Source organism: Cibotium barometz, chromosome 34 (genome assembly GCF_041138505.1).
Source record: "Cibotium barometz isolate CiBa-2024 chromosome 34, ASM4113850v1, whole genome shotgun sequence".
Classification (NCBI taxonomy): domain Eukaryota; kingdom Viridiplantae; phylum Streptophyta; class Polypodiopsida; order Cyatheales; family Cibotiaceae; genus Cibotium; species Cibotium barometz.
In genome coordinates this window covers 25,333,765-25,622,122 of record NC_141079.1, presented here as the reverse complement: position 1 = coordinate 25,622,122, position 288,358 = coordinate 25,333,765, and the positions used below count along the sequence as shown (strand labels likewise).

The following is a 288,358-nucleotide window of genomic DNA, read 5'->3' as shown; positions in this document are numbered from 1 at the left end:
GAAGGTGTTGTTTTCTTTGAGTCTATGGAGATGAAGCTTTTGTATGTGTCAGTATGATTGATGAAGTGTTCCTGAGCCAACAGACTGAATCAGCATCTGTTGGGAAGGTACAGTGTCATCTGTATGTCAGCTGAACATCAGAATGGTCAGGTGAATTACAAAAAGGTTGGTTTTGGATTGTCTGAGGTTGAGGGAAATGTTTATGAGTCAAGTTTGACAGTTTGGGGCTGTTAATAGACATAAGGGTCTGAGGTCTGATTGATTTCTGTGTCAGCTGATGTCAGCTAAGTGGTTATGAGAGTGGATCTGTACTTGGTTTGAGTCTTCTGAGTATCTAGAGATGTCAACGGATAGAAAGGAGAGGAATTTTGACACCAAGGTCAGTTTACTCTTTTTCAAACAGCAGGGTCTCTCATATAGAGCAGTCAGAAGAGAGTCAGAGAAGTGTCAGTAGAGGGAAACTGACTGGTACATAAAGCTTCTAAAGCTAGGTTTCGAGGTGAGCTGATGTTGGAGGATGTTTTGGGAGCGTGAAGGACAATTTTTCTGACTAGGGATAAGAAGAGGATTCCGGAGGCCATTCAGAGATAGTTTTGTGTCAGCTAGAGGAGGCAGTTGGATAAGATGGGGAGGTATGGAGGGTGTTGAGGAGTTTTCTCCTTGAGTTAGCTGGAGGGTTAGGGACAGGAGCCAGGTTGGTTGGGGCCCTTGGAGCTGGGATTTTGGTGTCCCCTAGTTTTGATCCCACTATGTCTTCTTCTTGTGTGCCTGCTAATGGTGTAGTAGAGGCCATCACCCAACCACCACACATTGTTTTGGTGCCCCCCCACCAGTGAGGATCATAAGGCTTTTATTTAGGGCTTTGGTTGAAGTCCATGTGTTTATCGACTCTGGGCCCATGGCTTGTTTTGGTTCTAAGGTGTTTAGTGGTGAGAGTGGTGAGGTTGTCACCCAGTTTCTAAGGAGTGTTGAGTTGGTAGCTTTACGGAGCAACATAGATGATGATGCTTACAAGCTGAAGTTGGTTAGTTTGTTGCTAGAGAATGCAGCCTTGGAGTGGTTTGAGCATGAGACCTCAGATGCTGAGAGAGGAAGCTGGAATAGTTCAAGGGAAGCCCTAAAGAGAAGGTATGGGAGAGTTGACAATCTAGAGTACTTGTGGAGAAAGCTAGCTAGGTTGAGCCAATGAGAAGATGAGGAAGTGGTAGACTTTGTAGACAGGTTCAAAGCTGCATGGAGGAAGATGCTGAAGACCTTGGGAGGGAATCAGGCTCCTCCTGATTTTTTGAAGAAGGACAAGTTTGTCGGAGGACTGAATGGAAGGATCCAAGAGAAGGCAGAGTTGAAGGACCCACTCACTTTTGAGGAAGCTGTGAAGACTGTTGTGTATCAAGGAAGGAAGATGAGGTGGAAAGCCGGTAAGTATGTGCCATCCACTAGGCCTGGAAGCATTGCTACATTTGATTTGATTGATGTGTGTCCTGCTAGAAGCAGAGTGTAGGTTGTGGATTCCTATGTGAGAGGTGTGTCTGAGGATGAAAGGGTGATGGATCAATCTATTTGTGAAGCTATAGAGAGTGCTTGTTGTGTGGCCGTGAACCTCGAGTTAGAGGAAGGAGTGCTGGCAAAGTGCTGGAGGTTTGCTCAGAAGGTAGTGAAACTAATATGGAGGGAAAAGTGGTCCCTAGAGAGTTAGAGTTACCACAGGAACTTGAGAAGAGGATTGATTCGTCAGAGGATGCCGGTATGGAGTCTACATATTTGTTTTGTGATGTGGTAGAGTTTGAAGAAGAGGGTATGTTAGAGATGCCATTCTTACATGACATAGGTGTTGATGGTGCAGACAAGGATGAAGATGCCTTGTTGGATGACGCCCTAGAGGGGGTCTTTGTTTTGTTTGAAGAATTAGTGGATCTAGAGAATGGTGAATAGGTAGATACCTATGTGGGTGCTACAATGAATGGGAGTGATGAGGTTTTGGAAGCTTTGAGCAAGCTGTGGGATGAGGAAACTATAGATGCTGAAGAGAAGATGTAGTAAGTTTTTGATTTGGGTTGTTTGTATGATAGTGTTCAGGATGGTCTTGCTGGGATGTTTTGTTGTTATGGTGAAGATGTACTAGGGTAATGGAATGAGGACTTGGTGGGTATACATGGAATTAAGAAGAGCTCTAGGATGGATTGAGAGCTTACAAGTGATGGAGAGGTAGAAAGGAGAATGGACAACAAGTATGCAGGAAAGATGCAACTAGTTGACAGGGGAGGACCCTCAAGTGGTCTACAGAGACAGTCTGCAAGTTTCTGATGTGGTGGATGGATCAATGTAACTAGGTGGTTTTCGGGCATATTGTTGTTTCCTTTTGATCCAGGTGGATGATGAAGAACTGGATCAAGATGTTGATGCTATATATAGAGATGTATAGAGTGGTTTGAGGAAGAGAAGAATTTAAAGTGGAAAATATGTTATAAAACACTTGCAAGTGTTTCATCTAGGGGGTGGTGGGCTATACGTGAGGTAAATACCTAGCCCCATCCTAGTGTGATATATAGGAATAAATAATGTACACATGATGGTGTGTGGTGAATCCACAGTGGCAAAAAATGGTGTGATGACTAAATGAATAATGCACAGGTGTGCAAATTGAAAATAGAAACTGCATGGGAGAGCAAGTAGACTGGCAACATAACAATCTAGAAGGACCAAAGGCAGAAATGGTGTTCAAGAAGCGCAATCAAGTTTTTTGAGGGGACTCTCTCGAAGCTAAGGGGGTTCATGTTACCACACAGGAGAGAGAAGAATCTAGATTATAGTGGTCTTCTGCAGTTCTTTCAATAGTTATAGGGTGAAGTACATGAAATTTTGTTCAAGATAACAGAGGAGAAGATAGCGCAGTGTGGGCGAGCGGATCACAGTAGAAGGTGACCAAAGATCAGAGAATCAGCCTAGAGGTGTGTCCCTTGGGTTCTCTGTATATCCCTCCTATTAGAGACTTGGTTCAGTTCAACTGTAGCTATAGAAAGAGGAAGCTTGGAAGTGCGGTTTCCGGGGTCTTCCTGAGGGGAATGCTTGTGTTCTGTGTTTTCTTCTTTTCTTAGTGCCTAGGTCTCAGGGCTGTAGACACTACTGTGTTTTATCTATCTAAAGTAGAAAGAGTTGGGTTTGAGTTAGATATGAGTGATTGCAAAGTTTTTGTTTTGATGTTTCAGTTGTGATGAAGGTGTTGTTTTCTTTGAGTCTATGGAGATGAAGCTTCTGTATGTGTCAGTTTGATGAGACTGATGTAGCCACCCTCACTGCCTATGGTAGGGCACCCAAGCCCGTGTACCCCCAAGATTGGGCATCCCCAAGTCGGCATCCCTTACTGCCTGTTGGTTGGGCACCCAAGCCCATGAACCCCCAAGATCGGGCATCCCCAAGTCGGCATCCCTCACTGCCTATGGTAGGGCACCCAAGCTCGTGAACCCCCAAGATTGGGCATCCTCAAGTCGGCATCCCTCACTGCCTTTGGTCGGACACCCCCAAGCTCATGAACCCCCAAGACTAGGCACCCTAAGATCAGGCATCCCAAGTTCGTGAACCTCACACACAAGGCCACTCACCAGTCACACAAGGTGGGAATCTCTGGAGACCCCACTTCCCAAGTTGGCTACCCACTTGATCGATGAAGCGGTGCTCACCTACTCATGCTCGACGCGTCTCACCTACTCCAACGACATCTGTCACCTACTTTTGTTCAGCTCTTCTCACCTACTCCTGTCAATGACCACTTTTAGAACTTGGCTCATGATAGCCCAAGGGGCCATGCCCATTATATATAGAGAGACTCTGGTGTACCGATGGGGGATCCCCAATGCAATACATTGTCTTGTGGTGTCCCAACTTTTGCCTACTTCCATCTTGTGTTGCGTGTATGTCACCTAGGTAGCTCTTGTGTGGTGTTCCATTCTTGAGTCCATGTGAGTGCGTAGTGGAGTGGGACAGAGAGGCCACCACCTCCCTAGCCTGTGCCAACTCCTGAGGGTATACTACCTTAGAGAGAGGACCCTAGTGATTTAGTGTGCCTACACGACGGGCATCCCATTCTGCTACATGTACACTAAAAATTTGGTGATCCTGCTTGCTGGGGACTCTTGTGAGTCAGGAGTTCCCAAGATTTTGAATCTATAATAGTTCATCATCTCTGCATGCCGAGTTCCCAAGATTTTGAATCTATAATAGTTCATCATCTCTGCATGCCCAATACCCGTTCTTGGAGCTCTAGTTCTATCAGTCCCATCAAGAGTCCCCTCTCTATCAAGTGCTCAAGCCGCAAGCAACCAGTCCACTTTGGGCCTCCAAAAAGTGCTCTTGCTCCTCTCCCTCTACCCATGGCCACCATGAATCAAGGTCACCCCGAGAACAACCCTCCGGTTTGAGAACCCTTGTCAATGGTGTTGGACTACATTAACATCAAGTTTCCCATGTTCAAGGGTTCCACATCGGAAGATGGGGATGACCACGTGCGATGCTTCATCTCTATGTGCAAAAGCTGCGGTCTCGAGCAGGAGGATGCCTACTTGGCGTTATTCCCATCCACTCTAGAAAGCTCCACTAACAAGTGGTTTAGTCAGTTCGTGATGAGTGACCATTTTGTGGATTGGCCCACCTTGAGGGATACCTTCCTTTGCACCCTTAGGCCGGGCAACTATGAAGACCGCATTCTCCAAGACTTGGGAAGACTTCAACTCTTGCCCAAGGAGAGCGTGTTTTGCTGATGACATGGACAAGGGTCTTGGTATCTCGTCTACCAACCTACCTAGGTGACTTTATGGTCAAGCAATGGGCGCTGCAAGCCTTGCCCCGGTCCACCCAACAAAAGATCAAAGAAAGTATGCTCGCACCTACCACCTTACTAGACTTCCAACAAAGAGCTAGTCTCTCAACTGGAGAATGCCTGCTTGATGTTTGAACGTGACAACAATTCTTCAGCCTCTAGAGTCATGTCCTCACTCGCCGACCCTGTGGCCACACTCACAAGGGAGCTGGACACCCTGAAGCTTCACAAGGTGCAAAGTGAAGACAACACCCTTGCCCAGCTAAAGAAGGAGATAGAAGAACTCAAGGGGCTACAAGAAGCAAAGAAAACAGTGTGGTGCACTTTGCCAAGCCCTCGGGCACTCCCCCCAAGAGTGCCCATGAAGAAAGTACTTCTCTTTCTGTGAGAAAGGTGGTCAATCATGAGGACAAGGATTTCTACTATTTGAAGGCTTCCGCCAATTGCATCACCAGTAACCGTTTCATCTGCCACCCACCCCCGCCGATCATTTCACATCTTCACCCCCGCACCCACACCTGTCTACCCACCCACCATTCTTGCATACCCACCCCCACCCCCTAACCCTTACCTTCCTCCCCTCACGCCCACCCCACCACCTCCTATACCCGCCACCCTTGCAGTCATCCCTGCCCCCCGCCCACCTGCTCCCTACAATCGTCCCATTTTATGCTATCGTTGTGGGGAGTATGGTCACTACCAAGGTCAATGTCCTCATCCAGAAGGGGAACCCTCATGCCGTCACTGCCCGGAGGCCTAGGATCACTACACCCAAGATTGCCCGAAGCAACGAGCTGGTGCTTCCATCGACTTCACCAACCTACTAGCGCCAACTGCCACTCACTTGGTCTCTGTGGGAAGTGGTGAAGACACCCCTTCCTTGGTGCCAGTTCACCCATCCTTCGCCTTGGGAGTGTCCCCTCACCTAAACAACCCACCACCCTCATCGCATGTGGAGCACCCCACCATAGGTGTGGTCACTCATGCTCAACAGCCAGCCTTTGGAGAACCAGAACCATCATAGGTGCATGGTGAAGTCCCCTCAAACATCTCTCATAATGTGGTAGACCATGCCTTTTTGTAAACCATCGAAGATCTTCAAGAGGCTCCACCCATGTTCCCTAGTGAGACACGCTGATGTGACTCCCTACCCCGCACTTCCAACAACTTCCTTGGCTGACCTCCTCAAGGATAGCAAGGTGGGGATGTCACTCTGCAACTGCTCCAATTTAGCCCAGCTGCCCGTTTTTGCATATAGTAGGTTGGATTTCGAATGCAATTGGATCTGCTACTACACCAACTAGAGGAGGGGTCAAAGCTTCCAGGTAGCAAGCCACGAACTCAAGCGGGCCTGCAAGCTGCAAAATGTCTGGGCATCACTCATGCAATCAGCGCCCTCACTGATTTCAAGAGCCCTCGCCTCACGGTACAAATCAATGATACCCCTCTCTTTGGAGCCATTGTGGATGGCAGATCCGGAGTCAACCTAATGCCGGAGTTCACTCTCAAAGCCACTGGTCTGAAGATCACTAGACCAACCAACTTCCATGTCTAGATGGGTAACCAGCATGAGGTGACACCTCTCGGGCTCGTGGGGGGAATACCAGTCCAAATTCAATGTGAGACCCCTGCCCCCTCTGCGCGTCAAATTTCGGAGTGCTGGTAGCGGAAGTAGCAACCTCTCATGTAGGGCAGAGCTTCCCACTCAGGGCCTCGCCCACAAATGTTCGGACAAGAGACTAATCCCTCGGTTCTTCCAAAACCGAACTTAGAAAAAACTTTCCTCACCCAGAAAGCATAGGTGATTCCTCCAGGAAAAATCTTCTAACATAGTCAAGAGCCTTAACTACCCTTTGTATTCCGATCGAACCCGCAGGCCAGTTCAAGGGAGAAACTTGCACTTGAATCATAGAGACCAACGCTTTTTTCCCCATCAAAAGAGGCACAGCCGTTGATTCTTTTTCCATAGAACAAGGATTATCCTGGGACTTACTTCAACTATCGTAACTTGAATAGAATTGAATTTTATTATAGGAATCCATCTATCCAACCTAACCCCATCCAATCCCATGGGTTAGCCTAACCCCATCCAATTCCATGCGTTAGCCAACTGCCCCAACCACTGTATTGATAGGATCCATTATGAAAATTTGGTTATGTTTTGTCCCGAGTACCAGGGAAAAGAGTTCCCATGCTCCCTATCTGGCTCTCATGAAATAGACAAACCACTTACACACCCAATATGAAATTGCCTTTTCTCTTATTCAACTATTTCCAAATAGCATTGCAATAAAACCATAGTGTTTCCATCATAATTCTCAGTATTCCATTTCTAGGTTCTATTTTTAACTTTTCTACTTCCTAACCATAAAATCCAAATTTCGGTCATTCCTTCCTCAGCATACCTATGGCATCATATCGGCAACCAGAACGCTCACCACCTGCTCAATCTCAGGGGCCTTTTGAATAGTTCTTAGCCCATAGTACCTAGGAATATAATCACATAAAAACCATATAGACTCTCAGTTGGAGATCAGCAAGATCAACCAACAAGATCCATGTAAAAGAGCCATGAACTCATCCGTTGAAGACCAACAAGGCCAATCAACCAGATCCATGCCCGTGTTCAAAAAATAGCTCCAACTCATTTTTTTTCCACGTCGCACATGCGTATCCTATGCAACCCAGAGCACGAGCACCGTATGGTCAGCACCCTCTAGGTTCCTTCGCAAGTCACCTAGCGCTTCACTCATAGGCCGCTTCCTTGGTCCCTCATCCACCGTACCGGAAGCTCACCATTTTAATCAAACCGAGGCTGGTCAAGACCTCGGCGGACCTTGCCATGCGAGACGTCCTTCATCGACTCTCCGTTAGCTGTTGTAACTTTTTCACTTAGGTCCCCACACGGCCTCATTCCACAAGATAGTCAAAATGCTTCCCCAGCATTCTTGACATAAAACAATTTTTAAAAAATAGTTTTCACATACAAATACACTTCCAAACAAAATTTCCATCTTTCCTCATCATTCCACATCATTCCTACATTCATTCACATCATCTCACATCATTCCCAATCATTCCCACATTCATTCACATCATCTCATACCATTTCCACACTAACTCACATAATCCCACATCAATTCACATCTAATCACATCATTTCCACATTAATTTCATCATTCCCACATCAATTTACATCCAATCACATCATTCCCACATCAATTCACATCCAATCACATCATCCCATATTAATTCACATCCAATCACATCATTTCCACTTCAATTCACATCCAATCACATCATCCCACATCAATTCACATCCAATCACATCATCCACATCAATTTACATCCAATCACATCATTCCCACATCAATTCACACTAATCACATCATCCCACACCAATCACCTTCACATCCAATCACATCATTTACTCATCAATTCACATCCAATCACATCATCCCACATTAATTCACATCCAATCATATCATTCCCACATCAATTCACATCCGATCACTTTATCCCACATAAATTCACATCTAATCACATCATTTCCACATCAATTCACGTCCAATCACATCATCCCACATTTATTCACATCCAATCACATCATTCCCACATCAATTCACATCTAATCACATCATTCCACATCAATTCACATCCAATCACATCATTTCCACATCAATTCACATCCAATCACATCATCCCACATCAATTCACATCCAATCACATCATTCCCTCATCAATTCACATCCAATCACATCATCCCACATCAATTCACATCCAATCTCATCATTCCCACATCAATTCACATCTAATCACATCATTCCCACATCAATTCACATCCAATCATATCATCCCACATTAATTCACATCCAATCACATCAATTCACATCCAATCACATCATCCCTCATCAATTCACATTTAATCACATCATTTCCACACCAACTCACATCATCTCACATCATTCCACATTCATTCACATTATCATACATCATTTCCACATCAACCAGATTAGAAGCACAATTACTCTACTTTTTAATATTGACAGGACTTCCCTAAGTTTTGGCCATTACTTGGCTCAGTTAAATGTAACTTTTCTCGACTTAATTCAATTAAGGCTAAATTTCCATTCTCTTTTGGATCCTCAATCCTTTCAAGAGTTCTGGATTTTTTTCCCAGGGAATCTAGGAGTAAGTCAGTCACAATTATTCATTATCATCCAACTAAGCATGTTTTTGGTCTTTTTTCGAGGAAATCCTTTTCCCGTTCAGAATGTACCCCAAGATTTTATTTTTCGAGAATCTAGACATATACTTTGTAATTCCAAAAGTAAATTATGTTCGTGATTTCTCTTTCTGATTAAAATTTTATCCACGATTTCTCGATGCATTCCCATAAATATTTTCTCATTCTTATCTCAAATTTTCCAAAATAAAATATACTCAATATTCCTCTTTTTGAATAAAAGATTTATGCATACGATCTCATGGGGTTTACAAAATCAATTATACCCATAATTCCTCTTTCTAATTAAAAATTTATCTATATTTTCTTCTCAATGCACCCCTATGAATATTTTCACCTTCTTTTCTCTATTTTCCCAAAATGAATTATCATGGAAATTCCTCTTTTAGCATAAAATATTTATGCACACCTACTAATCCATTTTTATCTAAATGAATTATATTTATAATCATTTCCATAATTCATCTAGAAAATTTATGCATAACCTTCTTTATTTTCAAGCAAATGAATAATGCTCAAAACTCCACTTTTAGCATAAAATTTATTATGCATAATTTCATTCTCTAAAGATATAAATTTTTCGATAGCTTCCCCACATTTTCTAAGAAATGATAATGCTCAAAATTCCACTTTTGGTATAAAAGTTATTTATGCATAAATTCCATTTTCTAATGATAAAGATTTTACCATAACTTTCCCATATTTTCTATGAAATAAGAATGCTTAAAATTCCACTTTTAGCATAAAAAATAATTATGCAAAAAAATCATTTTTTAATAATAAAAATTTTGCCATAGTTTTCTCACATTTTCTAAGGAATAATAATACTCAAAGTTCCTCTTTTAGAATAAAATTTATTTATGGATAAACCTTCATTTTTTTAATAAAATTTCTGTCATAATTTCCCCGCATTTTGAGAATGCCCAAAAGTTTATTTTTAGCATAAAATTTAATTTATGCAAAAACCTTCATTTTCTATTGATAAAATTTTACCATAGCTTTCCCACATTTACTATGAAATGAGAATACTCAAAAGTTCACTTTTAGCATAAAATTTAATTTATGCAAAAAGCTTCATTTTCTATTGATAAAATTTTATTATAGTTTCCCTGCATTTACTATGAAATGAGAATGGTTAAAATTACACTTTTAACATTAAAATTTGTTTATGCATAAGCCTAAGCTTTCTCTCACTTTAGAATGAATAAATATGAATTTTTCTAACATAAAACAAGCATAAATGAATTAATCCTCATTAAAAATCATAAAAATGCTTAATCTTTATCTCTAGCTTGTTAGGCCTAGAGATTTGGTTTAAAAATGAGATTAGGACTAAGATCTATCCTTCCAAGAAGGATTAATCCAATAAAGGTAAGTATTCTTACCAAAAGAGAGATTTACAAATCAAAACATTACTTTTAAGCATAAAAGATTAGCGTTAATCCATTTAATAATATAATCAATAAAAACATGGTTTTAAAAGAAAAACCCATAGATTAAAATGCTTCCCAAGAATTAGGAGGTTGGGAAGAAGATTACCATTTAGAAAAAACAACATTTTTTAGGCTTACCCTTGGTTTTTGGCTTGATTCTTTAAGGAAATGTGAAGCCCACAAGAAGAAGCTTGGCTACCAAGTTAAAGAGGGTAATCTCCAAGAGAAGGAGAGGATTAGTGAAGCTCCAAAGCTTCATAATAATAGAAATATAATAAACTAAAAATTTCACTAGCATAGAGTTACTCCAATATCCAAATAAAAAGGAATGGGGGTCTATTTATAGGAGAGGGAGGCTACCAACCAAGTCCAACTGGGATCTAGAGGCTTCTAGCTCCAGTTTAATCCATTTTGGACAAGTTTTAGCCTAGTTTGGCTCACTTTTTTGATTTGGTTTGAAGGAGGAGAGAGGAGAGATAAAATCTCACTTTTTTGAATTAAAAAATGTCCCCTTGATGTGATTTCTAAGCGCCTCCTTCATGAGCTCTTCTCCCCTCTCTGAGGTGTCAAAAATCCCATTTTTTAACTAATAAACCCAGTACTAGTCAACTCTTCATCTTATGTGAGAATTTACTCATTTTTGGGAGGATTTTCTTATATTCTTTGCCTTTGTCTCATCCCAACACTTGGATTAACCTTATTGGCCCTTCTTGACACTCTTTGGACCTTAATAAGATTTTTTCTGAAATTATACACCCCTAGGCCAAGATGTCCAATACACATATTCAATTAATTTTTCATGCACATTGGAAAGCTCTTTTTAAGATTCTGTTTCAAGGGATCTCTTCCTATTGATTGGGAGAAAAATTTTATCCAAAAATATTTCAAAACTGTATTATCTCTCTCTAGAATATTTTCTCTCTCTAGACCAAAACAGGGTAAAACAATGTTTTCTTACATTCTGAATTAGGGGATGATTACAAAAACTGAAGGGGAGGTTCTTACACCTTTACATCTCAAATTATGGAGGGAGGAATCTTACATTCAAGATGTTGTCTTCTCTCTAGATTTTGTGGTTCGCCTTCTCGGAATCAAAGGGGCATACTCCTTACTGATTGGCCGACCATGGCTACGAGGTGCTGGCGTGCTGCACGACTGGGGTTCCTGATCGGTTGTTGTGGATACCACAATCCCATGGCCAACAAGAATTCAAACTTGAACAAGGTCCATACCAAGCTGTGCGGTGGTCGCGTCCACACTAATGGAGGAAGGCATAGTGTCTTACAAGGAAGAATCAGAGCTCCTGGACTGGCTCCAGGCTGCAGGGGATCTCTCCTACCACATGGTGGACATCACATAGGTTCCTGACACTTCTACCCCTCACGATCGAGCACTTTGAGGGATGATTAGCTTGGGAGATCCTATCACTGATATAGCAGGCGTGGCAAGCACTCCACCTCCATCACATATGAACCATCGGCCACCACCAAGGGATTAGTCATGCCGAAGGCACACTTAAATCCACCCATAGCCAACAAACCCATCTCGGGCTAGCCCCCAAGGTCATGAGACAACCGTGGAGCTCCCAATCCCTATAGAGGAACTACCCCCATCTTGGACAAAGGAGCAGTTTGGTGACTTTTCCCTGGACCAACAACCAGCACATGACCCCGACATCCTTTCTAACTCTGTGGCCATTGGAGAGCCCCTCCCACCCCTCCCACTTCCTTCATGTCAGGACCCAGTCAAGGAGTTCAACATAGGCACCCCTGAGGATCCACATCCTATTCGGCACCCCCTCATTCGACTCTCCTATGCCCCATGCACCCCACTTTTTCCAAGGCCCCCTGTGCACCTTGGCACTCCTCACCCATCAACACTCTCACACCCCCCATACACTTCACATTTTTATTTTTTATTTTTTTTCTTCTTTTTGGGAACCCACATTATTCCTTCCACCCCACGTACTCCTTGCTCCCAACGACCACCTTAACACCACCCATGCCCAAAGTGTGTGCACCCCATGGGCCACCCTCTCACGCACCCCCCACATGCCAGGCGCCCCCCCTTTGCCGCTTCTTCCCTTAGGAATTCCTCCATCCGTAAACCCCCATGTGTGCACCGCGTGCCTCCCCAGCCTCACACCACCTCACCTCAACAGCCCCATGGCCCCCCCCTCGTGCGTCCCCATCCTCGCACTCCCTCTTGTGCATCCCCATACTCGTCTCAATAGCCCCGTGCCCCCCCGCCCCCCTCGTGCATCCCCATCCTTGCACCCCCTCTTGCGCATCCCCATACTTGCCTCAACCCCCGCCACCCTCCCTTGTGCACCCCCAGCCTCACACCCCATGGGCGCACCCCCCCATCTTGTGCTTCCCCACCATACAACCCCCCAAAAAAACCCCAAACATACCCGCCTTGTGCACCCCCCACACCCAGCCACTTGCGCAGCCCATGCCCCCTCTTTTTCGTGCATTCGCACTCTCCTTCCTTCCCTTTTTCCCTCTGCACATGCCCCCCCTCCCTCATGCACCCCCAGGGCCCACGCCCTCCCCCCCTTCGCGCACTCCATCCTCACACCTTGTGAACCTTGCCCCCCCCTCGTGCACCTCCTCACACCCCTCTATGAACCCACCCCCGGCCCTCCTCGTGCACCCTCTCCATCTTCGCACCCCCACACCACCCTATTGCCCCCCTTTGCACCCTAGCCCCTCGCACATTCCATCTTCCTCTTGCGACCCCCCCGGGCCTCGTGCACCCTCTCCCTCACACCTCTTGCGAACCCTAGCCCCGGCTCTCTCCTCAAACCTCTCTGCAAACCCCCATCCTCACACCCCTCTGCGAACCATCATAAAAACAAACAAAAAAAGAAGAAAAAAAACAACCCACAATTACCCGCCTTGTGCAGTCCCCCTGCTCTCCCCTTGTGCAGCCCACCCCGCTGCCCTTCCTTCTCCCCCTTCGGGCACCCAATATCTCACCCCCTTCTTTCGCCAATTCCACTAATTTAATACGTAAGGTTTTTTTTATCCTTAGGTTTTTCGATTCAACTAATTAATGAATTTTATTTATCGCTCATTGTGTGCCCCTATTCTTTAAATCATGTGGTGTATTTTTCTCTCTCTCCCCCACTTTGTATCCTCTCGTGGATAATTCTTTTCCTTTCTCTCTCTATTTTGTGGTGGATGTTTCTCTTCCCTTCTCTCTCTACTTCTACATCTGTAGTGGATAGTTCTCTCTCTCTCTCTCTCCGTGAACTCTTTCTTCCTTGCTTTATGTCTTGCGGTGGATATCTCTCTCTCCATGAACTCTTTCTTCCTTGCTTTATGTCTTGCGGTGGATATCTCTCTAACTCTTGTAATGCACCTCAACATCTGCCTCTGCTTTTTTGTTCACCGTCCACACAGGCTACACAAGGGAGAACATCTATCGCCTGTTTTTTGCAGAATACCATAGTAAGAAAAACTTTTCCATTTTCTCAATTAAGCTTTGCATACTTGATTTTTGATCCATTCAAGTTGTGCAAATATTTAATTCAAAGTGTTGCTAAAGCCTTATATAGCCTCACATCAAGCTAGTGAGCTTACCTCTATAAAACAAGCAATTAATCCTTATAATTGAAGTGTTTTGGTGACCATTGCTTGGTATAACCCAACATTAGAGAGTTGCTATTGATGTTTATGAAAACATTTTTGACTCTTACTCTCATTTTCTACCCTAAGTGTACCCACCAAACACATATAGTTCTTTGCATACAAAATAGGGTGCTTATCTCAATGTAATTGGGGTTTTGGGATAATTACTTACATTAATCACAATTGTAAGAGATTAGACACTACCCTGGGTTCATCTCAGTGTGGTAAGACCTTCTCATGGCTTCATCTACAATGCCAGATAAGTTTAATGGCCAAGGTTTCCACACCTAGCAAACCAAAATTAAGGGGTACTCAATGAAGCAGAATCTATGGAGTCTTGTCAAACCACAACCTAATGGAGATGAAACTTCTGCTATTACTACTGGAGAAACCACTTCTGCATTGCAAGCCAAAGATGAGTAAGCATTAGGCATCATAATCATTGCACTTGATGATGGGGGTACATTCATTACATTGATGATGATGACACTGCGCTGCAAAGGCATGGGACGACACACTTGAAAAGATCTTTGGTGCTAAGGCTAAACACTCCAAAATTAGTCTTAAAATGCAATTGTATAAGCTTAAAATGGAAGATTAGTGAAGGCATGGCTTCACTAATCAACAAACTTAAGAGTCTTATGACTCAACTTGTGTATGTGAAGGCTCTAGTCATCACTGAAGAAGATGCAATTTCCATATTGTTAAAGGCTATGCCTTCAAATTTCAATCAAATAGTCACTGTGCTTAAAGAGAAGCAACCCATTCCTTCTTTGGAAAGTGTGATTAACTCTTTGCAAGAAGAAGAGGAGAAGCGAGTCAAAGATGACGTTGGAGGTGCCTATGATTTCTCTTCCAACAATATGACGAAGTGTGTAAGCTGTGGAAGAACAAATCATCTTACTAAAGACTACTTCACCAACAAATCATCTTACTAAAGACTACTTCACCAAAAATCCATGTGTGCATTGTGGAAAGACGAACCACTCTTCTCAAAGGTGCTACCTCAAGGACAAGAATTGTGGAAAGACGAACCACTCTTCTCAAAGGTGCTATCTCAAGGACAAGGAGAAAGTCAACACTGTTTGCAGAAGAAACCAACCTTGCTAAAGTGTGTGAAGATGTAGATGACTCTTATGCCTTTTAAAGCATTATCTAAGCCATATTTGGCTATGCCTTATGTTTGTGGGAACACTAGTTGTTGAGTAAGCCTTGTTGTGTTGCTAGCTTAACTCTTTGTTGTGTATACCCACTTCTTGTTAATCCATACCTTGAATTTTGTAAGAGAAGAGTATACGCACCCTATATTGTGTAAGAGAAGAGTATACACACCCTATATTGTGATTAAGGGGGGCCTCTATCTCAATGTATCAAGGAGGATTTGTTGTTGGGCAAAGTCAGTCATAAGACATTGTGTTCATGTTTGGCTTATAAGGGGTGTTGGAAATAATCCAAACATAAAGCCAAGATTAAATCCCAAGGTTCAAAGGTTATTATCCATGTAACTTTGGCATTGTAAAAGGCACAAGAATCTAGTGAAAGAGGTGAAAAGAGGGTGCCCTCCTCTGTAGAGAATCAAGGAGAAAAATGAGGGCAGTGCCCACCTACATTCACTCCACCTCTCCTACAATCACTCCACCTCTCCTATGTTCAAGGATGTACTCTTGGCCTGTAAAAAGGCGCCTTTGGGAATGAAAAATCAGTTCATGTGTTTGATTCATACCTTCTTCATGCTTGTGTGATTAGCTTAATCTCATCTTAATCATATTCTTAATCATCCACTAGTAATGGCATACATATGCTTTGATCCACCATAAATGCATCATTATTTCTATTTTCTTTTCGGCATCCCTCACTGCCTTTGGTGGACACCCTCAAGCTCATGAACCCCCAAGATCGGGCATCCCAAGATCAGGCATCACAAGTTTGTGAACCTCAAGGGCACCCACAAGGCCACTCACCCCAGTCACACAAGGTGGGAATTCTCAGAGGCCCCACTTCCCAAGTTGGCTACCCACTTGACCGATGAAGCGGCTCTCACCTACTCATTCTTGGCACCTCTCACCTACTCCAATGGCATGTGTCACCTACTTGTGTTCAATGCTTCTCACCTACTCCAATGGCATCCACTTTTAGCACTTGGCTCATGTGTCACCTACTTGTGTTCAATGCTTCTCACCTACTCCAATGGCATCCACTTTTAGCACTTGGCTCATGATAGCCCAAGGGGCCACACACATTGTATATAGAGAGACTCTGGTGTACCAAGACGGGGGGATCCCCAATGCAATACATGGTCTTGTGGTGTCCCAACTTTTGCCTACTTCCATCTTGTGTTGCCTGTATCTCACCTAGGTAGCTCTTGTGTGGTGTTCCATTCTTGAGTCTGTGTGAGTGCGTAGTGGAGTGGGACAGAGAGGTTGCCATCTCCCTAGCCTGTGCCAACTCCTGAGGGTATACTTCCCTAGAGAGGACCCTAGTGAGTTAGTGTGCCTACGTGATGGGCATCCCAGTCCACTACGATTGATGAAGTGTTTTTCCAGTAGACTGAATCAACTTCTATTGGAAAGGTACAATGTCATATGTGTGTCAGCAGGCTGAACATCAAAATGGTCATTTGAAGGAGCAGAGGGTTGGTTTTGGATTGTTTGAGGTTGAGGGAAATGTTTATGAGTTAGTCTTGATAGTCTCAGGTTGTCAAACAGTCGAGAGGAGACAGAAGGGTTTAAGGTCTAATTGGAATCTGTGTCAGCTGATGTTAGCTGTGGTTATGAGGGTGGATTTGTACTTGGTTTGAGTCTTCTAAGTATCTAGAGGTGTCAGTGGTGGAAAGAAAGGAGAGGAAGTCTGACACCAAGGTCAGTTTACTCTATTTCGAAAAGCTAGGTGTGTCTCAGATAGATGAATCAGAGAAGTGTCAGCAAAGGGCAAGTGATTGGTACACTGAGCTTTTGAAGCTAGGTTTTGAGGTGAGCTGACGTTGGAGGACGTTTTGGGAGCATGGAGGACAATTTTTTTGAATGGGGATAAGAAGAGGATTTTGGAGGCAGAATCAGACAGTTCTGCTAAAGAGGTTTTTGGTTAGCTGGTGGAGGTAGCTGGGTCAGATGGGGAGGGCGGGAGGGTGTTGAGGACTTTTGAAGTGTCCCCTTCAGTTAGCTAGAGAGTTGGGGAAAAGGAGCTAGGTTGGTTGGAGCCCTTGGAGATGGGATTTCGGTGTCCCCCTATATTTGATCCCACTGTGTCTTCTTCTTGTGTGCCTGCAAGTGGTATAGTAGAGGCCATCACCCACCAGCCACCACCACACAACGTGCACATGCATGTGTGTGTGTGTGTGTGTGTGAGTGTGTGTGAGTGTGTGTATGTAAATGTGTGAATGCGTTTATATCTATGTATACATGTGTGCATGCATATACTTGTGTATATGAGTGCATGTATGTGTGTATATGTATGTGCATGTATGCATGTATGTGCAAGCTTGTGTGTATGTATTCACAGGTATGTGTGTCTATGTGCACGCTTGTGTGTGTGTGTGTGCATGTAAGTGTCCTTATCTGTATGTGTGTGCACGTGTGTCCATACAGGCGAGTGTGTGTATGTGTGTGTTTATATACGTGTGTGCATGTATCATGTACATGTGTCTGTGTGGTGTGCATGTGTGTGTATAGAGCTATTTATATATATGTGCTTACATACCTATAGATACATAGTGTATGTATGCATTTATTTATTTATGTATAGGTATATATATCCTCTCTCTTACACATGCATACATTGTGTAATTATGCATTTATCTATGTATGTATAGGTACGTATATCCTCTCTCTTACACATGCACATAATATAATATTAGAAGATATGTGTGTGTGTGTGTGGAGAAGGGGGGGATTTCTTTCTAATGTATTATATATATATATATCTATTTATATATGCATGCTTACATACCTATAGATACGTACATATATATACATATACATATACATACATACATACATACATATATATATATATATATACACACACACACACACACACACACACATATTTATACACACACACACACACACACACATATATATATATATACATACATACATAATATATATGTATGTTTGTATGTATATATTTATCTATGTAATAGGTATGTATGTTCTCTCTCTTACACATGCACATAATATAATATTAAAAGTTATATATGTGTGTGTATGTGGAGGGGTGGCCAATTTTCTTTCTAATGTATGTATATATATATCTGTGTGTGTGTGTGTGTGTGTGTGTGTGTGTGTGTGTGTGTATATAAGAAAGTCATTCAGTGAGCAAATGACTTGATGGTAACAATTAATTGTGAGCCGCCCCAATGCATCTAGCCGTGTGGGAAAGAAACCCCCAAAGATTGTCTTCTCTTCTCCTTTCTCCTTTTCAAAAATTTTCCCTCCCCTTTCTCCACCTAAAAAGGTAGGCACCCTTGCTTTATCTTTTATAGATATAGATTAAGATATAGATAACGATAACTAAGGCGGAGAGATTTGCTAAGGATAATCCTTGAAAGGTTCTTGGCATAATTGTTAATACGATGATAAAACTACTTCTCCTTCTTTTCTCTCTTATGTCCCCATAGCGCCAATGCCTCTCTCTATGTACAAGCCCCCACCCTTGTATCATAGATTGTCCTAAACCCCATGGTGTGTGCCTTGCTTAAGTGCCGACCTGTTTTAAGTAGGTGGCATCCTCTCGCCCTTCTCCAGTATGAGTTTCACCTCTGTTGTGCCACGCATGGGTGGTGGTTTTTGTGTTCCTTTGGTAATAAACTGCTCTTGTCACATTCATGGGCTTGAAAACGGCTCACCCCCCCCAACTACCTTAAAGAAGCAAATTGCTCAAAACCTTCTCGTCTTGGAGCTCATAACCAAAACTTCCTACTAGGAGTCCCCCTTTTTAAAAAAAAAACTATAGTCGTCACAAGATGAAATGAAATATTAAGAATCACTTAATGAAATATTAAGAACCACCAATATCACATAGATTTGGAAAAACTAGTAGATGTGACATAATCTCACTTTTTTTATTGGCATAAGAGAATTGGGCATGTAAATGTGCAAAGAATGAAGTCTATGTAGACTAAAGAAATTATGACAGGGCTGCCTAAGTTTAAGGTTAAAGGTATGCAGAAAGTATGTGAAGCATGTCAATTTGGAAAGCAAACAAAGCATGTATTTCCACACGACAGAAATGTGAGCAGGAATGTACTAGATTTTATGCATTCAGATGTATGGGGTCATACGAAGACTATGTCTATGGGTGGCTGCCAGGTACTACGTAACATTCATTTTGATGACCACACAAGGAAAGTGTCGGTGTATTTCATAAAGGAGAAGAGTGAAGTGTTCACTCATTTTCGGAATTTCACAGGGGCAGTGATGGGTGAAAAACAGACAAGAAATCATGTAAAGTGTCTAAGGTCAGATGGAGGAGGATAATACTTCTCCAATGAGTTCTCTGAATTCTTGCTAAAGAATGGCATTCAGAGACAATTTACATGTAGATACACTCCGCAGCAAAATGGAGTTGTTGAGTGGAAAAACAGGGACATTGCAGAGATAGCACGAGCATTAATGGCATAGAAGAATATGCCGCATAGCTATTGGGCTGAGGCTCTGTCTATAGCAGTTTTAATCATGAATAAGAGTCCTATTGTAGCCATACATGATGCAGCGCTAGAGGAGAAGTTTACTAGCAAGAAACCTAATTTGTCTCACTTGAAAGTTTTTGGATGTAATGCATATACGCATGTGCTAGATGAGTTGCGTACTAAGCTGGATCCAAAGGTAGAAAAATGTGTGTTTATTGGGTATTCCCTTGAGAACAAAAGGGATATAGATGCTATAATCCTGCTACACATGAATCGAGGGTAAGCAGGATGTTGTATTTGATGAGATGAGTAGCAGGTATGCTATTGAAAAAGATGTTATTGGGGCTGATTTAAGTGGAAATGTGGTTGCACCACAGAATACAAGTCAGCAATCATAGTCATTGAGTAGACTAGGAGAGTCCTCATCTAGTGGTTCTGTTGGTAGACCATAGAGTGGCAAGCTACATCATATTACCAGTCCTGTAAATGTAATTGGTACATCACATAAAGGCAAAGAGAAAGTGGTTGAGCCCCTTGGTATGCTTAATATTTTTGCAAGGCATTCTCTTGTTAATGGAGAGTCTAGTGGCTCGGAGATTAGCCTTGATGAGAGAAGCTTGGGATTTCAGCAACAATGAGGACACCTGGTGTGAAGAAGGCTATGAAAGCCATGAATGCAAAGTTATGAAGATCCAGAAGAGTCAAAAACCCTATGCAGAGGTTGACTTATGATGGTTATGTGGCACATCACTATGCTTATATGGCAAAAGTTGTGTAGGTTATAGAACCCACATGTTTTGATGAGGCTATTGGAAATGTGTGTTGGGAGAAAGCTATGGATGAGGAGATGAATGCATTGTATGGAAATGAGACTTGGGATTTGGTGCCATTGCCTGAAGACAAGAAAGCTATTGTAAGTGGGTGTATAAGGTGAAACATAACAGTGATGGTAGCATAAGTAGGTACAAGGCTAGATTGATAGCCAAAGGATATGCGCAGACACATGGGATTGATTATGAGGAGACATTTGCCCCAGTTGCAAAGATGGCGACTGTGAGAGCTGTGATTGCGATGGCTGCAGCTAAAGGCTAATTTTTACAACAAATGGATGTAAAAAATGTGTTCTTGCATGGTGACTTGCAAGAAGAGGTGTATATGGATCAACCCCACCAGGTTTTGAGGATACAGGTCACCCAGAGTATGTATGTAAGCTTCGTAAGGCCTTATATGGGCTGAAGCAAGCTCCACGAGCATGGCATGACAATATTGTTGAGTATCTTGTCACACTATTGGCTTTCATATGGCAGATGCAAATCACTCTTTGTATGTGCACAAGAGTTACAAAGGTATTGTGATCATCACCATCTATGTAGATGATCTTATTGTTGGGGGGTGACAACTTGGATGAGATTGAGCATGTGAAAAGTCATCTCAAAAGGAAGTTTGAGATGAAGGATTTGGGAGATCTGCGATACTTTTTGGGAATTGAGGTCATTTGCACACTTGATGGTATTTGGCTGTCACACCGAGACATTATGTATTGGACATGTTGTCCAAGCATGAGATGGCTGACTGTAAGTCAATCTCGATGCCATTAGATTAAAATGGCAAGCTTAGTGCGAATGCAGGTTATATGTTGGAGAATCCCACTATGTACAGGAAGATTGTGGGGGAGTTTGATCTATGTCACAATCAATAGGCCAGATTTGAGTTACACTATTGGCTTAGAGAGCCAGTTTATGAAGGTTTCGCGCAAACCACATCTTGATAGTGTGCAACGCACACTTCGGTATTTGAGGGCCACTATTGATTATGTATTGTGTTATATAGCAGGTGTACCATTGGAGCTATATGGGTACACAAATGCAAATTGGGCAGGTATTATCTCAGACAGGAGATCTACCAGTGGATTTATGTTTTCATTGGGGAGTGTTGCTGTGACATGGAGCAGTAAAAAGCAGTCCACAATTGCCTTGTCAAGTACAGAGGTAGAGTACAGAGGAGCTGTGGTGGCAGTGTGTGAGGTATCTTGGTTACGCAAGCTACTTGATAATTTGGGTTGCATGTGGTGGTAGTAGCTGGCACCGACATATCTTCGCTAGAGATTCTACAGCTAGACGACATTGACTAGTCCACACCTATACACTCCACTTAGCATGTTCACATCATGGACCGCTTGTATATACTCTATTATGTGTGTTAGTCACTTTATCTTCTTTGTAGACCGCTTTTGTTGTGTAAAGAAGTAGAAGAATTTTCAGCCTCTCACCTTATGCGTTCTCTTCTAGGGTTTTTGTGAGTGTGTGTGTGCTTGAAAGAGCTCAAGCTCTCTTCTCCCCTGCATCTTTTCACTACCTCCCCATTCATAAAGTTATAAACCCATCGGAATCAGCACGAGCGTGATTGTGTGTTGCCACCCACTCTTTTTTGCATAGTGCTAAAGGGGTCCCCTATGAAAAAAAGGGTAGGTTTGGGTAGGACATCACACCTGTCCGATGTTTGATGAAAGTGAAACTTTTCGAGTGTGTCCAAGGGCATGCTATCACCCCCACTTGTAAAGTTTCACCCTCATCAGGGATGCCAGACGGGCGTGACGGTATGTTGCCACCCGCTCTTTTTTGCTTAGTGTCCAAGGGATCTCATATGGAAAAAAGAGCATGTTGGGTAGGACATCACACCCGTTTGGCATCCAATGGGGTTGAACTTTGTGCAAGTGGATCCATGGGTCTGATAACCCTACACTTGCAAAGTTTCACTCCCATGAGATGCCGTATGGATGTGACAGTGTGTTGCCACTCATTCTTTTTTACAAAGTGCCCAAGGGGTCCCCTATGCAAAAAAGAGCTGGTTTAGGTGGGACACCCATCCAGCTTTCAATGGTAGTGAAACTTTGCAAGTGGCTCCAAGGGGTTGCTACCCCCCACTTGTAAAGTTTCACCCTCATTAGACGCCAGACGGGCATGATGGTGTGTTGCCACCTGCTCTTTTTTGCATAGAGTCCAAAGGGGTTCCCTATGAAAAAAAGAGCTGGTTTGGGTGGGACATCACGCTCGATGGGGGTAAAGCTTTGTGAGTGGGCCCCCATTGAACTCTGGATGGGCGTAACGTTGTGTTGCCATCGGCTTTTTTTAACATAATACACAAAGGGTCCCCTATGCAAGAAACAGTGGGTTTGGGTATGATATCACACCCATCCAATGTGGAGGTTAGACTTTGTGAGTGTGTCCGTAGGGCTGCTACCCCCACATTCCCAAAGTTTCACCCCCTCAGACGTCGGATGTGCATGACGGTGTGTTGCCACCCGCTCTTTTGCATAGTGCACAAGGGGTCCCCTATGCAAAAAAGAGTGGGTTTGGGTAGGACATCACGCTTGTCTGACGTTCGATGGGGTGAAACTTTGCGAGTGGGTCCATGGGGCTGCTACCCCTCCATGTGCAAAGTTTCACCAACATCGAATGTCGGACGGGTGTGACGATGTGTTGCCACACACTCTTTTTTTCATAGTGTTGTGCCCAAGGAGTCCCATATGAAAAAAAAGAGGAGGTGTGGGTGGGACATGACTTCTGTCCATCCGTCGGAATTAAACTTTGCGAGTGGGTCCATGGGTTGTTCCCCCCCCACTCACAAAGTTTCACCCCCCATCGGACGTTGAACGAGCTTGATAGTGTGTTGCCACCCGCTCTTGTTCCTAGTGCCCAAGGGGTCCCCTATGTAAAAACAAACTAGTTTGGATGGGACATCACACCCAAACTTTGACTATGGGTCCATGGGCAGCTACCCCCCCACTCACAAATTTCGCCCCCATCCGACTCCGGCGTGAAGGTGTGTTGCCACCCGCTTTTTTTACATAGTACACAAGGAGTTCTCTATGCAAAGAATAGTGCGTTTGGGTACGACATCACACTCATCCGGCATCCAATAGAGGTCAAACTTTGTGAGGGGGTCCGTATGGAGGCTACATCTCCACTCGCAAAGTTTCACCCCCATCGTGCACCGGATGTACGTGATGGTGTGTTGCCACTTGCTCTTTTTTGCACAGTGCACAAGGGGTCCCCTATGCAAAAAAGAGTGGGACATTACGCTCATCGAACGGCAAGTAGGGGTGAAACTTTGTAAGTGGGTCCATGGGGCTACTTCCCCTCCATATGCAAAGCTTCACTAGCATGCGATGCCGGACGGGCGTGATGGTGTGTTGCCACTCGATCCTTTTTGCATAGTTCCCTATGCAAAAAAGAGGTTTTGGGTGGGACATCACACCCCTCCATCCAATGGGAATAAAACTTTGCGAGTGGGTCCATGGGGATGCTACCCCTCCACTCACAAAGTTCCCCCCCCATTGGACATCGTATGGGCTTGATAGTATGTCGCCCACCCACTCTTTTGCATAGTGTCCACCACCACCAAGGGAACCCCTATGCAAAAAAGAATTGGTTTGGATGGGACATCAAGCCTGTCCCAACGTCCGAGGGGGTCAAACTTTTCTAGTGGGTCCATGGGCTTCTACCCCCCCCCACTCGTAAAGTTTCACCCCCATTCGACGTTGGATGGGTGTGATGGTGTGTTGCCACCCCCTGTTTTTTGCATAGTGCACAAGGGGTCCCCTATGTAAAAAGATCGGGTTTGGGAGAATTAATTAACAATTAATTAATAGTAATTTGAGAGATTTCACATCATAATAGTGGTGGAGATGACAGGATCTTCTCAAGATGGCAGACGACTTTGGAGTTGAAGCCATACAGGTAGATACCAAATCTAATGGAGTCTCTTCCAGTCATAATCAGTTTGATCAGTTAATTCCATTAATGCAGAGCGTAATGGTACAAATACATCAAACTAATCAGTAGGGTTAGACCATTAAAATTTTTAGAGTTTCCCTCAAAAGATATTTTAACTTGGCTACATCAGTTTGAGAATGTAGCTACTTATCATGGCTGGCCAGATGACAGAGATGCACATGAAGTAAGGACAGTTTTAGATGGAATAGTTGCATGGTATGCATGAGGATGTAGTAATTAAATCACAATGGCACTTAGTTAAAACAAATTCGATTCATTCATTTGCTAAAATGAATGTTGCACAGTTTACTTTACGACAAATTAGTTAGTTTATTCAGTTAACAAGTGAGCCAGTTTCTCAATTTGGAGTTAGATTAAATCAACTTTTAATGAGGGCTGATCCACATATGATTGAAGACATGAAACTGCATTTTTTGTGGCCTCGGCGGATGGGACATGAATGTTGGTTAGGGTCCAAAGACTTGAGTTCACAAGAGTTTCCATAGTCTAAAACTTTGAAGTAGTTACAATGTTATTTGGGAATGATGAATTTCTCCAGTTTATTTTTGCCACAAGCAGCAAACATCACAAAGCCTTTAGACGGTTGATGAAAAAAGGGGTCAAGTCTCCTGGGATCCCACTGCATTCGGTAGCTCAAAGATTTGATCAAGTTTACTGGGATCACACTGCATTTCAACAGCTCAAAGATTTGGTCAAAACCTCTATGGAACTCAAGTATCCAGATTTCAATAAAACATTCTTACTTAGGACAGATGCATCTAATACATGCATTATGGCGGTATTATTACAACCTCATGTTTTGCGAGTGGAAGCCTCTCAAAATCAGAGCTGAATTATTCAACCACAGAAAAAGAGTTGTTGGCTGTAGTGTGGGCAATGCAAAAACTTCATCCATATGTTCATGGCACAATAGTTATGGTGGAGACAGATTATGAGCCAATCCTTGGTTTGGTAGAGAAAAAACATCCACCTAGTTGGTTGCTCCAATGGGTTTGGCTTTGTAGGATTATCAATTTACATTGGCTTATTATCCTGGGAAAGCTAATGTTATTGCAGATCTACTATCTTAGAGATATGAAATGGTGTCTCCTATGGAGATTCAAAATAATCAGTTGGCACAATATGAAAGGCTCAACAAGACCATGTATGTGGATACATTGAGACAAAATTGGGATGCTTACTAACCATACGTTTTACATGCATACAAGTGTTCGGTGCAAGCTTCAATTCGTGTGAGTCCAATCAGAGCATTGTATGGTAGGGATCCAGACTTCCCTCCATATTTACCATGTTTGAATGTACCAAGAAGATATGTAGATTTGGCATCACGGTATTTGCACATGCAACAGCATCAACCAATGCTCAGATAAGCAGTCCTTTCCAATTTACAAACAACACAATTAAAGTAGAAAAACATTTTGATGATGGCGATGGTGTACATAGAAAAGCAAAAAGTCATGTTGAATTATCCACATCGCAGACATGACAATTCAGAGTCACTTATGCACAGATGGGTCATATATAATCGAAAGGAAGCTTGGGACAAACACATATGTTTGGTCCCGGGATGGTCATCAAACACAAACAACAGTGCACTCAACTGCTTGGTAGGTCGGAGCGACATACCTAGAGATGACTAGCGTGGATGAACCAGGTTATGTTCGCAGTTTCGTCCTGTGAAGCTGGCATAGTAGGAGCCACCATGGAAGCTGAAAAGCAATAGATGAAATAGAAGTTTCAAAGCCTATGCTACCCCCAATGCATTCTTCATTTGAGAGAACCTATGCTAGTGGCCAGGTGTCTTCACAATGATGACACTTGGCAAGGGGGAGGTGTGTGATGTAAATAGATCTTTTCATAAGAGCGTGAAGAAGACCACTTGGTGTAATTAGAGAGGAGGAGAGAATTATTTAACAATTAATTGACGGTGATTTCACGGTTATATATTGTTACTTTTTTCATATTTTTTTTGACAAAACGTTTGCAAACAGTATTTTGTATTCGCCTACTATCAACATTCGTATCTTGCAGTTTCATAGAAATCACGCGCCCTTTGCATGGCAGGCTATAAATATGTGTTTCTTGCCAGCGGCGGCTTGAAAGCATTTCTTGCCACACAACGGTGACGCTTCTCACATAACCAAAACATTCTTCCATTCGCTTTCTGCTACGAACTGGAAATCAAGGTACGCGCACTGCATATTAATGCTCAAAATCAGAAAAGATTATTCTGCTGCAGTAGCATGTATTGATTAATTATTTAATTTTTCAAGCAGCCCCAGCCGGTGGTTTCTTTCTGTGCATGCTGAAATCCCTTAGACGATTCTGTGATTTGCTATGATGCCAGATGATGCTCAAGTAGTCTCTCATGATTCTAGCTGCTTCTTGTGATTCATCTTCTTGACATTGCATCTCTGCATCCAAATGCAGATTAACCTATTAAATCGCCCTCTGATGCACTTCACTCTTTTGATGCATATGGAACACATGGGTGCACAATATAGTTTTTTTTTAAAAGCCTGACAAATGAAGTACACAAAATGACTGGGAGGGGTTTTGATTGCAAATACCTATGTGTATGTGGTTGATATATTTGAGGATTTCCATGCCTAAAAGGGTAGACCTCGTTCCTCAACTGCACCACCTCCACGAAAGCGAATTTCCTAAAAAAACATTATGTTTGGAGCATCTAAAGCGTTTAAGTGCAGCAGACTTGGTTTACTTGGCCTCAGATTCATGTCTAGCGTGCTTTAAAGCATAGTTATGGGAAACGGAAATGGAAATAAAAATGGAAACGGAAATAGAAGCTGGCAATTTTGTGGGGGTTGATAGGGGAAATGCCACATCAGTACGGGGGATGCAAAATAAGAGTGAGGGGAAAGAAGAAGAGGGAGAGCATAAATACATGGAGATGCAAGAAAATAGGGTATTATATGACTGGAAACCAGAAAAAGGAGATTGTTAGTAGCTAATATCATCTTGAAATTAATGTTGTAAAGTACTTAAAATGTTTGGATATTAGTTGATTCACTATGGCATACATAAAATAGGCCTTGATAAAAGGTTAAGGTGTGTTTGTGCATCAGTTCCTTCACGGATAGTTGCCAGGTGTTTGGAAGGGTGTCACATGCTGAAACAAGCGGCGGCATTGGTTGTGAGATCTTCAGCCAGCCACATATGTGAAGATTCTTCTCCTTGTCATCATGGATGGCAATAACCATGCCATTTGTGTACCTCTTGAGGAGATGAACATCTAGTAGCATACATGAGCCGGAAGCTGAATAATGCAAAGCACAATCAATTACTCCATCCACGATATATCTTCTTTTCATTCATCTCGGCTCTTTGCCTCAAAGACCAACAGGGCCACTTTACTTCAGTGACATGTAGGGCTCTCTCATCGAGGTTCATGATGGCATGGTGGAGAAGCTAGAGGTGGTCTAAGATGTGGAATGATGTCTATTGCTATAGCTGTCCAGGTTTGGGTAAGTAGTATGGGCAAATTAGGGTTCAATGGCAGGGGTAGCTCGAACACCTCAAGAGGTGACTAGAATAGGCCACGTGGGGTGGCCATGGTGGTTAGATGACGAAAAATGTGACCGCTCCCTACAGGAGGCCTACAGATTGGAAGACAATATACACATATTTAGAACACTTAATTTAACTGTTATTAAACAATGGAAACAACATCAGCAACACAAATACTAGAAATACTAAAAATACAAATGACACCAGCACTGGGGCCGGAAACCCCCCCCCCCCCCAAATACTTTTTGTATTTCTTGGAGTATTTATATTTGTACAAGTGTCACGGGCCCGACAGGCCAGATTTCTCCACAAGGGAGTGAAAACAACCAAATAAAACTGGTTCAAGTCGATGAAGAGGTGTTGGTCGGAGTAGCCCCAAATCACAGGCTCATTCCCACCTTCACTGGGTGTACACTTGTCTTTCACTGGTCTTTCGGGACCGTGCACAAACGGGCATGCCCGTACTAATGCAAGTAACAGAGTACACCGCGGAGGGAACGTTTCCCGGTTCTCCCAATTAAGCTTTGTACTTGGTTTTTCCTCATACCCTCTTGACCTTCACTGGCTCCTCTATAAATGAGGGTGCGGTCAGGGCAGTCATGGAAGAAACCTCTTTCCAATGATCCTCTAGAGTGTATGCAACTGGAGAAAACTTACCTACACAAAGCTTGGAATAACAGCATTTAACTTGAATTATTAAGATAAAATATTGAAATAAATACCTGGCATGGATTTTAATTCAAATCTCAGTAGTGAAGACCATTTCCCTTGTATTGTACTCCAAAATGGAAGCTTCAACAAAACATCTAGCAGGTACACAAGACGGGTATAGCAAGTACTTATAGGCAGCTTGCAGGTATACAGCAGATACTGTCAGGTACTGATGGGCAGCTAGCAGGTACTGATGGGCAGCCAGCAGGTACAGCAGGTGGTACTGTCAGGTATACGTGGGCAGCCAGCAGGTACTGAAGATGGTACAGCAAGCACACACAAGTACTTGTAGGTAGCTAACAGTTTGGAGGTACAGCAGGGCAGTCAGCTCTGTTTGCAAGTACAGTAGCTCCTTGGCACGTACAACAGGGGTAGATAGGCGGGTACAGCCAGGTACAAGTGGGCAGTAGATAGGCGGGTATAGCCTGGTATAGCTGGGCAGCAGATAGGCGGGTACAGCCAGGCGTGGAGAAGGCGTGAAGGGGCAGGTACAGCCAGGTGTGGAGAGGGGGGTACAGCAGCCGGTGAAGATGGCAAGTAGAGCCACCAACCCCACACGTGGGTATTCCATGCAAGCCTTTTTTAAAAAAAGGTTATAAAGTCTTAATTCAACTTATTACTTTGGCCCCCTCTCATAAGCAAATGTCCAGCCCCTATTTAAAATGGGTGTGAACACAATGCCTTATTAATATTAAGGTTCACTCAAGTTATGGATTTTACCATTTTAAAAGGCCAAAACGAAAAATAGTTACCACCTGTTCATACGCCACCACCACCAAGTCAGCAAACAGCATTCCACGGTACACTGGGGGCGTCCGCGTCGAGTGTACTGGCATGGCATAACAGGCAGACACACGCAAACAAGTCATGTATGCATGCAGGCATAAATGCATGTATACAAATAATGGATGAAATCTCCCTTCCATGAAACTTGTACAAGAGGTTCTTGTCGGGCACAAAACTGGTGCGACAAATATAAATAAATATGTCCTGGTCTTCCTATGGAGTGACAGTCCCATAGGTAACACACCATCCTGGCCATACACGGGTGGCACCAACAGGCTCTCGTTCATACAGCACGAAACAAATCACACACGGTGGCACGAAACTGGTTTCCGTCCATGTGACGCAGCATTGGTCGCACACGGGTGGCACTGATCTGGCTCCCGTCCATGTGACACCATAAAACTGGCCCTTTCACATGGGACACTGGCCTGGTCCCAACATGGCACAAATCTGGCCGCTCTATGGAGTGACAGTCCCATAGAAGTGGCTCCAAAAATGGAGATGGACCAAATGGTGACATCCCCCCGGGCTTCTAAACAGTTGACCTCAACTGAAAAGCCTCAAGATATGCCTATAGAAGCTAAGGATAGTCAGTAAAATAATCCTCATCTACCCACTTTGCATCAATTGGTAAATAATTTTTAAATTTCACAAGGTATCTCTTGGAAAGCTTCCCATGTGGTAACTTTCTCTCCTTGTGAAATACAATCTGCTCTGGTTGAAGGATCTCCTCAAGCTCATCAACTTCTGGCGAATCTTCTGTGACAGGCTTCTCTGGATCTGGCCACACATACTTCCGCAAAAGACTCACATGAAAAGCATTGTGAATCTTCCAATGGCTGGGTAAAGCAAGCCTGAAGGACACTTCATTGATCTTGTCAATCACTTGGAAGGGTCCATAATATTGAGTAGAAAGCTTTGGATATGATCCCTGTCGTCCTGGCCTCTTCCGAAGCCTAGCTTTCTCAAATTTCAGCAATACCCAATCACCTTCCTTGACTTGCATCTCTTCTATGCTTGTCAGCAGCCCTTTTAGGCTTATCTTGTGACCTTGAAATGGCTGTCCGCACCTGAGCAAAGGCTACATCCAAGTCACGCACATACTCATCAGCTGCAAAAATCTCATCCTTTGTACGAAGGATGGGTGGCAAGATCACTTAGCCATAAATAATCTCAAACGTGGCCTTTCCCGTATAGGCATGAACTGTGTTGTTGTAGGCAAACTCTTGGGATCTCTATCCCCAACAATGGACTCAGGCATACCATGATGCTTGAAGATGTTAGCAAGAAAAAGCTTCACCATATGATCAACTTTAATGGTTTTCTTGACGGGCAAGAAGTGAGCTTGCTTGCTGAACCTGTCCACAATGGTCCAAATAGCATCATTCCCATGCTGGGATCTAGGCAAGTCCATAATAAAGTCCGTAGTAATACTTTCCCATGGCTGCGAGGGAATAGGCAATGGCTGAAGCAAACCTGGAGGCTTTTACCTATCAAATTTCACCTTTTGGCAAGTAAGACATGCACGTACATATGCTTCAATGTCTTTACGCATGCTTGGCCAAAAGAAATATCTTTCAATCATGCGTGTAGTAGGCATGATACCTCGATGACTAGCATAAGGTGGAGCTTGACATTTCTCCATAACCTTTGGATGCATATCCTTTACCACACATAAGCAGTTATCCTTCATAAGATAACCCTCTTTGATCACATAAGAAGCATGTGAGTGACCAACCATCAAATCAATCCATATATAGCAAAAATCAGCATCCAAATGATACAATCTCGCATGGCAGATAAGTCCCCATGAGAGGCCACTGAAACTGCAGCCACATAAGGCCTCCTGGATAATGCATCTGCCATCACATTTCTCTTTCTCGGAGTATATACAATCTGAAAATGAAACATGGAAAGAAAGTTTGCCATTCTTATCTGCTTCTCCGAAAGCTTTGTTTGAGATAGAAAGTATCTCAAGCTTTGATGATCTGTCTTGACTACAAATTCAGCCCCAAGAAGATAATGTTTCCATATCTCTAAGGCATGAATTACAGCCAAGAGCTTTTTCTCATAGATATCCATATGTAGCTCGGCATCATGCAATCAACGGCTCTCATATGCAATTGCATGACCTTCTTGATTTAGGACAGCCCCTATACAATTGCCACAAGCATCACATTCCACTATAAATGACCTTTGCAAGTCGGGAACAATCAATACGGGTCCACATATGATAGCATTCTTGAGTTGCAAGAAGGCATCCTGCTCCTTAGGGGTCCATTTAAAAGTGGCTTTCTTCTTCGTAAGATCATGTAGAGGCGTGGCAATTATAGCAAAATGCCTTACGAAGCGCCTGTAATATGAACATAACCCCAGAAAACTACGTACCTGATGTACATTTTGCAACTCGGGCCAATTTCGAATGGTTTCAATCTTGGCAGGATCCATTCGTATACCATCCTTGGATACAATGTGGTCCAAATAGTGTATCTCTGAAAGAAAGAACTCACTTTTCTTGGCATTAATGAAGAGTTTATGCTTCCGCAACTCTTCAAACACTGTGGCCAAATGAGTCCTATGCTCTTGCTCATTCTTGGAGAAAACCAAGATGTCATCAAAGAATACACCTGTGAATTTTCGATAGGGTCGGAATATCCTATCCATCATACGATTGAATGTGGGTGGGGCATTAGTGAGACCAAAAGGCATCACCAAAAATTCATACAATCCAAAAGCTGTCCTGAATGCAGTTTTGTGGACATCCTGTGGCACCACTCGTATCTGGTGATAACCACTCTTCAAATCAATACGGCTGAAACAAGCCGAGCCATCAAGCTTATCCAAAATGTCATCAATACGCGGGATTAGAAATCTATTCTTGATGGTGAGCTTATTTAGAGCTCTATAATCCACACACATGCGGAATGACCCATCTTTCTTTTGAACAAGAAGCACGGGAGAGCAATAAGGTGAGGAACTTGGCTGAACCAAACCTTTCTCCAAAAGCTCATTAACCTGCTTCATGATCTCTTCTTGTTGTGGGGCACTCACACGATATGCAGGTTTGTTAGGTGGAGAACTACCTGGCACAAGATCTATGTGATGATCCTCGGGCCTTTGAGGAGGTAGTTCACCAGGCAATGCATTAGCAAAACAATCTTTGTATGCATGAAGAAAATTCAGCCTATCCTGAGTCAAAACATCCACATTTTCATGACTTGGTTCAATGCTATCACGAACAAAAACCAAGTACGTAGAAAGACTCTTTTTCATTGCTTTATTAGTTTGGATGTGAGATACAACTGGGATAGAATCTCCTTCCTTGCCAGCATCAATAACATGCATGCGGCCTCTATGCATAAAGAAAATCCTGTTTGTCTTGTACTCTTTGCGGGGCTCAAGCCTATAATGCCATAGCTTGCCAAGCAATACATCGCATCCATTAAGTGGGGCAACCAAGAAATGCTCATGATCAAGATAACCCTGAATATGTATGCGCACCTTCCCAATAAGTGGGGTAACGTGCACCTCTTTACCAACAAAGGCAGCTTCTGCTTCAATTTGAGGCTCCATGTCCTCAACCTCAATACCCAAGGCGGCTGCCATCTGGGTAGAGATGAAATTATCTGTTGCACAATCATTAAACATAAATAGAGCGGGCTGATCCTTGATTTGACCCCATGCTTTGCATACCATCCTCTCTTTTCCATCATGCTTTGTGTTTCCGTGTGAAAGAATGTGCACAAGCATCCTCTCTTTTCCATCATGCTTTGTGTTTCCGTGTGAAGCAATGAACATGAGAGAGAGAGAAAGATTGCAAGCAAGAACTGAGCTTTATTAGCTTGAGGTTACAGAGTACAAGAGCCAGCAAACAGGGCAGGAATGATATGTAGGAATGAATAAGAGAGCAACTCTTATATACTAGCACATGAAACAGTCGGCTGTAGGAAAACAGGCCGACAGCTCCACGACAGCATAAAAGAAAAGATGCAATATTTTAACACCCCCTCTGCATCTTGAAGTGTGCAAAAAAGGTCAGAAGAAAAACTGATGACGAAGGTGCGACCATGGACACCTCAGCATGGCCAGTACTGAGTACACCTCGGAAAATGCACATGGTAGCTTGTTGTCTTCAGAGAACATAATGCCACTATAGAGAGCAAAAGAAAATCTACTTGGCTCCCGAGTCAAAGTAGAACTGTGAACACATCACATCCAATAACCTCGAACAAATCAACATGGAACACATACTGTCCATAGTCTCTACTAACCAATAGTTCTGGAACTCATCCGAACCATGAAGGAAACATGGTTGATCGTGGAACTCATCCAATAACCTCGAACAAATCAACATGGAACACATCCTGTCCATAGTCTCTACTAACCAATAGTTCTGGAACTCATCCGAACCATGAAGGAAACATGGTTGATCCTGGAACTCATCCGGACCATCAAGTGAACTTGCGTGTCTTTATACTTGGAACTCCGACACACGGGTCCCATGCTCCAGATTTAATTTAAGAGAGCTTTTGAAAGCCTCCTCTCTCGCCCACAAGCCGTTTCTGGAAGACAGCACGTGGGGGATGCCCTTAGGATCCGAGCAGGGCACCAATCATATTCTCTCTAGACTGTAAGGCCTTGGGAGAGCTGGGGTTGTCACTAGACGAGTCTGTGTCAGTGTCACGTGACTTGTCTTTGCCCTTGTCCTTGGCTTTGCCTTTGTCCTTTGACTGACAATCCTTTGACAGGTGGCCTTTCTTCACACACTTGTAAACCGACTCCGAACTTTCTTCTGCACTGTCGAGAGTGCCTGATCAGGTCCAATAGACGATGAAACTTTCAATTTCCCCTGAGAAACTAGGATGGATTCCTCTTCCAAGAGGAGAGTACACAGATCATCAAACTCGAGGGAACGTGTTGTGATCTGAACCCGCAAAGCTCGGGAAACCACGTCATAATCTATAGGAAGCCTGATGAGGAGGAGAGCAGCTAACTGAGAAGAGGTGAGGGCAGTACCCATTGCCACTAATTGGTCATGAATTACCTTAACCTTCATCACAAATGATTGCATGGAAGTCCTTGTTGTAAACTCAAGAGAAAAGAGCTGACCCAATAGGTTGATAGACCGCATTGTAGAGTCCCGTGCATATAGGTCTGTCAGCTTTCTCCAAACAGAAGCAGCACAATCCAATGTTTGCACGGCGGGGGAGACCTCTGGTGAGATGGCTCGTACAAGTGCAGAGTGAGCTTTTGAGTCTTGATTCTCCCAAGCTGAAAGTTCGGTGAGAAAGGCATCCTCCTGGTCCTGAGTCCACTTCCTAGAGCTGGTAGGGCGTTTGGGCTTTCGTTCGTGGCCCCGAACAATCTCCCAGAGACCCTTGTGTGTGAACCAGACCTTCATCTGTAGCTTCCAGTGATCATAGTTTGTACCACTGAGCTTGTCCTCCTTGTTCGTGCAAGGGGGACCCATGTTTGCCTCAAAGAAGCTATGTCTCAAACAACCTTTGTAGCTAAGAAATCCACGTGCTCTCTCAAGCACCTTTCCACAGGATCCAACTAGGGACTAGTAGCCCCCTCTGAAGATGCAGGTTGGACAGCAGCAAAAGAAACGCAAAAACACACCACCGGGAGCCGCCTATTGGAAGAGGGAGGGGATCTTGGAGGGAGACGAGTTGATGTGCCACTTGTCTGATGCACTTACTGAATCTGCAGCTAGACCTCCTCCACTTGCCTTTGTAGAAGAAAATGCAGCTTGGGGGGGCCGACAGCAGTTGGAGAGCTTGTAGAGCAAAAACGCAGCTAAGAGAGAGAAACGCAGCCAGTGTTTTGAAGGATCTACAGCCTGGAGAATCCAGGGAAGCAGAAAATGAAGAGGAAAAGATTGTGCAGCAGCCAGAGCCCAGGCTCTGATACCATGAAAGAATGTGCACAAGCGGAAGCAATGAACATGAGAGAGAGAAAGATTGCAAGCAAGAACTGAGCTTTATTAGCTTGAGGTTACAGAGTACAAGAGCCAGCAAATAGGGCAAGAATGATATGTAGGAATGAATAAGAGAGCAACTCTTATATACTAGTACATGAAACAGTCGGCTGTAGGAAAACAGGCCGACAGCTCCACGACAGCATAAAAGAAAAGATGCAATATTTTAACACCCTGCACATCAGGAACTGCATGCACATTTGCCTTGGGTTGCTTGTCCTCATGCTTTGGTTTGCGGTTGGGGCATTGCCTAAACATATGCTCTTTACTGCCACAAGAAAAGCATTTCCCCTCCTTTGCATATTGCTCCCTTTGCTCGGGGGTCAAGCCAAATTTGTTCTTCTTTGGCTCATGATCCTTGGATGAAGTATTTTCAGCTTTACCTCCTTTCTGGACATCCGGGAAGCTCTTTTTAGGTGGCTGGCCGCTGTCCACCTTTTTGCAGGTTTGGGACAGCCTTCACTTTGCCCTTGGAACCACCTTGATCTTTCTTGATTTTGAGCACCAATTGCTCCGTAGCAAGAGCGGATGCTATAAGCTGCTGAAGAGTGTGTTTAGGGTGCAATTCAATGCCCAAACGATAGGCTGGTTGCAACCCGGAATGAAACTTTCTTTTCTTTTCATCCTCAGAGAGTTGCATGAAAGGAGTAACCTCGAGCAAAACTTTCAAAAATTTGCTCACATATTGCTGCACACTCTCATTATCCTTTTAATCAAGTCTATCCCACTTTAATGTGAGTGTATGCTCTGCATTTGGTGGCAAAAATTGGGCATAAAATCTGTCCTTAAACTCTTTCCAAGTGCAAATGGGGTCTTTGGTGGTCTTTTCAGTGATCCACCAATGGCCAGCTGTCCCCTTCAAAAACATGCTTGCATGATAGATCTTGGACTTTTCAGTGAAGTCCTCTTCACTAAAAGCAATATCAAACTAGGCCATAAAAGCAAGCACCTTAGAAGCATCAAACTCCCCATGATAGGCATCAAATTTCACTGATTTGTCCTCGGCTTTGAACTCCTTGAGCTTTTTGGAATGAGGCTCAAGCTCTTGCCTCCTTCTCTTGCCCTTGTCCAACGGGGCAGCTCTCTCTGCATGAGGTTCATGGGCAATGATAGGTGTTCCACTAGCCAAAGTGACATGGGTCTTTGATTCTTGTGGCCCCACTGCATGTGACCTCGCTGAAAGATGCCTTGTCTCGCTATGAGACAACTCAATAGAGGCAAGGTCTTTTGGCTTGCATGCCGACCACTGTCCCCATGATGTACATACCTAGAATCCAAATGGCCTTCAGCATGCATAAATTTGTTTCCTCCTGTGCCATGAGGAGTGGATGCATGGCGAGAGGTGACCGATACTTCTTCTTTATGCAAGTATGATCTCAACCTTTGAGAGGCTGGTCTCCATGCTGCAAATGGGGTGGATTCGTGAACATAAGCTGTCCATCCTCTCCCTCTTTAAGGTCACCCTTGCGGATAAGATAAGAGAGTGCCAACTCCCTTGGCTTCTTGCCCACTTCCCGAGCCATAGACTCAAAAGGCATGTCCACGATAGCATCAGCTTTCTTGGCTTCTATGACACTTTGTACATGGGGATCTTCATGCAAGAATTTCAGCTCTTGCTCTTTTTCCTGCAAGAGCCTCTTCATGTGCTCCAACTCAGCTCTCAATGCATTGGGCTCTTCCTCGTGCATGGGTTCTTTACCACGTGATGGCTGTCCCATGTATGCACTGTCATAGACTCTCTCAAGAGGCTTATGCCTTCCATGCAATGCATCAAAATCCCGAGAGGCACTTGCTTGGCCCCTCGAATTCAGCACTTCCAGTGGGTTGCCCTGGCTGTCCATTGAATTAAGTGTGCGTGCTTGCTTCCGATCTCAAAACTCCGTCTCCTCTTGAGAAAGAGAGACGATTGGGCTCTGATACCAATGTGACCGCTCCCTACAGGAGGCCTACAGATCGGAAGACAATATACACATATTTAGAACACTTAATTTAATTGTTATTAAACAATGGAAACAACATCAGCAACACAAATACTGGAAATACTAAAAATACAAACGACACCAGCACTGGGGCCGGAAAGGGCCGCCCCCCCCCTCAATACTTTTTGTATTTCTTGGAGTGTTTATATTTGTACAAGTGTCACGGGCCTGACAGGCCAGATTTCTCCACAAGGGAGTGAAAACAACCGAATAAAACTGGTTCACGTCAATGAAGAGGTGTTGGTCGGAGTAGCCCCAAATCACAGGCTCATTCCCACCTTCACTGGGTGTACACTTGCCTTTCACTGGTCTTCTGGGGCCGTGCACAAACGGGAATGCCCGTACTAACGTAGGCAACAGTGTACACCGCGGAGGGAACATTTCCCGGTTCTCCCAATTAAGCTTTGTACTTGGTTTTTTCTCATACCCTCTTGACCTTTACTGGCTCCTCTATAAATGAGGGCGCGGTCAGGGCAGTCATGGAAGAAACCTCTTTCCAATGATCCTCTAGAGTGAATGCAACTGGAGAAGAACTTACCTACACAAAGCTTGGAATAACAGCATTTAACTTGAATTATTATCTGAATTTGAGATAAAATATTGAAATAAATACATGGCATGGATTTTAATTCAAATCTCAGTAGTGAAGACCATTTCCCTTGTATTGTACTCCAAAATGGAAGCTTCAACAAAACAACCCCAGCAGGTACACAAGACAAGTACAGCAGGTACTTATAGGCAGCCTGCAGGTACAGCAGATACTGTCGAGTACACGTGGGTAGCCAGCAGGTGGTACTGTCAGGTATACATGGGCAGCCAGCAGGTACTGAAGATGGTACAGCAGGTACACAAGTACATAGGGGCAGCCAGCAGTTTGCAGGTACTGTCAGAATACGCAGCGGAGATGATGACCAGATCTGGGACACGAGCAAAAACGCATGTAGAATAAAAACAGCACAAGAGAGAGAGAGAGATGTAGGCGTGTAACTCTGCTCTGATATACACAAGAAGATCCCGGTATGATACAAAGAGTGGTATGGGGCTGGGGGCCTATATATATGCCCCCACATCAGCAGTCGGCCTGCTGTAGGGCAGTCGACTGGACACAAGAACCTCCACGACTGGATAATCACAGTCGGCTTGCATCAGAATGGGTCGGCCAGCACCAGAAGAGTCCCACGACTCATGCACTGCAGTCGGCCATGTCACAGATGCAGTCGGCCAGGCTCAGGATCCTCCTGCCACTACTAGACTACCTCCCATGCCACAGAAAAATGGGAAAAAATACGGGGAGTGAGGAAAAATGATAAAACACCTGATAAGGGCGGGCACACCCACAACAAAGGCCCTGGTGTATAAATCTAGACAGGAGATGACTTCTAACACCCCCTCTCAGCTCCTAGCTGTGAAACCAACCACTGGGAGCTGGGGTGCCGCCTGAGCAAATCCTGAGATAGCAACTTCGTGAAGAGGTCCACCGTACTGTCCTCCGTCGAACAGAACTCTAGCAAGATGTCATCAGCAACAACGATCTGTTCACGAACAAAGTGCCTCTGGATGACCATGGGTTCCTCCAGTGGAAGCCCAAGCTTGCAATGTAACCTCTGCATCCGCACCACCTCACAAGCAGCATCACAAACAGCCCGGTACTCTGCCTCTGTCCTCGACAAGGCAAAAGATGACTGTCTCCTACTGCTTCGTAAAACTGCTCCTGGGCCTGAAGTAGATCTCCTCGTGTCCGGATCTCCTCCCCAAACCGAGTCACTCCTATCGTGGAGTCGGACTCCATCCAACAATCCCCCTCCTGTGTACAAGAGTCCCTGATCCTTCGCATGCCGCAGAAACCACAGGAAACGCAATCCTGCCTCCCAAAGAGACATCTGCAACCATGAGCTCAACTGCCTCATTAGGAAGCTCCCGTCCAATGTGGTGTCCATCAACCAGATCAATGAACCATACAGCTTCTGAGTCACAGAGACATCACAGTGCTCACAAGGATCAACACCTGTTACGGTGCACAAACAAGTCCTGGAAACTTGATGAAACCTGTCAACCACCCCCTCTGAATCCGGAACCACAAAGCCTGGAGAAACCACCTCCTTCTGCAAGTAAGCACCTGCCATTTGCCTAGCTTTCCGAAAGGTTCCCTTGGAAAGAACATCCTCATCTACTGGAGGTTCTTTGTCCCGAACACTACGAGACATCAGAGCATAAGTGACCTGTTCAGCTTCCTCTGACTGACGAACACCAACATCAGTACTGGAAAGTTCCTGCCAACTGCTGCCATCATCTGCTGGCAAGCTATCCACCACCTGGTCCCGGAAAGCTTGCACCTGCAGCGTATCCACACTTAAGTGGCCATTACTAGACTGCCACTCATCACAAACCTGAGGACCTGGGAGAGAGAGTGCTGAAAGCTTGTAAACTCCATTCTCCACTCCGCCTTCCCAAACCACTTGGCCTGTTGCTTTATCCCGGAGAGCAACAAAATGCTCATCAAACTCCACCCGTACGCCAGTCTTGCAAACCGGATGCACTGACAACAGATGAAAACCAAGTGCCGGAACATACAACACCTGGGAGGAATGCTTCCCCTCTCTGCCATCGAGAACTATCTCCATCCTGCCCTCACTGTGAACTGGGATAGTGGATGTATCACCAGTAAGAATATGACCAGAAAGCCTGCAGAGATCCTGTAAACCGGAACGGGAAGGAGTCATGTGCCTGGAAGCACCACTATCGAGAATCCACTCCCGAGTATCCGTTGCGGAGAGTCCTCCAATCTCCTCCCTGCCTGAAGAAAATGAAACATCGGTGTCCACCACCTCCAGGTGCACAAAAGCCGGAGTCTTCATGATTGCTGCTGAGGAATCTTACCCTTCTCGGTCTTCCGCTTGGGACACTGCCTCCAATAGTGGCCTTTCTCGCCACAATCATTACAGGTCCTCTCTGCCTTCAGTTTCTCGCGGTTAGCGTCGGACTTCTTCTCAGAAGACTTCTCCGATGAAGCCTTCCCTTTGCCCGAGTTACGGCCTTTCGACCGTTGGCCAGTTAAGGCCTCCGAACCTCCACCCTGAGGAGGGTTCGTGAATCGTTCCTCCTGGTCCAGGACCATGGGCACAAGCTCCTCCCACGTGATGGTGTTGAGCCTGCCACTGGTAATCAAAGAGGAGTAAAATGCTGAGTACGAAGAGGGCAAATGCGACAGCAACGTGATGGCCATGTCCCTGACGATATCTCCTTCCCAGCCTGAAGAACTTCCTGCTGAAGAGCCTGCAGCTTGTTAATATGCTCCCGCATCGTCGACGACTTTGCAGGGCTCATAACCCGCATCTGTACTTCCAAGGAAATCCTCTTCATGGGCGATACCTTGTTGTAAAGAGAGGCCAAATGCTGCCATATACCTCTGGCCAGCGTCATATGCTTTACATGATTGATTACCTGCGGTGTGCAGTTGAGGAAAATAAACGAACGGACCCTGGTGTTGACATGATCCCACATTTGTGTCTGGGCCTCCCGGTCCTTTCGGGTTGACGGTAACTCCCCTTCCTCTACTTCCGGCCGTGGAACACCAACAACGACGAAATCGGCGAGGTCGTAGGACTCCAGAACAGATTCCATCATCACCTTCCATATGCCGTAGCTGCTCCCGTCCAACTTGACGGTCCACCAGGAACGTGGGGAGTGTCAGGATCTTCACATGTCTCTCGGCCATCTCAAACAGATCTGCCATAGCGGGGATGTACTCGAAAAGGGTGGGTGGGTGGGAACAAAGAAGAACTAAAACCTGCAAGTGGCTTTCCAACAAATCAGCCCGCCTTCCTCTTGCTCCTCCTCTTCCCGAACAGTCCAAAACAGTCCACCAATCAGCCACAAAACAGCCCCCCTCTTGCTCACACAAATCCCAAGACCTATCTAGAGCCTAGGGCTCTGATACCATGTCAGAATACGCAGCGGAGATGATGACCAGATCTGGGACACAAGAGCAAAAACGCATGCAGAATAAAAACAGCACAAGAGAGAGAGAGAGAGAGATGTAGGCGTGTAACTCTGCTCTGATATACACAAGAAGATCCCGGTATGATACAAAGAGTGGTATGGGGCTGGGGGCCTATATATATGCCCCCACATCAGCAGTCGGCCTGCTGTAGGGCAGCCGACTGGACACAAGAACCTCCACGACTGGATAATCACAGTCGGCCAGCATCAGAATGGGTCGGCCAGCACCAGAAGAGTCCCACGACTCATGCACTGCAGTCGGCCATGTCACAGATGCAGTCGGCCAGGCTCAGGGTCCTCCTGCCACTACTAGACTGCCTCCCATGCCACAGAAAAATGGGAAAAAATAGGGGAAAAATACGGGGAGTGAGGAAAAATGATAAAACACCTGATAAGGGCGCACACCCACAACAAAGGCCCTGGTGTATAAATCTAGACAGGAGATGACTTCTAACAAGTACAGCAGGGCAGTCAGCTTTGTTTGCAAGTACAGCAGCTCCTTGGCAGGTACAACAGGGGCAGATAGGCAGGTACAGCCAGGTACAACTGGGCAGCAGATAGGCGGGTACAACTTGGTACAGCTGGGCAGCAGATAGGCGGGTACAACCAGGCGTGGAGAAGGCGTGAAGGGGCAGGTACAGCCAGGCGTGGAGAGGCGGGTACAGCAGCCGGTGAAGATGGCAAGTAGAGCCACCAATTCCACACGTGGGTTGTACAAGAGGTTCCTGTCGGGCACAAAACTGGCGCGACAAATATAAATAAATATGTCCTGGTCTTCCTATGGAGTGACAGTCCCATAGGTAAGACACCATCCTGGCCATACACGGGTGGCACCAACAGGCTCCCGTCCATACAGCACGAAGCAAATCACATGGGTGGCACGAAACTGGTTCCCGTTCATGTGACGCAGCACTGGTCGCACACGGGTGGCATTGATCTAGCTCCCGTCCATGTGACACCATAAAACTGGCCCTTTCACATGGGACACTGGCCTTGTGCCATGTGAACATGGCACAAATGTGGCCGCTCTATGGAGTGAAAGTCCCATAGAAGTGGCTCCAAAAATGGAGATGGACCAAATGGTGACAAAAAATGCCTAGCCGACCAATAGGCATCGAAATCTGCAGCCTTGACGCCTAACGTTGAGCAAGTGAAGCCCGCCACTAGCAATAAGGCTAGAAGATAAACAGAAGCGCGTTGTCCAGGATAGTGTCAGGCCTGAGGTTGATGGGTCGTCCATGCCTTTGCCAACCGATGATGACCGTGGGGTTGTCAAGTGGTGTCAAGCGGCTTTTCCTAATTGGGATTCAAGTCTAAATTCGCACACACATTGGTGAATCCAGGATTGGCTCAATAGTCTTGACTTCACATACCCTTAGTCGTGACTTGAGACAGTCATCCTGGTGGCTTGCTTGTCCGCCCGTCTAGGTGACTTCATGGTGTGCCAATGGGTGAACCACATGCTCTTCCTCGACTAACTGGTTAGTAAAGACCCGCTGATTTCTATCATGCCAGAGAGTCCATAGTGCCAAGATTCTTGTCCATGCAAGAAACTGTGAGTCGTCTGATAATTCATTGGAATGTTTGCCAAAAAGCGAGAATTGCTTGGAAAAAGGATGTTGAGGAAAACGAGCCTTCAAATATCTAGAAAGCCTATCAAGAAGAGCACGAGAAGACGGACAATGCCAAAGCAAATGAAGTACTGTTTCTCGTGCAAGATAGCACCTCTAACAGTGTGGTGAGGTAGTGTGTCTCTTGGCCAGTAGTATATCCATAGGAAGCACCCCAACTAGGCATCTCCACAGGAAGATTCTTTGTTTCAAAGGGAGTTTATTTTTCCAAATTCTATTAAGGCATTTTTTCCACCAATGCAATGGCTTAGATATCCGCCAAAGCTGATAAGCATGCTTAGCAATCTATGGGGGAGGAATAGTCAGCTTATATGCTCTAGTTGCAATCAACTGATCAAATGAGATAGGCTTATAACCAGGCATCTGTCTATCTAATTTCCAATCCATCACCCTGTTTGTGCATTAAGCGGAGGAACAGGTTGTATAGACTGCATTATCTGCATAATCTCTTGCCATATGGTTTGTGATGCATGCCCAAATCGTATTGATGATTTGCTTGAGGAAAGCGGAGAACTTGTCCATTCGCATCTATAACACCTTTGGTGGATAGAAAATAAGCCTCAAAGACTTTGCTCCAGTGTATACTTTCCAAAGCTAGAGAGTTTCCAGTATCGGCATTCCTGCCAGACCAATGCAAGTGTGAGAGGATCTGTTTCCAATCCAGAAGAAGTCTGGTGGAATATGGACAGCCATGTATTTTACCATCAAAAAGTCCCAGAACAATGTCCTAGTGTGTAGGAATCTAGTTGCCAAATGCCAAGGTTTGTATATTTGCACATAAGGTGGCTAGCATAATTGCCCATGGCTGTTTTTGTAGCAGAAAATCAGCAATCGTAGTGGCTTTTCTGGCCAACACATGATAATGTATGTTGAGAATATTCAAACCACCATGCATCTTAGGTTCATATTTCAATAGCCTGAGTGCCTTTTTATCAGTTGTGGTTCTCCATAGACATTCCAAAGCTCTTGACATGAAACTGTCAATATCTTTTTTGCTCCAAACTAAATGAGGCAAGTAGAACTGAACATAGGCCATAAGAATGGATTGAACAATCCGGAGTCGAGCATGCAGAGGCCATGTGGAAAACTTCCAATAATCCAATTTGTGATTCAATTTCTGTAAAACCGCATGCCTCATACTTAAGGGAAACCAACCAGCCTATGGATAGTCCAGATGTCTAATACTCTGATCTGGCGATAAGATTTGTCTTGGCTACAAGATCTTATGTCAAGAGTATGCATTCACGAGAAGCAGTTTAGATTTTGCAAAGTTAACATGTAATCTTGTGGCCAAGCCAAAAAGAGACAATGCATCCATCCATGCTTTCACAGTAGCAGGGCTTTTTTTAATGAAAAAAGGAGTCATTGGCATATGCTTATGCGAGAAACTGTGAGCCACCACACATTGCTAGGCCATGGAGATTGCCATCTACAATCATCTTCTCCATATACAAAAGCATAGGATGGGTAGCAATTGCATATAACAATGAACTAAGTGAGCATCCCTGATGTATGATTTTCCTAGTTTCTAGGCAGTAGAGAGGTCTCCTCTCAATATAAATTTTGTGGAGTCTTCAGTATACGAGTAAATAACATTTCGCATCTTTGGTCCAAATCTCATTTTTCTCATCACTTGTGCAATATAGTCCCAATGTACCGTATCAAAGGCTTTAGCAATATCTACTTGCATGATAATGACGTCCTGTTTCGTGTATTTGACATATTTAATGCCAATATATGTATTTACAATGTTATCATTGATATGCCTTTGTGATACAAAACCATACTATGTGGGATGCAATCCTTTATGTAATATGTATTTGACTCAAGCATGTTCACATCCAAAGTAAACATCCTGTCATTTCTGTTACCCTTTGCAACCAAGCGACACTGATTGTTGAAGTCTTCCACAAAACATCCTTGAGAATTAAATGTCACTTGCAGACCGTGCTCAACCATTTGTCCAACAGAAACCAGGTTCTTTGTAATATTTGGAACATGAAGTATATCTGCCAAGTACTTCATTTTGCCATCCTGCATAGACAATGACACTTTACCAACATGTGAAACCAGAGGGGGACCCGGAGCAATAAAAAAACACTTCCAATGTCAAACAAAGATATGAAAACACAACGGAAATAACCATAAACAATATCAAAACACAACACTGAGTCGGAACGGCCGGCTCCCCGTAGGAACTGTTTTATTCCAACGAATAAATAGATACAGATAAACCAAGGTGCGGGTGCAGACCTGCACTGGATTTTCCACAAAGCTCCACAAACACTTGCTCAAGAAACTAGGCACCAATCAGCATCATAAACCAGTGCAAATCAGTCTCTTGAACAACAGCCCGGTATGGTATCAAAACTAGCCCCGAAATGTATGCCAAAACAGCCCCCACAACAGAGCCTCAAATTAGCCCCTGAGAAGCTCTCAAATTAGTCCTTGATGTCTCAAAAAAAAAACTCTCAAATCATTGTCCCATATTCCTCCAAAAACAGCCCTTGAACCGATGGCCAGGAGGGAGTGGTGAAGAGAGAGAAGTAGTTTCCCAGCCCGTTGTCCACTGTACGGCCAGCACAAGGGAAAGAGGAGAAGCTGTCCAGTTAGTTGTCCACTGTATGGCCAGCGCAAGGGGAAGAGAGAGAAGCTGCCTGCTGAATGGACAGATCAGCGTAGGAGAGAGAAGAAGATCATAAGCTGCTGCTGTTGTTGGTTGTGCATGCCTCCCGCTCCACGAAGGCCCTTCCCTCCTTTTATAAAGTCGACTTGTCCTATTTTTGATGTGCTTTTTTTGATGTGCTAAAAATATCAGTTTTATACTTTTTCCAAGCTTTTTTAGCCAATTTTTGCTATAGGCGCCTCCTTCTGTCCATATTTACATGCCCAAAATTACAATAAGCCCTGGCACACTTAGATGATGTGTGAACCCGTTGACTCGTAAATCCTTTAAGTCACTGTATAGGATAAAAATCCCATATTGTTTAGGTTTTGTAGCCATCTTTTCAGGCAAAACTTTGCCAGTACATGCTTTAGCTTTCTTCTGTGGAAAATCCCCGTTCGCACCTTGGTTCCGGACAATGTATGAAACACTGTTCAAGATTGGTAAGAGGATCAAATTGGTGACAACATGTGCAATGGGATTCATAGTATCATCACTTGTTTCTACATAACCTGGTTTTTCCATTTTTTGCATGTCTCTAAATCACACAACATGACTAGTCATGTGGTTAGAGGCGCAAAATCCACATACCATGTATCTTGAGATCCTGACACATCTCCTATTTTGTGGAACTAAGCATGTGCTGCATCACAAACAGCTGCTCACTTTTGTCTTCACCACCCTGTTTACTAGATGATGCATAGTTGTCTTGTTACAACATTCCACTTTTAATGTCATTGTGCTTTTTATAGCAGTCGTTTGCCATGTGCCCTAGGTTGCCACAATAATAGCACTCTATGCTATTTGTACTTTGATTTCTTTGCCAACCATCTCGGCCTCTTTGGCTTCCCTTGCCTCTAGATTGGCCTCTTTCACCTGTGTATGATTGCTGCTGCTGTAAATCATTGGACTGTTGTTGTCCAGAATTTTGGTTTCCTTGTCGACTACCACCTTGGCCTTGACCACGATCTCTACCTCTACCTGAATTAGAGTAGAAGGCCTATTTTGATGTATTCTTGCTTTGTGAAGAAGAGTCATCACCAAGAGACTTTTCTTCTATGATCAACATAGACACCAAGTCCTGAAAGTTGGGAACATTCTCTTTGACTGCAATGGAGGTCTTGAATGGCTTGTACTCTTTGCGAAGCCCATTCAAATAGGCACTCACTAAATCATCATCTTCCACCGATACATTGATAGACCCGAGCGATTCAACAATACTCTTGATCTTTAAAGCATATTCATTGATAGACATGCTTTTCTTTTCCATAATATGCAGCTCTTGTTTTAGCTACAGTTTCCTTGCCTTTGTATTGGTTTGAAACATCTGCACCAGGTTTTACCATGCAACTGCTGGAGTGTTGGCATCCTGTATGTGTCCTATCATTGTGTTTGTGATACTAATCGAAAGCCAATATATGAATTTCCTTGCACCCTGATTTTAATCCTTGAATGTCTTTATATCTGCTGGAATGGCATTCTCTTCAGACAACTCTGGTGGCTCCTCATTGTCTCCTTCGATATAGTCCCAAAATCCTTTACCCATTAGGAAATTGGTTTTTTTGAACTTCCAGGCATGGAAGTTGTTCTTGTTGAGCTTCTCACTGACAATCTGATTGAGTTCGTTAGACATTTTTGCTTGCAATAATAAGAAACCTGCAAACAATCTAATTGAGTTCGTTAGACATGTTTACTTGCAATAATAAGAAACCTGCAAAGAAACAATTTTTGTATGCAACCTATAACACAGTAGTATCTTTTATGACTGCTGTAACTATTTGGCCCTCCTAGCTCTATTTCACATGATGGAACTCATCCTTGGATACATGGAAAGATGGATGAAAGCATTGGAATAGGGATCTTGAATTTGGCTCATTGAAAAGCACCAGTTTTGGTCAAAAAGTAAGGAGAAGCAAAAAGTCAAACTGAGTTGATCACGAGCTAAGGGCACCATTGGAAAGAGGAGACTGAGCTAAACAGCTAAAAGGTTGCTTTTTCAAAAAGCAACTCTAGGGCCAAAAAGCAAGGCTTTGAAGCTAGAAAAGCATAAATCAAGAACTTTGGCAAAGATGAGAAATATTTCATTATTATTAAAATATTAAAAACAAAAGCAAAGCAAAAGAAAAGCTTGGCCCACTTTTGGCAAAAAGCATGGGCCTCCCTCAAGTACACAAGAAGCATGAACCTCTCCCTTCTCCTCATTCATTGAAGCTTGGAGATTATTCTCACCTTCATCAACATTATCATCAAGTTTTCTGAGAGCAAGGGGATCATCACCATCGACTTTTTTAGCCCCTTGCTGCCTAGCTCCGCCAGCCTCCGCCGGCCTCCGCCGGCTCGGCCCCGTCGTCGCTCGCCGCCGTCGCCGCCGCCGCTGCCCGGCTGCCATCGCCCAGCCTGGCTACCGACACTCAGAGCCGCCAACGCCGTCGCTCAGCCCAGCTCCGTCTGCCGGTGCAGCACTGCTACCTCCCGCTGGTGCCTGTTCAGCGGCGGTGGCGCTACCGCCGCTCAGCCCGCCACCTCCCGCCGCCGCTTGTCGCCGCACAGATGACTATTGATAAACTCTCGGCGGTCTTAGTGACCAGATGGCCTTGAGTAAATTCTCAGGCGGTCCTAGTGACCAGATGGCCTTGAGCGAACTCTCGGGCGGTCCTAGTGACCAGATGGATGGCCTTGAGCTATAGTCTGAGCGGTTTTCCTCGAGAGCAAGATAGCTCAGCATGGTTTCCGATGAAACTAGACAGGACAATCTATGAACATGAGGATCATTACTTGTGCACTGCATACTGAGTATGTGTAAGATCCCCCAAGAGACCTCCATGAACTTGCTAGAAGAGAATAGGGTAACTTTCTATCACCAATTGGCCGACCATTTGGTCCATCTCCAGATTTGTATTTTGTTCACTTGAGGCCAGGCCGGTGACTCATGTGAAGGGGCCAGTATTTTGCATAACATGGACGGGAGCCAGATTGGTGCCACCCGTGTGTTAGCAGGATGGTGTCGTATGGACGGGAGCCAGACTGGTGCCACCCGTGTATGACCTGGACTCTATTCTATCCATGGGATTGTCACGCCATGGAAGAGCTAGTATTTGTGCCGTGTCTCGCCTATGGGACTGTCACTCCATGGGGAGGCTCGTGCCTGGATCTGTGTCTTACCTATGGGACTGTCACTCCATAGGAAGACCGGGATTTATACTTTCTGTCGTGCCAACATTGTGCCCGACAGGAATGTCTAGTACTTGATCCATGAACGGGAGATATGTCCATGATACTGTTTGCACATGCATTCATGTTTGCATGTCTGGAACTGTTTTCGCGTGACTTGTTTTCTTGTGTTTGCCTGCTTGACGTGCCACTTACTGAGCGGGGACGCCTGCCAGTGAGTCGTGAAGTTTGCTCTGTCTTCTGACGAGTTTTGTTGCGTGTGAACAGGTGGTAAGTGTATTTCATTTGTTTATTTTATAGCATTATTTCTAACCTTTGTTTTTTTTTATAAGGTTGCAGGTTCACACTCATTAATGAGTGGGCGGCCTCCTCAATATTTTATGGTGCCCTTTTGTAGGGTGGGCACCCACACATGGGCTATGGTGGGGAGAGAAGCCCTCCCTTATTCGTGAGTGTGGGGGTGGGTGCATGGCTACCTACCCACCCCCCCTTGGGAGCCTTCGAACTGGCTGCCCCCATGCAAAGGGTGGGTTGGCCAGCTGTACGAGGGGCCCCCACCATCGCTTGGCGCCTCTCTCACTCTTCCTCTCTACCCCACAAGCGGGCTGCAACAGGGGAAACTCTCCCCCTTTCCATCGCTTGGCGCCTAGGCGGGCAGCAGCTGCAGGCAACTCCCTCTCTTGCAGGCTGGCGGGCAGCAACCAGGCGGTTCTCTCTCTTGTTGGCTATTGGGCAGCAACAGCAGCCAGTTCAGGGCTTTCTCCCGTGCATGCACAGCCGGTCAACAGCAGTCTGCAGCAGCCCATCTCTCCATCAAGCGTGAGCTCCAGTCGGATGTGTGTGGCAGCCCGATTCAGACCCAAAACAGTCCCATATTCAGGTCTCTCAATACTTGATGCTGCAGCCCGGGAATAGTACCATGAACTCACACATATTGGCCAGCTTATACTCTGTTGATACCAAAGGTTTTTGCAAAGCTTATTGAAAGGGATTCAAGCAAAGGTCCTTGGTGTAAATCTTTCGAGGGATATTCACTGCTGCTAACACCCGTTCGGTGCCGGGTAGTCCAAGCTTTTGGAGAACCACGGCCCGTGGCTTTAAAGAAAGCTTTTGAGGAACAACCTTTATCAAGCAATGGTTTTTGTTGAGCTTTCACTTGCCATTTTTGAAGCTTTCTTTGGCCATTGGTTTCAAGGTTTGCGGCGCATTCCACAAAATGTCCTGCTCTTGGGTATTCAAAAATTCCATGTTGGCTGATTTCTGTGTATTGTTGAATAAGGTGTTTAGCAGTGGATACTCTTTGTCTTTCTTCCTACAAATACCATTTGCTGTAATCCTGTATAACAACGTGCATCTGATTACGAAGCTATACTTGGCTACATCCAAGTCCTCGTGCATCTCCATAGAAAATGGAAACATCTCTCACCATTTCGGCAAACAATCTATGCATGAGATAGCTATTGTTGACAATCAACATTCTTGGATTCCTCAAGGAATAATCACACGTGTTCATTCCAAAATACAATGCCAATTGTCAGGCAAAATTTTGTAGAAGTGTTTTGGGCTTGTGTACATATGGGATGCATGGCATGTAAAAAGTTTGGCCCTGAATGCCCTGGCAAATGTACAGAGCGGGCGGCCGGGTAGTGAGCTAGCACATGCATTTTTCTTGGGAGCAGGTGCTTGAGATTTGAAGTTTTTTTATTGTATGAGCTTTCTATTGGTCAAGAGGGTGTCTTGGATATGTGTAAGAGCATGAGGATGTCAAATTTCAATGATTGGGGCTTTGATGAGCCTCTGGTAGAGATAGATGCACATATGCTGGTTTACGTGGAGAGAGCCCAATCTAGACTGCAAATGCTGAAATCTACAAGGGATGCTAGTCAAACATAATTTGCTCTTTATGCTTGTGTTTGGATGTGCTGTGCAGATTTTTGGAATGGCCGTGTTTCTCCATATAAAAAGGGGTTGGGCATGATAGCGATAGTGAGAAGAGATGTAACCCATGTGTTGCAATAAAAGCTTTGGATAGAGGCCTAGATTGGCACACTCAAGAAGATATGTGGCATGGCGGCCATCTTCTAGGCTAAAAAAATAAATAAACACAAATACTAACGTGGCCAGCAAAGCCACATCCACCTGGCCGCTTGCCTTGCTGCCAGCACCTTCGCCAACACAACGCAGACCTCAGAAGGTTGGCGAAGAGAGAGAAGTTTTCGGGGAGTTGCCGCCTTGTAGCATAGGATGCTTCTTCTGTTAGCGCTAAGAGAGCTGCAGAGGAGAGTTTTTTTTGCTGGTTGTGAGTATGGCTGGTAATCATTGCAGACAATGGTGAGGCTAGCTGTGGCTGTTGGCGACCACCACTGGGGGACCACGACGGCTGGAGGAGTTGCGTAGGAGGTGTTGCGACAACTGGGGACGGGTAGCAAAGAAGGTGGCTGGCGATAGTAATCCCAGCGGAGGCAGGTACCTTGTTGAAGGAGAGACCGCCGCGGGCGACAGGAAGGAGTGACGTCAACAGGCTGAGGAGCGGGCATTAACAGAGTGGAGCTGGCGGTGGTTCGTAGCTACCAGAGAGTGCCTTGGTTTGTCGTGGTGGCACAGGTGACTGGCGACTGGCTGGTGCTGTTGCTAAAGGCTGATGGCAGCTGGTGTGAAGGTGGCCGCCTTTGGGATGCAAAAGGAGGGCTGTGGGGAAGCGAAGGGAGTGAAGGAAGCCGAGTGAAGCCGGCTGATTTGTGAAGGAGGGATTTTTTTGCATTATTGTGGATCAGTGTGCGGTCTTTGATTATCTTGTGGAGTACAGAGTTTTTGAGGTATCTCTGTGTGGTGTTTCGTGTTGGTTGTTGGTGCCCCCTTTTTGTAGTAGTTGTATCAAAGTTTGGGAGGTGAAGGGCTATAGAGGTATGGTCTTTCTTCTTGTTTTCACCTCACATGCTTTCTGGTGCCCCCACTGAGGAGAGCTCAGGTATTTTTCTCAGTTTACAAGGGTTTTTGCCCTAGGAGTTGAAGGTTTCAGGGAAGGTGTTTTTCTTGGGATTTGAGGTGAAGTTTTGGGATTAAAATGATGTCGTATCCAGAGTTTTTTGGTGGTCCTAATGAAGATGTAGCAGACTTCCTTGAAAGAATGGAGGTTGCGTGCATAGGCAACCACATCAATGAGTCGGTACAGGTATTGCGGCTACTGAGCATCCGCTGAAGGGGGATGCAAGGACTTGGTACAGAACTTATGAGGAGTCATTGAGGGTTGCTGTTCCACGTATCGATATGACTGAGAATGGATTGAAGACAGCACCTAGCAACAGGTTTAAGAAGGTAGAAGAACCCGACAAGGTTTGGCATGAGGTGCAAGCTCTGATACAGGGTGAGTTGGAATCAATTGATGATTATGTGAAGAAATTCTCTTTGCTGTGGGAGACTTTATGCAGGGCTTTAGGGGAAGACCAGGTACCCCCTGACATGATGAAGAAAAACAAGTTTGTAGCCGGGCTCAAGAGGAGTATTCGCTGGAAGGTGGAATTAAAGAAGCCCAGGTCTTATGAGGATGCGGTGGAGATTTGCCAAATCAAAGGATTGGAAGTTGCAACGGATGAATCAGCTGGGGATGATTCCAGTTGTAGCACAGCCGGAGATTCGTAGAGTGGAGGCTACACCTATGAATGCAGTGATTGAGAGGATGAAACCCGCTGAAGCCCAGGCTATGCAGATGGTACCACAAGTTAGTCAAGGAGTACCGATGGTTCCTGTAGGTTCTGATGAGGGATTGCGACAAGATATGAAACAGATGGTCGATCTTATGAAGAATTTGAGTTTAAGTTTAATGGGAAGTAGAGGCGGTGGACGTGGTCGTGGTAGGGGCCGTCGTTTCATCCCTACATGCTGAAATTGTGGTGAAATTGGACATCTAAGTACAGATTGTGATAAGCCTCAGCGAATGGGTGGTGATATGTACCCACTACCTTCACAGTTACCTGACAGGTCAAACGACTATGGTATTGATATCAGGGATCAAGCGGGTCCCAGTGGAATCACAGTAGAGGAGAAGGGGAAAGCAAAGGTCGTGAATGTTGTTACTCTGGAGAATGTTCAGGTAAAAGAAGAAGGGGATGTGATGCCCGTTGGCAAGCGCACAACGGATGAGAGAGAAGGAAAGGGAGTGGCTGGACCCACCCGTAAGAAGGGGAAGCAACAGGAAGGAGAAGATGTGAAAGCCAAAAGGAAACGGAAGCCTTGTAGAAGGTTCCAGGTGTCAGACTTCCCACTGGGGGATGGGCAAACCAGCTATAACCTGAAATCTGATATGGTGAACAGGAAGGCCAACATCACCTTGGGGCAGTTGGTGGAGATGGTGCCAAAATTGAGAAGGCAATGGAAGGGACTTGTGAATCCAATGGAAAAGGAGTCAGAGAAGAGGTTAGTCAAAGTACTATCTTTATAAGAGCTTCCAGATATTTGCCCTATTGTGGAGGTGTGGAGTAAAGGTAGGAACCTTGGTCAGGCCTATATAGATGGAGGAGCTCAAATCTGTGTGATTACTCAATCATGTGTGGAGCAGCTAGGCTTGAGGGTGTCTGGGGTTTCTGGTTTTCGAATCAGGATGGCTAATCATCAAAAGGTAAAATGTCTTGGTATGGTAAAGGAGCTGGAAATTGAAGCTTTTAATGTCAAAGCTATTGTAGATTTTCATGTGATGCCTGCGGGTCTTGGTGCTTTTCCAATTATTCTTGGACGACCCTGGTTGCGAGTGGTGGGTGCAGTACAAGACTGGAGGTATGGGACCATTTCTTTGCATAATAAACGGGGTAATAAAAAATCTTTTGAGATGCATAGTAGGAGATCTTTGAATGATGTGTGGGAGAGGCCACAGGATTTGAGTGAAGAGGAAACTACCACCAGTACTTCTGAATCGGAGATGGATTCATCGACTACTGCTTCTAGCGACGAAGAAGAGGTAGATGTGGTTTTCCTAGTATCAGAGCAACAAGGTAATGAGGATGAAGAAGTGTATGAAGTGGGTACTGAGGGAGAAGATACTTTGGGGTTGTATGAAGTGATCGAGGAATTACTGCAGCCAAAGGTAGAAGTGAAGAAGAAGCAGGAGCTGATTGAAAGAATGCTGAGTCCGGATCTGTCGAATGGAGAAAAGGTTAGGTATGTTAATATGTTGTGTCTCATTTTCCAGAATTGTTCATCACCTCTTATAAGGAGATTCGAGGATTTAAAGGGCCAGATTTGAGGATTGAATTGAAAGAAGATGTAAAAACAGTTAGGCAGAAGCTTCACAGGATGGGACGAGAACAAATGCAGGCCCTGAGAGACGAAGTTGATAAGTTGTTGAGTGCAGGTTTCATTACACAAGTGGACACAGCTGAGTGGGTAAGTCCTACAGTGGTGAGTCCAAAGAAGGATGGCAGGTGGTGTATATGTGTGGATTTCAAGCCCTTGAATGCTGCCACAAAAAAGGATCCTTACCCCCTACCTTTTTTGGATGAGATCTTGGATACTGTAGCTGGATATGAAAGGTACAGTGTTTGTGATGGGTTTTTAGGCTATTTTCAGTTAAAGATTGTAGAAGAAGATCAGCGCAAGACGACTTTCATTACACCTTGGGGGTGTTTCTGTTACAAAGTCCTTCCTTTTGGATTGATGAATGGGCCAGCCTACTATCAGAAAAGGGCAAATTGGGTATTATCTTCTTTTTTGGGCAAGTTTGTCAAGGATTTGATGGATGATTTTTGTATATACAGCTCCAGGCAAGAGCATTGTGATAGGCTGGCTACAGTTTTTCAGCGTTATGATGAGTGTGGTGGTCAATTAAATCCAAAAAAGTGTTTTTTGGCTCAACCGAGGGTGAAGCTCTTGGGCCATGTTGTTTCAGAGAATGGTATTGATCCAGATCCTGATAAAGTCAAGTCTCTTCTTCTTCTTCTTCCTACACCAAAGAATACAAAGCAATTGACTACTTTTGTGCAAAAGGTGAAGTATATGGCTCGATTTATCTCTCTATCTTCACAGTTGTTATATCCTTTGCAGCAGGCAGCAAAGCATGATCCTTTACATTGGTCGGAGGAGTGTGAGGTAGTTTTTCAAAAAGTGAAAGAGGTGTTGGGTGCTATTCTTACAATGCAGGCGCCTAACTGGGAACAGGTATTTTATGTCAACCTTTGAGCTATGTTGTTACAGAAGGGGAAAGAATCATACTATATGCAACCAGTCTATTGTGCTAGCAGGGTAAAACTTGCTAGAGAAAGGTTGTTATCAGAGGTGGAACTTGTTATGGTTAGTGTGGTGTATGCATGTAGGCGGTTCCGCCACTACTTGTTGCCTCGCCCCTTTGTGTTTTTGACGAGTTACACTTTTTTGCCTCAGTTGATAAATGGCACAAATTTATCCAAGGCTATGATGAAGTGGGTGATTGAGTTGCAGGAGTTTACTTTCTCATTCTTGGTGGAAGAGAGTACCAGGGCTACCTTAGCTGATTTATTGACATATAAGGAGAGTCCTCTTCTTATAAAGGAGGAGACCATCAAGAAGCCAGTTGAGGATGCGGTTGAGTTGGTGAATGCACACCTATTATATTTTGATGGTTCCTACATGAAAAGCCATGATGCAGCTTTAGGAGGTTTGGTGCTTTATGATCCACAGGGTTGCTAAGGTGGATGCACATAGCAACAATGAAGCGGAGTATCTGACTTTGGAAGTGGGATTGCAAGTATGTTTGAAGCATGGTGTACATAGGATTCGCATTCGAGGAGATGCATTGCTTGTTGTAAAACAGGTGTTGGGAGTTTGGAAGTCAAAGAATGTTTCACTCAAAGAGATGTGTTTCAAGATTAAAAGTTTGTTGAAGGAATTTGAAGCTTGGAGTCTTAAGCATGTGGATCGAGGCCATAATGAGGAGGCTCATGAAGCAGCTCAGGGAATGATTGGTGAAGTTTTTGTTTTTAAAGCTCATGCACCATTTTATTGTGGCAGAGAGAATTTACAGGATGTTGAGGAGTTTTTGTTAACAGGGATGATTCCTAGTGGTATTGAAAAATCAAAAAAATATGGTTTCATCAGGAAAGCTGCAAGGTATGTGATGGTTGGTGATGCTTTATATTTGAGGGGAATTGACTTGATAATGCGACGGGTACCTTGGAAGGAAGAAATCTACAAAATTCTTAAGAAAAACCATGAAGGAGCATGCGGTGGACATTTTGCCTTGAAGATTACTTTGCATAAAGTATTGCAGGAAGGTTATGTATGGCCAAGTGTACATAAGGATGTTAATCATTGGTGCAGGTCATGCAAACAATGCCAAGCTCATAGTAGACGGATATTAAGGCCTGAAATGAGGAAGACAATTCTTGCCTATGATGTTTTTGAAAAATGGGGTATTGATGCTGTGGGACCATTGCCTATTACCAGCCGAGGGAAGTGCTACATCTTGATTGCAGTTGATTACCTTTCTAGATGGGCGGAAGCAAAGGCAGTGAAACAAATTACTGCTAAGAAAGTAGCAAAGTTTGTATATCAGGATATTTGTTGTAAGTTTGGTGTGCCATTGGAATTGCTTTCTGATCAGGGTCCAGGTTTCAGGGCAGAGCTTATGGACTATTTGTGTACAAATATGAAGATCAGTCGCAGTTTTACCACACCTTACTATCCATAGTGTAATGGCTTGAATGAGCGTTTCAATGGTGAATTGATTAAGATTTTATCTAAGGTGACAGAGCGACAAGGCAAGAATTGGGATCTGGAGTTGCCTGCTGCCTTGTGGGTATACAGGACAGCGATTAAAACTGGTACTGGTTTCACTCCGTTTCATCTTGTTTATGGGAAAGAAGCTTTATTGCCTATTGAGGTGGAGATACCGGCTGTTAAAATGTTGGAAAAGCTTTTGGAAGAGCCTAAAGATGCCCTTAAAGAGCGGTTGTTATATTTACAAGAAGCACAGCTAAACAGAGATAATGCTTTGAAGCATTATGAAGATATGCAGACAAGGACGTTGGAGAAGATCAACAAGAAAATTAAAAGCAAAGGAATTATGAAGGATGACTTAGTATTACGTTATAATAACAGGTTGGATAATTCCTTTCATAAGAAGTTTCAAGTTAAGTGGGAGGGACCTTTCTTGGTGATGCAAGGATTTGCAAATGGTACTTATCAATTGGCATATTTAGATGGGACTTTACATGCTTCCAGGGTAAATGGATATAGGCTGAAGAAGTATTATGCACGTTTGATGGTGATTGTACAGGATGCAGTGTTAGAAAATGTGATTTCCAATGAAGGGCAGTCTTTGGACATGGACTTAGGTCTTAAAATGCTTTTTTCTGCTGAGCATAAATGCTCTAGCAAGCTGGGGGTTAGGCAAAGTATGTCAGGAAAAATTTTGTAGAAGTGTTTTGGGCTTGTGTACATATGGGATGCATGGCATGTAAAAAGTTTGGCCCTGAATGCCCTGGCAAATGTACAGAGTGGGTGGTTGGGTAGTGAGCTAGTACATGCATTTTTCTTGGGAGCAGGTGCTTGAGATTTGAAGTTTTTTTATTGTATGAGCTTTCTATTGGTCAAGAGGGTGTCTTGGATATGTGTAAGAGCATGAGGATGTCAAATTTCAATGATTGGGGCTTTGATGAGCCTCTGGTAGAGATAGATGCACATATGCTGGTTTATGTGGAGAGAGCCCAATCTAGACTGCAAATGCTGAAATCTACAAGGGATGCCAGTCAAACATAATTTGCTCTTTATGCTTGTGTTTGGATGTGCTGTGCAGATTTTTGGAATGGCCGTGTTTCTCCATATAAAAAGGGGTTGGGCATGATAGCGATAGTGAGAAGATGTAACCCATGTGTTGCAATAAAAGCTTTGGATAGAGGCCTAGATTGGCACACTCAAGAAGATATGTGGCATGGCGGCCATCTTCTAGGCTAAAAAAATAAATAAACACAAATACTAACGTGGCCAGCAAAGCCACATCCACCTGTCCGCTTGCCTTGCTGCCAGCACCTTCGCCAGCACAACGCAGACCTCAGAAGGTTGGCGAAGAGAGAGAAGTTTTCGGGGAGTTGCCGCCTTGTAGCATAGGATGCTTCTTCTGTTAGCGCGTAGAGCTGACTGAGCTAAGAGAGCTGCAGAGGAGAGTTTTTTTTGCTGGCTGCGAGTATGGCTGGTAATCACTGTAGACAATGGTGAGGCTAGCTGTGGCTGCTGGCGACCACTGGGGGACAGACCATGACGGCTGGAGGAGTTGCCTTGGAGGTGTTGCGACAACTGGGGACGGGTAGCAAAGAAGGTGGCTGGCTATAGTAATCCCAGCAGAGGCAGGTACTTTGTTGAAGGAGAGACCGCCGCGGGCGACAGGAAGGAGTGACGTCAACAGGCTGAGGAGCGGGTGTTAACAGAGTGGAGCTGGCGGTGGTTCGTAGCTACCAGAGAGTGCCTTGGTTTGTTGTGGTGGCACAGGTGACTGGCGACTGGCTGGTGCTGTTGCTAAAGGCTGATGGCAGCTGGTGTGAAGGTGGCCGCCTTTGGGATGCAAAAGGAGGGCTGTGGGCAAGCGAAGGGAGTGAAGGAAGCCGAGTGAAGCCGGCTTATTTGTGAAGGAGGGATTTTTTTTGCATTATTGTGGATAAGTGTGCGGTCTTTGATTATCTTGTGGAGTACAGAGTTTTTGAGGTATCTCTGTGTGGTGTTTCGTGTTGGTTGTTGGTGCCCCCTTTTTGTAGTTGTTGTATCAAAGTTTGGGAGGTGAAGGGCTATAGAGGTATGGTCTTTCTTCTTGTTTTCACCTCACACCAACCATAGTGGTGCATGATCTGAAAGCTACAGTGAATGATGCAGCCACATTTTGCAAGTGAATACATCATATTGCGTTGCATTCAAAAGATACCAGGGAGTGTCCAAAGATCACATGCATGTAAATGCATAAGGGTTTGTTTCTATATCTACTTTTCAGATGCCATCATGTGCGAGTGATGTGAAGTATTGTCATATGCTGGTGAGTTATTAAAATCACCACAAATAAATGCATTAAAGCACCAGGGATATCTCTGAAATGAGCGCCACATTTTTTTCCCTTTGTGCCGAATTCTACTAGGCATACAGATTGGCAAATTCATAAATTTCTCCATGAATCATACACTGAATTACCGGCCTTGGGGATCATTGTAAGCAATTTGAGGATGAAGCTCATGCTTAATAAGCATGGCTGCCCCAGAGTGCTGACTGTCTCCAGCATAAAAAATATGATGACAAGCAACGCAACCTTGCCTACCAGCTAAAAAGAGTTGATTATGCTCTTGTAAACATGTAATATGTGTCTATGAGACAGCACATAAAAAGCATTCCACCCTTTACTACTTCAGCCCATTTTTTTCCAATTCCTGTGGCAGCTTCCAGAGTTATTGATTGACCCATTAGTGGCCGATCTGCTGACCAGTTATGAGATTGAATTGGGTGTTGCCTTAATGAGACCACTTAGCCTGTTATTTGCCATCCATCCTGACCAATTTTCTCTTTTTCCTTCTCTTTTCCTTTATAACTATCCCTGTAGGCATCGCATTTTGCTGCAACACATTAGTCGCAAGCTTTTGTTTTCCTTTATCCAATGGGCTGGAAGAGAAGTCATCATAGGGCCATGAGGTTGAGGTACTCTCAAACACACACACACACACATGCATGTGTACACAATAGTAAGATGTGCTTGTTGCTGTACATAGCGATTGTTTTTTTGGAACACAGACATGAGAATATCTGCAAGTAAAATAGGTAATACAGTCCTACATGTTTTGGCTGATCTACACTCTCTTGTAACAATCATAGAACCTTATTATATTCCACATGTAGGCCCATGGACCAACAATTTGACTCCTCATGATGTGCAGAGCTTTATCAGCCCATGGATACCAGGACTGGTGAGGGTTGCCGCTTTGCTTTCGTCGTGCGGTGGTTGGATCCAAAAACACTTCTGATATGGCATTACCAACTTTTCTACTATACTCATGACCACTCTATTGAAATGGTGGGCTCACTTTCTCTCACTTTGTATTGGTAGTAACTTCTTGAGTACGAATTTGTAGAATTGTTTACAATCTTTTTCACATCCTAAGACACACCTTGGATTTTGCAGTTTGATATTAAGAATCAAAGAATCTTTTTGAAAAGAGTTTCTCATCCTGAAATACACTTGGAGCATCTATTCATTGGAGCTTCAATAAGCTTATACTCTCGGCAGCTTGTGGTTGAGTCATATGGTGATGAATTTACGAAAAAGCATCTGCAAGGACTACAAGAAACGTATGCTCTGAATGCCAATAGGGTGCTCCTGCACTTTATCTTGTTTAGTTTTGTACAGGATACTTAATTATGCATTGAACACCTTGGAGGTCTTTTTCTTGGAAAATTACGTGAGGATGGTATACATGATTTGTCTTAGAAAGTTACTTCAAAGTGGCGTATATTATGGACAATTATGAATCTGTGGTTGGTAGTATGGTTTAGAATGGGTGAAGCTGACTTGCAAGAAAGTGGTTATATACAAGGAGGAGAGCTTCAGATAATAGCTGGAGTGGCAAAAGTCCGCCAAGTTGCAAGGATTGATTGTGTGTAGAGGCTAGAGGGTAGAGGTTAGAGGGTGGGCTGCTGTGAAAGCTGCACGTAAAGTGAGAGCATGGACATGGGGCTGCATAGTTGTGCATGAGAGAGAGAGAGAAAGAAAGAAAGAAAGAAAGATTTTATTAACGTCGTCCAAAAGACCGAACTCGGCCTATGAGACAAATCGGAGTACATGTATGGGGTATCCTCTGTCATCCCAACAAAATGAAAAAGTACTGAATAAAAAAGCTGAATTTGGGTGTGTAGGGGATGGAGCTCTATTACTAGGAGAATGCAAAGCTATATGCATGGAGTATACAATCATGATATGCAACCTAGCTAGCTCCATCCTGTACCATACTGGGGGTATAAAATGGTATACATCAGTGAAGGGGGTGTCCACAGCTCCCTGAAGAACATGCCTGGGTGTGCTCTGAAGCGAGCCAGTCGCTCCTCACCCTCTCTGTGAAACTGAGCTTTGATCTCTGTCATCTCTCTCTGGTATAGGCGTGGTGTCCGAAAGCCAGGTGTCCTCTGTCTCCTGCGGGCTCTAAGTGTCTCTGCTCTCTGGAGAGTAATTCCCTGCCGTGTAGGGGCTGGGAGGGGTATGGATCTCTGAAAAAATGTAGTAATCTGTGTCTGTCGCCCCCCCTCTGGAGCTGTCTGAGCCTGTAATAATGTCTCTCTGTGGCGCTGTATGTCTAGAATGTATCTCCCCAGTATGCGCTGGTCTGCTGCCTCAAAGATCTGGCGTAGGGAATGTGGCTCTCTGAATAAAATGGGATATCTCTCTCTGATGGCTGTATATGCTCTGCATCTGCATACATAATGCTCCTCACTCTCCACCTCCTCTCTGCACAATCTGCATACCCTCTCCTCTCGGGGGATCCGTGCTGCTCTGCCAGTCTCAATCTCCAATCGGTGTGATGAAACTCTGAGCTGACCAATAGCCACTCGGGAGCCGTGTGGTAAAAAGCCCTCCATGTATCTAGGCCTCTCTATAAATCCATCATCAGTGATACTCATGAAGTGATCTCTGTAGTATAGCATCTTCGGTGGAAGAGGCTGTGTAGGCGATATCCATGTCTCTCGTGTATAGAGCTGCCATAGATCCTGTCTCAATACTCTGTTCCTCTCACTATGAGAGAGACGGATATGTGGTGCATCCCTGTCATACTGGAATGGTGGTAGATGATCCATGTCTAGGCCATGCTGTGAGAACCAATGTGTGACCTGTGCATACCATGATCCTCTGTCTCCTGCCTCAGCCAACTGTCTAGATGCCTGAAAAGCTCTGTATGATAATCTGTCCTGTGGCATCTCTCTGAATCTGTCTAGCAGGCATATAGTCTGAAATATGGCCTCTACCATCATAGGAGGCGCAGCAAACTCTGCTCGGATAATGTCATGAGGTACTGACGGTTTGCTGCGTATCATGCGTGCCATCATGAGGGCCTGTGGTCTCTCTATCTGTGTCCACCAATGGGTAGCAAGGCCTGGCGCCCATACTGCTGCTCCATACATCAACGCCGGTGTGACTAATGTGTCAAATAGCCACCCCTTCGTCCGGGGCTCCTGAAAATGCGCCTGGTGGCACTGTCTCTCTAGCATGGCCAATGCTGCATATCCCCGTGTCAATCTAGCTCTGGCTGCTGAACCCATGGTAAAGCGTGTGGCTGCTGCAGAGAAGGTAACCCCTAGGTACACGTATGATGTCACCACCTCCACCTGGCATCCTGCGAGAGTGAATGTCAGCTGACTCCTGCCCTGTCTCGATGTATGAAAGACCATAACCTTGGTTTTCCCAAGGTTCACAGTAAGACCCCTCTGTGTGCAGAAATCATGGAGTGCATGTAGATGCTGCTGTAGACCACCGGGGGACTCAGACACTAATACAATATCATCAGCATAGAGCATAATATGTACTGAGGTACCTGCTAAATCAACTCCATCTCCGCCTCCCCGTGTAATGAAGTCAGCCACCTCATCAATGTATAACCCAAATAGCGTGGGGGAAAGTGGGCATCCTTGCTTCACACCAATGGTGCTAGCAATAGTCTCGGACATACCTCCTGGACATCTGACTCGCCCAAAAACCTGCTCATATAATGCATAGATGCCCCATGTCATATCTGCTGGTATGCCAAGAGACTGCAGGCGTTGAAAGAGCCTCTCTCGTGGTACTGTGTCAAATGCCTTGCGGAAATCCACAAAGCAGCAATAGAGCTTTCTCTTCCTCACTCTGGCCTGATCAATCATACATCTCAAAGTGAATACATGGTCAGTGGTAGAGAAAGCTCTCCTGAAGCCTGCCTGCCCTGATGAGCGTAAACCTGCTCGCTCAGCATATAAGCTAAGCTCCTGCTCCAGCACTGCACCATAGAGTTTGGCCAGCACGTGGCCAACCATAACCGTCCTGTAGTTGCTCGGATCGAGCATATCCCCTGTTTTGTGAATCGGCACAATGGTGTGCATCGTCCACTCCGCAGGCAAACCCTCTGCTAGTGCCCTGTTAAACAGGTGTGCAAGAAAAGGAGCTAAAGAATCTACTGCATATATGAGATGCTCACCCTGCAGGCCCATATGGTCGGCGGCCCGTCCATGCTGTAGGCGGCGGATAGCTTCCTGTACCATCGAGTGGGTAAAGAAGCTAGCTGTGGTAGGTCGAGGCTCTTGTGGCTGAGGTATAGGTGGCTGCTGTGGGGCATGGTATAGACCCTCTGCATATGTGTGCCATGTCTGTGGGTCTGCAATAGGTGTCGGGGTCCGGGGCTCTCTGAAGTGCCGCCATGAGACAGGGCTATCTCTACTCATGAAGAAATGAAAGATCTCTAGCTCCTGTATCTCTGCGAAGGCCCGCCTTTTGCGGCGAGTAAGTCTCCTCATCTCTCTCCTCGACTCCTGCTCTGTGATGGCTCCCAAGGCTCTCTGTATGCGGAGTCGTGAGTATAGGGCTCTGCACTCGTCATCGTACCATCTGTTCTGGGGCATAGTCCCAGGTCTCGCAGGCTCTCCTGAGTGTACATGATGTGGGAAGCTCTGTAATGCAGCCGTGTGTAGGAGTGATGCGAGCTGGGCTGTAATGGTATCCATAGATGCCAGGGGATCCATGAGTAGGAGCCCATCCTCTACTCTGCCAGTGTATATGTCTGCCATGTCATGTGTGAAGTAGATGGTAGTGTGTGGCGTCGGTATGTGGGGGGCTGGTGATACTGGTGATCCGGCTAGTGAAAATGCCAAGTATGTATGATCTGCCCCAATAGGACGAGGTGGAATGGAGAATGAGGTGACAAGCTGTGATGCCTCCAAAGACCCCATAATGTAGTCTACCACCGTGCCTCCGGTCCGTGTATGACCCCCATGTGGGAAGCATGTCAGCCCTCCTGATCCCGGCCACTGTAGCATCCCGTTATAAATAACGAGACGATGCCTGGCTCCCAACTCTAGTAAGTGGTCCCCATAATGTCCTCTGTCTGGTCCAGTGTCCTCTGATGCCCGACTAGCCCCTATCTCCTCTGGATCCACAGGGTGGAGGATCTCCATGTCATCATAGTCATACACCTCACACTGTCTGCTCTGTGTGTGGGCATTGAAGTCGCCCGTAAGAAATACTTCCCCTAGTGTAGAATAATGCATAATCTCCTCTGACAGACAAGTGTATGGCGAGGCTCCTATCTCCTCCTCCTGTGGCATGTCCTCTGTAATGACATAGAGAGAGAGAGAGAGAGAGAGAGAGAGAGAGAGAGAGAAAGAAAGATTTTATTAACGTCTTCCAAAAGACCGAACTCGGCCTATGAGACAAATCAGTGTACCTGTGTGGGGTATCCTCTGTCATCCCAAGAGAGAGAGAGAGAGAGAGAGAGAGAGAGAGATTAAGCGTCTACTAAAGACCCAATGGGCCTATGAGACCAAAGTGATACAATAATGGCCATGGCATATCTCATCATGGAACGGAAAATAAAATAGAACAATTCACTAGAGTGATACAAAACTGTCCCTGGAAATCTGAGAGAGAGAGAGAGAGAGAGAGAGAGAGAGAGAGAGAGAGAGAGAGAGAGAGAAAGAAAGAAAGATATACTAATGTCTGCGAAAGGCCAAAGTGGCCTATGAGACCAAAACATAGTACACAGCTGATGGTGTCTCATCAAAAGTAAGACAAAAAGGACTAAAAAAGTCCTAAAACAGTCCTAAACAGCTATGAAAGGAAAATACTCCTACTGAGGTACAACAAAAGTGTATAATATCTACAAGTAGCATAAGACTGGTGTAATCTGCTCATCTTAGTATCTTTCTCATGGGGTGCTGTAAGATAGAGAAACTAAAGTGGCGGGTGATGATGGCTCTAATCCACCAGTCATGAAGCGGCCGTGGACGAGGTCCTGGTAAGCGTGGGCGTCTCGCTCGACAAAGTGCTATGGCTCTGTCAAGGGTGACTCCTCCTGCAGGACGTCTGGCTTGTCGAGGGGGTAGTGGAAGTCCTGGTCGTATCTGTCGGGGTGGTCCTGGCCCTAAAAAAATCTGTCATGGCTCGCTGGCGGGGTGGATCCTGGTGTGCTGTCCTGGCTCATAGGAGAGCCTCTCAATGGCGTCTGAGCTTCAATATGGTCCCGATAGTGGGCCATCTTCGTGCCTAGTGGTAGGGGGGCCTGGACCATGTCCTTTCTGCATCTAGCCTCACGATGTCCATCCTGATCACCCTATTCTGCTCAGAGCGACTAAGGTCCAAGAAGGGGCAGTCCAGGCTGTAATCAAATGGAGGGAGTGCATCAATCGTCATGCCATGTAATCTCAGCTAGGTACACATCTGGGTGTACCAACATCTTTTATTGCCGTCTGCTGCTAACTGCCTAGAAGAGATAAGTGCTAGGTGTGGGTATCTTTGTCTGGGGAGCTCCCATATCCTCTGCAAAAATGTCACTGACTGGAACAGGGCTTCGGTAACCATTGGTGCGGCTCCTATCTCTGCTCTGACAATCTCATGAGGTACCGATGGTTTGCTCCGAATCATGCGTGCGATCATAGTCACCAATGGTTTCTCTAGTACCTGCCATCCATCATAGAAATCTCTCTCTGATCTGACCTGGTCGACAAGCGGCTCCGTCCTCGTGTGGTAGAGGCTAGGTCCCCGTATGGGTGAGCCATATAAGAGTGTAGGTGTGACCAATGTGTCAAACAACTAGAGTTTGGTGCGCGGCTCCTCAAACTGAATGTAGGCACATTGTCTTTCTTGTGCCCCTAGGGCTGCATATCCACGTGTCAATCTAGCCTCTGCTGCTTGCCTCATAGAGAACTGTGGTCCGCTGAATGTGACTCCTATGTGCACATATGATCTGGTGTACTCCACTGATTCACCTCTAAAAGTGAACTGATGGTTGGATCTAGTCACCCAGGCCTGTGCGGTATTGAAAACCATAATCTTAGTCTTCCCAAGGTTCACTGTGGGGTCCCTATCTACACAAAACGACTGCAAAGCATCCAAATGCTGTTGCAAGCCTTCAGGGGAGTCTGCAATAAGTACAATGTCATCGGCATATAGCAGTATGGATATCCAAACGCCTGCCATGCCAGACTGGTCCCCTGTCCCCCCATCCTGTCAACGTAGTGGGATATCTCATCAATGTAAAGTCCAAAAAGGGTGGGTGATAGTGGGCATTCCTGCTTCACCCCAATGGTGTTAGTCACTGTATCTGACATGCCTCCGGGAGTCCATACTTTTCCTATCACCGCCTCATATAATGCATAAATGCCCTGTTGCGTCTCCTCGGGAACACCAATGTCATGCAATCTCTGAAACCGGCCTCTGATAGGAAACCAGAGTGCGGTAGGAACAATCACTCGTCCACTTGTAGTCTAGATGAAAAACCAAACACAGATTGGGGCTAGAGTGCCCAAATCTGAATACACAGCGACACCTGTTGGCCCCAAAGCTTGGCGCCCCTTGCGGTATTTCTTTATTCCATTAAAATAATATGTATGGCTGAGTACAACACAAAAACCAGCCAAGAGTTTACACCTGTAGTCCAATCTGACTGCCCACAAATCCTTCTCAGCACAGAGGATCTATGCACACAGATCTGTGTCCTCAAGCAACACACTGTGCCTCCCTCTGATCAGCCAAGTTCACAAAGCAGGCCAGCCATGGGCATACATCTGGCATAACTCAAGAGCATGATACATTTTCTCAGCTCAACATACATGTGCTGTTCAATCCCTGTCTTAATCCCTTGTCAATCTGCCATACTCCTCCTCTCACAAGGAGCCAGATAACACATACCTGTAGCAGACATCAAGCAACAGAAAGAGAGATAGATGAACAGAGTCAAGGCTTACCAAGTTCAGCTCGTGAAACAACTCTGGAGGAAGCAACAGCACCAATCTGTGCCTGCAGGCACTTGAATCCAAAATCCTGCTTCACACATGTGCTTGCACTTGCCTGTATCTTCCTCCTGATGCTCACTCCTATGCTGTCCTTGAAAGTACAGATCTGAAAATCAGCACTGTACTTGATTGTACCGCCTCGGGATGCGTGCCAGGCGTTGTACTTGCATAAACAACCTGCTGTCCACTTCTGTACCTGCCTGAATCAGCCTGCACAGGTCTGTCCAGCACCCAGTAAAGCGCCGCCTGCACCTGTATGAGCTGTATCTGACTGCCCGTACACTGTACGGCAGTCGTACAGTAAGGTATGGGCTGGAAAACTGACTGTCCAGCCTGTATAGGGCTTCTGCGCAGCCACCAGCAGCTGCTCTGTGCGCCGCCAGCAACAGAGGAGAAAGAGAGAGAGAGAGAGAGAGTCCAGTACTGGCCGTGTAGTGCTGTACGGCTGGTTCTCTCAGAAAAACAGCAACAAAGCTGATCTTCAGCAGCCGCCTCCTCCTCCTTGAGCTCTTCCACGATAGGATACAAGCGCATGAGGGCTTTCTCCACTTTTGCTACACGACTCCCCAAAAAGGGAGGAGAGAGAGTGAAGAGAGAGAAAACTCCTTTCCAAGTTAATCCCTAGGGCCCCAACTTAATAAGTTCCTAGGGCCACTAAGGCCTAGGGGCAAACTTCAATAAACATTCAAACTTAATGTTTTAATGTTCCCCCTTCACACCTAGGGATGTCCACACATCTTAAACACTGTCCGGGCACCCCCCATGTGAATCATAAAATATTCTGACTCTGCAACCACCATGCACACACTTGTCCTGCTCCATTTTCACAGGGCCATGACATACCCCCCTCTTGAAAGATGGCAAGCGTCCTCGATTGCATTCTGGTGATGCATCAAAATATCCAAAAGTGAAATATACAATATGGCAAGATCAGCGTCCCAATCTCTCTGAGCCATACACATGTATCATCATTCACTGCAAACCAATGGCATAGTAATAGTCCAAGTTGTATACCACTGTGAACCATACATATCCACAAAAATGTCCATGTGACTAGTACACATATATCATAGAAGTCCCATAAACAGATGTACTGTCAGCCTCAGTACCTTCGGATGAGATAAAATCTGCACCAAGCGACCTCTAGATGTCATCTGAGCCTGTCTGTATCAAGGGAGTGGAGGTGCTACCCCCCTCTTGAGCATCAGGTAATGCTCCAGACCCATGCTCTGCTGAACCTGAATGAGCCACAATAAGAGTCGGCTCTAACTCAAAGGCATCGAGATAAAGCTGCAAAACCTGAGGTGAATCTGTTAAGTCACCTTCCTCCATCCACTTCGCATCCATCGGTGACTAGTTCTTGAACTTCACAAGATAGCGACGGGAAACTTTACCTCGTACCTTCCTTTCTTTATGTGCCAGTATCTGCTCTGGAATCAGAACCTCATCAAGTTCCTCAACTTCCGGCTGAGCCTCATCTGATACATCCTCAGGCACATCCCCACGGAAAGGTCTAAGAAGACTCACGTGAAAAGCATTGTGAATCCTCCAGTGATCTGGTAACTTCAATCGATAGGTTACCTCACCAATCTTTTCCAAAACCTGAAAAGGCCCATAATATCGCATACTCAACTTAGGGAATAAGCGCTCTTTACCCTTCATCTTCTTGAGTCTAGCCTTTTCAAAGCGCAAAAGAACCCAATCACCCAATGCAAACTGCAAATCACGTCTGTGACGGTCTGCGGCTTTCTTTTGCTTCTGCTGAGTTTTCTGGAGGGCCAACTTAACTCTCCGATAAGCTTCATCCAAGCTCTCCACATACTGATCAGCCTCAAAGATCTTATCCTTTGTATGCAAAATGGGTGGTACCTTCTTCCCTCCTTCTACAATCTCAAAAGGCGCCTTGCCTGTAGAGCTATGTACAGTGTTGTTATATGCAAACTCCACCAAAGGAAGATACTTTTCCCATTGTTGCTTGTGCTCTGACACATAACACTTGAGAAGATCCAACACTGTAGAGTTAGCCTCTTCTGACTGACCATCTGTCTGTGGATGAAATGACGATGAAAACTTGAGAGTTGTACCCATGTTGTCAAACAACCCTCTCCAAAACAAACTCGTCATCCGTGGATCACGGTCACTAATGATAGACGTAGGCAAGCCATGATACTTGAAGATGTTCGCCATGAACAACTTCACCATATGATCCACTTTAATTGTCTTCCGCACGGGAATGAAATGAGCCTGCTTACTGAACCTGCATATGATAGTCCAGATGCCATCATTTCCCGTTTGTGTCCGTGGAAGATCAAATACAAAATCCATGGCAATGCTCTCCCAAGGTCTATCCGGAATAGGTAAAGGCTGTAATAACCCTGGTGTCTTCTGACGGTCAAACTTTACCTTCTGACATACGATGCATTGCCTCACAAAGGCATCAACATCTCTTCTCAAGGTTGGCCAATAAAAGAAAGTCTCCACTGCTTTGACTGTGGCGTCAATACCTCTATGACCTGCATACGGTGGAGCATGACTTTCAATCATAACCTTGAGTCGCAATGGCCTGGTAACACACAGTCTGCCATGCATCAATAAAAACCCATCTCTGAGAGTGTAATGCTCATGCCGCTGACCCTCAGACATCTGATCATACAACCTTTCAAAATCCTCATCATGGGCATACTGCTCTTTCATTTCATCAAGCTCATGATGATAAGCAAGTGAAACTGCAGAGACCTGTGGCTTGCGTGACAAAGCATCTGCCACTACATTCTTTTTGCCTTCCACATGCACAATCTGGAAGTGAAACATTGACAAAAAGTTTGCCCAACGCATATGCTTCTCTGAAAGCTTAGTCTGCGTGAGGAAATATCGCAAGGTCTGATGATCTGTCTGCACAGTGAAATCAGCCCCAAGCAAGTAGTGTTTCCATGTAGAAAGAGCGTGAATTACAGCCAACATCTCTTTCTCATACACCTGCAAATGCTTCTCGGCATCTTGCAAAACTCTACTCTCATAGGCTATCACATGTCCCTCTTGCATGAGAACTGCACCAATGCTACTTCCACATGCATCACACTGGACAACAAAAGCCTTTCGGAGGTCCGGTAACACCAATACTGGGTCCGAAGTAAGCTTTTCTTTGAGCTTTTTGAATGCTGTAATTTCCCGATCAGCCCATCTAAACGGAGTTGCTTTCTTCGTCAAAGCATGAAGAGGTGAAGCAATTTCAGCAAAGTGCCGTATGTAACGCCTATAATAGGAACACAATCCTAGAAAGCTGCGTACATCATGCACGGTCCTCAAAGCTGGCCAATTAAGTATTGCTTCCACCTTTGCTGGATCCATACGGACTCCATGACCAGACACAATATGCCCCAAGAAATGTATCTCCTGCAAGAAAAACTCACTCTTCTTGCCATTAACCACCAACCTATGGTTTCTGAGTTCTGCAAACACAATGGCTAAATGCATTCTATGCTCTTCCTCAGTTTGTGAATGCACAATCATATCATCAAAGAATGTGCCCACAAACTCTCTATGAGGCCTGAAAATCCTGTCCATCATTCTGTTAAATGTGGCAGCCGCATTTGTCAAACCAAAGGGCATAACCAAGAACTCATACAACCCAAATGTGGTTTGGAATGCTGTCTTATGCACATCCTCGGGTCTAATGCGTATCTGATGATACCCGCTTTTCAAGTCAATACGACTAAAAACTGTGGAGCCCTGTAAGCGGTCCAATATGTCATCGATCCTCGGTATGGGGAATCGATTCTTGATGGTATTCTTATTCAGCGCCCTGTAATCAATACACATGCGCCAAGAACCATCCTTCTTCTGCACTAAGAGCACAGGTGAGCAAAAGGGTGATGAGCTAGGCTGAATCAACCCCTTATTCAAAAGCTCCTGCACCTGACTCATAATCTCTTCCTGTTGGGCTGCACTAACACGATACGGCGGTCTATTCGGTGGAGTACTACCAGGAATCAGATCTATGGCATGATCTTCTGGCCTCTCAGGAGGTAATTCTCCTGGCAATGACTCGGAAAAACAGTCTTGAAACCCACTTAAGAAATCAGCCCTGTCCTTATCTAACATTGACAAATTAGACGTAGACTCATCATCCTGTGCATCCTTTACATAAATCAAGTACGCGGAAAGATGCTTTTTCATTACTGATGAAATCGCCGAAGCGGATACAATAGGAACAGATTCCCCTTTGAGTTTTACATCCAATACATGCTCTTTCCCTCTATGAGTCAGAGTAATTTTCCTGTTGTAAGTATCCACCACCGCATGTACCCTGTGGCACCATGGCATCCCCAACAAAACATCACAGCCATCCAAAGGCATGATGAAGAACTCCTCACTGTCCACATAACCCTGCAAATGAAGCCGAAGCTTCCGAATAATAGGAGTAACGGGTTCTGCATACCCTGGACAAGCCATATTTGCCTCATGTAACGGCCCCATCTCCTCTGCGCGAATCCCCAATCGGCCAGCCAAATCTGGTGAAATGAAGTTGGCTCTAGCACCTGTGTCAAAGAAAATCAAAGCATTCTGATCTCTCACTTTGCCCCATGCCCTGCACAACTCTGTAGCTTCACCACTTAGCTGCTCACCCACAAGATCAGGAACTAAGCCTGCAGAAGGCTTTTGTTTCTTTGGCTTGGGCTCTCCTTTATTGTCAGGGTCCTTCTTGGACGTTCTCTTGGGACAATTGAATGACATATGCCCCTCTTCAGTACAGTAAAAACACTTTTGAGCATCTCTCAAAGCCTGTCTTTCCTCAGAAGTCCTCTTGGGCATTGGCAACTTCTTATACTTTGTCTCTGAAGACCCTTTAGTATCACGAGAAGCATGCCCAAACTTTTCAGCTTTCTTGCCCAACTTCTTACTGCCTTTAAATCCAGATGAACCACCTGTGAGTAACGCATTAGCTGTCATAGCATTCTCAATCATCTGTGACATGTTCGTTACTCTCGTCTTTATACAGTAATCTCGTACCTCCTTGGGCAGCCCACAACAATACTTCTCAACCTGCTCAGATAATGGCACGGCACGATAAGAAGTCACTGGGAGTAGTGCTTCCCAAAACTTCTTGTTATAATCCTCCAAACTATCACACTTTGAAGCATCCAGCTTGTGCCATGCGGTCATAACATCCACCTCAAATGTAGATGTGAGCCATACGGAAGAGAAAACCTGTTTGAATTGGACCCATGTGGTGGGTGCTATGCCCTGCAAAAGAAGAGTAGACCACCACTGCAAAGCATTGCCCTTGAGAAAAGTGGCAACTTTCCTCACCTTCGAGGACTCTGTGTAATTCCCACCAGAAAAAGCAGCATCAAACTGCTGTAAAAAGGTAAGTGCTTTAAGTTTATCCTTGGCCCCACTGAAAGTGTCAAACTTTACTGCAGCTCCCCCTTCCTTGTAATCCTTCGCCTTTCCCATAGGCGTTAGATTATCATATGGAAGTGGTTTCGTGAGATTGCTGCCCCCAACATTCATACCCATCATTGGGTCAACATTTCCCATTCCAGCACTAGGCATACCATACATCCCAGCCATGTTTCCAAACATTCCATGCTGCATACCTGGCTGCATGCCACCAAACATATTGCCTTGCATCCCAGGTTGCATGCTTCCAAACACATTTCCTTGCATACCGGACTGAAAATTGGCTCCAAAAGGCCCATACATACCCATGCCTCCCTGAGGATAACTCCCAGTCATGGATTGAAACACCGAGCCACCACCAAAGTACCCTGGATGCATGTTCTGCTGAGGAATAGGTGGCTGTCCATAGAAGGAACTCTGTGGGTTAGCACCAAAAGCATGCTGCATATTCGGAAACTGGGCAGGAGATGGATCCTGTGGAGTGGTACCACTATGACCTTGAGAAAGATTCTTCGAATGAACCTTCTTCTTCTTTTTCTGGGGCTCTGTGCGGGGCTCTGAGCGAGATCTCAAAAATTCAGCAAATCTCTCACTCTGAGTGAGCTGCATAAAAGTATCCATAACACTAGCCAAGCGATCTTTGAACCGAGCATCATCATCCTCTTTACCATGCACATCTTCTGGCTGTGTTACATCCTCATAAGGCTCAACATCTGCAGCTTGTTCTCCTGCAAAAATATCCTCAGATACATCTCTTTCAAGAGAAGACTCTTGCTCTTCTTCTTCTTGATAGAAGTACTCTTCCTCTGTATCAGACATGATTGCTGAATTTTCAGCGATGGCTTTCTCCAAAGCAACCACGAGCTCACCCCCTTCAGAAAGTTGATGAGTGGTCCCGGGGACGGAACCTTGAAACCGGCCTCTGATAGGAAACCAGAGTGCGGTAGGAACAATCACTCGTCCACTTGTAGTCTAGATGAAAAACCAAACACAGATTGGGGCTAGAGTGCCCAAATCTGAATACACAGCGACACCTGTTGGCCCCAAAGCTTGGCGCCCCTTGCGGTATTTCTTTATTCCATTAAAATAATATGTATGGCTGAGTACAACACAAAAACCAGCCAAGAGTTTACACCTGTAGTCCAATCTGACTGCCCACAAATCCTTCTCAGCACAGAGGATCTATGCACACAGATCTGTGTCCTCAAGCAACACACTGTGCCTCCCTCTGATCAGCCAAGTTCACAAAGCAGGCCAGCCATGGGCATACATCTGGCATAACTCAAGAGCATGATACATTTTCTCAGCTCAACATACATGTGCTGTTCAATCCCTGTCTTAATCCCTTGTCAATCTGCCATACTCCTCCTCTCACAAGGAGCCAGATAACACATACCTGTAGCAGACATCAAGCAACAGAAAGAGAGATAGATGAACAGAGTCAAGGCTTACCAAGTTCAGCTCGTGAAACAACTCTGGAGGAAGCAACAGCACCAATCTGTGCCTGCAGGCACTTGAATCCAAAATCCTGCTTCACACATGTGCTTGCACTTGCCTGTATCTTCCTCCTGATGCTCACTCCTATGCTGTCCTTGAAAGTACAGATCTGAAAATCAGCACTGTACTTGATTGTACCGCCTCGGGATGCGTGCCAGGCGTTGTACTTGCATAAACAACCTGCTGTCCACTTCTGTACCTGCCTGAATCAGCCTGCACAGGTCTGTCCAGCACCCAGTAAAGCGCCGCCTGCACCTGTATGAGCTGTATCTGACTGCCCGTACACTGTACGGCAGTCGTACAGTAAGGTATGGGCTGGAAAACTGACTGTCCAGCCTGTATAGGGCTTCTGCGCAGCCACCAGCAGCTGCTCTGTGCGCCGCCAGCAACAGAGGAGAAAGAGAGAGAGAGAGAGAGAGTCCAGTACTGGCCGTGTAGTGCTGTACGGCTGGTTCTCTCAGAAAAACAGCAACAAAGCTGATCTTCAGCAGCCGCCTCCTCCTCCTTGAGCTCTTCCACGATAGGATACAAGCGCATGAGGGCTTTCTCCACTTTTGCTACACGACTCCCCAAAAAGGGAGGAGAGAGAGTGAAGAGAGAGAAAACTCCTTTCCAAGTTAATCCCTAGGGCCCCAACTTAATAAGTTCCTAGGGCCACTAAGGCCTAGGGGCAAACTTCAATAAACATTCAAACTTAATGTTTTAATGTTCCCCCTTCACACCTAGGGATGTCCACACATCTTAAACACTGTCCGGGCACCCCCCATGTGAATCATAAAATATTCTGACTCTGCAACCACCATGCACACACTTGTCCTGCTCCATTTTCACAGGGCCATGACAATCTCCTCCTGAGTCCGGCACGTGGTACCGCGTCAAAGGCATTGCACAAGTCCACAAAGCAGCAATATATCCTCTTCCCCCGTGCTTGTCCCTCCTCAATGAGAGCCCTGAGGGTAAATATGTGATCCAAAGTCGTGAAACTTCGTCTGAAACTTGCCTGCCCAGGTGCTCTGAGTCCATGTGTCTCATCCCATCTACTCAGCTCTCGATCCAAAATAGATCTGAATATCTTGGCCAAGCAATGGCCAATCATGATGGTCCTGTAGTTCCCTGGTATCATGGGGTCACCACTCTTAAATAGAGGTACAATAGTATGTGCCGACCAACTGTCTGGGAAACCTTCGCAAATGGCCCTGTTAAACATGTGTACTAGCAGTGGTGCCAATACATCTTTGGCATGTGAAAAATGTTCTGCCACCAGACCATGCTGGTCTTGGGCTCTTCCATTACGTAGTCTGTCAATAGCATCCAAAACCATCCGAATGGTGACAAAAGTACTATGATCCGGGCGAGTCGCTGACAGATGAGGGATGGGGGGCTGCGCTGGTACTTCATATAAAGTTCTTGCATATTCATGCCATGCTTGGCTGTCGCTCATGGAACATCTTCCACGCCCTCTTGCTATCCTGCCCCAAAAATAGATGGTATATCTCCATCTCAAGCTTGGCCAGGTAATCTCGCTTCTTCTTCCGCACAAGGCGTTTGAACAGCGTTCTAGCCTGTCTCTGTGTGTGGATGCCAAGGGTGATCTCCCGCTACAAGCGGTCACGAGTCTCGCGACATTCATCATCGTACCAACCATTCTGTAGGGCCGTATGGCGAGGAGGGGTAGAAAGAGGGGGGGTATACAGGAAAGCATATGCTACTGAACCATGTAATACATCTGCCAACTCTTTCATAAGCTCATCAAGTGGACTGCTCGGGTCAAGAGCGAACAGACCATCATATACTGCGCTGCCATTTACCCTAGAGGTCTCCCGAGTAAAGTGATATCTTGGGTATCTGGTATGACTAGAGGGTGGTGTGCCTCTAACATATCCACAAGTCACAGAAAATGTCAAATATGCATGGTCTGTTGCTATCCCAATGGGTCTGCCCGAAAGGGAGAGATCCTGTATATCATGTATCAAGGTAGGTGAGCCCATCAGGTAATCCACTGTAGTAGTTCCTCCCTTTTTGTTCCACCATGTGAGAGCATCTGAACCTGGCCAACGGGATAGGCCATTATAGATAACTAGCCCATGTGCACTCCCCAAAGCTAGGAAGTGTCTCACATATTCTGTCACCTCTCCTGTGTCCTGGGCAGATCTCTGCATCCCTATCTCATCCGTTGCTAGCTCGTGGTACATGGGCTCATCTGTAGCATAGAGAGCTGATTGTTCCCGGCCTGTACGTGCATCATAGTTGCAAAAAAACGCGTTTCAAACTTTAGGCTACTCGTTTGAAACGTGCAAACGTTTCAAACGTTTGAAACGCGTTTTTTTGCTGGGCCAGTTTTTTTTTATGATAGAAAACGTACGATGCAGTATCTCCTGGCATTTCAGTTTTGAAAGTGACGCTTGAAAGAGACGTTTCCAGCCTTTGAAGTCTTCCAGGTTTGCTTGCACCCCTACCTACGCACCAGTCCTTCTCCCCCGGCCCCTACGCACCGTAGGTAACAGGTTTGTACTAACCCTAAATCCTGATTTTTTCTGATTTTGGACCAAATTTCAGATTTGAAATTTGGGCATTTTTTGCCAGGTTGCCTACATTGGTGCATGCACACCTTGCCTACGCACCAAGCCTACTCCTCCGGCCCCTACGCACCCTGCTTCTCAGGTTTTTAATAACCCTAAATGCTGATTTTTTCTGATTTTGGACCAAATTTCAGATTTGAAATTTGGGCATTTCTTGCCAGGTTGCCCAAATTTCTTCATTCATTCATCATGCCTCGGGCTAAGGATGCCATGTGGAACCACGTAACTCCTGTGAGCAGATATGGGGGTTCAGGCACAGAAAGGTGGAAATGCAATTTTTGTGCCAAAGTGTCAGGTGGGTCTATTATTAGGGTAAAGGCCCATTTTACAGGAGTAAGAGGGGAAGGCATTGGCCCTTGCAGTCAAGTACCAAGAGAGGTTGTAGCGTCTCTTCAGCAATGGAAGAGAGAACATGAAGCAGCAAAGGGAATTCAGCCTATTGATGATGATGTACAGGATACAGATTCTGTAGGTGATGTGTCCAAAAGAGCTAGGACAGAGGATGATTTGCAGAGTCAAGCAGGTGGGTCTAGCTCCATTCCTGTAGCCCACAGATCTTCATTGCCCACCGTGCCTTCTCTAAAGAGGGCAGGCATTAAAGCAGGCATACAAAAGCAAGCTGTCAAGGAGGCCACACGTGAATTGACAAAGTTGTTTATACAATGCGCTTTGTCATTTCACGTCGTGCGTACTCCTCGTTGGAAGAAGGCCATTAAAGCTATCAGCCGCATTGGGTATGAGTGGGAGGGTCCATCTTATGAGTCCCTTCGCAAAACCCACTTAAGGAAGGAGAAGAAGGCAGTGGAGCTTGAGATGGAGCCTTTGAAGGCAACCTGGCAGAAATATGGATGCACATTGCTTTGTGATGGCTGGACAGACATGAGAAAGAGAAATGTATATAACATTTTGGTGTCCTGTTGTAAGGGCACAATGTTTTTGCGTGCCATTGATGCCTCGGTTCCAGGTACAGTTGTTACTGGAGCATTCATATGGAGACATTTGCGTGAGGCAGTGCTAGAGATTGGCCCAGAGAACATAGTGCAGGTAGTTACAGATAATGGGTCAAATTGTGTATCTATGGGCAGGATGTTAGAGGATGAGTTTCCAAAGATAGTGTGGACTCCATGTGCATCACACAGCTTGGACCTCTTGATAGAGGATGTGGCCAAAATTGGGTGGATTGCCGACCTCTTTAGTACTTCTCGGAGCATGGTGAAGTTTGTCACCAAGAGGCCAAAGGTTTTAGCTATGTTTCGTGCACACAGTGATTTGGAGTTGTTGAAGCCCTCAAACACCAGGTTTGCTTACATGCTCATTGTGGTTGAGAGGCTTGTGCGGGTCCGTACAGGTTTACTCCGCACTGTTGTCTCTCAGGAGTGGATGGCATGGGATGATAGAGAGCATCCCAAGGCAGTAGCATTTGTGCGCGCGGTAATGCGAGACACTTGGTGGGCTGAGGCCCTTGCACTTGTCACGGCCACTCAGCCTATATATAGTGTGCTTCGCATTACGGACATGGAGGGCAGCACCCTTGGACTCTTATATGAGTTCATGGACCGCATTGGAGAGGCCCTAGATCGATGCACTATACTATCAGCTGAGAGGTATGTATCATTGTATGTCATTGTTGTTCTTTTAGTTGCCAGTGGCCACATTATACATTGATATTAATTCCATGCTTCCAAGTGTCGTTGAACAGGATCCAGGACATCAGGGAGGTGTGGAACCGTAGATGGGATTGGTTTCATAGGCCAATCCATGCGGTTGCCCATATACTACACCCACTATGGCGGAATGAGGAGCAGTTCAACAATGAGGAGCTAGAAGAGGGATGGCAGTCTTACATCCAGACCTGGACTGGAGGTGATGTTCAGCTCCTCAGGAAGTTAGAGGATGAGCTCCTAGTATTTCGGAATGGGAGTCATGCCTTTGGGAGAGCCACTGCAGTTTTGAGAGAGACTCAGCTTCAGCCAGTCTCTTGGTGGGAGAAATATGGCATCGGTACTCCAGTTCTGGTAAGTGCCCACTGACAAGTTACAACTTACATGTAATAAGTTTGCACTTTGAAGTAACAACTTAGTACTTACAACTTATATAAGTTGTTTCTTCTTATTATTTATAAAGTTTTCTGTTATCTTTTGACAGAAACGCCTTGCATTACGAGTCCTCTCACAGGATTGCAGCTCTGGTCCATGTGAGAGAAACTGGAGCACATGGGCCCTCTTCCATACAAAGAAGAGGAACAAATTGTCCACTGCTCAATTAGAACGGTTGGTGTATTGTCATTGCAACCTCCGTTTAATTGAGCAGCAAGGCAATCCCATTGAGCCGCGCCAAGTGAATGTCGACAAGATCGACATAGAGAAAGTGAAGGACGTACCAGAGATCCCTGCTGAGGAGCGCGACATCTATGCCATGCTATACGAGGAGATGATGGCACCAGCTACTATGACACGATCACGGGCACCGACATCAGCAGATCATGCATCTACGAGTGCTGAGGCTGAGGCTGAGGCTTCATCTTCTTACGACACAGACTCACATTCCTCAGAGGAGGATGATGCTGAGTAGTTACTAGTTACTACTAGTGACTCTTGACTCTTGACACTTGAGTCTAGAGTTGAGAGTCCAGACTCCAGACATTGGAGACCATTTGTTTTTTCAGAGTTTTTGTATTTGGTCTTTCGGTACAGACATCTGTATTTCAGATTTCAGATTTATCATTTGACACTATTCACTAGTGCTTAGTATGTTGCTTAGTATGTTGTAAGTTGTAACTTGTAACTTCAAACTGGTTATGCTATTAATAATTATATGGGTTTTTGCCATCTATGATCTAATTCCTGATTCCTGAAGACTGCCATGTATCATGTATGATGTATCATGATTCATGTTACATGTATGATCATTGTATGATGTAAATTGTAATCATGTATGATGTATTAAGAATCAGGATTCAGTATGAAATTTGAATCATGGATTCATCATTCATGATGTATCATGATTCATGTATATGAAAGTTGAATGTAGATTTTAGCATTAAACTGTACCAAACATAAATTTATGGACACCCCCCTAAAAAAAACCTGGAAAAAACACCTGAAAAAAAATTTGAAAAAAACTTTTAAAAAACTTTTGGAAATTTGTTTGAAACGTTTTTGAAACGTTTCAAACACGTTTCAAAAACGCGTTTCAAAAAACGTGTGGCAACTATGACGTGCATTAAAGTCCCCTGTTAGTAGTACATCTCCCAAGCTCGCAAATCTCATGATGTCCTCGTACAACAGCATATATGGTGATTCTCCTGGCGCAGCATATCTGGAATGTGCCGGTGGGAAGTAGCATACTGCAATGTAAATGTCCCGAGGTCTATTTGTGCTCACTTTGATCCACATGTAGCATGCGTCTGCACCTCTATGCATCACATGTACTGCCTCCCGTAAGTCCTCCTTAACAGTACTGCTACCCCCACTTCCTCTAATCCCCCCTGCTATGCGTGGTTGGGGTCGACATACTGATTCCCATCTATACCCAGGAACCTCCGGTAATTTACTCCCTGCACATTGGTGTGTTTCTGTATACATGGCAATATCCCGGCCTTGAAAGTGTCCTCGAAGTACCTGTCAGAATACGCAGCGGAGATGATGACCAAATCTGGGAACACAAGAGCAAAAACGCAGGCAGAAAAACAAAAAAACGAGTGTAACTCTGCTCTATATACACAAGAAGATCCCGAGAAATGATACAAATAGTGGTGTGGGGCTGGGGGCCTATATATATGCCCCTGGGAGAGCAGTCGGCCAGCATAGGAAGTGCCCACGACTGCTGAAAAATGTCCACGACTGCATAAATGCAGTCGGCCAGTAGAAAAGTGCCCACGACTGAGGAACTGCAGTCAGCCAGTAGTCTAGCAGCCCACGACTCATGTGCATGCAGTCGGCCAGCACTGGAGTGCTCCTGGCATCCTCTGACAACCCTCCCAACCACTGGAAAAATGGAAAAAAATAGGGGAAAAATACGGGGAGTGAGGAAAAATGATAAAACACCTGATAAGGGCGGGCACACCCACAACAAAGGCCCTGGTGTATAAATCTAGACAGGAGATGACTTCTAACACCCCCTCTCAGCTCCTGGCTGTGTAACCAACCACTGGGAGCTGGGGTGCCGCCTGAGCAAATCCTGAGAGCGCGACTTCGTGAAGAGGTCGACCGTACTGTCCGTCGTCGAACAGAACTCTAGCAAGATGTCATCAGCAACGATCTGTTCCCGAACAAAGTGCCTCTGGATGACCATGGGTTCCTCCAGTGGAAGCCCAAACCTGCAATGTAACCTCCTCCTACTCCGTAAAACTGCTCCTGGGCCATAAGTAGATCCCCTCGTGTCCGAATCTCCTCCCCAAACCGAGTCACTCCAACCGTGGAGTCGGACTCCATCCAACAATCCCCCTCATGTGTACAAGAGTCCATGATCCTTCGCATGCCGCAGAAACCACAGGAAACGCAATCCTGCCTCCCAAAGAGACATCTGCAACCATGAGCTCAACCGCCTCATCAGGAAGCTCCCGTCCAATCTGGTGTCCATCAACTAGATCAATGAACCATACAGCTTCTGAGTCAAAGAGACATCACACTGCTCACAAGAATCAACACCTGTTGCGGTGCACAAGCATGTCCTGGAAACCTGATGAAACTTGTCAACCACCCCCTCTGAATCCGGAACCACAAAGCCTGGAGAAACCACCTCCTTCTGCAAGTAAGCACCTGCCACCTGCCTGGCTTTCCGAAAGGTCCCCGTGGAAAGAACATCCTCAACAACTGGAAGTTCTGTCCCGAACACTACGAGACATCAGAGCATAAGTGACCTGTTCAGCCTCCTCTGACTCACGAACACAAGAACTACCAACATCAGTACTGGAAAGTTCCTGCCAACTGCTGCCATCTACTGGTAAGCTATCCACCACCTGGTCTCGGAAAGCTTGCACCTGCAGCGTATCCACACTTAAGTGGCCATTACCAGACTGCCACTCATCACAAACTTGAAGACTTGGGAGAGAGAGTGCTGAAAGCCTGGAAACTCCATTCTCCACTCCACCTTCCCAAACCACTTGGCCTGTTGCTTTATCCCGGAGAGCAACAAAATGCTCATCAAACTCCACCCGTACGCAAGTCTTGCAAACCTGATGCACTGACAACAGATGAAAACCAAGTGCCGGAACATACAACACCTGGGAGGAATGCTTCACCCCTCTGCCATTGGGAACTATCTCCATCCTGCCCTCACTGTGAACTGGGATAGTGGACGTATCCCCAGTAAGAATATCCCCAGTAAGAATATGACCAGAAAGCCTGCAGAGATCCTCTAAACCGAAACGGGAAGGAGTCATGTGCCTGGAAGCACCACTATCGAGAATCCACTCCCGAGTATCTGTTGCGGAGAGTCCTCCAATCTCCTCCATGCCTGAAGAAAATGAAACATCGATGTCCATCACCTCCAGGTGCACTAAAGCCGGAGTCTTCATGATTGCTACTGAGGAATCTTCACCCTTCTCGGTCTTCCGCTTGGGACACTGCCTCCAGTAGTGGCCTTTCTCGCCACAATCATTACAGGTCCTCTCTGCCTTCAGTTTCTCGCGGTCAGCGTCGGACTTCTTCTCAGAAGACTTCTCCGATGAAGCCTTCCCTTTGCCCGAGTTACGGCCTTTCGACCGTTGGCCAGTAAAGGCCTCCGAACCTCCACCCTGAGGAGGGTTCGTGAATCGCTCCTCCTGGTCCAAGACCATGGGCACAAGCTCCTCCCATGTGATGGTGCTGAGCCTGCCCACTGGTAATCAAAGACGAGTAAAATGCTGAGTACGAAGAGGGCAAATGTGACAGCAACGTGATGGCCATGTCCTCTAACGATATCTCCTTCCCAGCGTGAAGAACTTCCTGCTGAAGAGCCTGGAGCTTGTTAATATGCTCCCGCATCGTCGACGACGACTTTGCAGGGCTCATAACCCGCATCTGTACTTCCAAGGAAATCCTCTTCATGGGTGATACCCTATTGTAAAGTGAGGCCAAATGCTGCCATATACCTCTGGCCAGCGTCATGTGCTTTACACGATTGATTACCTGTGGTGTGCAGTTGAGGAAAATAAACGAACGGATCCTGGCGTTGACACGATCCCACATCTGTGTCTGGGCCTCCCGGTCCTTCCGGATCGACGGTAACTCCCCTTCCTCTACTTCCGGCCATGGAACACCAACAACGACGAAATCGGCGAGGTCGTAAGACTCCAAAACAGATTCCATCATCACCTTCCATATGCCGTAGTTGCTCCCGTCCAACTGACGGTCCACCGAGAATGTGGGGAGTGTCGGGATCTTCACATGTCTCTCGGCCATCTCAAACAGATCTGCCATAGCGGGGATGTACTCTGAAAAGGGTGGCTGGGTGGGAACAAAGAAGGAATAAAACCTGCAAGTGGCTGTCCAGCAAATCAGCCCGCCTTCCTCTTGCTTCTCCTCTTCCCGATCAGCCCAAAACAGTCCACCAATCAGCCACAAAAACAGTCCCCCTCTTGCTCACACAAATCCCAAGACCTATCTAGAGCCTAGGGCTCTGATATCGTGTCAGAATACGCAGCGGAGATGATCACCAAATCTGGGAACACAAGAGCAAAAACGCAGGCAGAAAAACAGCACAAGAGAGAGAGAGATGTAGGCGTGTGACTCTGCTCTATATACACAAGAAGATCCCGAGAAATGATGCAAATAGTGGTATCGGGCTGGGGGCCTATATATATGCCCTTGGGAGAGCAGTCGGCCAGCATTGTCCACGACTGCATAAATGCAGTCGGCTAGTAGAAAAGTGCCCACGACTGAGAAACTGCAGTCGGCCAGCAGTCCAGCAGCCCACGACTCATGTGCATGCAGTCGGCCAGCATTGGAGTGCTCCTGGCATCCTCTGACAACCCTCCCAACCACTGGAAAAATGGAAAAAAATAGGGGAAAAATACGGGGAGTGAGGAAAAATGATAAAACACCTGATAAGGGCGGGCACACCCACAACAACGGCCCTGGTGTATAAATCTAGACAGGAGATGACTTCTAACAGTACCCTGCATCTACTCGTAGGCCTCCATTGCAGTTCCACACCGATAACTTCAAGTTCCCATCCACTTAGAATTTTGTTCCACCTCCGCCTTGGTGCACTGTCCAACTTCGGCGAAGGTTTTTATCTCCTTCTCCACCTGTATTTTTAGTTCTTTTATTTCCTCCTGCATTTGAGGTGCTGCAGCCATGCCTTGTCCCTCATTTTGATGGTCTAACTTTTCCTTGCATGCATTCAGCTTTGCCCTTAATTCCAAGATCATACTGTCTTTCTCTGCAATCATTGCATGCATTTCCTCTTGCAATTCTTTTCTGATTTCAGCCTGCATGAAGTTTGTGCAACCTGCAGTTCCGCCCATACTTGGGCTTGCATCTCGCCCTTCATCTTTGCATACATGTCTGCATATGTTATAAAAGGCCAAATTGGCCTATGAGATTGGGTAGAGGTTCAGTGTAGGGCTTTGCTTTGCAAACTTGTGGTTACCAGGCATCGAGCCTTGGAAGTATTTTTTCTTCTCAAATTTCCGGATGTACACCCTGTTTTGGGATAGATTGGTTGCCCAACACATGGTTTTTGTTCATGGAGGTAGATATTAGGCCACCATCTTCCCCTCTTATTGTAGCCCATAGTTGCCAGGGGTTTTTTGAAACGCATTTCAAAAATGTATCTTTCAAATTCTAGACATTTCAAAAACGTTTCATACAGGGGAGTGGGGGGGATACAAGCCCCAAAATTTATATCTAAGTTTATAATATGCAAAAAATACATTGCCTTGCCTGCAAAACAGCATTTAACATGCATCATTTACACATTAAAACATGTTTACAAGTTAAAACTAAAGATTTAGGGTGACCCGGTTACAGTGGGCACCCAACTGACCAATTGGCATAAATAAACTGGCAACATCAAGAATCAAGATCCGGATTCCATCATCAATAATGGCAATTGCTCAAAACTCAAGAAAGAATATATATAGCAGGCAAGAGTGACATAGTCCACTGAGCACTCAAAGTGATCACAAAAAGTTTGAATTTTGAGCTAATACAAAAAAAGAAAACTGAAGTCTGAAATACACAAAGGAAGCATGTTGATAGATGCATGACAAACTAGAGGAGCTTGGTAGCCCCAAAGACTAGAGTCCTCAATCATCAGAAGCCTCTTGGATAAAAAACGCCCAAATTGTACTGATAACAGGTGGGAGGGAAAGAAACGTGTTTCATTAGAAAGAAACGTTTTTGAAACGTTTCGTTTCATAAAAAACGAACGAAACATGTTTCTTTGCAACTACATTGTAGCCATTGTCAGAGCATGGAGAAGCATGAGACCTTTCTTGCGATAGAGGCTTCCTAGGTCTTTGGATGAGTCTGACTGACAACCTATTATGTGGAACGAGTTCATTAGGGATGAGGCCGGTTAGCCACTTGGTGCATCTTGTTACATGTGGTTGTTAGGATGGGAGAGATGTGCATATACAGTTCTTGCTTGGAAGACCTTCAAAAGTCTTCCGGTGGATTGGAGAGCTGCATCCATTTAGCATCTTAGGGGCTCTTGCATATGTATTGATCAGATTGATGCAACTATACCGCATGAGTGTCTCTCTGGGATCTTTCATGGAGATTATCATCTGAGATGGTTGGGAGTTTTTTCTAGGATAGGTGTACCTTTGCAGGTCATTGCTCTCCCGGCCTAGGAGGCTACAGATTGCATCATCTATTCTATCATGCTTGGATGGAGATTGAGGAGATGTAGCATGGAGGGGGTCATCCTAGACAACAGGCTTAGTCCAGTGAGGATTGTTGGTCGTTCGGGGAGGCACTAGTTCAGTGATCCTTCTCCTCAAATAGTGACTCATGGCTTTTGGTGTTTGTGGTTGTATGGTGGCTGTCCTATCAGATATCTTCAGTGAAATCCAGGTGAGTGGGAGTGGATTGATGCCTTTGATTCATTGAAAAGCCATCCCTTTTTCAGTTTCACTGTCTGGAATGCCAAGCTTCTCATCATTCAATAGATGCATAGGATCCCTACTCTCAAGCTTCATTGGGAGAGTTATGACATTTGGGGGCACTAGGCTCAGTGGAGTGTAGTGGCTCAATCTGGCATGACTCTGGGCTCCCTATGGGGGAGGTGGGTCCACTGTTTGTGGCGTGTCCTCTTGTGGTCGGAAGAAATGGGTGATGGTCGGCTGGAGGGGGTGTCACCATTTGGTCCCTTCACTAGTCTTGACGAGTGTTTCACACACTGTCTGGAACCTAGGTGTGAACGGGGATTTTGCACAGAAGGAAAGCTGGCAAAGTTTGGCCTGAAAGATGGCCACAAAGCATAAGCAACTTGGATTTTATTCATCAAAGTGACTTATAAAGATTATAAGTCGGTGTGTTCACACATCACTTAAGTGTGGCCGGGCTTGTTATTATTTTGGGCATGTACAGGTGAACAAAAGGAGGCGCCTAGCTTAAACTTGGGCTACAAGCCTGGGGAAAACATAAAGTTGATATTTTTGGGCCAAAACTTGGGCATCAAGCTAGGAAAAGCATAAAATTGTTTTTTTTGGCCAAGTTCACTTATTTTGGGCAAAAAGGGAAAAGCACTTCAATAATAGAGCTACTCGACTTTATTAAAGTAGGGATTTGGGCTGTTTTGAGCAGGCGCATCCCTTTGGAGCTTTTTCTCTTTCTCTTTCTCTCTCTTACTGGCCGACTGCAGTCCTCTCTCTCCTCCCATATACAGGAGCTGGCCGTCTACTGTGCTATGTTGTCTCTGCAGATCTGGCCGACAGCAGGATGGAGTTTTCTCTCTCTCTTTCTCTCAACCGGTTGCTGCAGAGGCTGGACTGGCCATACAACAGCCCGTACAGTGGTGTTGCAGCCGTACAGAGGCTGTACAACACTTCCTCTTCTCTCTATTCTGGTTATACAGATGGTACAACAGCCGTACAGAAGGCGGTACAGGTTCACACGTGTGAAAAATCAAGGGCTGTTTTTTTTATGTAGCTATTTTTGGAACAGCTTTGAGGCTTTCCTTTGGGGCTGATTCATGGACTGTTTATGGCTGATTTATGGGACTGTTGACAGTTTCGGTGCTGTGTTTTGTCTTGGCTCGGGATAGATATCTATCTGGGCAAGGGATTTGTGTTGATGCTTTGTGGAAAGATCCGGTGCTGTATTGCACCTGCACCTTGGTATGGTTGTAACCCTTTTATTCATTGGAATAAAGCACTTCCTACGGGGGCCAGCCGTTCCGGCTTAGTGCGGTGTTATTGTATTGTATATAGTTCTTCCACTTTGTCTTCATGCTCTGTGTTTGGTATCTGAAGTGTTTGGTCTATTCTATTGTTTCGGGTCTCCCCTTCTTGTGACAAGGGGTTGGGCGGGGTCGGGACTCTCTGAGGAGTGACTATTTCTGTCGACAGAGCTCAAGGAGGAAGTGATCTGGATAGGCTATGATCCTGTCCAGAGGCCCAAAGCCCTCTCTGAAAAGGCAATGAAATCTCCCTCAGATCTCGTAGTATAGTAGTGGGCAATGGCAAATGTAGTGCTCCTCCTACTCAACCTCTCACTGGCACAATCTGCAGATCCTGTGCTCCCGGGATATTCTCTCAGCTTTCCTTGTCTCTATCCGAAGGCAGTGTGAAGATCCTGTGGCTGTCCAAGCGCAATCCGCATGGCATATGGCACGTATATATCAAGGTACCCTGGCCTGTGGATGAAGCCATCATCTGTGAGCCTCAAGAAATGATCCCTGTAGTACTCCATCTTCATGTGCTATGGCTCTAACAGTGTAATCCATGTGGCCTAATGTCTAGGAAAGACTTGAAGGGTCTATGATACCTAAAAGATGTTACCTATGATCCATGAGTAAACTTGATGTCAAGACAACATGAGAGAAAGAAAGAAAGATATATATGAAGCGTCTACTAAAGGCCCAATGGGCCTATGAGACCAAAGTGATACAATGATGTCCATGGCATATCGCATCATGGAATGGAAAATAAAACAGAAAGAAAAAAAAGAAAACATAAATAAATAAAACAGAAAGATCCAAAGGGTCAAAAAGTGTACAATGATGTCCATGGAATCTCGTCATCATGGAAAAAAAAAAAACACAGCAACAACAAAATGATTTGGGAGAGAGAGAGAGAGAGAGAGAGAGAGAGAGAGAGAGATGAAATGAAATGAAATGTTATATTAACGTCTTCAAAAGGCCAAAGTGACCTATGAGACCAAAGTTACAACCATGTGACATCTGATACACTATCTGGAAAAGAAAAGAAAGGACTGAAGGTAAGTATCTAGCCCTACAAAACATCAGTAGGGAGCATCCGGAAGCAGCAACTAGGGAGAGAGAGAGAGAGAGAGAGAGAGAGAGAGATGTTAGTAATGTCTATTAAACTAATAGGAGAATGCTTGAGCAAGGGACTGAATCTGAAGCTTCAGCAGTCAGTTGCCATTATAGACATGGAAATCAGTGGGTCATTGAGACCAAAAGTGTTAACATATGTTTCAAGGTCATAAACATGAACATGGGAACATAAAGTCAAAGAAAGTAGGCATGCATACTACACGGGTCCTATTTGTACAATGAATAGTTATTAGTAAGGCCTGTGAAACCAGTGGGGCTCATCATGTGTCACCCTCCTCTATGATAGGGACGGTGTTGCTTTATGGTGGTGGGGTACATCCAACATTTGGAGCTGATGAGAGGATGGCCTAGATCTGGAGTGGTGGGAGCATTTGGCGCTCTATGGACTGTGCATGATCCCTGATAACTCTGCATGTGCAAGGAGCTAGCAGGTCTTGGTCGGGAGGGGAGTGGCCTGCTGAGCTTAGTTGCCCTGTTCAATGTATCTCTTTCCACTTGGATGTGGCGTGGGCTGAGTATCTCTCACAGTTACGTTGGGGGCCCCAAAGAAATTTGTGTGGATGTATCCTGCTGATCCTGTCTCCCTGTCTAGGCCCTAGTAAGGCCTCTTTGTGATGATGTAGCTCTAGTAAGTACTAAGTAGATACCCTAACACCTCTGATCTTGGTAGTGCATCACTTGTGTGAGGGGCAAATGCCTCCCTGAAGAGAGAGCTCTTCCAATATGTTTGTTCCATGTCTGGACCCCAAAATGAAGCACCAGACATCATACCGACTCTCACCAAAGTGTCAAATAGCTAGCTCTTAGTGCCCGGCTTTTGGAAATGAGCAGAGAAGCACTGTCTCTCTATTCTTGCCAGTGTGGCATAGCCTCCCAACAAGCGGGCTTGGGCAGCCAGTTGCATGGGGAGGATAGGGATAGCGATAGTAACCCGGAGGTATACATATGAAGAGACAAGGTCAACTGCATCATCTTCGTACATGAAAGGCTGTCTAGAAGCAACTTGATGGGAAGTGTTAAGCATTATCTTGATTTTACCAAGATTCATAATTTCATTGTGAGGTCCCTCTCATCACAAATACACTGAAGTTCATTGAGGTATCTCTGCAGCTACTTTGCTGAATCTGGTGTGAGGACTATATATCATCTTCATAGAAGAGGATAGGCACCACTGTTTGAGCTAGCCAGAAACCTGTGCCTGCAAATCTGTCAATAATCAATGTATAGTCCAAACAGTTGAGGGGATAGAGGGTATCCCTATTTGACCCCGGTGGCGCTAAGGATCTCCCTGGATAGGGCTCCTGGCTGTAGTTGCATGGAACAGGGAGTGGGAAGAAGAATGGGGTTTCCTAGTTTTGGATCTTACATATAGTGACTGGGCCATCACCTGAACAACATAATCTATCCTTACTCCAATAGACGGCCTTGGAGCTATGGTGAAAAGCATCTCCATTGGATGCATGTGAAAGGTATTAAGGGAATTCTTGCTGTGAAAAACGTCTATACTGGACATAGAGTCTTGGATTTGGTCTTCCGCCCAAATAGTAGACAGGGCATTCGAAAGTTGTCATCCTCCTTAGTCTCCTTCATCTCGCACAGCTGGCATATGCTGCAAAGCGCTTCTCATGACTGTAGATGCCCATATAGCCCTGACTCTGATCTAACCAATAGCAATCTGCATAGCATGTGACATTTGCCTCTGCAAATACCTTCGTCTTTAATGTTACTGATAAGCTGCTATACATGGTTTTTGGTTAATTGCATCTTTTTTGGAAAATGACTTATCGTCAGGCCCTTGCCTTAGTGACTATCGTACCAACAGTGCCTAAAAGGCATAGTCACAAGGGACGGGGGACGGTAACGGGGGACGGGGATGGGACGGGGGACGGCCATATGTAGGGAACGGGGACGGGGGTAGGAACGGCACTTAAAAATTACTTTGTCAGTACCACCCACTCGCCTATACGGGCAAAGCTTGCATGTCCATGGCTGTGCACCACCTCCATGAGGGGATGGGGTGTGATTGACCTCATCCCACCATGTCCATCCCGTCGTCCTTTTACGGGTAGTTGGAACTTGAAGAGCCACTGCCACGAGGAGGATGCCATGGATGATGGATGCCTCCTTGTCACTTGATAGCTTGAGAGAGAGAGAGATAGAGAGAGAGGGAGGGAGTGAGGCTTGAGCCTTGAAAGTTGAGGGAGAACTTGAGTGTGTGGGGGGGGGTGTGTGTGTGTGAAGCTTGAGAGAGAGTGTGTGTGAGGGAGAGTGTGTCTTGAGAGGCTACAGCTTGCTTGTGTGAGAGCTTGATACTTGAGACCTTGGCCCTTGAGGCTTGCCGCTTGAGGGAGAGAGAGAGTGTGTGTGTGAAGCTAAAGTTTGAAGTGTGAGAGGGAGTGTGTGTGTGTCTTCTTATAGGGAGGGCTCAGGGAGGCAAGAGAGAGGCCAGGGCCCAAAGCCTCAAAGGCTCAAGGCCTATGGGCCAAGGCATAAGGCCCATGAAAAGCCCCTCCCAAACGGCCAAAAGAAAAGGTCAAAAATGTGACCATTGCCCAAACAGTAACTTGCAGGCGTTCCCATGCAGCCGTCCCTCACAACCATCCCCTCTTGGATCCGTCCCCGGAACGCCGTCCCTTGTGAGGGACGCCCAGCTGGGGACGTGCGTCCGTCCCTGTCCCACAGTGTTCCCGGGACGGCGTCCCCCCTTTCCAAGGGTCCGTCCCCTCCGTCCCCTGTGACTATGCTAAAAGGGGATGTGAGTTTTGAACCCCCAACACCTAAAAATACAACGTATAACCCACAAATGACAAGTTTTCTGTTCTGAAAGGACTAACGAACAAACAATTGTACATAAATTGATCAAAAAATGGAAGTCCTTAAGCTTTCAACCACTTCTTAAGGAACTAGATCTTGAAGTTTGTTTCCATGTTGTATACAAATGTATTGCAACAGGACCTTTGGATTGATCAAACCTGATGCGATAAAAAATATGGGACAAATAATTGATATAATCTATGCAAATGGTTTCATTATCAAGGAACTCAGAATGTGTAAGCTGAGCTATGAGGATGCTCAACTTTTTTATAAAGCACATTCAGAGAAGCCTTTCTATGGGTAAGGAATAAAAGGACTCGACAGCTTTTTTGGTAAGGCTGCTTTTGTATTTGAGTAGGGTATGATTTCAAAACTTTATGTAAGGTTAGTGGGCTCTCGCCCAAGTTTTTAGCTCACAGCCACCTTGTCCAAGAGGTCGTGAGTTCAAACCCTGACACCTCCAGGGGAAACAAAACCCTTATAGAAGGCAATTTTTACTCTTTCAGAATAGTAGTTCCTTACATAAGATGCTAGTGTTTTGTGTTGCAGAGCTTTGACTCAGTTTATGTCAACTGGATTGTGTGTTGCAATGGAATTAGTAGCTGAAAATGCAATCAAAAGGTGGCGAGGGCTCCTAGGTAAGAAAGCACACATCTAATGTGTGTGCACGTGCACATTTTCTTGCATGTTATGTATCTAAAAGAATGCATACGTGTGTCCATGTAATAAAAAAGAGTGGGGCTCCTATCCCCAATCAAGGCTCCAGGAATCATTTGGTTCATGCACTGTACACAGTGTACTTAATATCCTTAACCACTCTGCAAGCCACTGCATGCAACCGAGTTCTCATATGTTTGTTGCCATCCTTCTTAGACCACGATTACCAACTAAGAAATGCATAAATTGTGCTTGTGCTGAGGCAAAATCAATATTCTCTCCATCCTACTCAGGCCAGAACTTCTTAAGAGGAAGGGCACATGGTATTTGATCTGGTGTGGATCGCTCTTCTTCGTGGGAAGTGTCTGAGATACCAGTGGCTTCTTCTGGCTCATCATAGTTCTCAAGGGAGCCAATAGAGATCAAATGGCTGCTAGTAACAAGCTAGGTTATCCTCAAGATTGATTGGTTGGCCATATTCAAGTAGCATCACGGCTGAATGGACAGCCAAACAAGGTGGACACATCCCTGAGGTTACCAAATGTTTTGGCCTAGCTAGTGCTTTTCAAAGGCAGCTAGGCAGGCCTACCGTTTTTATTTTTCAGAGATTTTTTGTGGTTACGTACACCTGATGAGCTACTAATCAATGGAGGGCTATGTAGACCTTGCCTGCCCCCCAGATGCCAAGTAGTTTGTGAGAGTGCAACATTGTATTTGGGGGTGTGGAGCTGCTCAGAGGATTTGGGGCTCTATAGCTCAGCTTATGTGCAGATTGAGGAGAGAGACCATTTATGGTACTTGGGCGCTATTTCTTGGCTCACTCAGTCTGGTCCACAAATATTTTTTGAGGGCAGGGATCAGGACATTGCCATAATGATATGCAGAGGTGTGGCCCAACGCTGCATGCTACAGGATATTCCTCATACCCAATATAGACCACCTCTGCATACTATTTGGGAGCTCATTGTTAGTATCACAACTTGGCAGATTTGGAGGGCCAGATGCACAGAATCTATTGAGGGCACTCAGCTATATAACACTCAGTGCATTTGTATTATATGGGGAGATATTATTCACTCTTATGGCCACATGGGCTCGTATACAGGGACCTTCCAGATATGCGCATACAAAGTGCACTGTTTTCATGAGGGAGTGGGATCAAGGGGTCTTTTTCTTAACGAACCCCCCCCCCCCCCCCCCCCCCCTCAACAAATCCCGGACTCTCTTGGCACCTTTGTGCCCCTTATTGGTTAAATCAACCTACATTTTAGGGTTCTCAAAGATGTAGCTGGTCATGCCCTTAACAACCTTATGGATGGGTTCAATGGTTACAAACAAGTCACCATTCACCAGATGATTGTGCCAAGACTGCATTTGTCACCCAGTGGGGCATATACAGCTACGACAAGATGCCATTTGGGTTGTACAATGCACCAGCAACATTCCAGAGGATTGCCACCAACATCTTTAGAGAATTTATCCTCACTTTTGGTGGATGATTTCTCGAACTTTACCTGCACCCACCTCTCCTCATACTTATAAGCTTTCAGTGAGAACCTCTTCAGTTGGCCCAAATCTTCAACCAGTGTGGGTCATCCGACCTGCATCTCAAGCCTTTCAAATGCCACATTCTGGTGGTACAAGGAACCCTCCTTGGGCACATCATCTCTGCAGAGGGCCTTGCCGCAGATCTGCGCAAAATCATTGCCATTCTTCGCCTCCCTCCTCCCATTAGCTCAAAGGGCACTCAAATCTTTGTTGGGCACACTGGCTATCACAAGCGCCTCATTAGAATGTAAGATGACATTGCCTTGCCACCGCCTAGTGAGCCCTTCCACAAACTTCTAGTGGTCCACTCCTGAAGCCACTACCTTAACTATCTCAAGCAGTACCACATAGAAGCTCCCATCCTTATTCCACTAGATTGGTCTATCACATTCCATGTCTACACTAATGCCAGTCAAACTGTAGTAGGTGCTGTCCTTACCCAACCTAGCCCCGAAGGCTGGACAGGCCCGTCTGCTACACCAGCCACCTACTCAACCAAGCTGAGAGAAATTACAACACAACTGAGCCTGAAGGCTTGGCAATTGTATATGCACTCCAAACGTTTCATCACTATCTCCTGGATGTCCATTTCATTGTCATCACTGACCATCATGCCTTGAAATATCTTCTCAACAAGCCATAGGTGGCTGGCTGAGTTTGGCGATGGCTCCTCCTCTTCCAAGAATTTGATTTGGATATCCTGCTCCAACCAAGAAAGCATTCCTTTCCCCCATAGACAGTGGGGAACCCGCCACATTTGCAGGTATTAATGATGACCTTCTTGACAATGTACCTTTTAAAGTAGATGCTCCTCCAGGCTCCTGCTTGGTATGGCAATGTGCTTGCCGTGCTCTCCACAAGTTCTTTTTGTCCCCCAAGGACAAAGTTGGCTGCTCCTCATGAGCCGGCCATACCCACTCGTGGGTGGGTAGCTCTACAAAGCCGGTCATGACAGCATCCTGCGGTGCTGTGCTGGTCCTCATGAGGTTCCGCACTTTGTGGAGGATGCTCATGCTGGAGCTTCTGGTGTTCACTACCCGGGGCACACCACAACGGAGCGCATATTTTCACTTTGACACATGGTGGGCCAGCATGTTCAAAGACAGCAAAGCACATGCCCAGGGCTGCGACATTTGCCAATGGTGTTGACTCAAACCCACCCGCCAATCCGACCACCTCCTACAAGTCTCCCTTGCTTGGAATCGACTTCATGGGCCCCATCGATCCCATCGCTTGTCCTAGCAGATGTCGCTACATCCTTGTTGCTACTGACCATGTCACCAAGTGGGTAGAAGCACAAGCCACCAAAGATGCCACTGCCTCTACAATCACCCCTGATTCCTTTGTGAGCACATCCTCACCTGCTTTGGTTGTCCATTGGAGATGACCAGTGATCATCACCACCTTGCTCGCCAATTATGAGGTGTTCCACTGCAAATCTTGTGCCTAGTACCTCGGGCCAATGGTCAGGCAAAAGCACCAATCAAGTGCTAGGTCACGTTGTCTGCAAGGCTTGTCACCAGCTCCCAGGCAATGGCCAGATGCTCTTCTAGGCACACTCTAGGTATATCACACTGCTTATAAAGCCACTACTCAACACAGTCCCTTCTAGGTGGCCTTTGGGCTCAAAGCCATTTCCCCTTTCGAGTTTAACCATGGTTCCTTCAGGGTGGGCACCCTTTGTGTTTGTTGCTTTGGAGCCCCTCATTCCTCCCCCATTGACCGTCTCTCATTCCTGGAAGAAACCCGTGTGCTTGCCAATGTAGCCCTGGAAATAGAGCAGCACAAATGCAAGGCATGGCACGACCGACATATACATCGCTCTCGCTTTTTGGGTGAGCGGGTGCATGTTGAAGAGACAGAAGATAGTGTCGATGAGAGAGAATGTAGGGTGACAAAGAGAGAGAAAAGGAAGATAGAGAGAAAAGTTGCACATGGGGTATCGAGGAGAGAGAAGATGGAAGTGGTGAAGAGGGAAAAATGGAGGGGGGGGGGGGTTCCAATGGCAATGTCGAAGAGAGAGATGACAATATGTCAAGAGGAAAAGATGGTGTGCTTGTAAGTGACAAGGAGAAATGAAATGATATATTAACATCTCTAAGAGGCCATAATGGCCTATGAGACCAAAATGTGAAGGTATTGAAGAGAGAAGAGAGGGGGAAAATGTGAAGGTATTGAAGAGAAGACCGAAATGTGAAGGTGTCGAAGAGAGGACCAAAAAGACCAAAGGAAAAAAAAATGTGCCTCCGCCTACCAAGACAATTTTAGGCTAGAGTTAAAAAAAAAAAACATTCAACAACGTGTGCTTGCCAAGAGATGGTTGTCTAGCCTATCTTGGAGATCGAGTTTGATTTTGGACCCATTTACTAGAGGAAGGCACTCATTGGACAAGGTGCACAGTTGCATAACACCTTGTGGAAGGATTTCTTGAACCTTGTAAGGTTTTGTCCATGCAAGTACTAGCTTCTTAGCTTGTTTAAGGTATGGAGCCTGGTAAAGAAGCACCAAGTCACACTCTCTCTCTTTGACATCCCTCTCTCCTTGACAAAAGTTGGACACCTCTATCCTCTCTCTTTGACATATGACACGTTTCACTTCTTCTCTCTCTTCAACATACATGCCCCCTCCTCTCTCTCTTCGACTCCTCCATTTTCTCTCTCCTAGACAACGTCCTTCCTCTCCTCGCGACATGTCGGTGCACCTCCCATATAAGTAACACTGTTGCTTTTTTTTTTTTTGCCATCACCACACATGGGAATTCCCACTCAACCTTGCCAATACCTTTGTCTTGTTCAGTGTGTTCACGACATCGGTATCACCAAACCCCCACCCCTTCGGTGTGCATACTAGCACCGGCATATTGGGTTCGGTATCGCTTGTGTTGGCATCATTCATCCTTCCCTTGCTCTCACGTTGTGTTTCTGTCACACGGGACCTCATGTACTTCTTGAAAAATTAATCAAACTCACATACTCGTCAAGAAACAAAGCATAGACTTGAATCAAATTGACAAGATTGAGCATAAAATAAAACATGAGATAGAGTAAACATCACCATCAACATACTATTGGGTGCAATCTTTCCTCTCATTTGTGCAGCTCCTCCTTTCATGACATGAGCATTTTGAGAATTGTATTTAAAATATAGCCCAAGTAGCTAATAATAGTTGTGCGTACAAAATTGGGCTTGCTTTTTCACTTTTACAAAAATAACTCAAGCACTAGAGCTTGTTCACACAGTTAAGTGTAAAATAACCAAAACTCTTCTAACATATGTGCTAGTAATATAACAACGCCACGCACAAACGTGCGTAAATATGTACAATCATTTGGCACATGGCCAACAAAATAACTCGTATGAAATAATAATAATCCGAGATGATATTGACAAGATCCTCCATGTGTGACACTCACTAATCATCATCTATCTTACAAACGTAAACACATTAGTTGTTCTAATTAATTGCTATCACAACAATTAATTCCAATGCTCGCTGAAGCTCCCGCCTTCACCCCTGCTCGCGCTGCTTGCTCGCCCCTCGCCTTCCCTCCCTTGCGTCCTCCCCCCCCCCCCCTCCCCGCCTGCCCTCGCTTATGCGCCCCCCCCTTCATCTCCCCATCGCGCCCCCCCCCTCCCCCCCCCCTTCATCTCACCTTCTCGCCCTCTCTCGCGCTGAAGCGCCCGCCCCCCTCACCTCTTCAGCACCCCGTCCCCCCCCCTCCGCCAGCCCTCTCTCTCCTCCCGCCTCTCCTTTCGTGCTGCTCCGCACCCCCTCCCCCCCCCTCCCCTTCTTGCTAGTTTTTCCGCCCCCTGGGGGTTCTTCCTTTTTTTTTTAATCCTTCCGCCTTCCCTCTCCGCCCTTCGTGTGCAACTCGGTTCTTGCAGGTATCGCATTCGCTCCGCCTTCGCCACAGTTCCAGACTCTGATGGAGGCTCCTCCCGCCCCACCTCAGAGGGACTCTTCTGTAGCCCCCTCGACCGCCCCTGAGGATACCCCCATCGGGCTTTCTCTTTCGCCAGAAGAGGAAGCGAGCCTCGCCGCAGAGGTGGAACGCCTCCAGGCACATTCCACCATCTGTCGTATAGTCGGCACCTGCCCCAACAGAGGGGAGATCCGGGATCTTCTTCAGGCCTGCCTTCTTGCAGACGTGGGCAAGATCCTGGACGTTCAGCTTTTGGGCCGTGGACACTACCTGATCGAGTTTGAGACTGCCCAGAGCGTGGCCCAGGTCCTTGCCATGAGTCCCCTTGACATTAGGGGCACTCGGGCATTCTTCAGACCTTGGCAACATGGCTTTGACCCCGGTCGAGCAGGGAGAGCGCCTTTTCCATGTTACTGTTTGCTTCCCTGGACTCTGCCGCGAGTACCTTCCGCTCCTTTCGAGGCTAGGAGCACTGGTGGGCTCAATGCTCGAGACTGGCCCCACTGCAGCCTCAGTGGTGGCCTCAGTGGTGGCTAGAGCAGCTGGGCTACCTTCAGTCAGAGTCTTGGTTCCTGACATCTCCTCCCTTCCGAAGGTCATTCAGCTACCTAGGATAGGGGGGGGGGGTGGATTGATCAGAGAGTGGAGTTTTCGGGGCTCCCGAACCAGTGCTTTATTTGCAAACAGGTCAGCCACCTGGCCAAGGCCTGCCCTCGCAGGAGACCCCGACCTGCACCGCAGCAGTAGGCCCCTGATGGCCCGCCCACAGATGCGGCTCGGCAGGCAGCCTTCGGGACACCTGCTCAGCCCACAGAGACCTCGGAGTGGCAGCCTGGACAGGGGCGCCGTCGAGGGAGACAGCTCTAGCAGCACGTCCAGAGACCGATGCAGCAGCAGCCACAGACTCAGCATCACTGGGTTCCTGTGAGGACCAGCTTTGCTCCCCTCTAGGAGGAGACCCTAGCGCCGACTGAGGACCAGGAGATGCCAACACCCCCTCCTTCGCCCCCACCCCCCCTCCCCCGTCCCTCCCTCCCACCTCGCTTCCTCCTTCGCCTCCTCCCGTTTCCGTTCCGGTTTCGGCAACGGCTCCTTCCCCACCCCCTTCTCCCCTCCCTCCCTCCCCCCCCCCCCGCTCGCCTCAGCTCCTCGGGAGGCCCTGGCAGTCCCCTGGCGTTCACCTGCAGTCCGGAGGGCTCTGAGCACCGACCTTGCTCGAGCATCGCAGAGGAGACTTACCATGCCGATTCGGGCTTCACGGATATCCTCTATCCACAGTCGGCTGAGTCGTCTCGACACTAGGCAGCGCTCGGAGTCTTTTGATTACTCCTTCTCACGGCTTTTTGGAGCAGAGGGCCCCCATGAGCCAGCACCTATCCGAGTTTATGTAGTGATACCTCCGGCCGCGGGGAGGAGGCACTTGATTCAGCGGTGGCCTTCTCATTCCCTCTCTGTGGCCCTTGCGACCGGGAGTGGACCCTGGAGCTCGCTATTAGCACTTTGAAGACTCAGGCAGTTGAGTTTTCTCACCATGTGAGTGATCTGGAGGTGACAGATGTGATAGGCCGACTATGGGAGTCGGCTCATTTTTTCATTGATCCCGGGAGTGTGGATGCCTCAAGGATTCGACATTTCGTCGTTCGCATTGTGGCAGACTTAGCACGCGACCCTGGATATGTATGCATACACAAGGGTGCTCTGTCTGAGCGGGAGGCAGTCACCATGGGACACAGCCACTGCCGCCTGATCCGAGATTCTTGCAGTACACCTGGTGGGCAGATTCGTAGCCGCTCGGATGGGGACTATTCTCCATCCAAGCCGCTTGTGAAGGCCCGCCGTACGGCTAAGATAGCATCCACCTCAGCAGGTCATCCATGAGGATCATCTCATGGAATGTAGAGGGCCTTGGCGGCGCACATTATATACGTTATTGTGGTTGCTTGAGGCAGGAGCTTCAGAGATGCTTGGTTGGGGGCAGTATTGATATTCTGTTGATGCAGGAGCACCATTTGGGTGAGAGCAGGATCCGGAGATATGGTTCAGTGATGCTTGGTAGATGGGACACCTTTTGGTCTGCTGGATTTGGCCCTTTGGGTGGGCAGGGAGGAGTATGTATGGTCATTGCGGATGTATGGCGGCAGGCCATTGTGGATCGCGGGATCATTGTGCCTGGTAGAGCACAGTATGTCATTCTGAGGACGCATGATGAGCTCTTTGGCGTGCTCAATGTCTTTGCGCCCAACCATGCTAGTGCCAGAGCAGAGTTCTGGACCCAGGTTACGGATGCATTGCCAGAGGCCGCACATTGGTGTGTCGGGGGAGACTTCAACATGCTTGAGGACCCGGCCGATAGGGTGGGAGGCAGTCATGTTACAGTGCACGGTACGGAGCTTGCAGCTTGGGAGCGATTTTGCATGACACTGAGGATCACTAATGCATGGCAGCATGAGGCCTTTTTCCGCTCTTAGGACAGTCTTAGTTTCTCTCGGTCGGATCGCTGGCAGGGAGGGACTAATCTATCACGGATTGATCGCTTTTATGTGGGCGACAGGTTAGGGGAGCGAGGGGGCTCCATTGGCATTCTCGTTGGCACCTCTTTTTCAGACCATGCGCCAGTTATTTTGACTCTAGAGGAGAGGACACGGGAGATTCTTGTGATGAGGAGCGGGCCAGACAGCCGCTCATCTGGAGCCCAACGGTTCGCACAGATCAGGGTCATAGGCTGGGTTCTCGGCCTTGTCTAGCCTGGGGACCATTGGCGGCAGGCCCAGCACGCAGTTTTGGAGATTGGCAGGCCTTCTGCACAGTCTCCCAGAGGAGATCCAGGTGGAGAGGCTGGGTCACTTCAGAGGGGGGTTGATTATGAGGGATGACATTCAGGAGGCACTCACAGAGGAGTGGTTCACGCCTCTCGAGCCCGTGGCCCCACGGTGGATGGGAGCCTGATCCTTATGCATCTCTTGAAGCCACAGAGATCACCTTTTTCCAGTATACTGTTCGGTTGGGGCGACATATTTTGACGGCGAGGAGGATGGTCTCTCCAGCTGCATCGGGGCACTGGCAGCTTCAGGGACTCTCACCGGAGTTCCTGGAGGACTTTTGGACCAGGGTCTGGGCTAGTCAACAAGCACGCAGGATTTCGACTTTCCAGTTGCTGGTCGCCCACCACAGGGGTTCTGCAGTTGGCACCTGGCTTGTCTCCAACGGTCTTCCGGCGGCCTGCGTCCGATGCGGCCACCCTATGGAGACACAGAGACATTGCCTATGGGACTGTCCTCAAGCGCAGTAGATTTGGCTGCGGATGCTGCGCATTCTAGCCCCCCTCTCTCCAGAGGGGATGTATACGTGGGGTGCCGCTGCTTGGTCGACTTCGTCAGGGCCTATGGGCTATGAGACGGAGCACGACAGCCAGGCCATCAGATGCATTAGGGGCCAGCCTCGCCTTGTTCCTTCACCGGACTTCTCGTCCGCCGGCTGGACACAGGAGAGGGATCTACGATGGGAGCTCCTCAGCAGCATCACCATATGGTTTACCTGAAGGGCCTGGTGTTTCAGGGCCTTTGAGGGGAGACTGGAGCCACCAACCGAGAGTGTTCGGGGGATCTGGCAGGAGCTCATCCACACTCTGCGAGGACAGTACGACCGCATCCGGGGCGACTCGGATGAGGCGATCTTGCGACGCCAGGCCTTTCACACCACTTGGCGTAGCGGCCCCTTCTATACCCTACACGTGGGGTCCCCCCGTTGGCACTACAGGCCACCTGTTTGGCTTTTCCCCCCTCCTATTGTATGATATAGCCTCTCAGTTCTTTGTACTGATTCTTGTATTTTTCAGCACCTAGGGAGAGTCTCCCTGGCTGCCTTGCTTTGTTCTCTGCTCTGTTTTCTTATGAGCAGAGAGGATCTTTTGTAGCCCTACGGGCGTTTTTTATATAACTAATGAAAGGATCTTTTCTCGGAAAAAAAAAACAATTAATTCCAATATGAAACGTTGATAGGCACAAACATAACATACACTCATCACTTGTTACACTTCAATAAGAGTATCATTATACACATCATCTAGCATGGCGTGTCTTACTACTTGTTACACTTCAATGAGCATATCATTATACACATCATCTAGCATGGCGTGTCTTACTACTTGTTACACATCATCTAGCGTGGCACATCATTTACATAAACCACTTGTTACGCTTCGATCGTGTGTAGTTGTCTAGCGTAGTTCACTTGTTTCACTTCGACCACACATAGTCGTCAAGCATGACACTACTTGTTACACTTCAACAACATACACCTATCAAGCATGGTCTCAAGCTATACTAATAACACTAGATAACTAGTATTTAATGTGGGGTCACCCACGATACTAATTCACTAGCATGGCATGCTAGTGTTCGGGCGTCCTTGTTCAGCTAAAGGGTAGACATTATGTAACATCTCTCCTATCTGGATAAGCAACTGACCTAAGGCTTTAGGCTTCAAAAACTTTGATGTCGAGATTTGAGGTGACATTGCTTCCTTGGGAATGCCATTTTTCTTTTCACAATTCAAGGCTAAGAAGATAGTCAAGCTAAGAGAGTGTGGTTGAAACATGTTCACCTTTGATCGAATTGTGGGTTTTTAAACCTGCTATGAACTTCCTTCTTTGATCCTTGGTGCAAACTGTACTTGTATTTTATCCACATAAGTGGATATATTCTCTTTCTCAAGCTGTCTGAAGATAGACTATCGTTGTCTAGTCCTAGCTTTGTATTGTGAGGATAAGAAATCTGTCTTGATGAGCTTCTGAAATCTCTTCCAAGATTTAGGTTTGTGCTTGCTGGTTCTAACCACGTTTCACCACAATGCTGCATTGTCCACCAAATGATTGATAGCACTCTTGATTTTGTCCTTCTCAGAGAAATTTTTTCCCGAAAAATAATCATCAAGCTGACTAAGCCAAGCAAAGTGTTATGTGAGCATCTTTCTTGCCATCAAAATTTTGAAAGGTAAAAGCTTTGAGGCTAATTTTCTTTTCTTTCCTAGACTCCTGAGCTCTAAGAGTAGCTTGCACAGTTCTATGAATTTAGTTACCATCGGAGTCTGAAGATGCATCGCTAGTATATCTATGTCTTTTCTTGCAAGATAACTTATCTTCTAGATCTTTCTCAACTTCTTCTCAACTAGAATCTGGTTTTGGAGTGACTGAATTTACTCTTGAATGGTTGGGGGTAGAGGGTTCATGATGAAAGAAAGATGTAGAAAAATAAATGTATCGATATAAATGTTGAAATAAAAATTACTAAGATATTGATAATTCTTAGCTCATTTGATACGCGGCTGAGCAATAAAATATCGCCGATGTTCTTGAATTTGAGAAATTGGCAAAATACTCAAAGTAGAGCTTATGTCGAAAGATAAGTGACATAAACAATTTTGTTGATGTTGAATAGTCAACCAAAAGCCATGGCTCCAGAAGGCTTCAAAAACTTGAGAATATTGCCCAAGATATGCGTTCGACGTAGAAGATAACTCCTTGATGCCCAAATAATCTAAATAAATACAAACTGAAGAAGTCTTCAAAAGAGTCATAAAATTTCGTAGAAGACTCCACTGTCAAGTTTTTTTTTTTTCGTCCACTTGTTAAAAGTTTTCTTTTGTAAGGCTCTCTCTCTCTCTCTCTCTCTCTCTCTCTCTTTTTTTTTTCCCCCTTTTCTGTGACCAATGAAGGCTTTTAGAGCTTGAGAAAATATAAGCTTTCAAAGCTTATATGCGAGAAAAGCTTTCGAAGGTTATAAGCTTTTAAAAAGCTTATAATTATAATAAACTTTAAAGCTTTCAAGGCTTTAAGCTTAAGTTTTTAAAAATAAATATATTAATCACACGTTTTCCTTCACGGCTGTGAACCCATGCTGCGTGCGACTGAGAGAGAAGAAAAGAAAAAGCCGCCTTAGTCAGTTTTTCTCAAATGTGTGTCTGTCGCTATGCCAATTGAGTGGAGGAAAAAGAATGAGAAAATAATTACTTTAATTCTCTCGTAATTAAGCTGGATCCAAGGATTTATCTACTGTAAAGGTCTACACAACTTGGTTTTTCCAAATTTCCCAACTCTCTAAACCACTCACCATGGCTAGTCATGTTGGTTAGAGACACCTTTGATTTCTCTCTAATTGATTTATGGACAAGCTTCCACCATCCATTATAGACTTTTGTATGAGCAAGGGTTTAGGAATCTGAAAGTGGAGCCAATTTCTCCCTTGTTTGCTGATTTCATCTATACAGACGGATCAACAAGAGGTTAAGAGATCAAGAAAACCATTTTTCATCAAAAAGGGTGTTGTTTGGCTTCTCGGAAGTGGTTTTCGGAGAAAAGGTGACATGAATTGCTAGCCTTTGATCTAGTTCTTCATTCTATGGCTCAGAAAGTTCCCATAAACCTTCCAATCTTTGTCCAAGAGTTCTTAAGCTTTTGTCTTCTTTACCCTCTAGATTTTTGTGAGCTTTTGTCTTCTTTATCCTCTAGATTTTTGTGAGCTTTTTCCTATTCTTCAAGTGCAAGTACCCATAACTCTGATACCACTGTCACGGGACCTCATGTACTTGAAGAATTAATCAAACTCATATACTCATCAAGAAACAAAGCATATAATTGAATCAAATTAACAAGATTGAGCATAAGATGCAATCTCCTCTCTTATGCATGGAGCTCCTCCTTTCACGACATGAGTATTTTGAGAATTGTATTCAAAATATAGCCCAAGGAGCTAATAATAGTTGTGCATACAAAATTGGGAGGTGTAAAATAACCAAAACTCTTCTAACATATGTGCTAGTAATATAGCAACGGCACGCACAAGCATGCATAAAGAATATGTACAATCATTTGGCACATGGTAAAAAAAAATAACTCACATGAAATTATAATAATCCGAGATGATATTGACAAGATCCTCTATGTGCGACATACGCACTGCTCATTACCTATCTCACAAATGTAAACACATTAGTTGCTCTAATTAATTGCTATCACAACAATTAATCCCAATATGAAACGTTGATAGGCATAAACACAACATACACTCACCACTTGTTACACTTCGATGAGAGTATCATTATACACATCATCTAGTATGGCGTATCTTATCACTTGTTACACTTCAATGAGCATATCATTTGTTACCTCTTGACTCACCATCTTGCCTTGGAGTTCATCTTCATCATCGACGCTCGGCACACCTTGCCATTGACTCGGTGTTCTCATTTGTTATACTCGGTGTTCTCATTTGTTATGGGCTACCACACCTTCAAGAGGGAACTCAATGCATTCACCTTTGGGAAGAGCAATAGAACACAACTGTCGTAGGGCACTTACCAATGCTTCGAAGTTCGAACTTGTGTCCCTTGAGGTTTCCAAGCACACTTCAGAAGCTCCAATCCTCCAAGCTCCACCTCTACACTGTCACCGTAGAGTTGCTCACACCACCACACAAGACACAAGGCAATCACTCTCTCACTTCTCAATACAAGTATGCAACATACAAGTATAGAGAAGGCACAAGTGCTAGAATGCTCTCTCTCAATTTCTCTCCAGAGATCCATCCCACTCCCAGCCCCTACACGGCAGGGAATTACTCTCAAGAGAGCAGGGACACTCAGAGCCCGCAGGAGACAGAGGACACCTGGCTTTCGGACACCACGCCTATACCATAAATGAAATGAGATGAAATGTTATATTAACGTCTTCAAAAGGCCATAATGACCTATGAGACCAAAAAGTTACATCATGGTGGATTTGATACAATTTCTGGATAAAAAACCAGAAAATGAAAAATAAAGATGATACTACTGGCACCTAGAAAATGAAACTGGAACTGGAAGGTAAACAGAAACCCTTATAGGGTGTGAATATAGTGAAGGGGGGGGGGGGGTACGCTATGGAGGTGAGTGGAGAGATGACAGAGATCAGAGCTCAGTTTCATAGAGAGGGTGCGGAGCGACTGGCTCGCTTCAGAGCCGACCCCGACATGTTCTTCAGGGAGCTGTGGATACCCCCTTCATTGATGTATACCATTTTATACCCCCAGTATGGTACAGGATGGAGCTAGTTGGGTTGCATATCATGATTGTATACTCCATGCATACAGCTTTGTATTCTCCTAGTAGTAGAGCTCCATCCCCTCCCCCACTCATTGTACTTATTGCACACCCAGATTTAGCTTTTTAGTTCAGTACTTTTTCATTTTGTTGGGATGACAGAGGATACCCCATACAGGTACACCGATTGGTCTCATAGGCCGAGTTCGGTCTTTTGGAGGACGTTAATAAAATCTTTCTTTCTTTCTTTCTCTCAAGACAAAAGCAAGAGCTCTCATAGCACAAAGGGAGATTGTGTCCATTCATTATGAGAAAATGCCGTATATACAATTGGTCCTTATTCACACTTGGGTGCCCAAAACTTACTAACTAAGGTCTTGGGTGCCCAATATCTCATAGTAAACAACTTTTATAGTGCCTTTGCATGTTACTTATTAATGTCCTCAAATGGAGGAGTATATTTGTTAATCCAAAATGGGATTAACATTCCCCCCTACCTGATGTAGGTTCTGTCCTCAGAACTTGTTACCAAGGTCGAAAGACTTGGTCACCGAACTCGTGAGACGATAGAAGTTCCGGCGTGACTGAAGCTTTTTCAGGGTTCTTCTGAATGCAGCGTGTGATCTCCAGAACCCAGTGTCGACCATGTCCTCGAATGTGACATGCATATATGATGGTAGACACCTTAGGCGATGATAATATAACATCATGCCTCTATTACTTGGTCCTTGATTCATGTCGAACTGCAGCTGTTCAGCACCATATCCATCATATCTTTCTTTGGGTTGATCTATCAAGACCACAGTAGTTTTAGAAATCGAACATTGGCTACAATCGCCGGGTCCGGGATACGGCGCCAGGCATGTATCCAATTCAGCATTTGCTTTCTTTGCTCTCCTATATCTGTAAATGTTACTGGCATGAATATGGGGAAGTTGTAGGAAACATGTGAATCTCTTTGTTTTGCCTCTTGAAATTCCAATGGTGTCCACCTTGTCTTCAGTGGCATGTACAAAGGATCTACTCTTTGTGTTAGTGGTGCACACATATATTGATGGCTATATTCTGGGATTGTAAGGTACTCTTTTCTCCAATTTGCCTGTATTTTGAAATCCTCCAGCTTCGGGTTGGCATCATTTGCGATAATCGTTGTATAACCCCCTCTTGTGTGGACTGGATGAGCCTTCCTCCACCTGCGACAGTAGTAAGTGATCATAAATGTAACAATCCCTATTTCCAGCAGATCTATCAAATGTAGGTTTGCCAGCTTTGTGTGCCGTGTCATGTTGGACCATAATGTGCCCTCTCCAGCCAAAGGTAGTAGCTCTTCTAATTCTGGTCTTGGTGCTCGGAGAGGGTATGGTACATATGGCTGCTTCGTTGGTGTGACATCTGAGTAAGCTTTAGGTAGAATCCGCCGAGTAGGTTCAAAGGGTGTTATTTGCATTAACACCTTGAACATGAGCTTTGGTTTGAGTAGTGGATTCTCGGCTCTTATGAAACCTTCGTACTTTGCAAAAGACAAGGACTCAAGAATAGAATCATCAGTAAATGGCTCAATTGTGTCTTGTGGGTAGAGTGTGACTTACCTCTTGAGTTGGCCGTGGTGGAGACGGGTCAGGTGCCGGTAACTCCTTGGGGGCGAGTGTTAGTGGAAAATTCTAAGGGTTGAGAAAGAAGAGTAGAAAATATAAAGTCGGCTTGAGATTTTTTTTTTTCCGAGAAAAGATCCTTTCATTAGTTATATAAAAAACGCCCGTAGGGCGACAAAAAATCTCTCCTGCTCATAAGAGAAGAGGAGCAATGAATACAGCATGGCAGCCCGGGAGACTCTCCCTAGGTGCTGCAAAATACAAGCAACAGCACAATGGACTGAGAGGGTAAATCATACAATAGGGGCGGGGAAGAGCCAAACAGGTGGCCTGTAGTGCCAACGGGGGGATCCCGTGTGTGAGGTGTAGAAGGGGCCACAGCGCCAAGTGGTGTGAAAGGCCTGGCGCCGCAAGATCGCCTCATCTGAGTCTCCCCGGATGCGGTCGTACTGTCCTCGCAGGGTGTGGATCAACTCCTGCCAAATCCCCCGTACAGTCTCTGCTGGTGGCTCCAATCTCCCCTCAAAGGCCGTGAAGCACCGGGCCCTCCAGGTGAACCAGATGGTGAGGCTGCTGAGGAGCTCCCATCGTAAATCCCTCTCATGTGTCCAGCTGGCGGACGAAAAATCCGGTGCCGGAACGAGGCGAGGCTGGCCCCTAATAAATCTGATGGCCTGACTGCCCTGCTCCATCTCATAGCCCATCGCAGGCCCTGATGACGAGGTCGACCAAGCAGCGGCACCCCACGTAAACATACCCTCTGGAGAGAGGGGAGCCAGAATACGCAGCATCCGCAGCCAAATCTGCTGCGCCTGAGGGCAATCCCAAAGGCAATGTCTCTGTGTCTCCATAGGGTGGCCGCATCGGACGCAGGCCGCCGGAAGACCGTTGTAAACAAGCCAAGTGCCAACTGCTGAGCCCTTGTGGGCGAGCAGCCACCACTGAAAAGTCGAGATCCTGCGGGCCTGTCGACTAGCCCAGAGCCGAGCCCAAAAATCCTCCAGGAACTCCTGTGAGAGTCCCTATAGCCGCCAATGCCCCGCTGCCGCTGGAGAGACCGTCCTCCTCGCCGTCAAAATATGCCGCCCCAGCCGAATAGTATACTGGAAAAAGGTAATCTCTGTGGCCTCAAGGGATGCATAAGGATCATGCCACTCGTACTCCCCGGGGTCCCACTATACCCGGGCCAAGGGGCGCGTTGCATATGCCCATATGCGCCAATCCGGGAGCACATCTGCAGGGTCGGGGTCAATATGTCACTTCCGAGAAGCGGCGGCTACTACCCGAATCCTCTGAAAGGTGCACTCTGCAACCAAAGGCGACTCCATATCCACTCTCTGGAGTCTGCCCTCATCCTGAATCTCAAAGTAGAGGCAACTGCCATCCTCAGTGCAAGCTCTGACTGCAATCAGGATCTCCAACTGTGTAAAGGCTCCCATCCACCGTGGGGCCACTGGCTCGAGAGGCGTGAACCACTCCTCTGTGAGTGCCTCCTGAATATCATCCCTCATAATCAACCCCCCTCTGAAGTGACTTAGCCTCTCCACCTGGATCTCCTCTGGGAGATTGCAGAAGGCATGCCAGTCTCCAAAACTACGAGCTGGGCCTGCCGCTAAAGGTCCCCAGGCTAGACGAGGCCGAGAACCCAGCATATGACCCTGCTCCGTGCGAACCGCTGGGCTCCAGATGAGCGGCTGTCTGGCCCGCTCCTCAACACAAGAAGGAGGTCGCTGAGAGAGCCCCGGTCTCAGCAGCTCCCATGCTCCTAGGATACTCAAAGCAAATCTGTCCTCCCATCCTCTACTGAGGCCTGTCCTCCTCATCTCTATGAAGATCCAGCGAATCTCTGGTGCCCAAGGACCCCCTGTTGGGGGCGCCCGAGCCTGCAGCCGCTGCAAGAGGAGCTCTTTCCAAGGCTCAGCGCCTGGAAGCAACCCCCGAACAATAAGCTTCCCCAATAAGGCTCTACTCTGATCGACTGGATCTATAATGCCCAAACCTCCCTGAGCCAGCGGAAGTGTAATAACTGCCCATGCAACCTTTGCCCGAGCTGGCTGACCGTCCCGCCCAGACCACAGAAAGTTCCTGATCAGCCTCTGTACCTGGCTGATGCAAGAGCTCGAGAAAATCCAGCAAGACGTAATGTACCACATGGTCGCTAACAGCACCTGATTTGCCACCACCACCCTCCCAGCCAAGGATAGTCGAGCTGTACTCCAATACAAAAGCTTCTTCCGAATGCTCAGAAGAAGCGGGGCAATCTGCTGCTCAGGTGACAAATCTAGACCAATCTGGCATCCCAAATACCGCACTGCTGTGCCTGGAGGAATCCATCTGAAACCGGGGTCCGGGCTCCATGCCGGAGTGGGAGCACTACTGATCCAAAAGGCCACTGTCTTGCGCCAATTGATCAATGCTCCCGAAGCTGCACTAAAAAACTGGAGCGACTGCTCTGCCCGAAGAAGATTGGCCTCTTGGCCATGCAAAAATAAGCCCATGTCGTCTGCAAACTCAGCATCAAGCAAGTCCTCCCCCCGGATTGGGAGCTGAAGTCCTCTCAACCCAACCTCCTCTGCGGTCAAATACATGCTCATAGCCTCCGCAAAGAAGAGAAAAAGAAAAGGGGCGAGGGGACACCCCTGACGGACTGATCTGGTCAGCTCAAAACTCGGCCCCCGTCCTCCTGCAATCAGCACCTGGCTGCGAGCTGTGGAATACAGAGCCGCCACCCCTCTGATCCATCCTGGCTCAAAGCCCAGGCGAAGCATAGTGCCCTCTAAGAAACCCCAATCAACTCTATCGTATGCCTTCTCAAAATCGAGAAGCATCACTACCAAGTCCTCACCAAGAAATCTAGCTCGGGCCGTCGCCTCCCAGAAAGTAAAGATGTTGTCAAGGATACTGCGCTCCTTGACAAATCCTGTCTGAGTAGCATGAATCAACTCCCCCAGGAAGGGCTGGATCCTCAAACTCAAGGCCTTTGCTAAGACCTTGTAGACAATATTGAGGATCGTAATAGGCCTCCAATGCCGAATATCATCTGATACTCCCTCCCCCTTGGGGATAAGATAGATCAAGCCCTTTGAAAAGCTCTGCGGCATCACCCCAGTGTCCAAAACATGCTGAAAGCCCCTGCGGAGGCCTGGCCCCAAAAGGTTCCAATAGCGCATAAAAATGGCCGGCATCAGTCCGGCCTCCACTGGGCAACTATGTCGCGGCAGGACCCTCAAGGCCTCGGCAAGCTCAATATCTGACAGAGGCGCACCTAGAGCTGTACGCATACGGTCTGTGACCCTCCTCTGCACATGGGCCCACACAGTCTGTCTGCAAACATCTCGATCCTCAGTGGCTGGCTCCGCTGAAAGTAGGTCTCTATAAAATGCAGTGGCAATGTCTCTGATCTCTCCGAGCTCAGTAGCTACCGATCCATCCGGTCTACCAAGCTGGCGGACTCCTGCTCGCGCATGACGGGGTCGAGTGATCTCAAAAAACTCTCCAGTCACTCTATCACCAAGCTGTGTCCACTGAGAGGCCTGATGACGATAGTAAAACTCGTGTCTCTGCTCCTCTACCTCTCTAACCTCCTGGCGTGCCTGGCTCAGCTGGGACGCCACCCACTCACATGCAGGCTGCTGCTCCTGAAGGCGCTGTAGTGAAGCAAGGCTGCGTCTCAGCCGATGCTCCCGCTCGCGAATCTCTCCCAGCCGTGTCAAAGCTGCAGCGTGAAGAAAAGAGCTGAGATCGGTGAGTCCCTGGGCTTCAGCGAGCCATCCAAATCTTCTTGAGCACTGCCCTCAAGTCGGCTTGAGATTTGTCAGTAGGCGAAGCACTTGGATATGGATTAAGTAATTTACTGGCAACATTAGAATATACGGGGTAAGTAGGATTAAGTGATGAACTTGGTGTTTCTTCTTGACCCTGTCCTGAACTTGGGGGTGGGTGGCTAGGTTTGTGAAGCTTCATAAAGTCTTGTAGCTCAGTTATATCCTCCGGAGTTATGTTAGGATACTCAATATGTGTTTTATCAAAAGTATAAAGGACGATGGTTAACATGGCTTCTAGATGTTTGTGGATATTATGATATAGTTTTAGAATACCAAAAGGATGATATAATGAGGACTCCCATAGATTTAAATGCTGGTGAGTATTATATACCTCTAACCACCCATGGCTTATGATCCATTGATAACTTTGGGCTACAATCTCGTAGTTGGCCGGTGTTTTAGGAATATCATCTGGAACAAACAGGTCTAATTTATCGACGCTGTTGTTCAGGATTTTGGAGTTTTGTAGCACCGGACACCAACTACGAAGGTTGAGCACAATGGGGTGCAAGGCATAGAAGTAAATATCTTTAGGATGAGTTAGTACTAAGTCTCCCCGAAAAATTCCCATGATGATAATAGGATTAGCATCACGTTCTGTGTTTTGTTTAATAAGTGTTAGTTCTCCTAGGCTCAAATCACTAGACAAGTTTATATCATATTGAAGTAAAGAGAGGGTTAGTGTCATGGTTAGTTAGTACGAAAGGTACGATACGGTACGGTACGATAAAATACGGTACTAATTGGTACCTTAAAATTTTTTGAGGTATGGTACGATATTAGTACGTTTTTTTTAAAAAAAATACTTCCTAAACTTAAAAATTGTAGACAAGAAGTTACAAAATAGTAGAACCATGAACATAATGTCATCATGCCATTAGAGTACAAAATTGCTACAAAAGGATAGGCCAAAAACTCATGGCATGGGCGATCGCCAACATGCGTACATACATGATACAGTATACTACATACTACAATACATCATCGATGGGCTAGAAGGAGATAGATGCCCAATGCCTAGAGAGCTATAACATATCAAAAGTCTACATCATCACCAACATCTGCATGATCATCAACATGATCACTACTAGAGTGTCCATCAAGAGAGTTCTCTGAAGAGGACTCTTCGAAGGTGGACGAGACACTCTGGGGATCATTCTCGCTAAGTAGGTTGCCATCATCATCAAACAAGGGCTCTCTAGGCAGTGGGGTATCATCATGAGGGGGCAATGGAAGCTCACTATAGAGCTCCATGAAGATTGCCTCCTCCTCCTCATCAGGCAATATGATCGCTTGCCTAATATGGCAATGGCAAGTACACACGCTCCTGACAAACAGCTTCGGAGCTTCCTATAGGCTGCAAAGGGCGATGAATGGCTCTCTAGAAGACTGAAATTGCTCCACGCAACAACAACAACAACAACAACACCACCACAAAAAAAATAAAAAAAAATAAAAATTCGTACGGTATCGTACGAATCCGTACGGTACCGTACCGTACGGCAGGTACGTGCGATTTCAGTCGTACGACGTACGGAACTAACCCTGGTTAGTGTAGACAAAAAGAGAGTCAGAGTTTGAGGAGGGGCCTGAGGAGTTACTGGCAACTGGCCTATCTCTGAGACTCGCTCAAGGAGTAGTCGCATCTCGTCTGTTGATTCTTGTCTTTGGCTGCGTTCTTGGATTGCCAGTTGGCGTTCCAACTCTTGGATGCGCGAGTCCTTGGTGGTGAGAAGGTTGGAAATATCCTCGCAGCATCCAGCTCTTCAAAACGCCTGTTACTTCTTCTTGTGCTTGTCTAGCAACAGCCTCCCTTCCTTGAGTCTCGGTAATTTTGTGAAGCCTTTCTGCAACCAAATTTTGACTTTCTTGGAGCTGCTGTGTGATGTGCACCATAGCTTCTTGGTGTGTAGCCATCATTTTCTGCATATTGGACTTATGGGTGCTGATGGTCTCATTGAGTGCTTTAATCTTTTCGGCATTTGCTTTGTTGTTCTGTTCTCTTTCTTGTTGTAGTTGGAGCACTCTTTGTTCTGTTTCCTTCAGAGTTAAGGATAGTGTATGGAGTTGTCCTTGTAGCTCTTCTTCCTTGGCTAGGAGATCCTGTAGCTGTTGAGCATGGATAGCCGCTTGCACCTGGTTATGTGTGACTTTCTTTTGAAGCTGCTCTTTGGCTTGTTCCAGCTGCACTTTTAAATCTATATTCTCTTTGATCTTTTGCACAATGGTTTGGCTCAAAACCAGATTGTTGTTTTCTAGTGCTTGGTATCTGGCTTCTTGCTCCTCGGTCGTCTTTAAGCTCTTTAGGATAACATCCTTATGGGTTGCTTTTGCTGTTGTGAGGTACTCTTGCAATGTCTGTACTTGGTTGGTAGCCTCTTGAACTTGCTTCCATAATGTTGCATTGCGGTCATGAAGCATGTGGGTTGTGAGGAGATGGCACCGCCATACACGTTGCTCTTGCTCCCAAAGGGAAGCACTTGTTGCTGCAGCCCCTTCCAGTCTAGCGTGTGGGAAGTTCAAGAGTTCGTCCAGTCCCTCCATAGTCTCTTGAAAGAATCTTTCATAATCCAAATTATGGAGAAAAGATGTTTCTGGTATCACCTCCTCATCCTCCAGACGTCGCCTTTTACTGGGACTTGGTGTATCTTCAGCCCGTGGTCGTTTTCATGTATCCAATGGCTCTTCTGTGAGTTGTACTGGGAGTGATGTAGCTTCTTCATGTCCTTGGGGCTCTGCTTCTGGCAATGCTTATGGTTCAGACTCTTTCTGCAACTCAGCAGGTGTGTTTGACATTGTGGAATTCTTGAGGGGAGAAAGATGCTTGAATATTAATTGTGCCGGACATTGAGGAGGAGTTAGATGCTGTACTTCCGTCCTCTCTTGAGGCGTTGTCAAGCTGATACACGCTTCCTGTTGCCCCAGTACTTCTTGGTATGACTTTATTGCTTGAGCTAGCTCGGCCTCGATCCTTTGTGTCTCTTCAGCGACATCCGGTATAATGCCCCTTATCTTTTTCTCAGTCTTCTTTTTTCTCCCTCTCTTGATCTTCTTCATGATCTCTTTAGTCTCCATTAGCATGGCCTGTCCTCCTTGCATTTCTTCAGCAGTCAATGTTGGTTGTTCTGTCAGGAGTGCCAGTTGCATTCTTTCTTCTGGTTCCGGATCTGGAAGAGACCTCTGAGCTACGTGATTTAGTACCTGTGTCATTAAGTACGGGTTGCAAATCTTCGATTGATGGGCCTTTAGATAATTTTCCATCTCTCTGTGGATGTAATAGGCCCAGTCATCCTCCTTTTCCTCATGTACCTTGGCTATCCTGTTTAGTGGCACCCTATTATATCTGTCTACTAGCTTCACTTGCATAATTAGTGACATTGCCTTGCATGTCTTTTCTGTTACTTCATCCTTAATATTGTCATATTCTACTCCATTAGAGTTGTACGAACTCTTCTTCAGCATTGCATCTAGGGGCATCTTTTCATAATTATGTGTATGTATTTTAACTGGTGGTGGTACTCACGTATCAAGTCCTCCGTGATCAAAACTTGCTCTGTGGTGCCATCCGCTTTAGTCACTGTCTCCCTCTTGGTGGCCTTGTCATATGTCTTGATATATTCCACACATAGCTCTAGATCAATATTTCAGGGGAGACTCTGTCATAGTAGCAGGGGAACCCCGTTTCCCCCGACGGGGAATGGTGGAACGCATTCCCCCATGGCCAGCATGAAGGGAACGATGGAAACGGGGGTCAGGAACGACGAGGTGGTGGAACGTCCGTGGAACGCCAGGGAACGGCCGTGGAACGCGAGTTGGAACGTTGGGCTGCCGTTCCCCACGTGGGAACGATGACGTGGATTTTTTCCTTTTTTTTAAAGGAAGCCCGACGCCCATACTGTTGACGCCTTTCGTTGCTTTTCGAAAGTTCACTGACCTGCAGCTTGCCCGACGCCCGTACTGTAGTCGCCGACCTTCAGCCTACCCGTCACCTGTGGGCCGTGGCCCTGTACTGTTGTCGCCTGTAGGCCCTGCCTGCCTGCCCGTACTGTTCTGTACCAGGCAGTACATCTAGCTGATCTACAACCTGCTCCAGTTGCCAGCCAGCCATGAGTCGCCCCAGCCTCCAAGCCCCCAGCCCTTGCCGTGTACAGTGTACACTACATTCTACTATAGTCTACAAGTCCACAACAGTAGTACACTCAAGTTCTCAACATTGTGCCTGGTACCAACCTGCAAGCAACAATAGTGCAACCTGCGCAATAGAGTGATCAAGACTCAAGTTCAACAGTTTACATCTTTACAAGGCAAGGCAGCAAGCTTTTCTCTTTCTTCTCTCTCTTTCTTTGTTTGAACTTTTGGTCTTTTAAAAATTACCTATGTCACAATCTGGACTGCACAGTCTCTCCCCATTAAACAATAGACAGAAAAAGGACTCATTTCTCTGTAATGGTTAACTTTGAAAGTCTATTCAACTTTTTGCCCGAATTTGCAAAAATCATGGCTTACTCGGGTTCAAAGCGATCGGCTTCACTGGCAGTAGCCATGCATGATATCTCCTTACTATTTGCATGTCACCTTGAGGCTTGGACTTTGGACTTGGATTGTTTCTTTTATCTAGGCTGTGGGCCACATTTTGTGCTTTTTGTCACTTATGTCATGTATGATGTGGGCTAATTTATTTTGACTTGTGAGATCTGTTCAGTGTTAGTATCTAGCCATGCAAATTGTGGTGCACTAGACTTTAGTGTGTCTCTGATTTGGCTATATAAATGAGCATTGTATGTTAAGATTTATTGTCATTTCTAGGAATTATCTAGGTCGTTCCCTGATTCCGTTCCCCCTCGTTCCCGTTCTCCTAGGGTTGCTTTTGTTTCGTTCCCGTTCCCGTTCCGTTGCAACTATGGACTTTGTGCCATCTGCCCTTAGGCTCACTTTCTCCAGCTTTTCTTTGACTTCGGCATCCTCCAAAATTTGTAGGCACTCAGGATTGTGGTACTGTAAAGCTACCTTTCCATGCGCAGTGTGGAATTCTCTGCTGATGATCACGCCATGGAATGCCTGGGCATACTGACCCAGGTAGCTCAGCTTCGGACCCCATGTGGGTCTTCTCTTTTTGCTCACTGGGGATCCTGTTGCAATGGCTTGTGTCACCGCCGGGGTCTCTGCGGCTTGTCAGATGTTGCTGAGGTCGACATCTATACATTGAGAAAAAGGTCAATCCATAGACTGGTGAGGGCCTTGTTGTTTTCTTTTCTTTTCTTTTTTTTGGGAGGTGTCAAGGTTAATTTTGATAGGAAGTGTATTAGTAGCGTGAGCAATTGAGGGGGTACAACTGTTGTGACATGACAGGGTTCAAAACTCGTGAGTTGGTGAAATACCGTGAAAGTGCAGGTATGCAGGCCGTGAAAGGCCATTCCGTGAAATGGGGTAAACCTATGAAGGTTAATTCTGTGAAATGGTCTAAGGCCATGAAAGTGCATGCCATGAAAGGGAATTCCGTGAAATGGGGTAAACCCGTGAAAGTTAGTTCTGTGAAATGGTCTAAGGCCGTGAAAGGGAATTCCGTGAAGGGGGTAAACCCGTGAAAGTCAGTTTTGTGAAATGGGGTAAACCTGTGAAGGTTAATTCCGTGAAATGGGGTAAACCGGTGAAAGTTAGTTCCGTGAAATGGTCCAAGGCCATGAAAGTGCAGGCCGTGAAAGGGAATTTCGTGAAATGGGGTAAACCCGTGAAAGTTAGTTCCGTGAAATTGGGTAAATCCGTGAAAGTTAGTTCTGTGAAATGGTCTAAGGCTGTGAAAGTGTAGGCCATGAAAGGAATTCCGTGAAATGGGAAAAACCCGTATAAGTGCAGGTTTTGACTTTGAGCCGTGAACATGTAGGTTTTGGCTTTGAGCCGTGAACTTGCAGGTTTTGTACCTTGAATAGTGAAGTTGTTTCGTGTTTGAATAACTTGTTTTCATGAATGCATGATGTGATTGACCCGTAGAGCGCGGGGTTTGTGCAACGATGATAACGAATGAGATTGACGACAAGGAGGGCAATCAATAATTTCTAATCATGCGATTTATGCTTAAGAAGAAAAGATTCGAAAATACGAAAAGAAGGAAAATGCAAAAACAAGGCATAAGCTCCCACCTCAAACCCGTATATGTCGATTTTGCACACGATGAAGGAAGGAGAAAATCGAAGAGAGTCCTCGATGGTCACGATGAACGACGAATGCAAAATGACGAAAAAGGAAGGAAATTTGATTATTTCATGGCGTGAACCCTTGAGGACCAGTTCACGGCGTGAATCTTTATGACCTGTTCATGGCGTGAACTGCTTAGAATGTTTCACCGTGTGAACTGTTTTGTTCCAGTTCACTGTGTGAATTGTTTTGTGCCAAGTGTGTGCAAGATTGATACCCCACATTTCTCTTCATGCTTAAACACTCAACCATGCATTCAAAGATTAGATGAAGTGAATGATACCCATTTTTACCTTATATCCATTTCTGAGTAGTGAATACCTTCATTTTTTTATTGCCATGGAAACCAAGGTGGTACTTTGACACTTCTGGGTAGGTGTTGTTGTAGGCATTTTAACCAAGGTGCTACTTTGGCACCCAACTGAAGAGTGTTTCTACTGAGTCCTGTGGATTGGGGTTTGTATCGGTGTCTACTTATTGCACCTTTTTTTTCTTCTTTTCAATGATCTTGTCTAGCTCCTTGATCATGGTGGTTACGGGTATTGGTTTTATTATATTTAGTCCATCTTGTTGGATTGGCTTCTTCCTCCAAACCAGTGTTTGTGCACTCCTAGCATTTGTTTTGGTCGGAACTTGGTTTTGAATGCCTTTACTGCCCATTTCTTTTGTATTTGTAGGTATTTGCGTATTTGCAATAGTGGCCACTGGTGGGTATCCATACTGTTGTATTGCCCTGGTAATAACCTTGTGCCATTAGTAATTCCTTTCGAACCCATTGCTTACGAGGGCTTTATGGAGTGCTGTTTTGTTTGGAATACCGTCAGCTTACATGTGAAGACCATTTCTGTTTCTTGTCTACTCTTTGAACCGTTTTCCTTGACTCCTTATTAACGCCCTTTCCATCTTTGTATAGCTGGTTTCAAAATTGACCCTTACGCACCCTGTCACCATTTGGCCACCCGAATGGTTCACTCTTGCTTTCACACTATGTACATATTGGATTGGTGTCCATGGCTTATGGAATGTGCCTATGCATGTGATTGACACGTGTCATGCTGTATAGTTGGATATGATATTCCGCTGGGACTTGATGTTATCATGCCCGGAATATCTGGAGGACTTGGCTTTCTGTTGGGACTTTTGCCTTTGTGTACATGCCTGGAAACGCCTGGAGGATTGGCTTTCCACTGGGTCTGGTATCGCATATACTTGCCTGGAAACGCCTGGTCTTATATGGTTTCATGAATGGAAATTGCTCATGCCAATGCTGCATTGCATAGCATCTTTATGTGCTTGCCTGCAAATGAAATTGCATGCTGTTTTCATGCCTGCATGACCTATGTGTAGTTCCGGGCTAGGGAACGCCCGCCCGTGAACCGTGTGTGTGAAACTGTCTGCTGACATGGTTGTGTGGCATGTGAACAGGTGGTAAGGATTACCCAATCTAGGCTCAAATAGCCCTTAGAACTTAGCCAATATTTATAAGTGAGTGCGTTCCCACTTCATTAAAGTTTGGGCGCCCAAAAGTCACTTATAAATTATGACCGCTTCCAAGTTCACACTCATTGAAGTGCCGAGGCGGACAAGACTCAATGTCCAGGACTTGATCCTCCCTTTTTACTCATAAATGGGCATCTCCCCATGTCCCCTCACCTGATTGGACCCCAATGTTAGAAATCTAGCATGGTATCACACAAAACTAGAACATGGGAAAAGTGCAAGAGGGATGAAGCAAATTGAGATGATTCCATTGATGTGACCCCTTGAATATATAGGGGAAAGTACAAGAGCTGAGCATGAGTGCATATGGGATAAATCCCTGAGTGCCACGTGGCATACACTGAGATGACCAAGACAAAAAGTACTCCTAGTGAGCACTTATTTCCAACACCCTCCTTAAGTGGACACTAGGAGGAAGACAAAAGACAAGACTATGACATGACAAAAGATAAGACCAAGACAGAGAGACTAGACAAGGATTGAGAGACAAGCTAGAAGACAAGATGGACAAGACTAGAAGACAGAAGACAGACATAAAGACTGATAGACTGAGAGACAAGACATGACAGACAAAGATCCTGAGACACCCCTCCTCAAGTGATATCCTCATATGGGTCCACAAGGGTAGGGACAAGAGTGGATCATAGACAGAGAGAGAGAGAGACAATCAGCCAGTAGAGTGGTCCCACAGAGAGAGAGACTTTTAGATAGACATGAGAGAGACTGACAAATAGAAGATAAATGGGGACATAGATAAAATGCCAAAGACATGTGGGTAACTAATCCACAAAAGATAGGCATATAGACTGATAGACAGAGTGTCAGAGATATATGACTGTAAGATCACACAAGATAGACACATAGACAGAGAGACTGACTGACTGTAGATAGACAGAGAGATGGACCTTGATAGATAATCCCTCCTCAAGGTCAATCCTCCTGCTAGAGTGAGTAATGCAGGGGTGCCTCTTGGATAGGGACAAAGATAAGTCCATGTAGACATGACATTACCCCATGATCTACATCATTGGTGATCAATGGTGGTAGATAGCATGAAAGCATAGACAAATATGAGAGAGATGGGAAGGTAAGTCCAGAACAGGGTCCTCTTTGGCCTACATCATGTGGTGACCAAAGTAGGAGAGATAAAAAAAAGGTCTTTTTATGCAGAGAGCAAGGGCAGAGTACCCAAGAAGAGATGCCAAAGATAAATAAATGAGAGACAGCATCAGAAATGAGAAGGTCTTGCCCCTATTTTGATGGGCAGTGTCTGTTCTCTTACAAGATAAAATTCAGTTCTGAAAAATAATTTTTAAGAATAAAATAGAACTGAGAATATTGCAGCATACAAAGGATAATCCATTTTAGTTTTTACCTCAGGTCTTCCACCCTTTCAAGCCCATGTCACAGACATGCTATCCAGGGGGTAACCCGAGAGAAGGGCAGCTGCAAACAGAGATTTCTTAGAGGAAATGTTGCTGCAGAGAGAGAGGCATACGGGCCTGTCAGAAGCAAAGGAGCACCAACTCATACCTTGTTTTGATATAGGAGTGGAGCAGCCAGTAGAGAATATATCTTGAACAGAGAATGGGGGCTGCCCATACTGAAAACGAGTTGTTGTTGCAGCACCAGCAGCAAGAAAGGTGTCGACAGAAGCGGCCTGTTGGCTGTAGAATAATGAAGAAAATGGAGACGACCCAAGGGAAAGAGAGCAGGTCGGCCTGCTTGCTGAACAGAAGCGGTGGCACTCGGCACAGAAGAGAGACGAAGAGGAGAGCCCTCTGATTGAGCTTGGCGTGTGCGCTTGCGATAATGAAGAAAGTGGGTATGGCGTAGCGCTAGGAGAAGCCGTCGACGAAAGGTTGGGGGACCCTGCTACAGTTGGCGGGCCCGATGCTGTATCTGGCGGAGATGGCGCCGCAGGAGCTTACGGCAGAGGTGACGGCGCCATTGGGCTCAGGGATGGCCGCGGTGCTGGCGATTGATGAGACTTCAGCAGCAGTAGTAAAAAGAAGACCAAAAAGAACGCTGCAGAGCTGGGTCTAAGACCCCCGATGGGACAAAGCTCAAAGGAAGCTAGACCTAGAGAAAATCTATGGCTAGATCTAGACTAAAGGGCTGAGGAGAAGAGGAATCTACATGCTCTGATACCATGTTAGAAATCTAGCATGGTATCACACAAAACTAGAACATGGGAAAAGTGCAAGAGGGATGAAGCAAACTGAGATGATTCCATTGATGTGACCCCTTGAATATATAGGGGAAAGTACAAGAGCTGAGCATGAGTGCATATGGGATAAATCCCTGAGTGCCACGTGGCATACACTGAGATGACCAAGACAAAAAGTACTCCTAGTGAGCACTTATTTCCAACACCCAATTCACTTACTTATTAAGAGAAAATTCGTGTTTTCTCTTCATGAGGATTTTTGGAGGCTGAAAACTCTGTTTTTTCACCATTTCTCTCCATTTCCAAGCTCTCCATAGCCATACCCAACTTGCTTGGGTGTTTTCCAAGCTTCCAAGAGTGTTTCCAAGTGCTAATCACTCTCCTACTCACTCCCAATGACTGAAATTCAGCAAAACAGCTCTCATTTTTGCTGTAATTTCTGGTCTTTTTGCTGAAAATCCTAATTTCAGCCTTCCTTTCTCAAGTTGAACCATAGGGGAAGCTTTCCCAGGGTTCCCTTCATCCTCTTGAAGACTTTTGTCGCGAAGGATTGCGGCAAATCGAAGATATCAACACTTCTAAAGCTTCCAACGCGAAGGCTTCCGCTTGCAACAACTTCTATGAAGACTGGTAAGCTAATTGGACAATGTGTTGTCATTACTTATTCAGTAGAAGGGCAGGACTCCTTGTTTAGCCTCCCTGTGTAGATTTCTCTTGTCCTATGTGCTCTTGAAGATGTTGCTACCTTGCTTGGTAGAACATAGAGCCAATGGTAGAGAATATGGGCACTGAAGTCGGGCCGGGCATCAAGGCAGCTCCTTGGCGGTCTACATCGACATACTATTGTTTTCTAAATGCTGAATTTCATATGCATTGGCATGGAGGATTTGGCAAAGGATGCCCGTGAAGCTATGTATTGAATTTCTCTAATAGTAATACAATTTACTCAAGGGAGGGGTCGGCCGTTCCGGCTCATTGTGTGTCTCTTGTCAATTCAGCAATTTACTTCTTGTATTTGAGCAAGTGTCCTTCAATCTTAGTTTATTTAAGTGTATTGATTAGCATTGTGTTCAACCAAGTTACATTGGTATCAGAGCATACGGTTCTCTTTCACTTCTATCGTGAGAGACGATCACCGTGAACACTAGCTATCTCTACACTTAGAACATTATGGACAGCTATACAATGAATGTTGGAGATGCTAATACAGGAGGCAGGGACAATGAAATGCATGTCTCCAATGCTTTACAGGATGAGCAAACTCATGTGGTACACAATAGGGAACATGAATATGTGGGATAGCCGTTCCGTGGCAAAGAGAAGATGCAAGAAGAAGAGTCCATAGTCTTGAGGGCTGAACTTACTCGTATGCAGGCTCTTCTCCATGCACAACAAGAGGAATTGAATCTCTATCGCCGCGAGGATCCATTGGTACATGACCGTTTGAAGGCCAAGAAAGCTAAATCTTATATGGATCATGCAATGGCAATGATTGCTCAAGAGTTGCACATGCAACTGAGGGATGCAGCACGTGCATATTTGGCTCGTACCGAGGATGGCCTATGCAAAAAAGACAACCATCCCACATGTCTTGGAATCCCGACAAGTGCCCGAACAAGAACTTATGTCTAAGAGGATGAATCTCCATGCGATGGGAGAGGAACAATCAGTGACTTCATGCCATGCAGGAATACCTCATGTAGCCCGTGAAGGATACAATGTTTATGGCAGTGGTCAAAATGTATGTCAAATGCCATTGCCCGCTGAAAATGTGCATGCACAACACATGCAACATGGGTTGCAATTTTCTGTTGGTGCAGGTATTCCGCGTATCTCTCATGCCACTCATGCCTTCGAGTGTGCTCATGAGGGAGAAGTTATGGCTGAAAATGTATCAATGCATGTTGAGGGCCAGCCATGCCTCATGCTTACAGGGCACATGTATCTATGCCTTATGTATCACCTTTTGGTCCAGAAATGATGCCAGTCACAGGGGCTGTCCCAATGGACAAACATGGGGGAAAACATGTTGAGATGCACACATATGCATCAAAGTCTCGTGACTTCAAAGCCGGAGACAAGTCTGTGAAGTTTGACACATATCATGGGGAATATGATGCATCAAAGGCACTTGCTTTTATTGCCCAGTTTGATATTGCTTTCAGTGATGAGGATTTCACTCAGAAATCCATTATCCGGCATGTAAGCATGTTCATGAAAGGCACTGCTGCCCATTGGTGGCTCACGGAGAACCTCTCACCGAATCCTGTTAGATCATGGGAAGAGTTCAAGAAGAGGTTCTATGCTAGATTCTTGCCTCCCAATGCATTGAATGAGATAACAATGAAGTGGGATTGGGTAAAGCAAAATGAGGGGGAATCGGCGGTAAATGCATATGTACAAAAGTTTTGGAAAGTGCTTTTGAAGGTGTCTCCATTTATGCATGTCATCGAGGCAGAAAGGAAGAGAAGGTTTCAATCGGGATTGCAACCCGTGTACAAAGCGGGATTACAAATGTATCCTGGTCATACCTTACACCAATTAATCGCAGCTGCCACCCACTGCCACACCGAGCAATTGGAACTCAAATTGAGTCGATCCAATAAGGCTAAACCCTCATTTCAAGGCAAAGAGAGAGCTGTCCAAAACCTGCAAAATGATGGGCAACGACCTAAAAGGGACCAAAACCAAGCCAAATCAGGTCCAAAAGCTGAAAATAAGTTTGCTAAAAAGCGCCCTTATAAGCCGTCAAACTTTGGTCTTAATGCTGAGAAGAAGGAGCAATATATGCGTGAAAGCAAATGCTTTACTTGTGGCAGCACTGAGCACATGGCAAGAGCATGCCATGCCCAAATAAGAAGAACAAAGCTGAAAATGCTAATGTACCGAAGCCTAATGTGCATATGGTTCCGGATGTGCAGGGCAACACTTCACATGATAGCAAAGATAGGGTTGTATGTAAAGCTTAGGGACAGCTCAAAGATCAGCCCGCTTTGTTCATGTTTGATGATTGTGCATCTGAAAATTTTATATCCACTCAGATGGCAGCTGCTTTGCGTATTGAAGTGGAGGACATGGGTGCTCAAATTGAAGCAGGGGTTGCCTTTGTTGGTAGAGAAGTGCAGGTCATGCCTATTTTTGGCAAGTTGCGCATACACATTCAAGGCTATGTGGATCATGAGGATTTTCTTGTGGCGCCTTTGAATGGCTGTGATGTATTGCTTGGAAAGCCTTGGCATATACGTATTGATCCGTGCAAGGCTTACAAGACTAACAGGATCACCTTCATGCATAAAGGCCGAGAACATGTAATTGATGCTGGTGAAGAGGGTGATACCATCCCCCTTGTATCTCATGTACAAATTAAGAAAGTAATGAAAAAGAGTATTTTTGCTTACTTGATTTTTGTACGAGATCCTCTGTTGAGGAAAATAATGTACATGTAAACACTCTTTGTAATGAGAGGCTGAAATTTTTGCAAGAGCACAATGATTGTTTTGCTGATGAGTTACCAAATGAGTTACCGTCTGTACGACTGAAAATCATCGCATTGATCTTGTGCCGGGTAGCTCACCACCTAATAGGCTAGCCTATCGTGTAAGTGCATCCCAAAAGGGAGATCATGAAGCAAGTGAATGAGCTTCTTGAGAAGGGTTTGGTTCAGCCAAGCTCTTCCCCATATTGTTCACCACCTAATAGGCCAGCCTATCGTGTAAGTGCATCCCAAAAAGAGGAGATCATGAAGCAAGTGAATGAGCTTCTTGAGAAGGGTTTGGTTCAGCCAAGCTCTTCCCCATATTGTTCACCCGTCCTCTTAGTTTAAAAGAAGGATGGATCCTTTCGTATGTGTGTGGATTATAGAGCTTTGAATAAGCTCACCATCAAGAATCGGTTTCCGATTCCACGCATAGACGACATCCTTGACAAGTTGGATGGATCGGCATGCTTTAGCCGAATTGATCTCAAGAGTGGATATCATCAAGTGCTTGTAGTGCCTCAGGATATACACAAAACTGCTTTCAGGATAGCATTTGGGCTTTATGAGTATCTTGTTATGCCTTTTGGTCTTACAAATACTCCGGCTACATTCAATAAAATGATGGATCGCATATTCCGTGGGTACAGGAAATTTACAGGTGTCTTCTTTGATGACATCCTAGTCTTCTCGAAGACCGAAGAAGGGCATAAAGCTCATTTGGCTATTGTTTTTGAAGAGCTCCATAAGCATAAACTCTTCATAAATGCAAAGAAGAGTGAGTTCTTCTTGTCAGAGATACATTATCTTGGGCATATTGTGTCCAAAGATGGAGTGCGGATGGATCCTGCAAAGATTGATGCAATTCGGAATTGGCTCGAATTGAGTTCGGTGCATGAGATCCGTAGTTTTCTTGGATTATGCTCTTACTACTGCAGGTTCATTCGGCACTTTGCATGGATTGCTTCTCCTTTGCATGATTTGACAAACAAGAAGGCCGTGTTCAAATGGACTCATGGTCCAGTGTTGATTGTTTCGGATTTGCAAAAGCCTTTTTGTGTGGAATATGATGCATCTGGAAATTGCATAGGGGCTGTCCTTAATCAAGAGGGACATGCCGTGGCTTATGAGAGTCGTAGATTGCATGATGCAGAGCTATCTCTTGGCATTTATGAGAAAGAGCTCTTGGCTGTAATTCATGCACTTACTATATGGAAACATTACCTTCTTGGGGCTGATTTCACTCTGAAGACAGATCACCAGAGTTTGAGGTATTTTCTTACTCAAACTAAGTTATCAGAGAAGTATATGAGGATGGCCAATTTCCTCTCTGTGTTTCATTTTCAGATCTTGCACACCCCGGGAAAGAAGAATGTAGTGGCCGATGCATTGTCACGAAAGCCGTATGTAGCAGCTATCTCGGTTGCCTCTCATGGGGACTTGTCTACCATGCGTGATTTGTATCATACGGATGCTGATTTTGTCACTATTTGGGCTGATTTGATGGCTGGTCATGCACATGCCTCATATGTGATCAAAGAGGATTATCTCATGAAAGATAATTGCCTATGTGTCGTGTCTGACATGAGGCAAAAGGTTTTGGATGAGTGCCATGCTCCTCCATATACTGGTCATAGAGGCATAATGCCTACTACGCACATGATTGAGCGGTATTCCTTTTGGCCAGGTACGCGGAAGGACATAGAGGCACATGTACGTGCATGTATCACCTGTCAAAAGGTCAAATTTGATAGGCAAAAGGCACCAAGTTTACTTCAGCCATTGCCTATTCCCACGCAGCCATGGGAAAGTATTACAATGGATTTCATTATGGACTTGCCAGGTACCCAACAGGGTAATGATGCAATTTGGATAATTGTGGACAGGTTTAGCAAGCAAGCTCATTTCTTGCCGGTCAGAAAGACCATCAAAGCTGAGCATATGGTTAAAATATATCTTGCACAAGTGTTCAAACATCATGGAATGCCGAAGTCCATTGTGGGGGATAGAGATCCCAGGACTATAAGTCTCTTTTGGCTGGCCTTATTTGATAATATGGGCACCAAATTGGACTTCTCATGAGCTTATCACCCTCAAACGGATGGGCAAAGTGAGGCTGCAAATTCAACCGTGTTGGATCTCTTGAAATGTTATGTGGCGGATCAGAAGTCTTCTTGGGAGAAGTACTTACCGCTTGTGGAATTTGCATTCAACAACAGTGTGCATGCATCTACGGGAAAGGCCCCGTTTGAGATTATTTATGGTAAGGTGGTTTTGCCACCCATCCTTCGCACAAAGGATGAGATATTTGCAGCTGATGAGTATGTAAGGAACTTGGATATTGCTTTTGCTCAGGTGCGGACAGCCATTGCAAGGTCACAAGACAAGCATAAAAAGGTTGCCGACAAGCATAGAAGGCAATTGGATGTTAAAGAGAATGATTGGGTATTGCTGAAATTTGAGAAAGCAAGACTTGCAAAGAGGCCTCGCAAAGAGGGTGCATATCCTAAGCTTGCAACCAGGTACTAAGGGCCTTTTCGAGTCATTGAGAAGATAATGAAGTGGCTTTCAGATTGACATTACCTAGTCATTGGCACATACACAATGCTTTTCATGTGAGTCTCCTTCGCAAGTATGTAGGGCCGGAGCCCATTGAAATGGTCATTGAGGATCCACCAGAAGTGGATGAGCTTGAGGAGATCTTGCAACCAGAGCAGATTGTGTATCACAAGGAACGCAAGCTTGCTGCAGGCAAAGTTGCGAGGCGTTACCTTGTGAAGTTTAAGAACTATCTTCCCATTGATGCTAAATGGGTAGATGAAGCGTTCTTCAAAGATTGCCCGCATGTGCTTTAGACATATTTGGATGCATTTCAGTTGCGGACAACTGTTTAGAAGCGGGGGGGAATGTCACCATTTGGCCACCCGAATGGTTCACTCTTGCTTTCACACTATGTACATATTGGATTGGTGTTCATGGCTTATGGAATGTGCCTATGCATGCGATTGACACGTGTCATGTTGTATAGTTGGATATGATATTCCGCTGGGACTTGATGTTTTCATGCCCGGAATATTTGGAGGACTTGGCTTTCTGCTGGGACTTGTGCCTTTGTGTACATGCCTGGAAACGCCTGGAGGATTGGCTTTCCACTCGGTCTGGTATCGCATATACTTGCTTGGAAACGCCTGGTCTTATATGGTTTCATGAACGGAAATTGCTCATGCCAATGCTGCATTGCATAGCATCTTTATGTGCTTGCCTGCAAATGAAATTGCGTGCTGTTTTCATGCCTGCATGACCTATGTGTAGTTCCGGGCTAGGGGACGTCCGCCCGTGAACCGTGCGTGTGAAATTGTCTGCTGACATGGTTGTGTGGCATGTGAACAGGTGGTAAGTATTACCCAATCTAGGTTCAAATAGCCCTTAGAACTTAGCCAATATTTATAAGTGAGTGCGTTCCCACTTCATTAAAGTTTGGGCGCCCAAAAGTCACTTATAAATTATGACCGCTTCCAAGTTCACACTCACTGAAGTGCCGAGGCGGACAAGACTCAATGTCCAGGACATGATCCTCCCTTTTTACTCATAAATGGGCATCTCCCCATGTCTCCTCACCTGATTGGACCCCAATTCACTTACTTATTAAGAGAAAATTCGTGTTTTCTCTTCATGAGGATTTTTGGAGGCTGAAAACTCTGTTTTTCCACCATTTCTCTCCATTTCCAAGCTCTCCATAGCCATACCCAACTTGCTTGGGTGTTTTCCAAGCTTCCAAGTGTTTCCAAGTGCTAATCACTCTCCTACTCACTCCCAATGACTGAAATTCAGCAAAATAGCTCTCATTTTTGCTGTAATTTCTGGTCTTTTTGCTGAAAATCCTAATTTCAGCCTTCGTTTCTCAAGTTGAACCATAGGGGAAGCTTTCCCAGGGTTCCCTTCATCCTCTTGAAGACTTTTGTCGCGAAGGATTGCGGCAAATCGAAGATATCAACACTTCTAAAGCTTCCAACGCGAAGGCTTCCGCTTGCAACAACTTCTATGAAGACTGGTAAGCTAATTGGACAATGTGTTGTCATTACTTATTCAGTAGAAGGACAGGACTCCTTGTTTAGCCTCCCTGTGTAGTATTTCTCTTGTTCTATGTGCTCTTGAAGATGTTGCTACCTTGCTTGGTAGAACATAGAGCCAATGGTAGAGAATATGGGCACTGAAGTCGGGCCGGGCATCAAGGCAGCTCCTTGGTGGTCTACATCGACATACCATTGTTTTCTAAATGCTGAATTTCATATGCATTGGCATGGAGGCATAGTTTCCACGAGTTTCGGAAACGGGGGTGCGTTGCACGGCGGGAAACGGAGTTTCGGAGTTTCGGCCTTCGGGAAGAAACGGGGAAACGGAGTTTCGGTTTTAGGGTTTAATACATACATATATAATTAATAAAAACATTCCAAAAGCTTGAAAAATACGTCTTTGCTCAAGTTCAATGTCAAAGACTCAAATGATAGATCAAAATTCAGAAATGACAACTGGGCTCAAGGCTCAAGCCTCAAAAGAGTCAATACAAAACAAGATCCATCATCCATCATCCATAATCCATATGTATAGACTATAGTAAATACAAAACATGATCAAAAAATATCCATGTGGCTGGCAGCAGCTGTTGGCATGACAAAATCCTAGAGCTAAGTGCTCCAAAAATCACTCATCAAGATCATCCATGGAGGAGTCATCCTCCGACTCACGAGAGTCAGGCTCAGATGAAGAAATGGTAGGATCGTGGTCCTCTGCCTCTGCTGAAGTGGAAGCGATGGATCCCCCCCTCTGCCTCTGAGAATGGGTTGTGCAGCGGGTGTTGTGGCTCGGCACTGTCAGCTCCTCATAAAGCAAGGTGTACATATCACGCTCATTCCGTGGGATCTCTGGGATGAACCTCTCCCTCCTGATGTTGATCTTATCCACATTCACCTGCGAAGGCTCCGGATGTCAGGCATTCCTCTCAAGGAGCTGGAGGTTGCAATGACAAAACACCAACCGCTCTAGCTGAGCGGTACTGAGCCTATTCCTCTTCTTTGTATGGAAGAGGGCCCAAGTGCTCCAATTCCTCTCGCATGGACCCGAACTGCAATCCTGTGAGAGCACTCGAATGGCGATGCGTTTCTGTTATTGAAATGCACATACAATTAGAAATTAGAACTAAGTGGAAACAAGAAAGATGCACATTGTACAGTGTACTATGTAAACTGTAGTTAAGGGTAGTGAATTACCAACGTGGGAGCACAATTTCCATACTTCTCCCACCATGAGACAGGCTGTATAGCTGAGTCTCTCGACCAAAGCTCCCTGTCTGGTTGCGAAAGGCCAAGAGATCATCCTCTATACATTTCAGCATGTGCACATTACCAGATGTCAAGTTCCTGATGTATGTCATGAAGCCTTCTTCTAGCTCCTCGTTCTCGTATTGCTCCTCATCTCGCCACAAAGGATGTAATACATGTGCTACTGCATGAATCGGCCCGTGAAACCAATCCCATCGCCGATTCCACACAGCCTTGATTTCATCAACCCTTTAGAGATCAAACCATAAGATAAAAAAGGACAAAAAACAAGAGTCAAGAGTCGAGACCAATGTAAAGACTCAAGAGTAAAATCAAGATAAGAAGTAAAGCAAGGGTAGCCATGACTGAGGAGACTTACTGCTCTGCTCTCAAGTAGTCTTGCTTGTTGAGAGCCTCCCCAATCTTGTCCTTGTACTCGTATAAAAGGCCTAGAGTACTGCCCTCCATGTCTGTAATGCGTAACACTGTGTAGATGGGGTTGAGAGTTTTGATCAACCCCTCAACCTCTACCCACCACTCCTCTCTCATGACATCACGCACAAAAGCTCTTGCCTTGGGGCTCTCTCTCTCATCCCACTCTAGTCATTCATTTGAGTAGACAGTGCGTACTAACTCTCTGCGGACTCGCAGGAGTCTCTCAAGCACAATGAACATGTATGCAAATCTGGTGGCTGCAGGCTGCAATAGCTCAAGAGTGCTGTAGGCCCGATACATGCTCAAGACTTTTGGCCTCTTCTTCACAAACTTCACCATGCTTTGTCTGGTGCGAAAGATGGCTTCAACCCATTGTATTTGACCTGTGTCCTCAATCAATAAGTCGAGGCTATGTGATGCACAAGGGGTCCACACAATGGCTGGAAATTCATCCTCTAGCATAGAGCCCATAGACTTACAATTACTTCCATTATCTGTCACCACCTGCACAACATTCTCAGGCCCAACTTGCTCTATAGCCTCCCTTATATGTGTCCAAATAAATGCACCTGTAACTGTGAGACCTGGGAGGGAGGCATCAATGGCTTTCAAAAACATAGTGCCTTTGCAGCATGACACCAAAACATTGTATACATTTCTCCTGCGTATATCTGACCACCCATCACACAATACAGTGCAGCCATACTTTTTCCATGTTTCCTTCAAGGGCTGTAGCTGCACTTCTATGCATGATTTTTCCCCCGTTAGCTCTCGTGTCCGCAGAGCCTCAGATGTAGGGCCATCCCACTCGCATCCAATGCGGCTGATGGCCCTCATGGTCTTCCTCCATTGATTTGTCTTGGCCACATGAAAGGGAATGGCACACCGTATGAACATCCGGGTGAGCTCCCTAGTTGCCTCTGCAATTGCTTGCTTTTGAAATCCTGCTTGGATGCTAGCCCTTTGTACAGTATTTATTGGAGGGGTGTCTTGTGAATGTGATACATCACCTGGCAAAGGAGTCCTCCTTGCATGCACACCCGACACTGAGGTAGAGGAGAAATCTGATCCTGTGTCTCTGCCTCTGGCCCTCTTTGCTGCTGCTGCTTGACTTGAACCAGCTTCATGCTCTTGACCACCCATTGCTGTAGATACTTCCTCTTCAGGAATGGCCAAACGCTTTCGCCTCCACATTTCAAGGCTTTTCTGAACATCTAGAGGAACAGAGGGGCATGGCCCTACATCTTTGTTTGGAACATGAGCAAGATGGTCCTTCACACGGGTGACACTCCCCGTTTTGACCAACCCACAATATCTACATCTCCATTTCCTGGAGTCACCAGATCCTGCATAACCCCCCACTTGCTCCCCATGTTGCCAAAAAGCATCCGGAGTCCGAGCCATGTTACTTAACTTACTTGTGCGGTTCGGGGTCGGGAGACTCGGAGAGATTCGAGAAGTGGAGGCTGTTTTTCTGGTCCTGCAAGCTGCGAGCAAGGTGCGACTCCTTCTTGCTTGGTAGAGCTTAGATGGCAAAGGTGGAGGCCCCAAGTAGAGGTAGAGGGCGTGGTAGAGGGCTGATGTGGAGGTAGAGGGATAGAGGGCAGGGTAGATGGGTAGAGCAACTCCAAACAGGCGGCGGAAACAAGCGCGCAAAATGCTGGCGAAAAACAGCACAGGGTTTCTAAACCCTGGAAAAATAACGCCTTGGAAACGCCGTTTCTAGAAACGGAAACGTTTTCGAAACGTTTCCACGTTTCGGTGGGCCAGAAACGGCGTTTCTGGAAACTGTGCATGGAGGATTTGGCAAAGGATGCCCGTGAAGCTATGTATTGAATTTCTCCAATAGTAATACAATTTACTCAAGGGAGGGGTCGGCCGTTCCGGCTCATTGTGTGTCTCTTGTCAATTCAGCAATTTACTTCTTGTATTTGAGCAAGTGTCCTTCAAATCTTAGTGTATTTAAGTGTATTGATTAGCATTGTGTTCAACCAAGTTACACACCCATTGCTAAGTACCTTGTGACTTGGGCTGCTTTTTGCGTAGAGATTACGGAGTTGATGTCTTTTCTGCTAGATGAGCTGATGTCACTGTGCTTGGTGTTTCTATATCCTCAATCATGGTCTGCTTCCTTGTGTTTTTATCGGGTTCCATAAGGATACGGAAATGACATTGTTGCCCTTGTTGAGGCATTGGATATTACATTTATTGGCGTAAATCCAAGATCGTCCCAGGATCATTTCCTCCTCCATCAAACCTGCAGGCATGACACTTTTCCAACCAAGGAATTATTTCTGATGGAAACATTAACACTTAGAAATCCCTCAGCTTTCATAGTTGTCAAGTGCACACTTCGTACTTGTGCATTGGTGGTTTCAAGGTGCAAGCTACCCATATCTTATATGAGATCAAGTTATGACTTGATCCCGTATCTATCAATGCAATGCTGGTTGCGTGACATTCAGCCATAGAGATTCCCACCCTGAGCCGTGTTGACTCGATGTTTAGTTCATCTTCGTCAAGGAGAGTTAGTGAAGCCATGTTCACATGCAACATTCTCTTCAGGAGTATCTGTTTGGCCTTGGCTTCCCTTGCCTTAGCCTCTTCTTGAGCTTGCTAGATTTTTTCTTTTACGAGCTCCTTCCATTGTTTTAAAAGATGTTCTTGTAAGAGCATCTCTGGGGTCAGTGGGGTCCAAAATATTTTTTAAGTTTGCTTCCATTGACGTAACCCTCCATTTGTACGTCCTCAATTGTCTTAATTCTAACCGACCCCTGAGGTGTAATCTCGGACACTCGGAAAGGTCCTAGACCTCTGTACTTGAGTTTCTTTTTTCTGGTACTCCCTACACTATACATGAGGACAAGGTCCCCCATTTCTAGTTCTTTTTGTTTTAAGTTATTGTCCAATCAATGTTTTCTTCGTAGTCTTTCGACCATAAGTTCATACGACGCAATTAGTCTGGTTTCATCAAGCTTCTCTAAATCGATTAGCCTTTCAGCTAATGCATTCTTCGTCAAACGTTCTTGCATCATAATTCTCAAGCTTGGAACTAGGTATTCCATAGGCATTACTCCCTCAACACCATAAACTAGACCGAAGGGAGTATATGTTGGAATTAGGGTTGCAGGAATGCACACACAACTTCAAGAAGATGAGGAAGCTTGAGCACAACACTGTAGTGTATTATGAGTGCCAAAAATGAAAGATAACAAGCCCTAGAAGATAATGGGCGTATATACAATGCACGGGGGAAAAAACCTCCTAGTGAGGGAAAAAGTGCCCCGGCGGTCCTAAGTGTGTTCACACACATCACTACTATAATATGGTAACAAATCCCCCCTGGAGTGATGCGGTGAACAAGAGCTAGCACTCATGTATAGGGAAGTGTCTAGCTATGTAGACGAATCCACAAAAGGAAGTAAGCCCAAAGCTTTGCGAAAAGCTTCGAACTTCTCACGAGGCAGAGCCTTTGTGAAAAGGTCTGCAAGGTTATCCTGTGTTGGCACATAAGCCAAACTGATCTCTCCTGCAGAGAGTCTCTCCCTGACATAATGGTAGTGCACCTCAATGTGCTTCGTACGAGCATGGAACACTGGGTTCCGCGCAACTGCCAATGCGCTGTGACTGTCAGTGAAGATGGTGGTGGCAGATGGCTGCCCAACACCCAAATCAGCCATAAGGCGTCTGAGCCACACACACTCAACCGTAGCTGTGAAAGCTGCCCTGTACTCAGCTTCACAACTAGAAGTGGCCACAGTAGGCTGCTTCTTGCTCAACCATGATATGCATGAGCTTCCAAGCATGAAGCAAAAACCACTCGTGGACACGCGTGTGTCATAACAACCAGCCCAGTCAGAATCTGAAAAAACATGTAAATCTGGCGGCAATGATCCCCCCTTGGGATAAAACAACCCAAGATGCCGAGTACCACTCAAATAGCGAAAGATACGCTTCACTGCCTGCCAATGCTTGATGCCTGGGCTATGCATAAATCTGCTCACCTGTGAGACTGCAAACTGAATGTCTGGCCTCGTAATGCATACATAAATGAGGCAACCAACAGCTGTCTGATAGAGTGTGACATCAAAGTGATCTCCAGCATCATGAAGACTCAACTTCAAACCTGTCTCCATTGGAGTAGCAATAGGCTTGCAGTCTTTAAGGCCAAATCTCCGCAACAATGTTTCAATATACTTTGTCTGACACAAAGCAATACCTCCATCACACTGCTTAAATTGTATCCCCAAATAATGATGCAAATGCCCCAAATCTGACATCTCAAAAGAGGCATTCAAATCAGCCTTAAAATCAGCAATATGATTCTCATTTGGTCCTGTGAGCAGCATGTCATCGACATAGAGAGCAATGATTAGATGTACACCATCCACACGTTTAACATACAAAGTGCTTTCTGTTGGACTATTCTGAAACCCATGTGCAGTCAAATATGCATGTATTTTTTCATACCAAGCTCGTGGAGCTTGCTTTAAACCATATAAAGCCTTTTTTAACCTGCACACTTTGTTTTCCTGCCCTCTTTGAACAAAACCACGAGGCTGCGATACATACACCTCCTCATGCAAATCTCCATTTAAGAACGCAGTCTTTATGTCCAGCTGATGTACATTCCAACCATTATGAGCTGCTAATGCACAGATGCTACGAACAGTGGTCATACGACATGTGGGAGCAAAAGTCTCATCAAAATCAATGCCCTTCTCTTGAGCATAACCTTTTGCAACAAGCCTAGCCTTATGGCGATCCACTGTGCCATCAGGCTTACGCTTCAATTTGTATACCCACTTAGTGCCAATGGCCTTCTTGCCAGGGGGCAAGTCACATAAAGACCATGTACCATTCTTCATAATAGCATCGTATTCTGCTTGCATAGCAGCCATCCAATTTTCTGAACTTTGTGCCTCATCAAATGAAACAGGCTCACTTTCATCGCACATACTAGAAACAGCCAATGCATAACAATCTGACGCATAAGAGGCACCATGAGAGCCAGAACGAGTGCGACTAGACAAAGGGGCATCCAACTTGCTGTCACGCAAAGTCTGCACCAGCCATCTAGGCATGTTCCTAGAGCCCTCAATCTCTTGTCTCTCATCCTCAAGTGCATCATGCACATCTGCATCAGATATAGGCTGATCTGTGCCATCATTTAAAACCTGCATAGGCTGAAAAACTGCCTCATGAGGTATTGCACTTGACTGTGCACCACTGAAAAGAGGCAACAATGTATCATAGACATCACGTGAGCTGATATCTGTCTCCTTAGTACATGAAACCAAGGGCTGAACTGCATCTTCCACAAATACAACATCACGGCTAACCAAAATGCGCTTTGTCTGTGGATGATACAAACGATAGCCTTTGCTCTCAGCACTATATCCAACAAAAATACATTTGACAGCTTTGTCATCCAATTTTCTGCGATGTTGCACAGGCACTAATGCATATGCCAGGCAACCAAAAACACGTAAATGGCCAACAGATGGCTTGCGGCTATGCCAAGCCTCATATGGAGTGACAACCTGTAATGCTTTGGTGGGACACCTGTTTAGTACATAAGTGGCACACATGACAGCCTCAAGCCAAAAACCATGTGGTAGACTTTGACTCTTAACCATACATCTTGCCATTTCCATGAGAGACCTGTTTTTTCTCTCAGCCACACCATTTTTCTGTGGTGTATACGGCACTGTACATTGGTGTTTTATCCCACGCTCAGCCAGAAATGCATTAAATTCTGAAGACATATACTCCCCCCCTCGATCTGAACGGAGGGTGCCCATCTTACTTTCTGACACATTTTCAGCCATAACCAAAAACTGTTTGAAGCACAAAAACACTTCGGACTTTGCCTTCAAAGGATATACCCATGCATGCCTGGTAAAATCATCAATGAAAGTCACGAAGTAAAGGTAGTTTCCAAATGATGGAGTTTGCATGGGACCACAAACATCACTGTGAACAAGCTGCAATCTGCGTTCAGCTCTCACTGATCCATCTTTGGGAAAGGAAGCACGCTGCATTTTACCCAATATGCAGCCCTCACAAACATGCTTGACAGGTGCCTCAAGCTTAGGCAAAGAAGACACCATTTCAGATTTCTGCAGGCGCAGCAAACTTGCAAAATTCAGATGACCAAAACGTGCATGCCACAGTTTTGCATCTGAAATAGCCTGCGTATCCATAATAGCACATGCTGAATCCTCTACACATTTGCCATCCATATTGAGCTTATACAGCCCTCGACATAGTGAACCAGATGCTACAATGATGTCACCACAAGAGAGATCATGAACAGTACATCTGTCATCCACAAATTTTACAACCAAACCTGTTTTGGCAAATGCGGAGACTGACAGCAGATTCTTTTTGATCCCTGGCACATACAATGCATCAAAAAGTGTAAAGGTGTTGCCATTTGCAACATTCAGCACAATCTGTCCAACTCCTTCAACGGGATAAGAGGAGTTATTGGCACAAGTGACAGTATTCCCTGTGGGAGCAGACTCAAGGAAAGTGAATAAACTGCGCTGCGAGGTGATATGCTTAGTGGCACCACTGTCAAAGTACCATACATCTGAATCTACTGCAGACATACATGTGTCATGCAAAGATGGGTCATAACTGCACTGCGCATTGAATGCCCATTCTGTATCTAGCACAACATTAGCAGATTCATTGTTAGAAGGAGAGGCATCTGCAACAGCCATACCAGCCTCTTTCTTCTTAGCCTCTTTCGCAGCCAGCTTAGGACACGCTTTGATGACATGATCATTTCCCTTACAGTACTTGCAAAATGTCTTCTGTTTGTCACCCTTCTTCTCATCTTTGTCTTCCTTCTTTGGTTGCGCAGCATTTGCAGATTTCTGCTTACTAGAAGAAAAGCCTGCTTTACCTTTCCCGCTTCTCTGACTAGCAACGAAAGCTTGATCTGCGACACGCATAATATTCCTGTTTTGCCTTGACTGGTCTTCTTGCAGCAAAACAGAAACTAACTCCTCAAATGATAAGGCATTGGGATTGCCTTTCATCATCAAGCGAAGAGTGGAAGCAAAACCCTGATAAGAATCTGGTAGACCATTCAAAACAGTCTGCACAAGTGAACTGTCTGACAGGATTTCATCTGCAGAAATGAGCTGCTCTTTGAAATCCTTGATCTTTGTCAAAAAGCTATCCATAGAATCACCTTCGTTCATATGCTCACTCTCCAACTGTTTTCGGAGATAAGCAACACGAGCCTCATTTCTTGCCTGATACAATGTGGCAAGTACATCCCAAGCATCCTTAGAAGTCCTGCAGGAGCGAATATGTGGGATAATGGTACGTTTGACAGACAGCGCAATCAAGGCATGAGCCTGCGCATCTCTACCATCCCAACGAATCTGCTCTGCTGAAAGTGGTGGTTCTCGAACAGCTGCTACAGCACTTGTGCCTGCACCATCATCAACAGTACCTGTTTCTGATGTGTTTGCAGCATTCCCAGCCACAATAGGACGTGCATCAATACCCTGCACAATGTTCCATAACCCCTTTGCTACCAATACATGTCGCATCATATATGCCCACAATGGATAGTTGGTGCCATCCAACTTATCCTCAGCAGCCAACATGCGGAATACATCATTGTTGTCAGCCATGGCCAATGACTGTACTACTAGATGTAAATGCTGTCTGTAAGAGGTAAACCTGTATAAAATCGACCTGTGCTATATAGCACAGCCCAAAACAGACGAATGGGCACCTGTCCTGCAGATTTTAATCTTGACAGAAAATCTGCACAGTAGGACGATTTTGCCTGCGCAGTACTTAAAATGCAAAAACGGAGGGCGAAATGACTTCAGATCAAAATTCTGAAACGAACAAGCCCTACGGGCTTTCCCACAGCATATACTAACCTGCAGACGCTCGTGAAACCTCGTCGCAATCGGAGGAGATGAAGCGGCAGGTGCCGGTGATGCTGCCCGGGAGGAGGAAGCCTGCTTTGATACCAATTGTTGGAATTAGGGTTGCAGGAATGCACACACAACTTCAAGAAGATGAGGAAGCTTGAGCACAACACTGTAGTGTATTATGAGTGCCAAAAATGAAAGATAACAAGCCCTAGAAGATAATGGGCGTATATACAATGCACGGGGGAAAAAACCTCCTAGTGAGGGAAAAAGTGCCCCGGCGGTCCTAAGTGTGTTCACACACATCACTACTATAATATGGTAACAGTATATTCCGTCGCTACCTTATACGATGTTCGATATGCCCATAAGGCTGCTATCAGCTTATGTTCCCAATCCGTTCGACTTGCTTCCAATGTTTTTGTCCAGATAGTACACAAAATCTTGTTTGTACTCTCCGCTTGACCATTAGCCTATGGATAATAAGGTGATGACTTCCAGTGGACTACAAGGAATCTAGCAAGTAAGTGATCAATCACCTCATTAATGAAATGTGAACCGCGATCAGTGACTAACTCTAATGGACAGCCGAATCTCGAAATGATTTGCTCATATAAGAACTTTGTTGTTGTTCGTGCATCAGCTCGCTTAGAGGCTCTGGCTTTTGTCCATTTCATAAAATAGTCCGTGGCCACCACGATCACATATTGGGCTTGTGATGGATGCGCAGATGGACTAACAGGTCCAACAAAATCAATTTTCCATTTTTCAAAAAGTTGTCTTACAATAACAGGGGTAAGTGGCATCCTGTCCCTTTGTTGTGGGATAGCAAATCGGTGACATTCTTGGCACCTTTTGATAAACTCTATGGCGTCTCCAAACAACGTAGGCTACCATAGTCCTGCTTGAAGCACCTTGCGAGCCATAACCTCTCCAGCAAAATGTCCTCCGGCTATCCCTGAATGTGCTTCATCCAATATCGTGATGAACTAATCTTCCCTCACGCATCTCCTGACGACATTTCTCACGCATTTCCTTAGGACATTGTCCTTACCTAGCTTGTATAGGTCTCCCGCAATTAATTGATAAGGTGCAACAAGCTTAACAAGCCGTCGCATTTTATCTTTGTTCAAGGGTCGTTCTTGCAGAAAACCATGAGCTAGGTAATCGGATATTTCCTCGCTCCATTCGGGCACCATGTCTAGTTTGAACAAACAAGCATCAGGGAGGTCATGATCAACACCAATTGCTAGTTCCCCATTTGGAATTCTTGACATATGATCGGCCAATACATGCTATGTTCCCTTTCTCACCGTAATCGTGAAGCCAAATTCCAATAGCGATAACAACCAACGTGTGATTCTTTCGGTGGTGCAAGGTTTGTTCACCAAGTATAATAAGGCCTGATGGTCCACAAAGAAAACAAATTTGTTGGCCAATAGGTAATGTCGATACTCCTTTACTGCATAAACCATGGCCAACCCATCTCGCTTTGTGGTAGTATAATTCATCTCTGCATCATTCAATTGGCGACTAGTGAAGCAAACTGGGTAGTCCAATTTGAACTCACCAGGCTGTGCCAACATCATCCAATAGCAAAGTTCGATGCATCGATATGCACATGAAATATAAGGTCCCAATTAGGTGGTCTTAGAATTGGCGAGCTAGCTAGCGCTTGCTTCAATCTATCATATGCTTTCTAGCATTCATCAGTCCATTCAAAGACAATGAGTAGCTCATATAATGGCCTGGCGATTTCAGCATAGAAGATTATGAAGCGGCAGTAATACCCAACGTGGCCCATAAATCTTTGCACACCTTTGTATTTAGTGGGTGATGGCAGTTCCAAGATCAACCTGACCTTGTTGTTATCTGTGTGGATATACCGTTCTTAGAGACAATGTGTCCCAATATCACACCGTATTTGACCCAAAATTGGCACTTTAAAGGGTTTAAGGATATACGATACAATCGACATCGCGCAAACACCTTCCTTAAGCAAGCTAGATGGTCTGTCCATCGAGAGTGTGTACACAGATATCATCAATGAATAGCTTCAATCACTTCTGCAAGTAGTCTTTGAAGGCTGTGCACATTAATCGTTCGAATGTTGCCGGGGCATTGGTGAGACCGAAAGGCATGACTTTGTAAGCAAACGTACCCCACATTGTATTGAAGGCTCTGTCTTATGCTGGTCTTCGAGTGCTATAGACACCTGATTGTAGCCTAAAAATCCGTCCGAGAAGCTGGAAGCTTCTTCACCAGCTACTCTCTCCAAAACGTGTTCCGTATAGGGCAATGGATAATGGTCCTTCCTAGTAGCTGCGTTGACCTTTTTAAGATCGACACATACCCTAAGTTTCCCATTCTTCTTTGGCACTATTACGATTGGTGACAACCAATCCGTATGTTCTATCTCATAGATGAAATTTGCAGCAGTGAGTTTATCGATTTCCTCCTTTACGATTGCCGCATATTTAGGATTCATCTGGTATGGTTTTTGCCTTGTTGGTCTTGAGCCGTCCATGATTGGGATTGTATGTTGCACCACCTCAGGTGGTACACCCTTCATCTCTTTGTAGTTCCAGGCAAAACAATCCTTAAATTCTTTAAGGAGAGCGACAAGTTCATTTTCTTTCGGAGTCAAGTCCTTAGCGATATAAACAGGTTTGGCTTCCTCCCCTGGTTCTGCAATATTAACTTCCTTGACTTCAGTTGGGCCATCGTATGATGTGGACAACCCATCTTCCTTAACTCTTTTTGCCGTCAGTACGACCACCTTTCGTTCATCAATTGTGTAGGTTTTGAAATGGTCTGGTACTGAAAGAAGGTCTGGTTTATCCTCATTCTCACTTTTTGTTTTAGCCATAACTTTCCTGGCCTCTAGCTTAGCTTTTGCCAAAGCTTTGTTTCATTTTCGGCGCCCAGCTTTCGTAAGCTTAGGTGTTTTCGGTTCTTGAAGGATGACTTCCTCCCTATGTTTTTCTTCAAGGGATATCTTACTCAATTCCTCACCCCAATCCTTAGAAAACTCGTTGTGTACTTTAGTAGCTTATGTCTCTGGGTTCTCTGGCAATTGAGAGTTCCTTCCATGTGTGTGTCTCGTATCCATCCCTAGGAAATGAATGGATGGACTCATTTGTTGGGTGAAGTGGACAACGGAAGTAATGGAGACAGAAGCAAGGAAGAAAGCGAGCTGCTGTAGATCTATTGCTCTAGTGATAAAGAGTACAAAAGATACACCTAATATGATGAATCCCTAACTGGGTGTCATACATGTACTAGGTCCCAATCGGAACTAGTACTATCTGTACCATAGGTCCTAACTGATAATATCTAGGCCTACAAGGCACATACCACGGAATGAGTGACACCTATGGATAGCCCATAGAGTGGCCTACAAACCCCCCTCGATGGTATGGACTGAAGTATCCTAGAAACGTCTCAAGATACCTGAAGACTAAAGGTTATGGTTGCACAAATTCGTCCAATATGGATATAGCAACCTATGACTGTACATAGTAGCAGATCACGTAACAAATGGTACCAAGTGTAAAGCTTGTCGAAAAGCCTCAAACTTTGGTCGCCGGGAGAGCCTTCGTGAAGAGATCTGCCAAGTTATCTTCAGTGGGAATGTAAGACAACTGAATGTCACCATCTGACCATCGCTCTCTGACATAGTGGTAATGAACCTCAATGTGTTTCGTGCGAGCATGAAACAGAGGATTTCGTGCAATAGCCAAAGCACTCTGACTGTCAGTATGAATGATTGTAGGAGTAGTCTGACCAAACACACTCTACTGTAGCTGTGAAAGCTGCCCTGTACTCAGCCTCACAACTAGATGTGGTTGCTTCTTGCTGAACCAAGAGATGCATGAAGAGCCAAGCATGAAACAATTGCCACTATGGGATCGGCGTGTATCATAGCAACCAGCCCAATCACTATCAGTGAACCCATGCATGATAAGTGAAGAATCAGCCTTGTAAAAAAGGCCCAAGTGTTGTGTGCCTTTGATATATCTGAAGACACGTTTCACTGCATGCCAATGGTGATGAGTGGGACTGTGCATAAACCTGCTCAACTGGGAGACCACGTACTGCAAGTCTGGCCGAGTATGACACAAGTAAAGTAAACAACCAACTGCCTGCTGATAAGAGGTAGCATCACAAGGTCCACTGGTATCTTCAGCAGAGAAACAAAAACCAGTCTCTAATGGGGTGGAGACGGGTTTGTAGTCCTCAAACTGAAATCTCTGTAAGAGCTGCCCAATGTACTTGGATTGTGACATAATAATCCCCCCCTTAGTCCGAGCAAATTGTATGCCCAAATAGTACTGCAATTGGCCAAGCTCAGTAAGAGCAAATGATTGCTATTCTCGTTTAAAATCTGCAATTTGCTTGGGATGTGGCCCAGTGAGAATCATGTCATCCACATAGAGGATCAAAATCAGCAAATCTGCCCCCCTCTTGCGGATATATAAAGTCACCTCTGTGGGACTATTCTGAAAACCAAGGCTGAGCAAATGAGTGTGAATCCTGTCATACCAAGCCCGAGGTGCCTGCTTCAATCCATACAAGGCTTTCTTAAGCCGGCATACCTTATTTTCAGAACCTACAACCTCAAAGCCAGGAGGTTGTGCAACATAGACTTCCTCTGCCAATAGACCATTGAGAAATGTTGTCTTGATATCCAACTGATGCACTTCCCAATTATTGTGGGCAGCCACGGCAATAACACATCTAATGGTGGTGATACGTGAAGTGGGAGCAAAGGTCTCTTCATAATCAATGCCCTCTTTCTGAGCATAGCCTTTGGCCACAAGACGGGCTTTGTACCTATCAACTGAACCATCAGCTTTCCTCTTCACTTTGTAAACCCACTTAGTCTCCACGGCATGTTTACCTGCAGGCAAGTCACATAACTCCCATGTTTGATTGGCATGAATGGAGTTCAATTCATCTTGCATGGCTTGCATCCACAACTTATTTGAAAAGGCATCTCTGTGACAAACAGCCTCCTCATCACATGCTGTAGCAATCAAAGCATGAGCAACCGAGTTTGCCAAATCTCTTTTGGTTGCAGCTCTTGTACGGGCTGGCAAAGGAGCATCTAACTTGTTGTCCTTCAAAGCAAAGAACCAACGAGGAGCTCTTTTAGGTTGTCTTATGTCAGCCAATTCCTGCTCTACTGCCTCTTCCACAACATCCTCAAGAGCATGTGGCATATCTGTCACAACAGGTGGTTGTTCGGACTGCGTGATAGGCTGTAAATGAGCAGTATGTGGAGGAGTGTATCCCTGTGGTGCATCATCGGAGGCATCGGAACCAAGCAATGGCACAAGACTGTCAAAAATGTCCGAGACACCAAGTGTGGACTGCATTTTGCAATCCCGCAAAGGCATAGAGGATGTCTCATCAAAGATAACATCTCTACTGACAACCACCCTACGTGATGAGGGCTCATAAAGTCTATAACCTCTGCTCGCTGCAGTGTATCCCAAAAATATGCATTTGATAGCCTTATCATCCAACTTTGTCCGCCTCTGTGAAGGTACATGTGCATAGGCCAAACACCCGAAGGTACGCATATGGGAAATGGATGGCTTGTGACCTTTCCAAGCCTCATAGGGTGTGACTGTTCTCAATGCTTTAGTTGGGCATCTGTTCAAGACATAATTTCCACACATCACTGCATCCAACCAAAACATATTAGGCAAATTCTTGCCCTTAAGCATACACCTAGCCATCTCCATAATGGTCCTGTTTTTCCGCTCAGCAACTCCATTCTGTTGAGGAGTGTAAGGCACTGTGCACTCATGATGAATACCACGGGCTGCCAAGTAATCGTTGAATTCCTTAGACATGTATTCCCCCCCTCTATCAGATCTCATATTGGCAATCTTCAAGCCTGCATCATTTTCAGCCAAGGCAATGAAGTGCTTGAAGCATGTGAACACCTCCGACTTGGACTTCAATGCAAATATCCAAGTGTACCTGGTAAAGTCATCAATGAAGGTGACAAAGTAGTAGAAGCCACCAATAGATGCGGTCTTCATGGGACCACACACATCACTATGAACAAGAAATAACTTGCGAGATGCCCCAACTCTGCCATCTTTGGGGAGAGCAAAGCGGTGCATCTTGCCAAGTAGGCAAGCTTCACAGATATGTTTCTTAGTAGGCATGCGCATCTGTGGCATATCTTCAACCATTTGTGGCAACCGTACCAAGGCATTAAGATTCAGCTGACCAAACCTCTCATGCCATAAATATGTGTCAGGGAGTACATTTGCATCCACAGCATGGGCATCATGGGCAGCAGGACGCCTCCTGCAGATGACTCTAGTGAGGTTACGGGAGCTGGGCGCCTGGATCTGAGTCTGGTTGAGGTCATAGGAGCTGGGCGCCTGGATCTGCAGTACAAAAATGGCGACAGATGGCCACGGGTGCTGTAGAAGACCTCGAAAATGTTGTAGCAAGGCCTAGAAGCAGTCGCCTCAACGCTGGAAGCAGCAATAAGGCAAGTTATGGCGACAAAAAGGCTCTGGAAGCCTTGGACAGCAGCTGAAGAGCCTCGAACAGATTGAAAATGTGACGACCAGCAGGGCAGCAGACTCCCAATGAGCAATGGAGGACTCGGGGGAGGCTAAGGAGAGCTAGAACACAAGTGTAAGGCTGGCTCTGATACCACTGTTGGGTGAAGTGGACAACGGAAGCAATGGAGGCAGAAGCAAGGAAGGAAGCGAGCTGCTGTAGATCTATTGCTCTAGTGATAAAGAGTACAAAAGATACACCTAATATGATGAACCCCTAACTGGGTGTCATACATGTACTAGGTGTCTCAATCGGAACTAGTACTAACTGTACCATAGGTCCTAATTGATAATATCTAGGCCTACAAGGCACATACCAAGGAATGAGTGACACCTATGGATAGCCCATAGAGTGGCCTACATAATTTGGTACATCTTCCTCAAACATTCTTGACATCGTGTTTCCTTGAGATCCCTCTTCCATCTCTTCTAGAATTGGAGTAGGTACGTCCAATCCCCTTTCCCTTGTTGGTTCGTTTCTTGGATACATTGTATCCCTGACCCGGTTAGCCTGTAACTTGGCTTCGTGAAGTCGTTGACACTCTTCAACTAGGGCCTTGTCTTCTTCAAGCTTCCTTATCTCCTCTTCAGCATTTGGGTACTCACCAACTCCTTTAGGGGTTGATGAATGTCACGATTGTGACGTATATATGTATCAGATACTCTCTTCATTGCCGATTCCTGTTGCAGATGCAAAGAGTAACCAGCCAAGGGAACCCCTACCCTCGACTGGTTGCGACTCTTCGCCAAAGGATGTACCTCTTTATCGAATAGCCACATCCCTTCGACGAATGGTTGTATCCCTTGATGAATGGTTGTGCCTCTACATCGAATAGACACATCCATTAGCCTAAAGTTGTATCCTTTCGTCTGTGGTCATGTCCTTTCGTCAAAGGACATGCCTCTTCATCTCCTATATAAGAGACCTATTATACTCAGTTTAATCAATTCAATTCAATCTTCTCTCGTTCTCCTGAAGGTTCTTGTTCTTTAAGTTAAGTACTTAAGTAGTAATTAGTATACAATATGAGAGATTAACAACATAATCCTCACAGTGGTATCAAAGCGAAATTTTTTCCTACCCGTGGGTTGTGAAGCTCTCACCCTCTCCGCGGCACTCCCTCATCTACCCCTCTTTTCGGTGTTGTATGGAAGAAGCGGAGCGATGGTGGACTTGGCGTAAATCCTTGCCCATAGTGATGTTAAAAAAAAAAAAAGGTTTCACACCCATACACACACACCGTATGTATTGCAGAGAGGGAACCCTGGCTGCATACCTGGATTACCCTCCCTCCCTGCTGCCGGTGGTGTTAGGCGTTCGCAGCATGGCAGGAACCTCCCCCTCTCCTCGCTTCGTTCGCTGCCGGCGTGAGCCCCTTGCTTGCTTCGTGCAGCTGCCGGCCTTGAGCCCCTCACCGCCGCATAGCGACCGCCCTCCACCTCTTCGCTTATTCACTGGCAGCGCCTTTTCGAAGCGGCGCACCTTTTCCTCCGGTCGACTATGCGATCCAGGCCCGTCATCTCTACACCATTAAAATAAAAATAAAAAATTAATACATAACATTGACACGTGGGTCTTCAATAAATAAATAATATAAAAAAAACGGGCGTGCGCTAGTGTGAACCGTTTTTCCCCCTTTCCGTTGGTGATTCGGCAACCACCCTTCCCCGGCTGTCTCAGGATGCCACCATCTTCACGTTCGCCCCCCTCTCCCCGGCGATTCGGCGACCATCTTCCTCCCGGTTGTCAGTGGGTTCTCCCACCTCTGCCCACGCCACATAGTCTGTGCGCTCTCGCCATCTACGTGCATGCTTCATGGACAACTGTCCGGAGGAACCCGACATGCACATCTCCTACCTGAGTTACATCGATGAGATCCCCGAGGCTCTTCTTCCCGAACACAGCCCTCCTCGTGCTCCCACTCCGGAACCGGTGCCACTTTTGGCCGATGCTGGGTGGATTCCAAGTCTCCCGGACTCTCCTATCCCAGTAGCCTCGGCCTCACAGGTGTACCGCATACATGTCAGCAGCCCGCATGTAACCGAACCCGACACTTGGGCAATCTGGACTATTTTCCTCACCTGCGAGCCACTGCACCTTACTCATTTCGAGTACTTTCTATCACGGTACCCTCAGTTGGCACACTTTCTTCCAGAGTGCAGTGTAGATGGCCTCCGCAATATCTCCTCCACGCGCCCTCCTATGACATTCTACTGCGAGATCTTCGTTCCCGATTATACTCCATTATCTCCGGTGACCAGCTCTTTGGCGGAACCAAACGAAGAAGTGGAAGCAGACGAAGTAACCTCCGAGAACGATCCCGAGGAAGTAGAGGACCCCGACTTCGAGTACGAGGATCCCATTACTGCCTCTCCAGCAGCTGTTCCTTCCATCCTACATTTCGGGTGGACCTTTGCTGCTTCACCTCAGTACTCTCTCTGAGTTCTCTAGATGTCGACTTCGCACGACAACGTGCCACCCGCCGATCCTCAGATAGAGGCCTTGCAGTTGACCACTCTTCAACAACAGATGGAGGAGTTGCAACGGGCCCTTTTCGACGGTATGGCATCAATGTGATCACAAACAGAAGACATGTAACAACGGCACCAACACCAGCGCGAGGGATCCAGGAAGTCATAGTGAGCGCGTCGTTCGCGTTCTCCAACATCATCATCATCATCCTCGGTGGGCTAGCAGGACGATCCTTCAACTCCTCCCGATCCGACTGCCGAGGTAGACAATGTTGAACTTAAACTTCTGTATAAATTAATGACCACAGCACAAACAAGAAAGATGGATATCAAGTTACCTGAGCCCTACAATGGCCGCCGCGATAAGCTGTTAATCGATCACTGGCTCTACAAGATGGAGGTTTATTTCTCAAATACCGAATTGCCCGAAAACAAAAAAGTGGCATTGGCCAGTACCCTCTTGAAAGATACCGCCTTCCTTTGGTGGCGACGCAGGATTTCAGATGGCAAGTCTACTCCGACGTGGGATAAATTCCAGCGTGCTCGTCGCAAGGCTTTTGAGCCTGCCAATGGGAACTTTCATGCCAGGTCTTCTCTCCGCCGCTTGAGTCAAACTGGCTCTGTGGCCGCGTACATCTCAGAGTTTCAAAAATTGGCTCTCGAGATAGACACACTTAGTCCCTCTGACCAGCTTCACAGCTTCATTGACGGGCTTGAACCCACGATCCAAGACGAAGTCCATAAGTACAATCCTGCCACCTTGGATGAAGCAATCTCGTATGTCGAGCGCATTAGTGATTACAGGCGTCCTCCCAGGAACTTTTCCTCCGGCGCCTGTTCTTACCAGCGGAATCGATCCAATGGGACTAGCCAACCCCAGCGCCCCAATCCTGGACAACCAAACTCTCGGCGACCATATTCTGGACACCTGTCCTTCCGGGCAAGCTCCCGCGTCAAACGCAGGATCCTCTCAGACCGAATCCTCTGTCCCACAGAAACCGAGATCGGTCCCGACAGGACTGTCGTAGCAATGATCGACGCAGCTTCAAGCGAGAAACCTCTTCAGGACAGCAAACCTCTTCATCGATAACCACTTCATCCCAACCTAGTCGTCCAGGCCTCTGTTTAATTTGTTCTGGTGGTATGAATGTCCACAACGCCCTAAACCCTCCAACACTCGGCACAATTCTCAGGTGGACAGTTGCCACCATGCTGATCATGACCCGCCTCCTGTGAAGGACAAAAACAAACAAATAGCTTGTTCTGTTCGCGTTTCTGAAGTTGTTAGTACCCTGATGCTTAATGGCCAAAGTACCAACCCTGTTCCGGTAAATCTTTCCAAGCAAGTCCTTAGTCTTCTGGGTTTCATTGGCAAGCATCCCATCAATGTACTGGTGGACAGTGGCTCTTCCACTAATTTTGTGGGCACTTCTTTGGTTCACAAGCTTCGCCTACAGACCCAACATTTTGTGGCTTGCTGATGGTTCCTTCCTTAATTGTAACAAAAAGGTGCAACAGCTTCAGTTTTCCAGATTCAAGATTATCAAGATCACCTTAATTTTTCAAGATTATCAAGACAACGGCATCACTGAAAAATTAAGGTGATCTTGATAATCTTGAATCTGGAACTGAAGCTGTTGCACCTTTTTGTTACAATTAAGGAAGGAACCATCAGCAAGCTCTACTTGAAAAGCATCCACAAAATGTTGGGTCTGTAGACGAAGCTTGTGAACCAAACTAGTGCCCACAAAATTAGTGGAACAGCCACTGTCCACCAGTACATTGATGGGATGCTCGCCAATGAAACCTAGAAGACTAAGGACCTACTTGGAAAGATTTATCGAAACAGGGTTGGTACTTTGGCCATTAAGCATCGACAACTTCAGAAACGCGAACAGAACAAGCTATTTGTTTGTTTTTGTCTTTCACAGGAGGCGGGTCATGATCAGCATGGTGGCAACTGTCCACCTGAGAATTGCGCCGAGTGTTGGAGGGTTTAGGGCGCTGTGGACATTCATACCACCGGTGATCGCCAGAACAAATTGTACAGAGGCCTAGACGACTAGGTTGGGATGAAGTGGTAGTCGATGAAGAGGTTTGCTGTCCTGAAGAGGTTTCTTGCTTGAAGCTGCGCCGATCATTGCTGTGACGGTCCTGTCGGGACCGATCTCGGTTTCTGCTGCCAGAGGATTCTGTCTGAGAGGATCCTGTGTTTGACGTGGGAGCTTGCCCGGAGAAGCGCGACCGAAAGGACTGTTGTCCAAAATATGGTTGCCGAGAGTTTGGTTGTCCAGGATTGGGACGCTGGGGTTGGCTAGTCCCATTGGGTCGATTCCACTGGTAAGAACGGGCGTCGGAGGAAAAGTTCCTGGGAGGACGCCTGTAATCACTAATGCGCTCGACATACGAGATTGCTTCATCCAGGGTGGCAGGATTGTACTTATGGACTTCGTCTTGGATCGTGGGTTCAAGTCCATCAATGAAGCTGTGAAGCTGGTCATAGGGGCTGAGTGTGTCTATCTCGAGAGCCAGTTTTTGAAACTCTGAGATGTACGTGGCCACGGAGCCAGTTTGACTCAAGCGGCGAAGAGAAGACCTGGCATGAAAGTTCCCATTGGCAGGCTCAAAAGCCTTGCGAAGAGCACGCCGAAATTTATCCCACGTCAGAGTAGACTTGCCATCTGAAATCCTGCGTCGCCACCAAAGGAAGGCGGTATCTTTCAAGAGGGTACTGGCCAATGCCACTTTTTTGTTTTCGGGCAATTCGGTATTTGAGAAATAAACCTCCATCTTGTAGAGCCAGTGATCGATTAACAGCTTATCGCGGCGGCCATTGTAGGGCTCAGGTAACTTGATATCCATCTTTCTTGTTTGTGCCGTGGTCATTAATTTATACAAAAGTTTAAGTTCAACATTGTCTACCTCGGCGGTCGGATCGGGAGGAGTCGAAGGATCGTCCTGCTGGCCCACCAAGGATGATGATGTTGGAGAACGCGAACGACGCGCTCACTGTGACTTCCTAGATCCCTTGCGCTGGTGTTGGTGCCGTTGTTGCATGTCTTCCGTTTGTGATCGCATTGATGCCATACCGTCGAAAAGGGCCCGTTGCAAGTCCTCCATCTGTTGTTGAAGAGTGGTCATCTGCAAGGCCTCCATCTGAGGATCGGCGGGTGGCACGTTGTCGTGCGAAGTCGACATCTAGAGAACTCAGAGAGAGTACTGAGGTGAAGCAGGAAAGGTCCACCCGAAATGTAGGATGGAAGGAACAGCTGTTGGAGAGGCAGTAATGGGATCCTCGTACTCGAAGTCGGGGTCCTCTACTTCCTCGGGATCGTTCTCGGAGGTTACTTCGTCTGCTTCCACTTCTTCGTTTGGTTCCGCCAAAGAGCTGGTCACCGGAGATAATGGAGTATAATCGGGGACGAAGATCTCGCAATAGAGTGTCATAGGAGGGCGCGTGGAGGAGATATTGCGGAGGCCATCCACACTGCACTCTGGAAGAAAGTGTGCCAACTGAGGGTACTGTGACAGAAAGTACTCGAAATGAGTAAGGTGCAGTGGCTCGCAGGTGAGGAAAATAGTCCAGATCGCCCAAGTGTCGGGTTCGGTTACATGCGGGCTCTTGACATGTATGCGGTACACCTGTGAGGCCGAGGCTACTGGGATAGGAGAGTCCGGGAGACTTGGAATCCACTCAGCATCGGCGGAAAGTGGCACCGGTTCCGGAGTGGGGGCACGAGGAGGGCTGTGTTCGGGAAGAAGAGCCTCGAGGATCTCGTCGATGTAACTCACGTAGGAGATGTGCATGTCGGGTTCCTCCGGAAAGTTGTCCATGAAGCATGCACGTAGATGGCGAGAGCGCACAGACTATGTGGCGTGGGCAGAGACGGGAGAACCCACTGATAGCTAGGAGGAAGATGGTCACCGAATTGCCGGGGAGAGGGGGCGAACGTGAAGATGGTGGCATCCTGAGAGCCAGGGGAGGGTGGTTGCCGAATCGCCAACGAAAAGGGGGAAAAACGGTTCACACTAGCGCACGTTTGTGTTTTTTTTTTAAACTTGAAGACCCACGTGTCAATGTTATGTATTAATTATTTTTTTTTTTAAAAAATATGGTGTAAAGATGACGGGCCTGGATTGCGTAGCCGACCAAAGGAAAAGGTGCGCCGCTTCGAAAAGGCGCCGCTAGCGAATAAGCGAAGACGTGGAGGGCGGTCGCTATGCGGCGGCGAGGGGCTCAGGGCCGGCAGCTGCACGAAGCAAGCAAGGGGCTCACGCCGGTAGCGAACGAAGCGAGGAGCGGGAGGGTGTTCCATATTTGGCAGGGAGAGGGGGGGTTCTTGCCATGCTGCGAACGCCTAACACCACCGGCAGCAGGGAGGGAGGGTAATCCAGGTATGCAGCCAGGGTTCCCTCTGCAATACACACGGTGTGTGTGTATGGGTGTGAAACCTTTTTTTTTTTTACATCTTTATGGACAAGGATTTACGCCAAGTCCACCATCGCTCCGCTTCTTCCATACAATACCGAAAAGAGGGATGGATGAGGGAGTGCCGCGGAGAGGGTGAGGGCTTCACAACCCACAGGTAGGAAAAAATTTTGCACTGATACCACTGTGAGGATTATGTTGTTAATCTCTCAAATTGTGTACTAATTACTACTTAAGTACTTAACTTAGAGAACAAGAACCTTCAGGAGAACACTTGAGAGAAGATTGAATTGAATTGATTAAACTGAGTACAATAGGTCTCTTATAGAGGAGATGAAGAGACACATTTGAAGAGGCATGTCCTTTGACGAAAGGACATGACCATAGACGAAAGGATACAACTTTAGGCTAAGGGATGTGTCTATTCGATGTAGAGGCACAACCATTCATCAAGGGATACAACCATTCGTCGAAGGGATGTGGCTATTCGATGAAGAGGTACATCCTTTGGCGAAGAGTCGCAACCAGTCGAGGGTAGGGGTTCCCTTGGCTGGTTACTCTTTGCATCTGCAATAGGAATCAGCAATGAAGAGAGTATCTGATACATATATACGTCACAATCGTGACATTGATGGTCTTTCCCCTTGCATCTCTTGGTCAGGCTCATTTGGTTTAACCACTTGATCCCTCTCTTGTCTTGATTGAGTGGACCCGATGTCGATTGTATCTTCTTTAGATCCATCTTGAATTGTGAGCCTGGTGTCACCCTTACTTACTTTTTTCACCCTCCTCTTGCTAGTTGTGGGAGTGGTTGCATTTGTTGGGTTCTTTCCTTTGTCCCCCAATTGGGCTTGGGCTCGTGTCAAGACATTGAGTGGCGTGATGTTTCCATGTTGCACACTAATGGTCCAGACGGTGCGTGGTTAGAAGTGGAAGTTGAACCACTTGCGCGGTATGGAAAATCTTTGATCAAATGATCAATCCCACATTTAGTACAAGTAAGTACTGGCATGTCATTGGGTGGAGCAGTCAATTGTTAAGGTTGGTGCGTATGAACCACATTCTTGTTTGGACATTCAGCGATTCGATGCGGTCCACCACCACAACCAAAACATTGTAGCGGTCCTCTCCTTATGTTTGAGTTTATGTCCTTACCCTTCCATTGTACCGTGGTTTGAAACATAGGTACTAGCGTGTTATTCTGTAAGACATAGAATTCTGGTGCAATCTCCACAGCTTCCTCATAGTACTCACCACTGATTTCTACTTCACGCACCATTTCCATATCTTCTGATGGCTCTTCAATCAATACTTGATTGATTTCAGCCTCTAGTGGTAGAACAGGTGGCGGCAGAGGTGAAGTGTTCTGTACCCAAAACATCTTCCTAGGTAAATAGGAAGAGTTTGGTTGTCCTGCAACTGCAGTGATTTGCACAGGTGGTGTTGGTAAGGCCAATGGAGCTCTAGGTGCCGGCAACTGTGCTACTGTTTGGAACCTTGGATATCTGCACATGGAGGTGTCATGATTCTCTAATTTTACACAATGTGCACAATAGACTAATGGCCTTGCTCTTAACTGTGGGCATTCAGTAGTAGTGTGATTCAATCTGCACATAGAGCACCACACCAATTCTCTAGGAGGGTAAAGATGGGTATGTCCATGCCCAGATGTTTCTCTTTCATCTTTTACCTTCAATTTTTTCAGTATTGCATTACTGAGTTCATCCACAGTCATGTTCTTGACTTGCTTGCTTTGAGTTCCAATCTCTTGGTGACTCGAAACTCGCCAAGTCGTTGCTTCCAAAGATATTTTGACATCTTCTGGCTGTGGCAATTCCAGCGTATTGTCTTCATATTCAATTGCCAGGTTACAAGATGCATCCAGAGTAGCCGGTCGGGCTAATACCAGATAATCATGCATCTTGTGGTCTCGGACTCCTCTCCGGAAGCAAGGCAATCATCAGTTAGCCTCTCCTGTAGTTTGCACCTTGAATTCAAGTGCTTGAGCTGAGACACATAGTCTCACATTGACTCCACTTCCTTTTGTTTGATGTTGTGCAACTATGCCACAGGACTCCATCAGTCGCCACTTCTGGCAAAGCTTGGCACAAACACATTCTTGAGCCGTGTGAAATTAACCTTATCTTCGGGTTTGAGGATTCGGAACTATTGATGCGCTTTTCCTTCTAGGGTCAGTGAGAAAGCATGAATCATTGTTACATCACTTGCTGGTCTGCAGGTTTCGCATGTGGACTCAAAGATCTCTACATGTTGAATAGGATCCCCATCCCTAGATAATTTTTGAATGACCTTTAAAATGATGTGTGGCTTCATTTAGGAGGGTCGGGATTCTAGAGCAATGCCTAGTTCCCTGACCATTCCTCGGTCCATTTCCGCAGCCATATTCAACAAATCCATCCTTGTGGTCACATTAAGATCTATGGTTGGATCCGCCCCTGGTCTTTGAGGAGCTACTCCCCCCTTTCTCTCTCTCTATCTTTATCTCTTTATCTTCCTACGTTGGCTCTTCTAGGCATTTCCGGTCTATAGGACGGTCCGGCCACTTCATTCTGGAATGGCTCATCATTAGTTGCCTCCGTACGCCTTTGTAGAATTAAGAGCCTCATGTCTTGTAAGAACGTGGGATGATTGATCATCTGCTCGATGTCCTTCTTGATGTACAGGCGGTCTTTTACTTCACCCGCTTCTCTTGGTGAATTATCTCCTTCATCTAGGGTTACAAACCCTTCCTCCATTCTTGGCTCTTCATTAATGGGTTCTAAGTTTGGAATTTCTCCCTCACTCTTGGGTGGCCATGACTATTTCCAGCTCTTTGCCACGTGATTGAAGTAAGTTCACACTTTCCATCTCTTTTTGTTCGGCTTTAGCCCTTTGAGTATCGAGATCTTGTTTCCTTAAGCTCAATTCTCGTAGCTGTCGTTCTACTTCAATCCTTTTCGGATCTAATTCTACTTCCTCTAAGATTGGGAAGAATACTTGACATGTGTTGGCTGCGCTTTCCATGTCTCTTCTCATTCGAGGGATGCTAGTATTTGACAGCCTCGAATTTGAAGGTTGGATAGGTACTTCTTGCCTTGGACCAAGTCCAACGCTGGTTGACGGACCCATGCCCGCAAATTGCGTCTCTACATCGTTGCTGGTTTGGAGACCAAAAAATCCCCGGGCTATATCAATGATACCGCCGCTGGATCTGGTAGAGGGGAGGGTGGTTTCTCCTCTTCCCCAAACCCAGAGTATTGCAACCCTTCTTCCATGGACTCTTCACTACTAATTTTGACAGTGATTAAATTTCTTAAGATACTCAATTGAGTGTTTACTCAGTGGCTTGAACCCACAGTCTTTTGATAGGATGATCCTGGGTGATTTGATGCACTATCGTCAGGAGTGAGGTCGTCTCCGATGAGCTTTCCAGACCTCAAGTGCATGTAAATATGATTTGATAAGCTATTTTGTTGCCCCAATTAAATTCTGGTAAGATATTGTTGACTTGTTTTCTGAGGCCGTGAGATTGCAGAGAACAGTTCACGGCGTGAAATGTCAGAAAACTGTTCACGTCGTGAACGATTTTCTGCACTTTCACGTGTTGAAAATTTCTGCTTCGGACTCAAAAATCCACGTTACCTTGTTATAATTTTTACTGGTCTCGAGAACTTCCTTAACCTTAATCTGACAATACTAGGTTCATGAGTTAGATTTGATTCGTGAGTTAGATTTGATTAAGGCGTGAAATTGCAGAAATAGTTCACGCCGTGAGAAGGAAAAATGGTTCACGTTGTGAAATGCAAATGGTTCACGCCGTGAAAGACTCTGAATCATTTCACGTTGTTAAATGCAAATGTTTCACGTCGTGAAATGCAATCGGTTCATGTCGTGAAGAAAGGCTCTCGGCTCACGTTGTGAACGTTTTCTGCTAATTCACGGTTTCTAATTTGTTCAAACCCGTGGTGTCAGAGGTGTCAGGATAAGGCTACCTATTTTTAGCAAGGTAATCTCGTGAATTGCAACAATGATGCCGGGAGCATTTTACACCATGAAGTTATAGGCTACCACACCTCCAATAGGGAACTGAGTGCATTCACCTTTGGGAAGAGCAATAGAACACAACTATCGTAGGGCACTTACCAATGCTTCGAACTTGTGTCCCTTGAGGTCTCCAAGCTCACTTGAGAAGCTGCAATCCTCCAAGCTCCACCTCCACCTCCACGCTATCACCGTAGAGTCCCTCACATCACCACACAAGGCAATCACTCTCTCTCACTCCTCAATACAAGCATGCAACATACAAGTATAGAGAAGGCACAAGTGCTAGAATGCTCTTTCTCAATCTCTCTCAAGACAAAAGCAAAAGCTCTCATAGCACAAAGGGGGATTGTGTCCATTCATTTTGAGAAAATGCTTTATATACAATTGGCCCTTATTTACACTTGGGCACCCAAAACTTACTTAACTAAGACCTTGGGTAGCCAATATCTCATAATGTATAACTTTTATAGTGCCTTTGCATGACACTTATTAATGTCCTCAAATGGAGGAGTATATTTGTTAATCCAAAATGGGATTAACATCATTCGCCATCAACAAATTTTTCATCCGCTTCTACATCCCACACCACCATCTTGCATGGCCAACATGACCTCCACACCCACCTCCCCCTCTATTCCAGCTCCCATCTTTCCTTGTCTTCATCTTCGGCTTCGCTTGGTAGCCTTTGCTCCCTTGCCCTCCTTCCCTGCCACACTGTCATGGACACACTGGCTTTGGTGGCCACATGCAAGACATTCTCGTTGGTGGCTTCTATTGTTTCCTCTGGGCTTGGTTTCTCTATGTTCTCCTCCACTTTTACCTCTTCCTCAGGCTGTTGTTGAAGATGATTCGCCTTATGCACCGGTCCTCACTTCTTGGATCACCACCCATTCAGCATCTTTCTCCCTGGAAGCCCAACAGAGCGTGTAGTGACAGATGCAACCACATGTACAAGAGATAAAGATAGAGAGAGAGAAGGGGGAGAGAAAGATGGGAAATAGGGGTTTCACACGGTACACTACGTTGAGCGGGGAACAGACTCCGCCCCCTCTTTAGCAATCCATTTCAGGAACAATCCACGTGCTTTTCCAAGCCAGGACGAATACAACAAATAAATACAATATCAAACAAAGGTGTCGATGTCGAGATCGGGCCGAGGTCAAGGCACAAGATAACCGATGCCGAGCTCACCACGAGGATGACCCACAAGAGTCTTACACCGGGCTAGTATAGAAATCCAATGAATCCAATTGATGTTCCCAAGTATCCACAAATAGCTCTTTGTTCTCAATCCAATCTAGACAAGGTAATCCCAAAAGCTTCACACCAAGATGGGTTTGTATCTTCACAAGGAAATCCCTCAAAGAGATATGGATAGAGTTGTATGGCTGTCCAAGACCTTTTCACTAAGAAAGAAGGAGGTGGCGGTTCTTCAAATGGAGGCAACCCCCTCCCAAAGAAGACGGCTGAAAGGAGGTGTTGATGAAGGAGTTAGGCAACAGCCAATAGGTGATGGAAATCCGGCAAACAAGAGGCTAAAATGCCGGCTCTGGGGCGGCCGAGGCGCCGGTGGCAAGTGGCGAAAATCGGCTTTGGGGCGGCAGCGACGCCGGCGGCTCTTTGCGGTGGCAGGTGTCTCTATGCGATGGCGGGGGTTTTGGGCGGCGGCACTTCTTCACAAGGTGGCACAAAGGCGATGATGATGCGCAGAGGGGTGGAGCAACAGTGGTTGGCACTGCAAAGGTGGCCACCGGTAGAGGGGAGGTAGTTAGGTGATGAAGAAGATGATGAGGATAAGTCTCTTCTCCATGTTCTCAAGAGTTCTTCTATGGTCCACCTAGAGAGTACATGCTCCTTTAAATACTTGAGGGGATGCTTGCTTTTTACCACACTTTGCTTTTGCCTTTTATCTCCTAACTTTTGTTTTATTTTCGTGCTTTTGCTTTGCCTCCTTGCTTTTGCTTTAAGAATAGTCAAAGTTCTTGATTTACGCTTTTACACCTTAAGGGCCTTGCTTTTTGGACCTTGAGTTGCTTTTTGAAAAAGCGGCTTATAGCTTTTTGACTCAGTTCGACACCCTCTTTCCAACGGTGCCATTAGCTTTTTGGTCAACAAACTTTGACTTTTGCTTTTTCTTGCTTTTTGACCTGGACAAGTGCTTTTTCCAATTCCAACTTTAGGAACCTTGTTTCCATGTGTCCATCATCCTGTCCATGTGTCCAGGCATGAGTTCTATCATGTGAAAAGAGCATGGAGGACAAATAGTTATATTCCCTTCTTCTTACATCACAGTTGTCCTCAACTATGGCATAGATATGATCGTGGTACTAGCCCCATCTGGTGCTCTTGTGCATCTGGTCTTTCCTCTTATATGTGGTGCCTTGTGCTCCTCTGACAACATCTTTATGCCTTTCTTTGACGGATGTCCTTGTTCTTGATGATACATGTTCTTCATAGCCTGTAAAACAGGGGTTAGATAATAAATGCATACTCACCTTCTGCAAAAACTAGACACAAGCTAGTCAACAAACAAGTATATATCATTCGCGTCTTATTGAGTATTGCAGGTACTGGCCAGGTAGTCTGGAGAACAGTGGACTATCACATGCCATAAATCCAAGCATTGTCCACGCATCAAAAACAGCACACAAAGTCAAAGAAATTCAAACATACATCAGTATGCAATGCACAAGTAATGATCCTCCTGTTCATGGATTGTCCTTTCTGGTTTCATCGAAACCGTGCTGAGCCATCTGGTCACTAGGATTGCCCAAGAGTTCATGAATAGTCATCTCGGCCATCTGGTCGCATTGATTGCCCAACTTTGAAATCCAATACAGTCATCTAGGCCATCTAGTTGCAATGACCGCTCGACTGCGAAATCCAATACAGTCATCTAGGCCATCTGGTCGCTATGACCGCTCGACTACGAAGTCCAAAATATCTGGCATCGTTGCCTCCCATATACAAATCTTGCTCCTTGGGCTTTCTGGCATCGTTGCCACCCAAGCTAGAGCATATCCAATCAAGATCATTACATAAGCAAGATAATGATCAATTCCCATTTCAGTATAAATATATATACAATGAAGTGGGCTAAGGCTCCAATCCCTCCCTCTTAAATTTGTCTTGATCTCAAGACGTTTCAAGCCTGTACTTCAAATACATCTGGACTAACTGCTTCCTCATAAGCTCGAAGAATATCTGGGTAGTTCTTGAAGTACTCTTCTAGCATCCATTTCGCATCCATAGGCGAATAGTTCTTAAACTTCAAGAGGAATTTTTAGACTACTGTCTTACCTCTTTTTCTCACGGAATGGAATACAATCTGTTCCGGCTATAAGATTTCTTCTTGTTCTTCCACTTTAGTGGATCCTCCAATACAGGCTCCTCTGGGGGGTAGTCCTGTATATGGCTTGAATAAAGTGACATGGAAGGCATTATGTATCCTCTAGTGATCTGGAAGGTCCAAACGATAACATACATCATTGATCTTCTTGGTAAGTTGAAAAGGTCCATAATACCTGGGGGCAAGCTTGGGTTCCTTGAGCTCCTTAGCTTTTGACTTTCTAAGTCTTGCTTTTTCAAATTGCAATAACACCCAATCTCCTTCTTTGAAAGTGACCATCCTTCTATGCTTGTCTGTAGCTTTCTTTTGCTTGGCTTGAGATGTCTCAATAGCCTTCCGAACCTATGCAAAGGCTGTATCTGAATCTCGAATGAACTCGTCCGCATGGAAGATCTCTTCCTTGGTCTTCAAAATAGGCAACAATAATGGTTTGCCATAGATAATGTCAAAAGGAGCTTTGCCTGTCGAAGAGTGAACAATGTGGTTCTAGGCAAACTCAACCAACGGCAAGTACTTCTCCCATTGATCCTTCGCTTCGAGAGCATAACACTTTAGCATATCCAATATAGTGAGGTTGGCAATCTCACTTTGCCCATTTGTTAGAGGGTGATAAGCCGAAGAAAAATTTAGCTTTGTCTCCATGTTGTCAAAGAGTGCTCTCCAAAAGAAACTGGTAGTCCGAGGATCTCTATCCCCTACAATGGATTTGGGTAATCCATGATGCTTGAAGATCTGCTCAATAAACAATCTTGCCATATGATCTGTACGGATGGTCTTCTTCACTGGAATGAAGTGGACTTGCTTTACTGAACCTATCAATAATAGTCCATATTCCATCATTCCCAAATCCTAACTTTGGCAATCCAAAGATGAAGTCCATAGCAATACTTTCCCATGGAATGTTGGGAATTGGCAAAGGTTGTAACAATCCTGCGGGTTTTCGTCGATCAAACTTGACCTTCTGACAAACCAAACATTCTCAAACATATTGTTCAATATCCCTTCTCATGCTTGGCCAAAAGAAATAACTTTCCAAAGCCTGAGTTGTTGTCATGATAACTTATGTCCCATATAAGATGGGGCATGGCATTCTTCCATTACTTTTGGTCTCAAATCCTTGGTCACACATAAACGGATTTGCATCATAGAATTCCTTCCTTGATGACATAAGAAGTCACCAAGTTTCCGTTCTGCTGCAACCTGTCCCAGATGTCTTTGAAATCTTCATTTATAGCATAAAGATCTTTCATTATAGTGAAGTCCAAATAATATCCCATGAAAACTGCATGGGTCATGGGTCTTTGAGATAGAGCCTCTACTACTTTGTTATCTTTCCTATGAGTATGCATATTTTGAAAATGAAATTGGACCAAATAGCTAGCTCATCTTATATGCTTTTTTGATATCTTAGTTTGAGACATAAAATACCCAAGACTTTGATGATCGGTCTTGATAACAAACTCAACACCCATAAGATAGTGCTTCCAAATCTTCAAAGTATGCATGATAGCCATCAATTCTTTCTCGTAAGTGGGTGCGGTCTTCTTGGTTCCTTGAAGTCTTCGAGTCTCATAGGCAATGACATGGCCTTCTTGGTTCAAGACTTCTCCAATGCAATCTCCTGAAGCATCACACTCTAGCACGAATGGCTTCGACAGATCTGGAATAATCAATACCGGTCCTTTGCTAGCATAAAATTTTAGTGCTTCAAAGGATTCTTTTTGAGTTTTGGTCCACCGAAATCCCACGGCTTTCTTTGTCAAATCATGTAGTGGACTTGCTACCACAACAAACCACTTGATGAACTTTCTGTAATAAGAGCATAAGCCAAGGAAACTTCGAACTGCATGCACAGTAGTCAACTCTGGCCATTCCACAATAGCCTTGACCTTCTTTGGATCCATCCTGACCCCTTCCTTGGACACTATATGGCCCAAGTAGTGAATCTTTGACAAAAAGAACTCACGCTTCTTGCCATTCACATACAATTTGTGCTTCCACAATTCCTGAAATACCATATCCAAGTGCTTTCGATGCTCTTCTTCATTCTTTGAATGCACAATAATGTCATCAAAGAAAGTAGCTGCAAACTTTCAATGTGCTCGAAATATTTTTTCCATCATTCGGTTGAAGGTAGCCGGGGCATTGGTAAGACCAAAAGGCATCACCAAATACTCTAGAGTCCAAAAGTAGTCTTGTGAATGTCCTTTGGAACAATCTTGACTTGATGGTATCATTCAAGTCAATCTTGCTGAAAATAGTGGCTCCATCTAATCTATCTAGGATATCATCAATCCTAGGAATGGGAAACTTTTCTTTATAGTGATCTTATTAAGAGCCTTGTAATCAATGCACATACGCCAAGAACCATCCTTTTTCTGAACCAATAAAACTGGGGAGCAAAAAGGTGATGAGCTAGGTCGAATCAAACCCCTCTTGTTGAACATGGTTTTGAAATCAGCCCATGAAGTAGGTTCGGTCCCTTCTTGGACCACCTTTAGCCACCAATTCAAGGCGGAATCTTTCAAGTGCATACGAACCTTGTGGAGTTTGGACTTTTCGGAGAAGTCCTCTCCTCCAAAGGCGGCGTCAAACTGTTAGATGAAGGATAGAGCTTTCTGAGTGTCCCGCTTTCCATAAAAGGTATCAAACTTTACGCTTTTCTCTCTTAGCTTGAAGTCTGCTTTGCCGGTTGAAGGCTCCTTTGCCTTCTTCTCTTTTGCTTGGCCAGAAGAGGCTGCATCTGATAGAGTGGGTCTAGGGGTAGCTTCTCTCTGTCCTCCGTGAGTGATGGAATGGGTGGCTTTGGGTTCTTCTCTAAAGGAAACCACTTTACCTCGCAAGTATGCTTTAACGGCTTCCACACCTTCAGCTTCAGTGGTCTGGTCTTTGATAAAGTCTTCAAACATCTAGGCCCTTCTGTAGTCTTGTTCCTTCTTGGCTCTGCAAGCTGGGAACTCTTCAACTTGAAGATACCTTTTGAACTTTCGAAATTCTCGATATTCACCTGATGTCATGACTGCGGTCTCATGAAAGACAGACTGGTTCTTCTGGATGTCCTGGGTTGTCTTCAAAGTTGTTCCCTTCTTGAGGCCCTTGGTCTCCCTCAACTCTGGACATGGCTTTGTCACCCCATAAAAGATTTCTTTCAAGAGAAATCTTGCTCTGATACCATTGTAAGCCCAATGGAGCGTGCAGTGACAGATGCAACCATGTGTACGAGAGATAAAGATAGAGAGAGAGAGAAGGGGGAGAGAAAGATGGGAAATAGGGGTTTCACACGGTACACCGCGTTGAGCGGGGAACAGACTCCGCCCCCTCTTCAGGAATTTATTTCAGGAACAATCCACGGGCTTTTCTAAGCCAGGACCAATACAATAAATGAATACAATATCAAACAAAGGTGTCAATGTCGAGATCGGACCGAGGTCGATGTCGAGGCACAAGATAACTGAGGCCGAGTTCACCACAAGGATGACCCACAAGAGTCTTACACCGGGCTAGTACCGAAATCTAATGAATCCAACTGATGTTCCCAAGTATCCACAAATAGCTCTTTGTTCTCAATCCAATCCAGACAAGGTAATCCCAAAAGCTTCACACCAAGATGGGTTTGTATCTTCACAAGGAAATCCCTCAAAGAGTTTATCCATGGATAGAGTTGTATGGCTGTCCAAGACCTTTTCACTAAGAAAGGAGGTGGCGGTTCTTCAAATGGAGGCAACCCCCTCCCAATGAAGACGGCTGAAAGGAGGTGCTGATGAAGGAGTCAGGCAACAGCCAACAGGTGACGGAAATCCGGCAAACAGGAGGATAAAACGTCGGCTCTAGGGTGGCGGAGGCGTAGGAGGGAAGCGGTGAAAATCGGCTCTGGGGTGGCGCCAACGCTGACGGCGGCAGGCCGCTCTGTGCGGTGGCAGGTGGCTTTGTGCGTCGGCGGGCAGCAGCAAGCGGCTCTGGGCAGTGGCGCTTCTTCACCGGGCGGCACAAAGGGGTGGAGCAGTGGTGGTTGGCGTTGCAAAGGTGGCCATTGGTAGAGGGGAGGTAGTTAGGTGATGAAGAAGATGATGAGGATAAGTCTTTTCTCCAAGTTCTCAAGAGTTCTTCTATGCTCCACGTAGAGAGTACATGCTCCTTTAAATACTTGAGGGGATGCCTGCTTTTTACCACGCTTTGCTTTTGCCTTTATCTCCTAGTTTTTGTTTTATTTTCGTGCTTTTGCTTTGCCTCCTTGCTTTTGCTTTAATAATAGTCAAAGTTGTTGTTAAGGTGCAAAGCTCGGGTCTACTTGGATTGACAAAGGTTGTACTGCCAGATATTTGAGATGTGGGGGTGAGGAATGATAAAAAAGAAAAATTTAGTAAAGCGAGTGACAAGAGGGGACTTCGGAAGGAATAAGGACATCAAGCAAAGGTGGTGGTCTTGCAGGTGTCAAGTTGGAGTTGATATATTGCTTGTAGAGAAGTTTGCACCAGTACTTATGAGCTTTAGCAAGAAACTTCTTTATTTGAGTTCCGGGAGATTGCATCAATAGAAATCTAGACTTAACTTGGGAGGAAAGGAAGGTTGTGAGTCTTGCTATGTCCCTTGGTGTTTGTCCATTATCACTTACATAGCTTTCAAGGCCAGTAATGGTGTATGGAATATGTATAGGCCCCTTTGAGTGTGGCACTCTTTTGTCATTACAAGAGTTTGGAGGCAATGGTCTCAAAGCTTTTGTCCTCATCCCCTAATCCTTTCTCCAAGTTTTCTTGGGTTCTAGAATGGATTGGTTCTTTTCCTAGTCTTCTGAGCAAGGTGAAGCTGACCTCTGCATTGGGATCCTCTCCAATCGTGGGGACTCTTGGCAATGTCCATTTTCTTGGCAATGTTCATTTGTGGTTAGCATCCTCTTACTAGTTCTTGGGCTACTTCTGCTATCTTCTTAGGCAAGTTGCTAGGGTCTATGACTAGTTCTTCCAGGTCTGTTGTGCCCGATATATATATATATATATATTTCAGGAAAGAGACTAATATTAAGTATGAAAAAAGCATACAACAATCACGACTATAAGTCGGAATAGAATAGAATCACCCCGATATGTAAGGTGATTTCAACCATTGAGGAGCATCATAATGCCATGAGAGACCTGTGGGACTAGAGGAAAAGAAAATGTCATGGTCCCACTCCCACATAAATACAACGCGCTTTGCCTGTGCCGAACAAGAGGACCCTTGAATACAAGCCCAAGTAGCCATGAGAGTATGGATTATATCACTCCATATAGTATTGATGCACTGAGACCCAAAAATCTGGACATCCTCAATAGCTTCCGTGCATCTAGCTCTCCATATCTGCCATGCTGTAATACTGGCAACAATCTCCCAACTAGTTGAGATCGCCCTAGATCTTGGGACAAGGTCTTTTTCGAGCGGAGATTTTGTATGGTCTATTCATACTTAATAGAAGTCTCCTTTCTACAAAAAAAGAAGAAGAAAAAAAGAAAAAATAGATTTTGTTGTATCGTAGGAAAGGAGCTAGAGGAGCTAGTGGAGTAAAACCAGGGACTATTTTTAATTCTATAACCAGTCACAATATGTGAAAGAAGTTTCTGGTATATGAGTCACTTTTGATGAGTTTTGTGAGCTACCTCCTCCTCCTCTGTTACTCTCTTGCTTTGTTTAATTCAATGCTTACATGTCTAGGATGGTAGCTTGTGAGTAGATGTGTGTATGTGATTGCCTTGAGCTTTTCCTCATTCTCTTGAATGACTAGGAAGACATAGGAAAGATGATCTCTTTCCTCCATCAAAGGTAGGATTATCTCTCTCCTTTCACCCCAATCTTGAGGTGGTTCTTGGTGTGACAATGTAGAGATGACTGGAGCTAGCACATCCGATGTGAAAGTTGCATTTGTGGCTCTTCAACAAGTCCCCACGCCACATGTATTGGCAAGGTAAGATCATAGACCGACCAAGCACATTCTTTGGACCTCTTGCATCATTAAACACAGCTAATGGTGCAATGCATCTTGACTCCATAGGTTGACAGGCATTCCATCATGGACTGCAACTGATTACTGTATAATTGATGACGAATTATCTGATTAACTAGGTGCTTCTTAGTGATGGATATTTGTATCTTTGGCATGGTTGCATTTTTCCAACTCTCGATTCCTCTGGCTTGCTCTTTTCAACTCATTTTTAGGGTAATCTTTTAAATTTAGCACAGAATGTATAGTGTGTGTCAGATTTCGGTGGTATCCACTTATGGTGAATAGTTGAAGATATTTTTGTTCTTATTTTTTGATGTGACTAGGCCCGACAAATAGTGAGGAGGCAAGAGAAAAGGACCCAAACTCAATAAGGGCCCAGTTTGGAACAAATAACACACAGAATGCTTGCCATGGTTCCGATTCTCTAGAAAGTGCAAAGAAGGTAGATCTTAGACTTTATTAAGGTGGTGTGCTTGATCAAATTTTTACTTTGTCTCTTCTTACATGACTTGATTTTCTTTCACACTTTGATTAATGTTTGAAAATGCCCATGATTGTATAAACAACTACACCACGCTAATAAATCTTCACATATTATTGTATGGTTTTCTCTTATGAGAAGTTACTAGTAACAATCAAAGCTGTATTGTACAATGATTCACAGCTCCCATGAACCCCTCCATCCCTCATGATGTCCCCATCATTTTAGAAGAATTGGCAGTCTTCCCGCTGCACGCACGTCTCATTTCAGCTCATCACTATAAGGGACTGGGACCCATTCTTAAGCTTGAAGGAAGCGTACATTGTGTATGCAATTAAGTCCATTGTTGAGAAGTACTATGTGTCTTTATATGTTTGCAAGTATGTTTGTAACTCCAAATTTTGATGCACATCTAAATTCTTTTTTGCACATTGACTATTAGTGGTTTCCTTTTTTCCAAATAAAATATGCCCTCCATTTCAATTCCACATACCGGGGGTGTAGTTTGTAATCTGCTCAAAGTCAGAAACTTTGTTGAATTGCTTCTCGCACAATAGCAGATGGGACCACATGTCAGGCACAATAAAGCAAAAACATGTGTTCAGGTGACAATTTTGATCGGACATCTTGTTTTTCAGGAATCTGCATTCTTCTTCCGTGATCGAAACATTGGTAGCTGTGCACGATTGGATAGTTGTACACTTTGCTTAATCAGGCCTCATCTAGTTTTTGATGGTATTCTCAAAACACTAAGACGTTCTTCATTGCAACATTTAATGTCTTTTTTGTACTTTTCATGCCAAAATATGGGAAGAATGGACATGGACTTGCTCATTCTTTGAATTGGGCTTGTATACAAGCAACAATGCTAACACGAATTTGAGTACATTACATTTAAATGATCACTAAGTTTATTTGTAATAAGACATGGACTGTTTATTTGTAATAAGACATGGACTGGTGCATTCTAGTGATTGCGTGCATGAACATGTATAGGGCTTAACTAAGGCAATTATGATCAAAGTTTGAATAGACCATACAAAATCATGGCTAGAAGTCGAGAACAAAAATCCTCATCTCAGAATGTAGGGTGATCTCAATCATGGGGCACAAAGGTGCCAAGGGAGTCTTGTGGGGTTGATGAGAAAAAGATCCCTTGATCCCACTCCCTCATGAAAACAGTGCGCATTGCGTGTGCAGATCTAGATGGTCCATGTATATGAGCCCATGTGGCCATAAGAGTGAATAATATCTCCCATATAGTACAAATGCACTGAGTGTCGCGTATATCTGAATGCCCTCAATAGCCTTTGTGCATTTGGCCCTCCAAATCTGCCAAGTTGTGATATTGGCAATGATCATCCAAGTAGTATCAATTCTTTGCAGACGTGGTCTATACTTTGTATGAGGAATATCCGATAGCATGCAACGTTGGGCCACACTTCTACATATCATTATGACGGTGTCGAGATCCCTGCCCTCAAAAATTATTTGTGGACTAGAATTAGTGAGCCAAGCAATAGCACCCCAAGTAACATAAATGGTATCTCTCCACAACTTGCACATAAGATTTGTTGGTTGATCTTGCTGATCTTCAACGGAGATTCTATTTTGATTTTTATAAGTGAATATATTGCTGGGTACTATGAGCTAGGAAATATTGAAAAGGCCCCTGAGAGGACAAGTGGTGAGTGTTCTGGTTGCCAATGATGCCGTAGGTACACCGATGAAGGAAAAATTGGAAATTAGGATTCAACCGGATATTTTGGAGGATTTGATCAGTGATAGTATAGTTTCATTAAAAGATTGTTTTAAAGACAGCTGAATCTGTGAAAAAAAAGGCAATTTTATATTGGGTGTGTAAGTGGTGTGACTAGTTTTAAGTTTGCATGAATATGGCTAAAACAGTGCTATGAGTCTCCCTGTAGAGATAGGACACCTCTCTGCTCAAGTTTTGGGAAAACCCCATGTGTGCCATAGTGCCCTCCAAAAAATCCCAATCCACTCTGTCCGAAACTTTTTCAAAATCAAGCAAAAGAATGGCAAGAGGCTGCTGACTAGACTTTGCCCACTTGACAGCTTCCCAGAAAGAAAAGATGTTATCAAATATACTCCTTCCTTGGAGGAACCCATTCTGGGTATCATGGATAGTCCTTTGGAGAATCGGCTGCAACCTTATACTCAAGGCTTTAGCTAAGATTTTATATGCAGATCCAAGGAGGGTGATGGGCCTCCATTGCTTAATGTCAGTCTTGTTCCCACTCTTGGAGATAAGGTGAATCAGCCCCTCCGTGAGGTATGGAGGTATCATACCCGACAACCACATTTCCTGAAGGGCAACAGTGACAGCATCTCCAATATGATCCCAAAAAAGAATAAAGAAGGCGGAAGAAAGACCATCATCCCCTGGGCATGAACCACTGGAAAGAGCATGTAGTGCGTGAAGAAATTCATCCTTTGAGAAAGGGGCATCCAGGGAAGAACACATAGCATCTATAATGAGCCTGGGCATGCACTCCCAAACTTTTTGCCGTGCCACATCTCTCTGAGGAGAGGACACCTCTACAATCAACAAAGACCGATAAAAATCTGAAGCAATACCCCTCACCTTATCAGGCTCAATCTGAACCTCACCCTGTGAATCCTGCAAGTACCTCACAGAATCCCTGCTATGGGAAGGCGTGTGTGCTGAAAAAAACTCTTTGTTGCATCTACCGCCCATCTGAGTCCAAAAAGCCTCGTTCGCATGAAAGGCGGTAAACTCAGCCCTCCTGTCCATGGCCAACTGCAGCTCTGCTGTAACTGTGGTCACGAGGTCTGTAATCCAAGATGCATGTGGATGCTTTTCATGTTTCCTCTGAAGAGCAGCAATCTTGCGCCTAATAGCTCTCCTTGTCCAGAGCCTCCTTCTTCTTGGACAAGGCAATGCTATGATAATGATGGCTGGTCCTCTCAAGAGCTAGCGCAATATTATGACGAGGATCAGGACCATCACAAGATCTCCATCTCTCTCTGATCTCAAGGAAGATGTCAGCATCTAGATTAAGAGAGTCAGGGATATGGACACGGGGAGAGGCCGAGCGAGCCCCAGGCTCCCTGAGACACAAAACGACGGGGCAATGATTGGATTTGGTGGTGCCAGGCATAATAGCAATGGTGCCTCCTCTGCCCAAGGACCAATCATCCACATAAAACCTGTCCAGACGTGCAGAGATGCTCTCATCCCCACTCCTGCGGTTATGCCAAGAGAAAGATAAGGAATTTGGCCTTCTCTGGAAGTCATCCTCAGTCCAGTAATCCCTACCAAAAAAAGAAAGCGTGAACCTCTCCCATGAGGTTCTTTCCAAAGGGTGTAAACCCCCTTCGCGTCCACCCTTCTTGTCAGAAGGTTGCTCAATGATATTAAAATCTCCTCCCACTATCCAATGATCAACCTGGGGAATGACATTTGTAATGGTGTCCCAAAAGGCCACCCTTTCATCTCTCACATTAGGTGCATAGATATTCAAGATTCCCAATTTCTGACCCTCATGCATGATCAAGATCCACTGCGCTCTAGCAGGGATGATAACACCGTGCCCAATAACACAAGGCATAACAGATGCTGCCATTGAAATGCAAACACCCCCTCTAGTCCCAACTGCCGAGGACCAGAAGGTGTGGCCAGAAAGCATCTTACCAGTTTTGCCACACTGAGATCTATCCAATTTGTGTTCCTGCAACAAAAGTACATCCATAGACCCTCCTGTAACAGCAGGGTGAAGCTGGTCCTTCAGAAGGCGCTTCCTACCACGGGTGGGAAGCCCTCCAAGGCTCTGAACATTCCAGGAGACGATTCTCATGGAAGAGAAGAGGGTTTGACCCCCGATCTAAGTTGACGATGGGCAGCCTGAGGACGCCTCTCATAATGCTGGAGGACGAGAAAATCCACGGGGCAAAGTCCACTGACATGCCCTTGTCCGAGGCCGTGCATAGTACCTGCATATGTACGAGAAACCTGTTCGCCCTGCGGGGCATCAAGGGCAATGGCATCATGCTGAAAATCCTGCAATACATGATCCCCACTGTGCTGAACATCCTGCATATCGCCCCCTCCAAGTAGAGAGGACTCAACAAAATCATCCTGAACTGAGATATCATCTCTCTGCAAAGATGCATCAGCTGCTGACACATCCCTCTGACTAGAAACATCATCTATCTGTACATGATCCGAGGAGGCCTTCCCATCAATCGCACCAAGGGGGCGGGCGTGAGACACAGCTCGCCACACCTGGCGGATTGAAGGACGGGAAGAAACCGGGAGGTGGCGCCTGAGAAGCACGCTTACAAGGTCTCTTGCGACCTCGAGTCCGAGGACAATCTCGAGCAAAGTGACCCTGTTGGTGACAAACCCGGCACTAATCGGGTTTACCTGCAATCTTCATACGTTGCTTCAAAGGGCCACAAGGGCCCGGAAGCAAAACATAGTCCTTAAAGAGCTCAATGTCACGGGCAAGAACTATGACCCTAGGGACAACATCCGCCGAGGCAGTGACCACCAGGGCAGAAGATGTCGGCAAGGCGTGGAGAGGGGGCACTTGAAGGACCAGCCCAAAGGTAGACCCGATGGCCTCTAACATAGGCCAATATGCGCGAGGAAGACTTGGGAATCTAAGAGTAATCGGGAAACGGTTCCGGTCTTCCTCAATAGGGTCAAAATAGTTGGAGTAGGGAAGAAAGAATTATCTTCCTCGGGCCCAATGGCAAAGGTCTGCCCTTCAAAACCTTTGAGGCTGCGTCCTCAGAATCAAAATCCACTTGGAAGAAACCTCTTCCAAGCAACCTGACATCTCGAAAGTGTGGAGCGAGGTCGGAGGGCAGAGCCGCCAGGACCCAATCCTGAGCCTAGAGATGGGACGGGTGAGATCCAAAGATTCTGGCAATGAGGGTCGTTTTGGAGTCTTTCTCTATTTCGGCGTAGAGGACCGCGAGCTCGGCTTCGGAAAAAACAATGGTTAGCCCGGCCGAGGGAGAATGATTAGCCATGATGCTAATCAAAGAAAAAGACCGACTTGAACCCGGATGAGGAGCAATCCGAACCAAGGGGAAGAGGCAGGCAAGGAAGTGGAGGAAAGGAAGAGAGGGTGGAAAAGGGCAAAAAAGAGAAAATAAAATAAAATGAAATAAAAGGAAGAAAAAAGAAGAAAAAGAAAAAGAAAAGAGAGAGAGAGAGAGAGAGAGAAGAGAAAAAGAGAAAAAAGAAAAAGAAAAGAAAAGAAAAGAAAAAGAAGAAAAAAGAAGAAAAAAGAAAAAAGAAAAAAGAAAAAAAGAAAAAACCAGGCGAAGAAGGGCGGGGGAAGGGCAGCGCAGCAAAGGCTGCGCAGAATGGAGGAGGCGGAGGAAGGAAGGGAGGCGGCAGGTGAGGAAGGGCTGGGCAGCAAGTCTGCACAGAAAGGAGGAGGCGGGGAGGCGGAGAGAGGAGGGGAGGCGAACAAGGAGAGCAAGAGGGGATGGAGACAGGAGACAGCAGAGCGGGAGGAAGAGGGGCGGGCAGAAGCAGGGGCGAACAACGGGAGAGGAAGGAGCGGGGGCGGAGGAAGGAAGGGGGGCGACACAGAAGATGACAGAGGCGGAGGTTCGAGGAGCTCGCAAGTTTTCTCCTTTTCAATCCCTACGCCCTCATCATCAAGTAGAAGGATTGTGACTTTCAATGTGATCTTGGGTGACCCAAGTGGAATACTCAACCAAATATGTCTTCCACTTAATAAAGAGATTTATAATTTATTGATGTATCGTAGCTTCTTAATCTTACGATCCACCATTCAATCACAAAACTAGCCAATTATTAAACCTTTATACTTCCATCAAGTATGTGATTAGGATCAGCCACATACTTCTTTAATAAGCTAATGTGAAACACATTGTGTGCTTTCACACTCTAGAATCTCAAGTATGTAATCTTGCTTTCTAATTCTCTTCAAAATTTTGAAGAGACCCGCATATATGGGTGTCAGTTTCTTAAACCTACCTAGTCTAAGAGAACTCTTCTTAGGATGGAATTTTAGAGATACCATTTTACCTTCTTTAAATCTAAGGTCCTTCTCAGCTTGAACCAGCAAGGCTAACACCTGTATTGGCAGGAGAAAACACATAGCCACCTAGGATGATGGTGATTGTGAAATGTGCTCGTAATCCACTCATGAGGTATAGCTGCATCGATTTGATTGATCCGTCTAAGACTTCCTCTGAGGTGCTGGGTGGATGCAAGTCTCTGATCCATAGGAAGACTTTTAAAAGTCTTCCAAGCAATATGTGTAGATGCACATCTCTCCCAGCCTGGCCACTGCATATGTCCAGACACAGCACCCAAGGTCGTCCAACCTCATCTCTAACAAGGTCATTCGGTATAATGGGTATGAGTCTCACCCTCTGATCTAAGAAGCCTCTGCCTCAAAAAAGGACTCATGCTGCTCTAGGCTTTGATAATGGCAATTATAAGTGGAGAGGAAGGTGCCCTATACTCTGCCTCGGTAAAGATGAAACATGAATAGAGCATCCAATCTCCACCACCATGAGGCGTACAACCGGAGATGTGAAACATTATTCTTGGAGGCTCAGTGCTTGGAAGGAAACCTATGATAGCTAACTTGGAAAGCAATGCTCTGCACTGTATATCCGGATCTACAATAATCATCCCCCCTCCTGTCTGGGGCGTATAACAGTCTCCCCCACGCAACTCTGGCCCAGGTGTCAAGTGTACCATTCAAACCTGACCAGAGAAAGTTGCGGACCAATCTCTGCAGCCTTCCAATGATGCATCCATGAGAGAAGCACCAACATGAGGCAATGAACCACCAAGCTGAGGCAAGCAGTACTTGGGTAACCACCAAGGCTCGAGGCTCGATCCAATCTCATAGAATTGCAATGAAGAAGTACTTGGTTAACCACCAAGGCTTGAGGCTAGATCCAATCTCATGTGACGCCAAGTGATCCAGGGTTAAAATGAGAGGAGCGTAGGTGTGTGGAAGGGCATGAGCAGCAGGAGGCAAAAATGACCATATGGGTCACTTTCTGATAAGAATATATCCTGTTAAACCTTTTAAATGGAAGTTTTGATGCTAGGGGAACTAATACCCTTCTCATCCTAAATTTTAGCCCCTTGTTTCTTCCTATCTTCCAATACTTTAAGCATAGTCTTAAAGTGTCCTGAAAAAAGTCACATTTAATTGATCATGCTTTTGTTTTTGCAAATCATTCTGCAGGAGTAGCAGGGCAAATTATAGAACTCATTTCTAAAAAGTATGATATAACTGCAATGGAAATGGTCACATTCAGCCAACCAAATGCAGCTGAATTTTATGAGATTTACAAAGGAGTCCTTCCAGATTTTCATGTAATCACCAAAATTCCCAATATCATATTTTTGAGAAATCAAATGATCAATTTAAGCATGATTCTAAAAGCTGTAAAAGGTGGTTGGATACTTGTGCACTATTTTTCTTACATGGCAAACTCGAATAATGATGATAATATTTAAATTAGCAGTTTTACATTGTGCGCTAACAGGCTATTCTTGTTAGTGCCTGTAAACATTCAATCTGCCTCACCCCGGGCTTCTCATGCCAGCCAAAAAGATTTCTTGGCACTCCCTGACCATCTTGAGGATAGTGGCATGGCAGTTATCGTTGTTTGGCACATGGCACACACCTTATACTGCCTTGCTCTTCCGGTAGAATTTCAGGCACCTTCCAACTGTGGCAGGCTGCCTCATAGACCTCTGTCATGGTCGCTACCCATGCAAAGGCTGGACCAGCCCAACATCGTCACCCCACTGCACAGCTGTGTTGTTCTACAATAAGCCAGACCAACTTCTTTGGACAAAAGCGTGTCACTTCTCTCCTTCAACACGCTAATGCAGACCTAGTAAAATGATCACAAGGTAGGGCAATTACCACCCAGAAGGAGTAGGTGATTTTCTTTGCAGGCTGCTCCTGCTCAGCTGGGTGGAAGGCCCCTTGTTTATCTTATGCTGCTGCCAAGCTGCCAGGGTTGCACATGTCAAGTCCCCATGGATCTCCTCGTAGAGCAATCCTGAAACACGACTCGAAACCTGCAAAACAAAGCCAAACAACGTGAAGGGGGTGCAAGCCTAACTCACCACCCAACCATGACGGCCGTGGGCAAAACCCACAAGTCTTGGACCCTTGGCTGTCCCCACCGAGCAATGAGCTAAGCTAACTAGCAAGACGCCCCAACCAATCTCTACCCCGTGACGTCCCATACCGCCATGGAGCTACCCTCACGGGCCTCGAGACTGTCGCCGGCCTCGATTGTGAATTCACCTCTCGTATTCGACTAAGCGCATCTGCTATACTATTCATGGACCCCTTTCGATAGGGTATTCCAAAATCAAAATCTTGCATTAATTCTACCCATCTAGCTTTTCGTCCTCTCAGATCATCCGCATCACACACATACTTGATTGACTGATGATCAGTCAATACCACAAACTTGGAGCCATAAATAATGCCTCCAAACCTTGAGAGCATAAATAATAGCATAAAGCTCCTTCTCAAGGGTTGGCCAACGAGATTGAGTGTCGACTAGCTTTCGACTCTTGAAAGCAAGAGGTCTATCATCTTGGAATAGAGCAGCCTCGATCGCATAGTCACTTCGTCAATCTCAAGAACATAAGGCTGACTAGAATCGAGTAGTGCTAAGGTAGGGGCTTCCTTGACTTTATCTTTCAAAAGTATGAATGCCATATCCAAATCATTATTCCAAGGGATAGGCTGATTCGACTTACGTCCACGACCTTTCAACAAGTCGGTCATTAGTAGTGTGAGCTGAGAGTACTCCCACATAGATTCCGAAGAATAACAACAAAACCGAGAAAAGAACGAAGTTGTCTCACTGTCTGCAGTATCGGCCAAGCCAAAACCTTATGGACTCAATCATAGTCAATGCTCAACCCGTCTCCTGTGATCTTGTGTTCCAAGTAAATGATTTCTGTCATAAAAAACTCCTATTTACTAAATTTAGCATACAGTCGATTCTGTCTTAAAATAGTCAAGACAATTGTGAGATGTTGTATAACATGATTCTCAAGAGTACGACTGCAGACTAAAATATCATCTAGGAACACAACCACGAACTTTCCCAAATATTCACGAAAAAGATCGTTCATCATTTGCTGGAAAGTGGCTGGTGCATTGGTCAATCCAAAAGGCAATATAAAAAACTCGTAATGGCCATACCTAGTTCGAAAGCTGGTTCTTTCAACGTGCCTTTCATGAATACGTATCTGATGATAGCGAATACATAAATCAATCTTTGTGAAATACTTCACTCCAACTAAACAGTCAATCAGGTCATCTGAGCTAGGGAGAGGATAGTGGTTCTTGATTGTCACTTTGTTCAGTCTCTTGTAATCTACACACATTCACGAGATGTTGTCATTCTTTCTCCTAAGTAACATAGACGCACTCCAAGGTGATTTACTTGGACGGATATAGCTCATCCTCAATTAATCTGCGAGTGTTTGGCCAACTCATCTTCCTCAGCCTAGCTCATCCTGCAAGGAGGAATGCTAACAAGTTGAGCACCAGGGACTAGATCAATACGATAATCCACTGCCCTTTCGGGTAGTAAGACCGATGGCAGCTCCTTAGGAAATACATCTTGAAATGAGTCAAGTAACTCCTTTAATTCTTTGCTTTCAAACACACTTAATTCATTGACATCCATAGTAGGTATGAGAAATGAAGAAAGCGGAATCAAGACACAGTGGAAAACAATATACAAAGAAGAATCCATTATATTTCTAAAATCAATGGTGTTTACAAGAGGTCCCCGAGAGGGATGTATACAATCACCTAGGATACAATACTGGGTGTTCCTATTTTCAAAAGAAAAAGAATGATTAGACCAATCTATCTAGACCTTAAGGATCTTAAACCACTCAATCCCTAATAGCAAGTCTACATGCTCTAAGTGCATAACATAGCACTCTAGAATATCTCTGTAGTCCTAAATCTGGATCGGTAGCTTCTCCATCTTTCGATCTCACACTTGCTGACCTGTAGGTAGGCGTACCTCATAGGTATGATCGCTAAGCATCATGTCCAGATCCAATTTCTGCATAAGTTTGTAATTAACAAAGTTATGTGAGCTTCCAGGGTCAAGAAGAATGTGGATTCTATGGCCATTCACTTCTCCATAAACTCGGAGAAGATCGTGCAAGCCAAAAACTTTAGAGTTGAGCAGACAATCAGAACATGAACTAGGGCGAGAAAGTACAGTGACTGAAGTATGTGTCAAAGACAACTGGTTTGCTGCCTTCGTCTTGGGTCTTGCGTTGGTCTTAGCACCCTTCTTCGGGTACTCATTACGCATGTGTCCTTTTTCTTTGCAAACGAAACGTCCCTCCTCCTTGAGCTTCAAAGCCTTGAGGAGACGGCTTTTCTTCGCTAGAGGCAAAGTAGAATTCTTCGAAGGTTGGTCCGAAGGCTTTTCTTCTGTCGTGCTAGCCATCGGCGCGGAGAACTTTTTTTTTGCTAGTTCCCCTGCTCAGTTACGGGCTTGGTTTTGGAAGAGACCATCGTATCATCATAAATGCGTGCAGTGTGTCCAAAGTTTTGCACTTGTTATTCTTAACCTGTAAACAGTACGAGTCTAGTAATCCTATTACAAAGAAACCCAAAAGAGTTGTAGAATCCATCTTCGTAGCTTTCATCTGCAAGTCTTTAAATTTTTGGAGGTAGACCTCCCAAGTGAGATTCTGCGAGGTCATGGTCAAACTGGCAAACTGAGCAACTATATCGTAGTCATCCTCCTTCTTGAGGAACTCTTTCTTGAAGACTTCTTCAAACTGTGCCCAGGTTGTTGGTTTAGGTTTGAGTTCTTTCCACCAGAGTAAAGCCTTGCCCGAGAGGAAACCTGCTACCAACTGAATCTTTTTGTCATCGCCATATGGATGAAACTGGAAGTGGACCTGCCACTTATGTAGCCACATGTCCACAATCTCCTTGGTACGTTGCTTTTTCTTGTCCCCAAATTGCTCCGAGGTAATGTTGGGGTCTAAAGCAAACACCAAGGTATCCATATCCCCGAGAGAGTAGACAGGGTAGTGGTCAATAAAGAGATGGAATTCTGCAAAGCTTGCATCTGCACAACGACCTATGCCTAACGCTCCATGAAAGAAGCCTCGAAAGTAACTTTAAACTCTCAAAAATCAAATTTAGTCACGAAATCTTCGAAAAGATCGCCATCAGCGGCCTCGGTAGTTAGCAGGTCTTCACATTTGGGAACGGGTTCCATCTCCGATTCTTGGGCCGACATTGCAAAGTGGAAAATTTTGAAAGTGTGGGGCTTTTACAAAAGCCATCTAGCATGGTTTTTTTTTTTTACAAAAAACAAAAAACACAAAAGCAACACACAAAAACCAACGCTTTTGGGAGACTTATAAAACGCCTAAAGTGGGCTTCTAGCCACACATCTCCTAGAGTTCTTTTGCTCCATCTCTTGCTGCAACCAGGCTTCTCTCATAAAAACCTTGAGTTTTTTTTTAAATTAAAAAAAACCACACTAGGCGTGTAAAAAAACACGCTGCTTTCGTTTTTTGAAAACCCCGTGGTTTGATTTTGTTACATTTTGAAAAAAAATGTAAGGTTTTCGTTACAAAAAACGGAAAGCATGGGGGGCCAAAAAAAAAACGTAAGGTAAAAACGCCGAAAAGCACCTGTCGGTTGCCCGCCACACGTTGATTGCAGGGAACAGCAATGAATCGAAAGAAATCGTTGCCCGACTGATCGCAAGGTCGCCGACACATTTTCTCACACACAGCCAACCTAACACAGAAAAACGACAACCGAGAACTCTCTCTCTCTCTCTCTCTCTCTCTCTCTCTCTCTCTCTCTCTCGTTGATTCACACAGCCGACAGGCTTTCTGTCCTCTCTCGTTCACTGATTCACAGCTGACTTGCAGGAAGCTCTTCACATGCTATTCAAATCAACAACCCTTACCAAGACCACATCTCGACCCAGGATCCAATGATGCAAACAAAAATCATACGCTGAATTTTGAAAAAAAAAACAGCATTATACATGAAAAACAGCAGTCATTTTAAACTCATACCTCTTTCTTCTCTACCTACCGACTTGCACGCTCTCCAAGGCATGCTCTAATACCACTGTCAAGTCCCCACGGATCTTCTCGTAGAGCAATTCTCGTGAAGGGGTGCAGGCCTGACTCACCACCCAACCATGACAGCCGTGGGCAAAACCCACAAGTCTTGGCTGACCCCACCGAGCCACAAGCTGAGCTAACTAGCAAGACGCACTGACCTCTCTACCCCGTGACGTCCCGGGCCTCGGTTGCATGAAGCAGGTGCACGTTTGCACTAGATCCAGGCTCCTGACCGTAGAGCCCTCACAAAGACTCGCGAGACTCTATGACCAACTGACTGACCTTGGCCACCCTTTTATAGGCTCTTGGCTGGTCACCGGGTGTCCACACTTGGGTGCCCGCCAATCAAGGCATCCCCACTTGGCCGCCCGCCTGTCAGTCCATCCCTAGCCCAACTCACCGATCAGCCTACCTAGCTCCAAGCTACCCCAAGTCTCAAAGCTAGTCTTGTGTGCGTGCTCCACATGGTAGATACACTCTGTGCACATGACAGCACAAGTGGTCCTTTTCCAATTGACATGAAGGGGCTCTTCATCCTTAAAATAGCAAGGGAGTAGTTATAAACTCCTCAATAGAGTACTAGATGGATCTTCAAAGAGATGCGAGCCCGTGGTTTTAGTCCTGCCTTTGAGGACAGATTCGCAAGCCAGTCTACTTCGTGCTTGGGATCATCTCAGGCCAGCCCTCAGACAGATTGTTCCAGTGGCCTTAGAGGAGCATCTTCGGCAGCCTTTGATCTGGAACCCCCTGATCCATTCACCCAGTGGCCACATGCTAGGGGCTCGACCGCACATATCTTGGGGCACCTTGAGCATGGGACCAGCCAGGTCTCTTGGAGATTGGGTTGCACACAGGCATTTACCTTAGGAGGAGCAAGAGACAGGCCTAACAGGGATCCGGGGTAGAGACAGGCTCCGCATCGACATTGACTCAGCTATTCCTCCGGAGTGGTTGACTCCTATTATAGACCCAACCCCCCCAATATGGCCAGGCGTGTTCACCAAACACGATCTTCTCGTGGCGGTCTATGGAGCAGATGAGGACAGTTGTCTGCTCACTTTTTCTATTGGATTACATGGCAGATTAGAGAGATCAGAGCACCCCTTGGGGGATTTCAGAGGTTGCACCTTGCAGAGGGTGAGGGTGATTGGTTTTCGGGCATGTGCATGGCACATAGATCCAGCACCGACCAAGGTGGCCAGGGAGAGATTTTGGCGGTTATGGATTTGGGAGTGCCGACCTCTCACGTGGTTGCAGTGGGACCCTAGAGAGTGGACGTGGCATGATCCCACAGATTGGATGGAGACTCTGGATGCCCCTTTCTTTGCATATACAACGAGGCTCAGCCGCGGGACAGATGTCGGAGACAGATGGCACACCGGCAACAATAGCACACTGGCAATCTCAGGGCCTATCACGACGTTTCCTTTCATATTTTTGGAAGAGGCTTTGGGACAGCTTTCGGCCGAGGAAGATCACTTTCTTCCTTTGGTTGACGGCATACAAGAGTCTGGCAGTGGGTACTTGGCTGGCAGTCGGAGGGCGGCCAGCAGCTTGCCGGAGGTGTGACCACTCCCAGGAGTCTCAACGACATTGCCTTTGGGATTGCCCAAAGGCTCAGCAGATTTGGCAGCGGATTCTCCGCATCTTTTGCTATGGATAGTGTGAGGATTTTATTGTTAATCCCTCATATTGTGTACTAATTACTACTTAAGTACTTAACTTAGAGAACAAGAGACTTTAGGAGAACACTTGAGAGAAGATTAAATTGAATTGATTAAACTGAGTACAATAGGTCTCTTATATAGGAGATGAAGAGACACATTTGAAGAGGCATGTCCTTTAACGAAAGGATATGACCATAGACGAAAGGGTACAACTTTAGGCTAAGGGATGTGTCTATTCGATGTAGAGGCACAACCATTCATCAAGGGATACAACCATTCGTCGAAGGGATGTGGCTATTCGACGAAGAGGTACATCCTTTGGCGAAGAGTCGCAACCAATCGAGGGCAGGGGTTCCCTTGGCTGGTTACTCTTTGCATCTGCAACACGAATCAGCAATGAAGAGAGAATCTGATACACATCACAATCGTGACAGATAGGGCAGCGACCCCCCGGATCATCACTTGGGATATTGTTGCTTGGGCCACTGAGGCTAGAGTGGTTAGGACTTATGAGGAGGATGGGGGAGGCCATGCCCTTCAGGTCTCCCACCATCGTATTGGAGTAGTACCAGTCATAGTCCCACCTGCAGGTGTTTGGCGTCCAGGCTCATGCCAGCGATAGGAGATTTGTAGTAGCATAGTAGTCTGGCACATCTGGCGTGCTATGCTACTACAAATCATTCACACCCTCCGCGGTCAGTGGGGGAAGCTGCAGGGAGGTTCTGACCGCATGCGGAAGCGGCGGGAAGCCTTATTAAGACTTTGGAGGCCTGGCCCTTTTCTCACAAATAGAGGCGGTGACCCCATTTGGCACTACAAACCACGTGTGTGGTTGTTTCCCCCCCCCTCCCCCTGTATGAGATAGCCTTCTCCTCATAGAGTGGCCAACCGGAGGAGAAGCATCTCTCCCCCTTATGATCACTTGTTTCCCGCCCTTATATGAGGCGAGTTTGTATTTAGCCCTTGGTGGTTGTACTTAGCCCTTTGTGGCTGTTTTCTCTTTGATTAATTGAAGGATCTTTTTCCCGGAAAAAAAAACTCCCCACCTGCATGAGGAATGTTGTATATGGGCCTTTACAAGTGTCCGTGAGACACCAGAAGCCTTGCAAGACCAAAGGTGTCCTGCATTTTTGATCTTTTCACAACGTTCAGGCTGACTGCTAATAAGAACTGGCTTGTGAGCCAAGTGGTTAAGGGATTGTCTTTGCGTTGTGGCTAGTTATGGTGGGCCTGCACTCCTCTTGGCGAGGACGGTAATGACAATTCCCAAACACAAGAAGTTTGTTTTGGACAAGTAATAGGGCTTTCTCATGGCCCAATTAACTTGGGCAGTGCACATTTAAGAAGACATAAAAGGCCAGCATGTTTGCAATTCCTGTGTACTAATTATGATGTGTATGGGCCATGAGCAAGTTGTACAAGAGAAAGCTAACTGGCACAGTTAGCATTTGGCTTGGCTAAGTTTACTGACGTAAAGCTGCCACAACTTGGCCAAGTTTACAGCAGCATGGGAAGACTATGTAACTATCCCCCATGTGATTTCAGAATGGTGTCCACCAGACAAGTGTGAAGCCACTCTAACTAGTCAAGTGTAGGTGTGAGGTCCTAATATCTCTCTTTCCAATCCAAGTGTGTTAATTTTTTGAGAGGGTTCTACCTGCCTACACTTGTGTAAAGGAACAGCAATACCATAGAGAATTATTTTCTTCAGATATCAAATCAAGTGGGAAATTTTTAAACTGTTGCTTGTTTTCCGTACAGGCAATGGTGCATGAGCTTGCTTCAGGACCCTTCATTGCAATGGAGATTTGCAACAAAGACGGTCATGGAAACCCTGTGAATTCCTTTCGAGAGTTCTGCGGGCCACCCGATTCACAAGCGTGTCGGATTGTCCGGCCTCACACCCTTCGGGCAAAATATGGCATTAACAAGGTCGGGTCTGATTCTCCCTTTAGTACCAGCAAGCATTCGTTCTCACAGCTTCACTGAAGATCCTTATCATTTGTCTGCAAAGGCTATTAATCATTAGACTAAGTATTTCTTTTGTAACCTAACAATTAGGCATGTTTTCATGCTTTTGACTGGATCATTTGAGCCCTTTTTGCAGGTTAAGAATGGTGTCCACTGCACGGATTTACCTGAGGATGGAGTCTTGGAATGCAAGTTCATATTTAAGCACTCTTTTAACCCATTTCAAGAGGCCATGGAATACAATAATCATAACTTGAGGTGAAATAGTCATGGCCATGATTTGAGGTTCTAACATATTTCCCAACATTTTCAAAGACTTCAACAAGTATGGAAGACAGAGAAACACCATGGGCATGTAATTACATCTATTTTATTTGATGCTAAGGTCATGTTTACTAAGAAAATAGAGTTTAATATGCGTAGGCCTCTTAGAATGCTTCATTCCCTACCAAAAGGTCATGCGTACAAAACCTCGACACCCACTTGAAAAAAGTGTGGTCCCTTAGGACCCATAATTGTAAAGCCTAGCACATGCCTTGAATTTTTCCAATACTTATTGTCTTTTTAAAAGTTTGGCGACTAATCTACTATTTTTATTACAACCTGGATATGTTGGTTACAACACAGACCCATCATCCGGCAAGTTACAAGGACGTCTCCATCGTAGCCAGCATGATTTGAACCCACAACCTTGGGGAATACCACAATCGCTCTATCCACCGTGTCGACATCAACACTTAATTTTCAATCAAGCATGAACCATCATAGAGTACATTTATTTAGATTAAGTGGGAAATAAAGGTTGATCTCATAGTGTCAAGGTCTCATAAGGTAGTGTGGATAGAATGTTATTTTGATCTTAAGTATGCAATCAAGAAGTAAACACCAAGGGAGTTCCTAGAGCTCCGTCACATTTTTGACAGCTTAACTTTGACGTCTTCAATTAAGAAAAGTGATTGCTAATGGTTTGTGTGCATGTAAGTTACACATCTAAAAACAAATTTATGCGTGTCAAGCTTTTATGAAAATGTATATACTTTTGATCCTAATATTATTTGTATTATGGTATTCCAAAAATAAAGAGATTATTTCTTATATCTAGTGCTAAGGTGTGCTAGGGTTGCGACATCAGGGGCTCCTTTTCACATATCAGGGGAAACATCCTAACATTGCCATAATCATTGCAAATAGTCAAACAACACTACTCTTTACCTCACATTGCAAATAGAATGTCTTAGTCAACAATGTGTAAGAACCACGAATTGCACAACCTCAAAAGATATATAAATTACTTTTGAGCTTTAATTACCTATTTATTCACTTCATTGCTCGCATTTTGCTTTTTTAATATTGAAATTAATGAACTTTGATGAAGTAAAGATGTGTGGGATGGTACAAGGGTATCTGCACATGGAATTTACCTAGGCTAATGCTTTTTTTAATGTGTAATTGAAAACATTCCCCTTATACAGTATACAACTTTTTACAAGCTTCACCACATGCAAGAGTCTAGCATAGAATGCGAACTTGGTTCCATTGTTTGAGTACTTGTTCATGAGCTACGATAATGCTTTTGATGTGATGTTTTCTTGTGTATTAGAAGTATAGAATGGTACTCAAGGTCATGCTTAATACTTTACCTAGGCAAATGCTTCTTACTTATGAGAATGCAAGTACGTGGTCCAATAAAAAAAGTGTTGCCTAACAACTAGTGTAGGTTTAATGCTTCCTATATGTACTAGGAATGTGTGTTGAAAAGTGGAAGAACTATTATAAGGACCACTTATCCACAGAGTTATATGCAAGAACAAACTCACATTCTTATAAGGAGTTTATGTGCTTAGTCCTTTATATACAATTCCTTGGTATTGTAGCCCCCAAGCATGATGGCTTACCTTAACTAAAGCATACATTGCTTAGAAGAAACCATCCACTATCGTCTTGGTAAAACATTCTTACTTAAAATTGTGGCAATGCCCAATGGTAAAGTTCATAAACTCTACTTGTTGAGACGTGAGTTCAAATCAAGCTCATCTCTCTCCCCCACTTCACCAAGGGGTGGGTTAAAAAGTGGTGAGTAAAATCATCCACATTTGCGGCATTGCTTGATCCACATTTGTCCGGCATGAATGGTTAAGCTTTAAGCCCTCATGGCAACATAGTCCATCTTGCCTCTAGCAAACCATCCTATACCCCTTGGGTGAGCTAATTGATTAGCATAAGCATGAGATAAAGGTGATGTTAATGATTTTTTGTTGTATAAACATAGTGTTTAAGTTTTAGCATCATCAGTATGATCACTAGTGAGCTATGTGGGAGATTCGTGCCTTCAAAAGAGGCATTTCTCTCTTTTAGTTGAAAATGACACCTTCGAGCCTTATCCTAAAATCTTTTTAAAAAAATATTCAAATTCAATATTTTACTCCAATAATATCAATTCTTATCATAAATTCATTTTTTTAAATAATTCCTTTGGCTCTATTCTTACCCCAAATTCAATATTTTACTCCAATATATGAGTAGACGTAATCACTACTATATGTATGCTATTCTTATATGACCCAAGCTAAGACTCTTGGTGTATGTGCGTGCATGAGTGAGTGTGTGTGTGTGTGTCTAAGGCAACTCGGAAACCAGTCGGCTGTGATCAACAAACCCGATTGTCTAAAGCTCCCGAAATATTGTCCATGCAAAGAAAGAAGCTTTGTTTATTAATTTCCTTGCCAATCTACCAAAGATCCATAAGTTTCTGGAAAAACGTACGCTTGGAAATCTAGCAATTAAACACACTTATAAGCTATGTAAGAACTCTTTGGCATTTGTGTAATTCTATAACAAGTGTGATATAGTATCATTCACGCATGAGCACTGTACGCATTTAATAGTAGTAATTTTTCTATTTGCCAAATATGTGCCAATAGAGAGTACTCCTGAATGTAGTACATCTCCATAGGAATAGTCTCTATTTGAGGGACCCACTCGTAAATTTTGACCTCCATCTGACATCGGATGGGCATGATGTCCTACCCAAACCCACTCTTCTTTGCATATGGGACCCTCTGTGCACTATGGAAAAAAGAGCGTGTGGCAACACACCGTCAAGAACGACATTCGATGGGGGTGAAACTTTGCGAGTGGGAGCAAAGCAGTCCCTTGGACCCACTCGGAAAGGTTGACCCCCATCGGACGCTGCATGGGCATGTTCTCACCCAAACGTACTTTTTTTTGCATAGGGAATCCCTTGGGTAATATGGAAAAAAGAGCGGGTGGCAACACACCGTCATGCCTGTCCGACATACGATGGGGTTGAAACTTTGAGAGTGGGGGGGTAGTAGCTCCATGGATCCACTTGCAAAGTTTGACCCCCATCAGCCATCGGACAAGCGTGATGTCCCAAACCCGCCCTTTCTTGCATAAGAGACCCCTTGGGAACTTGCACAGAAAAGAGTGAGTGGCAACACACCCTCACAACGAGGGTAATACTTTGCGAGTGGGGGGGGTAGCTGCCCCATGGACCCACTCTCAAAACATCCTAGTTATGCCTACCAAAACATTACCTAAACCAATAATACTGGTCGCCAAGGAGGGTCTCTGTGGATGACACCACAACTGAACAATCTACTCATAAACCCTTGCCACCTCTCACTATTCTCGAGGGTCGCAAAGAAAACAAAGCTTCAACATCCACAAAATATATGGAAGCTTCAATCCCCTCCACTTCAGCATCCAATATCCAAAAGACTCTTGATCCTTCTACCTCCACACACACCAGCAGGCACCTGCATATGAAAAGAACGAGCAAAGTCAATGAGCTACAAAGTGGCAACCCAAATCTACCTGGAAATGGGTTCCCAAAAATTCTCATCTATACTACCTCAACCGACCAAGAAAGAAGAACCACAACATAAGAACCGTCGGCGCGTAGGAAGTCTAAATTACAAGTTACCCCAAAATGGATCCACAAACACTTATTGAAAGCTCAACGCTACTACGAGGGTAACCATTGTATTTGGATACCAAAACATAAAAGTATACCCCTAGTCTCACTACTACCGCCACTTACCAATTCCCAAAGCTCCTCATCAATGATGGATAAAGGCTTCAATAGCTCAAATCCCAACAAAGGAAAATCTATTGTAATAGAACCTTCACCACCAACGCCCAAAAAGGTTTGGATCCCAAAGAGAAACCCTATCACACAAGACATAGTGATAGATGGTGAAGCCTCTACATCGCTAAAGGTTACAAAACCATTGATGGCTATCCAAGCCCCAACCCCATCGGGCTCCCTAGATGAGAGACCCACTATGCAATTATCAACCCCATTGCTCCTCAGCATTGGTGAAACCATAAGCTCCATCCGGTATTATGAGAGCCCTTTACCACCATTGAAGATGAAACTTGACCTATCACCACACCAAGGAACAAAAGGCATCCCTAGCCAACAAACATTGATGAAGCAAAGTTGGAAGGAATGGTTGCACAAAGCCTACAATACCTTCCGCCGCGAGGTCAAAGTATGATCAACAAACAGGAAGGGGGGAATTCTGATAATATCATTACTTTCTCCCTCCATGTTTTGCTCCCCGCCAAAAATTTATCCATATCAAGAGGAAGCCTGTTGGAAAAAGCTAGCCTATGACACTGTAGCTGGAACCAACAGTGTATAGTAATATAGCAACTATACACATACTAAAAAACCAACTAACCATACAAAACAAAGGGAAAAAAAAGAGAGAAGAATGAAATCGACTCTATTGTGACTACATGCCGTGAGCATGGACTTTTCGTGGACCGACACGAGTGACCCTATCCTAGACCCAGATTTCCAAGAATGGTACTATCGAGGACAGGTGAGTATTCTCCCTTTCCAGACCCACTCACACTATTTTTATGCACCACTAGGGGAAGAGATGTTGCAGAGCCACCTTTGCGGACCTATTCTACCTATAGTTCCATTCCCTTGCACCATGCATTACCTTTAGGCATTGCATGTTGTACGCAGCGTCTCACTTATGTTGGCAGTGTAGATTTCATTTTAGGCGCTACGGGACAGGACTATCGCAGTCCATGGTAGGAGAAACACCACAACGACACGATCACGAGAGTGTTCATTACCCAATGGGAGAACCCTAGTGAGATAGAACTGAACAAAAACAGCTTGCAAAGCAGTGGAGGAGGCCGATTCCACATCTTGCAGAGCAATGGAGAAGGCCGAGAACGTATGGACTTACACCATTAGATATGGCATATTCGTTTCCACTTCCTTCTTTCTTCTCTGGTATAGTGGCTTATTTCCTAGATAGCTTAGCTCACGGTAGCCACTTAGCTAACTTACCTATAGTCATCATGCCTTATCACAGTGAGGAGGCACTCAGACCATTACCCAGTAGACCGGAGGATACATATATATATGAAGCACACCCTAGTGAGGGAGAAAATCAAAATGACGACGAATCGGAGCATGCTTATGCACTATGGTTATCTAACAAAGAGCTTGCTAAATACTATGATTTACAGGTTATTGAGGTGCCATCATGAACCAAAATTACAACATGCGGTGGATGTGCAACCTCGATATGGACATAATTTTTCTCATTGCCCAGGCGTATTCTAACCCATCCTCACCTTTTGTTTACTATTTGTGATTCTCCATTTACTTTTTATTTGAGTGCTTGCATGCATTGCTAGGTATCTGGTCTATCAATTTTCTAGTTATTAACATTTAGGCATTGGTCCTAGTTCCATCTATCCTGAAATAGTATGCCAAAGGAGTATGCCAAGTACTTCACCTCCCTTAGTGTACCCTCTTTAGTTAGAATAGGGCCTCCTAGGTGGATTGTAAGGTGACACTAGGTTATTAAAAAAAAACCCCACAAAAACAAAAACAAAGCCAAAAAAAAAACCCACAAGAAGATAATCGTCGCGCCATGTGTGATCTAGGTAGGACTTTTGGCTCTTAGTGATGGAGCCTTGAGACCGTAGCCTTGATTTCCATGGGATGGGACCTTATGGCTAAAAATCTATCAATAAATGGCCTTTTTTTAAAAAAAACATCGCTGTGGCTTAGTGGAGGTACTTAGTGGTTCTTAGATACTCTTGTATGAGGTCTCTGGACCATTGCTTGGGTCTCTACAGGGTGGTGCCCTACTTTGTCTATTTTTAAATCAAAAAGCAATCTTTTTGGTTAATTATTTATATAGTTTGATTATTTGATTCTACGTGATTATCTACATAACCTAAAAACATAGTCTGATTATTTGATTCTACGTGATTATCTGCATAACGTAAAAACATACCGGTACCTAGTAGTTTTTATGCCTATTTACATAATCACACTTTATTTTGTAAGAATTATTTGTGTAATTTTAAGAAAAACACTAGCACTTAATGATCCCTTCAAAGTATTGTCCCAGTGGCATCGGAGGACGAGTTTGATTATTTGATTCTACGTGATTATCTACATAACCTAAAAACATAGTCTGATTATTTGATTCTACATGATTATCTGCATAACGTAAAAACATACCGGTACCTAGTAGTTTTTATGCCTACTTACATAACCACACTTTATTTTGTAAGAATTATTTGTGTAATTTTAAGAAAAACACTAGCACTTAATGATCCCTTCAAAGTATTGTCCCAGTGGCATTGGAGGACGAGCAGCCCGTATAGGAGGGGCAAAATCGTCATTTGTCAACATCATGTTGGCAAACGAATCTTCCATGGCCTTGAGTGTTTGCAGGGGCTCTTGCCTGACCTGGTGTGAATGTCGAGATTCAATGAGGGACGGCGTGCACTCAGGCACTGGGTCAAATTTTACAAAAATGGATGGCGGTTCAAGAAGAGCTTGGTATTGCTCTACCAGTGCTTGGGCCTCTCGAGGATGGCATTGGGATAGGTGGCCAACCATTTTTCTCGTTTGGTGAGTTTTTAGTAGGTTTCATGGGGGAGCGATAGTTCGGCACGATCATCACTCCCAAAGGAGGAGGATGTGGTCTTTGTTAAGCACATGCAGATGCTAACCCGATCGTCTCCATGGCCAACGTGCTTAGAGTGTTTTTTCTTTTGGGATGTGGCCTTCTTTAGCTTGGCCTACAACCGTGTGACGACATTCAATGGGACAATGGATATCTTCCCATGAACACTCAACACATTGAGGGATGGCATGCCTTCGACTCTGGAATGAGAAAATGATTACAAAGGGCAATTCTTATAGTAATGGTTAATTCCACAACCATGACATTGCGGCTGCATTGGCAAATGTTTCTTTTGAGGATATTCTACCACTCTATGGGGTCCATGGGGAAAAGGAAACACATAAGAGGTGGTTTCCCTATTGGCTGCGGGTGCACCTATAGTGTGCACAAGTGGTTTAGGGTCCATGTGAGGCACCGACAAAGGGAGATGAGGTGTTAGGGGTGCCTCGGGGATGGCAGAGCGCATGGGCTCCACAGGTTTAGCAGTGGACATGGTTTGAATCTTTCCATGAGCAATAGGGTGTGCTTGGAGAGGCAACGATTGGGATGGAAACATTGGTACTGGAGAAGGTCATGGTGGCGTGTTGTATTAGTTTAAGGTGGTGTCACTAGTAAGGCTTGGGGCCTTGGAGGAGAGGAAGGTAACGTTACAAATGAGCTTTCGGTTGTTATTGGTGGGGTGGCCAATTGTGTGGAATAGCTTTCTCGCATGTTGTCATCGAGAAAGATCGCCCATTTGCAAGCCTGATCAAAGGTGGAGGGTCCTTGACCAACAGGTGGTCGTGAAGCCTTGGATTATGCAAGCCCAAGAGGAAACAGTGCATTAATTGCCTATCACTCAATTTTTCCCTTACTTCGCAACGCGAATCAAGGTATTTGATGTGTGCTATGTAGTTGCGTAATGTTTCCTCAGGTTTTTGTTCCGATTGGAACAATTGGATGACGGGACTCCATTTGGGCCTATAGGGTGCAAATCCGAGAATGAAGGCCTCTCTCACCGCTTTAAAAGTACTTTTGTGCCAAGGGTTCAAGGATTGGAGCCATTGCACGGCCTTGCCTTCAAGGTTGAGTCCAACAAGATGTACTTTGGTTACATCGTCGAAAATTTCAAATGCTTGATAGATTTGGTTAAAGACCTCAATGTGGAATACAGGGTCTCCAACTCCATGGAATTTTGACAAAAGTTTAAAAATTTCAGCCCACATAGATTTGCATGTGATGTTTGTGGGTGCAAGTGTTGTGACACTCCCCTTCCTAGAGCTTGTGCCAAGCTCGGAATGGCAAGTTGTGGCACAAGGGGAGATAGTGCAAGGATGGGAGCTGGGAATAGATCCGTTGGTGGATAGAGAAGAGGGTATGTGAATGTGCTCGAGGCGTCTATCCACGCTGGGGTGCATGTATGGAGGGGCCCCACTACATGAGGGCTCTTCAAATATCGTTTTACTCTCCCAGCCAAACATGTGTGGCATGGCGACCACATGTGAATGTGCAATTGGCGCCAGGGTTCCATCGAAAGAAATGGAGGCATTCGGGGCATGTAACCATGACCAAAAGGTGTCCATGGTGTGCGGGAAAGCTTTAAAAAGCTTCAATGATGCGCGTGTAGGCCCGAAGTAGGACTTTTAGTTCACTTTTGCCTTACACGTGAATGTACCCTTAAGGTTAAAAGTGGTCTTTCAAGGCATTTTATGCATGTAAAAACGACCCTAGTGAGTCGGGGAGGTAGACCAAAAACACCTCTACAGATTTGAAATTTATAAATTAAAAAAAAATTGGGTTTGGCACGGCCGTACGCTTACAAGTGTACACCCATGGCTTTAGTATGGAACGACCGTGATAACTGTGGAACGGTCGTTCGAAAATTATTTTTATTGATTTTTTTTAAGTTTTTTTGGATTTTGTATGACCGTAAGTTTATAAGCGTACTTTAGTATGGAATGGCCGTGACAAGTATAGAACAATCATTCGGATTATTTTTTTTTTGATACGAACGTACGCTTATAAGCGTACACCCGTGGCTTTAATGTGAAATGACTATGGAAAGTATGGAACGGCCGTTCCAAAAAAAAAATTATAAGTTTTTTTTTTGCTTAGTACGACCGTATGCATATAACCGTACACCTGTGGCTTTAGTATGAAACGACCATGGCATGTGTGGAACAGCCGTTCGAAAAATAAATGAATTTTTATTTCTTTTAAAAAAAGTTTTTTTTTTGTTTAGTACGGCTATACGCTTACAAGCGTACGTCCGTGGCTTTAGTATGGAACAGCCTTGGCAAGTGTGGAACAACCATTTGAAACTACCAAAAAATATATTTTTTTTTAAAGTTTTTTTTTGGGTTTGGTACAATCGTACGCTTACAAGCGTACGACTCTAGCTTAAGTATGGAAAGGTCGTGTGGTAAGTTTTCTTTTTTGAACTTTTTTTTAGTTTTTTTATTTTTTAAAAAAAAAGTTTTGTTTGGTATGACCGTACGCTTACAAGTGTACACCCATGGCTTTAGTATGAAACAACCGTGATAAATGTGGAATGATCGTATGCTTTATTTATTTATGCCCATAGCTTTAGGTTGGTACAACCGTGGCAGATGTGGAATGACCGTGACAAATGAAATTTGAATTTGAATTTGAAATTTAAAATTTAAATTTAAAAATGAAAGAAAGTGAGTGGAAGACAACTAAGACCCCCTCATTAATGCTAAGTAGATGGGAAAGACCTAAAGTTAAAGGCTACCTCCAAATTAGTGGATTTCGAGTAATTTAGAAGTCCTCTAGCTTAATTAAAGATTAACTCTCTTAATCTCATTATTAATCACTCCTTACCTCTCTTCTTTGTCCTCAAATTACTCCTAATTCGTGAGAAGTTTAAGCATGGAGATTTGATAAGTTAATTAACAATGTATATGCTAACCCAAATATGAAATTTCACTAATTAATCCACTGAAAGAAAAAAATAGATTAAAAAAACTAAATTAGTGTAAATTCTTGTAAGACTTAATTAGAGTGAACGAAATATAGATTTGAGTCAAAACAAGTGTTTAGAATATTAATGCCACTCCAATTAATCTAATTACAAGAAATTAAACTTAATTTTTAAGTTTTTGCTCACTGTAAATCCACTAATCACACGAACAAGAGATTAGTGATAATTCATAAAAATTAAGAGATTATTTATGATTTTTTTTATTTTAGTTTGATTAGTGTTCTATCTAGTAATGCTAACCTACCTATGCAAAGGAATTAAGCAAAAGAAAAAAGATCAACCTAAAATTAACCAAAAAAAAAGAGTCTAGATTTAAGCAAAAATCCTCTTGATTAAGCTCTCTAATCACCCAAATCTCAAGTTTTTTTCACTCAAACAAGTGATGATCCTACTCTAAACACAAAGCTATACATGAATCTTAACAAAAAACATCATAAAACAACTAAGCAAAACATCAAAATACAATAAAAAATCAAAAAATCGCATGCCAAAGAGCTTATCAAGTACCGAGCTATGGGAGCTCCATCGAATTCGAATCAAAGATGACATAGATAAGTAGCGGATAGCACTCCGCGACGACAACGCCAAAGATGTTTAAAAAACCCTATCCTAACGTATCGTGAGAAGTTGCCTATTCGCCGAGCTCGAGCATAGCTCCAGAGTTTCACCATAACCACTCGTCATCGTCACACCAAGACGGTTACTCTAATACAACGAATGATGAAAACTCTCTCGCGAAGATCGTGTGGGATCTCCACGCAAGAGCATAACGTTGGTTAGCCTAATCACAAGAGAGAGAGAGAGAGAGAGAGAGAGAGAGAGAGAGAACAAGTGATTAACAGTAATCACTCTCCAACCCTAACGCCAAGACACCACATATGCTAGGTTAAAGTTGCAAGAGAAAGAACACTCCATTTCTATTGCACAAATAGAAGAATGAGTTACAAATATGAGAAATTGGCTTTTATAATTTCAAGCCTTTTTCCACTAGACCACCCGGGAGTAAGCGATCCGAGGCACCCAAAACATAGTTATAAAGCATTTTTCTATAGTTTAAAGATTCTCTTGTCTGTCCTTTGAAGCTCAATACTTAGAAGCAGCTTTAAAGCATTTCGCTTATCAAATAACGAGATTTACAATATAGCACATACGCCCATTACATAAGTGTGCGACCATAATTGAAATAGAAATATGTTAACCAATATGTGATTAACAGACATTTAGAAAATTAAAATTTAAAACATTGCTAATCAAATGGATATAGCCGATTAGAGGAATTCACCTACTAGTTGAAAGGATTTCACTGCTCATCAAATATATTCTTCAAATGATGAACATGAATATGAACAATAGAGGTGCATCATCACTGAACAAAATCTCTATTTGCAACATTTAGGAAAATGCAAGAATGTAATCCTAGGTGCCTTGTTTGGAACATAATACAATGGATCAAAGGTAGAATTTGATAATTCATGTTTTTCAAAGCCCTTACTTGAGAAAGCTAGCAAAAAATATATTTTTTACTGGATTATCGAAGTATATTCAGCTATAGCTTTATCATTAACTATGGAACTACCTGCGCTACAACATTGGTTAGCTCTACCAAATGCAATAAATTTATGTAAATGCTTTCCTACCCTACCTAATAACAAACAATCGTGCTTTTCTAATCGCTTTTACGCACCCCACGGGAGCGAGACCTACGCTCGCCTTCTTAACTACACTCGAGTGAAGTCCCCAAGATGGTCTCACTTATATTCATCAAAAGAATCACAATACACCAAAAGTGTGCCATTATTAAAAGTGTTATTAGAAAAAAACATTGGGGAGTGAGGTAACTAAAAACTAATTTTAGTATGCCAATATAATTGCTCCTGTCACACCCAAAGATGAATTATTGGGAATACACATTTGTAATCTCCCTTTAGGTTCCTTATGTTGACCTCACAACTCCATTGTTTTGTGTCATAAAATTACCTGAAAGATCATCAAGCAAGGAAGCCATGCCTAAAACGTATGGAACTTTCTTGTTGTAAATTGATTGTCAATATAATGCTGAAGAACCCTTTCAACATATCCTTAAGCAAGCTGCCTCCAAACAACAAGATCTCACATATACTTTCACACAACAAACATCCACTGTTGTGCTTGCCAAATCATCAAACTTGTGTTTCATATTCTTCCGAGATCTGACATCACAAAAAGAGTTTGTGCTCTCCTCTCAATCAGAACACTTAATAATAGCTACTCTTCATATTTACATTAATTATGAAGCAACAAGACCACCTCCTCATAACAAACTAGCAAGAAGCTAATTAAGCAGAAAAAATGCTAGTTCTCATCTTGCTTCCAAAGGAATTTGATCTGTCTATGATAATTAACATTGTTCTTCCAACCGTTTTCTAATGCATTGATTTTGTGGTGAACTATGAGCAGGCATCTCAGAGACAAAAGCTGAATGTTTAAAGCATGGTGAATGATCGATCTCTTGCATGGTGAAGCTAACAATGATTCCACACATTTTGCACCCAGCTAAGATTGCCCATATTAATACCAGGCCTTGCCCATTGTCCAGTTAACCCCGACGTACCAAAAATGGATGAAATTTATTCAGAAAGACTGGTAATTAATAAGACCAACTAATGCTAGTCATCTAAGGTTGAATGAGAAGTGGACAAAGTGAGTAAGATAACAGGATAGGCTATGAGGACCAGTGACCATCATCTCAACATGTTGGGCACTTGAACCTTCATTACAATGCTGAACATGAAGTGATATGTTTATACTCAAGCTCAAGGATGTAACGATGGCAGAGGAGGAAAGCTAAGAATATAGCCTAAGATATGCAAAGCTTCACAATGCCTTATTAAACAGTATGTACTTAGAATGACAGCACCAATGAGAGGTATGTACTTGAAATGACATCACCAAAGAGTGAGGGATCATAACTCCATAGAAAACAAAAAACATGTGTTTATATTTCAATGGACGCCTCAACACCTGCAACTCTGACATCTGACGTTCAACTCAAAAGGTTTCAAGTTGTTCAAATATGAAGTCCACTTCAAAGGTCCTTGAAACCTGATCAAGCTCTCCGTTATTAGAGGGACTGGCCTGCTTGCTGCAATGAGGGTAGGTAGTATCAAATTCTTCACTTTATGTCTTTCAAAGCAAAGCAAAGTAAAAAGATCAAAATGGGATTATGGGCTTTCAAGGACACTAAACTTAGCATGGCCGAATACCAAGAACCATGCCCATTATGAGCTCCAAGTCTCCTACTTGTCTACGTGTTGAATTGTGAGCCATTTCATTAACCCAGACAAACTTAAATGGCAACATCAATCATACCGTCATAGATTGTTCAATAGCTACCAATACAATGGACCTTACAATAACCAAAAAGAAAAGCTAACACTTTGGACTTTACACCAGTAAGACAAAAGCTAGAACCCTAAACCCTTAACTGACTAGACTCCGTAACCTAGTGCACTTTGCACTGTTGATCCTTTGAGAGATGTGCTTCGTGACCCAACTTTGCAGCGAGTGAACTTGACCATTATTTCAAAACTACATTGGCAAACCATGAACTTGAAGCACTCTCTCAAAAACTACATATTTACGATCAAATTACAGTAAACACACTAAGCAAACCAAAAGATGCTCAAGAGACTTGATACCTTGAAATGTTGAGCTTCGCAATCTTTGACAAGCTCTCGATAACCCATTGTGTCATGTGACTGGTTGCAAAATCTACCTCATGTAAGGGTGTGGAGGCAAAAGCCATTGTTTTCAAAACTTAAAGCCTGTAGCTCGAGTGACTACCACCATAGCACGGCTTACTATAACTGATAGAAAGGTAACAGGCTTTCTGGAGTGTGATCAAACGAAAAAATATTCTTCATCCTTTGCTTTCCTCTTATCATGTGGACCTGCAAAAGCCACACACACTAGCTTTGTTGATGACCGTATTTGTAAAAAACCAAACAAAGCAGTTATGTATATTTTGACCCTGGGTGTGATTGTCAGTGCAGGCCCCGGTATTGGCCACAGCCGACCAGCTGGAGGCAGCAGGAATATATACACAGCATAGGCTGAATCTTCTATAACCACACCTGCTACATCTCCTGTACTTATGAGTTGTTTCCAAGGACAGGTACGTAATAGGGAATCTAGAGGGGAATTACAGGAGAAACGCCCCCTAGGCATTAATTGTAGGTCTAAAAGTTATGTGCCTTCACCTTTAAACTCACCAATGAATGCCCACTTAGAATGTTTCTCCTCTAATTGGTCACCACACCCACTCATAAAGCCCTCTAGCGTACCTGTCCTTCAAGGGATCCTTTAAATACAGGTCCACAAGTAATGTGGACTTATGAACTTTGCATAGATATCTCCTTTTCCCCTATGGGGGTGGGGTTTGGGCTCTGGGTTATCTCCAGTCTACAAGTGGGTGAAATCTCCCCTTTCTCCTGAATGGGCAGAGGACGCCTATTCAAAGTTGAAGCAGTCATGATTTGCCATTAAGGTTTACCATACCTTTGGTTAGTGTAGGTGTTTTCCTTCTGCACTGCGCTTTCTTGATCCAGTCTTGTCCCTGCACATACGAAGCCTCCAATTCATTCCTCAAGACTACATTAATTGTCCTCCCAATAAAATCAAAATGGAAGAGTTGAAACCTTCTGTAAATCTTTTGGCACTCCATAACCAGAGCAAAACATCTGGCCAACAGTTGTCTGGGCATCCAGATCACCCGTTTTTGCGTTCTTTAGATACTCTTTGAACCAACGCCTGACGCAATTCTCCACTACATCTCTTAAAGGGACTCCCTTCTGGTGGACTTCCTGTTCTAGTTTTGCACTTAACCGCACCTGCACTCCGCCTTCAAGCACTTTCACTCCTCTGGGTTCAACTCTTTGCTCAAGAGTTTCACTTAGCTGCACCTGCATTTCTTCATGCACTTCCCCACCTAAATGTTCACAAACGTCTACAGACTGTTGGCAGGATACAGATGAGTTGAACACTCTAGAAGAGAACCTGCAAACATTTCACCTGCCATTAGATCAGCTTGGTGATATAACTAGCAAAATGTAAAAAGGTTGTTTCCTCAGCTTGTGAAACCAAAAAAAAAAAATCACCACAGTACTTGCATTTTTTGTAAGCAGGAGACAAAACAGTTCACAGTTTAGAAAGAGAGCTAACTAACCACGACTTAAACAAATCGTTCATAGATCGCAGAGAGGGCTTCTCTTCAATTCACCAACCAACTACGACTTGGACTTGGCATGAAGAGAACTTTCATATTGCCTCTCCCTCTCTCCAAATATACATAAAGCACCCCGTCTAGACTGAGCTACCCTAGAGCACACTGTATCTTGCTTCAAAAGCATGCAGAGTATGGGAAGTAACAACTGCATCTAGGGCTCATGGGTCGCAACTCACCAGACATAATGATTCCTTGCAATGGGGCTGCCTAATATGAGCTGAATCTTGCATCCATACTTGACAGTATAAGGATGGAATGATTGGGAAAGTTATCTGAGGACCTGCACTCCTAGATCCCATCACAAAGTTATGACAAGGCATCCTCAAAATAACCACAATCTCCACTGTGAACCACACCAGAGGCTTATTGCAGGGCTCAAAGGAGTACAAAAGAGGATTTTAACGATAGTCTTCTTGAAATCTGGAGTCCCCTCGCAAGTTATTGGCATAGGAAACACAACTGAGGACACTTTACTCTTCTATGTTGAGGTCGAGTGGAGATTGAGATTGGATGTGCAGATTTTGATTGTTGACGCCAGCTTCTACCAGTCCGTCCATGAAAGGCCGTGAAAAGCCTTTGAAGGCAAATAGGTGTGGAAGAGCCACAACAGCTATCACAAGTGGGCCACTGCATGTAAGCATTGGCCCTGGAATCCTGTCCAAACATATCCGTATTGGAATCATCATTCCACACAATGGGTTCTCTACCCCTGAGTAAAAGGGACTGTCTGAGTCCACACCTCAGTCTACGCCAAGCTCTAGCCATAGAGATCAAAGACGCAGATGATGGCTTCCAGCTCAAACTAAGCCACCACTCTTCATGTCTCCTTGTGTGCATAAGCCAGCAAGTGAGAGGAAGGTTTTACAAGGCTGAACACGTAGAGGAAGTAAAGCCTATTTGCACAAGAACATATAAGGAAGACTTTGCACAAACCCACTCAAAACTACTCTAAATTATTGATGTAAATTGTTGGATTACAAGAGTATATACAGTTAGCTACAAATATTGTGCAGGCTGAATACAGCAAATCCCAAGGTATTGCTCTGTATAAATTTCAAACACTCGCTCGAGTTTCCTACAGAAGAATTGATGCTGATCATTGGGGCTGATCTCATGAACTTAGAGTGGGGAGGCCTGGCCAAAACTGCCTGTGGCTGCACCGTTGCTGTCAATCTGACCGTGCTGCTCACAAACCAATAAATTAATTTTTTTCCTTTTTACCTTTAAAGACAGATGGACGCTTGTGATCTTTTGACACTCTCACTCCCTTTCTGAAACTTACATTCTGCGTCACTTCTCAAAACGAGAACCTGCGGTCGTATCTCTTGACAAAGCACCTATCAAGCACCTCCTGATAAGGCACCTGCAAATCTGCTCTTGTTGAGAACTCCTCAGATAGACTGTTCTTAAAGGAGCTGAAGCATACCCATAATAATAGAACACCCAATCAGTCTCCAAAACTCTGTTGAAAACTGAAAACAGTCCTTTGGACGAAGAAGTGATGATTGTAGAGGCTGATCCTCCCAATCTGTGACAAAGTAGCATCTATTGGCTCTGCAAATTCTTACTGCCAACACCATGTCAGGATAATGTTGGTTCTCCCCATAATCAAAGAGATGTGCATTGTTGCAATTTACATAGTGTAGATTGCAGTTATTGCCTAAAAATCCTCTGCAACTCGATTTGCTCCTGATTATACATCTATTGGCACATCAGTTGTGGCTCAGCGGCTAAAGAGATTGTGGATAATGTTCAAGAGTCTCCCTTGGACCCCAGTGATGGTTGCTGAAGACTCTTCCTTTCACACCAGCTTAGAGAGTCAACCCCCATAAGCAAAAAGAGCTGAAATACTCACACCTATACTTACTCTGTTATAATCCTCTGGTTCTGAAGGAGCTTCCTTCTCCTAGTCTCCTACTCGTTGAGAAATAATTGGTACAGAAAAAGTCTCATCCTCAGCACCAAAACAACCGTGTAACCTGGACACATTTTCTGAGCTCCATCACTTGTAACCACAGAAACTCTACAGAATGGACACACTTGTTTGGCTTCTGCCTTGGCACGAACTCCACCGAATGGACAAGTTGAACCATAGGTGATAAAGCTAAGAGAGAGAAAGACTACGACCCTTCAAGTCTTCAAATGTGTTGCACCTCAAACTGTGACTCGGTCTAGGACACCAACAATACTCTTTTGATGCTCCATAAGCTGCCCACAAATTCTAACAATAAGATTTCACATCGAAAAGTAAAATCTAAATGGTGTAGGCCTACACTTCGATCAAATGTAAGGGTATGAGAAAAGATGAAACATCAGAAGCCTTTGTGCAAAAACACTCCAAAACAGAGCACATGCCCTACATTTTTCTTACAATGAACAAGAAGCATTCTACAAAGGAATATACAACTAGCTACAACTACTGTGCAGTTTAAAAACAGAAAATTCAAAGCTCCCACTATGTACAAGGCCCAAGTTACCTAAGAAGACTGTTGCTGCTGTTTGATGTGGCAGATATCATAAACTCGCAACAAGGGCAGCAGCCCAAACCTCCTGCAGGCTGTGCCTAATTAAGACATTGCAGCTGCACCTATAAAACCTGCCCATGGCAAAAAATTCCCTTCTTCCGGAACACATCTGCAACCCTGTCAACGATGACCACAGGGAGGATGTGTGTCACAAGAAGATGAAATTAAACAGCAGTGCTTTGCTCTAGTATCCAGGTCTATAATCCCAAAACCTTGGGAAAAATGATTAGTCTCCTGAGCAACCCAGGCTCTTGAATTATGGGTGCCACAAATCCCGAAGGTAGTTGCATATAGTTCACAAGCTATGGATGTAATATACCAAGCTGTGTAAAGAAAAACCTGAATTGAGTGGCTTCTCTAGAAGCTAGATCTAGTTTCACGGAGCTCCAATCCATCAATTTCTCGTTAGTAGCAATGATGCAAATTGCTGTGTAGTCCCAATATCTGGTCAGAGAGCCTGTGCCACTGCCTACAATCCACACAAACGATACTCAATAATGTCATGAAATGTTGTAAATTTCCATGTGGGATCTTTAGAAAGGCAAATGGGTCCTCTGCAAATTCATTGTTCATAAGCTCAGCAAGAGGACACTTAATTACATAAATGGATGCTCTCCTATGAGAACTCGATTATGGACCGTGCAGTATCCTACACTAGTATCATGTAGTTATTAGTCTTGAAAGGACCTTAATAAAGGTGTTGATTAAGTGGTCATAATTCTATTAGACCCTAAAGAGTGGGCCTTAGGGAGCTAACTCAGCCACCAATGATGGCAAGGCCTTGTCCACAAGGTAGATTTCTGCGCATTTCAGGTTCACCATAAAAGAAGAAGAGAGCTGCTGATGAATTATTCACCTCGATTTGGTTCCAAGTGCTTCATTGCACATAACATGATTGGGAAACTCTACAGAGAATTTCCAGTTCATGGTCGTCTCCAGCTCCCCGTACTATCGCACATGTGCGCTGCTCGCCATTCCTCTCTGGCTGCCATTCACCTCGCTCCCCTCCTCACTACGCACTTCTCCTCCTGCCCGCCATCCCCTTCTTTGCTGTGCACTCCTCCTACCTGCCTTCACCTCCTGCCCGCCATCCCCTTTTTGCTGCGCACCCCTACTCCTGCCTGCCTTCACCTCGCCCTGCCCATCACCATCATCCTGCCCTCATCCAGCCCCTCCTTCACCGCCTTGCACCATTGCTACTGTCGTTGCCATCTCCTGCCCTCCTTGCCCTCCCCTCCACCTCCCTTCTCTTCATTTCCCTTCCTCCGCAGTACTCAAGTATGGAATATTCTTTTGCAGGTTTCAAGTCGGCCTTTCGTTCTATTTAGAATCATGCCTAATCAACCCCCTCCGACCAGGCGAACCATCCATTTTTCACAAGACGAGCTTGAGTTCCCCTTCACCGAAATTGAGAAAGACTCCAAGACGACACTCATTGGAACAATCTTTGGCTCTCACCCCTCCCGTATCCAGGCCCGTGACTAGGTACTAGCGGCATTGCCTTCCGAGTCCCGACTCCACACTCCACTTTAAAGATGGGAGGCTACTTGGGCGAGGATTCTTCCAAGTAGACTTTGATGCTGAGGAGGCAGCCTCAAGGGCAGTCCCTTCCCTTTGGGCCCAAGGAAGATTTTCTTCCTACGTACACTATCTACTTTGACCCTGTTGAAGAAGGCCGGAACCATTACCCTATTGCCCTCAGATTCCCAGGTCTTCCTCATGCTTATTGGCCATTGTTGGAGGCCATTTAGGCAGCCTTTGGGCTAGTCCTACAAGTGCCCACCATCCCAGGTTTTCCCACTTCTGTTGCCTAAGTCATCACTGACTCGGCTGATGTTCCCAGGGTTATGGTGTTGGCTCGTGACAGTGAGCCCTTTGAGGATTCTATGCTGCTTCCGGGACCTAATGGTCCCTTGACGTACGGAGACGTCAAGAAGACCTGACCAGTGCCGGGTTTGTCACAAGGAGGGCCACTTTGCGCAGGGTTGCCCCAAGGCTAGGGGTCGTACGAGGTGGCGCAAACGTGCTCCTCAAGCGACACAGCCTATTGCTCCGCCTCGGTCAGACTTTCGCCCCCACGAGTGGCGGGTCGTCTCTCACAGCCGCCCTGTAGGTGGGAACGCTGGGGTACAAGATGAGGCCCTTCCCAAAGAAAATGTACACAATGATGATGTATTGGGTCAGAGTGATGAGTTTGCAAAGTCATCCTCACAGGAGGATGTTGCACTGGGGCAACATGACTATGTTGAGTCCTCCTTGCTCGGGATGGACAATATGCAGGATGCACTTGGTATGGATACATAGGACATGTTGCCATGTTATGAGGCCTTGCAGGATGTGCAGCAAGATTTAGGTCACAGTGTCCCACAGGGCACCCATGCATTGCGCACGTATGCAGAGACCATGCAGAGTCCACGTTAAGAGTGAACATGCTCACATTGGACTTTGCTACAAGGATTACCCCCTTCTACAGCATTACGAGAGGTGGGTCTAAACTCCGACCAAGCATTTACTTAGGTCCAGGATCAAAACCCTCTCTTTACTATTGAGGATTATCTCATGGAATGTGCAAGGTCTAGGGAGGCTTCCCATGCAGAGTAGGAAGCACCTTGTTAAGAATTAGCTCCACCCTGCCATTGCAGGTGGACCTATAGATGTGTTGCTTCTTCAGGAGCACAAATTGGATATGTTCCAGTGTGGTAAAACTGCTAAGATCCTCTCTGGACACACTTTTTGGTCTCGAGCCTCATGCTGCCACTTCGCACAAAGGAGTAGTTACTAGACTCGGAGTTAGCAGATGATACTACTATGTTTTTGAAGGCTTCGGAGGCTTGCCTCTATGCTTTCCGCACTACTTTGGGGATGTTTTGTTTGGTAGAAAGTGTTAGATAATGTACAAGCGAAAGCATAAATTGAACAAGAGAGAGTAGAGAGAGCTTGGGAACAAGATCACCTTTTAATAATAGCAATTAGCTTTACAATGGCAATAGGAACCTGGCCGACTGCTCTGGAATAGGCCAACCAGCTCACGACTCACAAAACAAGGAGAAAATACATAAATGCCCAATAAATAGACATAGCCCAAATACACTGAGATGCACTAATTCTAACACCCCCTCTGCAGCTCATAGTCTAAAGAAGATATGATGCAACCATGGACCCTACAACACCGCGAATTCTAGAATCACCTCGGAAAGAGCACCCGCCAACCTATTTCCTCGGAAAAAAAATGCCACCACGAACAACAAGGAACTTTGCTTGGCTACGAATTCCTACACAAGTGTGCAGTGAGCTCCAAGAATAGATGATGAGCTGCTGGACACACCGCACCCATAATCCCCAACAATGGACGGAAAACACATCACGTCCCAAGAGCATCAAACAATGAACTCGGAACAGATCCTGTTTCTGCTATACCAAAGATAACCATGTCCTGCCAGATATCTAACGCTTGGCACTCCGAATCGCGATTCCCATGCACCAGTAAGTGGAGCTGCAATCAGCCCCCTCTCCCGCCCACAGGCCACCTCTGGTTGGAAGCACATGGGGGAAACTGCATGTATACTAGAGAAGCACACCATCTTAGTCCTCCCGGACCGGAAGCGCCCCGGGAGCCCTAGAAGTGGTACTAGAATCTGTATCACTGTCTTATGTCATGTCTTTGACCTTTTTCTGAGATGAAGACTTGCCCTTGGTCTCGTCCTTCTTCTTGGACAAACAATCCTTGGATAGATGTCCTCTCTTCCCACAAGAGAAGCAGCGACTCTGGCCTTTACTTTGAACTGAAGTAAGTGCTTGATCACAACTGTTACGAGACACCTTTATCTTACCCTGAGAAATGAGGACGCACTCTTCCTCCAAGAGTAGGGAGCTAAGATCATCAAAACCCAACGGAGTGGATGTGACCTGGCACCTCAAAGATTGAGAAATCAAATCATAGTTCGGGGGAAGCTTAGTGAGGATAAGTGCAGCTAGTTGAGAAGAGGACAAAGCAGCACCCATTGTCAGCAACAACTCATCATGGATAATCTTGGCCTTCATGAGGAACGATTACATGGAACTGCCTGCAAGAAATAACAAACCATAGAGTTGCCCTTGCAAAATAACTGCCCCCATTGACAAATCTCGAGCAAAGAGATCCTCCAATTTAGACCATACCTAATGAGCACTGGTGAGAGTTTGCACAACCGGTTAGACCTCCTGTGTGATGGTCCGCACAAGCTCTGAATGCGCCTTCGAGTCCCGATTCTCCCAGTCTTGTAATTCCACAAGAAATTCATCCTCTTGATCCTGAGTCCACCTCCTAGAGTTCTAAGGACGCTCGGGCAACTGATGCCGCAGCAAAAAAACGCAGCCACAGCTCCTCAGCTTGCTTCTGTAGAAGAAAACGCAGCCAGATAAGGCTGGCCGATAGCAAGAGGGTGGCTGGACCAGAAAAACACAGTAGGGTAGACAGAAAACACAGCAACTGTAATCACTGATGAGCATTGGGGAGAAGCTATGGAACAAAACACAAGGCACAGATGATGAAAACGGCAAGCAGATTGCAGAAATGGAGCAGCCTGAGCCTAAGTGAATGATACCATGTTGGAGAATGCACATGTGGAAGCATAAACTGAACAAGAGAGAGAGTAGAGAGAGCTTGTGGACAAGATCACCTTTTATAATAGCAATCAGCTTTACAATGGCAATAGACAACAAGAGATGTTGAACCATGTGCAAGGGACAGGATGAGAAAGTGAATAATGGGGAGGCTCTTTATATAGTAAGGATGTGAACCTAGCCGACTGCTCTGGAACAAGCCGACCAGCTCACGACTCACAAAACAAGGAGAAAATATATAAATACACTGAGATGCACTAATTCTAACAGCAAGTGCCTCCATTCATTGGCACAAATCAACAGGATTTTGGATAAGTGACTCTCCGTAGACATAATGAGGTTTGGATATGGAGTTTACCTGGATTGAGAGAGGATGCACTACCAAATATCTTGGCTATCAAGTCGGCATTGACATCTCACCTACACAACAGTTCACCCATGTGCTCATGAGCATTAAAAGCAAACTTCAACATTGGAGCAGCAAGAAGCTTGATTTGGCCTCTAGAGCCTTGGTAGCTGACCAAGTGCTGCTAGCGACTGCTTGGTTTGTCACATCGTACTCGGTGTTTCATAAGGGATGCACTGGTCACTTCGTCGGCGCTTCTTTTGGTCAGGATTAGATGGCACTATACACAGCAAGGTGAGAATGTCTTGGGATACCGTCATTATGTCTAAGCAAGAGGGAGGATTGAACATCGTTGACTCAAAGGTGCAATGTAAGGTTTTACTCTGTAAGCTAGTGGTCAAGGATTTCTTCTCGGCGCTTACCCTTGGAAGGACTTTCTTCTGCAGCAGATTACGAGGTGCATTCCGATTAGGGGAGGTGATTGGATTTATAGCCCACGTTTTTATCTTCTCATATGAGAGCACCTCGCCCTTGGTGAGATCTCTTCTGCGAGCCTAGGATTGCATGAGGAGCTTCTTGGTTCATATTCCTCCATGGTCAATTGAGGAGGGTTACAGGCAGCCCATTGTGTGGAATGACTTGATCTAGCAGCCAACTACCATGCTATCCAGTGGGCTGCTTGGGCGACTCTTCTCCCCCCAGTGTTGGATTGGAAAAGGCTCATGAGTCTCACGGAGGATGAAAGAATGCTTCGCACCCAGCACTTGAGAGGCACTAGTCAGAGGATTATGCAAGTGAATGCAGCCATACCTAACCACTCGATCACACGGACCTTCATGGAAGGGCCTCATCACTTATGGTTAGGGGATCCGCATGTTTCTAGGCCTGACACGCATCCGCATGTCCCTAGAATATAGGGGTTTGTGACATTCCCCCCGGCTTCTAATCAGTTGACCGCAACTGAAAAGCCTCCAGATAGGCCTTCAAAAGATCTAGGTAATCCTTGAAGTAGGCCTCATCCATCCATTTCGCATCCAAAGCTGAATAATTCTTGAACTTCACAAGGTACCTACGAACAAGTTTGCCTCCCGCAAGCTTTCGTTCCTTGTGAAAAACAATCTGTTCAGGTTGAAGAATCTCTTCCAGCTCATCCACCTCCGATGGGTCTTCCAAAACCGGCTCAAACGGTGTCGGTCCCACATAAGGCCTCAATAGGCTCACATGAAAAGCATTATGCATGTTCAAATGATCTGGGAGTACAAGCCAAAATGCAACATCATTGATCTTCTCCAAGATCTGAAAAGGTCCATAGTACCTGTTGGAAAGCTTAGGGTACTTTCCCTCTTTCCCTGGCCTCTTCCGAAGGCGTGCCTTTTCAAATTTCAGCAAGACCCAATCACCTTGTTTGAATTGTACATCCCTTCTATGCTTATCAGCTGCCTTTTTATTCTTGGTTTGAGACCTCTCTATGGCTATCCGTACCTGTGCAAATGCAGTATCCAAGTCTCTGACATACTCATCTGCTGCAAAAATCTCATCCTTTGTACGAAGGATGGGTGGTAGTACCACCTTGCCATAGATAATCTCAAAGGGCGCCTTGCCCGTAGAAGTATGTACCGTATTGTTGTAGGCAAACTCCACAAGTGGTAAATACTTCTCCCAATCCGATTTGCCGTCGGATACATAAGATTTCAGAGTCGAGGACGGCTGAATTTGCTATTTCACTTTGCCCATCTGTCTGTGGATGGTAAGCTGATGAGAAGTTCAGCTTTGTACCCATATTGTCAAACAATGCGCGCCAAAATAAGCTTGTAGTTCTAGGATCTCTATCCCCCACAATAGATTTAGGCATGCCATGGTGTTTGAATATCTATGCCAAAAACATCCTAGCCATATGATCTGGCTTTATTGTCTTGCGCACGGGAATGAAATGTGCCTGCTTGCTGAACCTGTCAATGATGGTCCAAATAGCATCATTTCCCTGTGGCGTCCTTGGCAAATCCATAATGAAATCCATAGCAATGCTTTCCCATGGTTCATTTGGTATAGGCAAAGGCTGAAGCAATCCAGGTGCTTTATGTCGGTCAAACTTGACCTTTTGACATACCATACATTCACATACATATGCTTCAATATCCTTGCGAATATCTGGCCAAAAGAAATACCTCTCCAAAGCTTGTGCTGTGGCCAAAATGCCTCTATGACCTGCATATGGAGGAGCATGGCACTCATCCATAACCTTATGGCGAAGGTTCTTTACCACACACATACAATTTTGCATCATGAGATATCCATCTCTTATGACATAAGATGGGACAGCAATACCCTCTTGCAAATCAGCCCATACATGTGCAAAATCCTCATCCAGATAATAAGTATTACGCATATCCGATAAGTCCTCATGGTATGCAACTGTAATAGCATGAACCTATGGTCGTCTAGATAAGGCATCTGCCACCACATTCTTTTTCCCTGGAGAGTGTAAAATCTGAAAATGAAACATTGAGAGGAAATTTGCCCATCTCATATGCTTCTCTGAGAGCTTATTTTGAGTCAAAAAGTATCTCAAACTTTGATGATCAGTTTTGACCATAAAATCAGCCCCTAAAAGATAGTGTTTCCAAATAGTAAGGGCATGAATTACAGCCAACAACTCCTTCTCATAAACCTGTAAGTGAAGCTCTACATGTTGCAAGCGTCTGCTCTCATAGGCAATGGCATGTCCTTCTTGGTTCAAAACAGCCCCTATGCAGTCCCCACATGCATCACATTCCACCACAAAAGGTTTGTACAAATCCGGAATAATGAGTACCGGTCCTGAGATGATTGCACTCTTCAACTTTTGAAAGGCATCTCTCTCTTCTTGTGTCCATTTAAAGATTGCTTTCTTCTTCGTTAACTCATGTAACGAAGCGGCAATGAAAGCAAAATGCTTGACGAACCTCCTGTAGTAAGCACATAAACGAAGGAAGCTCCTCACTTCATGGACTGATTTCAACTCTGGCCATTCTTGCATGGCTTGTATCTTTGCGGGATCCATGCGCACACCATCCTTTGATACAATGTGACCAAGATAGTGAATCTCTGGGAGGAAGAATTCACTCTTTTTTGCATTTATGTAGAGCTGATTTTCCTTAAGCTCTTTAAACACAAAAGCCAGGTGCTCACGATGTTGGGCTTCATTCTTTGAGAATACAATAATGTCATCAAAGAATATACCCGTGAACTTTCTATGCTTTCTAAACACCCTGTCCATCATCTTGTTGAAGGTAGCGGGTGCATTTGTAAGGCCAAAAGGTACCACCAAAAACTCATAAAGACCAAAGGCTGTCCTAAATGCAGTCTAATGTACATCTTGAGGTGCCACTCTCACTTGATGATACCCACTCTTGAGGTCTATTCGGCTGAAACATGCCGAACCTTAAAGCTTGTCCAAGATGTCATCAATGCGCGGAATCGGAAACCGATTCTTGATGGTTATCTTATTGAGGGCACGGTAATCAACACACATCCTGTAAGTACCATCCTTCTTTTGAACAAGAAGTACCGGCGAGCAATATGGCGAGGAACTAGGCCGAATCAAACCCTTCTCCAAAAGTTTATTCACCTGTGCCATAATCTCTTCTTGTTGACTAGCACTCACCCTGTATGGTGGTCTATTAGGTGGAGAGCTACCGGGAATTAGATCTATGCAATGATCTTCCGGCCTCTCGGGTGGCAACCTTGCTGGCAAAGCATTCGCAAAACAATCTTTGAACTCATTTAAAAAGTTAAGCTTGTCTTGATCTAATGTACTAACATCAACACTAGAATGTTCAATGGTATCACATACAAAAACCAAGTAAGAACAAGCTGATTTCTTTATTGCCTTATTAATTTGTACATGGCTTACAAGAGGTATGGTACTTCCAGTAGTACCAGCATCTATAGAGTGCTCACGGCCTCTATGTACAAAGCTGATTTTCTTCTCTTTGTAAGCCTTAATAGGCTCTAAACGGTGATGCCAGGGCATCCCCAACAAAACATCACAACCTGTAAGAGGAGCCACTAAAAAGCTCTCATGGTCGAGGTAGTCCTGTATTTGTACACGGAGCTTACCAATGACCGGAGTTACATCAACCTGTTTGCCCTCAAAGGTGGCATCTGCATTCATTTGCATTTCCATGTCTTCCACATTGAGACCTATGGCGGCAGCCATATGTACGGATATAAAGTTATCTGTGGAAGCATCATCAAAAAGAAACAAAGCGGGCTGATCCTTCAATTTGCCCCAAGCCTTGCATATGACTCTACTCTTGGGCTCATGCCCTGTATTACCCTGCACATCGGGTACAACATTCACAAGAAGCTTTTCCACATTAGGCTCAGCATTCTTAGGATTCTGTGGGCATTTAGGATATATATGATCTTTAGTGCCACACTTAAAGCATTTTCCAGCCTTCCTGTACTCTTCCAATTGCTGTTTTGAGAGCCCAAAATTGTGGCGTTTACCCCCCCGGCTTCTTTTCGGAGTCATCCTTTGCATCTCGGCCATCTTTGGGAGCATTCTTAGGTGGCTGTCCACCCTTTTTCTGGTCATAACCAGCCCTGAATTTGCTCTTGTTTTGACCTGCAAATGGCTTATTTGTGGGTGCTTTCATGTGCAAGTTCTCCGCAATCATGGCTGAGTGTATAAGCTCTTGTATGGTCTTATTTGGGTACACTCCCAAGCTTTGTTGGATGATGTGATGGAGCCCCGATTCAAACTTTCTCTTCTTCTCGTCCTCTCCAATCTTCATGAAGGGAGTAACCTTGAGAAGGACTTTCCAAAACTTTGCTATGTATGAAGCAACGGACTCTCCCTCATCTTGGGACAGCCAATCCCACTCCTTGCGTACATCCTTTGCAAAGTTTGGTGGTAAGAATTGATCATAAAACTGAATTTTGAAAGAAAACCAAGTTGGGGCAACACTTCCATCAAGTATTTTTGCAAGCCACCAATCACTTGCCGTATCCTTGAGATGCATTCCCACATGCCTGAGCATACACTTTTCCGAAAAGTCTTCATTGCAAAAAGCTATCTCAAACTGTCTAATGAAAGCAAGTGCTTTGGTAGAGTCCATCCGTCCCTGAAAGTTTTCAAACTTTACATCCTTGTCACCGGACTTGAACTCTCGAGGCTTCTTCCTTCTATGTGCATCCCTATGTACATCCTGTTCATCTCCATGGTGATGATGCCGCGATGAAGATTCACGATCCCTCTTCGTTCTCTCTTGAGCCACACTCTCCGAATGAGTGGAAAGCTCAACACGAGAACGGATTTGTCTTCTTGAAGCAAAGCGGGAATGAGTAGAGGATCCCTCATCCTTACTCTTCTCTTGACCTGCATCAAGCCTAGCACCAGGGACTCTTGTCCTTTCAGCATTTGGCACTTGCTGTGCTCTTCTTGCTTGTTGTGCATCATGTGCACCATCACGGGCAACCATGAGGGGTGGCTTCTTGAAAGCCAATCTACCATCTGCTTCGGTGTATACATCACCCTTAACCATTAGGTATGCAAGTGCAAGCTCTCGGGGTTTCTCAACATCCATTTCCTTTGCAATTGCTTCAAAAGTGACTTCATGGACCGAAGCCTTAGCCTTGGCAGCCAACACCCTTTGTACATCCGGGTCATTTTTCAATGACCTGAGCTCTTCGGTTTCAGCCCTATAGCGTCACACTTGACGCCTCAAAGATTCCAAATCAGAATGCATAGTGTCATGAGTACCCGCATCTCCATAGACATCATTGCCTGCAGCATCTCTTGCATCCCTTGTACCATGAAATTCACGGTCCTGTGTGTTCTCCACACTGTCAGAAATGTGGCTGTCCATGACACTCAAATCAGGTCACCAGTTATGATTCCAAGCCTCAAACCGTTTTCCAATGAGGGGAAAAACTGAGCTCTAATACCAATGTAACGGGAGGCGGACGCGTGTATTGGAATCGTATATATGTGAACAAGATTCTGAGCACTTAACACTTGAGCATTACAACCACAAAGCTGAAAATGACAGTACACCACATAAAGGGGCCGATGATAGGCTGACCCCCCCCCTTTAGGTTATATTACCAAAAGAGTCTGCAAAGTACAAGATTACGGGTGCTTGGGGATTCACCAAACACTAGCCTGCACCTGATTCTTCCAAATACATTATGAATGAATACATTTCAAACAAGAGAATCTGTAGGTACATCTGTCCTACACACAGGTACATCCGCCCTGCACAAGCCTCTTCACAGGTACATCCGCCCTGCACAAGAGTATCACAATCCTCACAGGTACTCCGCCCTGCACAAGATGTAAATGGATCTTTAGGCCCTGTTTCCACGCGAGAAACTGATCCAGAGCAGAAACCTGTGTTCTCCGCGAGCAAGTGTCCCCAATGCTTGCCCTAAGCACCTGCTATACCAGGAATCCTTGAGACACATCCATGCTCACATATTCCATTGCTGTCCGACCTGTTTTGTGCAATAACCAGTCCAAAACAGCAACTTTTTGTCGCGAGAAATCCACCTGTAAAGGGTCCTACAGCCCTGTGGAGGTCCCTAGAGCTGTCCTGTACTGTCCAAGTTGACTTTGGACACTGTAACCAGCCCAAAACTCGCAATAACCAGAAATTGCAGGTCTGAAATTTACCAACCAGCCCTTTAGAAGAGTGTGGGGATCGTTGTCCAAGCTTGTGTAAGTCCAAGAAGCAAGCAACCAGCCCTGTAGCAACTCCCAAAGCTCCAACCAGCTCTCCAATATGTTGAATAATGAGTAAAACAGCCCAAAAGGGCCTCTTGAGGGAGGCGCCTTTTTCAGGTGCCACCTCAGGGGCCTGGTGGGTACACATGCTGGCTGACATGTGTCCCCATAAGGTGTCCAGGTAGGTGTCCAGCCCATAGTGCTCCATTTGTCCTGTTTCTATAAGTTTAGGTCCAACCAAATGGGAAATGGCCATAAGCTGTCCGGACTTCATTAATTTTGGTCCAACCAAATGCGAACGCATTATAAGTTGTCCGGCCACTTATTAATGAGTGTGGACCTGCAAACCAATAAACCTTAGTAGTAAATGAAGTAAGCTGTAAATTGAGTGTGGACGCACTTACCACCTGCAAAACCCATAAGCCCACAGTTTTAGGCCCAAACAGGAGTGCACACACGTGTCCACAAGGTGCCCGGGCGTCCCCAGTCCCTCGGACTTCACAAGCCAAAATAACAAGCATTGTCCAGGCAGCAAGACAATGTCACACAAAGTAAAATAAAGTTATGGCATGCATCATTTATGCATTGTGCACAGGTAAACTTGGAGAACCACCTATCATCATTCTTGTACTTGACAATATTCCGCCTGCCATCATAACACTCCATGTGTGCATGGCCGGAATCCACACGGGCACCGCCCGAAAGTCCACAAATGTCCTGCCATGTCCTTGGAGTGGCAAACAGAGAGGGCGGCTACACACAGAGGCGCGAAGTGAACAGGGGCGGTGAGGGCAGAGGCGAACTAAGGCGGCAGTGAGCAGGGGGCGGCCCAAGGAGAAGGCGGCGACGACAGTAGCGAACAGAGAGAGAGAGAGAGAGAGAGAGTGCAACTATAGAGGAGAGAGAGCATGGCAACTGGCCCTTACCGAAAGGTTGAGGTCGTACGGCCTCCAGAGTCCAGACGCAAGACGCAGGCACGCCACACAGAAGGACAAAACAGTGAAACGTTTATCGCAGGCGAAACCCCCAAAAAAAACCGTACGGATCGATCCGTACATACGGATCTCCGTACGGTACGGATTGGATCCGTACGTACGTTTTGATCCTACCTTGATACGTCGGCTGAGTATCCACCAATCCAAGGCACTACAAAAGACTCTTCGAGCCACTTCTGCAAGTCTAGATAGCTGTAGGACTGCACATATGCTGGCTGAATGCTAAAGAGGAGCTTCACTGATAGCCTAGTGATGATAGAATGCTTAACTAATGCATGAACTATTGAATACTCAATGATGAATGCTGATTTGATGTGCTTGCTTTTATATGGCTTTAGGCTGCTGATCGGTCCAGCTAAAGGCCGTTGCCCACTTCATCTTGGACAAATAATGTTAAAACTAACATTAAATGCTAGCGCTAACATAAAATGTTGGGCATCACACTTAATGCTGGCCGACTAATCTCATATTGCATGACATGCTGCCTGCTATGCTAGCGGACTGCTGCATATGTTCACATATGCTGTCTACCTACTGTGAATGCTGGCTGACTGGAGCCTAGTGGCCCCAAATGCTTGTCGGATGGCCCTATCTACTGTCCAAGGCTGTGAACAGTCCTTGGACAGGCTAATGACATCATGGGCTGGCCCATATGCAAACCTACAATGTTCTACAAACTTGCTAATGACACTACATGCTATGGCTATGAAACCGATCCCGTCAAGTGGGAAAGACTCCGTTGGACACCCACACGCGTAATAGCACAACTTAATACCACAATTTGAAATGGACAACTTAATTACAACTTGAAATTGAAATGAAATGAAATGAGATAAATGGACACCAGCACTGGGGCTGGAACGGGCCGACCCCCCCCTCAATATATGATATATTTATTGGGAGTATTTAACAAATACAATGCTCCATGGGTTCCAAGAACCAGATGATGTCCATGTACAAATGAATACAGTACCAAACAAAAGGCTCGAAGTAGATATTCGAAGTAGAACGACCACTTGAGTGGTCCAGCCTCTACGGTCTTGTGCTTTCACTGGACTCCGCGGAGAGCGTGTAACTTGGTTGAACACAATGCTAATCAATACACTTAAATACACTAAGATTTGAAGGACACTTGCTCAAATACAAGAAGTAAATTGCTAAATTGACAAGAGACACACAATGAGCCAGAACGGCCGACCCCTCCCTTGAGTAAATTGTATTACTATTGGAGAAATTCAATACATAGCTTCACACGTATCCATTGCCAAATCCTCCATGCCAATGCATATGAAATTCAGCATTTAGAAAACAATGGTATGTCGATGTAGATCACCAAGGAGCTGCCTTGATGCCCGGCCCGACTTCAGTGCCCATATTCTCTACCATTGACTCTATGTTCTACCAAGCAAGGTAGCAACATCTTCAAGAGCACATAGGACAAGAGAAATACTACACAGGGCGGCTAAACAAGGAGTCCTGTCCTTCTACTGAATAAGTAATGACAACACAGTGTCCCATTAGCTTACTTGTCTTCATAGAAGTTGTTGCAAGCGGAAGCCTTCGCGTTGGAAGCTTTAGAAGTGTTGATATATTCAATTTGCCACAATCCTTCGCGACAAGAGTCTTCAAGAGGATGAAGGGAACCCTGGGAAAGCTTCCCCTATGGTTCAACTTGAGAAAGGAAGGCTGAAATTAGGGTTTTCAGCAAAAAGACCAAAAATTACAGCAAAAATGAGAGCTGTTTTGCTGAATTTCAGTCATTGGGAGTGAGTAGGAAAGTGATTAGCACTTGGAAACACTCTTGGAAGCTTGGAAAACACCCTAGCAAGTTGGGTATGGCTATGGAGAGCTTGGAAATGGAGAGAGATGGTGGAAAAACAGAGTTTTCAGCCTCCAAAAATCCTCATGAAGAGAAAACACGAATTTTGTCTTAATAAGTAAGTGAATTGGGATTCAATTAGGTGAAGGGACACGGGGAGATGCCCATTTATGAGTAAAAAGGGAGGATCGGGTCCTAGACATTAAGTCTTGTCCGCCTCGGGACTTCAGTGAGTGTGAACTTGGAAGCGGTCATAATTTATAAGTGACTTTTGGGCGCCCAAACTTTAATGAAGTGGGAACGCACTCACTTATAAATATTGGCTAAGTCCTAAGGGCTATTTGAGCCTAGATTGGGTAATACTTACCACCTGTTCACATGCCACACAACCATGTCAGCAGACAGTTTCACACGCACGGTTCACGGACGGGCGTCCCCTTACCCGGAACTACACATTGGTCAAGCAAGCATGAAAACAGCATGCAATTTCAATTGCAAGCAAGCACATAAAGATGCTATGCAATGCAGCATTGGCATGAGCAATTTCCGTTCATGAAACCATATAAGACCAGGCGTTTCCAAGCAAGTATATGCGATACCAGACCCAGTGGAAAGCCAATCCTCCAGGCGTTTCCGGGCATGTACACAAAGGCACAAGTCCCAGCGGAAAGCCAAGTCCTCCAGATATTCCAAGCATGATAACGTCAAGTCCCAGCGGAATATCATATCCAACTATACAGCATGACACATATCAATCACATGCATAGGCACATTCCATAAGCCATGGACACCAATCCAATATGTACATAGTGTGAAAGCAAGAGTGAACCATTCGGGTGGCCAAATATTAAACCAACATGCGCAATACACTTACCACCTGGTCACATGCACAAAACTCGTCAGAAGACAGGGCAAACTTCACGACTCACTGGCAGGCTTCCCCGCTCAGTAAGTAACACGTCAAGCAGGCAAACACAAAAATACAAGTCATGCGAAAACAGTTTCAAACATGCAAAACATGAGTGCATGTGCAAATAGTATCATGGACATATCTCCCGTTCATGGAACAAGTATAAAATATCTGTCGGCACAAAAATGGCATGACGTAAAACATAAATCCTGGTCTTCCTATGGAGTGACAGTCCCATAGGTAAGACACAGTTCCAGGCACGAGCCTCCCTATGGAGTGACAGTCCCATAGGTAAAACACGGCACGAATACTGGCTCTTCCATGGCGTGACAATCCCATGGGGGAAACACAATCCACGTCATACACGGGTGGCACCAGTCTGGCTCCCGTCCATGTCAGCAAAATACTGGCCTCTTCACATGAGACACCGGCCTGGCCTCAAGTGAACGAGACACAAAAACTGGATATGGACCAAATGGTCGGCCAATTGGTGACAGGCTAACTGCTGCATGCTCTATCTGATGAATTCTCCAAGTGGGTTAAGAGAACTAACTCCAGACTGACCTCTATGGCTCAGAGACTGACCTACGACGTACGTAGCTCGTGCGTAATTGCCCCTCGACTGAGGGTTCACAATGGGGTCACGACGTACGACAAATATTCCTAGAAAAAGGAATTGCTTCTATACAAATGTTTGCACTGATGATCATGCCAGTGTGTCACTGTGTGCCCCAGTGCAAGGTGCACGTGACAGCATGTGTCAATCCTCTTACCCACTTAGAGAATCCATTAAAAAGGGCATGTAGAAGTCAACTTATAGCATGTAGTTGCATCAAAAGCATATAGTTAATGGTAGATCGGTCTATGGGCCACCCAAAGGCCAGCCCATAAGGGGAACATCCAGGCCATAAGGGGCATAGGCAGCCAGTCGGCAGCCTACAGATGCCGAAACCTGCAGTCGGCCAACACTAGATGCCTACTGGCATCATTCGGCCAGCATGGCAAAGGACAGCAGCGGGCAGGTAGGTGCATACAGTCAGCCAGCCATAACTATCCACTTCCTTGCCTCCATAACTTGGACCATGCCAAGTTTTATATACTCAACCTGTAGTAGGGGTGTGAAGTCCTCACCAATGTAACTTAGTGCCTAACGTAAAGAAATAGAGGCTGCTCTCGAGTCACGTCTTTCCCCACTCACAATGCATCGTTGAATGGGTCTCTCCATCCTCCTTCGAAAACATCCCCTTGCGCTCATGCATGCAATGCCGTAGTTTGCTAGTGCTTTTCCTCTTCTAGTATTGCCGTCTCGTTTGTATTCTAATGATGGTAGGTGGATGATCTTTGTTTCCATGCCACTTCGACCAATTGGGAGCCCACATCAATGTCCTTGGCCACTTGCACCCACTTGGAAGTGGCTTCATCATCCTTCCATAAATCGGCATTTTCTTTTTCAATGGCGACTCCCTTTCCACATCTCAATGTTGGCTGCGTGTATCTCTGTAAAGGTTGGCATTGGAAGCGGCACCACATCCCTCTTTGATTTCCGTCTTTGTCACTGCTATTTCTTGACAAAGCTCCATTCTGTCATGCCTACATTCGCAGTTGTCTTTATGGCCATGTCACCTTCATGGAGAGCTTTGAAGTTTGATCTCTTCAATTTCTGCCACACGTTGCTCCTTGATACCTGTAATTTCCTTGTCATTGTGTTCCTTCAGACTTGCAAGGTTCTTGTCATGACTCACTTCCAATAACATGATTATCTCCTTCACCGTTGAGAAACCAATTCTGGCGTGGCCTGACACGGGGGTTCTGGGTTTGTGTGTTCAATCATTTGTCCATTTTTTTCCTCAGCTCTTCCAACTTCCCTTGCAACCCATTCCATTTCATTAGGCACGTCATCTTATTTGTTGATTTCTATTTGTCTGCAGGTAAAACACCTTTCCACTGCCTCTATCTCTGTTGAATGTTCCCATTTTTGCCGCCTCCTCTTATCTGCAAACCCACTTTTTCTCTTATAACTGCACCAATTGTCCTTCCCCCTTTCTTGCCTTCTTTTCCTGCAAATACACACAGAAAACAGTAGCACCCTGTAGGCAAAATTATATTCACCTGGCTCTGCAACATAGCTGACGAGCATGCAGCTCAGGTAGGGACACAGCCAAGCATGGAGGGCAGCGTAGGCAGGCTGTAGATGGAGCCACACCAGCAGACAGTGTGGCCAGAGGTGCGTGCAGCACGAACGGCTGTATCGCTGGGTGTGCACAATGCGAGCTGGTCATGTGGAGGGGTGCACACAGCACCTGCAGGGTGAGAGAGAGGGGGGTGGGGGGAGGGGGGAGGGGAGCAAGAGAAGTGAAAAGGATGCTAAGTCTAGGAAAGCACCTCCTATGGTTGCAGAGTTGCAGCATCAACACTAACTCAAATCCTCAAGACAAAGAATGCAAAGTTTCTCCAGGGACTTCGTGATTACAAATATGCATACATGATTGTGTGTGACTATCTTGACGTGCCTGCACCAAACTTTTTCAAACACAATCAATACAAGGCGTCTTGTGTAATGGCCCAATCCTACCAAATACTCCCTGCCTCCAGCTGCTGTACTTGCTCGCAGCGTCAATATCCCCCATGCTTATAATACCATGGCATACATGCTCTTCTGGAATGAGCACATAGTAGAATCCATATGAAAAGCTTGGCAACCTAGAGCTCATCATAGTGACCTTACTCTAGCTATTCAAATCATCATAAAACCCATGAAAGTCTCTCCCTTGCCTCATGACAACATCTAATCAGCCTAGAAAGCTTGGCAGACCCTAGAGGCCGTACCCTAGATGAACAAATTATCATACAACACATGAAAGTCCCTTTAGCTCATGACAAAATCTAACCACACTAGAAGCCTCTTTCTACACAATCAAGCTGACACCATGGCATGCCCAGACCCACTTAAAAAACAGGAAACTCAGTCGTAAACCAACGATAATAGTAGCAACGCTATGAATAAAGCAGATTAAATGCCAGAGACACCACGATTTACCTGGAAGGTGGGTTTAACCTTAGGCCGAAGAGGACGGAACTGGGCTTCGCTTTCACTGCCTGCAGCGCTTGAAGGAAAGTTTTGGGCACAAGGGTCATGTTGTGCCTCGCTTGGATGTCATGAGCAGACAACAGTTCTCTGTTGTTTATCTGCAGTCTGTGGAAGAGTAGCCAAGCTAATAACAAAACCCTGTCTCTAGGTTTTAAGTAAAAGCTTTAGGCTTTAGATAGATTTTGAGTCTCTCTCTCTCTATTTAAATATATAGAGAGGTTTTAAGTAGGCTTTAGGCTGTAGTTAGATTTTGAGACAGTCTCTCTCTATATATATTTTATTTATTTATTTATTCTTTTTTCTATTGTCTATGACTACACAAGGTGGAAGACTGCTATACTATACTTGGAGTACTTCAACACTTATAAAACAATGTGCAATTGATCACATGTTCACTAACTGTCTCAAAGTGGAACCTCAACTGGATTCAGGTTGAGCTGCTTCTCCACAGGTACCTCCTCCACACAATCAAACCATGGTGCCAGGCTCATAAGAAGAAGAAGAGAGGCAGGTACAAACACCTTACAGTTCTTTTTAAAAAAATATGAATCACACGCCTTATGGTTGAGGGAGGCAGGGTTAGAGATGATTCATGCCCGCATAGTTAAGCTGCCGCTATGCTACTCCCCCGTCCCATAACAATTATAAAGTTGGGAGAACGAGCAATACGTAAATGGCCTTAAAATGTGTGTTACATTTTTTTCCCCTTATATCTTTGCTTTCCTATACTTGTGGGACAACCCACTCAATTGCACATTTCTCACACATAGGGGTTATAAGGTGTTAGGAACTATAGGTGTTGAAGTACTCCAAGTAATGTAGTTTGCCACCTTGTGCAACCTATGACGATAGATTATATATTATATTATATATTAATATGTGTGTATGTATGTTTGTGTGTGTGTGTGTGTGTGTACATACACATACATATAAATATATGTATCTGTAATTATACATATATATATACACACATATATATATGTATATACACACACGCATATATATGTACACACACATGTATACACACACAGACACACACATATATACATATACACACATGTAAATACATATACACATGCATACGCATATATATATATATATATATATATATATATATATATACATATACACACACATGTAAATATATATACACACATAGACGCATGTATATATATATATATATATACATGTGTGTGTGTGTGTACATAAAATATATGTGTGTGTGTGTGTGTGTGTACATATATACACACACACACACACATATATATGTACACACACACACACACACACACACACACACATATATATATGGACACATATATAGACACATATACATATATACACATATACATACATACATATATATGTATGTATCAAATCTCAGTTTCCCTTGTCCCAGTGCACTCGCTTTAGATCTTCAATACACAAGGAGAGACGTGGTAGGGAGAAGGTTGGCGCGAGGAGTGTAACAGCTTATGTTCGCGCGTCTTGCTACGCATGTTGGACGCGTGTTAGCTGTAGGAAGTATATAAAAATTTATATGTGAGGCTGCAGCCAGCGCCCCCATGGATTACGCCTGTATGTAATGATTTGTGGCACTTACAAAAACCATTACTATGGTGGAGGAAATGTTTAAGAGGGATATAGAGGAGCGGTTTGCCATTGAAAGAACACATGTTCCATTGGAGATGCATGCTTGAAATTCTCCCAATGGGTGTGCTTGTGCACTTACGGCGTATCTATGCCTCGTCATGCCGCCCTGTGGTGTGCAGACTGAGACGCTGTTGCACCTTCTTTGGTCCTATCCACATTCCAGATTGCTTTTGGACAGGGTTTCAGCTTGTTGCTTGCGCATTAGATTTCTCGCACACTTTTTTGGGAAACAATTCTTGGATATTTGGAGTGCTAACAATTGCACTCCGCCGACCTTATGCTGCGTTATTTTCATGGGTATGGTTCTGGGCTCTGTGGACAATTTGGACTAGCCAAAACCAATTCATGTTCGGACAGCATATGTTAGACACCTTCTCCTTCTTCATGCTCTCCTTTTGACAAACACTACATTGTTATTATGTGAGCCAGAATGTTGATTTGCATACTTTCTCACTTTCCTTTGATTGTTTCTGAGGAACTCTAGTATGGGTCCTTTTCGGACTCACCATTGTACAGTGCATATTTCTTCGTGGGCTTTCATCTCGCATTGAGGTTTACCCCTAGTAATATATCATTAGTAAAAAAGTGTGTGTGTGTGTGTGCACGCACACCTATGACCTGCTGTGCATGAGACCTATGACTACTGTGCGTGAGCAATCTCTGACTGCCAAACGTTAGAACCTACAACTGCCACATGTTAGAGACCTATGGCTCAAGCGTTTTTTTGTGGGGGAGTTCGCCTGTACGCCTATGTCCTCTCTAATAACTAAATGCCTAAGCCGCCTGCCATTAGTGGGATTCTTTCTCGCTTGTGCAAAGACTAACTGTGCTGCTCGCCTATTTGCGTCCTCTTCTCTCCCTTATGTACGCATGCAGCCTCTCTAATAACTGTTTGCCTACGCCACCTGCCAATTAGTGTGATTCTTTCTCGCATGTGTGAAGACTAAGTGTGATGCTCGCCTGTTTGCTTTGTTGTTCCTGTTTGAATCCTCTTCTCTCCTTTATTGTTGTCTTTATTTGTTCACCATTTGTTTTTCCCTTTACACTAGACTGTCAGTTGTGCTCATAAACTCTTACTTTTGTATGTTTGCTTTGTTTTCCTTCTTCGCCTTTGTTGAAGCCTACTCCAACCTGTTTATATTTGTTGTTTCTCTCAAATGACTTTTCCTATAGAAGTGTACAAATGCAAAGATCCCTCTGTTAAGTCCAAGAAAAGAAACATAGGAGGATCCTCTCAACTCTTTGAATTGCTCTCCACTCGTTGCTCCAATGTCGACCTTCAACATTTTTGTGACACACTTGAAGAAGGTTTTGCTGAGATTAAGAACCCTTTGCTAGTTCTTGGCTAGGTATTATTAGACCTTGTAATAAAACTTTCACAAAGAGCTATGATCCTTTTTTTCCCTGGAAAGATGCCTGTTGCTCCCCTTGAGAAATACTTGGTCACTTTGCTCATCTTCAAAGTTTCTGAACTTTGGTACTTTGCTCTTCTTCGAAGTTTCCAAACTCGAGGGAACCTTGAGAAATACTTGGTCACCTTGTTCAAATGTTACCACTATGCGATCTTCGTCCGCATAATTCTTGTAATAATGATCTTGGGTCCGTTTAACATTTTCCTTAGCAATTTTCAGCATATCGTGATGACTTGCAGAAAATCTTTAACCTTTTGAATTCTTTCAGTAGCTAACCCCACAGCTATTGGAGATTGTGGTTGAAAGCCATACATAAGCATAAAAGGACTAAAGCCTGTAACAACATGCTTTGCACTATTAAAGGCAACTAAAATTGGTAAGTAATCTTCCCAATTTGTTTGCCGTTTACTCACATATGTCCTTAGCATATCCTCAAGTACTCGGTTGACCCTTTCTATTTGACCATCACTCGGGGTGGTTAGCAGTACTCATACTGAGCATTGTGTCCAACATTTTGAACACTGCTTGCCAAAAGTGACTATTAAACTTCTAGTCTCTATCACAGACTATATTGGTTGGTAGCCTATAGATTCGATAGATATTCTCAATGAAAAGCCGAGATAACTCTAGCATTTTCACCGTGGTTTTAGTTAAAATAAACCGAGACATCATGGTCAACCTATCCACTACAACCTAAATGGCATCATGGCCTCTGCTAGTTGTAGGTAGATCTACAATAAAATCCATAGAGATGCTTTCTCACTTACCATCAGGAATCTCTAAGGGTTATAATAGCCCGCCTATCTTAAGACGCTCAGCCTTATTTACCTGGCATTTTTGACAATGCAAAACATATTCATATTTTTGGACGTCCTTGTGAAGTCTAGGCTAATAGAATTGCGTTCTCGCTAAGACATAGGTCTTCCTAATTCCTGGATGGCCTGTACTTGGACTATCATGACACTCATAAAGTATTTGGCACTTAGTGTCGGAGTTCGAGGGTACACACACTCTTCCTTTGTGTACATGTACCCATTATCGATGAAAAATGCTTCCAACGATTAAGCTTGTCCCTAGAAAGAGAAGAGCTCGATGTGGAACTATCATCTACACTCACTATTGCGGAGTGGGAGGGATCCCTGCTTGTAACAACTTTCCACACTATGGCATATGACTGATCATGTTCGCACTTGCCTTTGAGCTAATCTAAAAAATCACTTTTCAACTCCATGAAACTCAACAACTTGACTTGAGGCATGCAACTTAAAGCATCAGCCACGACAGTGTATAAGCCCTTGCTACCTTGATTAAAAGCTGAATTGTTGTTGGAGGACTTCTGCCCAACTTTTAAATCAGTTTAAGTTATCAACCATTTGGCGAGGTGTTGCTTATGTTCTTTCCTGCATTGTGACTAGGTGCTATGTGGGTTGCTGTATAACCGCTGTCGGCAGCCTGTATTGAAGGTATAGTCGTGCTATAGGCTATGCTGCAAAAGAGAGAGAGAAGAAAAGCGTGCGCTCTCTTCACCCAGTAATGTATTATGCACCGACCTGGCTATTACTATGTGTTGTCTTCACGCGACTGTAGGTGTTAACCTCCTCTGGGCTATATACAGCACGCGGGTGCTATAGGTGGTGTGGCTTATGCATATGATGGCTGGCTGCTGTGTGCCCACTGTACACTATTATGAGTTGTGTTGTGTGGGCAATCCTGAGCTTTGAGATACAAGTCGTTACATGCGATGGCTGGGTTGCTGCATGCACCTGCTGCTATGGCCACTGGCTGCAGACGTATATATGGCGACTGTTGAAAACAGTTGTATCATATGACTGTTATATGCTCCTTTTTGCCGGCGTTTCGTGGACTTTGATGGTGCTGCTACTATTAGAGTGATTATGAAGGCTTCCCGCTCAAAGAAAGGAGAGGATGATGAATGAACTAGCTCTGATACCAGTGCAAGATCAGCCATAAGACCTCCATGAACGTGCTAGAAGAGAATAGGAAAACCCTCCACCCAACCGCCGGATATAGACCCTAGCCGGCTAAAATAGCCTTAACAATCCACACATATTCGGACTCCCCCTGAATTGCCCCGACTCCCCCTAGTCCTAGTCGTGTCCTAACATGTTGTGTATTAGTCAACAATCTCCCTATCTGACGGCTTATTTTGGAGATTTGTTTCTAATGGTGGACCTGTGGCAAAGCACCATGCCAATGTAACAATGAATTTGGTGGGGTGGGTTGATTTGACCTATATTAATAGTTTTGATAGGTGATGGCCGAGTACCATGCTAAATATAAGGTATTTTTAGTTGGTGGAACTAGCACTTACGTGGTTGGTTAGGATTTTGGTTTTTTTTTTTTGGCCTATATAAGTGCTTTAAACGAGACATACCTGTAGTTTGCATTTGGTTTGCGAGTATAATGCTCTAATATTTGCTTGAAATAATTTTTAGAAACTTCATTTCTTTAGAGTTTAGAATGTAAAAATGAGTCTAGGATTTCATTTTGGTCCATTGTGACATAATAAGAGTTTACTTTAGCAGTCCAGAGTGGTTGTTTTTTGAGCACTTTAGGGTTTGATTTTGAAGAAAGTTTGTATGAGAAAGTTGTAGATGATTTTGACTATAAAATTTTTAATGAACTTACCCAAGTATGATTCGACAATCTTCATCCCAAAAACTTTCCTCCAAATTGGTGCACATGCCAATTTTCATGCCATAGCTTTATAGGTAATTTCTGAGGAGATTTTGACATAAAGCCCTTGAGATTAAGAATCTGGAGATTTTGGAGAGCTGCAAAAGTTTTGTGGAAATTTTTCGAATTCGTTATTGTTTACGAGATTAGGAAAAGTTACCTCTCTCTACATTAACCACATGTGGAGCAAGCAAGCTGAAACCAAGAAAGTCTTTCACAACTTGACTCTCTTTCAACAATGTGAAAGAGATAAAAGAGTTTGAAAAAGACCCCAAAAAATATAGAGGAATCTATTCCTATAGTTATTGGAGATTTTGGTTGAGTTTCACTGTAAAGTTAAGGAATGTCTTTCTAAGATGGAACTTGATAAGTCCACAAGCCAATGAAGGGTTGAATTTTGTGGTCATTAAACTGCTAGAAATAGAAGGTAATAATACATAATTAGAGACCTATCAATCTCCTCAATGTTACATACAAGATTATTTTGCCAACCTTAGAAGTAAGGCTAAGAGACTACATGAAAGATTTCATTAGAAGAGAATAAAAAGGATTTATCAAAGGAAGATGCATTCTAGATGCTATCCAGGATGGGATAAAACTAGCTTGAGCAGAACGAAGAGGAAGTGATTTTCCTAAAAGTTGGCATCAATAAGGCATATAATAATCTTCCTTCCTATACCGTGGCTCTAAGCTAGAATAGAGCTGCAAGTGTCGTGGAGAGCTTATTCATTACCTGCATCCAGCTGTGCTCCAAGACACAACTTCCATTTTCTTCAAGTTTTCTCAAGTGGAGGGGGGCTAGCTACTGCTCTAAGGTTATGTCATCCCCACTTAGCAGCAAAGGTAACACACTAGGGTATCCCAAGGAATCCACTACAAGGACTTCTGTCTAAGCTTGGAGGCCTAACAAAAGATTTTAACTGCATCTGCAATCCTTTGGAGGTTCTCCACATCTCTAAAGAGGTAGTCCACTATGTCATCTGCAAACTCTGAATCAAGAAGCTCCTCTTGAGATTTGATAGGTAGCTTGAGGCCCTATAGTCTGGTTTCTTGGGAGGCTAAAAAATTGTTCATCGCCTCCACCACAAAAGGGAAGAGGAAGGGTGCAAGGGGGCATCCATGGCAAATTGAATGAGGAAGTCAAAACATGTTGCCCCTGAGGTGACCTAGCTATGAGAGGTTGTAGAGGGCAGAGCATAGAGGGCAGAGACACCTTGAATCTAGGTGGTGGGGGAAACCCATCCTCCCCTCGAGACATCCCCAATCCACCTTCTCATAGGCTTTCTTGAAATCCAACAAAAGAATGGCCAAGTCTAGACAGGAGGTCGGGCGGATGCCTCCCAAAAGGTGAAGATATCTCCAGGATGCTCCTATCCTGGATAAAAACCTATCAGCATTTGCATGGATCAAATCTTGAAGGTGGGGCTACATTTGCATGGATCAAATCTTGAAGGTGGGGCTACATTTGATGGGCTAATGGTTTTCTAGGATGTCCCCCCCAAGAGGGTGATATGTTTCCATTGGAAAATCTCCAACCTGACACATCCCTCCTTAGGGATCAAGTGAATTAAACTCTCCACCAATATCTCTTGGCATAGATCCAAAGCCCATATCAAATTATGAAGGCCGTGTGTAAGCCACTCTCCCATGAGCTCCTAGTGACAAAGAAACAAGGAAACCAGAAGCCCATCCTCACTTGGGCACTCCCTTAGGGAGCACCTACAAAGCCTATGTAATCTCCTCAAAAGAGAAGGGCGTCAACAATAAGAAGCTCTAAGGAGCTAGTGGACCACCTCACACATGTGCTATGAGACCCTTTCTCTTGCATCCTAGCAGGGAGTGGGACTCTATAGTGAGGAGAGAACTAAAGAAGGCAGTGGCTCTTGCTTGAAATTGGGGTGGTTTGGAAACAATGCTGTCATCCCATCCTCTAAGCATTCAGATGCCATCCCTTTGGTGGAAAGGTCTGTCTACTCGAAGAAGTCCCATGTGCCTCTATCTCTAGTAGGAGTCCAAGAAGATGTGTGAGCATGGAATTTGTACTCCTTTCTCCTCTCCTCTAAGGAGTTGATCTCAATGCAGGTTGTGGCCATCTAAGCCTCAATCCCCTGGCTATCTGGGGTGAGCTCCTACAGGCACTAGAGTGAGGTAGGGCTGTGGGTGGCGGAGACACCTCTCTTGCTCTCTAAACTCTGCTAACTTTGTCTAAGCTACTTCCTAAAGAATGGTGCTGATCTCATTGAGCCCAATATCCAAGGTTGTCTACTATGCTCTCATAATAGGCCAAGCTCTCCCATAGATCTATTGAGAAATATGGTCCCATGGAGCACAAGGAAGGCAGGGAGTGAGTGTAAGAGAGAGCTGCCACATGAGCAAGCTAGAATTAACCCAAATGAGCTAACAAAGCCCTCATAATGGGCCTCATAATAGGCCTCATAATAGGCCAAGCTCTCCCATAGATCTATTGAGAAATATGGTGCCATGGAGCACAAGGAAGGTAGGGAGTGAGTGTAAGAGAGAGCTGCCATGAGCAAGCTAGAATTAACCCAAATGAGCTAACAAAGCCAAGATGTACTCACCTCATATAAAAGGGGTCACTTTCACAAGCAATCAAAAAAAGAAAGCTCTTAATTATTTCTATAAGTCTCAATCTTTTAGCCTAACTAAACTTAAGTCTAAAGCTTAATTAGTTCATTTTCTCATCATTATGATTGCACTTAGGCATCATCCACCTTAGCTTAGGGTTTGCATCAATTCTTTAGGTCACAGCTTCCATACCCATAGCTAGAGGTGTTGTGTTTTTCAACATGGTATTAGAGCCTGGTTAGGCTCTCTCATAGCTAAATTAGCCTTCATCATCTCATTAGCCATTTAATTTAGAACTCATTAAGTAATCCCACCCTTATCCACACTCCTTGCTTGTGGCCTATTTTTCTTGAACTTGCCATTGCCAACCCTTGCATCCATTTGCAAAACCCTTTTAGGGCCATCTTCAACTAATCAAGGCATCTAGCCTCACTAGAGGAATTGAAAAAAAATTCTTGTTAATGTTCAATTTTCATGCTTCTTTTTGCCGCCTGCTCATCTGCTTCATTCACAAGTTGTGCTCACAATTAGCTGAAGCCCTTTTAGGAGGAGCTTTCCCATAGGCTAAGGACTTGACAGTCCAAAGGCCAACACAAATAACTGCTTATGTGCATCGGGAGAGTAAGAAAGATAGCTATCAAAATATGCAAATTTGCACCAATTGAGTATGCTTTGAGTTGGTTTCTAGGCATTATCCAAAGCTACCTAATCAAGTTCTTCAAGACCATGGTAAAAGCCCCTTCAAAAACCTCAATGATGAGCTCAATTTGATCCTCCAACCTGCAGCCTCGCTAATCACCTAATTAAGTTGCTACTAATCATTATTATTACTAAAAGCAATTAGAAAAAATTAGGCTTAATTAAGGCCAAAATTGAAAAAGCAGGGGTGCATCAAAGCACATCACATTGCAGTTTGAGCGTGTTAGAAAGGTGCGAGAAAAGAAAAAAAAATGCTCTTTTACACGATCGTTTTTGTGTGAGCCTTTTTAGGTTGTCTAGCTATGGGTGTCTGTGCTGCCTTTGCCTAGTTGTCTGCCACCTACACCCATCCTTATCATCAGGGTAGGGTGCTAGGGCGTTGTCTCACTAGAGGGAGGGGGTGGCACTGAGGTGTTTGGTTCGCACTTACCACTCTGCAAGGGGGAGGGGGTTGTACTATCATGTGGAGCTCTTACCACTCTACAAGGGGGAGGGGGGCTATACTAGCATGTGGAGCTCACATACTTTGCGAGCTCCACATGCAAGGTACAAGGGGGAGGGGGCTATATTGGCTTGTGAAGCTCGCATACCTTGCGATCTCGATAAGGGCAAACTCTAGTAGGTGGTGACCCACCTGATGGAAAATGAAGCACTGGCTAGGAAGGCCTTAATACTTTACCTACTGCCTTAGAGGCATAAAAAAGATATCGCATGCAGAATTGTCTCCGGAGAGGAAATGCTGGTGTGGAGTGAAAGATTCCCAGCCAACCTGTCACATGTCGTTGGGGGATTCTAACACTTGCCTTATCATTCTAGGGAGAAGCGAAGATACTCCTTAAGGTCTAGAGCACAGAGTGTGTCTAGGAAACTAAATCCTCTAGCAAGAGGATCATAGGTGGGATGTTAGTAGAACAATGCATATAAAATGAGAGAAGGTAAAGATAATAATTTATAACATAGAATGTGCATGGTGTGACAATGGGCTAGTTATAATGCCAATTTCATGTGAGAGTTTCCATTCATGTGCATGGTGTGACAATGGACTAGTTATAATGCCAATTTCATGTGAGAGTTTCCATGTGCATGTGCACAATTGTAAGGACATTTTACTTAGTGTTACAACCTACTTGCCTTGGTGATAACAATTTCCTTCAAGCGTTGACATGAGTATTGTGTAGATATCTACACCACAAATGAAATTAAACAAGTTAGCAATGTATATCAAGTTCATACTTAGTGTAAGAAGCTTCTCTATGTTGTATATAAGCCACATTATATGGGGTTAATGTTGAATCTCCCCACTCTCTTGCTTAGTCAAATCATTTGATCAAGCACACAATCCTCCTACCATTTGGGGTGATCCTTGCATAAACATCTTAATCCAGGAGGGTATACACACTTGTGGGGGGTGATCAAAACTATGTTGATCCCACAAACTATTTCTAAGGAAACGGAACTTAGTATCCAAATATTGACCCTCAAGGATGAGAATGGGATCTCAATATGTCCCAATACATCTTGTGGAATTTCTCTTAACTGTTTCAATACTTTGGTAAAATAGGCATGAGATTGAAATAAAGTCCTTAATTTCATGCATTGTCTACTTAATGATACTTATTGGGAGACGCATGAGGAAGATTTTGATAAACTCCTCGATCGCATGCATGTTTGCTCAATGATACTAATCCAAAGACCCTAAGATCTCCATGGCAACATAGCACACATAAAGAGAAATCCTTAAAGGAATTACACTAGAATCGAAAATAGTCTCATGCATATTTGATTGATATACATGTGCATGCACACATACATGTGCATGCACACATACATGTGCACGCATGCACGCATGTGCGCGCACACACACACATGGCTTTGGATATTTTGAAATATAACCATTGGATTTTAGCCTTTTTAGGACACAACAACACTTGAGACAATTTTAAACAAAAGCTTTGATGATTGGGCAAAAACATCACAATTTTTAGACCACTCACTTTGGAAAACTCAAGCAAACCTCTTGCAAACGCATGGGGGTAGAAAAGCTAATGTAGCTATGAGAATAGGAATGGTGAATGCTAGTTCATGCAAATGTGAATAAAGAAGAAAAACATGTGCTCTAGCTTTATAGCATAATAAACTTCCGAATCGACACTTTATAAATAATTTCTTAAAAATTTCCCCTATAAATGTGGATAGAAAGGGGTTAAGAGCAAGGAATATTCATTATCCATGAAGCATGAGTAATGAAGATATTCGTAAATTATAGGAAAGTTTGCAAGTTTGTAAAGACCCTTTGTAAATCACTCAAAAAATGCACTAGTGGACCTATGGTGCTCTAATTTGGGTTTCTTTTTTTGGGGGGGGAGGGGATATTAGAGCATTCCCACATGGAATGTCTGGGTGCTTGCTACCCCCCACTTTGGAGCTCAAAATGGGCTTGAAATGCAAGCCAATCCCCCCTTGTGCTTAATAAGACTCATGGGTATAGGAACTTCTTAATGGTGGTGGACAGGCTAGCTTTAGAATGGGTAAGCTTATTCGGATCTCCACCAAATTGGGTGGCCTAAGGGTGTTTCCCCTATCCTAGACAAGCTTATTACCCTTTGATTAATCAAGCTTGCACCTTTTTGAGTGTGGGGTCCACCTCTTGTGAAGCCATTTCCTGAAGTGCTCACACATCCCCCAACTCTTAGATTTGGGCACCAAATAATGAAATTGAGGAGTTGAGAGAAATATTGAAGTGTTCCAAGAGGAGAGAACAATGTTTTTACACATCACAAATCCATGGAAGCCATGGGAAAGCATTTCTCATGGAAGCCATGAGAAATGCATTTGCAATAAAAGATACTATCTGTAGGTTTACTTTGATTGATTGGCTATCCCCCCTTGGTTTTGGAGAATACGTGGCTAGAGAAGTGTGTGATGCTCATAGGATGCATGGTGTGTGTAAAGCTCTCTAGTCCATGAAGTTAATGAGATGGTAAATACATTTTATAGGATGTTGTGTGTAAAGCTCTCTAGGCCGTGAAGTAGGAGCAGTTGATGCTTACAACCTCTTTCTTCCCCGCAGTGATGTGTAACCAACCTTACTACTATTCGAACATGGTGCCACAATGGACATGTCATTTATCATAATCACAATTGAAATGGCCCCGTGTGAAGTGGCTTATCCTAACAACTATTTACCAATTGTGTTCAGAAGTTGATCATAAACATGAGGAATAGAAGCAAAGTGTTCATAGGAAACTTGCAAATAAACTATACATAATGGACTTAAAACATTTTCAATTTAATTTGAAAACCTTATTTTCTTGAATTTTAAAAAATATATAGAAATTAAAACATTTAAAGTGAAAATTTAGCAAAAAAATAGACAAATTATAGAAAAAAGAAACTGGATTTGTGCGTATTATCCTTGCATAGGGGCCATGCGCAAGGTCTACCATAGCCTTTAGGTAGACCAGAAAAGACTTGGTTTAAGTATTTAGGGTAGAGCACGAGATGTAGGCGAGTGGGGACATGGCTATTAGCTCATGCATGCATGCTCACATGAGTGGGGCGACGAGTGGTTGGCGTACCTCAAGCATGTAAAGCGTCAAGTCATGGGCAAGACGTGGGGGCTGGGAGCAAATGTGGCTGGTGCACATGAAGAGGTTTGCAACTGGGGAGACTGCGATCAAGATGATTCGGAAGCCCATGAAACGCCCCCCGACATAATGAAAAACTGACGATCCAAAGAAAGCCAAAAGATGAAACAAGTTCTAGTACGTCACTTAGTGAGGATGAAACAAGTTATGATTAATCACTAAGTGCACCTCATAGGTCAATCAAGAAACTAGAATCCACCCAACCACCCCAAATGGAAAATCATGATCATATGACATATGTGGAATGCAAAAAGCTAGCTCAGGAGTGAATGTCTTACGGGATCACCAGTTGTGATTGAGCCTCATAATGCCAATCCTAAAAAAGCAACCTTTTCTCCCTTCCCTAAAGCCAAATCCATGACTTTAGCAGTTGACACATGCGTAATGTCAACATCATGTTGTGGAAATCAACTAGCATAGATCAAGCTGCTTGAATCAAGAAACACTTCATACTTGTTCTTAATGGAAGAAGCATAAATATAGTCACAACATTGCTTTTCATTCTTTAAAAAAGAGCATCACATTCTTCATTACGAAGCATTTCAATTGCTTTCAAAGTAGAACAAACGTGACTATCATCATGAGAAATCACATGATAATAAAAGAAGATATTTTATTCACTGGATAAGAAAGGTCTCCAGACAATGTAAAACCCCTCATTATATATAAAAGTGATTACATGATGAATGTAGTTAGTAGGACTCTTGTGAAAAAACCACTCTTTGCCCAGTAAAACACCTATCCTCATAATAATCAAGACTAGCTCCTCCCCATAGCCTTGAATTGTTAGTTCCACCTGATGAACTTTTCTTTGCTAGCACCGAGCTACACCTTGCACCATATTTATAATGTATCGATGGTCACTTGGCACCATTGGGATACGTAATCTCTAGACAAGAGAAGTATCAATGAAATTGTGAATACTTCCATCACCAAATAAATATGCACAAGAGCTCCCGTAACTTGAGCCATCATTTGGGTTTAGTCATGTGGACCAAATAGTCCCATGTTAAAACGAAAGTTGTCACAATTAACATTGAATTTATAAACATCAATAGAGGAAATAAGTGGATTACATCGAAGTATACCAGATTGTACAAGATGTGCATGGGGTTGTGGTTGCATTGCTTTGCCACCACCACCACCACCACCACCACTTAGAGGCTTCTTGTTGGACACTTGTAAGCAAAGTGGCCAAGTCTATGACACTTGAGGCTTCTAAGCGGTGGTTGCTTTGCCACCACCACCACCACCACTTAGAGGCTTCTTGTTGGACACTTGTAAGCAAAGTGGCCAAGTCTATGACACTTGAGGCAAGCCCCTTTGCGAGTTTAGGGGTCGTCGAAGCAGGATCCAATCGAGGTTTCTTCGGGGAGGCCTTGGTTTAGATTTCTCGGGAATAGAGATTTTCCTGCTAGGTCTATGGGCTTCTTGTTGGACACTTATAAGCAAAGTGGCCAAGTCTATGACACTTGAGGCAAGCCCCTTTGCGAGTTTAGGGGTCATCGAAGCAGGATCCAATCGAGGTTTCTTCGGGGAGGTCTTGATTTAGATTTCTCGGGAATAGAGATTTTCGTGCTAGGTCTCTGGGCTATAGTTACTGCTGCTGCAAGACGGTTTCTTTTCCTTTTTTATTCCTTCTCTTCCATCCACTTCATTGTTTAAAAGAACTTGTAGTATCCTTTCGTGTGGCTATCATTGGATCATCATAGGTATGAGCAAAGTGTAGCGCATCCTCAAAGGACTTTATTATATTCTACCATACTTCATTCTGATAGTCTTGGGGAAGTACCTGAAGAAAGAAAAGGCCAACTTACAGATTGTGGAAAAAAAGCACACATACTAATGAATATTATGGGGGTTTAAACATAGCGATCATCTTCACATAATCCAGATTCTCTTAACATCTCTTAGCATCTCCACTAACACAAATCACATGTAACATTGCTTATGATTGCCAAAAACAATGTGAGCAACAAACCCTTAAAAGAAAAATGCTCACACAAATATAAACATTCAATCATTCACAAAAACCCCCACCCCCCACCCCATTAGGAATTCCCAAGAAACCACTAACCTTTTAATTCACTAACTAGCTTTTCTTATTCCTTCCCAGAGGAACTAAGACCATTGAACGTCACTCAACATCAAAGCCATTGACAAAGCTTGTCCATTCTCCCCACACAAAGGTCTTCAACGTGATCATGAGGACACGATCGCCATCATGAAGGGGGGGATGTTAACCCAATTCTAGGGTTAACAAGATCTATCGCCATTATCTTACATCAAGGAGTCACGATAGATACACCAAAGGTTCATACATTCAAGATATGAAGTAATAGTGTCCAAAGCTATAACTTGACGGGCGCGCGTAATGGTGTGACAGAGTATTTATAGCGATTCCTGCTTCAAGAGCATGTGGTAGAAAGTTAGGATGAAGTCCTAAGTGATGTACTTTATGAATATATTATGAGTAGTCATTGTAATAGCATTAGGCCTCTTATGAGCCTAAAGTGCTCGGTCGGCCACAGTTTAAGTGAGTATGAACACTTATGGCCATGTATATAAGTGAATATCTCTCATAATACAAGATACTCTCCCATTGTGCAATTAAGTCTTGCTCTTGCTAATCCTTTGCTAATCACTCTCTCTAATGCATTCTAGTGAGTGTGTGTGAGTGAAGTGAGGTGAAAGGAGGGACGAGTACCCGTAGAGCAACGTGGCGGTGTGACAACGCTCATGGGAGGTGCGTTGGATTTGCTTCTCAAGGAATTGTAGAGCTTGGAGACCTCAAGGGTTACGAGCTCGAGCATTGGAAAGATCCTCACGACGATAGTTGCACTTCACCAGGTAATCTCTTGTTGGATGTGTTTCAAGGGGGGTTAGGGTGAGCCATAACAGTGGACAGATAATTGCTAGTTGAAATTCAGGAAGTCTAGGTGTCTATTGCTTTTGATGACTCTTATTGGAGGAAAGATTGGATGTGATTCAATGGGGTGAAGGTAGAGAAAGGAACAACTAAGGCTGGAACTAAGGAAAAGTGAAGCAAACATTGAATATTGTAATAACAGCTGGTTGGATAGATAACAACTAGTTGAAATTCAGAAAGTCTGGGTGTCTACTGCTTTTGATGACTCTTGTTGGAGGAAATATTGGATGTGGTTTAATGGGGTGAAGCTAGATAAAGGAACAACTAAGGCTAGAACTAAGGAAAAGTGAAGCAAACATTGAATACTATAATAAAGTCTGGAAAGTCAATTGGAAAGCTGGAACTTGGAGTGTAAGATCCCTAACCCCACTGCGCAACGAATTCTGGGGTGCTAGCAGCGGAAGTAGCACTTCTTGCGTGGGGCAGGGTCCCACACTCGAGGCCTTGCCCATAGATATCCAGACAAGAGACTAATCCATCAGTTCTTCCAAAACCAAACTCGAAAAAAATTCCCTTGCTCGGAAAGCACGGGCGATTCCTCCAGGATAACTTTTCTCTAACATAGTCAAAAGCCTTAACTAACTGAACTCATCTGACCGAACCCGTAAGTCCCATAGTCAGATCAAAGGAAAGATTGCACTTGGATCATAGAGACCAAGGCTTGGATCAGAGTCCAACGCTTTTTTCCTCATTGAGAGGCACAGTCGTTGATTCTTTTCCATAGAACAATTTTTATCCGGGATTTACTTCATCTATCGTACCAATAGAAATTTAGTCTCATTTTAGGGATCCATCAGTCCAGCCTAACCCCATCCAGTCCCATGGGTTAGCCAACCGCCCAACCACTGTAGTGATGGGATCCAATTAGGAATTTGGTTAGGTATTGTCTCGGGTACTAGGGAAAAGAGTTCCCAGGCCCCCTAGCCGAAAATTCATGCAAACTTAAACTAGTCACACCACTTATACATCCAATATGAAATTGCCTTTTTCACAGAATCATGTTGCCATATACATAGGCAGTGATGTGTGTGAACACACGTAGGACCATCGGGGCACTTTTTCCCTCTTTAGGAGGTTTTTTCCCCCGGCTTGTATATACGCCCATTCTTCTAGGGCTAACTAATCTTTTGTACATTGACACAATCTAATACACTTTGTGTTGTGTGCATTCTTGCTTCTTCTTCTCCAAGCTTTGTGTGCTTTCCTGCAACCCTAATTCCAACAATTGGTATCAGAGCAGGCATCGGCTCCCAGGGCTACGCCGCCAGCACCCTTCGACTCACGTTCTCCGATTGAGAAATTTCGACAGTGCAGTTTTCTGCAAAATAGGCATACGTACTCTATTGTGGACCGTGCTACATAGCACGAGTTGTTTTCTGTTCAGTCTTTGCTTCATGACAGGCAGCTTTTGCATCAGTTTCAGTCAGTGGCCATGGCTGATAACAGCAATGATGTATTTCGCATGTTGTCTGCTGAAGACAAACTGGATGGAGACAGCAACTACCCACTTTGGACATACATGATGCAGCATGTTTTGGTTGCAAAAGGAGTGTGGAACATTGTGTAGGGTATGGATGTACGTCCAGGTTCTGTGGATGTAGGATCTGTTGAGGATGTTGCAGATTCTAGTAGCTCTACTGTTGCTGCTGTTTTACCCACTACTGAACAAGCTCGTTGGGATGGTAAAGATGCGCAGGCTCATGCCTTGATTGCACTTTCTGTCAAACGTAACATCACCCCACATATTCGTTCAGCTAAAACAGCAAAACAGGCTTGGGATATTCTAGCTGGTTTGTATGCAGGTCGTAACGAGGCAAAAATCGCTTACCTGCGTAAAGAGCTAGAATTGAAGATTATGCAAGAAGATGATGACATGAATGTTTTTCTTGCTGAGATTAAAGATCTCAAAGAACAGTTGATTTCTGCAGGTGAGATTATTCCTGATCATTCTCTTGTGCAGACTGTTCTTGATGCTTTACCTGAGACATATCAGACTTTTGCTTCCACATGGAGTGAGGATAGACCTGATGCTGTCAAGTATGATACTTTAGTCAACAAGCTCTTGCTAGAAGCGCAATCCAGACAAAACAGGGCCAGGCATCGTGCAGTTGATCAAGCATTTATTGCTGCCCAGCAGCAGCAGAGAAGAAGTGGTAAGGCAGCCCCTTCCACTGTTTCTTCTCCTATTTGTAGGTCTGCAACTTCTTCTCCTTCCACAGGTACCAACAATAAGTCTGAGAAGGCTCTTGATAAAGGCAAGAAAAAGACCAGATGCAACTATTGTAAGGCAAATGATCATGTCATTAAGAATTGCCCTAAGCTAAAGGCTAAAGAGGCAAAGAAGAAAGAGTCAAATGCAGCCACAATAGCGGATGCTTCTACAAATGCAGATTCTGCAAATGTTGTGCAGGATACAGAATGGGCATTTAGCGTGTATTGCCAGTATAACCCATCTGTACATGATGCATGTTTGGCAGTTTCTGTTGACTCTCATGTTTGGTATTTTGACAGTGGTGCTACAAAGCACATTACCTCGCATCGTGATATGTTCACTTCTCTTGAGGCTGTCCCTAATGGGAATACTGTCACATGTGCCAATAAGGGCATTGGTAAAATTATGCTTACGGCTGCAAATGGCAGCGTTTTCATACTTTCAGATGCTTTGTATGTGCCAGGGATAAAGAAGAATCTATTGTCTGTCTCGGTGCTTGCTAGACTTGGACTTGTAGTCAAATTTGTGGATGACAGATGTACTGTTCATGATTTGACTTCTAGTGATACGATTATTGTATCTGGCACCTTGTTTCGTGGGCTGTATAGGCTCAATTCTTATGACAAGTGTGTGGAAGATTTAGCAAATGCAGTTTCTGATGAAAAGGCAGTTTCAGATGCAAAACTATGGCATGCTCGTTTTGGTCATCTGAACTTTGCTAGTTTGCTGCGTTTGCAGAAATTTGATATGGTTGCTTCATTGCCCCCTCTTGAGGCACCATTGAAACATGTTTGTGAAGGCTGTATTTTGGGCAAAATGCAGCGTTCTGCATTTCCAAAGGATGGTTCTGTGCGGGCCACTCGCAAATTGCAACTTGTACATAGTGATGTATGTGGGCCTATGCAAACTCCGTCATTTGGTAAACACTTGTACTTCGTGACTTTCATTGATGATTATTCAAGGCATGCATGGGTATATCCACTGAAGGCAAAGTCCAAAGTGTTTTTGTGCTTCAAACAGTTTTTTCTTATGGTTGAAAATGTATCCAATTGTACTGTGGGCACCCTCCGTTCTGATCAAGGGGGGGAGTACATGTCTAAAGAGTTTGATGCATTTCTGGCTAGTCGTGGGATAAAACACCAATGTACAGTGCCATATACCCCTCAGCAAAATGGTGTTGCTGAGAGGAAAAACAGGTCACTTATGGAGATGGCACGATGTATGGTCAAGAGCCAAGCTTTGCCACATGCGTTTTGGCTTGAGGCTGTCATGTGTGCTGCATATGTACTCAACAAGTGTCCCACTAAGGCCTTGCAGTCTATTACTCCATACGAAGCTTGGCATGGCAGGAAGCCTTCTATTGGTCACTTGCGTGTCTTTGGTTGCTTGGCCTATGCTTTAGTGCCTGTGCAACAACACAGAAAATTGGATGATAAGGCTGTCAAATGCATTTTTGTTGGTTACAGTGTTGAAAGCAAGGGTTACAGATTGTATCATCTACAGTCAAAGCGTATCTTGATTAGTCGAGATGTTGTTTTTGTGGAAGATGCTGTGCAGCCCTTGTTATCATGTACCAAAGAGACGGGTGTGAGCTCACGGGATGTATTTGATACGTTGTTGCCTCTCTTTACAGGTGGGAATTCAAATGTAAGTCCTAATGAGGCAAATATTTAGCCTATGCAGATTTCAAACGACATCATAGATCAGCCTATTTCTGATGCAGATTTACAGGATGTAATTCATGAGGATAGGGCTGAAAATGAGCAGGCTAGAGGTATGCCTAAATGGCTGGTGCAAACCTTGCGTGATAGTAAGATTGATGCACCTATGACTAGTCGTACTCGTTCAGGTTTTCAGCATGCCTCTTATACATCAGATTGTTATGCTTTGGCTGTGTCTAGTATGTGTGAAGAGGAAGAACCTCTTTCATTTGATGAGGCACAAAATTCAGAAAATTGGTTGGCTGCAATGCAAAGTGAATATGATGCTATAATGAAGAATGGTACATGGTCTTTGTGTGATTTGCCTATTGGTAAAAAGGCCATTGGATGTAAATGGGTTTTTAAGTTGAAACGAAAGCCAGATGGCAGTGTTGATCGCTATAAGGCTAGACTTGTTGCAAAGGGTTATGCTCAAGAAAAGGGTATTGATTTTGATGAGACCTTTGCTCCCACTTGTCGTATGACTACCATTCGTAGCATTTGTGCATTTGGCAGCTCATAATGGTTGGAATGTACATCAGCTGGACATAAAGACTGTGTTCTTGAATGGAGATTTACATGAGGAGGTGTATGTATCGCAGCCTCGTGGTTTTGTTCAAAGAGGGCAGGAAACCAAAGTGTGCAGGTTGAAAAAGGCTTTATATGGTTTAAAGCAAGCTCCACGATCTTGGTATGAAAAGATACATGCATATTTGACTGCACATGGGTTTCAGAATAGTCCAACAGAAAGCACTTTGTATGTTAAACGTGTGGATGGTGTACATCTAATCATTGCTCTCTATGTCGATGACATGCTGCTCACACGACCAAATGAGAGTCATATTGCTGATTTTAAGGCTGATTTGAATGCCTCTTTTGAGATGTCAGATTTGGGGCATTTGCATCATTATTTGGGGATACAATTTAAGCAGTGTGATGGAGGTATTGCTTTGTGTCAGACAAAGTATATTGAGACATTGTTGCGGAGATTTGGCCTTGAAGACTGCAAGCCTATTGCTACTCCAATGGAGACAGGTTTGAAGTTGAGTCTTCATGATGCTGGAGATCACTTTGATGTCACACTCTATCAGACAGCTGTTGGTTGCCTCATTTATGTATGCATTATGAGGCCGGACATTCAGTTTGCAGTCTCACAGGTGAGCAGGTTTATGCATAGCCCAGGGTCTCAGCATTGGAAGGCAGTTAAACGCATCTTTCGCTACTTGAGTGGCACCATACATCTTGGGTTGTTTTATCCCAAGGGGGGATCGTTGTCGCCAGATTTACATGTCTTTTCGGACTCAGATTGGGCTGGTTGCTATGACACAAGAGTGTCCACAAGTGGTTTTTGTTTCATGCTCGGTAGCTCATGCATATCTTGGTTGAGCAAGAAGCAACCTACTGTGGCCACTTCTAGTTGTGAAGCTGAGTACAAGGCAGCTTTCACAGCTACGGTTGAGTGTGTGTGGCTCAGACGGCTTATGGCTGATTTGGGTGTTGGACAGGAGTCTGCCACCTCTATCTACACTGACAGTCAGAGCGCATTGGTAGTTGCGAGAAACCCAGTTTTTCATGCTCGCACAAAGCACATTGAGGTGCATTATCACTATGTCAGGGAGAGACTCTCAGTAGGAGAGATCAGCTTGGCCTATGTGCCAACACAGGACAACCTCGCCGATCTTTTCACAAAGGCGCTTCCTCGTGAGAAAATCGAAGCTTTCCGCAAAGCTTTGGGCTTGCTCCCCTTTGTGGATTGATCTACTTCGGGCATGGCACTCCCCTATACATGAGTGCCAGCTCTCGTTCACACCATCACTCCCAGGGGGGATTTGTTGCCATATACATAGGCAGTGATGTGTGTGAACACACTTAGGACCGCCGGGGCACTTTTTCCCTCTTTAGGAGGTTTTTTCCCTCGGCTTGTATATACGCCCATTCTTCTAGGGCTAACTAATCTTTTGTACATTGACACAATCTAATACACTTTGTGTTGTGTGCATTCTTGCTTCTTCTTCTCCAAGCTTTGTGTGCTTTCCTGCAACCCTAATTCCAACAAATCAGTATCTTCTAAAAAAACAATCTTTTAATGAAACCATTGTGTCACTGATCATAATCGTCAAAATCTCCGGTTGAATCCTTATTTCCAATCATTCCTTTCATCGGTGTATCTATGGCATCATTGGCAACCAGAAAGCTCACCACCTGTCCACTCAGGGGCCTTTTCGATAGTTCCTAGCTCATAGTAACTGGCAATATATTCACATATCAAAATGGAATCTCCTTTGAAGATTAACAAGATCAACCAACGAATCCATATAAAAGAGCCATGGACTCATCCATTGAGGATCAGCAAGGTCAATCAACTAGATCCTGCCCGAATTCAGAAAACAACTCTTACTCCTTGTTCCAATATCTTCCCCGACGTACTTGTGGGTATCGTCGGCAACCCAGAGCCCGAGCACCATATGGTTAGCACTCTCTAGGATCCTTCGCAAGTCACCTAGCGCTTCACTCATAGGCCGCTTCCTTGGTCCCTCATCCACCATCGTACCGGAAGCTCACCATTTAAATCAAACCGAGGCTAGTCAAGACCTCGGCCGACCTTGCTACGCGAGACGTCCTCCGTTGACTCTCCATCAGCAGTTGCAACTTTAACAGATAGGTCTCCATGACTTCATTCACAAGACAGTCAAAATGCTTCCCCAACATTCTTGACATAAAATAGTTATTTAAAAATAGATTTCACATACAAATACAGTTCCAACAATATTTCCATCTTTTCTCATCACTCCACACGCTTTCACGTTAGTCCCCATCTTTTCTCATCTTCCCATAATTTTTTTTTCTTTATGATCCCTATCACATCACATCATTTCCACATTAAATCACATCTAATCGCATCATCCACACATCAATCCACATCATCCATAGATCCATCCACATCATCCACATCATCCATCCACATCAATCCACAATATCCACACATCCATCCACATCTTCCATACATCCATCCACACCAATCCACACTATCCATACATCCATCCACACCAATCCACACTATCCACACATCAATCCACATCATCCATTTATCCATTCACATCAATCCACATTATCCACACATCCATCCACAACAATCCACATTATCCACACATCAATCCACATCATCCATACATCTATCCACATCAATCCACATTATCCACACATCCATCCACATCAATCCACATTATCCACACATCAATCCACATCATCCATACATCCATTCACGTCAATCCACATTATCCACACATCAACCCACATCATCCATACATCCATTCACATCAATCCACATTACCCACACATCAATCCACATTCATTTTATAAGTATTCCCATTCTCATCCAAATTTCTATATGAATAGTCCTTCATGGAAATTTTGAATTATATAGATTTTTAATTTGACATCCCTTAACTTGATCCACTGGGTCAAGTGTTAACAGCAGCAATCTGCCAGCACAATCCACTAATCTCATAGTGTTAACAGCAGCAATCTGCCAGCACAATCCACTAATCTCAAAGTGATTTGCTGAAGTCATTAACGTCATTTCTACTCTACAAACATTATCACAGGGACTCGTCTCATTTATCCTCATTGCGGTTTTGCTTAGTTTATTGCTTTCCAACCAAAAATTCAGGAATCATCATTTTTCAATCAGAATCCAATTCAACTCATCAGTTCTCAACTAGAATTTTAAAATCATATCAATCATATCAACTACATTCGAATTCATCATCTGGATAGCATTTTAGCTTATAATTTCAAGATCTTAGATTTACTCGTATATACTGCCAGTAAAGAGCTGCAGTTATACCCTCGATATATACGGGAAGTCACGGTCCTTGGAATTATAAGGTAAATACCATCATGTCTAGGCCTCAAGTAAGCCAGGGATTCCATACAATTGCAATACTTCCATCTGAAGACCCAATTATCAAATTAGGAATTTCATTCTAAATATCAATTTGTATGAGTTTTATCACACAATTCCAACCTTTTACTGCTACTTCATAAATTTATGACATTCTTGGCTTCTCGGTTAATCCACTTTAGCCAAAATCGCTCTGATACCAGCTGAAAGATCCTTGACCCCACTACGCAACGAATTCTGGGGTGCTAGTAGCAAAAGTAGCACTTCTTGCGCAGGGCAGGGTCCCACACTCGGGGCCTCGCCCACGGATATCCAAACAAGAGACTAATCCATTGGTTCTTCCAAAACCAAACTCAGAAAAAATTCCCTTGCTCGAAAAGCACGGGCAATTCCTCCAGGATAACTTTTCTCTAACGTAGTCAAAAGCCTTAACTAATTAAACTGATCTGACCGAACCCGTAACTCCCATAGTCAGATCAAAGGAAAGATTGCACTTGGATCATAGAGACCAACGCTTGTTTCCTCAGTGAGAGGCAGAGCCGTTGATTCTTTTCCATATAACAATTTTTATCCGAGATTTACTTCATCTATCGTACCAACAGAAATTTAGTCTTATTTTAGCGATCCATCAATCCAGCCTCATCCAAACCTATGGGTTAGCCAACCGCCCAACCACTGTAGTGATGGGATCCAATTAGGAATTTGGTTAGGTATTGTCCCGGGTACCAGGGAAAAGAGTTCCCATGCCCCTAGGCGGAAATTCATGCAAACTTAAACTTGTCACACCACTTACACACCCAATATGAAATTGCCTTTTTCACAGAACAAGCATCTTCTAAAAAAAAATCTTTTAATGAAACCATTGTGTCACTGATCATAATCGTTAAAATATCCGGTTGAGTCCTTATTTCCAATCATTCCTTTCATCGGTGTACCTATGGCATCATTGGCAACCAGAAAGCTCACCACCTGTCCACTCAGGGGCCTTTTTCCAATCATTCCTTTCATCGGTGTACCTATGGCATCATTGGCAACCAGAAAGCTCACCACCTGTCCACTCAGGGGCCTTTTTCTAGCTCATAGTAACTGGCAATATATTCACATATCAAAATGGAATCTTCATTGAAGATTAGCAAGATCAACCAACGGATCCATATAAAAGAGCCATGGACTCATCCGTTGAGGACCAGCAAGGTCAATCAACCAGATCCATGCCCGAATTCAGAAAACAACTCTTATTCCAATATCTTCCCCGATGTATTTGTGGGTATCTTTGGCGACCCAGAACCCGAGCACTGTATGGTCAGCACCCTCTAGGATCCTTCGCAGGTCACCTAGCGCTTTACTCATAGGCCGCTTCCTTGGTCCCTCATCCACCGTATACCGGAAGCTCACCATTTAAATCGAACCGAGGCTGGTCAAGACCTCGGTCAACCTTGCTACGGGAGAGGTCCTCCGTTGACTCTCCATTCAGCAGTTGCAACTTTAACAAATAGATCTCCATGACTTCATTCACAAGACGATCAAAAGGCTTCCCCAGCATTTTTAACATTAAACAGCATTATCCACACATCAATCCACATCGTCCATACATCCATCCACATCAATCCACATTATCCACACATCCATCCACCTCAATCCACATTATCCACACATCAATCCACATCATCCATACATCCATTCACGTCAATCCACATTATCCACACATCAACCCACATCATTCATACATCCATTCACGTCAATCCACATTACCCACACATCAATCCACATTCATTTCATAAGTATTTCCATTCTCATCTAATCACATCTTTTTCTATCTCATCACTTATTTTCTTATTTATCCTCACATCAGATCTCATCCACTTGCATCTACCCATACATCTCATCACTTCACATACATTAACATCTATCCAGTTTACATCGCATCTTATCACATCCATTTCACATCACATCTCATTCATTCACATCCCGATTCACATGCTAACACATTCATTCACGTCCATTATCGTTCATTCACATCCCGATTCACATCACATCACGTCCATTCACATCCCTTATCATTCATTCACATCTGGATTCATTCACATCCTATATCATTCGTTCACATCCCGATTCATTGGTTATCACATTCATTCACATCCTATATCATTCATTCACATCCCGATTCACAGGTTATCACATTCATTCACATCCTATATCATTCATTCACATCCCGATTCACAGGTTATCACATTCATTCTATTCATTCACATTTGTCTGATTTACATCACATCTATTTACCTCTCATTCTCATCACTTCTATTCTCATCACATCCATCCATCCATTCTTTCCCATCTATCTGATTTGGATTACATCTCATCACATCTATCTGATTTGCATTACACCTCTCATTCTCATCACTTCTATTCTCATCACATCCATCCATCCATTCTTTCCCATCTATCTGATTTGGATTACATCTCATCACATCTATCTGATTTGCATTACACCTCATCACATCTATTCACCTCACATTCTTGTCACTTCTATTCTCATCGCATCCATCCATCCATTCATTCCCATCTATCTGATTCGCATAACATATCATCACATCTATTTACCTCTCATTCTCATCACTATTCTCATCACATCCATCCATCCATTCTTTCCCATCTATCTGATTCGCATCCCATCTCATCACATCTATTTACATCTCATTCTCATCACTTCTATTCTCATCACATCTATCCATCCATTCTTTCCCATCTATCTGATTCGCATTACATCTCATCACATCTATTCACCTCACATTCTCGTCACTCCTATTCTCATCGCATCCATCCATCCATTCATTCCCATCTATCTGATTCGCATCACATATCATCACATCTATTTACCTCTCATTATCCACACATCAATCCACATCATCCATACATGCATCCACATCAATCCACATTATCCACACATGCATCCACATCAATCCACATTATCCACACATCAATCCACATCATCCATACATCTATTCACGTCAATCCACATTATCCACACATCAACCCACATCATCCATACATCCATTCACGTCAATCCACATTACCCACACATCAATCCACATTCATTTCATAAGTATTCCCATTCTCATCCATTAGACCGAAATTTCTATGTGAACAGTCCTTCATGGAAATTTTAAATTATATAGATTTTTAATTTAACATCCCTTAACTCGATCCACTGGGTCAAGTGTTAATAGCAGCAATCGTGCCAGCACAATCCACTAATCTCATAGTGATTTGTTGAAGTCATTAACATCATTTTAGCTCTACGAACATCGTCACAGGGACTTGTCCCATTTATCCTCATTGCGGTTTTGCTTAGTTTATCGCTTTCCAACCAAAAATTCAAGAATCATGATTTTTCAATCAGAATCCAATTCAACTCATAAGTTCTCAACTAGAATTTTAAAATCATATCAATCATATCAACTACATTCAAATTCATCATCTGGATAGCATTTTAGCTTATAATTTCAAGATCTTAGATTTACTCATATATACTGCAACTAAAGAGCTACAATTATACCCTCGGTATATACGGGTAGTCACGGTCCTTGAAATTATAAGGTAAATATGGGTAGTCACGGTCCTTGGAATTATAAGGTAAATACCATCATGTCTAGGCCTCAAGTAAGTCAGGGATTGCAGTACTTCCATCTGAAGATCCAATTATCAAATTAGGAATTTTATTCTGAATATTAATTTGTATGAGTTTCATCACACAATTCCAACCTTTTACTGCTACTTCATAAATTTATGACATTCTTGGCTTCTTGGTTAATCCACTTTAGCCAAAATCCCTCTGATACCAGCTGTAAGATCCCTGACCCCACTGCGCAACGAATTGTGGGGTGCTAGCAGCGGAAGTAGCACTTCTTGTGCAGCGCAGGGTCCCACACTCGGGGCCTCGTCCACGAATATCCAGACAAGAGACTAATCCATCGGTTCTTCCAAAATCGAACTCGAAAAAAATTCCCTTGCCCGGAAAGCACGGGTGATTCCTCCAGGATAACTTTTCTCTAACGTAGTCAAAAGCCTTAACTAATTAAACTGATCTGACCGAACCCGTAAGTCCCATAGTCAGATCAAAGGAAAGATTGCACTTGGATCATACAAACCAACGCTTTTTTCTCCATTGAGAGGCAGAGCCGTTGATTCTTTTCCATAGAATAATTTTTATCCGGGATTTACTTCATCTATCATACCAACAGAAATTTAGTCGCATTTTAGGGATCCACCAGTCCAACCTCATCCAAACCCATGGTTTAGCCAACCACCCAACCACTATACTGATGGGATCCAATCAGGAATTTGGTTAGGTTTTGTCCCGGGTACCAGGGAAAAGAGTTCCTAGGCCCCCTAGCCAGAAATTCATGCAAACTTAAACTAGTCACACCACTTACACACCCAATATGAAATTGCCTTTTTCACAGAATCAGTATCTTCTTAAAAAAACAATCTTTTAATGAAACCATCGACTTCATTCACAAGATGGTCAAAATGCTTCCCCAGCATTCTTGACATAAAACAGTCATTTAAAAACAGATTTCACATACAAATACAGTTCCAACAATATTTCCATCTTTTCTCATCACTCCACAACATTAGTCCCCATCTTCTCACAATTTTTTTTTCTTTATCGATCCCTATCACATCACATCATTCCCACATCAAATCACATCCAATTACATCATCCACACATTAATCCACATCATCCATAGATCCATCCACATAATCCACATCAATCCACATTATCCATACATCCATCCACATTATCCACACATCCATTCACATCTTCCATACATCCATCCACACCAACCCACACTATCCACACATCAATCCACATCATCCATACATCCATTCACATCAATCCACATTATCCACACATCCATCCACATCAATCCACACTATCCACACATCAATCTACATCATCCATACATCCATCCACATCAATCCACATTATCCACACATCCATCCACATCAATCCACATTATCCACACATCAATCCACATCATCCATACATCCATTCACGTCAATCCACATTATCCACACATCAACCCACATCATCCATACATCCATTCACATCAATCCACATTACCCACACATCAATCCACATTACCCACACATCAATCCACATTTATTTCATAAGTATTTCCATTCTCATCTAATCACATCTTTTTCTATCTCATCACTTATTTCCTCATTTATCCTCACATCAGATCTCATCCACTTGCATCTACCCATACATCTCATCACTTCACATACATTAACATCTATCCAGTTTACATCGCATCTTATCGCATCTATCCAGTTTACATACATTAACATCTATCCAGTTTACATCGCATCTTATCACATCCATTTCATATCACATCTCATTAATTCATATCCCGATTCACATTCTAACACATTCGTTCACGTCCCTTATCGTTCATTCACATCACATCACGTCCATTCACATCCCTTATCATTCATTTTCATCCCGATTCACATGCTATCACATTCATTCACATCTTATATCATTCATTCACATCCCGATTCACAGGTAATCACATTCATTTACATCCTATATCATTTATTCACATCCTGATTCACAGGTTATCACATTCATTCATATCCTATATCATTCATTCACATCCCGATTTACACGTAATGACATTCATTCTATTCATTCACATTTATCTGATTTACATCACATCTCATCACATCTATTTACCTCTCATTCTCATCACATCTATTCTCATCACATCCATTCATCCATTCGTTTCGATCTATCTGATTCGCATTACATCTCATCACATCCATCCATCCATTCTTTTCCATCTATTTGATTCACATTACATCTCATCACATCTATTCACCTCACATTCTCGTCACTCCTATTCTCATCGCATCCATCCATCCATTCATTCCCATCTATCTGATTCGCATAACATATCATCACATGTATTTACCTCTCATTCTCATCACTCTATTTTCATCACATCCATCCATCCATTCTTTCCCATCTATCTGATTCGCGTCCCATCTCATCACATCTATTTACCTCTCCTCTCATTCTCATCACATCTATGCATCCATTCTTTCCCATCTATTTGATTTGCATTACATCTCATCACATCTATTAACCTCACATTCTCGTCACTCCTATTCTCATCGCATCCATCCATTCATTCCCATCTATCTGATTCGCATCACATATCATCACATCTATTTACCTCTCATTCTCAGCACTTTTATTCTCGCATTCATCCATCAATTCATTCCCATCTATCTGATTCGCATCACATATCATCACATCTATTTACCTCTCATTCTCATCACTTCTATTCTCATCACATCCATTCTCTATTCATTCTCATCTATCTGATTCATATCACATCTTATCACATCTATTTATAGAATGTATGAGAATTCTTATTTCTGATATAAAGATTCTTTACGCATCTATTTATGCATAAGAACAACTTCATCAGTGGGAAATAACACTTTTATAAAAATCCGTTTATGCATAAATTCAATTTTAAGGAGAATAACACTTTCGAAATAAAAATAAATCTTTTATGCATCTTTCTATGCATAAAATCAAAATTGATGAGAGTAATTCTTTTGGAATAAAAATAAATTTCTTTAGGCATCTTTCTATGCATAAAATCAAAATTGATGAGAGTAACTCTTTTGGAATAAAAATAAATTTCTTTATGCATCTTTCTATGCATAAAATCAAAATTGATGAGAGTAACACTTTTGGAATAAAAATAAATTTCTTTATGCATCTTTCTATGCATAAAATCGAAATTTGATAAAAGTAACGCTTTTATAATTAAAAAAATCTTTTGTGCATCTATTTATGCATAAATTCAATTTTAATGAAAGTAACACTTTTATTATTAATAAAAAAATTCTTTTATGCATCTACTCTTGTTTTTGCAAGAGTGGCCACCAATTCTTTTGAAGAGGAAAAGGTCAAAAACTAATGAATTATCAATAAATTCACTGTTTTTGGCTCTAGGGGGTGGAGTAGAGTAACAGTACATAAAACACTATTAACCATTTACAAAGGGGGAGGCTTCATTTATAGGAAAAAGTGAGCCTCTACCAAGCAAACTGATTCTAGAATTTTCGAGATCAGTTTGGTCAATTTTTGATCATTTTTAGGTCAGTTTAACTTACTTTTTGGATCTAGTTGAAGCAGGAGAGAGGAGAGATGAAAATATCTCATTATTTGTGAGTTTAAAACTCAACCACACATGTGAAATAGGCGCCTCCTTCATGAGGGGAATTCTCCCACACTGAGGTGTCAAAAATGCATCATTTCCTCTAAATATCTCTTCTTTTTTAACTAATAACCTTGTCCTTAGTCAACTCTTCATCTTATGTGAGTATTTACTCATTTTTGGAGGGATTTTCTTTATTTCTTCAATTTATCTCCTCCCTACATTTGGATTAATCTAATTGGCCCCTCAGAACCTTAATTTAAAATTTTTAGAAAATCTGGACCCTTAGGCAAGGCCTTTTGAACAGATTATAATTTATTTCTAATGCACCTTTTGAATTTCTTTTTGAACTTCTGTTTCGGGGGAATTTATTTTAATAAGAAGATATATTTTTCATCCAAAAATATCTAAAAATTGAATAATCTCTCTCTAGAATATTTTCTCTCTCTAGGCCAAAACAAGGTAAAACATGATCTTTCTTTTATTTCAGAGAGGGGAATAATTATAAGATCAGAAGGGGAGGTTCTTACACATGCACACCTCAAAAGCCGGAGGGAGGAATCTTACATCCTACCCCACTTGTGAGATGTTCTCATATCGTAAAATTAGAGGAGAACTCTTTTACTTAAGATCCAACTGATTTTGGGATTCCTTATAGTCTGGTGAACCCAACAGAATCCTGGGATAAAGATCCCTTATATAAAACTCATCATCAGATAATAATTCACTCAGATCGTAACATTCAAATCCTTATCACAATAATGGTCCATTAGACTCAAATTTCTATCTAAAGAGTCCTTCATGGAAATTTTCAATTATACAGATTTTTAATTTGACATCCCTTAACTTGATCCATTGGGTCAAGTGTTAACAGCAGTAATCTGCCAGCACAATCCGCTAATCTCATAGTGATTTGCTGAAGTCATTAACGTCATTTCAGCCTACGAACATCGTCACAGGGACTCGTCCCATTTATCCTCATTGTGGTTTTGCTTAGTTTATCGCTTTCCAACCAGAAATTCGGGAATCATCATTTTTCAATCAGAATCCAATTCAACTCAACTAGAATTTTTAAATCATATCAACCACATTTGAATTCATCATCTCAATAGCATTTTAACTTATAATTTCAAGATCTTAGATTTACTCATATATACTGCTTGTAAAGAGCTTCAATTATACCCTTGGTATATACGGGTAGTCACGGTCCTTGGAATTATAAGGTAAATACCATCATGTTTAGGCCTCAAGCAAGTCAGGGATTCCATACAATTGTAGTACTTCCATCTGAAGACCCAATTATCAAATTAGGAATTTCATCTTGAATATCAATTTGTATGAGTTTCATCACACAATTCCAACCTTTTACTGCTACTTCATAAATTTATGACATTCTTGGCTTCTCGGTTGATCCACTTTAGCCAAAATCGCTCTAATACCAGCTGTAAGATCCCTGACCCCACTATGCAACGAATTCTGGGGTGCTAGAAGCGGAAGTAGCACTTCTTGCGTGGGGCAGGGTCCCACACTTGGGGCCTCGCCCACGGATATCCAGACAAGAGACTAATCCATCGGTTCTTCCAAAACCGAACTCGAAAAATATTCCCATGCCCGGAAAGCACGAGCGATTCCTCCAGGATAACTTTTCTCTAATGTAGTCAAAAGCCTTAACGAATTAAACTGATCTGACTGAACCCGTAAGTCCTATAGTCAGATCAAAGGAAAGATTGCACTTGGATCATAGAGACCAACGCTTTTTTCCTCATTGAGAGGCACAGTCGTTGATTCTTTGCCATAGAATAATTTTTATCCGGGATTTACTTCATCTATCGTACCAACAGAAATTTAGTCTTATTTTAGGGATCCATCAGTCTAGCCTCATCCAGTCCCATGGGTTAGCCAACCGCCCACCAACCACTGTAGTGATGGGATCCAATTAGGAATTTGGTTAGGTTTTGTCTCGGGTACCAGGGAAAAGAGTTCCGAGGCCCCCTAGGCGGAAATTCATATAAACTTAAACTAGTCACACAACTTACACACCCAATATGAAATTGCCTTTTTCACAGAATCATCATCTTCTAAAAAAACAATCTTTTAATGAAACCATTGTGTCACTGATCATAATCGTCAAAATCTCCGCTTGAATCCTTATTTCCAATCATTCCTTTTATCGGTGTACCTATGGCATCATTGGCAACCAGAAAGCTCACCACCTGTCCACTCAGGGGCCTTTTCGATACCTCCTAGCTCATAGTAACTGGCAATATATTCACATATCAAAATGGAATCCGTTGAAGATCAACCAACAGATCCATATAAAAGAGCCATGGACTCATCCGTTGAGGACGAGCAAGGTCAATCAACCAGATCCATGCTCGAATTCAGAAAACAACTCTTACTCCTTGTTCCAACATCTTCCCCGATGTACTTGTGGGTATCTTCGGCGACCCAGAGCCCGAGCACTGTATGGTCAGCACCCTCTAGGATCCTTCGCAGGTCACCTAGCGCTTTACTCATAGGCCGCTTCCTTGGTCCCTCATCCACCGTACCGGAAGCTCACCATTTAAATCGAACCGAGGCTGGTCAAGACCTCGGTCGACCTTCCTATAGGAGAGGTCCTCCGTTGACTCTCCATGCAGCAGTTGCAACTTTAACAGATAGGTCTCCACGACTTCATTCACAAGACGGTCAAAATGCTCTCCCAACATTTTTAACAAACAGTCATTTAAAAACAGATTTCACATACAAATATAGTTCCAACAATATTTCCATCTTGTCTCATCACTCCACATCCTTTCACATTAGTCTCCATCTTTTCTCATCTTCCCACAATTTTTTTTCTTCATTAATCCCTATCACTACACATTCCCACATCCAATCACATCATCCACACATCAATCCACATCATCCATAGATCCATCCACATCATCCACATCAATCCACATCATCCATACATCCATCCACATGAATCCACATTATCCACACATCCATCCACATCTTTCATACATCCATCCACACCAATCCACTAATCAATCCACATCAATCCATACATCCATCCACATCTTCCATACATCCATCCACACCAATCCACACTATCCACACATCAATCCACATCATCCATACATCTATTCACATCAATCCACATTATCTACACATCCATCCACATCAATCCACATTATCCACACATCAATCCACATCATCCATACATCCATCCACATTATCCACACATCCATCCACATCAATCCACATTATCCACACATCAATCCACATCATCCATACATCCATTCACGTCAATCCACATTATCCACACATCCATTCACATCAATCCACATTATCCACACATCAATCCACATCATCCATACATCCATCCACATCAATCCACATTATCCACACATCCATCCACATCAATCCACATTATCCGCACATCAATCCACATCATCCATACATCCATTCACGTCAATCCACATTATCCACACATCAACCCACATCATTTCATAAGTATTCCTATTCTCATCTAATCACATCTTTTTCTATCTCATCACTTATTTCCTCATTTATCCTCACATAAGATCTCATCCACTTGTATCTACCCATACATCTCATCACTTCACATACATTAACATCTATCCAGTTTATATCGCATCTTATCACATCCATTTCACATCACATCTCATTCATTCACATCTCGATTCACATGCTAACACATTCATTCACATTCATTCACATCCCGATTCGCATCACATCACGTCCATTCACATCCCTTATTATTCATTCACATCTCGATTCTCATGCTATCACATTCATTCACATCCTATATCATTCATTCACATCCCGATTCATAGGTTATCACATTTCATTCACATCCTATATCATTCATTCACATCCCGATTCACAGGTTATCACATTCATTCTATTCATTCACATTTATCTATTCATCCATACATCCATCCACATCAATCCACATTATCCACACATCCATCCACATCAATCCACATTATCCACACATCAGTCCACATCATCCATACATCCATTCACATCAATCCACATTATCCACACATCAACCCACATCATCCATACATCCATTCACGTCAATCCACATTACCCACACATCAATCCACATCAATCCACATTCATTTCATAAGTATTCCCTTTCTCATCCAATCACATCTTTTTTTATCTCATCACTTATTTCCTCATTTATCCTCATCAGATCTCATCCACTTGCATCTACCCATACATCTCATCACTTCACATACATTAACATCTATCCAGTTTACATCTCATCTTATCACATCCATTTCACATCACATCTCATTCATTCACATTTCGATTCACATGCTAACACTTTCATTCACGTCCCTTATCGTTCATTCACATCCCGATTCACATCACATTACGTCCATTCACATCCCTTATCATTCATTCACATCCTGATTCACATGCTATTATATTCATTCACATTCTATATCATTCATTCACATCTCGATTCATAGGTTATCACATTCATTCACATCCTATATCATTCATTCACATCCCGATTCACAGGTTATCACATTCATTCACATCCTATATCATTCATTCGCATCCCGATTCACACGTTATCATTCACATTTATTTGATTTACATCACATCTCATCACATCTATTTACCTCTCATTCTCATCACTTCTATTCTCATCATATCCATCCATCCATTCTTTCCCATCTATCTGATTTGCATTACATCGCATCACATCTATTCACTTCACATTCTTGTCACTCCTATTCTCATCGCATCCATCCATCCATTCATTCCCATCTATCTGATTCGCATAACATATCATCACATCTATTTACCTCTCATTCTCATCACTTCTATTCTCATCACATCCATCCATCCATTCTTCCCCATCTATCTGATTCGCATTACATCTATTCACCTCTCATTCTCATCACTTCTATTCTCATCACATCTATCCATCCATTCTTTCCCATCTATCTGATTCGCATTACATCTCATCTATCTGATTCGCATTACATCTATTCACCTCACATTCTCGTCACTCCTATTCTCATCGCATCCATCCATCCATTCATTATCATCTATCTGATTCGCATCACATATCATCACATCTATTTACCTCTCATCCTCATCACTTCTATTCTCATCACATCCATTCTCTATTCATTCTCATCTATCTGATTCATATCACATCTTATTACATCTATTTATAAAATGTAAGAGAATTCTTATTTTTGATATAAAGATTCTTTACGCATCTATTTATGCATAAGAACAACTTTAGTGGAAAATAACACTTTTATAAAAATCCGTTTATGCATAAATTCAATTTTAAGAAGAATAACACTTTCGAAATAAAAATAAATCTCTTATGCATCTTTCTACGCATAAAATCAAAATTGATGAGAGTAACTCTTTTGGAATAAAAATAAATTTCTTTATGCACCTTTCTATGCATAAAATCAAAATTGATGAGAGTAACTCTTTTGGAATAAAAATAAATTTCTTTATGCACCTTTCTATGCATAAAATCAAAATTGATGAGAGTAACACTTTTGGAATAAAAATAAATTTCTTTATGCATCTTTCTATGCATAAAATCAAAATTTGATGAAAGTAATGCTTTTATAATTTAAAAAAATCTTTTATGCATCTATTCATGCATAAATTCAATTTTAATGAAAGTAACACTTTTATAATTAAAAAATTCTTTTATGCATCTATTTATGCATAAAAATCAACTTTGATGAAAGTAACACTTTTACAATCAAAATATTTCCATTATGCATCTTTCTATGCATAGAAATTAATTCTAATGAAAATAACACTTTTATAATCAAAATATTTCTATGCATCTTTCTATGCATAGAAATTAATTATAATGAAAATAACACTTTTATAATAAAAATATTTCTAATATGCATTTTTATATGCATAGAATAAAAATAACACTTTTAGAATACACAAGCGGTGGGGATTACTCTTTTTGAATAATAAAAAGATAAAACTCATTTCACAAAATTTAAGAAAATTTTGCCATAACCTCCTTTGTATGGCTGACCATTTTTCAATTTTTTCTATCCTCAAGTTACTTAAAAATTATCCCAATTGGTTTAAAGCATTCTAAACTAATCAAATTCCACTTTTAAAGCATTCTAAACTAATCAAATTCCACTTTTAAAAGAGAAACAATATGAAAAGTTTAATTCTAACAATTTGATTACTTATCTAGATAAAGAAAGGCTGAATTTAAGAATGAAGAGAGGGGGAAAGCCTTTCCATCAAGGCATAACATCGTTTTTTTCATTTTAAAGAAAATAAAAATTAGAAAACCATTAAGGATCTACTCTTGTTTTTGCAACAAGAGTGGCCACCAATTCTTTTGAAGAGGAAAAGGTCAAAAACTAATGAATTATCAATAAATTCACTGTTTTTAGCTCTGGGGTGGAGTAGAGTAACAGTGCATAAAACACTATTAACCATTTACAAAGAGGGAGGCTTCAAAAAATCTGGACCCTTAGGCTAAGGTCTTTTGAACAGATTATAATTTATTTCTAATGCACCTTCTGAATTTCTTTTTGAACTTCTGTTTCGGGGGAATTTATTTTAATAAGAAGATATATTTTTTCATATAAAAATATCTAAAAATTGAATAATCTCTCTCTAGAATATTTTCTCTTTCTAGACCAAAACAAGGTAAAACATGATCTTTCTTTTATTTCAGAGAGGGAAATAATTATAAGATCAGAAGGGGAGGTTCTTACACGTGCACACCTCAAAAGCCGGAGGAAGGAATCTTACATCCTACCCCACTTAAAAAATGCGAGATGTTCTCATATCGCAAAATTAGAGGAGAACTCTTTTACTTAAGATCCAACTGATTTTGGGATTCCTTATAGTCTGGTGAACCCAATAGAATCCTGGGATAAAGATCCCTTATATAAAACTCATCATCAGATAATAATTCACTCAGATCGTAACATTCAAATCCTTATCACAATAATGGTCCATTAGACTGAAATTTCTATCTAAAGAGTCCATGGAAATTTTCAATTATACAGATTTTTAATTTGACATCCCTTAACTTGATCCATTGGGTCAAGTGTTAACAGCAGTAATCTGCCAGCATAATCCGCTAATCTCATAGTGATTTGCTGAAGTCATTAACGTCATTTTAGCCTACGAAAATCATCACAGGGACTCGTCCCATTTATCCTCATTGCGGTTTTGCTTAGTTTATCGCTTTCTAACCAGAAATTCGGGAATCATCATTTTTCAATCAGAATCCAATTCAACTCGTCAGTTCTCAACTAGAATTTTAAAATTATATCAATCATATCAACTACATTCGAATTCATTATCTGGATAGCATTTTAGCTTATAATTTTAAGATCTTAGATTTACTCGTATATACTGCCAGTAAAGAGCTGTAGTTATACCCTCGGTATATACGGGAAGTCACGGTCCTTGGAATTATAAGGTAAATACCATCATGTCTAGGCCTCAAGCAAGTCAGGGATTCCATACAATTGTAATACTTCCATCTTAAGACCCAATTATCAAATTAGGAATTTCATTCTCAATATCAGTTAGTATGAGTTTCATCACACAATTTGTATGAGTTTTATCACACAATTCTAACCTTTTACTGCTACTTCATAAATTTATGACATTCTTGGCTTCTCGGTTGATCCACTTTAGCCAAAATCGCTCTGATACTAACTGTAAGATCCCTGACCCCACTACGCAACGAATTCTGGGGTGCTAGAAGCGGAAGTAGCACTTCTTGCGCGGGGCAAGGTCCCACACTCGAGGCCTCGCCCACGGATATCCAGACAAGAGACTAATCCATCGATTCTTTCAAAACCGAACTCGGAAAAATTCCCTTGCCCGGAAAGCACGAGCGATTCCTCCAGGATAACTTTTCTCTAATGTAGTCAAAAGCCTTAACGAATTAAACTGATCTGACTGAACCCGTAAGTCCCATAGTCAAATCAAAGGAAAGATTGCACTTGGATCATAGAGACCAACGCTTTTTTCCTCATTGAGAGGCACAACCGTTGATTCTTTGCCATAGAATAATTTTTATCCGGGATTTACTTCATCTATCGTACCAACAGAAATTTAGTCTCATTTTAGGGATCCATCAGTCTAGCCTCATCCAGTCCCATGGGTTAGCCAACCGCCCACCAACCACTGTAGTGATGGGATCCAATTAGGAATTTGGTTAGGTTTTGTCCTGGAATGCTCACCACATGTCCACTCAGGAGCCTTTTCAATAGTTCCTAGCTCATAGTACCCGGCAATATAATCGCTTATAAAAATCAAGATGGAATCTCCGTTGAAGATCAGCAAGATCAACCAACAGATCCGTATAAAAGAGCCATGGACTCATCCGTTGAGGACCAGCAAGGTCAATCAACCAGATCCATGCCCGGTTTCAGAAAACAACTCTTACTCCTTGTTCCAATATCTTTCACGACGCACGTGTGGGTGTCTTCGGCGACCCAGAGCCCGAGCACCGTATGGTCAGCGCCCTCTAGGATCCTTCGCAGGTCACCTAGCGCTTTCCTCATAGGCCGCTTCCTTGGTCCCTCATCCACCGTACCGGAAGCTCACCATTTAAATCGAACCGAGGCTGGTCAAGACCTCGGCCGACCTTGCTACGGGAGAGGTCCTCCGTTGACTCTCTGTTCAGTTGTTGCAACTTTAACAGATAGGTCTCCACGACTTCATTCACAAGATGGTCAAAATGCTTCCCCAGCATTTTTAACATAAAACAGTCATTTAAAAACAGATTTCACATACAAATACAGTCCGAACAATATTTCTATCTTTTCTCATCACTCCACATCCTTTCACATTAGTCCCCATCTTTTCTCATCTTCCCACAATATTTTTTTTCTTCATCGATCCCTATCACTACACATCATTCCCACATCAAATCACATCCATCGCATCATCCACATCATCCATAGATCCATCCACATCATCCATACATAAATCCACATCAATCCACATTATCCACACATCCGTCCACATCTTCCATACATCCATCCACACCAATCCACACTATCCACACATCAATCCACATCAATCCATATCAATCCATACATCCATCCACACCAATCCACACTATCCACACATCAATCCACATCATCCATACATCCATTCACATCAATCCACATTATCCACACATCCATCCACATCAATCCACATTATCCACACATCAATCCACATCATCCATACATCCATCCACATCATCCACACATCCATCCACATCAATCCACATTATCCATACATCAATCCACATCATCCATACATCCATTCACGTCAATTTACATTATCCACACATCAACCCACATCATTCATACATCCATTCACGTCAATCCATATTACCCACATATCAATCCACATGTCTAGGCCTCAAGCAAGTCAGGGATTCCATACAATTGTAGTACTTCCATCTGAAGACCCAATTATCAAATTAGGAATTTCATTCTCAATATCAGTTAGTATGAGTTTCATCACATAATTTGTATGAGTTTTATCACACAATTCCAACCTTTTACTGCTACTTCATAGATTTATGACATTCTTGGCTTCTCGGTTCATCCACTTTAGCCAAAATCGCTCTGATACCAGCTGTAAGATCCCTGACCCCACTACGCAACGAATTCTGGGGTGCTAGAAGCGGAAGTAGCACTTCTTGCGCGGGGCAAGGTCCCACACTCGAGGCCTCGCCCACGGATATCCAGACAAGAGACTAATCCATCGATTCTTCCAAAACCGAACTCGGAAAAATTCCCTTGCCCGGAAAGCACGAGCGATTCCTCCAGGATAACTTTTCTCTAATGTAGTCAAAAGCCTTAACGAATTAAACTGATCTGACTGAACCCGTAAGTCCCATAGTCAAATCAAAGGAAAGATTGCACTTGGATCATAGAGACTAACGCTTTTTTCCTTATTGAGAGGCACAGCCGTTGATTCTTTGCCATAGAATAATTTTTATCCGAGATTTACTTCATCTATCGTACCAACAGAAATTTAGTCTCATTTTAGGGATCCATCAGTCTAGCCTCATCCAGTCCCATGGGTTAGCCAACCGTCCACCAACCACTGTAGTGATGGGATCCAATTAGGAATTTGGTTAGGTTTTGTCCCGGGTACCAGGGAAAAGAGTTCCCAGGCCCCCTAGGCAAAAATTCATGCAAACTTAAACTTGTCACACCACTTATACACCCAATATGAAATTGCCTTTTTCACAGAATCATCATCTTCTAGAAAAAACAATCTTTTAATGAAACCCTTGTGTCACTGATCATAATCGTCAAAATCTCCGGTTGAATCCTTATTTCCAATCATTCCTTTCATCGGTGTACCTATGGCATCATTGGCAACCAGAAAGCTCACCACTTGTCCACTCATCAGGGGCCTTTTCGATAGCTCCTAGCTCATAGTAACTGGCAATATATTCATATATCAAAATGGAATCTGTTGAAGATCAGCAAGATCAACCAACGGATCCATATAAAAGAGCCATGGTCTCATCCGTTGAGGACCAGCAAGGTCAATCAACTAGATCCATGCCCGAATTCAGAAAACAACTCTTACTCCTTGTTCCAATATCTTCGTCGACGTACTTGTGGGTATCTTCGACGACCGAGACCCCGAGCACCGTATGGTTAGCACCCTCTAGGATCCTTGGCAGGTCACCTAGCGCTTTACTCATAGGCTGCTTCCTTGGTCCCTCATCCACCGTACCGGAAGCTCACCATTTAAATCGAACCGAGGCTGGTCAAGACCTCGGTCGACCTTGCTATGGGAGAGGTCCTCCGTTGACTCTCCGTTCAGCAGTTTGCAACTTGAACAGATAGGTCTCCACGACTTCATTCACAAGACGGTCAAAATGCTTCCCTAGCATTTTTAACATAAAATAGTCATTTAAAAACAGATTTCACATACAAATACAGTTCCAACAATATTTCCATCTTTTCTCATCACTCCACATCCTTTCACATTAGTCCCCATCTTTTCTCATCTTCCCACAAAATTTTTTTTCTTCATCGATCCCTATCACTACACATCATTCCCACATCAAATCACATCCAATCGCATCATCCACACATCAATCCACATCATCCATAGATCCATCCACATCATCCACATCAATCCACATCATCCATACATCCATCCACATCAATCCACATCATCCATACATCCATCCACATCAATCCACATTATCCACACATCCATCCACATCAATCCACATTATCCACACATCAATCCACATCATCCATACCTCCATTCACGTCAATCCACATTATCCACACATCAACCCACATCATCCATACATCCATTCACGTCAATCCACATTACCCACACATCAATCCATATCAATCCACATTCATTTCATAAGTATTCCCTTTCTCATCCATCTTTTTCTATCTCATCACTTAATTCCTCATTTATCCTCATCAGATCTCATCCACTTGCATCTATCCATACATCTCATCACTTCACATACATTAACATCTATCCAGTTTACATCTCATCTTATCACATCCATTTCACATCACATCTCATTCATTCACATTCCGATTCACATGCTAACACATTCATTCACGTCCCTTATCATTCATTCACATTCCTATTCACATGCTAACACTTTCATTCACGTCCCTTATCGTTCATTCACATCCCGATTCACATCACATCACGTCCATTCACATCCCTTATCATTCATTCACATCCCTATTCACATGCTATCACATTCATTCACATCTTATATCATTCATTCACATCCCAATTCATAGGTTATCACATTCATTCACATCCTATATCATTCATTCACATCCCGATTCACAGGTTATCACATTCATTCACATCCTATATCATTCATTCACATCCCGATTCACAGGTTATCACATTCATTCTATTCATTCATATTTATTTGATTTATATCACATCTCATCACATCTATTTACCTCTCATTCTCATCACTTCTATTCTCATCACATCCATCCATCCATTCTTTCCCATCTATCTGATTTGCATTACATCTCATCACATCTATTCACTTCACATTCTTGTCATTCATATTCTCATCGCATCCATCCATCCATCCATTCCCATCTATCTGATTCGCATAACATATCATCACATCTATTTACCTCTCATTTTCATCACTTCTATTCTCATCACATCCATCCATCCATTCTTTCCCATCTATCTGATTCGCATCCCATCTCATCACATCTATTTACCTCTCATTCTCATCACTTTTATTCTCATCACATCTATCCATCCATTCTTTCCCATCTATCTGATTCGCATTACATCTCATCACATCTATTCACCTCACATTCTCGTCACTCCTATTCTCATCGTCACTCCTATTCTCATCGCATTATATCTCATCACATCTATTCACCTCACATTCTCGTCACTCCTATTCTCATCGCATCCATCCATCCATTCATTCCCATCTATCTGATTCGCATCACATATCATCACATCTATTTACCTCTCATTCTCATCACTTCTATTCTCATCACATCCATTCTCTATTCATTCTCATCACTTCTATTCTCATCACATCCATTCTCTATTCATTCTCATCTATCTGATTCATATCACATCTTATCACATCTATTTATAGAATGTAAGAGAATTCTTATTTTTGATATAAAGATTCTTTATGCATCTATTTATGCATAAGAACAACTTCAGTGGAAAATAACACTTTTATAAAAATCCGTTTATGCATAAATTCAACTTTAAGGAGAATAACACTTTCGAAATAAAAATAAATCTTTAATGCATCTTTCTATGCATAAAATCAAAATTTGATGAAAGTGACGCTTTTATAATTAAAAAAATCTTTTATGCATAAATTCAATTTTAATGAAAGTAACACTTTTATAATTAAAAAATTCTTTTATGCATCTATTTATGCATAAAAATCAACTTTGATGAAAGTAACACTTTTATAATCAAAATATTTCTATTATGCATCTTTCTATGCATAGAAACTAATTCTAATGAAAATAATACTTTTATAATAAAAATATTTCTAATATGCATTTTTCTATGCATAGAATAAAAATAACACTTTTAGAATACACAAGCGGTGGGGATTACTCTTTTTGAATAATAAAAAGATAAAACTTATTTCACAAAATTTAAGAAAATTTTGCCATAACCTCCTTTGTATGGCTGACCATTTTTAAAATTTTTCTATCCTCAAGTTACTTAAAAATTATCCCAATTGGTTTAAAGCATTCTAAACTAATCAAATTTCACTTTTAAAAGAGAAACAATATGAAAAGTTTAATTCTAACAATTTGATTACTTATCTAGGATAAAGAAAGGCTGAATTTAAGAATGAAGAGAGGGGGAAAGCCTTTCCAGTAAGGCATAACATCGTTTTTTCATTTTAATAAAAATTAGAAAACCATTAAAAGGAATAAAGAAAAAGTAGGATTTCTAGCTTACATGAATTTCTGTGAGCTTTCCTTTGGCTTGATGGTTTGAGGGATCTACTCTTATTTTTGCAACAAGAGTGGCCACCAATTCTTTTGAAGAGGAAAAGGTCAAAAACTAATGAATTATCAATAAATTCATTGTTTTTGGCTCTAGGGTGGAGTAGAGTAACAGTGCATAAAACACTATTAGCCATTTACAAATGGGGAGGCTTCATTTATAGGAAAAAGTGAGCCTCTAACCAAGCAATTTGATTCTAGAGTTTTCGAGATTAGTTTGGTCAATTTTTGATCATTTTTAGATCAGTTTAGCATACTTTTTGGATCTAGTTGAAGCAGGAGAGAGGAGAGATGAAAATATCTCATTATTTGTGAATTTAAAACTCAACCACACATGTGAAATAGGTGCCTCCTTCATGAGGGGAATTCCCCTACACTGAGGTGTCAAAATTGCATCATTTCCTCTAAATATCTCTTCTTTTTTAACTAATAACCTTGTCCTTAGTCAACTCTTCATCTTATGTGACCATTTACTCATTTTTTTGGGGAGATTTTCTTTATTTCTTCAATTTATCTCTTCCTTAAAGTTGGATTAATCTAATTGGCCCCTCAGAACCTTAATCTAAAATTTTTAGAGAATCTGGACCCTTAGGCTAAGGCCTTTTGAACAGATTATAATTTATTTCTAATGCACCTTCTGAATTTCTTTTTGAACTTCTGTTTCGGGGGAATTTATTTTAATAAGAAGATATATTTTTCCATCCAAAAATATCTTAAAATTAAATAATCTCTCTCTAGAATATTTTCTCTCTCTAGGCCAAAACAGGGTAAAACAACAGGATCTTTCTTTTATTTCAGAGAGGGGAATAATTATAAGATAAGAAGGGGAGGTTCTTACACCTGCACCTCTCAAAAGTCAAAGGGAGGAATGTTACATAGAGGAAGAGATGGAAACTTATATGGGAGGCTAACATTCCATTGATATTCAGGTCTTCTTATGGAGAGTCTGCTTGCTAGCTCTTCCCCTTGGATTCAAACTTCTTTAAAGAAATTTGACTACAGGTTGCTACCCCAGGTTTAAATCAGCTCTGGAGGATGGTAGGCATATTGCCCTGCTACTATTAAGGGAACTTGGGCTCAAATTGGAAAATGGGTAGCTCAATCTTTAAGGGCTCTAGGACTGTGGGGGGGTTGGGTTCTTGGAAGGGGGCTGATTCTGAAGATGGTATTAATTCGCTATTTAATATTATTAGATTTGTTTGTTTGTGGAAAATTTGGGTATCTAGGAATATGATTGTGTTTCAAAAGGGAGGGAACACTAGGATAGATGTGATTGAGGTGATGTATAAATGTATCCATCTGTGCTGGTCTATATATTATGTTAGCAAACAAGTTAAATAACGCTAACATTTTTCAGGCTATTTGTTCTCTGCAAATTGGGGCCAGTTGATCTGTTGGCTAAGCAGATCCTTGTACATATTGGGTTTCCTAATTCTTGGTGTTATGCAGGGGTGTCTAGGGTATGATGGGAAGACAAGGCCCCCCAAATTTGGGGCAAAGACCAGAAGATGGTACCTCAAAGAAAAACACCCCTCTTATACTTTTGTGGCCTTCATAGAAAACCCTCTGGACCAGTGGTGAAGCTGTGGTTAGGTAAGCAAATCTTAGAGAAACTGCCCCCAAAAGGTTGCACCAACAATGATGATAGCCTGTATGCAGCTGGTGTACAATGTATCTTGTAGCCAGTCCTCTATTGTCTTAGGAAGATAGATGGAATTTGTTATGTAATATGTTACATTGCAATGTAAAGGATCTAAACTAGGCTTTGGCCCATGGCCTGTTTGTTGTAATGATCTCTCGTGTTAATACTATATATATATACACTTCAAAAAAAAGAAAAAAAAGAAAAAAGAAACTGGAAGTCGAAGAGCTGTCGAGGTCAGACATGAACGTGCCTGGAAGTTATTTAATTTAACGTACTCATAAAGAATTGCACTGTAGTGCAAGTTGGAATTGTGGGCAATGAAGGGAGTTGCTGCAGGAGATAGCTTTTGAATGCAGGGGCTCTGCTGGGAAATGCTGTGTATAGAAGATGAATCGTGGTGAGAGCCATGGAAAGGAGGCCTGTGTGAACAAGAAGAAGGGGACTCATCTGCACGAGAAGAAGAAGAAAAAGCAGCGATCCATGTGGGTGAAGGGTAGGCACTCCATCATCTGCTTGCCCAAGCCCAGCGCAATCTGCAGCAGTGCCCGCCCTCGCTTCTCCAGCCCTTTACCTTTAGCCCAGGTTAGCTCATCACTTTATGCCTACCTTTACGTGTGTTGAAAATGATGCACTTGTAGTGCAATTTAGTTGTAGGCCCATAATTAAACTTGCTCAACTAGCCACTGGGCGTGTAGCCTAGCGGTGTGGGCTTGTGACGTGGGGAGGGGAAGTTCTGAGTTCAAATCTCTGCAGGTACCCGATGGTGAATAATGATAGCTTTGCAGTCATACACTGTATTGTTCTTGGGCAGAAAGACCCAAGCTCCCTTGGGGAGGGGAGGGGGGAAGTCCCGAGTTCAAATCTCTGCAGGCCCTGTTGATGTAGTGATAGCTTTGCCAGCCCCCTCACAAACTGTATTGCCCTTGGGCAGGAAGACCCAAGCCCCCTCAGGGAGGGAAAGTCCAGAGTGCTAGGCTATGGGGGCTGGATCTGGAACATCATCATGGCATTTGATTAATAGAAATAAACTAGAGAAGAAGAAGAAGAAGATATATTAACATCTTGCAAATAGAGATAAACTAGAGAAGAAGAAGATTAACATCTTGCAAAAGTCCCAACATGTCTATGAGACAAAAGGTGTACAATGTGTCCATGGAATCTCATCATGGAAAAAAGACCACATAACGAAAAGAATTAACACTAATCCCTAGGTAAATGTAGATATGTATGGATCATCATCGTCATCCTCATCAACATGAATACAAAGTGCATGTAGAGGATACGAGCGTGTGAGTGTGGAGAGGGAGCTATCCATCGATGTGTGGTAGGGAGAGAGTTAGACAACGCTAGAGAGAAAGTAAAGTACACGACTCAACAATGTGCCTATAGATATATTTTTCTTCAATGAAGTACATGCACCTTTATAGGTTACAAATGTTGCCTCCGTGACATCATTGTTAATGTCATACACACATCGATATTTAGATATTATTTATACACCTCTAAGAGCCTCTAAGAGGTGGGTCACACACACAAACACATAAGTGGGTGTTTACTCCTTTGCTGGAGGATGTTCACACATGCACACATATTTAGGCTTATCAGCCGTTCACACACAAGACCAGGCTTAATACAGAAACATACTACCACACTTATATGAGTGGGCAAACACACAGGCATACTATCTACATATTTTATGTGTGTATGACATAAGCAATGGTGTCATGAGCTGAATCTTTATGCTTCTCTCTCTCTCTTCATCTCTTTGTAGAAGCTCACAATGGCTGTCTTCCATCTGTCCCAGCTCCTACCCACAAGAAGGGCTGTCCAAAAGACACCTAGGCCTTAGGCTACCCCTTAGGCACTTGGGACAACATTGGGATGACCCATGAAGCCTTGTTGGCCAGCAGGAGGGCTGCCGGCCAGTAGAAGAGCTGCCGGCTAGCATCAAAAGGCTCATATACAAGCGCTTAACATTTAATGCCTATTTTGCTAGTCATGGACTCTGATGAAACAGGCTGATAGCTTTACGAGCAAACTGACCAGCCTATGAGGGCCTATATAGGCATTGGGCAGCAATGAGGTGGGGAAGGAATGGACTGAGGTTGTCAAGAAGCAAAAATCAGCCCCGGACCCCAACACCAACACTATCATGACAGCCACGCTTGAGGAGGACAAGCGCCGCAAGCAGAAGGGCCTCAATGTGAGGATCACAGGGCTGAAGGTAGAAGGCTCACCAATGGAGGATGGTGAAGCCTCATGCAAACAAATCGGAATACCAGGCATCCCCCCCCCCCCCCCCCCCCCCCCCCCCCCCCCCGCCCCCCCTTCATGGAAGCTTGGCGCATGGGAAGGACCCTACAAAGGAGAGACCTCTCTTCCTAAAATTTAAAGATGGAGAAACATGCACGCCTTCTTGCAAAAGAGGGCCACATTGAAAGGAACCAAGATCTAGGAGATGACCTCACACCCATGTAGGTGGAGCACAGACGGGCAGGAATGGTACAAGTGATGGAGGCCCAAAAAGCTGGAAAGTGGGCATTATACAGGGATGGTGGGTGATTATCACGGAGCGACGCTCTACATGACGGTGCGTGACCTATGGGGCCACACTAGAGATTACGGGCCGGAACTCCAATGGAGCTCTGCGAACATATGTAGGTTTGTTTGAGGCATAGTTATGAGAAACAGGGAAATGGGGATGGAAACGGAAATGGAAATTTTGAGGCTGGGGGAAACGGAAACGCCATGTCATCCTAGGTTATCCTAAGAGGGGGGTATGGGGAAAGTCACTAAGTTGAGAGGCCACACGTATACAGTATAATACTATAATGTTAAACATGTGCCAACTAGAGTCTATAGTGTACATACTACACTCTACATTTATGATTTGACACTTCACAATTTAAAACTTTAAAGTTGCATGAGAAATCAAACCATTTAGAACTTTCCATAATCACAAAATAAGCTAAACCCATCACTCAATCATCAATGAGTCAAGCCTCAAGACCAAGTCATTACAAAAAAGTGTAAAATCAAATGCCAAAAGGAAGCTACTCTCTAGAGTCTAGACTCTAGAGTTCCGAGTTCTGACTCCTCAAGACTCTTCTATGCTATAGAAATAGCCTAAGCTTATCCTCATGCTCCTCCTCTGGTGGACCTTCTTCCATGCCATCTTCATGTGTTTGACCATTGCCCTTTTCCTCCTCAACTACATCACTAATGATGGAGCCCGTGTGAGGGCAAAAGGACAAAAGCACCACATGTACGAGATTAGAGCAAAACACAGCATGAAACACACCATTGCCCTTTTCCTCCTCAACCACAAGTGTCAGAATGCGCAGCGGAAGACTAACACACGTAGGAGATGCATCACCATCGAGCACCACGAACACCCCCAATGGGCACTGCAGCATCCCTCCACCGGGCTCCCATCTCTCGGTGAGCTGCCTCCCAAAACACCGGCCGGAGGAGATGACTATGACAAGGTGCCGCTCTAGCCTATATATGGCTCTTCAACTTCCCATGCTTCCACTTATGGGATAATCCAAGGCACCTTCTAGCCATAGATCACATGCTCGAAATTGCCAACCTTCCAACACCCTCCCTCGATTCGAGGCTCCGCAAGCCACCGAGGCGCGAGGGGGTCGCCCAGGATCACACGCTCGGGCTCTGATACCATGTTAGAATGCACAACGGAAGACTAACGCACTAGGAGACGCATCACCATCGAGCATCCCTCCACCGGGTTCCCATCTCCCGGTGAGTTGCCTCCCAAAACACCGGCGGAGGAGATGACTATGACAAGGTGCCACTCTAGCCTATATATGGCTCTTCAACTTCCCATGCTTCCACTTATGGGATAATCCAAGGCACTTTCTAGCCATAGATCACGTGCTTGAAATCGCCAACCTTCCAACATATATATGATGGTGAGTGAAAATATGTACAAGAGGCCCTTTGATGTGAGGTGACTCTGAGTAGAAGACCAGTGCAGAAGCAGAGATGATGTCGGAGCGGAAGCACGGTCGATGACGAGGCTCGCGTCCATGTGAGGCAAAGGCACTCCGTGAGGTGGTCGGTGTCGAAGGCCTGCGTTGGTGGATTTAGAGGCACACCGAGGTGGTAGTGGGCAGTGGAAGGTGAAGTGATGCAGACTTTGGTGACAAGGGTGCCGTGGTACCTAAGGGGTGATAAAGAGTAGAGAGGGCTGCTGTCCAGAGTGGTGGTGGTGCAAGTTCTGGTGACAAGGGTGCTGCAATACCTAAGTGGTGGTGAGGAGCAGGGAGGGCTGCTGTCCGGAGTGGTGGTGGTGCAAGCTCTACTGACAAGGGTGCTGCAATACCTGAGTGGTGGTGAAGAGCAGAGAGGGCTGCTGTTCGGAGTTTTGGTGATGCAAGCTCTGGTGACAAGGGTGCTGCAATACCTGAGTGGTGGTGAGGAGCAGAGAGGGCTGCCGTCCCGAGTGGTGGAAGTGTCCCATGAATTGAAGATAAAAACGCTGAGGTGCTGTATGTAGCAGAGAGGGCTGCTGTCCCCTGAGCTGAGATAAAACGCTGGTGAGCACTATATAGTAGAGAGGGTTGCTGTCCCATGATCTGATGTAAAACACTGGTGTGCTCTGTGTAGCAGAGAGGGCTGCTGTCCCATGAACTGATGTAAAACACTGATGTGCTGGAGCAGATAGGCGATGATGATGCAATAGATGTAGTGCAGGCGTTGGCAATAGCAACAACCAGCAGGTGTGGTACTAGATATAGTCTATGAAGTGATACAGGATGTGAAATGATGAGGCGAATGCTATATATAGGGGAGCACTGCTGGTCGGCTTAGAAAAGGTGCTGTCGGCTAGCAGCAAGACCCTAATAAAACCCAGAAAGAAACCCCTTTTTAGGGCTGGGAAAAAAGTCGTTTTCACACAGCCCGTGTCTACCTCCGATCTTGCTCCCAAGGCGATTCCTCTTCTTTGAGTGTATGTGACTATAGGTACTCCATAAACGCTCCAAAGCTGATGAAGAGCACACCTGCCCCAAAATACGAACGGCCAGGTGCTGAAGCTCTGGCGTTTCTGCACCATAGTCTTCCCACCAAGTGAGCATCAAAACATGAAACCTACAACATGAAAATTTGGAAAACCTTTGTATGAATGTATGCTCGTGTGTGTGTGCGTGCGCGCGCAGGGAGTGTGTGTGAGGGAGCATATATTGATACCAAGTTCTACACCCACTATTGGGCACTAATGACGTTAGTGGGAATGTCGTAGTATCCAGTCCATACTGTGCATGATGGAGTTGATGGTTTATTGTCTTGTGGATGACTACCATGAGGTTATAAATTGCACATTCTTATAAGGTGAATTTGGGCATGTTCCTAGATTCATCTAGGTATATCTTTATGCTGTATTACCGGACATGCGAATCTCACGTTGTGAAGTTTTCGTCCAAGTTGTAGGAGTTGATATTGTGTTAATTCTTCTATCTTTATTCACTAGTGGTGCATATGCCCTATCAACTACCTTTTTGTTGTAATAATTCTTTCTATTTGTTATGATCCTTAGTGCTAGGCTTCATTATGGCTGAGTCTGCCCTGTATCTCCGGAGCTCTGGCAGAAACTCAGTACACAGACCTTTGTATGAATGTATGCTCTTATGTGTGTGTGTGTGCGCGCGTGGGGGGGTGTGTGTGGGAGCATATATTGATACCAAGTTCTACATCCACTATTGGGCACTGATGATGTTAGTGGGGACGTCGGAGTATCCAGTCCATACTATGCATGATGGAGTTGATGGTTTGTTGTCTTGTGGATGACTACCATGAGGTTATAAATTGCACATTCTTATAAGGTGAATTTGGGCATATTCCTGGATTTGTCTAGGTATATATATACACAATTACACTTCAAACATCAAATAAAGGTTCATATGACATAGATTCTAATAAAGGTTTAAATTTCAGCTTTCAACCTGTCATGTTGTGCATCACTCCATCCAAACATTCCCTTTTTGCTGGGGTAGTTTGCAACTTGATCCTTCACTTTGCGTCTTTCCTCTAGAGTACCAACCAACTTTTGTAAAGTGGCATTACAACCAGGTACCACCTCACCGTCTACCTGTTGCTGTCTCCCCATGTGTTGAAACTTTGGATCAAGTACATAGACAGCTGTATGTAGTGGAGAATCATATTGGTTCCATCTACTCACTGCAAGAGTATCCAACTCTCGGCTTCTATCTGCATCAGTCTCTATTAAACGGATGTTCTCAACCATACGATCCATGACCTCATAAATCTTCTCAATGTAAGGCACATTTCCATCCACATGCTTCAAAACCTTAACAATTGGCCAACATAACTTGAGAAGATGCTCTACAGAAGGCCAAAACTCATCCTGTGCAATAATAGCATAGCAAAGCTGCCCAAGTGCTTGCCTATGAGTAGGCCACGACTCCCAATCAGGGCATGCCATCATTTGCTTTAGGGCTGGTCTCACATGAAAGAGATGGCGAAGCATCATGAAATTGTATGCAAAGCGGGTGTCGGAGTACTTTAATAACTCTTTCTTTGCAAACCTGCGATATAATGCAAGAGAGAAATGGTGGCGGGTTATGAAAGAAACAACCTCTTTGCTTGTGTCAATGGTGGCCTTAACCCAATGCAACTTTCCAATGTCTTTAAGCAAGTTATTGAGACAATGTGCCATGCATGGGCTCCATGTAATTGTTAGCAGTCATCTCCTGTGTCTGTATATTTACACCAGGGCCTTTGTTGTGGGTGTGCCCGCCCGATTTAGGTGTTTTCTCATTTTTCCCCACTCTCCATATTTTTCCCTATTTTTTTCCTATTTTTTCTGGTGTGGGAGGCTGTTCTGTGCCTGTCGGTTGCTCCAGATGATGGCCAACTGGACTTTGCTGCTCCCGACTTTCCTTTGTTGAGCTGGCCGACCGAGAGTTGCTGGCCGACTGGAGGAGGGAGCAGGTCGTGGGCTTTTTGCTGGTTGTCGGCTGTCTATATGCTGGCCGACTAGCAGCATGGGGCCATATATATAATGGCCCCTTACCCCCACACATTTCATTCTTGTATCTGGGTTTTCTTGTGTATATAGCGGAGTTATACGCTTCTCTCTTTTTCTCTCTCTCTCTCTTCTCTGCGTTTTTCTGCTGTGCACTTGCTCTAGTGTTTTAGATCTTGTCTTCATCTCCGCTGCATATTCTGACATCGTATCAGAGCTCTAGGCTCTTGGAAGATCTTGGGAAGTGTGTGAGCAAGAGGGGGGCTGTTTGTGTTGCTGATCCGAGGACTGTTTTGGGCTGTATAGGAAGAGGAGAAGCAAGCGAAAGGCAGGCCTTGTTGTTGGACCGCCACTTGCAGGTTTAGTTCTTCATTTTTTCCCACCCACCCTCCCCTTTCAGTTACACCCTTGCAATGGCAGATTTACTTGAGATGGTTGAAAAGCACGTGAAGATCCTGACACTCCCCATGTTCCTAGTGGACCGTCAGTTGGATGGGAACAACTACGGCATATGGAAGGTAATGATGGACTCTGTTTTGTGCTGATTTCATTGTTGTTGGGTTCCACGGCCGGAGTTAGAGGAAGGGGAGTTACCCTCTATTCGGAAGGAACGAGAGGCACAGTTACAGTTATGGGATCGTGTCAATGCCAGAGTCCGTTCTTTCATCTTCCTCAATTGCACACCTCATGTAATCAATCATACCAAGCATCTGACACTGGCTAGAGGTATTTGGCAGCATTTGGCTTCTCTCTACAACAGGGTATCGCCCATGAAGAGGATCTCCTTGGAAGTTCAGATGCGGGTGGTGAATCCTGCAAAGTTGTCAACAGCGATATGGGAGCACATCAACAAGCTGCAGGCTCTCTAGCAAGAAGTTCTCTAGGCTGGGAAAGAGATATCATCGGAGGATATGGCCATAACGTTGCTGTCACATTTGCCCTCTCAGTACTCAGCTTTTTACTCTTCGTTGATTACCAGTGGCAGGCTCAGCACCATCACATGGGAGGAGCTTGTGCCCATGGTCTTGGACCGGGAGGAAAGATTCACGAACCCTCCACAGGGCGGAGGTTTCGAGGCCTTAACTGGCCAATGGTCGAAAGGTCGTAATAACAAGGGCAAAGGGAAGGCTTCATCGGAGAAGTATTTTGAGAAGAAGCTCGACTCTGACCAAGAGAAATTGAAGGCAGAGAGGACCTGTAATGATTGTGGCGAGAAAGGCCACTATTGGAGGCAGTGTCCTAAGTGGAGCACCGAGAAGGGTGCAGAATCCTCAGCAGCAACCGTGAAGACTCTAGCTTTTGTGCACTGGGAGGTTATGGACACCGATGTTTCATCTTCTTCGTGCAGGGAGGAGGTTGGAGGACTCTCCGCTATGGATACTCGGGAGTGGATTCTAGATAGTGGTTCTTACAGGCACATGACTCCTTCCCCCATGGCTTTACAGGATCTTTGCAGGTATTCTAGTCACATCTATACTGGGGATACATCCACTATCCCAATTCATAGTGAGGGGAGGTTGGGGATAGTTCCCTATGGCAGAGGGGGGAAGCATTTCTCCCAAGTGTTGTATGTTCCATCACTTGGTTTTCATCTGTGGTCAGTGCATCAAGTTTGCAAGGCTGGCATACGCGTGGAGTTTGATGAGCATTTTGTTGCTCTCCGGGACAAAGCAACAGGCCAGGTAGTTTGGGAACGCGGAGTGGAGAATGGAGTTTACAAACTTTTAGCACTCTCTCTCCCAGGTCCTCAGTTTTGTGAAGAGTGGCAGTCTCGTCATGGCCACTTTAGTGTGGACACGCTGCAGGTGCAGGCTTTCCCGGACCAAATGGTGGATGGCTTGCCAGATGATGGCAGCAGTTGGCAGGAACCTTCCAGTACAGATGTTGGTAGTTCTTGTGTTCGTCAGTCAGAGGAAACTTTACAGGTAACTTGTGCTCTGATGTCTCGTAGCATTCGGGACAAAGAAATTCCTGTAGTGGAGGAAGCTCTTTCCACGGGGACCTATAGGAAGGCCAGGCAGGTGGTAGTTGATTACTTGCAAGAGGAGGTGGATGTTGCGCATTCTCCAGGCTTTGTGTTCCGGATTCAGAGGGGGTGGTTTCCAGGTTTTCGAAGGCCTTGAGTGGTCTTCAGCAGGTTTCGAGGACTTGGCATCCCACTGTAACAGTTGTTGATCCTTGTGAGTAGTTTGATGCCTCCTTGACTCGGAAGGGGAATGGTTCATTGTCTTGGTTGATGCATGCCAGATTGGATGGGAGCTTCCTGATGAGGCTGTTGAGCTCATGTTTGCAGAGGACTCTTTGGGAGGCAGGATTGCATATCTTGTGATTTCTGCAGCATGCGAAGGATCTTGGACTCTTTTACACAGGAGGGGGATTGATGGATGGAGTCAGACTCCAAGGATGGAGTGACTCAGATTGGGGAGGAGAGCCAGACACGAGGACATTGACATCAGGCTACAGTTTTTCCCTTGGCTCAGGAGCGGTTTCATGGAGCAGTAAGAGGCAGCCAACTATTGCCTTGTCATCAACAGAGGCAGAGTACCGGGCTGCTTGTGGTGCTGCTTACGAGGTGGTGCCGTTGCAGAGGTTACTTGGTGGGATTGGGTTTCCACTATTGGAACCCGAGGTCATTCAGAGGCATTTTGTTCGTGACAAGATCGTTGTTGATGACATCTTGCTAGAGTTCTGTTCGACGGAGGACAGTGCGGTGGACCTCTTCACGAAGTCTCTATCTCAGGCTATGCTCCGGCGGCACTCCAGCTCACTGGGGTTGGTTCCACATCTAGGAGCTGAGAGGGACGCTGTATGTCTAGAATGAATCTCCCCAGTATGCGTTGGTCTGCTGCCTCAAAGATCTGGTGTAGGGAATGTGGTTCTCTGAATAAAATGGGATCTCTCTCTCTGATGGCTGTATATGCTCTGCATCTGCATGCATAATGCTCCTCACTCTCCACCTCTTCTCTGCACAATCTGCATACCCTCTCCTCTCGGGGGATCCGTGTTGCTCTGCCAGTCTCGATCTCCAATCGATGTGATGAAACTCTAAGCTGACCAAAACCCACTCGAGAGCCGTGTGGTAAAAAGCCCTCCATGTATCTAGGCCTCTCTATAAATCCATCATCAGTGATACTCATGAAGTGATCTCTGTATTATAGCATCTTCGGTGGAAGAGGCTGTGTAGGCGATATCCATGTCTCTCGTGTATAGAGCTGCCATAGGTCCTGTGACCTGTCTCAATACTCTGTTCCTCTCACTATGAGAGAGACGGGTATGTGGTGCATCCCTGTCATACTGGAATGGTGGTAGATGATCCATGTCTAGGCCATGCTGTGAGAACCAATGTGTGACCTGTGCATAGCATGATCCTTTGTCTCTTGCCTCAGCCAGCTGTCTAGATGCCTCAAAAGCTTTGTATGACAATCTGTCCTGTGGCATCTCTCTGAATCTGTCTAGCAGGCATATAGTCTGGAATATGGCCTCTACCATCATAGGAGGCGCAGCAAACTCTGCTTGGATAATGTCATGAGGTACTGACGGTTTGCTGCGTATCATGCGTGCCATCATGAGGGCCTGTGGTCTCTCTATTTGTGTCCACCAATGGGTAGCAAGGCCTGGCGCCCATACCGCTGCTCCATACATCAGTGCCGGAGTGACTAATGTGTCAAATCGCCACCCCTTCGTCCGGGGCTCCTGAAAATGCGCTTGGTGGCACTGTCTCTCTAGCATAGCCAATGCTTCATATTTCCGTGTCAATCTAGCTCTGGCTGCTGAACCCATGGTGAAGCACGTGGCTGCTGCAGAGAAGGTAACCCCTAGGTACACGTTTGATGTCACCACCTCCACCTGGCGTCCTGCGAGAGTGAATGTCAGCTAACTCGTGCCTTGCCTTGATGTATGAAAGACCATAACCTTGGTTTTCCCAAGGTTCACGGTAAGACCCCTCTGTGCGCAGAAATCATGGAGTGCATGTAGATGCTGCTGTAGACCTCCTGGAGACTCAGACACTAATACAATATCATCAGCATAAAGCATAATATGTACTGAGGTACCTACTAGATCAACTCCATCTCCACCTCCCCGTGTAATGAAGTCAGCCACCTCATTAATGTATAACCCAAATAGCGTGGAGGAAAGTGGGCATCCTTGCTTCACACCAATGGTGCTAGCAATAGTCTCGGACATACCTCCTGGGCATCTGACTCGCCCAAAAACCTGCTCATATAATGCATAGATGCCCCATGTCATATCTGCTGGTATGCGAAGAGACTGCAGGCGCTGAAAGAGCCTCTCTCGTGGTACTGTGTCAAATGCCTTGCAAAAATCCACAAAGCAGCAATAGAGCTTTCTCTTGCTCACTCTGGCCTGATCAATCATACATCTCAAAGTGAATACATGGTCAGTGGTAGAGAAAGCTCTCCTGAAGCCTGCTTGCCCTGATGAGCGTAAACCTGCTCGCTCAGCATATAAGCGAAGCTCTTGCTCCAACACTGCACCATAGAGTTTGGCCAACACGTGGCCAACCATAACCGTCGTGTAGTTGCTCGGATCGAGCATATCCCCTATTTTGTGGATCGGCACAATGGTGTGCATCGTCCACTCCGTAGGCAAACCCTTTGCTAGTGCCCTGTTAAACAGGTGTGCAAGAAAAGGAGCCAAAGAATCTAATGCATATATGAGATGCTCACCCAGTAGGCCCAGATGGTCGGCAGCCCGTCCATGCTGTAGGCGGCGGATAGCTTCCTTTACCATCGAGTGGGTAAAGAAGCTAGTTGTGGTAGGTCGAGGCTCCTGTGGCTGAGGTATAGGTGGCTGCTGTGGAGGAGCGTGGTATAGGCCCTCTGCATATGTGTGCCATGTCTGTGGGTCTGCAATGGGTGTCGGTGTCCGGGGCTCTCTGAAGTGCAGCCATGAGATAGGGCTATCTCTACTCATGGAGAAACGGAAGATCTCTAGCTCCTGTATCTCTGCGAAGGCCCGCCTTTTGCGGCGAGTAAGTCTCGTCATCTCTCTTCTCGACTCCTGCTCTGTGAGCTAAGGGTCAACTACCATGTGTAATATGAAATGCTTGTGGTACGTAGGAGAGAGCCAGTTATTGGGGTTTAGGCTTCCGGAAGTCTTCAATTATTGCTCTTCCTTCGTGGTAGACAGCCCACTTTTCAGCTTGGGGGGCTTCTCAAACTTTAGCAAGTTCTGCACTTTTGTTTTTGAGAGAGAGAGAGAGAGAGAGAGAGAGAGAGAGAGAGAGAGTAGATTCCATTATCCGTTTCAGCATACGTTGTTCTTTGGGACAGGGACACAGATTTGCAGCAAGAGAAGAGAATGATTTCACAATGTGGCTGAGAAAAAGGGGAGAGGATGAAGCTTGTTCTACCCTTACGATGGGAACATCTTCATATGGAAGGTACTATGGCCTTGTGAATGAATCTTTTGTTGGTGTAGTTTTCTTGTCTGTCATGGTTCCGATTGGTTTTGCTAAAATCATGTAGAAAAGAGGATAAGGTTGACTTTTTTCTTACGGACACACCATTTATGTGCCTTGTAAAGGGTTTGGTCTTGTAACACACTATGAATGTGGCAATCTGTAGAAGTATCATTGTCCCCGACAATGCCATGTAGATTTTTGCAGCTACCCGGACAACATCTGGCATGGCAGACATGAAGAACGAGATGAGCTGAGGCTAGAGGGCATAGAGAGCTATCATAGGCTAGTAATAGAAGGGGTGAACAAACATGACGGGCTTTTGTTAGAGGTGTTCTTAGGGTCTTTACAAACAGATCCCCGTCCGTGCAAAGGGAGATCTTACTTGCCTGTTCCTCGTGGGCAGGGGATTTTCTCCATCCAGCATCCAACTGTCGGATGGGCAAGGGATCTGTCTGTGAAAACCCTTGTAGGTTGAAAACTGTTCTTACTGAGGGAGAAAGCTCCTTTTTTTTAATGATTCATGAGCTGTATTGAAGTGCAAATGCAGTCATTTTTGAAAGGAAAAGTGTGGGCTTGATCTGTTTTTTTTTTGTCCTCTTATTGTATAGGGGATTATTTGCATTGAGGCCAATCCAGGCAGGAGACTGCATCCTCAGGATTTCAAAACATCTGGTATGGCAACGTTCTCCTTTTGCAGGTGTTACATGGTTATAATTTTGTTGGTCAGCATGACACCCTTATGCTCACGAGGCATGGTTCTACCATATATTACTCACGTGTTTATGTTCTCATGTGTCTACTATAATGACATATATATCCATAAATGTTGCTATTTTAGCTTGCCCTAATGAGCTGCTCACCTGTGATTTTTTCCAGATCATAACCCCTGACAAGCTACATGAGGAGGTGAAACATGTATTGCACAAGGACATCAGCAATTGTGCACGCCTTGCTCTTATCATTTTAGCCGAACAGTATGCAGGCCAGGCATGCTTACCTCCACCACATTTGACATACTGCTTTTCATAATGAGCGTCATATGAGATGGTATCCAAAGTATGCATTGATGTTATTGTAATTTTGCTGCCCTCAGGGGCTTTACAGACGTGATTCCCCCCGCCCCCCCCCCCCCCTTCCCTGCTGGTGACAAGGGGAGATCTCACCCATCTCTCCTTTGTGGGCGGAGGGATTGCTGCCATTCAATTCCCACCCATCCAATGCATGAGGGGACGCCTATAAATACCCTTAGAATTATGTGGTTTTTGATGAGAATTATGTGTTTTTTGATGCACCTATACTATCAGCAGCCGATCACATACTGTCTGCTTTGTTTTGCAGGCATCTGAGTGGGCTCCTTATATGAGTTGTCTACCTGAGTTTGGTGCTTTACACAATACTGTACGTAAATATATTGACGTTTTCTTCTGGTTGACAGTTAATTAGTTGCATCAAAAGCTGCATGTCTGTACTATCTGAGATGAAGGTCTTGAGACTACCTGAGAGAAACAGAGTAGATAAACAAGGCTTTTTGTCTTGTAATAGTTTTTCAAATTTAAGCGATTTTTTGGAGTTTTTGTTGAACAATATCCCAAGAAATCTGCAAGCCTATGCTTGTGACAGGCAAGAAACCAACTGTTTTTGAATCATATGAGTTGTCTATACATAATGCTGCCGAGTTACTTTGGGGGTGCCTTTGCATGGCCTTTGCGTTATGGTGCCTGCGAGAAGGTAGCTGAGGTGGTAGATGTATCTGTAAGTTTCCAATTTGGATGATCAAATTGGTATTCATCACTGGGCTGTCTGGGAAAAGAGGGGGACGGAGCCACAGTCACGTGCTGTAGTTAGCACATGGTGTCTTGATTCTAGCAGGGATCGTTCTCCTCTTGAGGGGCTCTCAGAAGATTGGAGTGCTCATTTTTTATGCACCCAATCTGAGAAAAAAAAAGAAAGATCTTAATGTCTACTGAAGACCCAATGTGTTTATGAGTCCAAAAAGTGTACGTATGTTCCATGTGTAAACTGAAGATCTGAAACATGGAAACAAAAAAAAAAGGGCTCGCGTGCTACACGGGCCCTACATGTACAATGAATAGTGAGGTCAGTGAAACCAGTGGAGTTCATCTTGTGTCATCCTCCTCTACTACAGTATACATGGAGGCAATGTTCACTATCTGGGGGGTGTGCCGCTCTATGGCGCTGGAGTATATCCGAGAGATCTAAAGCTGATGGGAGGGGATGGCCTGAATCTCGGAGGGTGAGGGGATCTGGCTTTCTCAAGGGACTGTGCCTGATCCCTGATAACTCCATGTGTATGAGGTGCACTAGCAGGACTTGGGTTCCAGGTGCCACTCCCTGGTGAGGTCAAGTGTCCTCATCATGTGTCTTCCCTAGCTAGCAGCAATTTCTATGTTGTGGTTGCGACTTTTGGCTCTTGTGGTGGGTCTTTTCTTCTTCTTGGGCTTGGCAGCAGCAGTTGGTAGTTGGCTTAGATCCCCAGAGCAGCAGTTGGTAGTGGACGCAGTTCCTGGGGATCTAGATGCTGCTATTACCCTCGTAGTACCCTTCTGCTTCAAGTAGTTAGTACCCTTGTGCTGCCATCACCCTCGTAGTACCCTTGTGCTTGTGCTTCAAGTATGCATGTGGTATCTACCACTTTTAGCCTGCCTGGTGATAAGCTTTGAGTCTCGGGGTCCAGTGGCGGTTAGCTTTGGGTGAGCTCCTTCTGTAAGGTCAGTGGAATTAGATTGGCTGTGGACAGGATCTTGTCCATGTGTCCACCATGTGTTGGCGAATACAAGGTGGGAGGAGGCGGTTGTGCATGCTGCCGTTCTGCATGCAAATGAAGAATGGTTGCTGGAACTACAGTTGCAGGGATAGATGGTTGCTGGAACTGCAATTGCAGGGATAGCAACTTGAAGTAGGTGGGACTCATGTCTTATCAACTGATGATGGATGCTGTTGGATACCGGAAACTTGTGCAAGAAATATGACTTCTATGGATGTATAGTGTCAATGTCCACCTCCTGTGGCGGTGCTCTATGGCGCTGGAGTGTATTCTAAATCTGAAGCTGCCGCTAGCAAATTTTAATCATATTCATGGAGCCCTTTCTCAGGAACTTATGATGTGTCAGAGTATCTTTGGAGGACTTTTGGCTTGCAGCAGGTGCACTCATCAACTGCACAAACCCCTTGGATTTTGGGTCAATGATGTAGACATGCCAGAATTTGGGATCGAGCTTGGCTTTAGATGGATTGAGAGGGGTACTATTGCCAGATATTTGGGATGCTAAGTAGTTGTTCATGTTATCCCCACACAACAGCTAGCTCCAATCTCAGAGAACAACATCAAGAGGAAGCTACTCTGTTGGAGCTCCACCACCCTGGACTTAGCCTTCAGAGCCCTCGTGGTGAACTAGGTTTTATTAGCCTCAACATGGTACATCACCTTCTGTTGGTGCTTTTCAGACTCTTGTATTGGTGAGTTTAGGAGATTGGTGCAGAATTATCTTTGGTCTGGATCTCATGGCAGTCATGACATGAGACCCAGGGTGTGGCACAGAGAACTGTCATCTGAGGCCTCAACATCATTGATCATGACATCAAGTGCAGAGCCTTGCTAGGTAAGTTGGTTATTAGAGGGCCTTTTCCTGGCAATGAGCCTTGTAAGGATTTCTTCACTTAGCAGATGTAGGTTTCTTTTCCTCATAGAGGCAGTGATGGGCTGCTGAGAAAGATGTGAATCTTCACAAATTCCCACATTAGATTCCCCTCTTCTTCCTTGTTGGCAGCATTTATCAGAGCCTGGGTTCCCCCTCAGACTCAAGATGAGAGGGATAGGTAGTCCATCATGTTGAATAAATATTTTGTTGATCACTTTGGATGCCCACTGGGCTTCTTAATGGTCTAGATGGAAGACAGAACTGGTCTCCATAGTGCTGGAGAATCTTCAGACAGATGCCCTCGCCCGAGCTCCACATCATCACTCAGGACTTGCAAGGCACTTGCAGTCGTACTTTGCAGATTGATGCAGCTATATCTCTTGACTGACTTCTGGGGGAAGATCAGACTAAGGGTAGACAGATTCATTGGCTGGGACAGGTGTTCCCTTACTAGTGATTTGTATCCTTGGGGGCTAGGAACTTCCCTTTACCAGATAGCAGAGGGTTGGAGACTAGTCAGATTGACAAAGCAGGAGCCAATTGAGGATTCTATTCTTCATATGATCATAGTGGTTAACTTCATTGATGGCTGTGGGTACATAGATCCTCACCCATCTTGTCATGGGTAATCCATGTCATCTTTGGCTTTATGGTGGATATTCTCTCCAGCATCTACCATGGGATCTACAAGAATGGTGATAGATTGATGCAGTATCTCCCTAGAGGACACTCCCTTCTTTAGCCCAGATCTGGATACCTGCAATGAATATCTACACGAAGGGCACACTAAAGAGGCCTCTAGCGTCACATTACTCATGCAGCCTCTTTTTTGGAGATGACTGTGGAGATCCTAGTGGAAGCGACAATTCTCCATGTTCTTCTGGCTCTTCCAGCACAGTGGACTGCCAGTCAACAGTTGAAGACAGACCTTTGGTGCAGATCCCAGATGCCCATGATGCTTCACAGCTGTGCAGTATCGGTATCTATGCATAGACCTCATTCTCCTTCTTTATACTCTGCTTGGAAGATCATTGCCAGTCTTATCACTTGACGAACATAGAGATCCAGATGCACAGAGGCTCTAGATGGGACTCGCACACTTGTTTGGCAGGATGAGGAGAGGGACTTGCTACGTCACCCTGGGGAGTTTCCTGCCTGGCTTACATAGTCAGCTCCTTAGGTTGTTTTATATGAGGGAACATATTTGAGCAGCTCATTTGGATCCGTAGAGGAGTTCTTTAACCTATCACCCTAGATGCAGTATCGGTATCTATGCATAGACCTCATTCTCCTTCTTTATACTCTACTTGGAAGATCATTGCCAGTCTTATCACTTGACGAACATGGAGATCCAGATGCACAGAGGCTCTAGATGGGACTTGGACTTATGCCTTTCAGTCACTAAAAGTAACGTGGTACTGGTAGGTCTGAAGGTCATCATCGTACACATCCTCATGGTTATGGGGAGGCAGGATTCAGGGCTCTTCACGTGCTGCAGTGGCCAGGAGAGCTTCCTTAATGAGAGCGTGTGACGGTGGTCTTTTCTTCACAGATATAAACCTTCATGGAATTTCCACTCCGTGGATTGGTTATGACAGAATCACTTCTTTTCCACATGATTTATATGAGGCTTTTACAGGACTTTGTCCAGGCTTTTTTTGTAAGTTGGTTATACTTATTAGAGGTTCATTTTCTTGCCAAAAAGAGAAAAAAAAAACGTGTTTTAAATGGCTAGGCGCAAGGTTGCTTCCTGTGGTAATTAATAGGCTTGTGCCTTATCAATATCCCAAATGCCTCACTTTACCCTCTGCTTCCCCTTCCTTTGTGCCTCACATGCGCATTGCTGCCTTGTGCTGTCTTTGCCCTTTTCTCAGCAGCTGGTCTTTTGCCTACATGAGTGCAGGTTGACTTTAGAAACTCTCTTTCCCCAGTAAACTATGCATCTCCCGCCTTAACTTGGGCCTTCTAAGGCGATTCCCCTCATGTTGGGTTGATTGGATTGTTTTCTCCCTTTTTTGAGCTCGTCTTCTTTAATTTGAACTGATTTTATCAAAATCAACTCCCCCCAGAGCTGGACTTTATGATCTCAAGCTTATCAATTGTGCAGGTCTGCATTATGCACTCATAAAACTTTATTCTTATATGTTTTAGATTGTGTGAGAGAAGACCAGGATGAAGTGTGCGTTGATACATGCAGGCATCCTAGAATCTATCTACAAGATGGGTGCCTTTGCAAACATTGAATCTTTTAGCATGCAAGTGTTACATATCGTGTGCTGAGGTCTCTCTCTTTTCTTAAAAGTGCCTATATAACTCACTCAATTATGAACTTACACTGTCTGTGGCAGGTGTTGTGGAGCGATGATGAATTAGAAATGCTTCGCCAGAGTTCTAGTGCTTATCGCCAAAGTGTGCACTTCAGAGCAGCTATTGTAGAAGAGTATGGAGCTGTACAGCATGTTAGTCCACATGATCTCACTGCTTATTCTTCCTTTTAGTAGTTGAAAAAAAAACTCAGTAAACTTCTATATTTAGGACACTTATTGCCACCCATGCATTATCTTTTGCAAGTCCATGGCATGTCTCTCAGCCAAAATTTTAGGATTTGAACCTAAGGGTCGATCTACTGACGTCCAGACCCACCTTAGCCTGCAGCGTTGGATTTTGTCAGGGAACAGTGCTCTGGCGCTCATCTAAACCCAGCCTTATCCCTACTGATGCATTTGACTCCTTTTTCTTAGCCTCGAGAAGTTATGTATTTTATACTTCATCATGAGTGATATGGCTTATTTGAGTTTGATGGCTCAAATCGTGTAACCAAAATAATGTTCCTTTTCTTTTGGGTGATCATTCACGATGTCATGTTCCTGCACACGAAGTACAAGATGCAGGGGTTTATAATCCAGAGGATGGGATGTTTGTTTATCTTGTCTTGAAAGTTTGGGAGAGATTGTTGCAGACCAGATCGAAGCCTGGACCATGCTTATTGGTAGAATGCTAGAAAGCTTTGCGTCTAGATCAGTGATGCCCAAACCACCTTTGTGCTTGGGTAACAGGCTGTCTCCTGTGCAACACGTGCCCCAGAGTCAAGGGATCTCTCAAGGCTTGGCCAACGATAGTTTCAAATCAGTCTTCTGAGTTGACCTACACATGACTGTGAAAAGCACAAGCAAAGAGTTATGTACCAAGCTGTGGGAAGGAGCACCTCAATAAAGCAGTTTTTTGTTTTTGGAATAAAAGACTGGCACAGGTTCCGGATTAAGAGTGATGTCTTTGCAAACTTTATAGCTCAAATTGTCAGCTTTCGAGATGGTTGCTGTGGCCTCGAGAAAGGCTATGGATGTTGCGCAAACTAAGGACTTTCCGGATTAAGAGTGATGTCTTTGCAAACTTTATAGCTCAAATTGTCAGCTTTCGAGATGGTTGCTGTGGCCTCGAGAAAGGCTATGGATGTTGCGCAAACTAAGGACTTTCTTGAGTGATGATTTTGTGATCTAACTTCTGCTCATGAAGACATAAGATGTGAAGTTTGAGGTACTATAACAAAAAAGGAAGCAAGGCTTACAAGATTATGTTATGGGATGACTGAGTGTGAAGCACCAGAGAGACCAACTAATTAAATCGTGAATAAAGTTTGTACATATTTATTTTTTTACGTGTTGAAATTGTGTGGAAATTAGTGAGCTATAAGTGGTAACTTTTTCCTTCTAACTAAAGGTTTTTTTGAATTGAATCTAGGTTTTTCAACAATGTCCACACATATTTGGCCAAAGTGTCACTTGTACAAATTTCCGACATGCATATGCTGTGGGTATGCACCAAAGCATAAGAAATGTAAAAGCATTGTAGCTCCTGTGACTTTTTTTTTTCACGGGTGTTCAAGGGAACGTGACAGCTGTGTAAGGCCACCCCATAAATAACATCCCCCCCCCCCCCCCCCCCCCCCCTTGATGGGTCACCCCTATTGGTGGGGGCCTTACTGTATAACTATCCTAAATCTAGATCTCTTTTTGTCATTGCTCTTTTTTTGTTGTGTTTAATGCAGAGTTCAAAAGTTTCAAGTGAAGTATATGTCTGTAAAGGTTTCATTGACATGTTGTTATGCTCTCAAATTAGACATCTGTTCACTTGATCTTTAGTAAAGACATGTATATAAATGAGAAAACAGGTAAGTTCCCTCTAGTGAGATAATGGTATAAAAGATGTTTTGGGCAGGGGCGGGAGTGTTGTGTGTGTGGTGGGTATCCAATCCTTGCTTCAAGACAACAAAAGTCCGAGGCTCCAGATGTACAAAAATTGCTACCCTTCGTTCCTTCATAGCCCTAGAGTGCCCTGGCATTTGAGCACTTTTAGTAAGTGCAGGTGAACCAAGTCAGCAGCTGTGAAGGGTGAGGCAACTTAGTTTTGAAGGCTATGTGCATGTGCAGGCTCAAAAGCCAGGGGGGTATCCAAATCCTGCAGTATGGGAATCACGCTTTGTATCTTCCTATTTGCTGTGGAAGCCCATATAACAAAAGAAATGTTTCAAGGGTGTTGTGTGGCTATGTAAATATCAAAGATCCAATCCTTTCGACGAAGAAGCCTTTGTAGCCTAGCAGCATCCAGGGTTGGATCAAGAGGTCTGCAACAGATGGGGCATGTGGGGGGACCATTTGGGCCTCTTAGCATGGGTAGTGCAGGCAGCCAGTAGGTGGTGTAAGGTTTGTCTTCAGTTGCCTTTCGCCACCTAAGCTTCCTCCCTAGGAGTGCATCTTAAAGGAGGCCACAGTCATCCCTTGTACAAGAAAGAAAGAAAGATATATTAAGCATCTACTAAAAAGCCAATGGGCCTATGAGACCAAAGTGATACAATAATGTCCACGGCATATCTCATCATGGAACGGAAAATAAAATAGAAACAAAACAAAGCTATCTCACTAGGATGATACAAAACTGTCCATGGAATCTCATCATGGAATACCCGGATCATGGAACATGAGAGGAGCATCAGAGCAAGAGTCAAGGGAATGTGGCAAAGTGGCATAATATAGTCTTGTGTAGGTCTTTAAGGCTCTTGAGGTACTGGTCAGTTGCATGATTATGAACGTCGGTTAGAGGAGCATATGAGAGAGTGATTGGGGGGGGGTGGTTGTGTGGGGGGGTTACCTATAGTATATGCCTCGGCTGTTGTTGACAATCCTTGTGTTGTGCTGGAACAGTGAACTCACGAGCTTGGGGGGTTGATGAGGGGAATACAGTTGGCTTGGTAACCTCATTAAGGCTTATTCCTGGATTTGACTTTATCTGCAAAGGCATTATGATAATTTGCATAGATTACATGAATGACTCTTCTATGCTGATTTGATGCAGATAATAATGTCTTTGTAGGTGCCATTTGTTGATTTCTTCAATCACGATGCAAGCTGCCAATCATTTCTGTCTTTTGATAATGAGTATGAATATGCAGAGGTATGCTTAACTTTGCTCTATGGTAGTGTGCATATGTTTTCAATTTAGAGTGAATATATATCCTTGATAACGGGGAGTTTCGTGTGTGTATTATTTTTGACATAACATGAATAGATTCAAACTAGCATATGTCGTTGCTTTTGACATGCGTGTGCACACACACTTTTTTTTTTTGCGTGAAACCACTGTCTCATTAAGAAAGAAAGAAATATACATTCATAGATGTCCCAAATCGGGGCAGCTACTACTCAATTCAGAAACAGTGGGAAAACACTTCTAATTGCTGGAAGCAAAGGCTCCCGATTTCATGAGAATCTTAGAGGGATTGGAAAAGGCTTCTCTGGGAAGAAACAAACTGCCCGGGACAAAATTTCCAGAGAAGAGCAATCGATTCCCAGCATGGTGGATAGCCCACAATGCCTAGAATCTAGTCCAATCAAGGAAGTTTGTATAGTCTGGTAGGGAAGGAGAAAGGCAACCAAAAAGCTAGAACATTTGACCGAGGCGCCTCCCCGGAAAGCGAGCTTGAAGATGCCCAGACATTGTGTGAGATCCCTCTGTCCCCTCCGCGCACCGGACTCCCGGTAGCTGACAGCGGAAGTAGCCCCCTCATGCGCGAGGCAGGGTCCCGCCCACGAATATCCGGGCACGAGACTAGGCTGGTGGTCACTCCGAAAACCGAAACCGGGAAAATTTCCCATGCCCGGAAAGCGGGGACGATTCCACCTTTTTGAATTTTCTTAACGAATTTTTCTAACGAGATCAAATCTAAACTATCCTTCACCTGAATAAACCAGATAGAAGGAAACTATCAGTGATATAATTTGATCATCTGAGCGATTTCAACGCTTTTTTCCTAATCAAGATCAGGCACAGCCGTTGATCCACTCAATTGAGAAAATTATCAGGGAATTAACTAACTACTCGAATCCTAGCGTAATCCTAAGATTTTTCAGTTTGATTATTAAAACTCCACTGATTTCAGCCTAACCCCATCCGGCCCATGGGTTAGCCACCATCCTACCACTGAAATCTGTGGAACCAAACAAGTACTCACCCACCCATAGTTGAAATGCCTTTCTTAACTTTAGCTTTAGAAAACAGATACACACACACTCCTCTTTAAAACTTTAATATAAAAAAATAATCCATTGACAAAATAGATATGATCACAGATTTCATAACTCAAAATTTCCATTCAATCCCTTGTTTCACAAAAACAATACCACTTTGGACTCTCCGTTGGGACCAGCTGGTCAGCAACGAGATCCAGTAACAGATTACAATAATTATTTCACCAACATACATACATATATCTTCCTCGACATACGTATGGGTGTCCTAAGCACTGCGAGCCCGTGCATCGCCTGGTCAGAACTCTCCAGGATCCTCCTTAGGTGTCCTGGTACTTTACTCAGGGACACTTCGTCGGCCCTCGCCCATCGTACCGGAAGCACACCATTTTTCACCATACCCAGGCTGGTCAAGACTTGGGAGGTTTTTGCCGCGTGAGCTGTCCCTCGAACACTCCCCGCCAACTGTTGCAACCGAACTTCCCTTAGATAAACATATATGCCAAATGCTCCCTCCAGCATTTTGACGTAAGACAATCCTTTAAGAAAACAGAGTTTCTATGCAAGTTTTCAGTTTTGATTTTGTTTGAAAACCATGAATAATCTTAAATCCGTATCTCAATACTTCTAGATCCAAGTCTGAATTCCAAACAGAATTCCTCGAATTCCGTTAACTTGATTCTCAGATCAAAATCAAAAGTCTTAACTTAGTTTCGGATTCGGTGGGAGATTTGAGTACATTTTTCTTGAACTGGGCACATCGTCATTGATTGAAACTGATGAAGGAATTAGGTCTTGGTCAATAGTCTAAATCAGAGTTTGGGTCTGGAAAGGTTCTTCCTAAACTATCTTTCTCGAAAGGTACTATTTCAATTTCTCTTTTTCTAAATTTCGTTCGACGAATATTTGCTTACAGATTTCTAAAATATGAATTTCTTAAGAGGAATAAAATAATCATTTATCTCGATTTCCTACTTTGATAGTTTAATTAAATTTTCTCATTACCATTTTAGAGAATATGAAACGGTAGCATTTCTTCTCACAGATTATCTACTTATTCATTTTTCTAAATTTTGCAAAAATTAAACAGAGGATTAAGAGAACCCTTATTTAATTATAGGGATTCTATATGCATCTAATTATGCATAAAATCCAATTCTGATGAAAGTTACATTTTTATCATCATAAAAATCATTTATGATGAAAATTACTCTTTTAACATGAAAGAATTTCTTCTATGCATATGTTTATGCATACAAATCATTTATGATGAAAATCACTCTTTTAATATAAAAGAATTTCTTTTATGCATATGTTTATGCATACAAATCATTTATGATGAAAATCACTCTTTTAATATAAAAAAATTTCTTTTATGCATATGTTTATGCATACAAATTATTTGTGATGAAAATCACTCTTTTAATATTAAAAAAATATCTTTTATGCATAAAAATCATTTATGATGAAAATCACACTTTTAATATAAAAAAATATCTTTTATGTACCCATTTATGCATAAAAATCATTTATGATGAAAATCACACTTTTAATATAAAAAAATATCTTTTATGCACCCATTTATGCATAAAAATCATTTATGATGAAAATCATTCTTTTATGATCAAAATAAAATTTCAATAAGCTTCCTTCTATACATAGAATTTAATCCTAAAGAAAGTAGCACTTTCTTTTTATAAAATATTTTTAGTTAGCATTTTTCTATACCTAGGATGAGAAGTAACACTTTAAGAATACATATACGATGAAAATTACTCTTTTTGAATAAAAAAGTAAAACTTATTTTTCATAATTTTAGAAAAATTTTGCCATAATCTCCTTTGTATGGCTGACTATTTTTCAAATTTTAACTCTTTACAATTAATTATAAGTTCTCCAAGAGTATTTAAATCATTCTAATGTAAACATTTTCTACTTTATCAAAGAGAAACATTATGAAAAACTTGATTTTATTCATTAATCATTCATTTAGGATAAGAATGGTTGGATTTACTAAAGAAGAGAGGGGAATGCCTTTTTTCAATGAGGCATAACATCATTTTCAATTTAGAGAAGACAAAAATCATAAAAAACCATAAAATGAATAGAAAAGAGAAGAATCTCCAACTTACGAAAGAATTTGAGAGCGTTCCTTTAGCTTGATGGTTTGAGGGTTCTACTCTTGTTTGAAACAAGAGTGGCGACTAATCTTTAGAAGAGGGAAGGTCAAAAAACTAATGAATTATGAGTAAATTCACAGTTTTTTGGCTCTTGGAAAAAGTAAGGTAACAGTGCAAAAACACTATTAAGTTTCAACAAAGGGAAAAGCTTCTATTGATAGGAAAAAGTGAGCTTCTAACCAAGCCAACTGATTCTAGAATTTTTCAGATCAGTTTGGTCAATTTTTGATCATTTTTGGGTCAGTTTAGTCCACTTTTTGGATCTAGTTGAAACAGGAGAGAGGAGAGATAAAAATATCTCATTATTTTGGAGTTTAAAACCTTCCCACACATTTAATCTTGTCCTTAGTCAACTCTTCATCTTATGTGAGTATTTACTCATTTTTGGGAGATTTTCCTTTTATTCTTCTATTTATCTCCTCTCTACATTTGGATGAATCTTATTGGTCCATAGGAACCTTAATTTAAAATTTCAAAAAAATCTTGATCCCCAGGATATTGTCTCTTGAACAGATTATACTTAATTTCTAATGCATCTTCTGAAAATCTTTTTAAACTTTTGTTTCAGGGGAACTTATTTTAATAAGATGAGATATTTTTTTATTCAAAAATATTTAAAAATTGAATTATCACTCTCTAGAAGATTTTCTCTCTCTAGGCCAAAACTGGTAGAAACAAGATCTTTTATATTTTTGAAGAGGGATTTGGATCAAGCATTTTCAAGCATTTGAAATCATATTACTATAATTTTGTGCTATCTTACCATTGATGAGTCACATTATATTATAAAATGCTGTATTCTATCTTTTCTAGTAAAAACTTGATATTCAAGAGAGATTATTATGTTGTTACACGTGCTCGTGCTTGGTAAGTCATAAGATTTTTCAATATGTAAACGCTAAGAATTTGTTTCTTTTGATGCAGGTCATAGCTGATAGAGACTATAGTCCTGGTGAACAAGTAACCACTTCAACTTGCATGGACTGTGTTGTTTAAGTGATT

At 44.2% G+C, this 288,358-nt stretch overlaps 4 protein-coding genes across 11 annotated transcripts in view; 3 read left to right on the top strand and 1 right to left on the bottom strand.

Annotated features, from left to right (window-relative positions):
- The first annotated feature begins 59,855 nt into the window (after window positions 1–59,855).
- LOC147618822 (uncharacterized) lies at window positions 59,856–180,874 on the top strand. 2 transcript variants are annotated; one of them, XM_086774492.1, is made up of 9 exons: window positions 59,856–60,010; window positions 60,119–60,285; window positions 90,843–91,004; window positions 91,254–91,342; window positions 164,509–164,627; window positions 165,305–165,401; window positions 171,908–172,038; window positions 180,261–180,431; window positions 180,607–180,874. In XM_086774492.1, exons 1-9 carry the CDS (start codon window positions 59,888–59,890, stop codon window positions 180,730–180,732), a joined length of 1,185 nt encoding a protein of 394 aa, XP_086630618.1. In that variant the 5' UTR covers window positions 59,856–59,887; the 3' UTR covers window positions 180,733–180,874. The 2 variants fall into 2 exon arrangements, with proteins under 2 accessions (XP_086630618.1, XP_086630619.1); XM_086774493.1 differs by lacking the exon at window positions 90,843–91,004.
- Window positions 76,629–79,179, top strand: LOC147618823 (uncharacterized). The gene is made up of 3 exons (XM_086774341.1): window positions 76,629–77,887; window positions 78,079–78,454; window positions 78,585–79,179. Exons 1-3 carry the CDS (start codon window positions 76,629–76,631, stop codon window positions 79,008–79,010), a joined length of 2,061 nt encoding a protein of 686 aa, XP_086630467.1. The 3' UTR covers window positions 79,011–79,179.
- Window positions 180,875–193,020: 12,146 nt separating the features above from the next.
- LOC147618821 (uncharacterized) lies at window positions 193,021–216,882 on the bottom strand. Of its 5 annotated transcripts, XM_086773895.1 has the most exons (7): window positions 216,640–216,858; window positions 198,561–198,690; window positions 198,174–198,338; window positions 195,110–195,467; window positions 194,970–195,027; window positions 194,111–194,362; window positions 193,021–193,554 (listed from the first exon to the last, which is right to left on the bottom strand). In XM_086773895.1, the coding sequence occupies exons 3-6, from the start codon at window positions 198,212–198,214 to the stop codon at window positions 194,313–194,315; spliced, it is 507 nt and encodes a 168-aa protein (XP_086630021.1). In that variant the 5' UTR covers window positions 198,215–198,338; window positions 198,561–198,690; window positions 216,640–216,858; the 3' UTR covers window positions 193,021–193,554; window positions 194,111–194,312. The 5 variants fall into 5 exon arrangements, with proteins under 5 accessions (XP_086630021.1, XP_086630022.1, XP_086630019.1 ...); XM_086773896.1 differs by having other exon boundaries at window positions 198,174–198,690; XM_086773893.1 differs by lacking the exons at window positions 198,174–198,338; window positions 198,561–198,690 and having other exon boundaries at window positions 216,640–216,882.
- Window positions 216,883–262,762: 45,880 nt separating this feature from the next.
- The window catches only part of LOC147618820 (fructose-bisphosphate aldolase-lysine N-methyltransferase, chloroplastic-like), a 64,572-nt gene continuing 38,976 nt past the window's right edge, over window positions 262,763–288,358 (top strand). For 2 of the 3 annotated variants that reach the window (XR_015261974.1, XM_086773891.1), the window contains exons 1-10: window positions 262,763–263,147; window positions 274,866–274,975; window positions 275,605–275,668; window positions 275,873–275,983; window positions 276,335–276,394; window positions 281,004–281,114; window positions 282,394–282,466; window positions 283,854–283,900; window positions 284,023–284,103; window positions 288,281–288,316. Coding sequence is in view for 2 of the 3 variants with exons in the window: in XM_086773891.1 (XP_086630017.1) it covers window positions 262,953–263,147; window positions 274,866–274,975; window positions 275,605–275,668; window positions 275,873–275,983; window positions 276,335–276,394; window positions 281,004–281,114; window positions 282,394–282,466; window positions 283,854–283,900; window positions 284,023–284,103; window positions 288,281–288,316 (888 nt within the window). In the remaining variant the exon portion in view is untranslated. The remainder of the gene's footprint in view (window positions 263,148–274,865; window positions 274,976–275,604; window positions 275,669–275,872; window positions 275,984–276,334; window positions 276,395–281,003; window positions 281,115–282,393; window positions 282,467–283,853; window positions 283,901–284,022; window positions 284,104–288,280; window positions 288,317–288,358) is intronic. The other variant, XM_086773892.1, reaches the window with a different exon arrangement.

What these genes read in the sequence shown, in the direction of transcription:
- LOC147618822 (XM_086774492.1), top strand. Translation starts at nt 59,888, where the DNA reads ATGGATACCAGGACTGGTGAGGGTTGCCGCTTTGCTTTCGTCGTGCGG. An exon ending in TCAGAGAAGCCTTTCTATGG is followed by an intron (nt 91,005 to 91,253) that starts GTAAGGAATAAA and finishes TTTGTGTTGCAG; the next exon opens with AGCTTTGACTCAGTTTATGT. An exon ending in CAAAATATGGCATTAACAAG is followed by an intron (nt 180,432 to 180,606) that starts GTCGGGTCTGAT and finishes CCCTTTTTGCAG; the next exon opens with GTTAAGAATGGTGTCCACTG.
- LOC147618821 (XM_086773893.1), bottom strand. Translation starts at nt 216,737, where the DNA reads ATGACCCTTGTGCCCAAAACTTTCCTTCAAGCGCTGCAGGCAGTGAAA. An exon ending in TGCCAAAAGATTTACAGAAG is followed by an intron (nt 195,028 to 195,109) that starts GTTTCAACTCTT and finishes TCGTATGTGCAG; the next exon opens with GGACAAGACTGGATCAAGAA. An exon ending in AACACCTACACTAACCAAAG is followed by an intron (nt 194,363 to 194,969) that starts GTATGGTAAACC and finishes TGGCTTTTGCAG; the next exon opens with GTCCACATGATAAGAGGAAA.
- LOC147618823 (XM_086774341.1), top strand. Translation starts at nt 76,629, where the DNA reads ATGCCTCGGGCTAAGGATGCCATGTGGAACCACGTAACTCCTGTGAGC. An exon ending in GCGGTAATGCGAGACACTTG is followed by an intron (nt 77,888 to 78,078) that starts GTGGGCTGAGGC and finishes TTGTTCTTTTAG; the next exon opens with TTGCCAGTGGCCACATTATA. An exon ending in GCATCGGTACTCCAGTTCTG is followed by an intron (nt 78,455 to 78,584) that starts GTAAGTGCCCAC and finishes ATCTTTTGACAG; the next exon opens with AAACGCCTTGCATTACGAGT.